Here is a 227,136-nt window from a genome sequence, read left to right on the forward strand (position 1 = left end):
ACGCTTTATATACCCCATCTCCGTCTCTACAAAAAAAAAGACAAAAAAAACTAATTTTTCTTGACCTCGGCTGTGGGACACTCACACAAAGGGTCACATTCTAGCATAACCACTGCCACCCGGCGAACGTAGGTGAAATCACTACTGAACACAATAGAAAAGAGAACACAACAGAAGGTAGTAAAAGAGGAGGCAACGTCTCAAACTCAGCTGCGAAGTTTATTTCGAACACGCTTTATATACCCCATCTCCGTCTCTACAAAAAAAAAGAAAAAAAAACTTATTTTTCTTGACCTCGGCTGTGGGACACTCACACAAAGGGTCACATTCTAGCATAACCACTGCCACCCGGCGAACGTAGGTGAAATCACTACTGAACACAATAGAAAAGAGAACACAACAGAAGGTAGTAAAAGAGGAGGCAACGTCTCAAACTCAGCTGCAAAGTTTATTTCGAACACGCTTTATATACCCCATCTCCGTCTCTACAAAAAAAAAGCAAAAAAAAACTTATTTTTCTTGACCTCGGCTGTGGGACACTCACACAAAGGGTCACATTCTAGCATAACCACTGCCACCCGGCGAACGTAGGTGAAATCACTACTGAACACAATAGAAAAGAGAACACAACAGAAGGTAGTAAAAGAGGAGGCAACGTCTCAAACTCAGCTGCAAAGTTTATTTCGAACACGCTTTATATACCCCATCTCCGTCTCTACAAAAAAAAAAGAAAAAAAAAACTTATTTTTCTTGACCTCGGCTGTGGGACACTCACACAAAGGGTAACATTCTAGCATAACCACTGCCACCCGGCGAACGTAGGTGAAATCACTACTGAACACAATAGAAAAGAGAACACAACAGAAGGTAGTAAAAGAGGAGGCAACGTCTCAAACTCAGCTGCAAAGTTTATTTCGAACACGCTTTATATACCCCATCTCTGTCTCTACAAAAAAAAAAGAAAAAAAAACTTATTTTTCTTGACCTCGGCTGTGGGACACTCACACAAAGGGTAACATTCTAGCATAACCACTGCCACCCGGCGAACGTAGGTGAAATCACTACTGAACACAATAGAAAAGAGAACACAACAGAAGGTAGTAAAAGAGGAGGCAACGTCTCAAACTCAGCTGCAAAGTTTATTTCGAACACGCTTTATATACCCCATCTCAGTCTCTACAAAAAAAAAAGAAAAAAAAAACTTATTTTTCTTGACCTCGGCTGTGGGACACTCACACAAAGGGTCACATTCTAGCATAACCACTGCCACCCGGCGAACGTAGGTGAAATCACTACTGAACACAATAGAAAAGAGAACACAACAGAAGATAGTAAAAGAGGAGGCAACGTCTCAAACTCAGCTGCAAAGTTTATTTCGAACACGCTTTATATACCCCATCTCCGTCTCTACAAAAAAAAAAGAAAAAAAAAACTTATTTTTCTTGACCTCGGCTGTGGGACACTCACACAAAGGGTAACATTCTAGCATAACCACTGCCACCCGGCGAACGTAGGTGAAATCACTACTGAACACAATAGAAAAGAGAACACAACAGAAGGTAGTAAAAGAGGAGGCAACGTCTCAAACTCAGCTGCAAAGTTTATTTCGAACACGCTTTATATACCCCATCTCCGTCTCTACAAAAAAAAAAGAAAAAAAAAACTTATTTTTCTTGACCTCGGCTGTGGGACACTCACACAAAGGGTAACATTCTAGCATAACCACTGCCACCCGGCGAACGTAGGTGAAATCACTACTGAACACAATAGAAAAGAGAACACAACAGAAGGTAGTAAAAGAGGAGGCAACGTCTCAAACTCAGCTACAAAGTTTATTTCGAACACGCTTTATATACCCCATCTCCGTCTCTACAAAAAAAAGAAAAAAAAAACTTATTTTTCTTGACCTCGGCTGTGGGACACTCACACAAAGGGTCACATTCTAGCATAACCACTGCCACCCGGCGAACGTAGGTGAAATCACTACTGAACACAATAGAAAAGAGAACACAACAGAAGGTAGTAAAAGAGGAGGCAACGTCTCAAACTCAGCTGCAAAGTTTATTTCGAACACGCTTTATATACCCCATCTCCGTCTCTACAAAAAAAAAAGAAAAAAAAACTTATTTTTCTTGACCTCGGCTGTGGGACACTCACACAAAGGTTAACATTCTAGCATAACCACTGCCACCCGGCGAACGTAGGTGAAATCACTACTGAACACAATAGAAAAGAGAACACAACAGAAGGTAGTAAAAGAGGAGGCAACGTCTCAAACTCAGCTGCAAAGTTTATTTCGAACACGCTTTATATACCCCATCTCCGTCTCTACAAAAAAAAAGAAAAAAAAACTTATTTTTCTTGACCTCGGCTGTGGGACACTCACACAAAGGGTCACATTCTAGCATAACCACTGCCACCCGGCGAACGTAGGTGAAATCACTACTGAACACAATAGAAAAGAGAACACAACAGAAGGTAGTAAAAGAGGAGGCAACGTCTCAAACTCAGCTGCAAAGTTTATTTCGAACACGCTTTATATACCCCATCTCCGTCTCTACAAAAAAAAAAAGAAAAAAAAACTTATTTTTCTTGACCTCGGCTGTGGGACACTCACACAAAGGGTAACATTCTAGCATAACCACTGCCACCCGGCGAACGTAGGTGAAATCACTACTGAACACAATAGAAAAGAGAACACAACAGAAGGTAGTAAAAGAGGAGGCAACGTCTCAAACTCAGCTGCAAAGTTTATTTCGAACACGCTTTATATACCCCATCTCCGTCTCTACAAAAAAAAAAGAAAAAAAAAACTTATTTTTCTTGACCTCGGCTGTGGGACACTCACACAAAGGGTCACATTCTAGCATAACCACTGCCACCCGGCGAACGTAGGTGAAATCACTACTGAACACAATAGAAAAGAGAACACAACAGAAGGTAGTAAAAGAGGAGGCAACGTCTCAAACTCAGCTGCAAAGTTTATTTCGAACACGCTTTATATACCCCATCTCCGTCTCTACAAAAATAAAAGAAAAAAAAAACTTATTTTTCTTGACCTCGGCTGTGGGACACTCACACAAAGGGTCACATTCTAGCATAACCACTGCCACCCGGCGAACGTAGGTGAAATCACTACTGAACACAATAGAAAAGAGAACACAACAGAAGGTAGTAAAAGAGGAGGCAACGTCTCAAACTCAGCTGCAAAGTTTATTTCGAACACGCTTTATATACCCCATCTCCGTCTCTACAAAAAAAAAAGAAAAAAAAAACTTATTTTTCTTGACCTCGGCTGTGGGACACTCACACAAAGGGTCACATTCTAGCATAACCACTGCCACCCGGCGAACGTAGGTGAAATCACTACTGAACACAATAGAAAAGAGAACACAACAGAAGGTAGTAAAAGAGGAGGCAACGTCTCAAACTCAGCTGCAAAGTTTATTTCGAACACGCTTTATATACCCCATCTCCGTCTCTACAAAAATAAAAGAAAAAAAAAACTTATTTTTCTTGACCTCGGCTGTGGGACACTCACACAAAGGGTCACATTCTAGCATAACCACTGCCACCCGGCGAACGTAGGTGAAATCACTACTGAACACAATAGAAAAGAGAACACAACAGAAGGTAGTAAAAGAGGAGGCAACGTCTCAAACTCAGCTGCAAAGTTTATTTCGAACACGCTTTATATACCCCATCTCCGTCTCTACAAAAAAAAAAGAAAAAAAAAACTTATTTTTCTTGACCTCGGCTGTGGGACACTCACACAAAGGGTCACATTCTAGCATAACCACTGCCACCCGGCGAACGTAGGTGAAATCACTACTGAACACAATAGAAAAGAGAACACAACAGAAGATAGTAAAAGAGGAGGCAACGTCTCAAACTCAGCTGCAAAGTTTATTTCGAACACGCTTTATATACCCCATCTCCGTCTCTACAAAAAAAAAAGAAAAAAAAAACTTATTTTTCTTGACCTCGGCTGTGGGACACTCACACAAAGGGTCACATTCTAGCATAACCACTGCCACCCGGCGAACGTAGGTGAAATCACTACTGAACACAATAGAAAAGAGAACACAACAGAAGGTAGTAAAAGAGGAGGCAACGTCTCAAACTCAGCTGCAAAGTTTATTTCGAACACGCTTTATATACCCCATCTCCGTCTCTACAAAAAAAAAAGAAAAAAAAAACTTATTTTTCTTGACCTCGGCTGTGGGACACTCACACAAAGGGTAACATTCTAGCATAACCACTGCCACCCGGCGAACGTAGGTGGAATCACTACTGAACACAATAGAAAAGAGAACACAACAGAAGGTAGTAAAAGGGGAGGCAACGTCTCAAACTCAGCTGCAAAGTTTATTTCGAACACGCTTTATATACCCCATCTCCGTCTCTACAAAAAAAAAAGAAAAAAAAAACTTATTTTTCTTGACCTCGGCTGTGGGACACTCACACAAAGGGTAACATTCTAGCATAACCACTGCCACCCGGCGAACGTAGGTGAAATCACTACTGAACACAATAGAAAAGAGAACACAACAGAAGGTAGTAAAAGAGGAGGCAACGTCTCAAACTCAGCTGCAAAGTTTATTTCGAACACGCTTTATATACCCCATCTCCGTCTCTACAAAAAAAAAAGAAAAAAAAAACTTATTTTTCTTGACCTCGGCTGTGGGACACTCACACAAAGGGTCACATTCTAGCATAACCACTGCCACCCGGCGAACGTAGGTGAAATCACTACTGAACACAATAGAAAAGAGAACACAACAGAAGGTAGTAAAAGAGGAGGCAACGTCTCAAACTCAGCTGCAAAGTTTATTTCGAACACGCTTTATATACCCCATCTCCGTCTCTACAAAAAAAAAAGAAAAAAAAAACTTATTTTTCTTGACCTCGGCTGTGGGACACTCACACAAAGGGTAACATTCTAGCATAACCACTGCCACCCGGCGAACGTAGGTGAAATCACTACTGAACACAATAGAAAAGAGAACACAACAGAAGGTAGTAAAAGAGGAGGCAACGTCTCAAACTCAGCTGCAAAGTTTATTTCGAACACGCTTTATATACCCCATCTCCGTCTCTACAAAAAAAAAAGAAAAAAAAAACTTATTTTTCTTGACCTCGGCTGTGGGACACTCACACAAAGGGTAACATTCTAGCATAACCACTGCCACCCGGCGAACGTAGGTGAAATCACTACTGAACACAATAGAAAAGAGAACACAACAGAAGGTAGTAAAAGAGGAGGCAACGTCTCAAACTCAGCTGCAAAGTTTATTTCGAACACGCTTTATATACCCCATCTCCGTCTCTACAAAAAAAAAGAAAAAAAAAACTTATTTTTCTTGACCTCGGCTGTGGGACACTCACACAAAGGGTAACATTCTAGCATAACCACTGCCACTCGGCGAACGTAGGTGAAATCACTACTGAACACAATAGAAAAGACAACACAACAGAAGGTAGTAAAAGAGGAGGCAACGTCTCAAACTCAGCTGCAAAGTTTATTTCGAACACGCTTTATATACCCCATCTCCGTCTCTACAAAAAAAAAGAAAAAAAAAACTTATTTTTCTTGACCTCGGCTGTGGGACACTCACACAAAGGGTAACATTCTAGCATAACCACTGCCACCCGGCGAACGTAGGTGAAATCACTACTGAACACAATAGAAAAGAGAACACAACAGAAGGTAGTAAAAGAGGAGGCAACGTCTCAAACTCAGCTGCAAAGTTTATTTCGAACACGCTTTATATACCCCATCTCCGTCTCTACAAAAAAAAAAGAAAAAAAAACTTATTTTTCTTGACCTCGGCTGTGGGACACTCACACAAAGGGTCACATTCTAGCATAACCACTGCCACCCGGCGAACGTAGGTGAAATCACTACTGAACACAATAGAAAAGAGAACACAACAGAAGATAGTAAAAGAGGAGGCAACGTCTCAAACTCAGCTGCAAAGTTTATTTCGAACACGCTTTATATACCCCATCTCCGTCTCTACAAAAAAAAAGAAAAAAAAAACTTATTTTTCTTGACCTCGGCTGTGGGACACTCACACAAAGGGTAACATTCTAGCATAACCACTGCCACCCGGCGAACGTAGGTGAAATCACTACTGAACACAATAGAAAAGAGAACACAACAGAAGGTAGTAAAAGAGGAGGCAACGTCTCAAACTCAGCTGCAAAGTTTATTTCGAACACGCTTTATATACCCCATCTCCGTCTCTACAAAAAAAAAAGAAAAAAAAAACTTATTTTTCTTGACCTCGGCTGTGGGACACTCACACAAAGGGTAACATTCTAGCATAACCACTGCCACCCGGCGAACGTAGGTGAAATCACTGCTGAACACAATAGAAAAGAGAACACAACAGAAGGTAGTAAAAGAGGAGGCAACGTCTCAAACTCAGCTGCAAAGTTTATTTCGAACACGCTTTATATACCCCATCTCCGTCTCTACAAAAAAAAAGAAAAAAAAAACTTATTTTTCTTGACCTCGGCTGTGGGACACTCACACAAAGGGTAACATTCTAGCATAACCACTGCCACCCGGCGACCGTAGGTGAAATCACTACTGAACACAATAGAAAAGAGAACACAACAGAAGGTAGTAAAAGAGGAGGCAACGTCTCAAACTCAGCTGCAAAGTTTATTTCGAACACGCTTTATATACCCCATCTCCGTCTCTACAAAAAAAAAAAGAAAAAAAAAACTTATTTTTCTTGACCTCGGCTGTAGGACACTCACACAAAGGGTAACATTCTAGCATAACCACTGCCACCCGGCGAACGTAGGTGAAATCACTACTGAACACAATAGAAAAGAGAACACAACAGAAGGTAGTAAAAGAGGAGGCAACGTCTCAAACTCAGCTGCAAAGTTTATTTCGAACACGCTTTATATACCCCATCTCCGTCTCTACAAAAAAAAAAGAAAAAAAAAACTTATTTTTCTTGACCTCGGCTGTGGGACACTCACACAAAGGGTAACATTCTAGCATAACCACTGCCACCCGGCGAACGTAGGTGAAATCACTACTGAACACAATAGAAAAGAGAACACAACAGAAGGTAGTAAAAGAGGAGGCAACGTCTCAAACTCAGCTGCAAAGTTTATTTCGAACACGCTTTATATACCCCATCTCCGTCTCTACAAAAAAAAAGAAAAAAAAACTTATTTTTCTTGACCTCGGCTGTGGGACACTCACACAAAGGGTAACATTCTAGCATAACCACTGCCACCCGGCGAACGTAGGTGAAATCACTACTGAACACAATAGAAAAGAGAACACAACAGAAGGTAGTAAAAGAGGAGGCAACGTCTCAAACTCAGCTGCAAAGTTTATTTCGAACACGCTTTATATACCCCATCTCCGTCTCTACAAAAAAAAAGAAAAAAAAAACTTATTTTTCTTGACCTCGGCTGTGGGACACTCACACAAAGGGTAACATTCTAGCATAACCACTGCCACCCGGCGAACGTAGGTGAAATCACTACTGAACACAATAGAAAAGAGAACACAACAGAAGGTAGTAAAAGAGGAGGCAACGTCTCAAACTCAGCTGCAAAGTTTATTTCGAACACGCTTTATATACCCCATCTCCGTCTCTACAAAAAAAAAAGAAAAAAAAAACTTATTTTTCTTGACCTCGGCTGTGGGACACTCACACAAAGGGTCACATTCTAGCATAACCACTGCCACCCGGCGAACGTAGGTGAAATCACTACTGAACACAATAGAAAAGAGAACACAACAGAAGATAGTAAAAGAGGAGGCAACGTCTCAAACTCAGCTGCAAAGTTTATTTCGAACACGCTTTATATACCCCATCTCCGTCTCTACAAAAAAAAAGAAAAAAAAAACTTATTTTTCTTGACCTCGGCTGTGGGACACTCACACAAAGGGTAACATTCTAGCATAACCACTGCCACCCGGCGAACGTAGGTGAAATCACTACTGAACACAATAGAAAAGAGAACACAACAGAAGGTAGTAAAAGAGGAGGCAACGTCTCAAACTCAGCTGCAAAGTTTATTTCGAACACGCTTTATATACCCCATCTCCGTCTCTACAAAAAAAAAGAAAAAAAAAACTTATTTTTCTTGACCTCGGCTGTGGGACACTCACACAAAGGGTAACGGTCTAGCATAACCACTGCCACCCGGCGAACGTAGGTGAAATCACTACTGAACACAATAGAAAAGAGAACACAACAGAAGGTAGTAAAAGAGGAGGCAACGTCTCAAACTCAGCTGCAAAGTTTATTTCGAACACGCTTTATATACCCCATCTCCGTCTCTACAAAAAAAAAGAAAAAAAAAACTTATTTTTCTTGACCTCGGCTGTGGGACACTCACACAAAGGGTAACATTCTAGCATAACCACTGCCACCCGGCGAACGTAGGTGAAATCACTACTGAACACAATAGAAAAGAGAACACAACAGAAGGTAGTAAAAGAGGAGGCAACGTCTCAAACTCAGCTGCAAAGTTTATTTCGAACACGCTTTATATACCCCATCTCCGTCTCTACAAAAAAAAAAGAAAAAAAAACTTATTTTTCTTGACCTCGGCTGTGGGGCACTCACACAAAGGGTAACATTCTAGCATAACCACTGCCACCCGGCGAACGTAGGTGAAATCACTACTGAACACAATAGAAAAGAGAACACAACAGAAGGTAGTAAAAGAGGAGGCAACGTCTCAAACTCAGCTGCAAAGTTTATTTCGAACACGCTTTATATACCCCATCTCCGTCTCTACAAAAAAAAAGAAAAAAAAACTTATTTTTCTTGACCTCGGCTGTGGGACACTCACACAAAGGGTAACATTCTAGCATAACCACTGCCACCCGGCGAACGTAGGTGAAATCACTACTGAACACAATAGAAAAGAGAACACAACAGAAGGTAGTAAAAGAGGAGGCAACGTCTCAAACTCAGCTGCAAAGTTTATTTCGAACACGCTTTATATACCCCATCTCCGTCTCTACAAAAAAAAAGAAAAAAAAAACTTATTTTTCTTGACCTCGGCTGTGGGACACTCACACAAAGGGTAACATTCTAGCATAACCACTGCCACCCGGCGAACGTAGGTGAAATCACTACTGAACACAATAGAAAAGAGAACACAACAGAAGGTAGTAAAAGAGGAGGCAACGTCTCAAACTCAGCTGCAAAGTTTATTTTGAACACGCTTTATATACCCCATCTCCGTCTCTACAAAAAAAAAAGAAAAAAAAAACTTATTTTTCTTGACCTCGGCTGTGGGACACTCACACAAAGGGTAACATTCTAGCATAACCACTGCCACCCGGCGAACGTAGGTGAAATCACTACTGAACACAATAGAAAAGAGAACACAACAGAAGGTAGTAAAAGAGGAGGCAACGTCTCAAACTCAGCTGCAAAGTTTATTTCGAACACGCTTTATATACCCCATCTCCGTCTCTACAAAAAAAAAAGAAAAAAAACTTATTTTTCTTGACCTCGGCTGTGGGACACTCACACAAAGGGTCACATTCTAGCATAACCACTGCCACCCGGCGAACGTAGGTGAAATCACTACTGAACACAATAGAAAAGAGAACACAACAGAAGGTAGTAAAAGAGGAGGCAACGTCTCAAACTCAGCTGCAAAGTTTATTTCGAACACGCTTTATATACCCCATCTCCGTCTCTACAAAAAAAAAAGAAAAAAAAAACTTATTTTTCTTGACCTCGGCTGTGGGACACTCACACAAAGGGTCACATTCTAGCATAACCACTGCCACCCGGCGAACGTAGGTGAAATCACTACTGAACACAATAGAAAAGAGAACACAACAGAAGGTAGTAAAAGAGGAGGCAACGTCTCAAACTCAGCTGCAAAGTTTATTTCGAACACGCTTTATATACCCCATCTCCGTCTCTACAAAAAAAAGAAAAAAAAAAAACTTATTTTTCTTGACCTCGGCTGTGGGACACTCACACAAAGGGTCACATTCTAGCATAACCACTGCCACCCGGCGAACGTAGGTGAAATCACTACTGAACACAATAGAAAAGAGAACACAACAGAAGGTAGTAAAAGAGGAGGCAACGTCTCAAACTCAGCTGCAAAGTTTATTTCGAACACGCTTTATATACCCCATCTCCGTCTCTACAAAAAAAAAGAAAAAAAAAACTTATTTTTCTTGACCTCGGCTGTGGGACACTCACACGAAGGGTAACATTCTAGCATAACCACTGCCACCCGGCGAACGTAGGTGAAATCACTACTGAACACAATAGAAAAGAGAACACAACAGAAGGTAGTAAAAGAGGAGGCAACGTCTCAAACTCAGCTGCAAAGTTTATTTCGAACACGCTTTATATACCCCATCTCCGTCTCTACAAAAAAAAAGAAAAAAAAAACTTATTTTTCTTGACCTCGGCTGTGGGACACTCACACAAAGGGTAACATTCTAGCATAACCACTGCCACCCGGCGAACGTAGGTGAAATCACTACTGAACACAATAGAAAAGAGAACACAACAGAAGGTAGTAAAAGTGGAGGCAACGTCTCAAACTCAGCTGCAAAGTTTATTTCGAACACGCTTTATATACCCCATCTCCGTCTCTACAAAAAAAAAAGAAAAAAAAAACTTATTTTTCTTGACCTCGGCTGTGGGACACTCACACAAAGGGTAACATTCTAGCATAACCACTGCCACCCGGCGAACGTAGGTGAAATCACTACTGAACACAATAGAAAAGAGAACACAACAGAAGGTAGTAAAAGAGGAGGCAACGTCTCAAACTCAGCTGCAAAGTTTATTTCGAACACGCTTTATATACCCCATCTCCGTCTCTACAAAAAAAAAGAAAAAAAAAACTTATTTTTCTTGACCTCGGCTGTGGGACACTCACACAAAGGGTAACATTCTAGCATAACCACTGCCACCCGGCGAACGTAGGTGAAATCACTACTGAACACAATAGAAAAGAGAACACAACAGAAGGTAGTAAAAGAGGAGGCAACGTCTCAAACTCAGCTGCAAAGTTTATTTCGAACACGCTTTATATACCCCATCTCCGTCTCTACAAAAAAAAAGAAAAAAAAAACTTATTTTTCTTGACCTCGGCTGTGGGACACTCACACAAAGGGTCACATTCTAGCATAACCACTGCCACCCGGCGAACGTAGGTGAAATCACTACTGAACACAATAGAAAAGAGAACACAACAGAAGGTAGTAAAAGAGGAGGCAACGTCTCAAACTCAGCTGCAAAGTTTATTTCGAACACGCTTTATATACCCCATCTCCGTCTCTACAAAAAAAAGAAAAAAAAAAACTTATTTTTCTTGACCTCGGCTGTGGGACACTCACACAAAGGGTCACATTCTAGCATAACCACTGCCACCCGGCGAACGTAGGTGAAATCACTACTGAACACAATAGAAAAGAGAACACAACAGAAGGTAGTAAAAGAGGAGGCAACGTCTCAAACTCAGCTGCAAAGTTTATTTCGAACACGCTTTATATACCCCATCTCCGTCTCTACAAAAAAAAAAGAAAAAAAAAACTTATTCTTCTTGACCTCGGCTGTGGGACACTCACACGAAGGGTAACATTCTAGCATAACCACTGCCACCCGGCGAACGTAGGTGAAATCACTACTGAACACAATAGAAAAGAGAACACAACAGAAGGTAGTAAAAGAGGAGGCAACGTCTCAAACTCAGCTGCAAAGTTTATTTCGAACACGCTTTATATACCCCATCTCCGTCTCTACAAAAAAAAAAGAAAAAAAAAACTTATTTTTCTTGACCTCGGCTGTGGGACACTCACACAAAGGGTAACATTCTAGCATAACCACTGCCACCCGGCGAACGTAGGTGAAATCACTACTGAACACAATAGAAAAGAGAACACAACAGAAGGTAGTAAAAGAGGAGGCAACGTCTCAAACTCAGCTGCAAAGTTTATTTCGAACACGCTTTATATACCCCATCTCCGTCTCTACAAAAAAAAAGAAAAAAAAAACTTATTTTTCTTGACCTCGGCTGTGGGACACTCACACAAAGGGTAACATTCTAGCATAACCACTGCCACCCGGCGAACGTAGGTGAAATCACTACTGAACACAATAGAAAAGAGAACACAACAGAAGGTAGTAAAAGAGGAGGCAACGTCTCAAACTCAGCTGCAAAGTTTATTTCGAACACGCTTTATATACCCCATCTCCGTCTCTACAAAAAAAAAAAGAAAAAAAAAACTTATTTTTCTTGACCTCGGCTGTGGGACACTCACACAAAGGGTAACATTCTAGCATAACCACTGCCACCCGGCGAACGTAGGTGAAATCACTACTGAACACAATAGAAAAGAGAACACAACAGAAGGTAGTAAAAGAGGAGGCAACGTCTCAAACTCAGCTGCAAAGTTTATTTCGAACACGCTTTATATACCCCATCTCCGTCTCTACAAAAAAAAAGAAAAAAAAAACTTATTTTTCTTGACCTCGGCTGTGGGACACTCACACAAAGGGTCACATTCTAGCATAACCACTGCCACCCGGCGAACGTAGGTGAAATCACTACTGAACACAATAGAAAAGAGAACACAACAGAAGGTAGTAAAAGAGGAGGCAACGTCTCAAACTCAGCTGCAAAGTTTATTTCGAACACGCTTTATATACCCCATCTCCGTCTCTACAAAAAAAAAAGAAAAAAAAAAACTTATTTTTCTTGACCTCGGCTGTGGGACACTCACACAAAGGGTAACATTCTAGCATAACCACTGCCACCCGGCGAACGTAGGTGAAATCACTACTGAACACAATAGAAAAGAGAACACAACAGAAGGTAGTAAAAGAGGAGGCAACGTCTCAAACTCAGCTGCAAAGTTTATTTCGAACACGCTTTATATACCCCATCTCCGTCTCTACAAAAAAAAAGAAAAAAAAAACTTATTTTTCTTGACCTCGGCTGTGGGACACTCACACAAAGGGTCACATTCTAGCATAACCACTGCCACCCGGCGAACGTAGGTGAAATCACTACTGAACACAATAGAAAAGAGAACACAACAGAAGGTAGTAAAAGAGGAGGCAACGTCTCAAACTCAGCTGCAAAGTTTATTTCGAACACGCTTTATATACCCCATCTCCGTCTCTACAAAAAAAAAAGAAAAAAAAACTTCTTTTTCTTGACCTCGGCTGTGGGACACTCACACAAAGGGTAACATTCTAGCATAACCACTGCCACCCGGCGAACGTAGGTGAAATCACTACTGAACACAATAGAAAAGAGAACACAACAGAAGGTAGTAAAAGAGGAGGCAACGTCTCAAACTCAGCTGCAAAGTTTATTTCGAACACGCTTTATATACCCCATCTCCGTCTCTACAAAAAAAAAAAAAGAAAAAAAAAACTTATTTTTCTTGACCTCGGCTGTGGGACACTCACACAAAGGGTAACATTCTAGCATAACCACTGCCACCTGGCGAACGTAGGTGAAATCACTACTGAACACAATAGAAAAGAGAACACAACAGAAGGTAGTAAAAGAGGAGGCAACGTCTCAAACTCAGCTGCAAAGTTTATTTCGAACACGCTTTATATACCCCATCTCCGTCTCTACAAAAAAAAAGAAAAAAAAAAACTTATTTTTCTTGACCTCGGCTGTGGGACACTCACACAAAGGGTAACATTCTAGCATAACCACTGCCACCCGGCGAACGTAGGTGAAATCACTACTGAACACAATAGAAAAGAGAACACAACAGAAGGTAGTAAAAGATGAGGCAACGTCTCAAACTCAGCCGCAAAGTTTATTTCGAACACGCTTTATATACCCCATCTCCGTCTCTACAAAAAAAAAGAAAAAAAAAACTTATTTTTCTTGACCTCGGCTGTGGGACACTCACACAAAGGGTAACATTCCAGCATAACCACTGCCACCCGGCGAACGTAGGTGAAATCACTACTGAACACAATAGAAAAGAGAACACAACAGAAGGTAGTAAAAGAGGAGGCAACGTCTCAAACTCAGCTGCAAAGTTTATTTCGAACACGCTTTATATACCCCATCTCCGTCTCTACAAAAAAAAAGAAAAAAAAAACTTATTTTTCTTGACCTCGGCTGTGGGACACTCACACAAAGGGTAACATTCTAGCATAACCACTGCCACCCGGCGAACGTAGGTGAAATCACTACTGAACACAATAGAAAAGAGAACACAACAGAAGGTAGTAAAAGAGGAGGCAACGTCTCAAACTCAGCTGCAAAGTTTATTTCGAACACGCTTTATATACCCCATCTCCGTCTCTACAAAAAAAAAGAAAAAAAAAACTTATTTTTCTTGACCTCGGCTGTGGGACACTCACACAAAGGGTAACATTCTAGCATAACCACTGCCACCCGGCGAACGTAGGTGAAATCACTACTGAACACAATAGAAAAGAGAACACAACAGAAGGTAGTAAAAGAGGAGGCAACGTCTCAAACTCAGCTGCAAAGTTTATTTCGAACACGCTTTATATACCCCATCTCCGTCTCTACAAAAAAAAAAGAAAAAAAAAACTTATTTTTCTTGACCTCGGCTGTGGGACACTCACACAAAGGGTAACATTCTAGCATAACCACTGCCACCCGGCGAACGTAGGTGAAATCACTACTGAACACAATAGAAAAGAGAACACAACAGAAGGTAGTAAAAGAGGAGGCAACGTCTCAAACTCAGCTGCAAAGTTTATTTCGAACACGCTTTATATACCGCATCTCCGTCTCTACAAAAAAAAAAGAAAAAAAAAACTTATTTTTCTTGACCTCGGCTGTGGGACACTCACACAAAGGGTCACATTCTAGCATAACCACTGCCACCCGGCGAACGTAGGTGAAATCACTACTGAACACAATAGAAAAGAGAACACAACAGAAGGTAGTAAAAGAGGAGGCAACGTCTCAAACTCAGCTGCAAAGTTTATTTCGAACACGCTTTATATACCCCATCTCCGTCTCTACAAAAAAAAAAGAAAAAAAAAACTTATTTTTCTTGACCTCGGCTGTGGGACACTCACACAAAGGGTCACATTCTAGCATAACCACTGCCACCCGGCGAACGTAGGTGAAATCACTACTGAACACAATAGAAAAGAGAACACAACAGAAGGTAGTAAAAGAGGAGGCAACGTCTCAAACTCAGCTGCAAAGTTTATTTCGAACACGCTTTATATACCCCATCTCCGTCTCTACAAAAAAAAAAGAAAAAAAAACTTATTTTTCTTGACCTCGGCTGTGGGACACTCACACAAAGGGTAACATTCTAGCATAACCACTGCCACCCGGCGAACGTAGGTGAAATCACTACTGAACACAATAGAAAAGAGAACACAACAGAAGGTAGTAAAAGAGGAGGCAACGTCTCAAACTCAGCTGCAAAGTTTATTTCGAACACGCTTTATATACCCCATCTCCGTCTCTACAAAAAAAAAGAAAAAAAAAACTTATTTTTCTTGACCTCGGCTGTGGGACACTCACACAAAGGGTCACATTCTAGCATAACCACTGCCACCCGGCGAACGTAGGTGAAATCACTACTGAACACAATAGAAAAGAGAACACAACAGAAGGTAGTAAAAGAGGAGGCAACGTCTCAAACTCAGCTGCAAAGTTTATTTCGAACACGCTTTATATACCCCATCTCCGTCTCTACAAAAAAAAAGAAAAAAAAAACTTATTTTTCTTGACCTCGGCTGTGGGACACTCACACAAAGGGTAACATTCTAGCATAACCACTGCCACCCGGCGAACGTAGGTGAAATCACTACTGAACACAATAGAAAAGAGAACACAACAGAAGGTAGTAAAAGAGGAGGCAACGTCTCAAACTCAGCTGCAAAGTTTATTTCGAACACGCTTTATATACCCCATCTCCGTCTCTACAAAAAAAAAGAAAAAAAAAACTTATTTTTCTTGACCTCGGCTGTGGGACACTCACACAAAGGGTAACATTCTAGCATAACCACTGCCACCCGGCGAACGTAGGTGAAATCACTACTGAACACAATAGAAAAGAGAACACAACAGAAGGTAGTAAAAGTGGAGGCAACGTCTCAAACTCAGCTGCAAAGTTTATTTCGAACACGCTTTATATACCCCATCTCCGTCTCTACAAAAAAAAAAGAAAAAAAAAACTTATTTTTCTTGACCTCGGCTGTGGGACACTCACACAAAGGGTAACATTCTAGCATAACCACTGCCACCCGGCGAACGTAGGTGAAATCACTACTGAACACAATAGAAAAGAGAACACAACAGAAGGTAGTAAAAGAGGAGGCAACGTCTCAAACTCAGCTGCAAAGTTTATTTCGAACACGCTTTATATACCCCATCTCCGTCTCTACAAAAAAAAAGAAAAAAAAAACTTATTTTTCTTGACCTCGGCTGTGGGACACTCACACAAAGGGTAACATTCTAGCATAACCACTGCCACCCGGCGAACGTAGGTGAAATCACTACTGAACACAATAGAAAAGAGAACACAACAGAAGGTAGTAAAAGAGGAGGCAACGTCTCAAACTCAGCTGCAAAGTTTATTTCGAACACGCTTTATATACCCCATCTCCGTCTCTACAAAAAAAAAGAAAAAAAAAACTTATTTTTCTTGACCTCGGCTGTGGGACACTCACACAAAGGGTCACATTCTAGCATAACCACTGCCACCCGGCGAACGTAGGTGAAATCACTACTGAACACAATAGAAAAGAGAACACAACAGAAGGTAGTAAAAGAGGAGGCAACGTCTCAAACTCAGCTGCAAAGTTTATTTCGAACACGCTTTATATACCCCATCTCCGTCTCTACAAAAAAAAGAAAAAAAAAAACTTATTTTTCTTGACCTCGGCTGTGGGACACTCACACAAAGGGTCACATTCTAGCATAACCACTGCCACCCGGCGAACGTAGGTGAAATCACTACTGAACACAATAGAAAAGAGAACACAACAGAAGGTAGTAAAAGAGGAGGCAACGTCTCAAACTCAGCTGCAAAGTTTATTTCGAACACGCTTTATATACCCCATCTCCGTCTCTACAAAAAAAAAAAGAAAAAAAAAACTTATTCTTCTTGACCTCGGCTGTGGGACACTCACACGAAGGGTAACATTCTAGCATAACCACTGCCACCCGGCGAACGTAGGTGAAATCACTACTGAACACAATAGAAAAGAGAACACAACAGAAGGTAGTAAAAGAGGAGGCAACGTCTCAAACTCAGCTGCAAAGTTTATTTCGAACACGCTTTATATACCCCATCTCCGTCTCTACAAAAAAAAAAGAAAAAAAAAACTTATTTTTCTTGACCTCGGCTGTGGGACACTCACACAAAGGGTAACATTCTAGCATAACCACTGCCACCCGGCGAACGTAGGTGAAATCACTACTGAACACAATAGAAAAGAGAACACAACAGAAGGTAGTAAAAGAGGAGGCAACGTCTCAAACTCAGCTGCAAAGTTTATTTCGAACACGCTTTATATACCCCATCTCCGTCTCTACAAAAAAAAAGAAAAAAAAAACTTATTTTTCTTGACCTCGGCTGTGGGACACTCACACAAAGGGTAACATTCTAGCATAACCACTGCCACCCGGCGAACGTAGGTGAAATCACTACTGAACACAATAGAAAAGAGAACACAACAGAAGGTAGTAAAAGAGGAGGCAACGTCTCAAACTCAGCTGCAAAGTTTATTTCGAACACGCTTTATATACCCCATCTCCGTCTCTACAAAAAAAAAAGAAAAAAAAAACTTATTTTTCTTGACCTCGGCTGTGGGACACTCACACAAAGGGTAACATTCTAGCATAACCACTGCCACCCGGCGAACGTAGGTGAAATCACTACTGAACACAATAGAAAAGAGAACACAACAGAAGGTAGTAAAAGAGGAGGCAACGTCTCAAACTCAGCTGCAAAGTTTATTTCGAACACGCTTTATATACCCCATCTCCGTCTCTACAAAAAAAAAGAAAAAAAAAACTTATTTTTCTTGACCTCGGCTGTGGGACACTCACACAAAGGGTCACATTCTAGCATAACCACTGCCACCCGGCGAACGTAGGTGAAATCACTACTGAACACAATAGAAAAGAGAACACAACAGAAGGTAGTAAAAGAGGAGGCAACGTCTCAAACTCAGCTGCAAAGTTTATTTCGAACACGCTTTATATACCCCATCTCCGTCTCTACAAAAAAAAAAGAAAAAAAAAAACTTATTTTTCTTGACCTCGGCTGTGGGACACTCACACAAAGGGTAACATTCTAGCATAACCACTGCCACCCGGCGAACGTAGGTGAAATCACTACTGAACACAATAGAAAAGAGAACACAACAGAAGGTAGTAAAAGAGGAGGCAACGTCTCAAACTCAGCTGCAAAGTTTATTTCGAACACGCTTTATATACCCCATCTCCGTCTCTACAAAAAAAAAGAAAAAAAAAACTTATTTTTCTTGACCTCGGCTGTGGGACACTCACACAAAGGGTCACATTCTAGCATAACCACTGCCACCCGGCGAACGTAGGTGAAATCACTACTGAACACAATAGAAAAGAGAACACAACAGAAGGTAGTAAAAGAGGAGGCAACGTCTCAAACTCAGCTGCAAAGTTTATTTCGAACACGCTTTATATACCCCATCTCCGTCTCTACAAAAAAAAAAGAAAAAAAAAACTTCTTTTTCTTGACCTCGGCTGTGGGACACTCACACAAAGGGTAACATTCTAGCATAACCACTGCCACCCGGCGAACGTAGGTGAAATCACTACTGAACACAATAGAAAAGAGAACACAACAGAAGGTAGTAAAAGAGGAGGCAACGTCTCAAACTCAGCTGCAAAGTTTATTTCGAACACGCTTTATATACCCCATCTCCGTCTCTACAAAAAAAAAAAAGAAAAAAAAACTTATTTTTCTTGACCTCGGCTGTGGGACACTCACACAAAGGGTAACATTCTAGCATAACCACTGCCACCTGGCGAACGTAGGTGAAATCACTACTGAACACAATAGAAAAGAGAACACAACAGAAGGTAGTAAAAGAGGAGGCAACGTCTCAAACTCAGCTGCAAAGTTTATTTCGAACACGCTTTATATACCCCATCTCCGTCTCTACAAAAAAAAAGAAAAAAAAAAACTTATTTTTCTTGACCTCGGCTGTGGGACACTCACACAAAGGGTAACATTCTAGCATAACCACTGCCACCCGGCGAACGTAGGTGAAATCACTACTGAACACAATAGAAAAGAGAACACAACAGAAGGTAGTAAAAGATGAGGCAACGTCTCAAACTCAGCCGCAAAGTTTATTTCGAACACGCTTTATATACCCCATCTCCGTCTCTACAAAAAAAAAAGAAAAAAAAAACTTATTTTTCTTGACCTCGGCTGTGGGACACTCACACAAAGGGTAACATTCCAGCATAACCACTGCCACCCGGCGAACGTAGGTGAAATCACTACTGAACACAATAGAAAAGAGAACACAACAGAAGGTAGTAAAAGAGGAGGCAACGTCTCAAACTCAGCTGCAAAGTTTATTTCGAACACGCTTTATATACCCCATCTCCGTCTCTACAAAAAAAAAGAAAAAAAAAACTTATTTTTCTTGACCTCGGCTGTGGGACACTCACACAAAGGGTAACATTCTAGCATAACCACTGCCACCCGGCGAACGTAGGTGAAATCACTACTGAACACAATAGAAAAGAGAACACAACAGAAGGTAGTAAAAGAGGAGGCAACGTCTCAAACTCAGCTGCAAAGTTTATTTCGAACACGCTTTATATACCCCATCTCCGTCTCTACAAAAAAAAAGAAAAAAAAAACTTATTTTTCTTGACCTCGGCTGTGGGACACTCACACAAAGGGTAACATTCTAGCATAACCACTGCCACCCGGCGAACGTAGGTGAAATCACTACTGAACACAATAGAAAAGAGAACACAACAGAAGGTAGTAAAAGAGGAGGCAACGTCTCAAACTCAGCTGCAAAGTTTATTTCGAACACGCTTTATATACCCCATCTCCGTCTCTACAAAAAAAAAAGAAAAAAAAAACTTATTTTTCTTGACCTCGGCTGTGGGACACTCACACAAAGGGTAACATTCTAGCATAACCACTGCCACCCGGCGAACGTAGGTGAAATCACTACTGAACACAATAGAAAAGAGAACACAACAGAAGGTAGTAAAAGAGGAGGCAACGTCTCAAACTCAGCTGCAAAGTTTATTTCGAACACGCTTTATATACCGCATCTCCGTCTCTACAAAAAAAAAAGAAAAAAAAAACTTATTTTTCTTGACCTCGGCTGTGGGACACTCACACAAAGGGTCACATTCTAGCATAACCACTGCCACCCGGCGAACGTAGGTGAAATCACTACTGAACACAATAGAAAAGAGAACACAACAGAAGGTAGTAAAAGAGGAGGCAACGTCTCAAACTCAGCTGCAAAGTTTATTTCGAACACGCTTTATATACCCCATCTCCGTCTCTACAAAAAAAAAAGAAAAAAAAAACTTATTTTTCTTGACCTCGGCTGTGGGACACTCACACAAAGGGTCACATTCTAGCATAACCACTGCCACCCGGCGAACGTAGGTGAAATCACTACTGAACACAATAGAAAAGAGAACACAACAGAAGGTAGTAAAAGAGGAGGCAACGTCTCAAACTCAGCTGCAAAGTTTATTTCGAACACGCTTTATATACCCCATCTCCGTCTCTACAAAAAAAAAAGAAAAAAAAACTTATTTTTCTTGACCTCGGCTGTGGGACACTCACACAAAGGGTAACATTCTAGCATAACCACTGCCACCCGGCGAACGTAGGTGAAATCACTACTGAACACAATAGAAAAGAGAACACAACAGAAGGTAGTAAAAGAGGAGGCAACGTCTCAAACTCAGCTGCAAAGTTTATTTCGAACACGCTTTATATACCCCATCTCCGTCTCTACAAAAAAAAAGAAAAAAAAAACTTATTTTTCTTGACCTCGGCTGTGGGACACTCACACAAAGGGTCACATTCTAGCATAACCACTGCCACCCGGCGAACGTAGGTGAAATCACTACTGAACACAATAGAAAAGAGAACACAACAGAAGGTAGTAAAAGAGGAGGCAACGTCTCAAACTCAGCTGCAAAGTTTATTTCGAACACGCTTTATATACCCCATCTCCGTCTCTACAAAAAAAAAGAAAAAAAAAACTTATTTTTCTTGACCTCGGCTGTGGGACACTCACACAAAGGGTAACATTCTAGCATAACCACTGCCACCCGGCGAACGTAGGTGAAATCACTACTGAACACAATAGAAAAGAGAACACAACAGAAGGTAGTAAAAGAGGAGGCAACGTCTCAAACTCAGCTGCAAAGTTTATTTCGAACACGCTTTATATACCCCATCTCCGTCTCTACAAAAAAAAAAGAAAAAAAAAACTTATTTTTCTTGACCTCGGCTGTGGGACACTCACACAAAGGGTAACATTCTAGCATAACCACTGCCACCCGGCGAACGTAGGTGAAATCACTACTGAACACAATAGAAAAGAGAACACAACAGAAGGTAGTAAAAGAGGAGGCAACGTCTCAAACTCAGCTGCAATGTTTATTTCGAACACGCTTTATATACCCCATCTCCGTCTCTACAAAAAAAAAAGAAAAAAAAACTTATTTTTCTTGACCTCGGCTGTGGGACACTCACACAAAAGGTCACATTCTAGCATAACCACTGCCACCCGGCGAACGTAGGTGAAATCACTACTGAACACAATAGAAAAGAGAACACAACAGAAGGTAGTAAAAGAGGAGGCAACGTCTCAAACTCAGCTGCAAAGTTTATTTCGAACACGCTTTATATACCCCATCTCCGTCTCTACAAAAAAAAAAAAGAAAAAAAAAACTTATTTTTCTTGACCTCGGCTGTGGGACACTCACACAAAGGGTAACATTCTAGCATAACCACTGCCACCCGGCGAACGTAGGTGAAATCACTACTGAACACAATAGAAAAGAGAACACAACAGAAGGTAGTAAACGAGGAGGCAACGTCTCAAACTCAGCTGCAAAGTTTATTTCGAACACGCTTTATATACCCCATCTCCGTCTCTACAAAAAAAAAAAAAGAAAAAAAAACTTATTTTTCTTGACCTCGGCTGTGGGACACTCACACAAAGGGTAACATTCTAGCATAACCACTGCCACCCGGCGAACGTAGGTGAAATCACTACTGAACACAATAGAAAAGAGAACACAACAGAAGGTAGTAAAAGAGGAGGCAACGTCTCAAACTCAGCTGCAAAGTTTATTTCGAACACGCTTTATATACCCCATCTCCGTCTCTACAAAAAAAAAAAAGAAAAAAAAAACTTATTTTTCTTGACCTCGGCAGTGGGACACTCACACAAAGGGTCACATTCTAGCATAACCACTGCCACCCGGCGAACGTAGGTGAAATCACTACTGAACACAATAGAAAAGAGAACACATCAGAAGGTAGTAAACGAGGAGGCAACGTCTCAAACTCAGCTGCAAAGTTTATTTCGAACACGCTTTATATACCCCATCTCCGTCTCTACAAAAAAAAAGAAAAAAAAAACTTATTTTTCTTGACCTCGGCTGTGGGACACTCACACAAAGGGTAACATTCTAACATAACCACTGCCACCCGGCGAACGTAGGTGAAATCACTACTGAACACAATAGAAAAGAGAACACAACAGAAGGTAGTAAAAGAGGAGGCAACGTCTCAAACTCAGCTGCAAAGTTTATTTCGAACACGCTTTATATACCCCATCTCCGTCTCTACAAAAAAAAAGAAAAAAAAAACTTATTTTTCTTGACCTCGGCTGTGGGACACTCACACAAAGGGTAACATTCTAACATAACCACTGCCACCCGGCGAACGTAGGTGAAATCACTACTGAACACAATAGAAAAGAGAACACATCAGAAGGTAGTAAACGAGGAGGCAACGTCTCAAACTCAGCTGCAAAGTTTATTTCGAACACGCTTTATATACCCCATCTCCGTCTCTACAAAAAAAAAGAAAAAAAAAACTTATTTTTCTTGACCTCGGCTGTGGGACACTCACACAAAGGGTAACATTCTAACATAACCACTGCCACCCGGCGAACGTAGGTGAAATCACTACTGAACACAATAGAAAAGAGAACACAACAGAAGGTAGTAAAAGAGGAGGCAACGTCTCAAACTCAGCTGCAAAGTTTATTTCGAACACGCTTTGTATACCCCATCTCCGTCTCTACAAAAAAAAAGAAAAAAAAAACTTATTTTTCTTGACCTCGGCTGTGGGACACTCACACAAAGGGTCACATTCTAGCATAACCACTGCCACCCGGCGAACGTAGGTGAAATCACTACTGAACACAATAGAAAAGAGAACACAACAGAAGGTAGTAAAAGAGGAGGCAACGTCTCAAACTCAGCTGCAAAGTTTATTTCGAACACGCTTTATATACCCCATCTCCGTCTCTACAAAAAAAAAAGAAAAAAAAAACTTATTTTTCTTGACCTCGGCTGTGGGACACTCACACAAAGGGTAACATTCTAGCATAACCACTGCCACCCGGCGAACGTAGGTGAAATCACTACTGAACACAATAGAAAAGAGAACACAACAGAAGGTAGTAAACGAGGAGGCAACGTCTCAAACTCAGCTGCAAAGTTTATTTCGAACACGCTTTATATACCCCATCTCCGTCTCTACAAAAAAAAAAGAAAAAAAAAACTTATTTTTCTTGACCTCGGCTGTGGGACACTCACACAAAGGGTCACATTCTAGCATAACCACTGCCACCCGGCGAACGTAGGTGAAATCACTACTGAACACAATAGAAAAGAGAACACAACAGAAGGTAGTAAAAGAGGAGGCAACGTCTCAAACTCAGCTGCAAAGTTTATTTCGAACACGCTTTATATACCCCATCTCCGTCTCTACAAAAAAAAAAGAAAAAAAAAACTTATTTTTCTTGACCTCGGCTGTGGGACACTCACACAAAGGGTAACATTCTAGCATAACCACTGCCACCCGGCGAACGTAGGTGAAATCACTACTGAACACAATAGAAAAGAGAACACAACAGAAGGTAGTAAAAGAGGAGGCAACGTCTCAAACTCAGCTGCAAAGTTTATTTCGAACACGCTTTATATACCCCATCTCCGTCTCTACAAAAAAAAAAGAAAAAAAAACTTATTTTTCTTGACCTCGGCTGTGGGACACTCACACAAAGGGTCACATTCTAGCATAACCACTGCCACCCGGCGAACGTAGGTGAAATCACTACTGAACACAATAGAAAAGAGAACGCAACAGAAGGTAGTAAAAGAGGAGGCAACGTCTCAAACTCAGCTGCAAAGTTTATTTTGAACACGCTTTATATACCCCATCTCCGTCTCTACAAAAAAAAAGAAAAAAAAAACTTACTTTTCTTCACCTCGGTTGTGGGACACTCACACAAAGGGTCACATTCTAGCATAACCACTGCCACCCGGCGAACGTAGGTGAAATCACTACTGAACACAATAGAAAAGAGAACACAACAGAAGGTAGTAAAAGAGGAGGCAACGGCTCAAACTCAGCTGCAAAGTTTATTTCGAACACGCTTTATATACCCCATCTCCGTCTCTACAAAAAAAAAAGAAAAAAAAAACTTATTTTTCTTGACCTCGGCTGTGGGACACTCACACAAAGGGTCACATTCTAGCATAACCACTGCCACCCGGCGAACGTAGGTGAAATCACTACTGAACACAATAGAAAAGAGAACACAACAGAAGGTAGTAAAAGAGGAGGCAACGTCTCAAACTCAGCTGCAAAGTTTATTTCGAACACGCTTTATATACCCCATCTCCGTCTCTACAAAAAAAAAAGAAAAAAAAAACTTATTTTTCTTGACCTCGGCTGTGGGACACTCACACAAAGGGTAACATTCTAGCATAACCACTGCCACCCGGCGAACGTAGGTGAAATCACTACTGAACACAATAGAAAAGAGAACACAACAGAAGGTAGTAAAAGAGGAGGCAACGTCTCAAACTCAGCTGCAAAGTTTATTTCGAACACGCTTTATATACCCCATCTCCGTCTCTACAAAAAAAAAAGAAAAAAAAAACTTACTTTTCTTCACCTCGGCTGTGGGACACTCACACAAAGGGTCACATTCTAGCATAACCACTGCCACCCGGCGAACGTAGGTGAAATCACTACTGAACACAATAGAAAAGAGAACACAACAGAAGGTAGTAAAAGAGGAGGCAACGTCTCAAACTCAGCTGCAAAGTTTATTTCGAACACGCTTTATATACCCCATCTCCGTCTCTACAAAAAAAAAAAGAAAAAAAAAACTTATTTTTCTTGACCTCGGCTGTGGGACACTCACACAAAGGGTAACATTCTAGCATAACCACTGCCACCCGGCGAACGTAGGTGAAATCACTACTGAACACAATAGAAAAGAGAACACAACAGAAGCTAGTAAAAGAGGAGGCAACGTCTCAAACTCAGCTGCAAAGTTTATTTCGAACACGCTTTATATACCCCATCTCCGTCTCTACAAAAAAAAAAGAAAAAAAAAACTTATTTTTCTTGACCTCGGCTGTGGGACACTCACACAAAGGGTCACATTCTAGCATAACCACTGCCACCCGGCGAACGTAGGTGAAATCACTTCTGAACACAATAGAAAAGAGAACGCAACAGAAGGTAGTAAAAGAGGAGGCAACGTCTCAAACTCAGCTGCAAAGTTTATTTCGAACACGCTTTATATACCCCATCTCCGTCTCTACAAAAAAAAAGAAAAAAAAACTTACTTTTCTTCACCTCGGCTGTGGGACACTCACACAAAGGGTCACATTCTAGCATAACCACTGCCACCCGGCGAACGTAGGTGAAATCACTACTGAACACAATAGAAAAGAGAACACAACAGAAGGTAGTAAAAGAGGAGGCAACGTCTCAAACTCAGCTGCAAAGTTTATTTCGAACACGCTTTATATACCCCATCTCCGTCTCTACAAAAAAAAAAGAAAAAAAAAACTTACTTTTCTTCACCTCGGCTGTGGGACACTCACACAAAGGGTCACATTCTAGCATAACCACTGCCACCCGGCGAACGTAGGTGAAATCACTTCTGAACACAATAGAAAAGAGAACGCAACAGAAGGTAGTAAAAGAGGAGGCAACGTCTCAAACTCAGCTGCAAAGTTTATTTCGAACACGCTTTATATACCCCATCTCCGTCTCTACAAAAAAAAAAAGAAAAAAAAAACTTACTTTTCTTCACCTCGGCTGTGGGACACTCACACAAAGGGTCACATTCTAGCATAACCACTGCCACCCGGCGAACGTAGGTGAAATCACTACTGAACACAATAGAAAAGAGAACACAACAGAAGGTAGTAAAAGAGGAGGCAACGTCTCAAACTCAGCTGCAAAGTTTATTTCGAACACGCTTTATATACCCCATCTCCGTCTCTACAAAAAAAAAAAGAAAAAAAAAAACTTATTTTTCTTGACCTCGGCTGTGGGACACTCACACAAAGGGTAACATTCTAGCATAACCACTGCCACCCGGCGAACGTAGGTGAAATCACTACTGAACACAATAGAAAAGAGAACACAACAGAAGGTAGTAAAAGAGGAGGCAACGTCTCAAACTCAGCTGCAAAGTTTATTTCGAACACGCTTTATATACCCCATCTCCGTCTCTACAAAAAAAAAAAGAAAAAAAAAACTTATTTTTCTTGACCTCGGCTGTGGGACACTCACACAAAGGGTAACATTCTAGCATAACCACTGCCACCCGGCGAACGTAGGTGAAATCACTACTGAACACAATAGAAAAGAGAACGCAACAGAAGGTAGTAAAAGAGGAGGCAACGTCTCAAACTCAGCTGCAAAGTTTATTTCGAACACGCTTTATATACCCCATCTCCGTCTCTACAAAAAAAAAGAAAAAAAAAACTTATTTTTCTTGACCTCGGCTCTGGGACACTAACACAAAGGGTAACATTCTAGCATAACCACTGCCACCCGGCGAACGTAGGTGAAATCACTACTGAACACAATAGAAAAGAGAACACAACAGAAGGTAGTAAAAGAGGAGGCAACGTCTCAAACTCAGCTGCAAAGTTTATTTCGAACACGCTTTATATACCCCATCTCCGTCTCTACAAAAAAAAAAGAAAAAAAAACTTATTTTTCTTGACCTCGGCTGTGGGACACTCACACAAAGGGTGTCATTCTAGCATAACCACCGCCACCCGGCGAACGTAGGTGAAATCACTACTGAACACAATAGAAAAGAGAACACAACAGAAGGTAGTAAAAGAGGAGGCAACGTCTCAAACTCAGCTGCAAAGTTTATTTCGAACACGCTTTATATACCCCATCTACGTCTCTACAAAAAAAAAGAAAAAAAAAACTTATTTTTCTTGACCTCGGCTGTGGGACACTCACACAAAGGGTCACATTCTAGCATAACCACTGCCACCCGGCGAACGTAGGTGAAATCACTACTGAACACAATAGAAAAGAGAACACAACAGAAGGTAGTAAAAGAGGAGGCAACGTCTCAAACTCAGCTGCAAAGTTTATTTCGAACACGCTTTATATACCCCATCTCCGTCTCTACAAAAAAAAAAGAAAAAAAAAACTTATTTTTCTTGACCTCGGCTGTGGGACACTCACACAAAGGGTAACATTCTAGCATAACCACTGCCACCCGGCGAACGTAGGTGAAATCACTACTGAACACAATAGAAAAGAGAACACAACAGAAGGTAGTAAAAGAGGAGGCAACGTCTCAAACTCAGCTGCAAAGTTTATTTCGAACACGCTTTATATACCCCATCTCCGTCTCTACAAAAAAAAAAAGAAAAAAAAAACTTATTTTTCTTGACCTCGGCTGTGGGACACTCACACAAAGGGTCACATTCTAGCATAACCACTGCCACCCGGCGAACGTAGGTGAAATCACTACTGAACACAATAGAAAAGAGAACGCAACAGAAGGTAGTAAAAGAGGAGGCAACGTCTCAAACTCAGCTGCAAAGTTTATTTCGAACACGCTTTATATACCCCATCTCCGTCTCTACAAAAAAAAAATAAAAAAAAAACTTATTTTTCTTGACCTCGGCTGTGGGACACTCACACAAAGGGTAACATTCTAGCATAACCACTGCCACCCGGCGAACGTAGGTGAAATCACTACTGAACACAATAGAAAAGAGAACACAACAGAAGGTAGTAAAAGAGGAGGCAACGTCTCAAACTCAGCTGCAAAGTTTATTTCGAACACGCTTTATATACCCCATCTCCGTCTCTACAAAAAAAAAGAAAAAAAAAACTTATTTTTCTTGACCTCGGCTGTGGGACACTCACACAAAGGGTGTCATTCTAGCATAACCACCGCCACCCGGCGAACGTAGGTGAAATCACTACTGAACACAATAGAAAAGAGAACACAACAGAAGGTAGTAAAAGAGGAGGCAACGTCTCAAACTCAGCTGCAAAGTTTATTTCGAACACGCTTTATATACCCCATCTCCGTCTCTACAAAAAAAAAAAAGAAAAAAAAAAAACTTATTTTTCTTGACCTCGGCTGTGGGACACTCACACAAAGGGTCACATTCTAGCATAACCACTGCCACCCGGCGAACGTAGGTGAAATCACTACTGAACACAATAGAAAAAAGAACACAACAGAAGGTAGTAAAAGAGGAGGCAACGTCTCAAACTCAGCTGCAAAGTTTATTTCGAACACGCTTTATATACCCCATCTCCGTCTCTACAAAAAAAAAAGAAAAAAAAAACTTATTTTTCTTGACCTCGGCTGTGGGACACTCACACAAAGGGTCACATTCTAGCATAACCACTGCCACCCGGCGAACGTAGGTGAAATCACTACTGAACACAATAGAAAAGAGAACGCAACAGAAGGTAGTAAAAGAGGAGGCAACGTCTCAAACTCAGCTGCAAAGTTTATTTCGAACACGCTTTATATACCCCATCTCCGGCTCTACAAAAAAAAAAGAAAAAAAAAACTTATTTTTCTTGACCTCGGCTGTGGGACACTCACACAAAGGGTCACATTCTAGCATAACCACTGCCACCCGGCGAACGTAGGTGAAATCACTACTGAACACAATAGAAAAGAGAACACAACAGAAGGTAGTAAAAGAGGAGGCAACGTCTCAAACTCAGCTGCAAAGTTTATTTCGAACACGCTTTATATACCCCATCTCCGGCTCTACAAAAAAAAAGAAAAAAAAAACTTATTTTTCTTGACCTCGGCTGTGGGACACTCACACAAAGGGTAACATTCTAGCATAACCACTGCCACCCGGCGAACGTAGGTGAAATCACTACTGAACACAATAGAAAAAAGAACACAACAGAAGGTAGTAAAAGAGGAGGCAACGTCTCAAACTCAGCTGCAAAGTTTATTTCGAACACGCTTTATATACCCCATCTCCGTCTCTACAAAAAAAAAGAAAAAAAAAACTTATTTTTCTTGACCTCGGCTGTGGGACACTCACACAAAGGGTCACATTCTAGCATAACCACTGCCACCCGGCGAACGTAGGTGAAATCACTACTGAACACAATAGAAAAAAGAACACAACAGAAGGTAGTAAAAGAGGAGGCAACGTCTCAAACTCAGCTGCAAAGTTTATTTCGAACACGCTTTATATACCCCATCTCCGTCTCTACAAAAAAAAAAGAAAAAAAAAAACTTATTTTTCTTGACCTCGGCTGTGGGACACTCACACAAAGGGTCACATTCTAGCATAACCACTGCCACCCGGCGAACGTAGGTGAAATCACTACTGAACACAATAGAAAAAAGAACACAACAGAAGGTAGTAAAAGAGGAGGCAACGTCTCAAACTCAGCTGCAAAGTTTATTTCGAACACGCTTTATATACCCCATCTCCGTCTCTACAAAAAAAAAAAAAAAAAAAAACTTATTTTTCTTGACCTCGGCTGTGGGACACTCACACAAAGGGTCACATTCTAGCATAACCACTGCCACCCGGCGAACGTAGGTGAAATCACTACTGAACACAATAGAAAAGAGAACGCAACAGAAGGTAGTAAAAGAGGAGGCAACGTCTCAAACTCAGCTGCAAAGTTTATTTCGAACACGCTTTATATACCCCATCTCCGGCTCTACAAAAAAAAAAGAAAAAAAAAACTTATTTTTCTTGACCTCGGCTGTGGGACACTCACACAAAGGGTCACATTCTAGCATAACCACTGCCACCCGGCGAACGTAGGTGAAATCACTACTGAACACAATAGAAAAGAGAACACAACAGAAGGTAGTAAAAGAGGAGGCAACGTCTCAAACTCAGCTGCAAAGTTTATTTCGAACACGCTTTATATACCCCATCTCCGGCTCTACAAAAAAAAAAAAAGAAAAAAAAAAACTTATTTTTCTTGACCTCGGCTGTGGGACACTCACACAAAGGGTAACATTCTAGCATAACCACTGCCACCCGGCGAACGTAGGTGAAATCACTACTGAACACAATAGAAAAAAGAACACAACAGAAGGTAGTAAAAGAGGAGGCAACGTCTCAAACTCAGCTGCAAAGTTTATTTCGAACACGCTTTATATACCCCATCTCCGGCTCTACAAAAAAAAAAGAAAAAAAAAACTTATTTTTCTTGACCTCGGCTGTGGGACACTCACACAAAGGGTCACATTCTAGCATAACCACTGCCACCCGGCGAACGTAGGTGAAATCACTACTGAACACAATAGAAAAGAGAACACAACAGAAGGTAGTAAAAGAGGAGGCAACGTCTCAAACTCAGCTGCAAAGTTTATTTCGAACACGCTTTATATACCCCATCTCCGGCTCTACAAAAAAAAAAGAAAAAAAAAAACTTATTTTTCTTGACCTCGGCTGTGGGACACTCACACAAAGGGTCACATTCTAGCATAACCACTGCCACCCGGCGAACGTAGGTGAAATCACTACTGAACACAATAGAAAAGAGAACACAACAGAAGGTAGTAAAAGAGGAGGCAAGTCTCAAACTCAGCTGCAAAGTTTATTTCGAACACGCTTTATATACCCCATCTCCGTCTCTACAAAAAAAAAAGAAAAAAAAACTTATTTTTCTTGACCTCGGCTGTGGGACACTCACACAAAGGGTAACATTCTAGCATAACCACTGCCACCCGGCGAACGTAGGTGAAATCACTACTGAACACAATAGAAAAGAGAACACAACAGAAGGTAGTAAAAGAGGAGGCAACGTCTCAAACTCAGCTGCAAAGTTTATTTCGAACACGCTTTATATACCCCATCTCCGGCTCTACAAAAAAAAAGAAAAAAAAAACTTATTTTTCTTGACCTCGGCTGTGGGACACTCACACAAAGGGTAACATTCTAGCATAACCACTGCCACCCGGCGAACGTAGGTGAAATCACTACTGAACACAATAGAAAAAAGAACACAACAGAAGGTAGTAAAAGAGGAGGCAACGTCTCAAACTCAGCTGCAAAGTTTATTTCGAACACGCTTTATATACCCCATCTCCGGCTCTACAAAAAAAAAAAGAAAAAAAAAACTTATTTTTCTTGACCTCGGCTGTGGGACACTCACACAAAGGGTAACATTCTAGCATAACCACTGCCACCCGGCGAACGTAGGTGAAATCACTACTGAACACAATAGAAAAGAGAACACAACAGAAGGTAGTAAAAGAGGAGGCAACGTCTCAAACTCAGCTGCAAAGTTTATTTCGAACACGCTTTATATACCCCATCTCCGGCTCTACAAAAAAAAAAGAAAAAAAAAACTTATTTTTCTTGACCTCGGCTGTGGGACACTCACACAAAGGGTAACATTCTAGCATAACCACTGCCACCCGGCGAACGTAGGTGAAATCACTACTGAACACAATAGAAAAGAGAACACAACAGAAGGTAGTAAAAGAGGAGGCAACGTCTCAAACTCAGCTGCAAAGTTTATTTCGAACACGCTTTATATACCCCATCTCCGGCTCTACAAAAAAAAAAGAAAAAAAAAACTTATTTTTCTTGACCTCGGCTGTGGGACACTCACACAAAGGGTAACATTCTAGCATAACCACTGCCACCCGGCGAACGTAGGTGAAATCACTACTGAACACAATAGAAAAGAGAACACAACAGAAGGTAGTAAAAGAGGAGGCAACGTCTCAAACTCAGCTGCAAAGTTTATTTCGAACACGCTTTATATACCCCATCTCCGGCTCTACAAAAAAAAAAGAAAAAAAAACTTATTTTTCTTGACCTCGGCTGTGGGACACTCACACAAAGGGTAACATTCTAGCATAACCACTGCCACCCGGCGAACGTAGGTGAAATCACTACTGAACACAATAGAAAAGAGAACGCAACAGAAGGTAGTAAAAGAGGAGGCAACGTCTCAAACTCAGCTGCAAAGTTTATTTCGAACACGCTTTATATACCCCATCTCCGGCTCTACAAAAAAAAAGAAAAAAAAAACTTATTTTTCTTGACCTCGGCTGTGGGACACTCACACAAAGGGTAACATTCTAGCATAACCACTGCCACCCGGCGAACGTAGGTGAAATCACTACTGAACACAATAGAAAAGAGAACGCAACAGAAGGTAGTAAAAGAGGAGGCAACGTCTCAAACTCAGCTGCAAAGTTTATTTCGAACACGCTTTATATACCCCATCTCCGGCTCTACAAAAAAAAAAGAAAAAAAAACTTATTTTTCTTGACCTCGGCTGTGGGACACTCACACAAAGGGTAACATTCTAGCATAACCACTGCCACCCGGCGAACGTAGGTGAAATCACTACTGAACACAATAGAAAAGAGAACACAACAGAAGGTAGTAAAAGAGGAGGCAACGTCTCAAACTCAGCTGCAAAGTTTATTTCGAACACGCTTTATATACCCCATCTCCGGCTCTACAAAAAAAAAAGAAAAAAAAAACTTATTTTTCTTGACCTCGGCTGTGGGACACTCACACAAAGGGTAACATTCTAGCATAACCACTGCCACCCGGCGAACGTAGGTGAAATCACTACTGAACACAATAGAAAAGAGAACACAACAGAAGGTAGTAAAAGAGGAGGCAACGTCTCAAACTCAGCTGCAAAGTTTATTTCGAACACGCTTTATATACCCCATCTCCGGCTCTACAAAAAAAAAAGAAAAAAAAAACTTATTTTTCTTGACCTCGGCTGTGGGACACTCACACAAAGGGTAACATTCTAGCATAACCACTGCCACCCGGCGAACGTAGGTGAAATCACTACTGAACACAATAGAAAAGAGAACGCAACAGAAGGTAGTAAAAGAGGAGGCAACGTCTCAAACTCAGCTGCAAAGTTTATTTCGAACACGCTTTATATACCCCATCTCCGGCTCTACAAAAAAAAAAAGAAAAAAAAAACTTATTTTTCTTGACCTCGGCTGTGGGACACTCACACAAAGGGTAACATTCTAGCATAACCACTGCCACCCGGCGAACGTAGGTGAAATCACTACTGAACACAATAGAAAAGAGAACACAACAGAAGGTAGTAAAAGAGGAGGCAACGTCTCAAACTCAGCTGCAAAGTTTATTTCGAACACGCTTTATATACCCCATCTCCGGCTCTACAAAAAAAAAAGAAAAAAAAAACTTATTTTTCTTGACCTCGGCTGTGGGACACTCACACAAAGGGTAACATTCTAGCATAACCACTGCCACCCGGCGAACGTAGGTGAAATCACTACTGAACACAATAGAAAAGAGAACACAACAGAAGGTAGTAAAAGAGGAGGCAACGTCTCAAACTCAGCTGCAAAGTTTATTTCGAACACGCTTTATATACCCCATCTCCGGCTCTACAAAAAAAAAAAGAAAAAAAAAACTTATTTTTCTTGACCTCGGCTCTGGGACACTAACACAAAGGGTAACATTCTAGCATAACCACTGCCACCCGGCGAACGTAGGTGAAATCACTACTGAACACAATAGAAAAGAGAACACAACAGAAGGTAGTAAAAGAGGAGGCAACGTCTCAAACTCAGCTGCAAAGTTTATTTCGAACACGCTTTATATACCCCATCTCCGTCTCTACAAAAAAAAAAGAAAAAAAAAACTTATTTTTCTTGACCTCGGCTGTGGGACACTCACACAAAGGGTAACATTCTAGCATAACCACTGCCACCCGGCGAACGTAGGTGAAATCACTACTGAACACAATAGAAAAGAGAACACAACAGAAGGTAGTAAAAGAGGAGGCAACGTCTCAAACTCAGCTGCAAAGTTTATTTCGAACACGCTTTATATACCCCATCTCCGGCTCTACAAAAAAAAAAGAAAAAAAAACTTATTTTTCTTGACCTCGGCTGTGGGACACTAACACAAAGGGTAACATTCTAGCATAACCACTGCCACCCGGCGAACGTAGGTGAAATCACTACTGAACACAATAGAAAAGAGAACACAACAGAAGGTAGTAAAAGAGGAGGCAACGTCTCAAACTCAGCTGCAAAGTTTATTTCGAACACGCTTTATATACCCCATCTCCGGCTCTACAAAAAAAAAAAAGAAAAAAAAAACTTATTTTTCTTGACCTCGGCTGTGGGACACTCACACAAAGGGTCACATTCTAGCATAACCACTGCCACCCGGCGAACGTAGGTGAAATCACTACTGAACACAATAGAAAAGAGAACACAACAGAAGGTAGTAAAAGAGGAGGCAACGTCTCAAACTCAGCTGCAAAGTTTATTTCGAACACGCTTTATATACCCCATCTCCGGCTCTACAAAAAAAAAAGAAAAAAAAAACTTATTTTTCTTGACCTCGGCTGTGGGACACTCACACAAAGGGTCACATTCTAGCATAACCACTGCCACCCGGCGAACGTAGGTGAAATCACTACTGAACACAATAGAAAAGAGAACACAACAGAAGGTAGTAAAAGAGGAGGCAACGTCTCAAACTCAGCTGCAAAGTTTATTTCGAACACGCTTTATATACCCCATCTCCGGCTCTACAAAAAAAAAAGAAAAAAAAAACTTATTTTTCTTGACCTCGGCTGTGGGACACTCACACAAAGGGTCACATTCTAGCATAACCACTGCCACCCGGCGAACGTAGGTGAAATCACTACTGAACACAATAGAAAAGAGAACACAACAGAAGGTAGTAAAAGAGGAGGCAACGTCTCAAACTCAGCTGCAAAGTTTATTTCGAACACGCTTTATATACCCCATCTCCGGCTCTACAAAAAAAAAAGAAAAAAAAAACTTATTTTTCTTGACCTCGGCTGTGGGACACTCACACAAAGGGTCACATTCTAGCATAACCACTGCCACCCGGCGAACGTAGGTGAAATCACTACTGAACACAATAGAAAAGAGAACACAACAGAAGGTAGTAAAAGAGGAGGCAACGTCTCAAACTCAGCTGCAAAGTTTATTTCGAACACGCTTTATATACCCCATCTCCGGCTCTACAAAAAAAAAAGAAAAAAAAAACTTATTTTTCTTGACCTCGGCTGTGGGACACTAACACAAAGGGTAACATTCTAGCATAACCACTGCCACCCGGCGAACGTAGGTGAAATCACTACTGAACACAATAGAAAAGAGAACACAACAGAAGGTAGTAAAAGAGGAGGCAACGTCTCAAACTCAGCTGCAAAGTTTATTTCGAACACGCTTTATATACCCCATCTCCGGCTCTACAAAAAAAAAAGAAAAAAAAAACTTATTTTTCTTGACCTCGGCTGTGGGACACTCACACAAAGGGTAACATTCTAGCATAACCACTGCCACCCGGCGAACGTAGGTGAAATCACTACTGAACACAATAGAAAAGAGAACGCAACAGAAGGTAGTAAAAGAGGAGGCAACGTCTCAAACTCAGCTGCAAAGTTTATTTCGAACACGCTTTATATACCCCATCTCCGGCTCTACAAAAAAAAAAAGAAAAAAAAAACTTATTTTTCTTGACCTCGGCTGTGGGACACTCACACAAAGGGTAACATTCTAGCATAACCACTGCCACCCGGCGAACGTAGGTGAAATCACTACTGAACACAATAGAAAAGAGAACACAACAGAAGGTAGTAAAAGAGGAGGCAACGTCTCAAACTCAGCTGCAAAGTTTATTTCGAACACGCTTTATATACCCCATCTCCGGCTCTACAAAAAAAAAAGAAAAAAAAAACTTATTTTTCTTGACCTCGGCTGTGGGACACTCACACAAAGGGTAACATTCTAGCATAACCACTGCCACCCGGCGAACGTAGGTGAAATCACTACTGAACACAATAGAAAAGAGAACACAACAGAAGGTAGTAAAAGAGGAGGCAACGTCTCAAACTCAGCTGCAAAGTTTATTTCGAACACGCTTTATATACCCCATCTCCGGCTCTACAAAAAAAAAAGAAAAAAAAAACTTATTTTTCTTGACCTCGGCTCTGGGACACTAACACAAAGGGTAACATTCTAGCATAACCACTGCCACCCGGCGAACGTAGGTGAAATCACTACTGAACACAATAGAAAAGAGAACACAACAGAAGGTAGTAAAAGAGGAGGCAACGTCTCAAACTCAGCTGCAAAGTTTATTTCGAACACGCTTTATATACCCCATCTCCGTCTCTACAAAAAAAAAAAAGAAAAAAAAAACTTATTTTTCTTGACCTCGGCTGTGGGACACTCACACAAAGGGTAACATTCTAGCATAACCACTGCCACCCGGCGAACGTAGGTGAAATCACTACTGAACACAATAGAAAAGAGAACACAACAGAAGGTAGTAAAAGAGGAGGCAACGTCTCAAACTCAGCTGCAAAGTTTATTTCGAACACGCTTTATATACCCCATCTCCGGCTCTACAAAAAAAAAAAGAAAAAAAAAACTTATTTTTCTTGACCTCGGCTGTGGGACACTCACACAAAGGGTAACATTCTAGCATAACCACTGCCACCCGGCGAACGTAGGTGAAATCACTACTGAACACAATAGAAAAGAGAACACAACAGAAGGTAGTAAAAGAGGAGGCAACGTCTCAAACTCAGCTGCAAAGTTTATTTCGAACACGCTTTATATACCCCATCTCCGGCTCTACAAAAAAAAAAGAAAAAAAAAACTTATTTTTCTTGACCTCGGCTGTGGGACACTCACACAAAGGGTAACATTCTAGCATAACCACTGCCACCCGGCGAACGTAGGTGAAATCACTACTGAACACAATAGAAAAGAGAACACAACAGAAGGTAGTAAAAGAGGAGGCAACGTCTCAAACTCAGCTGCAAAGTTTATTTCGAACACGCTTTATATACCCCATCTCCGGCTCTACAAAAAAAAAAGAAAAAAAAAACTTATTTTTCTTGACCTCGGCTGTGGGACACTCACACAAAGGGTAACATTCTAGCATAACCACTGCCACCCGGCGAACGTAGGTGAAATCACTACTGAACACAATAGAAAAGAGAACACAACAGAAGGTAGTAAAAGAGGAGGCAACGTCTCAAACTCAGCTGCAAAGTTTATTTCGAACACGCTTTATATACCCCATCTCCGGCTCTACAAAAAAAAAAAGAAAAAAAAAACTTATTTTTCTTGACCTCGGCTGTGGGACACTCACACAAAGGGTAACATTCTAGCATAACCACTGCCACCCGGCGAACGTAGGTGAAATCACTACTGAACACAATAGAAAAGAGAACACAACAGAAGGTAGTAAAAGAGGAGGCAACGTCTCAAACTCAGCTGCAAAGTTTATTTCGAACACGCTTTATATACCCCATCTCCGGCTCTACAAAAAAAAAAAGAAAAAAAAAACTTATTTTTCTTGACCTCGGCTGTGGGACACTCACACAAAGGGTAACATTCTAGCATAACCACTGCCACCCGGCGAACGTAGGTGAAATCACTACTGAACACAATAGAAAAGAGAACACAACAGAAGGTAGTAAAAGAGGAGGCAACGTCTCAAACTCAGCTGCAAAGTTTATTTCGAACACGCTTTATATACCCCATCTCCGGCTCTACAAAAAAAAAAGAAAAAAAAAACTTATTTTTCTTGACCTCGGCTGTGGGACACTCACACAAAGGGTAACATTCTAGCATAACCACTGCCACCCGGCGAACGTAGGTGAAATCACTACTGAACACAATAGAAAAGAGAACACAACAGAAGGTAGTAAAAGAGGAGGCAACGTCTCAAACTCAGCTGCAAAGTTTATTTCGAACACGCTTTATATACCCCATCTCCGGCTCTACAAAAAAAAAAGAAAAAAAAAACTTATTTTTCTTGACCTCGGCTCTGGGACACTAACACAAAGGGTAACATTCTAGCATAACCACTGCCACCCGGCGAACGTAGGTGAAATCACTACTGAACACAATAGAAAAGAGAACACAACAGAAGGTAGTAAAAGAGGAGGCAACGTCTCAAACTCAGCTGCAAAGTTTATTTCGAACACGCTTTATATACCCCATCTCCGTCTCTACAAAAAAAAAGAAAAAAAAAACTTATTTTTCTTGACCTCGGCTGTGGGACACTCACACAAAGGGTAACATTCTAGCATAACCACTGCCACCCGGCGAACGTAGGTGAAATCACTACTGAACACAATAGGAAAGAGAACACAACAGAAGGTAGTAAAAGAGGAGGCAACGTCTCAAACTCAGCTGCAAAGTTTATTTCGAACACGCTTTATATACCCCATCTCCGGCTCTACAAAAAAAAAAGAAAAAAAAACTTATTTTTCTTGACCTCGGCTGTGGGACACTAACACAAAGGGTAACATTCTAGCATAACCACTGCCACCCGGCGAACGTAGGTGAAATCACTACTGAACACAATAGAAAAGAGAACACAACAGAAGGTAGTAAAAGAGGAGGCAACGTCTCAAACTCAGCTGCAAAGTTTATTTCGAACACGCTTTATATACCCCATCTCCGGCTCTACAAAAAAAAAAGAAAAAAAAAACTTATTTTTCTTGACCTCGGCTGTGGGACACTCACACAAAGGGTCACATTCTAGCATAACCACTGCCACCCGGCGAACGTAGGTGAAATCACTACTGAACACAATAGAAAAGAGAACACAACAGAAGGTAGTAAAAGAGGAGGCAACGTCTCAAACTCAGCTGCAAAGTTTATTTCGAACACGCTTTATATACCCCATCTCCGGCTCTACAAAAAAAAAAGAAAAAAAAAACTTATTTTTCTTGACCTCGGCTGTGGGACACTCACACAAAGGGTCACATTCTAGCATAACCACTGCCACCCGGCGAACGTAGGTGAAATCACTACTGAACACAATAGAAAAGAGAACACAACAGAAGGTAGTAAAAGAGGAGGCAACGTCTCAAACTCAGCTGCAAAGTTTATTTCGAACACGCTTTATATACCCCATCTCCGGCTCTACAAAAAAAAAAGAAAAAAAAAACTTATTTTTCTTGACCTCGGCTGTGGGACACTCACACAAAGGGTCACATTCTAGCATAACCACTGCCACCCGGCGAACGTAGGTGAAATCACTACTGAACACAATAGAAAAGAGAACACAACAGAAGGTAGTAAAAGAGGAGGCAACGTCTCAAACTCAGCTGCAAAGTTTATTTCGAACACGCTTTATATACCCCATCTCCGGCTCTACAAAAAAAAAAGAAAAAAAAAACTTATTTTTCTTGACCTCGGCTGTGGGACACTCACACAAAGGGTCACATTCTAGCATAACCACTGCCACCCGGCGAACGTAGGTGAAATCAATACTGAACACAATAGAAAAGAGAACACAACAGAAGGTAGTAAAAGAGGAGGCAACGTCTCAAACTCAGCTGCAAAGTTTATTTCGAACACGCTTTATATACCCCATCTCCGGCTCTACAAAAAAAAAAGAAAAAAAAAACTTATTTTTCTTGACCTCGGCTCTGGGACACTAACACAAAGGGTAACATTCTAGCATAACCACTGCCACCCGGCGAACGTAGGTGAAATCACTACTGAACACAATAGAAAAGAGAACACAACAGAAGGTAGTAAAAGAGGAGGCAACGTCTCAAACTCAGCTGCAAAGTTTATTTCGAACACGCTTTATATACCCCATCTCCGGCTCTACAAAAAAAAAGAAAAAAAAAACTTATTTTTCTTGACCTCGGCTGTGGGACACTCACACAAAGGGTAACATTCTAGCATAACCACTGCCACCCGGCGAACGTAGGTGAAATCACTACTGAACACAATAGAAAAGAGAACACAACAGAAGGTAGTAAAAGAGGAGGCAACGTCTCAAACTCAGCTGCAAAGTTTATTTCGAACACGCTTTATATACCCCATCTCCGGCTCTACAAAAAAAAAAAGAAAAAAAAACTTATTTTTCTTGACCTCGGCTGTGGGACACTAACACAAAGGGTAACATTCTAGCATAACCACTGCCACCCGGCGAACGTAGGTGAAATCACTACTGAACACAATAGAAAAGAGAACACAACAGAAGGTAGTAAAAGAGGAGGCAACGTCTCAAACTCAGCTGCAAAGTTTTCACCTACGTTCGCCGGGTGGCGGTGGTTATGCTAGAATGTGACCCTTTGTGTGAGTGTCCCACAGCCGAGGTCAAGGGAGATAAGAGAAGGTTTAACAAGTGTCATTGTCCTCTTGTCATGTGTGTATTTTCTTTTTTTTTGTGTGGAGACGGCGTTGGAGATGGGGTATATAAAGCCTGTTCGAAATAAACTTTGCAGCTGAGTTTGAGACGTTGCCTCCTCTTTTACTATCTTCTGTTGTGTTCTCTTTTCTGCCCCAGTCTCAGGTTTACAATCATGTTCAACTTACACCAGCTCGCCTGCACTCTGACTATTTTTTAGAAATAAAAATTTGCTACAACTTTAAGATCTCCAAAAACTTCATGCACATTTACATGCACATATACTTTACTAAGACTACGAAAAATTTCAGAAAAATGAACACTGGAAATTGAATATTGATTTCTTTGGAACAACACTGTACACCATGGCAGAAGAGATGTGGCATATTTTTGTTACGACCCTAAAATCTTCGTTTCGGTAACTAAGTCGTCACGGGCTCTGTCGCTGGAGTGAGGCACCCAGGGCTGTCGATAACAAAAATTGCAACTTTATACAGTTAAGGAAAATGATTACAGCATACAATGGCTCACACTCTCGCAAAATAATTAGGAATGTTTCGGCAGAGTTCCACGCCACGACGCGATAATGAGTTCGAACGGAAGGGTTTGGATTTGGGCTAGTTGGTTGAACATGTTTAGGGGTTAAAAGCGCTAAAAAACGACGGACGAGTAGGAGAGACACACACCACAGAGCGCTACTTGCAACTGGTTTACTATTGGAAAATTACACGTACCGCGAAACCAACAAGACAGATCCGATTCAGTTCCAACCGTAGCTAATCACAATTCTTACTCTTACACCATGCATGATCGTAAAAACGATAACTCTGATTCAAACAGGGTTATCGATGGGGCACTTACACACGTACCCTCGTCACACTCGGAAATAAAAAACGCTTCCGTTATCTCCCTTGTCTTTCTATTTTTGTTTCGTGCCAAGATGACGGTGTTGTCTAAATAGGGTAAACACTCACACCTACTGCAATGTACTGCGAGATTGCCAGAGGGGGCTGACCTCAATGACAGGGCATGTTCCCTCAGTCTTTCGTTCACGCATCGCCCCGACTGCCCCACGTATACCCTCCCACAAGACAGAGGAATTCTGTACACTACCCCCACTCTGCATCCTACGTATTTTGTTGCGTGCTTTTTCTGACAAATATCCAACCGTGTGTCACCCCGTTCCACCCTCCCACATAGCGTGCTTCAACATTTGACGAGCGGCTCTAGGAGTCGCTTGTAGAAAAATTGTTAGGATTTTGCGAAATACTGATAAACAACGCAAGGCTACCGTCATAATCTGGGACAAATCAAATAATGGACGGTTTATATTATGATGTTCCCTAACCGGCTCGCCTGCATACTTTCGCTCCTTGCTAAGATTATCGTTCTCGCGGATGGCACAAACCGATGCCTCGCGGCGGCGGCGGCGGTGTCTCGGCGAGCTTGCACACGGGAGCCGCCGCCGACCGATCGCCGTCTGGCCGGGCTCGCTTCGCGACAATCACCCGTAATCGGCTTGGGTGTCCCTAAGGTGCGCTCGAAGCGTGGAAATGGCGTTGTGTAAGGAAATTCAAAGGCCATCTACACCGCGAACGGGCAACAGCCGATGCAAAGGCGTGCGTGAACGTAAACAACGGTAGAAAAGTGCCGTCGCTCGCCGTTACGAAATGCGTCCCGCAAATTCGGTAATCTGCGGCTGCATCCCCTTCCTGCCGCTCGTACTTTCGCTAACTTCACGGCTACTCTGTCCCGCGGGGCTTGCCGACGAAACGATCGGACGATCGTCAGGATAAGCAGTAAGTGCTACAGCCGAGCGCGGCGCAGTTATAACCATTGCTCTCGCTGCGAAGGGCTGTCGAGTCAACCACCAGCATGGAGGATACCGGTGTTCGACGTCATCATGTGACGTAGGTGCAAGGCAAAAACGAAAATTTTTTTTATGAGCCTACGTCCACCTAAATTTAATATCGTCAAAACAAAAACAGATAATGTCGGTGCCCGTAGCTCTATTTTAGTAAAAAAAAAAAAAAAACACACTTGTCAAAATGAATGAAAAAGAAAGAACTCTAACTGGAAAGATATAAATCGCAAAAGCGTCGACGATGTCAGTTCTTGTTTTGACGATGGACGTAAAGAAAAATGTTGTTCGTCTCAATTATCTTTTGATGCAGGTAACGTCATGTTCTCTAACTTCCGCGTTCTATTCCAACCGGTCGAATCACATTATCTCGGAGTTTGACCTCTCTGCGATGCAAAGTTCAGTTACACCCGGACGAAAAACGCGGTTCTCTTCCGAAGCACAAGCACGAGCATGTTGCCCTGATGAAAGTGATTCCTAGAACGGGGGCGCGTCGCATGCTCGGCAGGTTTAGGCAGGCATGTTGAGAGCCCTGGAGGGCTATGTTGCGCTTTTTGCACTCCCAGGAGACTTGGAAGAGGGAAGTGACGTCAACGACACAGCAAACGCAGATTGGGTGTTGATTTCGTTTTCTTCTGTCAACATCCAATCTGCGTTTGCTGTGTCGTTGACGTCACTTCCCTCTCCCTAGTCTCCTGGGAGTCCAAAAAGCGCAACATAGCACCCCAGACCTCGCTCTTATAGCTTCTATTACACTCGCACTTACAATGAAACGGGGTTTTGGACAAAATTAGAAATCATAAAAAAAAAAGTTCTACTTACCTGGCTTTGGTCATCCGGAAGGTGTCAAAAAGGTTCTGGCCACTGGAGGTCTTGAAACATTTGCCGCACGAGGGTAGGGTACTGGCTAATCTGCTTCCTCGACCCTAACCAAGCGGATGACTCTCCCTTTTTTTTTATCTTTCTTTAGGCTCTTCAAGTAGAGCGCACTCGCAGCGGCAAAAGTAAGTTAGTGCATCAAGGTTTATCTCTTCGGCATTTCGGATGCATTTTAAGATGCAAAGATTCACCAGGGCATCTATGCGCTCAGAATATGGAACTGCTTTGGACGCCATCACGACGAAAGTGGATCTTGACAAAGAAAGCAGACCCGAGGCGGGTGAAACGCACGCTTCGACGCAGGAATCTCCGAAATCCACCAGAAGCCGGCCCTTTTGGCCTTCGAGCGGAGGCGACGGCGGTACGCGAGGTCGTTCGCGAGGTCATCCAGACGCAGGTGGCGTGTGACGTCAAATCTGACGAGCACCGACGTCAAAGGAGAGTGGAGGAGGCGAGGGGAAAAGTCGTGATGTTGGCTTGACCACAAAAATCGTCGGGCGACACCACTCCTGCAAGAATCGTCAAAATTGAAGCGTCTGCTTCAATTTTCACGATTTTTGCAGGAGTAGTGTCGCCCGACAAGTTTTGTAGTATCCTGTTTTGACAACCCTTTAGCCACTCTTTTCGGGCCTGCTTTGTTTCCGGAAGACATAAAATCCGATGTATTTTTGACTGGTGCTGTTATTTTAGTACCCTGGCAAACAACTGGGGAAGCCACCCATTGAAAGCCGTGAGTGAACACCCGACAAAAAGTATCGTGGTAACCCGGAAATTCCCAGACCCGGGGGAGGGGGGGGGGGGGGGGGGTTTACACCGCACGTTGACGCGGCCGTAAAGCTGGGGAGAACTACAGATACAATAATGCACCGCGGCAGCGGTGGCGTCGCGCAACTCCTGGTGAGATCGGTCTATTGACGCTCAAGATAACATGCACAAAAGGACATTTTAAAAACAAACCCGTCATGATGTCGTCACATTCTGAATACGCGTTTATTTGTTTGAGTTGATAAGCTAGACGAAACACTCTTAGCCAGTGTTGCAGGTCGAGCATGCCTCTTCGTTGTTTTCCGCGCTTTCGCAACCCAAATCCAAACGCACAAAAAGCGTAATGTCACGTCGCATTCTTCGCGCTTGATTGGATCAATTGGTGGTAACACAACTAAAGCACAAGAAAGGCTGTGATCTAGCGCTTTCCGAGAAGCTTGATTGATGGGCTCGTACCGTTGATAGCGCTGGGACTGAAGGTTGAACAGAGCAAGGTTTTCGATACCGCTTGTCATGTGCTCACGCACATCAGCAAGCGAACGCACTTGATTTTATCTCAACCTGCAACGAACTGCAAGCAAAGCTACAAGCCGTCAGGCCCAATCACGAGCCAATTGGAAACCACGTGGTGTAGTACTTCGACCTGCTTATCGCTGCAGAGCAAAAATCTACACGGTTTCTAACTTAGGGATTGAATCTGGCGGTTAATCACTTTGGCTGTATTCCATTTTAGGGTAGAATGAAGTATATCCATTTTACATGACTTGCACGTGATGTCATCGTGTCCTCTTAGTGGCCATTGCTATTTGTTTTTGCCGAAAAAACAAACAAATTCGACTGTACGAAAGGTATGGTACAGAAGATACGCTCTCAGCAGCCAGCCACCTCCGTGGCCGCCGACGTGACGTCGGTGCAAGCGATCTATATAATCGCCCAGACGTCGCCGCACTCGCACAGAAATCCCTTGTTGAGCAAGGTCTTCGACGGCTCACCCGAGCTCCAGATTCAGCAGGACTAGAACATGTCTGACTCCAAAGACGCCACCCTGACCGACATCGTGAGCGTTACACGTAAGCGGTTCTGTGAGCAGGTGGAAAATGCCAATCTCAGGGCGCTACCACGGGTTAATTCCGTGCCCCAGACAAGAATCGGGCCGCCGCGGGGATCTAAGACGCCACCATACCACAAGCCCGTCGAGCGGCGGAAGGTTAACGGTGACGCGGACATCGTGCAGTGCTCGTCCCGCGTCCCCAAGGACGTCGCTGTGGAGGTCGACCAAGTGAAGAAGATGCGTGCGGTCTTCGAGAACTGGGACACCGAGCGACTGATCGAGGAGGGCAAGAAGGACTCGTCTAGAACCCGCAAGACCAAGGAGCGTCTGCCGTCAACTGCCAGGAACCTCAAGGCCAAGTTGGAGACCATCAAGGAAGCGAGGCCTAAGGTCAAGCGATTCAAAGGGTTCTCGGGTACGCCTAAAACAGACATTTGCAGCATCTGCAGCAAGAGGCTGTATCCGATGGAGCGCATGGAAGCCAGCGGCCTCACGATGCACAAGAACTGTTTCCGATGCAGCCAATGCCGCTGCATTCTCAGGCTTGGCAACTACGCGGACAGTTGTGGCACACTTTACTGCGGGGCACATTACAAGCAACTCTTCTTGGCCAAAGGAAACTACGACGAAGGCTTTGGCCGCGAGAAACGGTCCAAGCCCGCTTCACGATCTTCGAGGAAAGCGACCGACAGCAAGCCAGGCCACCCCGGGATCGTCGACAAACCCGTGCTGGCGCAAAAGAACTGTGCGTGATGTAATCCTTCTCGCTTCAGTGTTCCTCTTTTATTCGACACAAGATTATTTCATTTTCTTGACTCCGCACATTCATCCCGATCGTCTCCTCTACAATGTATCAACTATATAGGGTGTAGAATTCAGTCTGTTGCTTTTAATTTTAGCACGGTTCTTCCGTGGGTTTTGGGGCACCATGGAATGAATTTTAAGTTTGAATAAATGATTTTAGATAGAGATTTTACGAAACGCATATTGTTTGGTGGCCCGAAGGAATGTTAGAGAGTCAAATGCTTGCTTTTCGGTTGAAACATTTTACAATATAACGGCCTATATATTACGCTCTTTCTTTCGAAAGCTCTCCGCCTTTTCACTGATGATGCCTCCGCAGTGCTCACGCATTAAGCACGAGCACCGCATCGCTCGGACGTTACTCTCGTCAGCAATCAATCCGTCGACGAATATTTTGATACTTGTTTCGTGACCAAAGAGTACCATGACGGCACGTATCATCCCTTGGGTATGAAAAGTTTTATGTATGCTTAAAAAGCACGGCGGAAGCTTGGAGTCATCGTATCCGGTGCCCAACACGTCACGGCTACGTGATTTGCCATTTCTCGCTTGGGTTCAGATTTAAAGCAAAGAAGAAAGAATTTAAAAGTTAATGGCGTGGTCCCTTTAATCGTCGGTGCCTCTAGATTGCGGCAGTATGGCTTCTTTTTGAGTGAATGGCGTGGTTGTGATTGGTTGCAGCAACTAAAAAAAAAAAGCAACGACTTAAGTGTTGCCACTTCATTTCCCAATTTCCTTGTTGGCGCCGCCATTTCGGTCCACGATGCAGAACGGGCGTAATTAAAGCCCCTTCATGTTTCAAAAGTAGCGCAAGGAGGTGCGTCGATCCACGAGGGGTGTGCCACGTGCGGCCCTTGGGAAGATCATGACGGCACAGCGCAGCACTCAGCTAGATATCGGACGCCATGTTCTTCCCAGAAGTGGCGCGCGGCACGTGTCTCGAGCATTTTCGCAGCAATAAATGGCGCCACTTTTCCCGAGATAGAGGAGCTTCAGGCGTAATGGGTGCTATTCGAAAGTTCGTGCCAGTTCCTAAGCTCGAGATACTGGCAACAATGATTTTAAGCAGCAAGATGGCTCAAGGCCATGGCTACCCAAAAGTGTAGCTTATTTACTGACTCTATAGTTGCGACCACATCGATGCCAACATGACGTGTCCCTTTCTCAAGGTTTAGGCAACATTCCGTGAAGGTACGATAAAACAGTGACTTTTAATGCATTGGCATTAGAGCGCTCGTTTTGACGAAAACCCGGTGGTGTCTTTCGTTTGTCATCGCTATTGGTCCGAAGCGCTGGGGTCAGCACGCGTCAACCTCTCCCCCTACTTCACCCTCTTTCCCCGCAGCTGACAAACTGAAAGACACCACCGGGTTTTGGGCAAAACGATCCCTTTCGTTTTCGTCAATGTCACGCGCACAGCTGGAGCGGAGCCAGAGAGAGGAGGCGCCGCACAAAATCCCCTAGACGACAAAACCTTAGTGCTGAATGAGATCAGAGAAGACCAACGTTTGACACCGATTGGATTCGCGTCAGCGCTCGGCTTCGAGGCAAGTTAAACTTTGAGCCGAACGTTGACGTAGTCGTCGTGTCCAATCTGGGCCTAGCGTTGGCCTTCTCTGATGATGCCATCTCATTCAGCACTACGCTTTTGCTATCAAGAAGGTATTGCGCCGTGACGCGGTGGAATACGGGCGCAGTGGCGTCACCAGGGCCAGCGGCACCGGAGGCGGTAGCCCGCCGCGAAACCCCCCCCCCCCCCCCCCCTCCCGCCCTTGTGACGCTAATGTGCGCGCGTGTAAAGCTGCCGCTCTTTCGTCGCCGGTTGTTCTTCGCTCTGGGTTTCCGTAGTAGCGGAACGCAGGCTGTGATGTGTGTGTTTAGCTAAAACGATAAATGCGGTTCCCTCTACGAGTGAAATGGATGCGATTCCGTCCATGAGTGGAAGGGATGTGATTCTTTCCACGAGTGATATGGATGACTTAGCCAAGGGCGTCAACGTGCTCTGACAGGCCGAGTACAGAAAAGAGGTGAAAAAGATTACAGGAAGATCCATTGGTATATTTTTAGGAAATCCGTTAGCATGATTATTGGGAAACGACACGCACGTCCCCTTTGGGAAACGCTAACACTGGACCCGTAACGAGGCCAGAAAAGGCAGCAAAAATAGAGGAAGCAAAAGAGAAAGCCAAAAGAGAAAAGTTAAGGGGGCACATGTGTGGCGTTTCCAAGAGTTAGGCTAACGTATTCCCTAAGAATCCACCAATGAATCTTCCAGTAATTTTTCATTGTTTATTTGGGTGGCATGTTTGCTATTTATACCATAGTGCCAACATGAATAAACTTTAGTTGAGAATCAGCGCTGTGTCCTGTCGGTTACCTTTCACCTTGTCCTACATTTCGCACTGTTTCTGTTTTTATTGTGTCTGTATACCATCTAGCCCAAAACTTCAAAGTTAATTAACTGCATTATTTATTTTCTTTTTGAAGTTTTAAAAATAGGGAACACTGTAAAATCAAAATTTGAATTTCGGCGAACTCGGAATGTAAGATAAATAACCTCAATTAAACCTCGAAGTTTGAGCGCAAACTAAACTCCAAAAAACACCCTCCGAATTTCACACAAACACACAAACTCCCATGACGCGGAATCCTAATTATAAAACAAATGTTAATTGTTTTCTCTGTGCGATAGCCGTCGCAGAAAAATCGAGAGACGACAAGAATCACTGAAAGAATAAAAACACTTAGGGACAAGGACAGGCAACAACAGGCTCTTTGTTCTTTGAGCAGCGTTAAACCCCCGTTAACTCACAGCCATAACAAGCGCCATGAGGCGCTTGTTTTGGCTGTGAGTGTAATTTGTGATTGTGATTTTACACTCACTACCCTCTTCAATGCCATGAGGCGTTGACAACGTCATCAGGCATTAAAGAAGGTATACTGAGTGTAAAATCACAATGTTAAAAATAGCTTCATGAAAAATAATAGGATCTTCGAGTGTAGCAATGTCCTCGGCAAGGTCATTCCAGTTCACAATTCCGTATGGGAGAAGAGAGTTTTGATGTGCTATGGAAAAACATCGCGGCCGGGCTATTTTGTTACAATGATCTAGTCTTGCCGAAAAATAGGTTGGTGGAGAGGGACAACACTAATTTAGCGCTCGCAAAAAAAAAAAAAAAAAAGACTTTGCGCAGAATGCAAAGACGGAACATTTTTCGCCGGGTTGGAGAGAAAGATTTTAGTGCATTAGGGGAACACTGGCGGAACGTGAATAATGCGGATTGAATCAATTGGGCGGCACGGCTTTGAACTGACTCAGTACTGTCCGTTCATGTAGAAGGGCGAGGGTACCAGATTGAAGATGCGTATTCTAATTTAGATCGAACCAAAGAAATGTAAATAAGCCGTTTTAAGTTAGAACGGGCGGATCTGAAGTTACGACGGAGGTAACCCAAGCTTCGGTTGGCAGAACACATTACTAAATTAATATGACTATTTCAAGAGAGGTTCGCAGTTAGGAGAGCACCAAGATATTTATATGCGTCAGTTTGTTCTATAGAGGAACACTATTAAGAATAAGATGAGCGGAGGCTTGAAAGAATGAACGAGAAAAGCGTGTGTATTTACATTAGTTAACCTTGAGGGGCATTTGCTAATTAGGATACCAGCTAATACTGGAGTCAATGCAATTTTGTAGCGCTATGGAATCGTGGCCAGATGTTGTTTTGCGATAAACGACACACTCGTCTGCGAATAAGCACATTGACGAAGTTACCTGAAGCCGAAGATCGTTGATGTAGATGAGGAAGAAAAGTGGACCAAGGACTGCATGGTTCCCTGTGGCACGCCAGATCTTAGGGGAGCTAAACCAGATAAAGAATCGTTGGCATAAACAAACTTTTGACGTTGTGAAAGGAAAGATCTAAACCAGGAGAGTACGTTGGTGTCGAGGTTTAATGATAAAAATTGTAAGAGCAGTCGGATATGCGGTACTTTGTCGAATACTTTAGCAAAGTCAAGAAACGCAGCATCAATGGAAAATCAGAATCGAGGTTAATAAAAACGCTATTAGTTCGACAAAGAATCTGCGTTTCACGAGAGAAATTGCTACAGAAGCCGTGCTGCGCCTTATTGAGAAATTAAATGGAATCAAGAAAGATACATAGTTTTTCGTGGATTATGTGCTCAAAAGTTCAAGAGATATGCCTGTAATTTAAAGGAGATGATTGATTACAGCTCTTGTGGACCGGGGTGACCTTGTCGATTCCCCAATCTTCAGGAACTGCTGCCGTATCTAATCATTGCTGAAGTATTATAGTTAAAAAAAAAAGACTTGAGGAACATTTTGTGCACTTTAATATCTTAGAATTGATGCTACCGATGCCACAGCGTGAGGACACTTTTAAGTTGATGTTATCGATGCCACAGGTTTGGGCACGAATCACCATCCGAATGCATGTCGAAGCATTGATTGCCACGAGGCCAAATTGAATGCCGACGCACTGCTCGCATACCCACTGTATGAGCCGCATTTAAATATCGGCACCGCAGGGATCGCGAAGCTTGATGCAAAATCCTGGGGATCCCATTGTTCAAAACACCAACAATACGATTCCCCTGCAGCTTCGTCATCGAGTTTTGCGAAGGGGAGACTGAAAGAAAACGTCCGATTTTATCGATTTGCACGGCGACAAAAAAGCTCCTTGGTCAGTGGCGTTGCTTACGAGTGTACTTGGGTCCTACTGGTGCCAATCAGTACCGGCCTTAGGAGTGGGCGACCTGGGAGTCATCCAGGGCGCCATCAATAGGGGAGGGGGAGCCGCCCCGCCCTCCTTTTTGCTTTATTTGTTTTAGCTTTTCTTTTTATTTGAGCAGCAGTTGGTTCTTGGAAGGTGGTTCTCGGCTGACAAAATGCCCTTGTGCCACAACTCACAGGTGTACTAAGAAAGTGATGTCGTACCTAGTATATAGGGGCATGTAAAAAGAAGGAGAAAGGGCGGGGGGGGGGGGGGGGGGCTACGGTCGAAGTCTTGCCGAAGACTTTAACAGACGCTTGATGGTGTAAGGCCGACCCTGGCTTCTGTAGAGCGAGAAACATTCCTACCTAATATTGTTGCGCGGCCCTTTCAAGAATCGTATATCGTATTAGCGACTCAACACCTAAACACGGAATTCCCGATTGACAACTGTGAACTCTCAAGAGAATCAACACTAATCACTCATGTTCTAAGGAGTAGCCAGCGCCAATACCGCTGCAACCTATGTTTCCAATTTTATTCCTTTTTATCAGTTAAAAAAAAAAGTAAAAGACAAGGGGAACACTGTTGCACCAAAATGAAAAACGGAATTGTTCCATCTACATTTATTCTTATTTAGACGACACTCCTGGTCGAGCCAAAATTATGGCCCTCGCAGGGGTGCATATAATGTCTATACGGAGTTCTTCCCACAAAATAGACTTCGTCACGCATATGTTGCTTGTCGTTGTTCGTCAAAGATGGACCGCAGTAACGAGGGACTTTACTGATCCCATGGGAGGATCTACTGCGTTTCACTCTCGCGTGCGCTCTAAACGCTTTTTTTTTTTTTTTAATGCGACGATCTATTTTGAAGAAGAGTCTCAACTGTCGTTCGATGAAATCAAGTCGGAGCACGGAGCCTGACACCGCAGCTCTCGAATGAACACGACACTTCGCGCGGAGTCTTGGTCTCCGCGAACGGGACAGGTCGAAGGCGGCCTCAAACAAACGCGTTCATTGGCGGTCGAGTCGATTTGGAAAACGATCCGGTGGTTCCGGTTAGAGGGCCTAGATTTAGGAGAGAGAACAACTCAAACCATGGACAGCGTTTGCAATTTAATGGCGGACGCCTGCTGCTCACGCGCTCGTGCGCATGCGCGAGTTGCCGCGTGGAGTGGAGGAGAGCGGGCAGAGAAACTGTGAGCAAAGGGTAGGAGACGCTTGCGGACGATCGACACTTTCTGCGGGTTGCTCATGTTGCTCATAAACTTTCGCCCCATGGCTTTCGCTGCGTGGATTCACTGTTTTCCACCTCGTTAAAGTTTTCTTTTTTTTGTTTTGTTTTTTGACGTTGCGATCGATTGCGCCAGCCAGTGCATTGTTCGGAACATAAAAGAGAATCGTCTCCTACTCGATTTTTAAGCGACGTCGCCCCGTCGGTGGCCAAAATTGCCCCTGCGGATGCCGCCGGGGAGTCTCCGAATATATAGAGAGCAAAGTAAGCGTGGGTTTGTGCAACCTATTCCCGGTAGTTATACCTACTGAGTTCTGTTTGCCAACAAAGTCTCTGGCCATGTTTGTGCGTTTCACCAACACAAAGGAGAAAAAACAAAAAAAAAAAAACGACGCCAACAACTAAGCGTCTGCATGCAAACTAATGAAAAAAGTGGGGGAAGGTGTTCGTTAACATGGCGGGATGCGGCTTACCGGAAGCAAGAGGATGTTTCGTTCTCAAGTTTCGATCAACTCTCCGAGCAAGCAAAATCTATTGTTTTTTCCTTGTTTCTTTTCTTTTTTTTTTTGTCACATTTTTGTTGTGAGGTTTGTTGGGTCCTTCCAAGCCCATGACAGGGTTTGAGGGACGCCGTCAAAAGCTAGTTTAGGCCCTTTGACCGCGCATGCTAAGACGCTATAGGACGCCGCTTCACGTCAGCACGAAACGACCTTGTCTCGCGGAGTCTGGCGGCGGCACCTCTTTCGTGGTCGCGTCTTGGGGACGCTACAGCGCCCCCTGACCGACAGAAACAAACCGGTAGGGAGCGCAAGCTCGTCTGCTTCTTTTGCAGGGGTTGTGGTGACGTCAGAAGGACGCTGAGCTCTGATTGGCTCGATCGGAGGAACAGTGGGTAGGCCTCAAGGAAGCTTGCTTCGAGATCTACCCACTATTCTTCCAATCAAACCAATCAGAGTTCGGCGTTCTGAGGTCACCAGAACCTCTGCAAACGAAGCAGACGAACTGGCACTCTGCATTGCAAAACGCGGCCCGCAAACCACGCGACGCGATCGAGCGGTTGTAAGCACTCTGAACTCTAGGCACATCGGTTCCTCCGTCCGAGTGAGCTTCTCCGTCGCCCCCGCCATCGTGTCGACGGCAATCAACCGGCACGAAGACGGCGAAGTCAGCGCGGCGTAACCGTGCACGACCGCGGAAACGCTGCAGCTGGCGTGACCGAACGCACTCGCGAAGGGCGCCAGAAGTGTGGCGACAGAACTGTCTCTCTTTGTGTTCTCACACACCGTGTCGGACGATATGTCTCCACGGACCCTTAGCGTGCCAGGTTCGGGGCTGCCGCTGCGCGAAAAGCAAAGACTGGGCCGACCTTACTCGTTCTGTACGTGTGTATAGCGTTCATGTGAACTGTTCGGACGGCGCTATAATTACGCAGTGTAATATAGGGCCACGGGTGTATATAAAGCTGTAATTGAACCATTGGATTACTCCAAGAACTCTGGCTTGCGTGCTTCCAAATTCGTTGTTCCTTCAAATTTTATTGTATATACTGATATCTAACTACATTGTGTGTGGGCGTGCGTGTGTGTGTATAATGCGTAGGGGGTGGGGGAAAGAAGGGGAAGGAAGGTTGAAAAGAGAGGCTAAAAAGCTCGTTTTACCTCCCGTCAATCGGGGCATTATAATAATAGGCCGGACCCAAAATAGGGGAGGGCATTTTTTCTGCCTTCCCCTATTTTTCAAATCCATTTCAACATTTTATTGACCGTGGTCCATGACAAAATGTTTCCTCCATAAACCTGCTTTACATTTTTACCACTACGAACGTAAAACACAATGTTAAAACGCTACTAATTAAGATCATTTTCTTCTTCTTTTTTTCACGAACGCCAGGAATATCCTATTTACCTCAATTCCCGATAGCGCCGAAGCGACCTCGTGCCCTCTAGGACAAAACTACTTATTTTCACTGGAGCGTTATTTTATAATATCACTGAACTATCACGATATAGATATGATATAAATATGTACACTGCCGTACAAATACAAGTCCTCGATTAGTGTTATCGATAGCCTAAGAAACACGGGGCGCGTGGCGAGGGGCCTCCATGCATCTCGCTATCGCTCGCAGCCAGCAGGATTGCCGCATCGTCCGATAAGGACGTCGCAGAACAAATCACGAAGAGAGAAGCGTGGTCCTAGTAGCCAACGCATTTCATGAGCCGTCAGCGACCTTAGTGTAGACGAATTAACGCTTCACCACTACGAGAGAAGGGCCCATTGACCACGTCGTCCTGCCCGCCGCTTGACAGACACCGGACCGAGCAGATTTTCCCGGGGAGGGGATAAGTTGCTTTCTAGAGTCGACGACAACCGAAGCATCCCGGTAAGTCGTCGTCGCCCTCCGAGTGGAGTCCACAGGGTCCAGTTTCGAGTCGTTCGGACGCAAAGCCCCCCGGCAAAACAAACACACACACACACACAGAACTACACAAAACAAAGACCTCAGGAGGCTAAGAATATCAAAACGAAAAATGTCCACGAAAGCCCGGCGAGAGAGGAGGAGTGGGAGGAGGCAACTGAGGTTCAGTCGGGAGGCACCCGAGCGATCCTCCCGGTCGCCCGGAAGCCCCCGACGCGATGGAACAACCGAAGCGAGACCAATCCCCCCAGACGTCCCGTGGCTTGATCGGATGTCACCAAGACGCCCAGAACAAAGAAGACCGAGCACCGACCCCCCAAAACAGCAGGAACAAACAGACCCTGGGTGGGTGGAGATAGCGTCGACAAAGAGGCCCCCAGCGCCGTAATGACCTGCCACTGAGAATGAGGAAGGCGGGGGAGACCATTGGTTCTAAGATGCGATACAACTGGTTTCCTCGGGATGTCTTCTGCAGGGAACGTCCTCGCTGTTTTTGTTTTTCTTGCACTGGGACTTCAGTCTGCTTCTCGGTGTTGTTGTTTGTGCGTTTCGGACGTATGAACTTGGTCATGTCTTATTGACGACGAGGACAATCAGGCCAGGCGGCTTAGGACTCGTCCGCGACTTACGTCATCGGTGACGGCCCGGCTATCCTCGACAACTCTATCTTCTGAGGTTTGCCGTCTGCTTACCATATAAAGTCCGAGGGCTGGATTGGCTGCTACGTCCGTTGATGTGCACGGTGTACGAAAGCGGTTCTTGGTGGGCGCCCTTGTAGGGTCTCCGGCGCGCCAAATGTCATTACATTTTTTTGTATATGTATCGTCTTAATTAGCAATTAGTGCGGGCTTTGGACGAGTCGCAGAAAGGCAATTGGGGTGTGTGTATTTTTATACAGCCCAGGCACGTAGCAAGGATTTTGTTTTTGGGAGGGGGGGGGGGGCGCTCATGACAAAATGCTGTATGAGGGGGAGAGGAGGCCGCAGCAAAATGGAAGATTGCGGGGGGGGGGGGGGGGGGGCGGGCCCCATGGGCCCCCCCTGGCTACGTGCCTGGTGCAGCCTGAACTTGGTCTGCCTCAACGGGCGACTTGTCTCTCAGCTGTAGATGAGAAATTTATCCCATGCAGTACAACCGCTAGTCTGTTATCTTTAACGTGCACCACACAGTGGTGATTCACGACCGCACGCCGGTACGATGGTCATCCAGATCGGAACGGGCGGGGGTGGGAACTGAACGTAGAAAGGCAATAAAAGGGTTAATCACGGCAGTTTGTGCATGAAAACACACACGTACCGGACAGTGTTCGCGGAGAGTGTTTCGTACGATGTTGGACGACGAGAACAGAAAAACAGAAGGGCGGAGTACAACGAAACAGATACCTTCTAACAAACAATCTACAAAAAAACAAAAAAAAAAAAAGTTATTTCTGATTTCTGGTAAGCATTCGCTGAATGCTGCGTATTCCGGTGCCATTTTCTTATCACTCCCCCTGCTAGTGGCGCGCTGACCTTCCAAAGTCACATAGAGGTTTTACCGTCGTGAATCATAATGATGAAATTAAAAAGATGGCAAGGGGCAGCACAACACAGACACCTTGTGTTATGCTGTCAATTCCCGCCATAAGTCCTAGGATTTTCAAGCATGTCAATATAAGGTCCAACCCCGCGTGTCCGTGCCCAATATCCATTCTCTGTTCGTGGTATGACGCGACCAATGACGGGCACTCAATTTCAGCAGTAAAGCAACAATGTTAACCGTGACCCCGAGAGAAATATCCAAAGTGGACAATCTAATGGCGCCATTACGCAGCGTCCTACACAAGCAAAAGCAAACGTCTTCGAAAGCGTAGGGCAGAAAGCCGGGAATTGATTATAACAAGCTGGTCCTTGTACGTCGCCTTCGATTCACGATGGCTCGAAGTTAGCCGATATTGTCCTCCTTTCACTGCCATTAGTCCGGAGACACTGGAGTTTTTGAGACTGCCACTTTATAGAGGGCTCCGACCTTTGAAAATAAGTGTCCATACTTTCCACTTTGGTGAAGAAGAAAGAACAGCTGAGCTGTAGCTTCTTTTCTTGGCGGTGGCTTTCCAGGCAAGCGATCTGCTCTTCTTTCGCAAGGGAAACTGCAGCGCTCGACGCAGTGGAACTTTGGGCGATAGCGGCCTCGCGGCGGTTACGAAACCATTCGCGTTGCTGCGCACTTCGCCGCTCATTCCGTTCCCGCTCTTCTTCCCCCGAAGAAATGTTGCCGCGATCTGTGAGCGACGGCGGCAAGCGGACAACCGGCAAACACAACACTCTGGACAGCTACCGCCATCTATGAGCGACGGCGGAAACCGGAGTTTTGCGTCGACATTTCTTTGCGGGCGACACAATCCTGGGGAAACTAGCCCTCAACAGCTTCGCTGTAAAAGTGTCCATTGTAGGAACCAGCATTTACTGCCTTTCCCAGACCTGCTTCGGGGTTTAACTCGCGTGATTTGGAACATTTAATTGTCCTCTTGTTGTCAGTAAAAGTTTAGAGAAAAGCATATAAAACAATTGTTGTGCGTAATCGGTTACAAGTAACGAAATTACTTCTAGTCCGTTACATTTATCGGTAATTTTGTAAGGGAACATATACATATTTTACAAATTGTAAAGTATTTTCCCTACTTATTTAGGTAAGGGAATGATAGTTAATCTATTACATTTTCGTTTTCATTCACGGAGGAGAAAACGCAAATTAAAAAAAAAAAAAAACCTTTTCTAAAATAGCCTTTTAATATAGAAAAAAACTGACTCTCGGCGCAAAGAACATTAGGCAAGCTCTCAACGTCAAAATGTTTACTTCTAAATTGTAAACAATAAAAGATAAGATTTGTTGAAAGCGCGCGTGTTCTTTTCGTCTTTTGGAAAAACGAATGTTTATTTGATTCTCTGCTTTTTTTCACCTATTATTCTAAAAGCTCCAGGTTGCCCACATCCCCATCATCCTTTTCGCGCGTCAGTTTTTTGTGACCTAGATAAAAATTGTAATGTGTTTTCGTTGTTGTTTTTTTTTTTGTTGTTGTGTGTGTGTTTGAATGCGTACTTTGTCGATTCATAGATTGCGTTGTTTTTATAGTCTCCTCAAACCAACTAATAAGAAGAAAGGACAAATAGCTGACGTTAGCCTTTTTAGTTGTTTTAAAAGGATACTTCAACGAAATTTGAAATATTCCCGTCGTGTTCAAAAATAGGTTGAATATGATCCACAATATCCGTAAATGACAATCGCACGTTTGTATTTTGATCCTGGTGGCTGTAGTTTTCGTTATAAACGGCCCACTCTGGCAATCGCTCGGAGAAGGCCCAGCTTAGAGCACGTGACATCCAACGCAATCGTGACGTAGGTCGTCTCAAGACAAGCAAAGCTACGGCGAGGCTGACGTTGAGAGGATGGCCTAGTCGTTCCAGCCACGGAAGCGGCTGCTTTTGTACGAATTTTGAGTGACGGGTTAATCTTCTATAATCTTCTAGGGGGACAATAGCGACTTCTGCGACACACAAAAGGGATTCTCGGGAAGAGGGGAGTTCCTCCTTCCCCTTTCTCTCATCGTGGCCGGAGACGAGACAACCTCCGTCACTAGCTGTCAAGGTTCCTAGACGAGCATTACCAACGAGGCGTTAGCGACATCCACCAGGTGCTTCTTGCTAATCGTTTAATTCGTTTTAAAATTCCTTCTCGAGACTTCTTTTAACAAGATATTGGTATGTTCCGTGTGATACTGCTCTTTTTTGAACACATATAGACCAAAAAATGAGCGCCGAAATTTCGTTGTAGTATCCCTTTAAGTAACACAGTACTAAATAGTTTATTCCCGACTTAACTGTCGTTGGCTGTCGCAGTGGAGGAACGCTGCGCTGCCATTGGCGCACCTGACATCCAGCTAAAGAACACTGAGCTGTGGCAAGGCCTGCGGCCGACCCGCGCTACACACGTTTTGGACTGCATATTGTTATTCTTTTTTTTTCTTTTCACCCTAGTACGTAAAGTTGAAGTAACGCCGCGAAAGTAACGGATTACGTACGTTTTGAAGTACCGGTCACTTAATTTTAGGGAAGAGTAATTGTAACAGCAATGAGTTACAATTTAGCCTTGGGTAATTGTAAATTTAATTCCTTACTTTCTTTTTTTAGTTGCGTGTACAAGTCTGTATAAAAATACTAAAATGCAAACGCCATCCCCTCACCACAAAAACCCAAAATGACCGAGACACATATTCGGTTTATTTGGCTGTCGAGTCGGAGCACGACGCTACCACTTGGGGATGCCGGCGACAATATCCTCTTCGATTCCACACTCATTGGAACCACGTAGGATCTTGAAATATCCTGAAAAAGAAAAAAAAAAAGTTAAAGGAATAGGTATTAAAGGAATACTTCAAGGAAATTTGAAATATACCCGTCGTGTTCAGAAATAGGCTGAATACGATCCACAATATCCGTAAATGACAATCGCACATTGGTATTTTGTGCCTGATGGCTGCATTTTTCGTTATGAACGGCACACTCTGGCAAGCACTAGGAGAGCACGTGACATCCGCCGCAATCGTGAAGTAGATTGTCTCGGGACGAGCAAGGCTGTGGCGAGGCTGACGTCGAGAGGATGTCCTGTTCCAGCCATCAAGTGGCCGAAGCACGCCAGCGATCGGGCCACCGCAACTAACCCCAAATCTTCTTTTGTACGAATTCTGAGTGACGGGTAAGCGCTGATATTTGTGTTGTTTTGTGTTGTATTTTAATTTCAGACGAAAACGTTTAGGGGGCTAGGGTAAAAGAAAACATGCTTGTCTTGACAGGACCCCAGCCACTTTAGTGATCGTCAATTTCGAAAGGTTCACCTTACACGGCAGTGGCAGACAACTGTAGTCACCGCAACAGCTATACGGGGTGCGTGTCTTATCACCTTCGTACTTTTGACTTCCGGATTCGTTGTTCGGCGCAATGTCATAGCTCTGAGAGTATTTTGAACGGCTCAGGGGTGAAACTCCTAGTAAAATAGAAAGCCTTTTACAACTCCCTGTAACGCCGAATTAGAGCGCAGCTCTTGAGGAGGAGGAGGGAAGGGTACTCAGGGTCACGTGTTCTCGGGGGGGAGGGGGTCACGTGACCTAAGGGGGTCGCGTGACTTTAGGGGGTCACGTGACCTCAGGGGGTCGCGTGACCTCGGGGGAGTCACGTGACCTTAGTCACCCCGAAGGTCACGTGACCCCCTTGAGGGTCACATGACCCCCCAAAGTCACGTGACCCTCAGGAAGAAAGAAGAAGGCCGGGGAGGAGGAAGCACACTAAACGCCAATGAGAGGAGGAGGTTTGCCCCTCTTCTCTCCAGCATTCCGTCTGCTTCCGCCTCCCCGATCTTCCTTTCCCTCGCCCTACTTTCTTGAGCTGCAACGGACTATAGAATAATCAAAGCCTGTCCACTAGAACTTTGACGTCGTCACAGTGGGATGAAACGGGGAACACAGATTGGAAACGAGTGCTGTGTCAGCAAACGGTTGGACCTCATGTCCGATCAATGCATGGGAGCATGTTGGAACCTTAAAAACTCTACTAATGACACTTCATTTCTAGCTTATGTAGTTTTGGAATCTCACATTCTCTGGTGTTGCTTGTTCCGCCATCATGCATGTGAATTGTTTCTGACCACAATGAGCACGTGACTTTTGAAAGCGTATTATTCGTACCTCCAAGTATTTTTTTTTTCCTTTGGAATATGATTGAGGCATGCTTAAATGTTTATGCGAACCGATCATTTGTACACTAAGGCAATATAAACATCGCGCCGGACGCATTGAAGGGGGAAAACAAACGTTGCAGAGCCATCACTGCGGCGCCCACCTTTGTCGCCCCACTCGGTGTTCCAGGAGTTCGCCACCAGCCAGTAGGGGACTTCGTTTTCCACTCCCCAGCCCAGGATGCGGATGGCGTGACCTCCCAGGGCGTCGGTCGAGTGGCTCTTGTACACGCCTGACGAAAGACGACGGTTTAAGGTTGCCAGATTATCGAAAGTGTACGCCAGCAGGCTGTTTACGGACAGGCCCGCGTTCGCCCACAACGGGTGCGGTGCTGGAACACTTATTAAAGGCTCTCTATCTTGGGAAAAGTGGCGCCATTCAGTGTTGTAGAAATGCTTGAGCCACGAGCCGCGCGCCCCTTCTGGGAAGAACATGGCGTCTGAAGTCTAGCTCAGTGCTGCGCTGTGCCGTCATTAATCTTTCCAGGAGCTGCACGTTGCGCGTGCCTCGTGCATCGACGAACCTTGCGCTACTTTTTAAGCATGAAGGGGCTTTAAGGGGTATTCACACGAGGGAGAAATCCCGGGGATTTCTCTCCGGCACGTGCATCCCACGACGAAAACGTCAGGCTTTGCGATGTGCAAAAGCCTCGCGTTTTTTTTCTCGTGATGCGCGCGTGCCGGGGAGAAATCCCCGGGATATCTCCCTCGGGTGAATACCCCTTTAGGAACACTCGCTGCACGAGCGCTCGTGCGGCAGCCGAGGCTTCGTTCAAAACGACTAGCTCGAGCTTTTAGCATGCGCGGCTAGCAATAGTCTGTACTAATGTGAAACGAAGTATAGGGAGTATTCACTGGACGCCATATTTGTGGGTGATGTATAGAGCGCATGCTGAGAACGAGCTCACATCAATAGGCTGCTAAGACCGGCACTCTTGATGGTGCGGAATGGACGTTGCAAAGGAACTGAGAAAGCTCGCCATCGGCACGCGCTCAGCATTCGCGCACACAACTATGGCCGCCAGTAAATATTCCCTATAGTATTTATTTTCCAGACCGGAGAAAGCTATTTTGCCTTTACCATCATAAAATTCACTTCAATTGCCGAGTTAAAAAGAACCCTCCTCTTTCTCCCTTTCTCTCTCTCTCCCCATTGCCCCACCCTCCCTTGATAGAATATCATCCCGCCTAAAAATGTTTATCCAGTTAAACGAATCTCCGGTAAAATTGATGCAGTTAACGAATCCTCCCTTCCTCATGCCATCACTGAATTGAACCAGCTGCCATCCTCCACCGTTAGCGTCACTGATGCAGCAGTGATTTGTAGTATCTACTAGCCTGAACACAAATGTGACCTATAGACAAACTCAACTCACTGACGTCACACCGCTGCGGTGGCGCTGCAGTCGGTACTGCGCATGCGCAGATGTTTCACTCCTTCCGAATTTGGTTTCTACGCTAGCGCAGTGCCTACACCTGGTGTGGGCAAAGCGTGCTTGTTTGGAAACAGTGGGTTTGCGTATACAACTGTGTCTCAAACGCACCTTCAACTAGCCCCCCTCAATACCCCCCTTTTCTTTTTATAGCCCACTGTAGTACTATACTTGAGGAACTTTAGGTACTATGATGATCGGAACCCGTCTCCCACCGCGTTGTGATTACCGCGTCTCAATTTTCGTCCTCTCGATTTCTGTCTCGTGACGTCACAGCTGACGCATTTAGATTGAGTCGCCGGTCGTAATCCTGGCAGTGAGCCCAAAAAACGAGCTGAATGCGGCAGGCTCTGTTTTACTGTAGTTCGCTTTCCAGCCGGCCAGTTGACGGAAGCTAAATCAGCCACGGGTCGGAGACGGTTGGCACGCAGCAACGACGCTTGCAACCGTTTAACTTTCTTTTGCCAGCGATTCTACAATCAACCGCAAGAATCGCAACAAACGACTAAATCTGACGCTGGATCCTGCCGAAGATGCGTTGCAGGCATCGTTCTACGAATACCAGCGCACATTTTGATACGCCGGTTACACTCGAGGTAAATTAGATTGCTCAGTTTCCCAAGATTGATGTTGATTGTTTTTCTAAAAAAAAAAGTGAAAGTTAAAATTTGCTTTATTGAAGCGGGGTCCATAGCTTACATAACTTGCGGGACTGTCCTCGGTTAAGATGAAAAAAAGATTAAGGCTTCTTTTTGGGGCGGCCAGTTGGTGGAGATTAGTGGCCAGGACTGCATCGCGCGTGCTCTCAACAACAATCCATAAATTGTAATCAAGTTTTTATACGAACGATTGTGGAAAAAGGATAACCAGATCATATACTCGAACACATATCTTTATTATCAGTGCATTGTATAAAGAACCTAAATGGATTAATTTAAAAAGGGCGAAATCCAGCGAACATTTCTCTCAAACGTTTTACAAAACACAACCCCCCTCCCCCACCCCCTTAAAAAAAAAAGGTTTATTTATTTATAAATATATTCCCTCGGGGCCCAAAGGAATTATAGAGGGGAGTTGACATACACTCCTAATTGCACACAAGTATAAACAGTAATAAGTTATGTAAGCATAAAATCCAAACAGAACATTGTTAATCGAAACAAAACTTTGTTAACCGAACCTAAAAATATATTCGCCAGGTGTCGCTTTGAATACGGCGCTATCGGCTATGCTGGCAATAGGTGCGGGAAGGCGATTCCAGTTCAGCGATGTCATGGGTATGAAACACCGATAAAAGTGTGAGGTGCGACAGTGGGGGATGCCAACTTTATTTGGATGATCAACACGCGATGAGGCGTAAAATGGTTGTGTTAATATATGCTGACGAAGGCTTTGAGTATCGTGGTAGATCTTATGAAATAAACACAGGCGATATATTTTCCTTTGGAGCGAGCGCTGAGGCAAGCTTAGCGTGGTTTTCATTGCTGTTACACTGGATGTGCGATAATAGTTATGTAGTATGAATCGAGCAGAACGGTTTTGAGCAGTTTGATGCAGGCGTTTCGCTGGGGTCCCAGATAGCGGAAGAATACTCAAGTTTACTGCGGACCAATGTTTTGTACATTACTTTTAAGGACAGTGGGGCTAATCGAAAGTTCCTTTTCACGAAGCCTAACGTGCGGTTAGCATTTTTAATGGTATATTCAATGTGAATGTTCCATGAGGGGTTGTTAGCGATATGAACAGCAAGATATTTATATGAAGGAAGAGATTCCAGTGCTACAGTTTTTATATGGTACAAGAGACAGGTGTCATTTAGTTCCATTTGCCATTGTTCACACCAGCAGGAAACACTGTCAAGGTCAGATTTGAGTGAAAGAACATCAGAATCGTTAGTTACTTTATTTGATGTGACGTCGTATGCAGAACGAATTTCAACAGTCTTGTAAGTTCTGCTTATGTGGAGAATCAGGTGGTACTGTGAGCCTGCAAACATATGTTTACGTGGACACTCCACGCGCTTGTAGAACTGGGGCACCAAGTTGGGACGCCAGCCTACAATTTCTGTCGCACTAGGGAGTTTTACCGCGCATGCGCTGTGCAACGCCCCAAGCTGCTTGGGGTACCCCGTGCTTCTAACGCCTGGTTTAGACAGTTGCGTTTGACTTCGTTTGACTGCGTTTCTGCTGCAAGAAACCAGGACATTATTGCTGCTTATATCGCGTGCCAAGATGATCCCTTGAATTGGATTCAACGCTTCATATAAAGCACAGATTTGCCGGTGACTAGTTTTCGCTTTTCGACGCAACGCAGCAAAACGCAAGTGTCTGAACTAGTCTGAACCGGCCCTAATTCTCTGTATTCATGAAGATGCGTAGAGCGCGCGCCCACATAGCTCGATAAGTAGCGGTGCGCGAATAGTGGTTCAAATCAAATAGCTCTGCGTCATCCGTAATCTTCAATGTGCAAGCGAAAGCGGCGGCAACTTACTGCCTTCCCAGTGTCGAAGCTGTAGGAATGAGACCGCGCTATTCGATTCGATCCACTATAATCACATCTCTATTGATAAGCGTTCAAAGAGGAAAGTCAAGTCACCACCATGAAAGTTTTGATGTGCCGTAAAACCACAACCACGGGGAGCACAGAAAGCCCATAAACAAATGCAAAATTAAACGCTATTAAAACAAATAAAAAAAGACTCCAGCCCAACAGGTAATTGAGCAACCGAAAAGAAGAAGCAAGATCAAGCTGCTAACCACTCTGGAAAAACTTGCAGAAGGCGCAAAAAATGAAGACGTCAAGTTCGCTCCGAGACTCCCTCCTTGCACTGACAGTACAGGGAAGGAGGGGCTTCTGCACTATTGCGGTATATATTTTATTGCTAATTGGCATATCGCATCAAAAAATCATTTCGATATTCGTGATAGTGAAGGGTCAGTAAAAACGGTTCAAGTGTTCTTTTTTTTTCTTTTCATATACAAGATGACTTTAGTTTCTTCGTTCTTTTTAAGAAAGCTGAACTTCATCAAATAAGATAAACTGTTTTTTTGTATCCTGCTTCTGGAGTCTGGAGAACAAACAACGCCATCGCGGTCTTGACTGAGCCTAAACTGAAAATAAGAAAAGAGCAACGAATTTTTTGAGGCAAACCAATTCGCTTGGAGTAGCGCAAACTTCAACGAGACAACACAGCGAGCAAGGTCAGACATGCAAGCGAAGACCTGGCCATCAAACTTCAGTCAATAATGAAGGCCTTAGCTCGGTTTTTATTTTGAAGCGCACCTCCAAACAAATAGAACGGAATCCTCGGAGATCACAACCATGTCATTCGCACAAAACAGGTACCAGCTCTACAGCAACTTAAAAGCACGGCGAACTTTCTAAAACCTACGAACTTAGACAAACAAACAAGCAAAGCGCTGGCCGAACAACACTTCTAGAAAGATGACCACGGGACTACAGCAAAATCGCCACATGCAAAAAAAAAAAAAAAAAAAACGACACGCTTTAAGAACGACAATAAGGTCCACGAACAGTTAGTTCTTTTACGTCAGTACGTTGTTGACCGGCAATGTCGGGATGGTCTCACTCATTGCTCAGTAGCTCCCTCAGCAGACAACGGCGCGGGCTTGGACCATTTCTCGCGGCCAAAGCCTTCGTCGTAGTTGCCTTTGATCAGGAATAGCTGCTTGTAGTGCGGCCCGCAGAACAGTTTCCCGCAACTGACGGTGTAGTTGCCGAGCCTGAGGTTGCAGCGGCAGTGGCTGCATCGGAAGCAGTTCTTGTGCATCGCCAAGCCGTTCACTTCCATCCGCTCCATTGGGTAAAGCGTCTTGCTGCAGCTGCTGCAGGCGTCCGTTGCCGGCGTACCTGGAAACTTGCTGAGACCCTTGGCCTTAGCCGGTGCCGCATCGCCGTCCTTGGTGGCCTCAGACATGGCCTTCGGGCAGCTTGGCACTGGCAGTATCCGCCGGTGACAGCGCGCGCTTCGTCGTTCAGGCAAGTCCCCGCGGAAATTTTGTTGCTCGACGCGTTCCAATTCCCACCGCGCACACGCTGATTGCCCAGTCGACCTCTGTTAAATATAACAGCGGCTCCCTGTACTGAAGGCATCCCTCCTCTCCCCAAACCGCGGTTTCCTCCTCTCCATCGGATGGGACCCTCCTCTCCCGGCAGCTGCGCCCTTGCTTCCTGCTGCCAGCTGATCATCCGGTTGCACTTGGCACTGGCCTATCTCTGCGCGCACCTGGGCACGTCGCACACGAGCCGCACAACGCTCTAAGAGGGGCATCGACGTTCTTCGGATCACGCGAATCTCTGGCAATCTCGAGACGTAGGTTTCGATTATTAGCTGTCCTTGGATTGAATCTTCATCTTAGCTGGTCCATGGCAACTCTGAGGTTGTGATGTCCCTCATGTGATGTCCCTCAGGCACTGCTCACGCATCATGCAAACGACGCGGAGTTTCTCTGCGGGCATAATGACAGAATAATCTTCAGACATGCCTAAAGCATCTTCGAAGCGTGCTCGTTCATACATAAGTATGTTTCCAACATGGCTGCAGATAGTTGTTGCATGACTAATGTTACAGGGCCATCCTACATTCTTTGGATCGTGCCAATCGCCGGCATCTCGGGACGTAGTTTTTGACTATTAGCTTATTCCGTATACTCGATCTTCTGCCTTAGCGCAGGGTTCATGCAGTTTTGTTGTTTCGTGTGTTCAGTGTGATGTCTCCCTCAATCACCGTCACTGCTCTCTCTCTCTCTCTCTCTCTCTGCCGGTCAGATGGGTATTGAGGTGCAGTCAGGCAAGAAGTTAAAAGTGAGTTTTAGTATGGCGTGTGTGCGAGCGAACGCGAGCACTGCGCGTTTGCGTTAGCGTTCCGTGTTCCACACTGCGCATGCGTGGAACCAAAACTGCGGTCTTAGTGTTGCCGAGCCATAGTCAAAAAATAAATGTGTGTTCCGTGCCAAATCGCATTTGTTTTGGTGTGTATATTGCGCAGTGACAATGTGCATTTCTGCAATTATAGATATACGACCTGCGACACCTCTTAACGTTTTCAAAAACGTCTCCACCAATTACGTCACCAAAGAAAGAAGCGAGGAGGGGCTCTAATTGAGGGAGGAGTACATAAACTTTAACAAACACTTTCGCGGGCCATTCTTTTCATTCTTTTTTTTTTTTTTGCTATGTTTTTAACGCATTTTTGAAGCGTCCGAGACAGTTAAAAACAAATCATGGGGTTGTCAGCGGCCCCTTAAAATTACCTCAGCTCGGTTGTTTTGCCAAAAGCCTGCCAGCAGATCAAATATCTTTCACGATCCATGGTAGCAGTTAGAGCCATGTAAATAAGCTATGCTTCAGGGTAGCGGCCCTTGAACCATCTTGCTGCTGATTTTTTTTTTTTTTTTTTTTTTAGTTGAAAGAGAGAAAAACGGTTTTCCCTCTTCCACAAATGTGAAGCCTAGACAGCATGAACTTCCTGCCACAGTATCTCGAGGTCAGGAAGAGGCACCAACTTTTGAGGTCAAAAAGAGGCACCAACTCGTGATTGGACCTGACGGCCTCTAGCTTTGGCTGTAGTCTGTCGCAGGTTTAGATAAAATCAACGATATGCTCGCTTGTTGGTGTGCGCGTGAGCACATGACATGCGCTTATCGGTATACGTTCATGGGGTATCAAAAACTTTGTTCTTTTTAACCTTCAGTCCAAGCGCTATCAACGCTGAGCCAATCAATCAAGCTTCTCGGAAAGCGCTAGATCATGGTATTTCTTGTCCTTTAGTTCCGTTACCGCCAACTGATTCAATCAAGCGCAGAGAATACCACGTGACGTTACTTTTTTAGTCTGCAACGATGAGGCACGCTCGACGTGCAACATTGGCTAACTGTCGCTGTATACCAAATCTTACCCAAATGGATCCGAGTTACTCCGACGGGCCGCGTCACGTGACAACACGCATTGGAAAACGCTGGACGCGGGTAGGTTTTAGAACGCCAAGGTACAAAACCCTTACCCTGAAGTAAGATCGAGTAGATTTGGGAACACAGCTATACTTCGTCTCACCCTACGATGGACTAAAGGCAGAAGCTACGAACCCCCAGATCCAATCAGGAGCCACTTAGACATTGTGTGGTACTTCGCTTCGAAGCACGTACGCCACGTCTCGGATGACTGATGGGAATGGGCCGACAGTGGATCGTATCGAGCAATGAGTGACTCAGCAATTTTACATTGCAAAGAAAGCCACGGCTTACTGGCTCATTGCGGTGTCGTAGCTATAAAACTGACGCAGCGTTTTTGGATTCGGAGCAATATTCGTCCAAACCTAACCAATGGTAAGCGTGTCATAGTTTAGCGTGGAACGTGATTGGACCTGGCGGCCCGTGGCTTTGGCCTTTAGTCCATCGTAGGATGAGACGAAGTATAACAGTGCCACAGACGACTCACTGATGCATTTATCGGAGCCCTTGTTTTGATGACAAACGCTTCGTGACTTCCCTATACTTCGTCTCATCCTACGATGGACTAAAGGCCAAAGCCACGGGCCGCAAGGTCCAATCACGTTGCAAGCTAAAATATGACACGCTTAGCATTGGTTAGGGGTGGACGAATGATCCTCCCAGTCCAAAAGCGCTGCATCATTTTTATAGCTTCGACACTGCAAAGAGCCTGTATGACATAGCTTTCTTTGCAATGTAGAATTGTTGAGTCACTCAGTGCTATTCAATCCAAACTACCGTCCGCCCCTCCCCATTAGTGATTCGAGACGCGGGTGCCGATACGCGCATCGAAGCGAAATCCCACGCAATGTCTAAGTGGCTCGTGATTGGATCTGGCGGTCTGTAGCTTCTGCCTTTAGTTCATCGTAGGGTGAGACGAAGTATAGTGTCTCGTCTTATCAATTCAAACAAATAAAGGCGTATTTAGAACATGACGGCATCATGACGAGCTAGTTTTTAGAAAGTTCTTTTGCGCGTGTGTGCTATTCTGAGCGTGCATGCCTCCCGATGTTGCCATTTTACTAGTTTCTGGTATGTCTTTCGTCCATGCTTTCTTCTGCGGGCTAAACCGCTGAACATCAGGTTGCACCTGCGTGTTTCCTTACCAACTTTAGTTCGTAAAGAGTACAAGTGGCTGAGGCGCATGTACACATGGGCCTCAGCCACTTGGTCTTCTACGGCCTTTAATCGATATCTTTGATTGTGCACCTAAGCACTGGTCTACGGCCTTCGTTTTACCCTTGCCATGGTTGATCATTGAAGATACACTTTCAGCGGTTTGATCAGCACTTAATTTGCAGGACACGCAGTTTTAAAACGATACCTTTATGTGAGACACTTTGCACAGATGTCGACGTCGTGGGCGGTCGTCGCAGCTACGGAAAAGCCCTTTTTGCACGAGTAATGACCATTTCATACTATATTTGTTTTCTTCTTTAAATTATTAATCTTCCTTCGTTTCATTCTGATGTCGGAATATTATTCATGTACCTATCCTGACATCCCCGTCAAGGGATTAAACCAGTCCATGGCACCTTATTACCATATCCTTCAGTTTTCTTTCCTTTTAATAATTTAAAAAAAAAGTAAACTATAACTATATAAGAGATGAAACCACCTTCAGGTACGAGGTACGCTAATGGCGACCATCGTCTCAGAATCAAAAATAGACTTTCGCAAACGCAATTTCTAACGAATGACTCACCGGACTTGTAGAGGGGGAAGTCTGCGTAGACAGTAAAGGCACCTTCCACGGGACCGTTCTTCATTATCTCCATCTGAATCTGGGTCTCGTTGCTGGGCACGGAGTAGGAAGATTTACCTGCTTGGGCAGAAACACTGGTTACTTACGCCACTTGATGTACCGGGTGTTCGTGAGAAAAGAGGACCGTGGTCCTCTTTTTTCACGGAGCTACGGATCGTAGAAAGCTACTTTGCGGGACTATGATGTTAACGGTTGCAATAGAACTCGAAAGTATTTAGAACGTAACATTACCTGGATCGAAAGTTAAAAAAAGACAAAATTTCTCTACGAGTCGACGTCAACCTACTAAGGTTTGTGTCCATATAAAATTTGTTTTTATATTGTATTAATATATTGTATTAATATATATTTATATTGTATTTGGGCACACAGCAATGTAATATTTTAAACTACGAAGAATCCGGAATCTATCAGAAATGAACCTGGATAAACTCCGAATTTTGGGAAAGGAATGAGCTCTGAAAGACACCCTCCGAATTTTACGAGAAATAAACTCCGGTAACACGGAACCCTAGTTATATATAAAAATAATGAGTGCTAAAAAAATCTTCAAATATTATTTATAGTTCAATATATTTAGATCTATCCAACATTTACTTGTATTGCACTCAATTATAATATATATACATTTGTTTTATTAAGGGCATTTATTGTGTTTTATCGTCAATCATGTGCATTGACTGGGGAAATGGACGATATATGTTTTTTATAGATCATGTGTTAAGATAATGTATGCATACTATATTCTTTATCCATAGAATATCGAAGTTGATAGTTATTACGTTTACTAATGCATGCTCCAGTTTTTCGTTTCATATTCCATTCTTCTTGGAGGATCCGTCCCTAGCCATTGACTAAAGATCCTGATCACTGTATATATTAAAGTAATTGAGTTATGTGTTTGCTCAGAAAGCGGGAAGGTAGTCAGCCCTAATGGGCCTCTAGCGTCTTCGCTGTCTGTGCTAGATGAGTCAATGAGCCAGTGTAGTACCACGGCTAGCCTGGGCGTCTTTAACGCTTAGAAGGAAAGAATAAAAACACTAAGGATTTTCACGAACAACCACATTCTAAAAGAGTGTGGTTGTCTGTGTCTTTCTATATTTAAGTGTTCCCAATCACAACACGCTCGACTGAACCAGTCTTTAACGCGCATCCCACAGTAGCGATACTCGACCGGACGCCCGTACAATGCTCATCCAGATCGAAACGGACAGGGGTGAGGACTGAATTTAGGGTTTTCCTGGAATTTTGCGGCGCGAGATATTTGTATGTATTGACGTATATATTGTTTTTCTAGGAACAACTTATAAAATATATAAAAGGACCAGGTAACCTCACCGTAGTGTTTGTCGTCCTTGAAGTCTACGTTGTATCCCTTGCGGCAGAGCCGCACGCACTTGGGCGTGGGCGGGTCCTGGCCACAGGGCCCCAGGGTCCCGTTGATGTGGTGGTCGCAGGAAGGGACAGGGTAGGGCATGCAGCCTTCGTCGGTGTCGTAGTTGCCGCCAGTCACTATGCCCTTCTCAACCCAGTAGCTCCAAGCGGCAGCCGGGTAGCCACCGTTGCATCTGCACATGCGCCGTCATGGGCGTCATGGAAATGTTCTCGCAATCCTTTTCTCCTTCTTTCTGGTGTGCTTAGCCGCCTATATTGCTAAATATACCACATATAAAAAGTAGTCCCAAGTGGCAACAAATGACGTCATGGGAGCAGACTTGTCTTGCTGCCGGATGTCGCGATCCTGGTGGTTGGGGCTAGAAGTCTCGGCAAAACGTACGAGCAAAAATGAGTGCTGCTGTGGCCATGGAGCTCCATCTGCTGGCTGTTTTTGAAGCTTCCGTGGGCTGTCAAGCTAGAGAGAGAGAGACCTGCAGTAGAACATTCGTCTGCCACGTCCACTATCGCTCCTGTGACACTGCCAGGATTGCGACCGACGACAGCATGACCATTCTGCGACGTCATCAAACGAAAATCAAAGGGATCACTTCTACTTTTTTTTTTTGTGACGCGGTAAACACACCAGTCGGAGACGCGTTCCAGGTACCATACCCTAGTCGCAGCAGCGATGGCACTGTGGAATGGACTACCTACGGAAGAGACAGTGGAAGCAAAAGTGACAGAGGAGCCCACTGGCTGGATACAGGATCCTAAGTTCTCTGATCACCCGCTACAAACAGGAAGAGGCCAACGAAATCAAATCCAGTTCGGAAGGACGGGATGCCACTTTTCTCTTTATGAGTAGGCCCTAGCCGCCCTTGCGTTTCAGAGTGATTCACACATTTGTATTTGAGTGTAATCGACTGCGTTGAGCCGCTTTTTACCGCGCACGACAAGATAACGGAATGGCGCCGTCTATCTGGTGGCTCTGGGACACTTTCCGTCTGCGTTACATTTAATTTACGCATCACGCTTTCGCCATGGGCTCGAATTATTCGGACGAGGTTTATGACGTATAAAATACAATTTCTCACAGTAAGTAGATTTAATCTGGCAAATACTGCAGAACCTTCAGTCCATTTATACGCATTTCGGAAGTATTTCAGGGCTGCCCGATAGATGGCGCCAGTGTGCCACCCTCGTCGAAAGCAGTCACGCGCTGTTGCAAGGCAGTCGATGACACTCGAACGCAAATGTGTGAACCAGCCGAAAAAAATGACACCGCATTCCATATAAGACAAGCCTCGCTTACCCCGAACCGCAACCCCAGCAGCAGGACAGGACGTCATCCGCGGCTAGATGCACGATGTTCTTGGCTCCAGAGTGGATGCAGTGTCGGTCTGACATTGATTCGACTGCGCCGAATGCCTGCAGGAAACAGCTATGTTCAGCGCGTTGTCTATTCCACCACGCTAAAGAGTAGAAGCTCATATACACCTCCAAAGTGCATCAGAACCATTGGGGTACGCGAGCACCGCTCCCCAACGATTCTGATATCCGCTTTGGTTTCAGGGGTTTAGAGAGGTTACAAATTTCTGGGACAGGCCACGGGGAGGCGCATATTATAGGTATGTGCATATGGTGTCCGCAATTCTGGGGTTTCTTAGAAGCAGCCCTGAAATGTGCTAGGGGGTGTTAGGGGCATGCGTAGATCACTGCATGCTCGCTGTTTAGAAACAGGTCTGCGCTTGCCCGGGGCTCTTCGCGTGCGCAGAAACCAGATTCTCGTCAAGTAAAACGTCTGCGACAACAGCGCCACCGAAGCGGCGTGACGTCAAGACCACGTGTTTGTGTATAGGCGTTTGCAGTTACTGCCTCTGGGCGCCGCCATCTTGCTGCTAGTGTCGGTAGATCGTCTGATAGTCAAGCATTGCTGAGGCGTACCCACGGCCTCAGCAATGCTTGACTATCAGACGATCTACCCATACCAGCAGCAATATTACGGCGCCCAGATGCCGTAATTGCAAACGTCTATTGACGCCCATAAGATGTAGGGTATAACAGACATAAAAGGCGTACTTAGCTATAGACCAGCAGGGCATACGGTATATGTCCATGTGGACGACCCGACCCGGTGGACGTACCCAGCAGGATCCGCACGCTCCTTGGTCCCGGATCTCCCGGATGGTGGGGCAGTCCTGCCACTGTTGCCTCGAGTCGAACTGGGCTGGGATGTCCATCTCCAGGGTGTCGTGCACCAGTTCGGGAAGCCGGTACTTGTGGTTGTCCCGGCTTACCCCCAATTTGCGCCGAACGGTTTCCAAGTCCCGGTGACCTTCGTTGTGGCCAGCCTGCGCGTGGACGGAAGGGAATCTTCCCTAGAACAGTCCCTTTTCACAGGTTCATCAAGCAACACCAGTGTAGAAAGTAACGACGTCACTGGTAACGCGTTACCCTTACTCGCCTGAAGGCCGCGCACCTCGCGCCGTGGAAAACGTGTGGGACAATAAAGGCTGCTCCTCAAGCTCCTGTCGTGCTGCGCCATCTCACGGCATTTGTCAGAAATGGGAGCAAATCTTCGATACGTTTGCTCCATTAGCGGCGCGTTTTTTTTTCTTTTTTTTTGTTTTTTAGACGTTGCTGGTAATCAAATTAATTGTACAAAATCAAGAGTACAAAATCTTGCAGAGACGCAGTACTTCGGTGTGCCAAGGAACATTTGATCACGCCGCGAGACTGGCCAAACTTGCTTTTGACGAGTTGTGGTTTTTTTTCCTACCGCACTGCACATTTGTAAAAATTTCCGCGTGTTTACAATGGCAGGTCTCAACCTTACACAGGGTCTTAAAAATCTTCGTTGACGAATGACGACGAACGAAGAGAAAACGTGTCTTCAGCACGCTGCCGTCAGCCTCTGTAACGCTAGCAAAACCGCAAATCGTCAATGAGCAAGATGGCCGTCCGGTGGCTTCACTCGCGGGAGTGGGAAGCGCGATCCAGCAATTGTCACTGAGGTCAGTGGTTTCATGTATGCAACACAATTGCCCAACATACTTTTTGTTGTTGTTGTTGTTGTTTAGGGAAGGTGGAAATAAAGAATATGAATGTTCGTTTTCTTTCGCGAATAAGAGCAAAAACAAGTTTGCTTTAAAGAATATCATCCAAACAAGCTTAGACAAGTGAACGACTTCTTTAATGATCAAACAACTTTTTTTATTGGAAGCAATGTCGTACGCCGACGCTGAGGTCACCCTGATAGTATACTTAGCAAAAGAAGAAAAATAAAACAAAAAAAAATTAGATGATTTTTTTTTTTTTTTTTTATCCAGGGAGCAATTTAACTATCTGCATTGCATACATTAAAAAAACATCTTATTTGATGTTTGCCATTTTTGACTCGCTTGATTTCGCTTTCGGATGTTTCCAAAGCTGGAAGTCGACTTTATCTACCCACAGTTTCGTATATAGACCGTAACAAACAAAAAATAATGCTTTGCGATTGCAGTCTTTCAGAAATGATCACTCGCACTGCGTTATTCAAGGTATTCCCCAGTGGCAGAGCCCGGGCATGTTTCCAAATCTCGAGATGGTATAAAACGTGCAACACGATATACCGGCTGAGATCTTGAATAACGTATCACGTTTTACTCTTGCGAAGCGCGAGGCAGTGAATCTGAAATATTTGCGGTCCGTTTTTCTAGAACATTTTATCAACTTGGCCCACGTTGTGTCTTCTGTAAACGACTCCTTACTTTCGCGGGCTCAATATTTCTCAAATTTTTGCGACGCGGTGGTGGTTTCGGGAATCTTTGCAGACAGAAAATTATGCGATTGTGAGTGTTATATGCTATGTATTCATTACTATTGGGAGGGGGGGGGGGGGGGGGGAATGCTTGTGTAATCTATTTTTCGAGATATGCTATAAAGTCGTGAAATGTACCAAAGTGGGGTCCTCGCGAAAATTAAACCGCTTACAGAAGATTCAGTACCAAGTGTGTTTCAAGTGGACCTTCAAGGAATGCGCTACCGCCGGGGTGATATACACAATGAGACCTATCTTTTTCTCCTCCGGTATCCGTGAAGAAAACGCCGCAACTGCGCATGCGCGCCGCCAGCCTTTTCTGCATAGTTCAAGGTCTTGTGGCGGATTACGGTGCGCTATCCGGGTGCTTAGCGGGCTGCGGAAACGGTCTACTACAACTCCCTTATAATTGAGACAGAGTCCGATATTCTTAAAGGCCGACGAACAAACTCGAGATTCTGCAAGGCAGAACATCCTGCTCACCATGGGGGAGGAGGAAACGGGCAACAGTGGACAGGGTAGAGGAGGAGAGAGAGGGGGAAGCGGGGAAAAGTGGAAAGCGCGAACTGGTCGTCGGTCTTTAACGTGAAACATTCTTTGGCTAGGTGTTCGGCATGTCGTAATGCCTGGATAAAAGGCGTGGCCGCGAGATGACACTAATGGGTTTTAAGTGTGTATATGTGTGTGTGTGTGTGTGGGGGGGGGGGGGGGGGGCTGGCTACCCAAACCTTTTAGATTATTAAGGGTGTGTCTTAATAATCTATATGTTTAATCTAAGTTAAATTATTAAGCGACTGTCACGACACATCGCCGTGACTTTGGGTGCCATTTGGCGGGAACGCCACACCTGCCCTTTATATGTTTGTTTATTTATTTGGTTCTTCGTGGCCTCAAAACGGCCAAGTCTTTGTATGAGGCACTTAGGCACAAAATATAGCATGCTCACAAACCGTTATACGATCATAGCAACATGCATACATCCACGCATGCAATATTATAGAAAATGTTGAAAAAGGAAATGGTAGCTGTGTGTACAAGAATAACTCAACTTCAAGCTTAAAATGTTCGTAATTAACAAAAATATCCACCAAGTTGGTGGACATATTAATAAAAGTGTTGTATGGCGGTAATGAGACGTAATTTCTCCGGATGAAAGGGATAAAACGGACAGGCATGTCTACTAACACGGCTAGGCGCGTGAAAAACCACAGAAAATAACATAGCACAATCAAGTTGACCGTGAATCATTTCTATTTAAAAGTAATACGTCTCGCATGACTCTTCTGCTTCACAAGGTTTGTAAGTTAAGGTCTCTAAAAGTGAAGGCATACTCATAAAGACATTTTCTATAGAAACAGCGGCCATAAATAATGCGAATAAGCCTCTTCTGAACGTGTTCAATTTGTTCTGATTCGGATATGATAAGATAGTTCCAAACAACACTGGCGAACTCAATTCTGGAACGAATGAAGCTACAAAAAAAAGACGAATACTACACAAGGGAATTCTAAACTCCTTCGTCTAACAATAAATCATGTCCAGCAATTTAAAAGCAGAGCTGGCGATCTGCGATACATGAAAAGAAAAAGAAAGATGGCTATCAAAATAAACATCACGGTCACGAACTGTGCTGTCGCGTAAAACAGGAGCGGTACCGAGAACGTAGTCGTTAGAAATCGGTTGCCGTGTTCTATGTACATTGATAACACCTATGTTCTATTAGGATAGATCGTTAAATGATGGGATAAACACCCCTCATGCACGCGTGTGACACATCGTCCCGTAAATATACGCGCGGTCAGCTTGTGACCCGACGCGTAAGGACAGCTTTAAATCATCGGTGAATAACAACTAACTTAGAATGTGTTATGCACATTTCAGTACGATGAATGAAACTAATAAGCAACATATAGCGGTCCCAAATTAGATACCCGGGGGACACCGGACGAGGGAACAGAGGGATCTGCAAAGCAGATAAATGGAGAAGCGTCCGGCTGACAGGAACTTGACACCCTGTCACGCGTCTTTAGAGACTCGAGAGCGTTTTGACGCCACGCGTTTCGCGTACAACGCAATTTGCCCAGCAACCTGTTTCTTTTTTCTTTTTTTTTATATACGCTTTGAGGAGGAGCACTTTGTAAAAAGATCTATACAAATAATTACCTACAAACCTTGTAGAAATATGCTTGCCCGAAAGAGTTTCTTACATATCTTAACACTGCTCGTATACATCAGAAAACAAGACTCTGTGTTCATTCAAGTTTCTGTGAATAGCACGCCTCAAGCATACTCGAAGCGCGCTCGCTTTGTACGTTCGTACGGTTAATTCGAACACGCGTCTGCAGACCATTTCTGTATGACCAATGGAGAGTTTTAGGAAACCGTTTGTGCCCATCTGATACGGTACCCTTCACGGTACGAACTGCGCATGTGCGAGTTTGCTATGGTAGCGCATGCGCAGTTCGTACCGCGGAGGGCCCATCGTCCCGTACAGGAAGTGCAAGAACGGTTCCCTAAAACTCCCTAATAGAGAGGTTTAGGGAACCGTCGACCTTTGCACATCCGATACGGTACGATGGGCCCTCCGGTACGAACTGCGCATGCGTGAGTCTTCTGCGGTAGCGCATGCGCAGTTCGTACCCGAGGGCCCATCGTCCCGTACAGGAAGTGCAAGAACGGTTCCCTAAAACTCCCTAATAGAGAGGTTTAGGGAACCGTCGACCTTTGCACATCCGATACGGTACGATGGGCCCTCCGGTACGAACTGCGCATGCGTGAGTCTTCTGCGGTAGCGCATGCGCAGTTCGTACCGCGGAGGGCCCATCGTCCCGTACAGGAAGTGCAAGAACGGTTCCCTAAAACTCCCTAATAGAGAGGTTTAGGGAACCGTCGACCTTTGCACATCCGATACGGTACGATGGGCCCTCCGGTACGAACTGCGCATGCGTGAGTCTTCTGCGGTAGCGCATGCGCAGTTCGTACCCGAGGGCCCATCGTCCCGTACAGGAAGTGCAAGAACGGTTCCCTAAAACTCCCTAATAGAGAGGTTTAGGGAACCGTCGACCTTTGCACATCCGATACGGTACGATGGGCCCTCCGGTACGAACTGCGCATGCGTGAGTCTTCTGCGGTAGCGCATGCGCAGTTCGTACCCGAGGGCCCATCGTCCCGTACAGGAAGTGCAAGAACGGTTCCCTAAAACTCCCTAATAGAGAGGTTTAGGGAACCGTCGACCTTTGCACATCCGATACGGTACGATGGGCCCTCCGGTACGAACTGCGCATGCGTGAGTCTTCTGCGGTAGCGCATGCGCAGTTCGTACCGCGGAGGGCCCATCGTCCCGTACAGGAAGTGCAAGAACGGTTCCCTAAAACTCCCTAATAGAGAGGTTTAGGGAACCGTCGACCTTTGCACATCCGATACGGTACGATGGGCCCTCCGGTACGAACTGCGCATGCGTGAGTCTTCTGCGGTAGCGCATGCGCAGTTCGTACCCGAGGGCCCATCGTCCCGTACAGGAAGTGCAAGAACGGTTCCCTAAAACTCCCTAATAGAGAGGTTTAGGGAACCGTCGACCTTTGCACATCCGATACGGTACGATGGGCCCTCCGGTACGAACTGCGCATGCGTGAGTCTTCTGCGGCAGCGCATGCGCAGTTCGTACCCGAGGGCCCATCGTCCCGTACAGGAAGTGCAAGAACGGTTCCCTAAAACTCCCTAATAGAGAGGTTTAGGGAACCGTCGACCTTTGCACATCCGATACGGTACGATGGGCCCTCCGGTACGAACTGCGCATGCGTGAGTCTTCTGCGGTAGCGCATGCGCAGTTCGTACCCGAGGGCCCATCGTCCCGTACAGGAAGTGCAAGAACGGTTCCCTAAAACTCCCTAATAGAGAGGTTTAGGGAACCGTCGACCTTTGCACATCCGATACGGTACGATGGGCCCTCCGGTACGAACTGCGCATGCGTGAGTCTTCTGCGGTAGCGCATGCGCAGTTCGTACCCGAGGGCCCATCGTCCCGTACAGGAAGTGCAAGAACGGTTCCCTAAAACTCCCTAATAGAGAGGTTTAGGGAACCGTCGACCTTTGCACATCCGATACGGTACGATGGGCCCTCCGGTACGAACTGCGCATGCGTGAGTCTTCTGCGGTAGCGCATGCGCAGTTCGTACCGCGGAGGGCCCATCGTCCCGTACAGGAAGTGCAAGAACGGTTCCCTAAAACTCCCTAATAGAGAGGTTTAGGGAACCGTCGACCTTTGCACATTCGATACGGTACGAAGGGCCCACCGCGGTACGAACTGCGCATGTGCGAGTCTTCTGCGGTAGCGCATGCGCAGTTCGTACCCGAGAGACCGTCGTACCGTATCGGATGTGCAAAAACGGTTCCCTAAAACGCTCTAATGTGGCGGGACCGTCGTACTGGGAAGAAAGACGCCCCAGACGGTGTGTGTAAACCGTCTTCTTTTTATAGACGCTTTACACACGCGCCAGAATACAGCCGCCATTGCTGACCTTCTCTTGTTTTACCGAGATACCGAGCCACTGAAATTGGCGTGGACGAGCCTCCACAAAGGCCAATGCTGGGGAGCAAGACAGAATAAAATTTAAGATGTCAATAACCTGGCCTGCTATGGTAATAATGAAGTGAAGTAAACGTAATAAGGGGGAACAGAAACTGAAGGTCAGTTATGGCGGCGCCCATGCACAGCTGCTGCAAAGCGTCTATACGATACAGTATGCAGCGTGGGCGCGTCCCGAATAAGTCGCCTTTCTGCAAAAAGGGACCGTGATGCCCGCAAAATAAGAGAAAATTGTTTTTTTGTTTTTTTTTTGTTTTTGTTTTTGTTTTTTCGCCACGATTCCAACATGTTTTGAGGTGTAATGTCGCGCCTCGAAACGCGATTGAAACTCTTATCAAGTGAATATCAGCCTGTCTTTCGAGATTAAAGGGTATTTGACACAGAAAGCTTATAAAGTGAGGGTTATTATGGTGGCTTCTGAATAACTTTACTGACGGTGGCAAAAGTCGGGATGCGTGAGATACGTCGTAATTAGTCAACTAATTTCCCAAACGTCGCTAATTAGGCTTTCTAAAATATTTTTTTTAGACGGGGTGGAGAACAAATTGACTTTTTTTATCAATGATTCAGATTTTAATTTTTTTTAATATCGGACTAATTTGATTTTAATAACTGTAGCTAGAAATGTTTTTATTCCTTATCATTATGTGTATTGTCAAACAAGGCAGAGCCATTGATCCATCCGTCCGATGACTATACAATCAATCCGTAAGACCGAATTTACTGTAAATTTAAACTTTTAAGGTACAGTTTCATTAAATTTTACTGGTGTAGACCCCGCCATACTACAACAAACGCAGCCTAAATATTTAGCTGGTGAAAAACTTTTTTTTTTTTAATTCTGATCTGCTTGAAATATAACATTGCTTTTCTTGCTTTTGTTCTTTCTTCCACGTTCTGATTTGCTTCCATTGGGACATTACGTAACAGACGAACAAAGTCGAAGGCAGAGAAAAAATCACGGAGTTCTGATCTGCTCGGAAGAGCACCACTTTTTTGTCTGTGTTCAGCCTGCTGAAACCTTCCTTGCTTGAGGATTCTTTGATTTAAATACAAAACAACTGAACATAGAACTTAAAGAAAACCCGAGACAAGCGAAAAGGATAGTGACAAACGCAACAAAATCCCTTGTCCCGTTTGTTTGTTTGTTTGTTTGTTTGTTTTAAGCATCAACGTTTATTAGCTAGCTTGCGCCGCAACCATTATTTCTGGATACTATAGAGAGGATAAAATGATATACAAGCGGCAAATAAGAAGTGTCTTGGGGATTATTTATGCGGGGAAGGTTTGATTTAAATCATCACCTTTCTGATTTTCATCATGGTTTGAATGACGATTTAAATCAATATTTAAATCGTGATTTAAATCATCTTGATGCTTATCTCTAGCCTGGTTGTAGCTGACGCTGTGCAATCAAAGGTCTGTAATCCGTCGACAGAATAGTTCTGAACACTTGCTGGATTAAAAAGCAGAAGAAACTAACGTGCGTTTTGAGGTATTCAGTACTGAATTTGAGCGGCAAAGAGACTGATGTACCAAAAGTCACATGAGCGTCCATGCTCGAAATGTCGTCAGTGACCCATCTGGCAGCGGCGTGTTATTTTGGGGTCACGTGATCACCGCAAAAGCCCGTGACAGCCTAAGTTCGGCACTGAATATTGCAGACAACGGTTTTCTTTTCTAAAATCTAACGGCGGTGCGCCCTGAAAGGAATAATGAAAATGTCAATTAGTAAAGTTAAAGGAATTGGCTTGCTCATTTTCACGCCATACTCGTGTTCTTAAGTCCGCAGTGGCAGCGTTGTAAGGAATCATTGAAAACGGTATTCTATATGAAGAAGAAAAAAAATCGTAACCTTACTTTAGGGGAGAAAACCTGGCCTCCCCCAAAGGAAAAAAAAAATTAACGGAAGACAAGCTTAGGTTTATAAACAAGCGAGCTGGCTAACGTTGCACATCATTATAACCAGAGTCGACGAACGATACGGAGGACAAACACATTCTCATAGTTTGGTAACTGATTCGAGATGCTTACAATTATCAACTCGCTACACAATTTCAAGTAATACTTGCAAACGCGTGCAGTTAGGACACAGCAGCTTTCTTCCCAGATGACCCGAAGTATCATGATCCCTCACCTTCCAGGTTGTGTTGATGAAATTGATGTAGTCCACCATCTTGTCTGACAGGGGAGCCAAGTAAGCGGGAACCATTAGGCGTCCTTCCTCGGCCCTCACCGACGCCCAGACGCCCAGCAAGAAGAAAGCCACAAAGAACCCCATCTCAATATCTTTAAAGGGGATACAACACCACCTTAGCGTGTAACTCCCTGTAACACCCTAGCACTCCGCTCCACGGAACTCCGGCTTCTGCAGACTGGTCGGATACTACGCCTGTCTGGAAGACTGGATGACCTGATGTCCAGATGACCAACGCCACCATGCGCTCTGGCCTGTCTGGAGTTAAAATCGCGCGACGCCTCTGGCGTCTTCGCGCGGAAATCTCGGCGACCTTCGTTCCCGGGAGCAGATCGGGTGGCCGGGGACCAAGATAAAGAATCAGAACTGGGAAAGCCCTCCATAGAGAAGGGCGGAGAGAGAAGATGGGCAGCATCCGATTTCGGGGCTTCCGAGTTCCCAGGCTCTCTGGTCGCGCCAGATTCGAGCGTCGCTGCGGTCATATGACACGCTGCATGCTGTTGACTTGACGGCGATGATTCACGGCTCGTTTTGACTGGATGCTTCTTGGAGAGAGTGGGTTGTCGTGAGGAAGGATGCTTTCATGATGAATGAAAGAATCGTTCTCGCATGCATGGTTTGAGTTATTCCATATGCAGTTGTACCAGGTGCCCCCCCCCCCCCTTCCCTCCCCGTAGAGTATTTGCTTTTTTTTTTTTTTTTTTTTTTTTTTTTTTTTACCGCAAACATAAACTATTCATCGCCGAACGTCTAGACATGCCCCAAATGTAGCGCTAGCAGTTCGGTCCAGATACCAGAGTTTCGGAGCATGTCGTTATCTAATTTGAAAGTCATAAGCAATTGTAAGTTTTCTATGAAGAAATGGCGGTTGACGAAGCCCACGAACACTTGGATGGATATCGCGGCAACGAGCCCCAAGTTCGCTCTGAAACTTTCTGAAAATAACTGAACTTTTGATTAAAACAAAGATTAGCTAAGAATCTTCGGCATCTGGTTTGTACCTCTATAGCGCTACATTCAGGCGGAGCTGAGCGTTCCGCGATTCGTAGTTTATTTTTGCGGCTAAGAAAAACATAATTTATTTTGGGTACACTGTTTATATTTATACTTACATATTTATTTGCATATATAGTATAATATATTTTACTCTTCATTGAGTAATTTGTTTATTTAGTCACCTATCCATTAATTTTTCAGATGGGGTTTTGTTAGTAACATTTTTTCTCACTTATCGAATAGTCATTAGTTAAATTAGACACTTGTTCGTTAAATATTCGGTTGACGAATATGTATTTCTCTTTGTAGTTTTAGCAGTCTGGTGGTTGTGGTTATCATTAGTTCATATTCGTACTGAGAGTTTCGCTGGCAGATAAGGCTACGACGCGAATCTGTCTTAGGTCGCAGTAGGGAACGTCCCATGCGGTTCATGTAGCTCGGTTACTATGGCCCTACATTCCGCATTGACCGTAGAATTCGATGGCCAGCACTGACCTGTGCGAAGAGAGTATCAAGAACGGGGTTTTGGATAGACGCCAAAGACCCCATGCATGCGCCTTTGATATATGATACACCAGCACCCTGTTTACTAACGGTCTCCCACGCGAGGTGGGTGCGTGCGCACAAACTATATCGGGGAGGAGCGTCTACGCATGCGCAGTGCCGCAGTGGCGTGACGTGAGAGATAATGAGGAGCGCAAGTTCGTCTGCTACTTTTTCAGGGGTTGTGGCGACGTCAGAACTTCCAGCTCTGATTGGCTCTGATTGAAGGATAGGGGACAGACCTCAAGTGGCCTTGATGTCTACCCACTATCCTTCAATCAGAGCCAATCATAGCTCGGCGTTCTGACGTCACCACAACCCCTGCAAAAGTAGCAGACGAACTCGCGCTTCGCATAAACATCAACGACTGAACGCACCTCTTCTACCAGCGCCGTGTCTGTCGTTACCTCTTCTACTCGTCCCTCGTCTGTTTTCGCGCTGTTCCAGTTTCATGGTGAACTAAAAAGCATGAAATATTTGGCGAACATCTCTCATACCTTCTCACTCATTTTTTTGTTTCCATTTTTTTTTTTTGTATTGCGTTTGTGTGTCCTTTTCCTGGGGTTAAGCTGAAACATGTGGCGTTCAGTCGCCCTGTGTACATGTCGCAATACCGTTTGTGCATGCAAGCAAGTAAGGGGCACCATACTTACAGTCGAGTGGATACCTGGACACAGTGCCATTCCCGAGAGTGAGAGGGCACACCGAGCCACAGCGGAGACAGCCTGTAGCACTCACTCCGCGCTAGGCTCAACCTCTCGGGAGAAGACGAAGGCGGAAGCAATGGACCCGGAGGAACGGGCCGAGCTCGCCGAACTGGAGAGAAAGGCCTACCTCCGCGGCCAGCTTCCGCCGACAGGCAGCAACATACTGGCAGGATACGGTCGGTGGGAAACCGTCAGGATTCGAAGAATAAGGACGAATACTGCGCTTACACCATCCAAACCAGTATTCTTAGGCCTGAAAGAAGATATGGACCCAACCTGCACGAGCTGCTCGGAGGGAGCCGAGGTAACATTGCAGCATCTGCTCTGGGCCTGTAAGCGCCTCCAGCATCAGAGAAATTATGCTCTGGACAAGATCCAGGGCGTAGACAAGCCTACGACGCTCGAGGAGTGGACCAATCCAACGGACACTCCTCAGCACAGGAAAGCCATCCTCGACTCCTTGATACAGTATATCAGGGAGTCGGGTGTACATAGCCTCATCTAGGACGTCACTACCATCATCATGAAATCCCCCTCACCCCCTCACAACCCTCCCTCTCCCGTCTCAGGAGCACAACTCCATAGCGGGTGAACCCCTCAATATTACTCTTTGTGGAGCATACTTTCGTGAAAAGGTTTATTTATCACAATATAAAAGTAATTTTTAGAATGTATAAAAGAAATAGCTATTCGGAGGACTAATGTAATGAAATTACCCTTGCCGCAAGGTAATTTGTAATTCCCTTCTGATGTTTGAAGATGGGTATTTTGTAGTGCAATATATTTATAACGAAAGTTCTAAAATGAAATAAAAAGTATAATCCTTCGCCTCCGTGGTGTGTGACACTCCAAACAGTCACCTGGTTTTTGTTCTTGTATTTAACTTGACGAAGTTAGATATGTGTGAAGTTTTGTGCAAACGTTTGCGGACCTGGACGCACGGAACAATAAATTTAGATTTATGGCCTTTGTATTATTAATAAGAGCAATGGCAACAGTGATTAATTAATTTATGATGCATGGCACATACTGTTGATGATTCTGATGGTGGCGTGATAATTAACTACTCTAAACTTACACGTGGTAAATAGCTAGCTACCGTGTGTCAGCGGTTTACTAGTGGCCCTACTGTTTACCAGTCACCAAATAATTTTTTTTTTTTTTTTTTTTAAGATGTATTGTGTGCTCTCTCAGAGTTTCCTCGCGAAAACTGGCGAATCACAGGCCGAAGAAAAATCTTAAATTCAAATCGCGCGCGCATTAAAAACGAAACTGAATCCTCCTACTACCAACAGCATCACGAGCGTGACACATATCGACTTGCTTCCCGTCTTCAGCCATTCCGTCTCAAGTCAAATCCGAATCCAACGTTACGGAAGATCACGTACTGCGCCCGTAGAAACGTGCTGCTGCGTATCGTTGCTGTGAATATGAGCCGCCCAGTCGCTATTTTCAACATATTCAAACTGCCATATAATGTGTTCGCAACGTGTCGACTGCTAGAAGCTCCCTGAGCTTCCCTTTGACCGTAGGTCCTTCTTAATTTAGTTGCGTGTCTGGAAAGATCTACTCTATCGTCGGGACGATGAAGCGAATTTCGGTGGAGAAAATTCAGGAGCTTCAAAAGCAGACGCACAATATTCGAAACGTCTGCATTCTGGCCCACGTTGACCACGGTGAGTCCAAAAAAAAAAAATATATATATATATATTATATTTTCTCTTATGACAGTTTGTAACTGAGCTCAACACCGCTGATCACATTCTGCGCCATCTGTCATCTCTGTCAATGAGGTCCGTTTTCATTCAAAGGTGTGTTTCTTTTCTACAGGCAAAACTACACTTGCCGATTCGTTGGTGGCGAGCAATGGCATCATATCGCAGAAGCTCGCAGGGAAAGTGAGTTTGATCTTGTGTATTCAGCGAAGTAAATAAAAGCTGGTTTTAGGGCGTGCCGACCCAGAACCCTGTTTGCCAGTCATGACCGCAACAATTCCATGCACGCCATAGCATTGTCGGTTATGTTGCATAAACTTTGAGTGTCGACAGTTTTTGTTAAGGGTTTTCAATTATGCGTCATCATATGGCCTAGAATAGTGCAATATGATTAAAAAGAAATGTTCAGCTCTGCTTTGACTCTCCTTAGGTAGAATCGCGCAGTTGCTCGAAGATTGTGCTCCAAATGAGCTTAATCTCGCTCCTCATACCTCTAAATCATTCACACAGCAACCTCGATGGATTCGGAGGCTGTGTTCGTGCAGCATCTGTTTAATGTGTTTCTAAGACTCATCAATTGAATGAGGAAAAAAAGGAAGTCTATCAAGCTTGTCGCTAATTAAGGCAGATGAAGGGACGTTGGCATATATATGTCGTGGTGTGCTGAGCTCTGAAGCTCAGCTGAGAGCAGAAGGGTATACATGCCTTTTCTGATTTGTCGTCATGTGTAGGGTGACCAGGCGTCCCTTTTTGGGCAGGAGAGTCCTGTTCTAAAGCAATAAAACAGTGTGTAAAACTGGCGACAAAAGTCACTTGTCCAACTCCGGAACAATGTGCTCATATAACACAATTTCACTTTTGTATCCCCCCTCCCCCTCCCCCTCAAACCAGAGAGTCCCGTTTTCTACCCTGAGGAATGTGGTCACCCTAGTCATGTGGCACCTTGCCAGTCGCCATATCTCCGTACCATGCTCCTGTGCCTGTACCTATGCAGCACACATTTGGCGCCATCGAATTTGTTCTTCTCGGCCAGCCCTGCTGAGAAGAGCAAATTTGACGGTGCGAAATGTTGGCTACAGAAGGTACGAGCACAGCAGCATGGTACGGAGCAGTGGCGACTGATGTAATGCAAATGCAAACCATGTATATGTGACACCAACTGCTCTGCATGTGCCGCACATATACTAATTGCAAAAAAATCAACTGACATGAGAAAACAAAATAATATGAAACATGATTTGTGGTACCTACACCCGCATCTTATTGAATCTTTAGGAAACATAGGTAAAATTATTTTTCTTAGTATTATAAACTATCATACTTGCTTCTTTGCACACCCACCTGTGGTGTACTTTTCGCAAAGCTAAGAGTCATTTTGAGTTTACGAGCTATTGTGATATCTCGAGAGGTAGTCCACTTAAAATTGATAGCAAATCAGATAAAAATAAGGGGTGGGCTAACTTTTGGTGTGTCATAAAGAAAAGTTTAAAAAAAAGGTAGTGTTAGATTTTGTGACCCTCAAAAACTTGTGATCGCAGGAAGGGGCAACGAACTGGCTGTCCTTCCCAGTCAGCAATGTTTGCTTATCTCCCGACGTGGTTAAGTCAGACCGTTTTTGCCGAGGTCACCATTGGCCAGGGTCCTGCAACTACTGGAAGTGTTCGGTGTTTCTGAAAGAATAGCAAATCAAGCCAAAAATAGGGGCGGGCTATCTTTCGGGGGTGGGGCATTTCTCGGGATGTTACGCTACTTATAAATCTGTATTGAGCGACCTCACCATTGTTATTTGTTGCTTTGTCATGTGCAAGTCGAGGCACAGTCAACGACATGTGTTCCTCAAGCTTGAACATGTTAATAGTCTCTTGGCATTGAAGCATCTTGAAACTAGTACCGTTGGCTGAACATTTTACATTCATAGTTTTCTCGGGACAAATTTCTTAAAGTTGCCAGTAAAAGCAACAAAGGACATTGAGTGTGACGGCAAATGAGATTTCACTATGATTCAAGCCTCCTGTGCTGTGTCTCTACAGGTGCAGCAACCGAGGCTGCGAAGTAATTTGTTTTTTTTAGTTCCGCAGTTTTCAAAAATGTCTGTCGTGAATGGCGAGCTCACTTGCAAGGGTCAGGAGTGTAGACACCGTCTTCTCTTCACAGCTGCGCTACATGGACAGCAGAAGTGATGAGCAAGAACGCGGCATCACCATGAAGTCCAGTGCGATCACTCTGCACTACCCCAAGAGTATGTATACCTGCTCACCACCATTACACTAAACTGAGTCTGTATGCTTGCATCGTAGTGTATTGGCACTACAGTGCCATTACTCTAAAAACTCATTTTTCCTGACCATCTCTTCCAAACTGAATTTGTGTGATGAATCATTCATGTTTGCTCCAGTGGCATGTTGTAGTCATCCTTGATGTGCTGCTTTATATCGCTTTGCAGGTGCATTCTATTTCAACAGTGTATTGCTACGCTTTGCTGAAGCGTTTGTTACACTGCAACTTTGCACGTATATTGATGTAGCAAGTTCACAATTTGAAGTGTTCCCTGTCTTGAGTGCACAGCTTTCTGAAAATGACTTTTGGTCGTGATGGTAAAATCTGAAAGAGCTACAAAAAAGTTAAAGCCCTCAAAGCGGCAGGAAAAGAAAGGGGGGGAAGACAGCCACTGTGTGTTCCCTACCCCTCCCCTCTCTTTTTGTTTGCTCATTATGGGGGGACAGGCAGCTACTGTGTGCATGTCTGTACCCCCTTTTGCTTTCTTAGTATCGACCATCTCACGTGCACTTTAAGCATCTTGTCGTTAGGCATTTGGGATTGCTTTTTGTATAGTTTGCATGCCAAACTATCCAGGTTCTTTCCGCAATTTTAGTTTCAGGCAGTGCCGTGAAATTTTCACTTTTATTTGCAGACTTGTAAGTCACGGGAAATTTCTCCTAAAAGTCTGCCGACGCTCACAAAATTTAGGGCAGGGTCGAAGAAGTCGCAGGGGCGTGGAGCCTTTTTGCCCTCGTTCCTCGTCCTTAGATCTATCTGTCCAGTCCCCGAGTCTTGGCCGTGTTGCCCCTTATATACCGAGTTTGAGCGTCTATCCGAACAGCCTGCTCTAGACCCAAGACGTACAGGTAGGCCATCGAGGCAAGCACGTGGCCAGAGGGGCGGGGGGGGGGGGGGGGGTCCATGGAACCCAGCCCCCTCCCCCCCCCCAGAATCTTCCATTTTGCTGGGGCCTGATCTCTTCCCTCCCCCTCATACAGCATTTTGTCATAAATTCCCCCCCCCCCCCCTTCCCCCCAAATCAAAATCCTGGCTATGTACCTTGCATCAAGGTACACTTCCTTCGGCATCTTGCCCTCACGCACTCTACTGTCCTGCCCGGTGGTGACGACTCTCATCAGGTCTCTGACAGCTCAGCAACCCGTGATGCGGGGGATTTCAATTTGCAGGGGACCTGCTGGTGAACCTTGTGGACTCCCCGGGTCACGTCGACTTCACGAGCGAGGTGATGGCTGCCGTGCGACTCTGCGATGGTGCAGTCATCGTCGTGGATGTGGTCGAAGGCGTTTGTGCGCAAGTAAGCACCTGGCCTCGAGATCGAGGTGCAGATGAAACCTCTCTGATCGCTCTCGTATCGCACGTACTAGTGAAGCTCGATTGTATGAAGCCCGATTTTATGAAATTCCGAAGTTAACAAATTAATTTTAATTCCCCACACAGATTCCCATAGGGCTCCTCCGTGCTCTTACGAACTAGAAATAACTAAATAAATTTGACCGTCGGCTCGACCTAACAAACTGTTCACAGAAAAATAGAAATGCGAAAAGGGGTATTTTCGTGCATGTTTGTTTAAAATTCCTCGAAGCTCATTGCACCGGCAATAAGGTCGAGCAACCATAGCTTCGTTTTTACAACAAAAAAAAACAAAAAAACAATGAAACTTGGCACTTTTGTCTTTTTAGTCAATTACACCAGATGGCGTTAGTTTTTTCGTAGCGTTTCATTCATGGCGCACGCGACAGACAATGCTGACAGAGTTTGCCGGTCGTCTGGTTTCGGTTCGGTTGCGTTCGGTGGTGGTTCGCTTTCCCGTTAGGCCTCACGACGGGCGTGGTGGACACGAACGGCAAAAACGTCGCCGAGACGACGGCGGCAAAGAGGTTTTTCGGTCGTCGCACTTCTAACACATGCTTTCTACATGACACTTCTGTGTCTCGTGATCTTCGTACGCGCATGCACGATGGAACACGAGTGCACGCTGGAAGGCATCGGAAAGAGACGTGGAAGGCATACACTTGTCCTATCAGGGACTTTTGTGTTGCTGTAAAAGGAAGCCCCCGAAGAAAAAGAATTGTGCTTGCCCTCGAAAGAAAACGCGGAAATCGTTTGTACTTGGATCGAAGAGGGCACTCCTTTGGCACCTCTGGTGGGGCACGTGGACTTCAATGCGAGCCCCTGCGGGAATGGTCTCTTGATGTTACGTCAAAACTAGGCCTATCGAATTTTGTGCCCAAAAATAGCTATTTTAAATTAGAAAAGTTCCCAGTGTAACTGAATAATTTGCGGCTCCCTTCGGCTTTGTTAGATTGAGCCTTGACGGTATCATATTTTTCGGTCTATAAGTTTCGCCCCCTTATAAACCGTCGTTTTCATAAAAAAAAGTTGGTGTTTAAGTAGCTCTTTATAGACCAACACGCGTCCCTGACGTTACGCAGCTGTGGTGGCGCTGTCGACGGCACTGCGCATGCGCAGAAGCTTAACTTCACGTGAATTCGGTTTCTGTGCATGCGCAGTGCCCACCCCTAGTGTGGGCAAACGTGGGCTTGTTTGTAAACAGCGTGTCGGTCTATACAGTCCACAGCCACATATTTATGCTCAGACTGCTGAATGAGGGGTTCATTGGCAGGTGCTCTTCTATTTCTCCTCCGTTATAAATGTTGATGTGGTCTATGTCTTGCACAGTTACGGTACATACTTGCGAAAAAATGTTCCCCTAGGTTGTACAGTTGAAAATACACACCTACAGAAATTTTGGGTAAATATTGTAATTTATATACCGGAAAATATGGTATTGAAATGTAAACAATTTGACGGAAAGTGTACAACCATGATGAGCGCTTGCACGACAGAACATCATACAAGCGCTTCATTTAAGAAATAGACAAACATCACGTGTGAGCTGGAAGCTTACTTCAATTGTCATTTGTGACAGTATTGACGGGTACGAAATTCCGGGGCAGTGGCCATTTTGATGGCCCTTCTGACGTTTGTGATTTCTCTGTGCCCCAGACGAAAGTGGCCCTGAACCTGGCCTGGTCGGAGGGCCTCAAGCCCCTGCTGGTGCTGAACAAGATGGATCGGCTCATCCTGGAGAAGAAGATGACTCCTCTCGATGCCCACATACACCTGCAGCAGATCCTGGAGCAGGTGAGCGCTTCCACTCTCTTAGCGTGGGGTTGCAGTACTGTCCACTTGCGAGTAGCGTGCCCTTGGCAATGGTGCGGCGAGGCAGAGACGATGGGTTTGACCGGTGCAGTGGGAAGAAAGTTTGTGTCAAAACTTCAGAGCACTTCTCAGAATTTTGTGAAGTGGCTTTGTCGTTTCACCGCTCGAAAACCAAGAGCTTAAGGCCTTAGTTGTCAATGGGGTTCACTGGTTCAGCTAATTCGATAGGGATTGTGAAACCTTTTTCTTTTTTTTCAGTTTGGCCAGCTTGTGCTGAGAATAAATATTTGACATTTGTAAGGTATGGAATAATAGTCTGGCTTTGTTTAGGTGAGCTGGTTCTTCCAGAAAGCGAATTTATGAGGTTTGCATTCTTTTCCCTCCTTAAATCCCTATTTTATTCATGACAAGTAAGTGATTTTGTACCTTAATGAACAGGACAAAAATTATCTTTTGGCACATGCTAATCTGCCCAGTCACATTGTTAGAAGTTGAACACAGAAGGAAACAAATGTGGAGAACGGAAGAAAAAAAATAAAGTATAAAAGATTGCTAAGCAATTGTGTTACACGCGAAACGTTTTGATATCTCTTCAGACCTTTATCGAGCTCGGCACGTACGCTCACGGAGCTCTTCGTCAGATAACTTGACACGTGCCATATAAACTTGATAGCAGTTCCTGAAATGAAAATTCATATTTTTTGCTTATTTCTCTGGTCATGTGACCTTCCCCATCAGCCAATCAACATCGAGCTTTACGACTTCACCTTGAACCCAGCCTCACTTTTCGGCTTCTTTGAAATCTGAACACCTGCCTGACTATACAAAGAATGTTTCATGCTAAAAGCACCGAAGGGGATAGCCTCTTTGGACCACATCCTGTCAACAAGGATTCATTTGGTGTACACCAGGGGTCTCATACTCATTTGAGTACGGGGGCCAGATAGCCCACCTCCGAAAGGTTGAGTGCCAACGTACAAAGAAAAGAACCTTATGCTCTTTTTTTTTGTGAATTAGTTGTTTAGTTAGTTACATCTTCAGCTCTGATTTGTTTATATGACTACTTTGGGCCCTTGCCTGATGTGATAACAAGAATTAAAATGGCACCGCTCCTACGAGAGCAAGCACACTGTCATTTCTCTTCACCAATTCACTCGGGAATTATTCAAGCTTAACATTTCTTAAAAAAGGAGGAAATCTCCTCATAGGACAGTTCTTGGTCTCCTGAGGATTCTTGATAGCAGCAGTCTAAAAAAATACTTGTAGTTGAATGGCAATTTTTTGTGAAGGCGAAAATCTCAAGCTCTTAGCTTTATCTTTGGCAGTTCCTCTGCTAAGCGAGAGTTTGTGCAACCAACATGTGTCCTTGAGCGAAGTGCTCGCGCTTGCAGCGTAAAGGCGAAATTGTTGTACAGATGACTGACACGACAAAAAGTGGGGAAGCAAAAATTAAAAAGAGACACAGCGCAAATGAAAACAGAATAGCAACTATGTAAATTCGTTATAAGAGCAGAGCTACGTTTCGAGCGGAAATACATCGGCAACATAAGATCATTATAGCGCATGCCATTTCTAGCGCTCAAGGTATGGGAACGATGGCTCGCAGTCACTGCCTGTGGGCCGCATCCCAGCGAGTCGCGGGCCACGTGCTTGAGACCCCTGGTACATACCAACAAGATGATTGAGCGCGGGAATGAAAAACCGGACCACCGGTTCCTTGCTGCCAGCTTCCGTTTCACAGCCCCTTTAACGGGTTCATGAAAATTTTTTTCAGATCTTAACTCCGCAGTGCACACAATAAACAGTTTACTTGATTAAATTATGAAGCTCATATCAGGTCTTACTTGTCCACGCTTGTTTTCGAAAAAAAGCCTCGATGAAGCGCAGGCTTTTTTTTACGTCCTTTTTCTCGGAACCGTCCTCCACATGTGCAGGATGTGTTCAGTGCCATCTTGAAAGGTGCTGATCAACGGAGGTTTATTTCTTAGCAGCGGATAATCCTTCCAGCCGGGCTCATCAGTCATAGAATGGCTGGTGCACTTCAGCGCTGTTGAAACTCGGCAGCAGCCGTGAGGCACTTAGTCTCAGCGCTTAGACATTAGTTGCTTGGCCTCAGCACTAGCCTTTGGCCACTTGTGATGCCAAATGTGTGATTGGAAAGTTGCGACGGTGTCACAGAGATGTATCCCGATGAAGGAGTGAAGGATCAACGGGTTCCTTACTTCCATTTAACTGGTTCTTAACTGTCCTTTGAACGCTAAGGTTTATGTAACTAAACTCTCACCATGACTCACATTTGCTTTTCTTTAGGTGAATGCAGTGGTGGGAGAACTGTTTGCGGCAGGTGTCATGGAAAAGACGTCTAACGAAGCCTCCACCAAGAAGAATCTGGAGTCTCAGGAGAACGTAAGTCATTTCTGTCATGCACTCTCCTCCACGATTTCGGAATGTCGCAGTTGGTCTCACTAATCGGCCCGCATTCCGAGTTTACTTCCATTAGCCATCGTCGAGCATTTCACCACACAAGTTTGCGATCGAATGGGCACACTCCAAGGGACTAATTGTTTCAACGCTAACATTTGGGTCATGCGGGAAGTCTTTAAGAAACTGTCAGTCGAGCTTTGCGTTAACTTCGTAGTAAATTGTCCGAATGGCAGACGTTACCGGCTTGACTCCTATAAAAGATTGCTGAGCTGCAACTGAGTTAGGGCGAGACAACCTGTCGTGAGCCTACCTTGGCAGGGGCTACTCCCCATATTTTTGGTGTTATTATGTTTTATCAGTTTTAAACGTAAGTTCAGAGTAAAATCACGTCTCATATGGGCAGGGACGGCGCCAAGAGGAGGCGAGGGGTGGCGGGCGCCTCACTGTAGACGAGCATCGTGTGCACCAACATGCGACTCCGACGTAATGCCGTTGCGGTGGCGACGTTGTCGCCACAGTGCATGTGCTTCACTTTGCGCAAATCTGGTTTCTGCACATGCGCAGTGCCCACGCACAATGTGGACAAATGTGGGGTTTTTTGTAAGTAGCACGACGGCCTCGAAGAAAATCAGTTTGAAGGCCCCTTCATACCGGACGTTTGTCTTTTTTATTTACAAAATTTCTGCTGTGAAAAGCAGACAAATGCCACACAGCGGGCGGGGGAGGGATGTCCCTTGGTAGCACCCGCAAGCACAAAAGTAGCTCGCCTAGACGAGCCAAAGCTGGGAGACACTATAAGTTTGGATGGTCTTCCAGAACTAAGAGCGGAAGCCCCCCATGGCGGGAGGGGTGCCAATTTTCTCTTCTAGAGTCTCCTCTCAGTTGACAGGAAAATAATCGGTCAGCTGATGGGCACATGCTCCCTACACTTTCCTTTCCAACAAAATTTTGTGGAAGAGTGGTAGCGTGGTAAACCCGTGGCCTGAAGGGGTCATGCATAAATGCATGCGGGGGAAAGAGAAAAAGCAGAGAAGTAGCGAAGAGCGACCGCCAGGGTGGAAAAGTAATTTCCCGTTTCTGTGCAAGCCCACCTTGGGGCAGGTCGCCTGGGGTCTGCATCTGTCTCGGACATTTTCAGTGTTATTAGCTTTAGAAAAAGACAGCCTTCAGCAGTTTTAGTCTGGAAAGAAATAGGAATCCTGGGCAGTTCTCTGAAGCCCGCAGATTGGTTGTGTATGCTCGGCTTGAAAGTCAGGAAAACCCGAAGCATTTTTGGGTGTGCTACGACGTCCGATGCTCGGATTAGTACCTCTTTTTGACAGAAAGGCACAAAACAAAAAGTTTAAGGAAATGTCACCTAACGTCATAACGAGTCATAAATCAACATGTGTCTTGAAACAAGAATGTGGCAAGTCTCTGTGACAGCGATGACGTCAACTTTGGGAACGACAAACTCAATTCCCAACCCTATGAAATGAAGATAGAAATGCTAGTGCGTGATGCAGCTAGAACAGCTCATGGTTTCCAACGCAGCCCAGTACTCCAATCCTTTTTTGAGGCCAAGTATGAGTGTGATTGCAGGACCTTCAAGTCAGGGCTGTGTTCCAAAATTTACTTGATCCGACTCCGGAGTAAAGGTTTTATACCGTGGCGTTTCTAAACTTACTCGCGCTTACTCTGCGACGTCAGAACTCACGTTTCAGAAGCGGGTTGTTTGCTGCAAAGCAATTACTCACGCTAGCCTTCTCCGATCGGCGGGTAACGTCGGATCAAATCTAGTAAAGGCGTCGCGTGATCTGTTCGCCGTATGCTTGTCGTCTGCTTTCTGCACTGTCAGCCGTCAGAGCCCGTCTGCTTCGTTGGTTTTAGCGGCAGATATTCGAAATGGCAGAGAATGAGGTGCAACCATTTATGTGTGGTTATTGCAAATTTCTGTTTCCAACGCGCGAATTGACTGTGCACCATATTCAGACCGTGAACCTGTTGTTCTTATTAGAGTGCAAGCATAAGCAGGAGCTTCTCCGCATCCTCATCTTTGGCATTGGAGTCAACTCCGTATTCTTACGTTCAAGGGTGAAGATGTTCGAACACAGTAGATAATGTAGACGTCATTTTTTCCCAGAATGTCCATAAGGAGAATGTAACGTTTGTAAAGCAGTGAAGGCTTCGAAGATTTCATGTGTATGATCAGTCAACAACCCCACTCCCTCTCCCTCCCCAAGAAAATGCCAATAGCAGTTTGGAAGTACTTTTTGTGATTTTTTAATCATATTCTCATTAAAGCGAACATAGGTTACAGATCACTTATCAGGAATACCCCTGCACTGTACCGCTACACCTTGTGGAAGCGGATTCTAAATTTCCGCAAAACGTCGTCGGTGCAAATTACGATGCGCGGAACGTATATGCGTTTAGGGCACCTGGACTAGACTAGCAGCAATTGCACCGGTTAATAAAAACAAATTTTTGATGTCTATCTGAAGAAGTAATTTTGATCTCAACATACAGCCCAAAAGAAAGGTAAGCAAGCAGAGCCGGTAGAGCCACCTCCGAAAACACCATGTCGTCACTGTTAAAGGAAAGCTTTGCAGCGGTTAATATTATTGTGTCTTAGTCTTCGACTGCTTCCTCCGCTGATCTTTAGAAAATGAGTGACTTCCTCCAATGATCTCTAGAGATCAGTGGCTTCCTCCATGATCAAAAGCGATCGTCTGCTATATCCTGCCGCCGCTGCTATGTTTTCTTTTTGACGTAGCCCAAAACGAAGCCAATACTCGTACTGTCCAGGTGATAATCGCTGCAGTTCCGAAATCGAGTCGCAGATCGTTTACTTACGATGTCACGTGGTATTTACCACTGATGTAGGAGACAGGTTACTCAAGCAAGATTTGGAGCCAGACTGGTGACACCAGCTTCTCATGCTTGGAGTAAAGTGACTCTTCAAACATTGCCCCCCCCCCCCCCCCCACCCACCTCAACATTTCTACTGGTAATGTACAGTCAAACAGAAGTGCTGTGTTTCTAACCAAAAGTTAATGCCTTTGAAAAAAAAAATATTTACAAAGACGGCAGACTATGACCCCATGACAACAAACAGGGGCACAACATGTCAGTGGCATCATGGGTTGCCTGCAAGCAGGAGATATTCAATAAAAGTTAGGCATTATGTCCCCGCAATAGACAACAGTGATAATCTTCATCTAGGCGGTTCCGACGTTTTGTTCCGATGTGCGTAAGCACGGTGACAACAACTTCTAACCCGCCACCAAAAAGCCTCTAATGCCGCTCTCCTCTGGCTTTTTATCGTCTTCCATTTGTCGTCAAACCACTCGTGACTATTGGAGCCTGCCTTTGATAACGCGTAGTAGAAGCTTCAACCGCCATGCTTGCTAGATTGACCATGTTTCTACCTAGCCATCGTATCCTATTCAATTATCGTAGCTTTTTAGAAACCAATTAGCAGTCAAAAGCCCATGCTTCCCCAAAAAAGTTGTTTTCCTCCCCCTACCTCTTCACTATAAAAACTCTACTTTGGACCTGGGCATTCAACCTGCTTTGGGAGGGTGTAGTTGCCTGTGCTTTGCACATGGTCTACGTGCACCTAACCTGTTTTGGCATAATTGTAGAGTGTTTAAAAACCAAGGTACCAAAGCAGTATCACACAGTTTCGGTCTGGGATTATGAAGGTGCAGCAATTATACAAAACGCGCAATCTTAAATTTTCAACCGATTGTGCAAGTTAATTTCAGAGAGACTTTAGATATCTCGAGTTCGGCTGGAAAGAGGGGGCAATATATCTGAGCAAATGAACTTCCCCTGAAATTCCGAGCAGGCACCCTTCCAAAACTTGGGAAAAAACCGACAAAACTTTGAGGTTGGTAAGCCTGTCTGAGCATAATTTAGTAGTAAACAAGTTTTATTCATTCTAATTAATACATAAATATGCATAGATGAAAAGAAATGTGTTCGACAAGTATGCACATCTTTTTGGAGTATATCTCAATTTTCTCCTTGGCTCATTTGTTTAATAAAAAGAGTTACGACAGCAGCTTTTTGCTTCGCTAGTATGTATTGTGGACGTGTGATGCTGACAAGAGCTCTCTCTGCTTGACAGGCTCAGGTGTTTGACTGGGACAGCGGCCTGGACGACGCGGACGACTCCACGCTCTACTTCTCCCCCGAGCAAGGCAATGTGGTGTTTGCCAGCGCCTACGACGGGTGGGGATTCAGGTAACATTACGCGATTTTACTTTGACCTCTGCAGTTACTTGCAGCAGAAACTTGTCAGCAAGAAAGAAAACCATATATGTACTTTTTCTTGTTGACAAGTTTTTTTTCACTGAAATAAATGCTACATGCCCCCACAGTGTCATTTCTTACTTTAATAATATTAGGTTAGGGGGCATCTGCTCATACAGAAATTTCGTTTTCCTCAATTATCGTTTGGTCAAGGCAACGTCGTGTTTTCAGACTTTCAAATTCTATCCCAACTGGCAGCGTCACATTCTCATGGAGTATAAGGTTTCTGCTATGCATAGTAGTTTATTTACACGGGCAGAAAAAAAAAGGGTTTTCGTATCTCGGAAACTCCCTGTATTTTACTTTTGTACATTCTGCCCGGTACTTTCTGGGTACTTTACTTGAAGCACATAACCTCTCATTTACTTTGTACATTACTTGAGTACTTTTTAAATATACTTTACCCAACACTGCATACAATCCACAGGAGCTTGCGTCAGATTCATAGGAACTCGCATCAACATCGTTGAAGCCCCTGTTTCGTTGGGGTTCCTGTGTCACGAATCTCTCTTGCGTCTCCCCTTCTCAGTACAAGCAACTTTGCTGAGCTGTACTCCAAGAAGCTGGGAGTGAAGAGGGAGGTTTTGGAGAAGACCCTTTGGGGGGACTTTTACCTCAACGTCAAGGCCAGGAGGATCCTCAGGGGAGCTCAGGTAAGTGTGTACTCTTCAAGACGGAAAATGCTGGTTGCTGTCATGACGGTATTACTTGTTTTCATGGCATGATTAATGAGTTATCACATGTCAGTTTAGGCTAACATCTGTCATGTCACTGCAGTACAGTTTTCACTCGGGCTTTGGTCACTTTTCTGCGACTTGCATTTTAAGAAACATAAATATAATTTGTTGCAAAATACTGTTAAAAGCCATTGTGTATGCATCATGTTTTCAGAATGATAATATAATAGTCTAGAAATGCAGGACCTGGATGGCTCAAAATTGCTACGAGATTGTGAAGCTGTACAAATTACTCCGAGAAGAAAGTTGAAGCGCATAATTAAGCAGTGAGGTTTGTTTCGAGAAATTTTGTTGAAATTTATGTTTTAGCACATCCAGGTAAACTTATGTGTTATTTAAATTTAATCGCAATTGAAAAATTATTAGAAAACCTTGACTGAACTAGCGCAGTAACCTGCCTGAACTTTTGGCTTCTAAATATCCATAATCATTTTGGGACATTCATGATGCATGTTTGTTATCTCTTTGTTCTCAGGCTAAGTGCAAGAAGACCCTGTTTTCACAGCTGGTACTGGAGACCCTATGGGAGGTGTACGATGCCATCTGCACAAGACGGTATGTTTGCATCCTCGGTGTTCTTTTTTCGTCTGGATCCGCCAAATAAGTTTGGCCGACCAGCGGCAACAGGAGGCCATCTGCAACTCCAACTGCTTACAGGTGGCGCCACTAGTTTCCAAAACGGCAGGTGTGGTGAGGGTCGGAGACGCGTAAAGAATCTTGTAGCTGCGGTCTGACAGGCATTCTGGATTTATTGAGTCACTCAAATCGTTCTTAATGCTGCTGGGAGGTATCAGACAGGTGGGTCATCTCTTTCTGGGCGAGAAAACATCAGTGACCAACAACAACGATGGCTCGCTTGTCCTCTTAGCCACATTTAGACAGCGGATCGTGTCATCGGCACCAACATTCTTGCGGCACTTCTGACAACCATTTTCTAGCTGCACCTTTTGTTTGGTTAAGAGGAGAAGCAGATTTCCTGAAGCTACCACTTGTCTTTTGAGGGTGCATTTAAATCATTATTCCGTCACTGGAAAAAGAATGCACGCTGTCTACCGACCAGGTACCATTTCACCGGAATGCTTTTGCACAACTGAATGTGCCAAATGCTTTTATGCTATATGCAACATATAGCAGTCTGTTGAGCAACTTAATTCTCATTAAAACGAAAGAAAAAGAGGCCGAAATCACTGCTGCCGCCACGCTGATTCATTTCGGGCAGCACTTATATATAAGAAAGCGTGGTGAAGCAGCCCCTCGGCACTTTTCTGTGCAATGAACATTCCCGAAACCCCTTTTCTACCCAGTAAAAGCACATCAGGTCACTTAACGTGTGTATGAAAGACGTAGGTCGCACAGGATTGTCTAGTTATAGAGGGCGACGGTTTTGCGTAACACCTAGGAACTGAGGTGCAGTGAGGAATGGGAGGGCTAAAGTTAGTAATAATATTTTGTAATGAGCCATCCGCAGACTTGCTGCGAAGTGGCGTGAAAGTGGAGGGTGAAGCCGGGTGAGGTTAACACAAGCCCCGGTGAAACAGCCGCTGTCCCCCACTGCGTGGCACCGAAATTGGCGACGGAGGACGTCGCCGGCGATCTTTAGTTGCTAGGTGTTACATCACAGCTTTGCTCCCTATAATCAGGCGATCTAATGCGGCCTCCATTGCTACGCATCCTATCGCCAAGCCTCTCGAAACCTGCATCCCGCCGCCATCTGTCGGCGCTTGCAGGAGGTGTTTCCTAGCTAGTTTCCACAGCCAATGGGGTTGTGGCGCCATCCCGTGGCGACATTACAAACTTTGTATATGTGCGCGCTCCAAACCAGTCCAAGGTCGGCACATGTACCAGGGTGCTAACGTTAACGCATTAAAAAGTATCGCTGCGCAGCCCAGGCTGCCGTGTGGCGTCACTCAGTCGGGAGACCCTCACTAGAGCGCTTTCAGTTTCTACCGTGAGAGGGTGAATAGTACTAACAAGTTGGAGACCAGAACATCATTACGTAACATTAGCGTTGCCCAACAAAAAGGTTGAAGAAGGTGCTCCCGATTGTCCCATCGGTTAGTACGGCCCAGAGCGGAGCAAAATGACCGTGTCAACCAGAGCCAGACCTAAATGACGAGCCGCCTATCCGATCAACGCTTGTCGGTGCTCACGAAACACCATAAAACGGTGGCATCTGTGAACCATTCAATGTCTCAAAAATGACGAGCAGGGGGACACCACTGTGGCGGCATTGGACAGCACAAAACGCGTTTCCCGTTGGTTTCTTTAGCGCGTTCTCGAATGTGCTTTCTCCGTTTTTGCCCGATTGCGTCGTAGCAGTGGAAGTGAATGCGGCAGACGCATATTCAGCTGCTGGTCGCTCTCCAAACTCGACGGACCACATGAGCTTCGGCAGCCAGGGGTTGGGACACCGCAATAACGGCAACGCTCTCCTTCGCTCATACCTTTGATCTGAACTCATACCGCCGAGGCCGCCGCATCCGACAGCATGATGCGTTGGCCCGTGCGGCACAATTTTATTACCGCTTCTCTTTTCCTTTGTCGTCCACCGTCCTGACGCATTCGTCTGCAGGGACCCCGTGGCCGTGGAGAAGATAACGCGGACGCTCGGAGTGACCCTGTCGAGTCGTGGCGGCCGTCAGACGGACCCCCGCGCCCAGGTGCAGGCCCTCTGTTCCCAGTGGATGCCCCTCGCCGACGCTTTCCTAGGTACGAGGGAGGGAAGCCTTGCGGACACGGTGTAACTGAATCTTACTCTCTTTTGAAAGACACGAAAGAATAAAGTTCGCAACTTTCAGCGATGGTGGTACTGCGGTGTGAAAATCACGCACCCTAGTTCCTGGATGTTAGGCCTTCGAATGAAGGCACTTGCTTACCCCTTTTTGACTTGAAGGTGTCAGGTATGACTCTTATATTGCTCGTATTTCACAAAATTAGGATTTCTTGCGCGTCGCAGATCCAAATCTCGTACTGCTGTTCTACGGCGATCGTCCACACGACAGTCATTTTGATAGGAACTAGCGCGCCCCCTAGGCCGTGAAAGTTGTGATTATGTAGGGACAAAGACAGACAATACAGTTAGGTACTTCAACTAGCAACCGACATTTGATAGTGCCACCCTCAGTGTGTTAGCTCTTCTTTTCCCTGATCCCTAGTGTCTCAAAAAAAGAAAACCCTCGGAGAAAAAAGAAAAAAGAGTAAACCCGGGTGAAAGAAAAGTTTGTTAAGGAACTGTTAAGGTAATGTTGCTGTTAAGGAAAAAGAATGAAAAGGAAGTACCGTATTTTCCGGGCTATAGTCCGCACCCGGTGTATAGTCCGCAGGGATGAGTTTGCGGTCAGAAATGAAAGTTTTTGCTTGGGTAGTCTGCATGCGGTGCACAGTCTGCACTTAGTGCCTGATCCGAAAGTAAACTTTATCATACACAGCACACCTCGACAAATGCCTGCTTTATTATTTCACAAAGAAGCTTGTATCATACATAAATCACTATTAATATATACTCTGTTGTACTCATAAAATCTTTCGTGTCTTGCCACAGAGAGTGATCCAGAAAAGTACAAAACCTTGTATAGTCCACATCTTTAGATAGTCCGGGTAAAATTTCAACTTTTAAACATGTACAGTCCGCAGCCTATAGTCCAGAAAATATGGTATAACAAAAGAAAGAGAGTTAACAAATGGGAAACGAAAAAGGAGCATTATGGAATCTCGAAGTGAGCTGACTACTTTAACTGTTGCCTCACAAAACTCTATTTCAGTCTTGGATAACCTGACGGAAAGCAAGGCAAAGTTCAAATCATCACCGGCCCTCTGACAGGACTCAATTACTTCTCTGCCGATTCCGTCCTTTTGTTTCCCGATCGCTCGGGCTCTATGGAAGTGCGGCTCACAGTTCAAAGAAATGCAGTTATGCTCCACCGTAGGGTGAAGGAAGTCACTGCGTGCTCGGGTTACTTCGAGGAAGTGCTCCCTGAGGCGAGTGTTGAGGCATCTGCCAGTCTGTCCAATGTACTTATCTCCGCAGAGAAGGGAGTGCACCACTTGCTCTGCAGGGGACAACCAAGTTGGCATGTTGGATGGAAGGAACAACCTTTCGAGGCACTGTTGTTGTTGACCCTTTTGCTGAGTTGTTTGAGGTGCATCTTGCACAAGAAAACAACAGAAGTATCAAAGTGCGTCTTGATGGCCTTCAAGCGGTGAGCAGAGTTACGGACATGAGGGATGGCAACTACACGTGAAGCCTCCTCTGGGAGAATGAGAGCTTCCGGAATCTAATATTAGACGAATGAGGATGGGAGTTAGAAGATTGGTCGGTTACCCACCCTTGAGGAGGCGTTCCTGCTGTGTTGCTATTCTGCACGCATCTAGGTGGTCACAGGACTTAGCACAGGAAGTGATAAAGAGGGACCGAATGACTCTATGCTTGAACATTTTAGGTTGAGAACTGCAAAAAGGGAGAGCAGTTATTTTTGTATGTTGTTGGAAAATCCAGCATAGACCGAAGGGGAGAAGATGAAGAGGAAGGTCTAGGTAGTCTCTGGAAAAATTTAGGCCTGACAGTTTGGAAATGAAGGCATCCACAATATAATTAGAAGAGACCAAGTTCTTTCTCCCAGGCTTCTTGTTTTTTTTTTGTTTTTTTGGCGGGTTTTCTTCTTTTTCTGAGGGATTTGCGGTCAGGGATGGAAAGGACCTGTTTTGTAATGATGTATAATTTTTCATGCTATAAAGATATATTAATTTATTATATTATTGAGGGTGGCATCATTAAATGTTGGTTGCTAGTTTAAAGAACTGTACTGTCTTTCTTCGTCCCTTGATGTGTTATTTTGTGTTTTCAAAATCGTCTTGACAAACCCACTGTAAGTTCATTTTCCTTACTCTGTCCCAGCGTTCCTTTTATCTTGACTGCAGAAAAGTCATTTTTGGGAGGGGAAACTTTTCCAAAAGTTTCCAGGAAGCTGGGGAAGGAGGGAAGCAGAGTTTCTAGAGAAGGTTGAAGAAAAAGTTTGGCAAAAGTTGCCCGAAAGTTTGGGGATACCTTTTCCTCAAACGTCTCCCAAAGTTTGGGGATGAAGTTTCTCCAAAATATCCTTAAAACTTTAGGGAGAAAGTTTCCCCAGCATGTTCCAAAGCTTTCATAGAAACATTTCGTTGGAACGAATGAGCTTGTCCAGGAGTGAACTTGTGATCTACGTAGATTTGACCCGCACAGTTTTGCCACTTCGGCATTTTTAGTGTCAACTGCTCTTTGGTTACTATAACACAACACTAAAGCAAGGAGAGAAGTTTGAAAGCTCAGTGAAGCAAATGTTCTGTTTTAGAGCGCAGCTCTTAGGGGCCCGTTTCCGGCTTGAATGGCGTCACTGTCGGCGTAACCGCAAGGTCACGTGACCCCCCCCCCCCCCCTGCTCGGAGGAGATTGAAGAATGAGGGGAGGAGAAGGAGGACGAGGAGAGGTATACCCTCCCCTCAGTACCCTTCCCTCCTCCTCCTCAAGAGCTGCACTCTAATTCGGCATTACAGAAAGTTGTAAACGGCTCTGACTTTTTTTTTTTTTTTTTGTTCTTATTTATTGGGCATTTTTGTGCTTTCTCTATTGTCTGTTGCTGATGTTGCTTCAGGGGTGAGTTGTCAACTGTGTTTGAGCCTTACTGCCGTGCTGATCCAATCTGCTTGACTGCAGAGATGACGTTCCTGATTCCGAGTCCCGAGCAGCTGACTGAGGCTCGGGTGGAGGCCCTGATGTGCCCGACATCGCGCAGGTTCGACTCGCTGCCCGCCGAGACACGCCAACTCAAAGAGGGTGAGAAGCCACAGACGGGAAAAAAATATCCCAAACACATTGTTTGTATTGCTCCAGTGCTCAGCATCAACCCTGTGGAAAGAATTGTGCGTCAAAATGTTGTCAGATACTTGTGCAAAGCCGCTGGGGCATACTTCAGTACCAACCAGATTATTTTTCGGGCTTGTTTTTTTTCTGCTAGTTTTGACGGTACGGTTGTTTCATTCGGGTTTTAAGGTTTGCATCTGAGGGGCTATATTGTTATCTGTAAACTTTTTTGTTCGTGGACTGTTTAAAATTCTCTTCACCTTTAACGACGTGATATTGACCTGGGTGGGATGCGCCCAAGACATTTTTGTGGATGGGTGATGATTCGGCGTTTTTTGTAGGAAATTGAAGTTCTGTCTACAGAAAGTGGATGGGCAACATTTCGCGACTGGTGGTCTAATCGGGGCGTTGCCACATGTCAAAGGTGGTAATATTCGAGTGTAGGTTTTTGGGTCCTAAAACTTGTGCACATAAAAAAATGATTTTTTGCAAGTCTGTATGTGCTTAGGTTCTTTCCGGGTCATTCTACTTTTGTCTTTGTGCCATGCTAGGGCTGCTCTGATGCTATAGGTGTTTAAATATAGAAAAGGCGAAGAAAGCGCTGTAGTAGTCACAACTTTGTTGTGTTGGAGCGGCTGACCCTGTGTCAAGTGTAACACTTTTATTTACCACGTTTGAGTGAAATTAAGAACTTTATTTTGAGAAATCGGTGCTTGAGTTCGCAAACTTCTTGCTTCAAGGCTGTTCTTCTTTCTCACTTGACAAGCGTTCCTCAAGTGCTCGCCAGACCAGGAGGCTCCAGTGATCGTCTGCATCTCCAAGATGGTGGCCGTAGAATCTCAATTGCTGCCTGAAAACAGAATGAGGTAATCTGGGGCGCGCATCGCGGCTGCCAGATGAAGTCCTCTTCTCGCCTCGGTTGCAAGCGGCACCACCAAATTTCTTTTCAATAATCGGCCACTGGCAGGCTGTTGCGGGCCAACTTTTTCATGCTTCTCTATGGGAGACATGCTTGTTTTTAAAGTTGTTTTCGGGGTATTCCGCGTCACGTCGGACTTAGCGCTTGCGCTACTCATGTTGCTTAGACACAGCTTCGCCATTGACCCTAGTTTCATGCCTTAACGCCGGCAAGAACACTTCAATGAACGCATTGAAGTAGAGCGATCTCTGGCGCGGTGTTCAAGCCAGCATCCTTCGAGGTTGGAGCAGGTGCGCCGAGCGGAAAAAACACGCACAGAGCTGCCATGGATGCAGCCACTCTTTTTTATTTTTGTTTGTTTCCTTTTTTTTTTTTAGTTGTGCCATCTGGCTGGTGGAGATGCCGTCGGAATAGGCTACTCAGGTGCTCGCCAATGGGACTTTATCTGGTCGATCGTGTCACAGCTTTTGCCGTGCTCCGTTCCCACACCTACATATGGTGCCGGCTACTCATTGTTCATGTGCGTCTCACCCACGTGCACCTCTTCTGTGGAGAGGATGCCCCATAGTGTGAGCGCTGTGACGCCCCTTTAACCATCTCGCACATCCTCCATGAGTGCTCCGAGTATGACCAAGAATGCTTTAAGAATTTTTTTGCAAATACGCTAAGAACATGCTCTACTTTACTTAGTCACTTTACTTGGCGATGTGCTGCTGACTCCACACACTTGCATGTTTATTTTTCTTAATGATATCGGCCTTGTGCACCGACTAATTTTAATTCATACTTCGAGCCCATGTCTATCATGGTATACACTTATACACATTTCATGTTCGTAGTTTTAGCACATTACCAGCTACTACGGTTCTTTCTTCTTCCCAACCCTTGCTCCTATAATTAGTTCATACAATTGGAGCATCTTGGTCTCAGCAGTCCTTGTGCCGTAAAACCACAATCAGCCAACCAAGCAACCACACCTATATATATCCTACACCGTGGGCTCGGCTCACTGTTTCTCTTTAGAAATGAAGTCATCTACGCTTCATCTCAAGAATTCCGTGCAATGTTGGAGAAGACACGGCGCTTGACCTTGAGGCTTGAACAAGTGCTCGTGCTTGAACGAGATTCAAAAAAATACTTATAGTCGGCAACATGTTAAGAATTCAGGGGAAATTCCTCCCACCTCTTTCCACTTTAAGGGGTAAGGAAACAAAAACTGAAATATTCAAATTTTGTTTGGAAATGAGTCAAGGATGACGGATAATAACCGTAAATGATAATCGCATGTTGGTATTTTGAACGATTGGCTATATTTTTCGTTCCAAACGGTGCACTCGAGCGAGCGCTCAAAGAGAAGCGAACGGAGAGCGCGATGCGTCATGGGATGTCCGGTGCAAACAAAAACAGAAAGACAAGATTCCCCGCATTCATGACATAGCAAGGCAGGCATAGTTTTGAGCTTTGCCCTTGGTGGCGTTGTCAGCGTTGTGGTGGTGTCAATAGCGTCGGCGCGTTACAACCGATCCGTTCAAAATACTCGTGGGGTGACGAGCGTGTGGCTGGCCTAAGGAGCACGTAGCTTCCACAACACTGTCAGCTTAGGGCTGAACGGGGTGGGGAAAGCAGCTTTTTATTTGAGTTTTGAGCGATGGGCTAATCTTCTAGGGGGAGAATGGCTGTGTCCGGTTGCACGAACGAGGGTCCGAGGAAGCAGGGAGTCTTTCCTTTTCGTCTTCTTGGACCGTTTGGTACATTGCGCGACTTGTGAGTTGAGGAGGAAAGCTAAGGGGGAAAATGTTGGAATGCCAAAGAGGGGCGCTGCTCCGAAGGAATCTGCTACGTCATGACTACGTAGCAAGTTCCCCAACATTGCTAGATTAACCTGCCAAATAGGCTCCGCACGCATCCACCAGGTGCACATTGAAAGATTGTTTATTTAGCTTTAAAATTAGTTTTCTTGTGCCTTTCAACGAAAGACTGGTGTTTTTGAGGTTAGGCTGCAACATGCAACACATTCAAGCTAGAAAATGAGCGCTGGAATTTCGTTTCCCTATCCCTTTAAGCAGGGTGAATGTTGTAGACAAGGTCACCCCCTCTGTGTACACAGACGTTTGAGGAGCTTCCCCTGAACCCTTCACCTGTTACGGACTAAGCGGAGTGCAAGTTTGTCTGCTTCTTGCACGAAGGTTGCGATGATGTCAGAACGCCAAGCTTTTATTGGCTGATTGAAAAGAATAGTGAGTAGACCTCAAGGCATCTAGAATAGAGGTCAAACCACTATCCTTTCAGTTGAAGCCAACCAGAGCTCGACGTCGTTCTGACTTCGCCCAACTCCTGCGCAAGAAGCAGACGACTTGCTCTCCGCAGATGAGTTTTTGTTCAAAGTAAGCGTTCCCCAGAGATCCTTTCCTCAAAAGCCTGTCTGCTATGAACTGAACTGTTAGTTGCATTAGCTTAAACTACAAGATCCCATGCCTCAATGACAAGTTTTTTTTCGTACTGTAGGCCCAAGCTGCTGAGCCCGGAAGAAATTGCAAAGCGGAGAGAGGAGGCACGGTTGAGGCACGCTCAGCGGATGGCAGTCCAGCAGGCATCATCTGCCGAGCCACAACCTAACGAAGTCCGAGATAACGGCCTGCAGGAAAATGGCAGCAGCAACGGTTAGTGGAAGGTCTCACATCAGATATGCTGAGGCAACTACAAACAGGGACTCAGATTTCTTTCCTGGAATTACACCTCCCTGCTCTAACATTGTCTAAACAGGCTTAAGCGACAGTCACGCAAACACATTGGCATCGTTTAGTAAATTACCTGGTCCAACATTTATATTACGTTTCCTTCTCGTCATATTGCAGCTGCCAGGTTGTCGATCTGATCGACGTCAACTTTTGAAGCATCCGAGTTTAAAAAAAGAAAATGTAATTACCGTATTTTCCAGTGCATAAGTCGCGGTTCCTTTCCCAAACTTCTGTCGGTGTGTTTTGTACAATGGTGTGAGGTGCAGGTTTCTTTATGTAAGTACTGACTTTTAAAGAGGCAATGCAACAATTTTAGCTTCAAACAAATGTGCAGTTTTTTTTAGATGGAGATGGAGAAACTGCCTCCTCCTTTTGAAATATTGTGATTCTGGTGCGTAATAGCGAAGCAAAAAACGGGAATATTTGTCATTTGCAGCCGCGAGTGGTGGTCATGGGAACTGAGGCATGGCACCAGCCTGGGTGCATTGTAATAAGTTAGCGAGATGTGCTATTATGTGCTCAATCTAATGCTATCTTTTATCATTATCATTGTTTCAACATGAGTAAATGCATCAAAAGCTTTGTATCGTCGGCAAGATTGTACTCTATTCAGATTTAGTGACGCCATCTGCCCAAGGTGAGCAAAACCATTACTCTTGAGTCTCAACCCGTCGCTACTACATGAGTCCGACTTCCTAACAGCAAGGCAAGCGCTTTGTGCCCTCCCCCTCTCTCTCCCCCTCTTCACATTGCTGAGACCAACCTTCAAAGTTTGCCGTGTGAATTGCAAGCAGAGGCAGCACACCCAAAAGGCTCTGAAAGAAAATCCAACCGGACGCTCTGTCTCCTCAGTGCACCGGCTACGCATCACTGCACACGTGACTCGAAGACTGTGTAAGAGTTGACAGTGGTTGGGAGGCACCCTAAACTTTCAGTTGCTTGAGAATTTTCGTAAAAAAGAACTAACGCGGGCAGGCAAAATCGACTTTCAGTTCTTTACTTCAGACGTGACGGGGAGCAACTCCCGCAATTCTTTGACCGACGTTCAGATATTGTTGCACGGGCCCCTTTAACAGTCCACGTTTTTCGCGAAGGTTTTATTTCTCATTTGATTTGATGGCGAAATTATTTGAAGCTGGCTGCCGCTTGTGCATATACCGCCGTCGCAATACACCAAGGTATCCAAGCCTATCAATGCAACTCTACCGTGCCAACCATACAAAGTAGTGCAATTCATGCAAAGATGTGCCTTATAGACCAGAAAATACGGCATCTAGTTTTCGGCAAAATTGAGTCATGCTCCCAGCACGATCTTTCGGTGCCGAACGAGGAACTTGTTGCGTTAAAAATGTTTGGAACGATGGCAGAGCTCCACTTTGAGACTGCAGCGAGTTGTCACTTTGTGCTAGGTGGTGACACAGAAGAAGACAAGGTGGAGGAGTCTTTCGTGGCGTTTGCACGGGTGTTCAGTGGCACGCTGCGGAAGGGCCAGCAGGTCTACGTCCTCGGACCCCGGCACGACCCCGCTCGCTTTCTCGAACAGGTGAGCGTAGGACTTCGTTGTTCGTACGACTTGCAGAGGAAAAATAATATTGCGATATATACTAAGGTTTACAAATTTGCCCCTTTCATTCGCTTTTGCGGCAAAGGCAGCGGCGACACGGAATGTATCGTGCGTTCCTTTGCAACGATTTTGCGCAAAGGAAATCGGTGCGCATTTTGATGGCAGGAACATCGTTGCGCGTGGTGTTTCTGCAGGAAGGCCCCGCCAAAGCTTGCACGCCGGCGAGAGTGGAAAGCAATATATTTGCGACTCGTGGTGACGCACACACCCCAAACATTTCTTGGTTTCTCCCGAAGTTTGCGCTCGTTCCCTTCCTTCCTGTCTCCTGCACGCTCTCCCACATGTGAACACGTTCGCCTAGTGCGTGTGTGATGTTACGCGACTGTGACACCATGCGACGTCACATGACGTTAGGGTGTCGCGTGGCATCTTGACCTATCTATGCGTCAATCGAGCGTGACAGGTCACTTTTTCTCGTAGAACCCAACCCCATAAAGGATTATGCGCCAAAAACTTCAATAACGTAGGTCATAGTTTTGGATAATGATGCACAATAGAAGCTCGCGTCCGGGACGACGCTTGAAGTCGCAACTTCTGTTCGGAGAAAGAAGCGAGAAGGAGCCAGAAGCGACGTCTCGAAGCATTGCGGGGATAAGAGCTTCTGTTTTGTGTTATATCACTCGCGAGTCCTGGTTATTCGGAGGTAGGTTCTCATATTTTGAAAGAAACGGAGAACCGAAAATGGAAAACCTTAGTTGGCGGCTTGTTAGGGCATCTTTCTTCCACCGGGTGAGACAAACCACCCGTGACGTCTCCCTCTGCAGGGGTGTCGGGTGGACCCTGAGCGCAAGCTGAAGGACCTGGGCGCCCAGGAGCACGTCACCGTCGTCACGGTGGACAGACTGTACCTGCTCATGGGCAAGGAGCTGGAGGAGCTCGACTGCGTGCCCGCCGGAAACATCCTGGGTGAGCTATGCGCAAACGATTTCCCAAAAGTTTCTGGGGATAAAAAAAGCCACGTTTTCCGAGCTTGTCGACGAGTGACAGAATCAATTACGGAACACCAGTCTCGCTCTCGAAATTTCGCCGCACTGTTGTGGGAAAACAGAAGCGTCTGGCAGCAGTCATTGCTCTTGTTGGCACGGATGCACAATCTACTCTCGATTCGAAGCTTGCGGGGACGGCAAGACACTTCGAATCGAATATACTTCGAACTAAAAGGAAACACACTCAAACCATTTGTTTTTTCGTTTGGTACTCACCGAAATAAGATAGGTTTCCGCTTGCCTCAGCTAACACAGACGCGCGGTATTAACTACCTTAATATTCCCACAGATGCCCCACCCCTAATAGATAGATGAAAAAAAAAAAACATATTTTTGGCGTAATTTGTTATTTTTTCAAAAACACCGAAATATAGTTTAGTACTAGGGATTGCAGGGCCCGGCCAGCGGTGATCTCATCAGAAATGTTGTTACTTAGACGCGGCGTTTTCTGTATCAGCGGTGCTCGGCCGCTCGGCACGAAAAACGATGCGGTCGTTCCTAGGCCTAACCAGCTGCATGACGTCACTGTCCGAAAGCGAACTACAGACCACGGAACGTTCATTGAGATCAGTGCATACGATGAACAAAACATCTCGTAGGACTGAGTAATGCCTCGAACCAAGCTTCGTTGGCCGTACGCACCACGTGACTGTGCTCGCTTCCGTAACTCCCGCGGGAATGACACCACAATGCGCGCGCCCACAACCAGGCTGGCTTGGCTTGACTTAAATGCTTAATTGACTTGGCCACTTGGCGGCTTGTTTGCGTGCCACACCCATTCCCTTTTTCGCTCTATCGTGCGCATGGCAGACAGAGCTTACGCGGGTGCGGTTTAAGCTTGGTCGGCATAATAGCGAGGCTTTTTTGTGGTCCCAACATTGCCAGATTTCTCCAGCACAAAAAAATATATATCCTTTAAATTAATTGGTTTTAGAGAATAAACTTGGAATAATCGCACATTTTTTTTTCCATAGATTTGTATGCATAATTGCCGTGTCCGTGCCTCTTCATCGAACAAAACAAAATTTCAAATCGAGTGACTTTGAATTACCGAGAGTCGACTGCAGACGGGCGTTGTACACTCCATTTCGCCTTGCGGTGGACCACGGAGGACGCTGCAAGCTACGCCAATCCAATGGCGCACGAGTGTTGCGTGATCTTGGGGAGCGGCACAGCGACACGCGGGTAATGACGCTATACAGTGACGGCACCGGATTGGCCGGGATGGTTTCTGCGGTTCGTCGCAAGTCGAAACAAAGTACGGCGGCATATGGTCCCGTAATCACTGCGCCCCACGGTGCACCTTACAGACCCCAAGCTAACACGTTTGCTGCGAGCCAGTGCAGTAAAACAAGCTTACTAGCTAATGGAATGGAGCCATTTACGCTAACTGGCTAAATTCCTAAGCTAGTGCTAATCATTTAGCCGAGACGCGACTCCCCTTCATAGCGCTATAGTACCTGGAGCACATCTCCGACCGGCGTGACATGCCGCCTGCTGTGATGTCGTTCGTTGCCGCTCCGGGACCGCTTTCAACGTAGGGCTGGAATGGGACGACAAACACGCCAGTCAGAGACGCACCCCGGGGCACCGTAGCAGTGCTCCTCACCCTTTTCCCGAAGCTTAGCAGTTTTCGTGACCCCGTCGTCCCTCTGGGCACGTGTCCAGGCATCGGCGGCCTGGAGGAGCACGTCGCCCGCACGGGGACGCTGTCCACGTCCGGCGCCTGCCCGTCGTTCGTGGAGCAGCGGTGCCTTGTGACGCCGATCCTGCGGGTGGCCCTGGAGCCCCGGCGCCTGGGGGACCTCGGGGCCCTGGTGCGGGGACTCAGGCTGCTCCACCAGGCGGACCCCTGCGTGCAGGTGCTCCTCCAGGAGAGCGGGGAGCACGTGCTCCTCACGGCCGGGGAGGTGCACCTGGAGCGCTGCGTTACGGATCTCGTTCAAAGGTGACCGGCGCTTTTCCGCACCCTCGGCGAGGGCCGACGTTACTAGATCGACTTGGTTGCAAAACTCCTGCGAAAAAGCGAACCCCGCTCCTCAAGGCTGCCGTCCGTCGTTTGAGGCGTCACCTATTGTCCCTGAGGGAGTGAGAATGGCCTCCATCCCGCGCTTCGTGTCTGGCTGCACACGTGCACTCGAGGTGCAAGCAATGCCAAAGCATTGTCAAATGTAACAAGCTGACGCTGGAGGAGAAACAACAAAAGCTCCTCCCTTCCGTTCTCACCTCGTGAATGACTACAGTTGCAAAACTCGCTGGGAGAAGTGAACCCTCCCCCCAGGGCCGCCATGAAATGTGCCTTAGTTTGATGGTGTTTTCAACTGCGCGATCGGGGAGCACATACTAGTTCATAAGTTGCACTTGCATTAAAAGCTGCGAGGAGGTGACGGATATGTCGATCGTCTGAAATAGTCTCCACCTCTCTGCTCTCATTCCTCGTCACATTGTCGCGCTCACCGCGCGACAATGTGACGTTTGCGCACTTGCGACCAATCCGCGCAGGAGGCATCCGCCGTTATATTGCAGATTCTTTCTACGATGCGAGTTGCTCCCTCTCTTAAATCTAGGCTCTGTACAGTCATCCATCGTTCAAAGCATCGTCTAGAGACCGATTCAAACCTATTAATGCGAAAGCGTTAACTGTCTCATGGAGCGAAGCCAGCGTCGTCTGTAGCCATGGTCTGTAGGAACAAAAACGGCACTTCAATTGTTATTGGCCAAAAGCACAGCAACGCAGACACTTCGTCACGGAAGTTGACAGGGCACTCAATTTTGAAGCGGACCTGCCGCAGGAATAAAACTAAAAGAAAAACACAGCAAAACAGATGCATCGTCTTGGAAGCCGTGGAGCTGGCAGGGCACCGCGCCTGAGCAGTGGGGGAGCGTGATGTCATCGCCGGAGTGCTGTGTTAAAAGGAAAGACGTGGTGCGCTCCTGGTAGGAATGCGCTGCATGTAGGAATGCTTTCACATTCCTACACGTGAGCAGTCTTAAATGTTTTTGTTTATTTTTTAACTTTTTTCTTGAGAAGCTACACTGAAAAGTTATCTAGTTTGTGATGTTCCAAAACCCGTGTGTTCATTCGAGTTGCCGTTGCAGCCATCTCCAAACCCACGGTACTTCCACTGACGGGTGGCAAACCTTTTGGGAGGGAGAGGGAGTACTGTGCGAAGTACCAGCATTTGTGGACAGTTCCGCAACCGAGTTGATCTAATAATGTTGGTTAAGACTCGAGCGAGTGGCTGGTGTACGCTCACCGCATTGCACCACGTCTGTGTTTGAGTGGTGCTCGGCCGTGTGGCATTCTTTGATGACAACTTACAGTGAGAGAACAGCTCACTGGCACCATTGCAGACACACTGATGTGTAGGCAGTATACCATAATATCCGGGGAGATGCCCCACCCCCGAAAGATAGCCCACCCCCTATTTTTGGCATGATTTGCTATTTTTTGCTGAACACCAAACGGTAGCCCACTTTTAGTAATTTCAGAACCTTGGCCAATGGTGACCTTCGAAAAAATAGTGTTATATACTTAACCACGGCGGAAGATGAGCGAACATTGCTGACTGTGAAGAACAGTCATCTTTGGTTCATCGCTCCTTCCTGCGATCACAAGTTTCGAGGGTTACAAAAACTAGAGCTAGCATTTCTTTAAACCTTTTTTTTATAGCACACCGAAAGTTAGCTTAAGCGCGAAACACATGTACGACGAAACTGTCCGATCCGACATGCGGACTGCCGGAATGACCTTGGGGGAGAGGGTTTTCAAGCACCAGAGAGCGTTGAAAACCCTTGCCTCTGACCATCGTATTGCCTGATCGGATGTCGGTTCGGACGGTTCCGTCGTACATGTGTTTCGCGCTTTACCCATTATTTTCGTCCGATTTGCTATTGATTTTAGGTGGGCTATCTCTTATGATATGACGGTAGGATGCTAGCACATCAATGAGATGCAATTCATGCATTTGCCGCCAAGATCTGATTAAAATGGCATGTGCGCAAATAATAGATTTTAAGTACAAAGCGAATTAGAAATGAATGGTGGTTTTGGTCGAATATTTTTTAATTAAATATTGAATAGTTCCTCCAAGCCTTTCACTACCGTGCACCAGGATTAAACTAAAATTGAGCTGAAGTCTTGATGATTGCTCCCAGCAATCTGCTTGTCCACTTTTAAGCTCAGTTAAGTTTAATATAACTACTATATTTATGAACTGTGGCATGTAAACGACGAATTTGTTGCAGCTAACCCTAAATGAAGGAATTTATAAATTTTTTGCTATATGCAAATATTATTTCTAGGGGTGTGCGAATATTCGAAACTTCGAATACTTCACGAATAGTGCCCGCTATTCGATTCGATTCGCTTCGCACTTTTACTGTTCGAAGTATTCGAGTTCTTCGAATATTCGAAAACTACGAATAACTCGAAACTCGCTGGTAAGTCCCAAATCGCGGTCACGTTCCCAGTTTGTTTTTGGGCTGCGCAGTATAGTTTCGAACTTGGCAAACCCCAAAAGCCAACCTAAGTGCCTTTTTTTGGTGTTATTTCTTGTACGAAGCAATGGAAGTGGAAATTATATGCACGCGGTAGCGCGATCTGACCTTCGCTTTCTGCGATATCTGGATTGCGGAGATGGCCCAGTGGTAGTGGCGCAAACATGTACGGAGCCATCGCTGCGATAAATTTGATAAAGGGCTACGATTTGCAAGGGCACGTACATCGTCGTGAGCTCTAACGCCACGGACTACAGCCACACACTCACGTGCACTCACAACTGAACGACTGGCCCACTGGCCTACAGGGCCAAGGGGCCAAAGTGCTATGAATTTGGATATGGATTACGGCTTACTTTCGGGGATAATTTGTACAGTTGTTACCGTCGTTGCCATGATGGATCATGCCACTCGAGTTATTTTCAGCTTGATTTTCTGATTAATCAGTTTTCCAGTATTCATTTTATTTCTACCCGTTTTCACCGCTCAAAGTGAGACTTGCTCCCTCAGCTGCCTCAGCCGAAAAATAGCTTTATAGCTTCTTCGTGGCGCCCTCTCTCGGCACAACTATTGCACACGAAAATATATTGCGCAAGGTTAGTTCTGCAGGAGGCTGTGGTGGCCGCGAGGCGCACGTTTTCATCCCTCGTGTCGTGTGCCATGCTTTACGTTCACGTGGTTGCGCTCGTCTGTGTCTGCTGGTGCTTGAGCTTGATGGAGCCACGACAGAAATCGTCAGGAACTCAACAACCACGGCGGAGTACACAACCTCCTGCCAGCACAAGAAGTCCCGTATGGACCCATTTCCGAAAAGTTTGCCAGGGTGAAGCTGTCTGCAACCTTTGCGAAAGCTCACTGCGAACCCCATCAGGCACGACCACTACTCTCGTGAACCATTTGAAACGGCACGCCAATCAGTATGCGGAGTTTCAAGCAGCTGCTAAAGTCAAGCCTGCTAATCAGCCAAGCATTGCTGATGTGTTGAGAAAAACGGCACTGCCGCAAGCGAAACGGGAGGCTTTGGACCTGAAGATTGCCAAGATGGTTGCGCTCGACCTGCAACCGTACACGATTGTGCAAGACCGGGGATTCCGGGATTTATTAAAGGAGGCAGTCCCAGGTTACCTGCCACCATCGAGAACAACGCTGTCGCGCACGTTAGTGCCGAAGTTGTACGACGACACTAGAAAGAAGGTTCGACTTGAACTACAGAATGCGTTCGAGAGTGGCATGGAGTCTCTCTCCTTCACCTCTGACATGTGGACGTCCAGAGCGAACGAAAGCTACATCAGCCTGACCTGCCACTTCCTGGACTCGCAGTTCAAGCTCACTCGCTACAACTTGAGCACCTGTCACTTCCCAGGCAAGCACACATCAGCTAGAATTGCCTCAATTCTTGATAAGCTTGTCACAGACTGGGACATTCCCAAGGACGTTTGCCCTTTTTACGTGGTGACTGACAACGCTCGCAACATCAGAGCAGCCACTCATGCACTTCCTTGGTGTGAAAGAACTTGTTTTGCTTATACCTTACAACTAGTCATCAGCGACGCGAAAGAGATGACTCCAGGACTTTCTGTACTTTGTAAAAAAGCAAGAGGCATTGTTGGGCACTATAAACATAGCCCAAAAGCTCAGGAAAGGCTCAACTGCTACCAAAAGAAAATAGGCAGATCCCCCCTGCATGTTGTTCAGGACATTGAAACAAGGTGGAATAGTGAATGTGCAATGCTGTCCAGGCTTTTAGAGTTAAGAGAAGCAGTAACCGTTGACCTTGCATCTGAAGCGGGGTCAATTGAAGGCTTTACCGGAACAGAATGGAAGGAAATGAGTGATTACGTTGCTACTCTGAAGCCACTAGAAGAAGCAACGACCAATGCTGGAGCTGACAGCTACCCAACCTTGTCAGCCCAAATACCCATCTTGTATTGCATCCTTGCATGCAATATGCTCCATCAGCCAGCAGACCATAACTTCCTCGTTCTCATCTAACCTGGCCAAGTGCCTCAAGACAAGATTTCCTGACTACAAATTTGACCAAGTAGCCAGCTTGGCAATGCTCCTAGACCCAAGGTTCAAGGCAGTGGTCTACGAAGAGGACAGGTCGATGGGGAACTGGCTGAAGAACCTGGGAGTTGAGGAAGCGCAAAAAATCCCTGAGACACAAAGAAGCGCAGGGGTGTCCTCGGAGACAGCGGCCCCTGAAGTTCCGTCCAGGTCAGCGCTGTGGCAAAACTTCGACAGCCTCATTAAACAAAAGCAGCATTCAATGACACAAGCTGAAGAAGAGGTTGCGAGCTACTTGCATGAAGACGTCCTGGCCCGGGAAGAGGATCCTTGCAAGTGGTGGTGTGAGAAGGGTGCCACAAGATACCCCCTGTTGGCTCGACTTGCAAGAAGGTACCTAGCCATACCAGCCACAAGTGTGTCTAGCGAGCGCCTGTTTTCAGTGTCTGGGGGAATTGTGACCAGCAGAAGAGCATCACTGCTCCCAGAACATGTGGAACAACTTACATTTCTTCATGACAACATTCTGTAACTTCATACTCTGAATCGTGTTTTACTAGTATTACTTTATCTGTCTTTTTATCAGTCACATGTGTGACATTTTTTTTATTGCCATAATAAAGTTAACCTTTTTGTAATTACGTTTGCTGAAAAAGAATTCCCAGTTCGTTTTTGATAGAGTATCCTTGGTTGATTCACATCAAATAAAAAATATTCGTATTCGAAAATATTCGATTCGATTCGATTCGTAACCTTTACTATTCGATTCGATTCGCTTCGAAATATTTTGATATTCGCACACCTCTAATTATTTCTTTAACTTCAAATTTGACAAAAAAAACAACAAAAAAAAACAAGCACAAATGTGGAGTGCGGGTTGTCAAGACATCACTGCCTCAACGTTCTTTTGCATAATCGCGGCGGGTTAGCCTCGTTGAGTGCGCTTCTCCTCAAGCACAGGTGCACTGCGGCTAAGCAATACCCGCGAGCTCTGCGGGTGTTGCTTCCCCGCAGTGCACAGGTGATTGGTGAGAAGCGAACTCAACGAGGCTGACCCGCTGTGATCAACACTTCGAAAAGTATGAATATCGCAGTTTATTTCAAAGTGAATATTGAGCAGCGTAATATTTTAAACTACTTTTGAAAACTCAAATATTCGCACCTTACTAAGAAACTTTTTTGTCATGCCCCAGTCGATGCGACTGACATATTGATTCTTGATCACATTCAAAGGTTTGCCAAGGTTGAAATCAACGTCTCGGATCCCATCGTCCCCTTCCGAGAAACTATCGTGGAACCGCCAAAGGTGGATATGGTCAATGAAGTCATAGAGGATAAGAACTTGCTCCAGAAATCTTCAAAGGTTGGTCATTTTCGTCAGATTGATTCATGCCTAGAATGCTTTTTTTTTATCCTATTACTAAAGTTATTCGGATAAGCAAACAGATGTCCTATTTCAACAGGAAACAGATGAAGACATTGACGCGGACGGTACGGTAACTGTGCACACAGCAAACCGTCAAGTCACCATCAAGTTGAGAGCCGAACCGCTGCCTCAAGATGTGACCGAGCTCCTCGAAAAACATGGCTCTCTGATCCGAGACTATGATCAGGCATTGTCTTCCAGAAACCAGGAGCTTCCAGAGACATTAAAGAAAACAATTTCTGAATTTCGGCAAGCTCTCGTAGAAGCTTTTGCAGAAGCCGGCTGGCCAAAAGAAACCGTGAACCAGATCTGGTCAATGGGGCCACGACGGTGCGGTCCAAACATCTTGTTAAACAGGGTACCCGGTTTTCAAAAACCAGCACTTTTTGGCAAGGACGTCATCCAACACAAACAACCAGTGTCACAAGAAAAGAATTCCCCCTGCGCAGAACGAAGACCCTTGCCTGCAGAAGTTACCGTAACGATGTCTGAAGATGGCGACAAGAGTGGTCGCCATCTTCACCTTCCAGAGGATCATGAGCATGTTGAAGACAGTCTGCAAGACAGTGTACCTCAGTTTAAAGATCTTGCACATCAAGAAAACGATCCTGGGCTTCCAGTGACGACCAATGGTGTGAGCAGCAGTAGAAAGACATTAGCTGACTTTGACAACAGCTTTGTCAGTGGGTTCCAGTTGGCCACTCTGGCAGGGCCTTTGTGCCAGGAGCCCATGATGGGTGTGGCCTTTGTGGTGGATGAGTGGCTTCTAGACTTGTGCGTGGAGGACCCTGGAACTTATGGTCCATTGTCTGGACAGATCATCTCTGCTGTCAAGGAAGGCTGTAGGAGGGCCTTCCAGGCACAACCACAGAGACTCCTCTGTGCCATGTACAGTTGCAGCATCCAAGCGACTTCAGACGCATTACGTGAGTACTGTCACGTCTTTCTGTCACCTGGTCTTTGTAATCAGTTTTTTAAACAAAAAGGGTGGGCCGGCACGCTTAGTTTTTTTACAGCGGAGTTGTTAAGGGCTAGTTTCCCCAGGATCGTGTCCGGTACCAAACAAATGTCGACACCAGTGGCCGACACAACACTTTCGTTGCCGCCGTCGCTCATAGATGGCGGTAGCTGTCCAGAGTGTTGTGTTTGCTGGTTATCTACTTGCTGCCATCGCTCATAGATCGCGGCAACATTTCTTTGGAGGAAGAAGAGCGGGAACGGAACAAGCAGCGATGTGCGCAGCAGCGCGAATGGTTTCGTAATAAGCGCGAGGTCGCTATCGCCTAAAGTTACACTGTGTTGAGGGCTTCATATTCCCTTGTGAAAGGAAAGCAGATTGCTCGCCTGGAAAGCCACAAAGGCTGAAAGATTTTTCCAATCGTCTACCTTTTGTGGGCACTGTCTAGGCCAGGGGTTTTCAGTTTTCCTTACAGACCATGCAAGCAATACATAACACATATACTAGAGTGTGTATGTCTCAGAGTTATGCGTTAACTGGTTGCATATTCTAAAATCATCTACAGTTAGGAGGACCACTTTACTTAGGGTAAGGAACGGTCAGAAAAGTTTAAGAGTCTGGGGAACCCAGTTTGAGAAACCATGGTCTAGGCCCAAGTAATAAATCATGCATGTTAAATGCCACAGTATCTTTTGATTTATTGGACATGCCTGAGGCCTCTGGCCAGACCCAGTTTCTCGATATGCATTATCTTTTTGCTCACATGGTCAATTGCCCTGGATTTCCGTTTGCTCCCATGAGCCACGGATGTGCAGGTTTGGGGATGAACTCTTATAAAGTGTGAACTCCTTGTCACTTAAGTTAAAAGGAGTTTTCAGACATATTTAGAACTTCTAGGAGCATGTACTGGTCGATTGTGGTGTCCTATGCACGAGAGGATATAAAACTTACAGGAGCTTAAAAATTAAAACAGCGCGAGGACTCTGACAAGAACAAGAAGGAAGACGAACAATGTGCTGGCTTACAACTGAAGTTTATTTGTTAGAACGAATGTTAAAACAAACAAACTTCAGTTGTAAGTCGGCGCCTTGTTCGTCTACCTTCTTGTTTTTGTCCGTGTCCTTATACTGTTTTAATTTTTAATCATGAAATACCAACTAGCCCAAACTTCTACTTTAGTAAGTTACAGGAGCTACAGGTTTTGTCTTTAGAGGCTCCTGCGGAATCTATAACAGTAGTAGTGTGGTAGCTAGCAATGGTAATTGAAAGACAAGGGGACTTTGTGCTTAAGTATCAGCTAGGAGTTATTAGCATGGCCTGTTGTTACTACCAGTTGTAAAAATTGGTTATAAAAATGAGGGGCAGGCATAGCTGAATTCAATCGAATTTAAGGTTGGCTTTACTTGACAAGGAAATGCAACCAGGCCGAATTTTTATCAAAACTTTGCTGAATTCAATCGAATTTAAGGTTGGCTTTACTTGACAAGGAAATGCAAGCAGGCCGAATTTTTATCAAAACTTTGCTTGTCATCTTCAATACGGGGCAATTCCTTAATTAACATTCATTTATAAGTGTGTCTCAAATTTTTACATGTTTTCTCATGTGTTTGTGAAAAGGAAATATAAGGTCCGGACGGTCGGTTTGCTCTAATGTAGCTTTATTGATTCTCTAGCACACATGCCAAAACAACCGAGTCGGTATCTTGTTTAGAACAAATCGGCTTCACTACAAAGGTCCTTTTAATCGTCCGAGAAACAAGAGCCTAAAGGAGAATAAATTTCTCTTTATGATCGATAAATGCGAACGGCCCGCCGTGTGCTATCCGACAAAGAACGAGTAGTAGAATCGGAACTTTTCCAGAAGTAACAGACTCTCAGTTGCTGCTCATACTACTCAGCAAATTCTTCAGCGTCCGTCCGAGCTCGGCGGTTAACGTCACATTTATTTTCGAAAGACGCGCTCGGCACCTTTGCGACCCAACGAGGTAGTCGGCGTCATAGATGCTGGACGGCGTCTGCCGACTCGTTCCCGTTCACTGCGGAGAGGGAATGTCACACAGTGGCTGAGTCCCGGCCCTCTTGGTTCTGACCCTGCTTTCACTGAGTTCCGGGCGCCAGCCTGGTCCCCTGGCTGTAAACACGAGAATTGGGCACGCAGGCGGCTGTCGACTGGCTGTCGGACCGCCACTTCTGCCATCAGAGACGGTGGTCCATACCACTCTGCTTGATGACCTCCAGAATTCGGGTCCACGGGGCCTCCGGGTAGAGCTCTGCTGACAAGAACCAGAAAGCAGTGGGTTATGTGGACGCTCTAAGCTTCCCCCAAGACAGCCAGACAAATGACGTATGCTGGCCATAAGTTGAAACAGCTGAACAAGAAAATAATGCAAAGGATGGAACTTCAAAAAGAATTGACGTGTAGGCTCGCGATTTTTAGAACCAGTTATAGATATGCATGCCACAGATCTCTATATGAAAGCCGTTTACAACTCCCTTTAACGCCGGATTAGAGCGCAGCTCTTGAAGAGGAGGTTGGAAGGGTACTGAGGGATAGGTTGGAAGGGTACTGAGGGATAGGATGGAAGGGTACTGAGGGGTAGGTGACTCCCTGAGGTCACGTGACCTCAGGGGGTGTCACATGACCTCAGGGAGGGGTCACGTGACCTCACGGTTACGCCGACGGCGACGCCTCTCAAGCCGGAAATGGGCACCTAAGAGCTGTGCTTTAAAAGAACACTAAAACACAAATAACAATGCATTAATGATCAAGGCGGCCTTAACATAAAGTGGTGTAGGAACTTACAGAAAGGTTCTCTTGCATGTATTTCTATTTACTCAAAAGCTATGTTGTCTTGATAAGGGCTCGTCATAGTTGCAAAAGATCTGAGTTACTTCGAACATAAATAGCAAAGTATTTTGTGCAACGTTTTCAGGGCCAAGCACGCACTGAATACATAAATATTAATTTAAGCTTTAGCAAAAGTGGGAGCCTTCCGGCATCATGAGTAACAAATATACGGCAAAGTCACCGAGTGCGAAAACTACCATAAATCCTCTACCTTTGTCTTTTTTTTTTAGATGTTTTTTTTTTTTTTTTGTATTGTTTGAGTTAGTGCAGCAGCTCTCCCCATGGTCAGAGAGTGCATAGCGCAGAACAGTCACTGCGTTCAAGTAATCTCTGGTCATCCAGTTTCTCTTCTTTGCTCTTACGTTGGTCGTCGCATTAATCGATAGTGTCAACCACAGTTTCAAGTTCCACTAATCTCCTATTTGAACCACTTCGATTTGGACCTCGAAAAAACAATGAATAATTGCTTGGGCTCCTACTGACTGCATCTTCGAAGTGGCCACGGTCGCCACTATCTTGACTCAGAGGATCAAAAAGCAGAAACTGCCTTTTGGAAGGGACTAAAACGTTTCCGTATTTTGCATGCGTTGAAATTCCTTTTCCTTTAGAGCCATGCTTTTCTTTGTTGTTGTTGTTTTTTGTTTGTTTTAGAGTTCTTTTTGAAATTCCTTTTCTCCCTTAGAGCCATGTTTTTCTTTGTTGTTGTTTTTTGTTTGTTTTTTCCATAGAATATGAAATTTTCAACGATTCGGCAACAATGACCCACCCTCCTTCAAGCTCAGGGCATGGACTCACTCAAACTGATGAACTTAAACTCGCACAATCGCGAACTCGCTCGAACTTATTACTTCCGACTCACGCTCTCTCAAAACTCACGGCCCTCACGTAGTCAGACCCACACTGAGAAGTGACAAACTCACTCAAACTCATTATCTCGGAACTTACTTCAAACGCACGGCCCTCACGAAGTCAGACCCGCACTGAAAAGTGACGAACTCACTCAAACTCGTTAGCTCGGAACTTACTCCAAACTCACGGCCCTCTCGCAGTCAGACCCCCCAATGAGAAGTGACGAACCCACTCAAACTCGTTAGCTTCGACTCGGGCCCTCAAAACTCGCGGCTCTCTCGCGAAGTCGCCGAGAAAGTTTCCGTTACCTCGCTGCTGGGCGTGTCCCCTGCTCTCCCTGGGCGGGCTGTCCTGGGCGCAGAGCATGCCGTACACGCGGATTCCCGGGATGTTGGCGTAGGGCGGCGCCGAGTGCCTCACGGGGCCCAAGAGCCTGGAGCCCGTCGGGCAGCGGCAGATGAGCAGGTAGTGGGCCCGCCCCGTGCGCGTGCTCTGCAGGGCCAGCAGTTGCCAGTCGCGTGGCTCCTTGCAGCGCCGGATGGACAGCACGGGCTCGCACACCTGCGACGAGGCGGACGCCCATCGGCGCGGTTACCCGCTTGCAGCTTTCAGGGTTGGGGTGTGGTACAACCCCCGGAGCAACAATCACGTGCGTTCCCTGTCTCGGGGAGCCTGATTCACTCCAGCACGGTTGATCGAGCAGTGTGTACATGAAAAGATGCTCGAAGCTGGTAGGAAGAACTTAGAAAAGGTCCGGTTAAAGGCGAGCGTGTTGTAATTATAAACACTTGAAATAGGAAGAATAAAAACAAGGAGGGGGTGTTCATAGGGAGTTTTAGTGGAGCTCCGTCGACGCTTTTGCGCGTGCGTCGTATCGTTATCGGAGGTATCGGTAACGATCTACTAAAACTCCCTAATCCGTACCTGAGGCCTGTGGTGCCGCACCGCTACAACAACAACTACTACTACTACTACTACAAAAAAAAAGGGGGGAGGAGGGGGGGGGGGAGGACAACTCTATAATTGCATATCTCAGAGTTGATATGGTCCCTGTCTGCCGTTTATGGGGGACTGACCTTGACGAGGTTGAAGGCCCCGCTCTTGTCTGTGGAGACGAGTTTGATGGTGTGTTCGTCGAGGACCTTGGACTCGGAGCACGGCCTGGAGAAGGCAGAGGGACAGGCGCACAGGGGCTGGCTCCGGTTCAGCCGCACGTACAGGGCGCTGCAGACCTGCTGCGTGGCGCACTCGGGCAGTGGAGGCGCTTTACCACGCCTCTGGAGGGAGTCCTGCAAGGGTGGAGTGAGGGGGACCGGAGTTTGAGAGGCACCGTGGGGACAGCAGCCAACAGATTCAACGTGCCGGCGCATTGATCGGCGAACATGTCCGAGTTTGAGCCATCGCATCTACCGTGACGCTACTCCCAACAAGAACTTACAATCCTTGGTGGGGAGCAGTGGCAGGCAGATAGGCAAAGGTGCCATTTCATTCGTCACGTGGTTTTGATGCATTGTGCGAACACATCCATCGAGCTATACTACGTCCACCCAGTTTGTTCCAGGATAACACCTTTAGGGTGTTGCTGCAACACCCTGGGAGGAGCTGATTCACTCCCTCAAGGGTTGCAAAAAGCAACCTGCGTGGTGTGTAGGTTTCATTTTGACCCGGGAGCGTTTAAGTGAAAGTTTCTAACCTTGAGTGGTTCGTTCCCCACGAAACTAGCTCTGTGTCGCATCGCAGCTTTTAGGTCAAGACAGCACAATATTTACTTTACTTTTTTTTTTACTCGAACACGCAATTCCCTTTCTTTGAGACCATCCCTGCCCTACGGCATCGTCGATTTTTGGAATCTCTCGAGGAACAATTTTACAAATAAGAACTCGTGACTTGATTCTAGGTGTGAGGCAGTTTGAAGGAGTCCTACAAGCAAGAGACCCTTGTCGCAGTCCTCACGCCATTCTTTACCAAACCAGTCCAGAATGATTATATATATATATATAGTTTGAGGAAGACGACAGAAAAAACTAAACCGGCAAATTTTGGTAGAGAGCATGCTCATTACGCTTTATTACGTGTACACAGGCTTCATTTTTAGGCGAAACGGAAAACGCGACGTGTTTACCATACTTGCGGGACTCGAGACAACGACAGAGCACAGGTAATAATTGTCGCATTTCACTTCTACAACGCTAAGAAAAAGAAGAAAAAACGACAACGCGGAAGGAATTAGCAGCGCGCTTTCCCCCCACGGTCTTGGTTTGTCTTTGCGCAGATCGGAAAAGCGTCGTCGTGCGGCGCTGCGGAAGCAGTTGGCTGAGGGGAGGATGTTTGTTGTTTCAAGTTTGTTTGCTCACTCGCTCCAGAACCGTTGTTTCTTTGTTGGGCACGCAGTCCGTTTCGGGTGGCGGATCCTAAGTTTTGTGAAGAGAAAAACAAACAAAACAAAACAAAAACACTAAAAATGGGGTGCAGCTTTGGAATCTGGCGTGTCGTCGGGCGGAGGGGAGAAGGTGACCCGTGGAAAACCGATACGAGGGGCCTCCCATCGGGCTTTGTGGCTCCCGCGACCGACGGACCGTGGCTCTCCCCTCTTTGTTGTCCACGGGGAGATGCCGAGGACGGCGTTGCCGCTGCACGGTGCTAGGCGCGCGCGAGCCCTGCGTGCCTGCCTGCTTTGCGCGCATGCCGTGCGCGCAGGTGCTTTTGCGTGCGGAGGACGCTGTCGCGGACGTTTAGCGAGGCGTGCGTTTTGCTTCCGTGAGGTCCCGCCCAACCTGCTAGCTTTGCCGCCCTTGAAATGAAAGCACTGCACTGTGCTGATTTGGCGCTTTTATGAGAAAAGTGGTATAGTTCTTGCTTTGATTGAAGCCTTTTTCTTGTCACTAACAGTTATTTTTTAAGTAATGGTCTTTTGGTTGATGTCCCCCAAAGACTACGTGAATTAAAAAAAAATAATTGAGTCATTGGTTACGTTACTAGGTCTCCGGTTTCATCTTACAAGCATTCTCTTGCTCGGTGCACTCCCTGGAACACGCGCGAAAAACCGGCGTTAACCGGTTTTTGCGTAGGTGTAACCATACGCGTGCTCCGTCTTTCGTAGCTGCCAGTGTTCGTGCTTTCTAGAGCGTTTACGTTATAAAAGTTTTTTTTTCTTGCGTAACCTTATAATGTCTCCTTATAACTTGTACAATACGCGACACCACCGAGCTCTTGCGCTTGCTAACGAACGACCACACGTTGGGCGCCATATTGCCCACTCGGAGGGTGCGCGTATACTTAGCATACTGCGCTGAATTATTGTGAAGCAAGGGTATCGACAACTCCCTGACTTCACCACTTCAGTCGACACTTCGTCTCCCGCTCCCACTAGCAGACAAACACACGTTATGCGCCATCTTGCGCTACTCGAGGTGCACGTCTGGAGCAGAGTAGAGTATGGACAACTTCCTGATTTAATTTTGTCATTTAAATTTAAGCTTTCCAAGCGCGATCGCTATAATTCGTTTCACCGGGAAGTTGGCAAACAGCGAAAGCTACCGTCCAATGAGCCAATCAAAAGTGCCGACCGGGGTCACGTGACGTCGCGTATCGTTGGAGTGACAGAAAGTTGTCACTCCGATTGGCTCGAAGGGGCTCTAATTCTTTGCCGAGTTACGCTGAAACTAAGCATAGTAGGCCACCACACTTTGGGCGCCATTTTTACTGTATACCCGAAGCGTGCACGTGTAACTTGCTGTGCAGTTTAGTGAGACAATGTAGTTTGCCTTTTCGATCCGAACTCTACCTTACGGGCGCACGCTCGAAGGTGAAAACAACTTGGGCGTCCCCTTGCCCTATTCCAAACGTTTCCGCCCTTAAAGGCTGGTCCAGACACTTGGTTTGGGTTGTAACCCAGTGCGTTGCGCAGCCTCGTGATCGCTTACGACGGATGGATGGATGGATGAATACGGCTGAGCCCTTTGGATCGGGCGGTAGCTTACGCCACCTAGCCACAACGAGACAATACACTGGCGCCATCTATGGGTAGGCCTCGAAGGTTTTGCAGTATTTTCGGGATCAAATATACGTGCAATCTGTGAGAAATAGTCGTTCATAACAGTGACATTGGGTTTTTCAAGCCCACGGTGAAAGTATTATGCGTAAGTTGATATATACGCAGGCCTTATGTTCCGGATTACGCGATAGACGGTGGTGCAAGTCTGACCTCTCGTCGTAAGTAGGGGTGTCGCGAACTTTTGTCGAACCTCGATTTTCACGTCGAACCTCAAGGTTCGACTGTGTCGCCGAACCTTCGACCTTCCACTAAAGTCGAAGAAGTTTCGACTTATGGACAGTTTTGCCCGGCTTCTATACGAATATTTCGAATTTTGGGGAATAAATAATTTAGAAAGTAGTTTATTTTATATCCTATCGAATGATTACCAATGTTTACAGTATATAAAAGTGAAAATATGCGCTTTCAATGCTTCTGTTATTTAGTAATGTGAACCAGGGATGCCAATACACTTAAAAAATATTGCACTTTTCCTCCGCCAGGTAACAAATATTGCACTTTTCCTCCACCAGGTAACAAATATTGCACTTCTCCTCCGCCGGGTGAAGTCAAGTGTATCTTTAATTTTCGCTTGCGCACAAAAGTCGACCTTTAGTCGAACTTTTGTCGAACATTACGTTGAAAGGTCGAAAAAGTCGAACTTGGTCGAACTCAAACCTGGGCAGGTTCGCGACATAGTTACGAGCGTGCACAAAGCACTTGAGCTCACTAAAACGTAAATGTGTGGACCATGCCTTAAAGCACAGCAGAGTACTAACAACCCTGAATCGTCTATGCGATGGGGATGCCTGGTGACAATTAGCGCGAGAAAATTGGCTTAGAAGGGCGGGAGGAATCAGATGTTTGCCTTCTTAGACTTGGGCTAGGTGGCGCAAGCTGGCGCCCGTTACAGATGGTGTGGACATTAACATCTATCCATTCATCCGGGCGCCATTTTGCGTCACTTGGAGCGTGCGCCTGCTTACCCAGCTGGGCGTGAAAGAGAGCACACAGTGCTGTCAGACTATACCTCGATCGAGGATAAACGATATTAAACTGGGCTATTCGGGCCGTCGGCCATCCGCGAAGCTATCCGGCGGCGGAGCGGACGTCAGAATTCGGGTAATTGGTTTGGTGTTGATAAGCGAAACCCGTTGCCATGCCATGGAAAACAGGAGAGTGCCCCGTCGCACTACGTCGCACGTGGAGAAGCTCTATCCCAGGGCAGTAGTGGGGTTGCTGAACGAGGGCGGGTGTGTTCGCTTGGTGGGATCGGTGTGATCAAAGACCGGACTCAATGGGCAAGTTGGTGGAAAGGCGAGCTCGCTTTCCGGCAGCTGTTATATCAAAACAAACAGAGCTGAACTTGACCTTCTTTTTTTTTTTTTTTTTTTGCCAAATTGGCGTTTAAATGGGAAGCTTTAGTGTTGGCGTTGCCGGTCGTGACCCGCTTTACGAGACGGATGTCGAGCGTTGTTTCTTTCTGTCTTGTCTATTTTGAAGAGTGCAAACGGCAAAAATGCTGTTTATTTTTTTTTTTTTTGCTAGATTATGAATTGAGTGGTATTTGTTCAAAAATTTCGTCAAGGTGTTTTTTTGTTTTTGTTTTTGTTTTCTTAAGTCGAGACAACTGCTATTCGTGTGCAGTAGGTTTGTTTTCACGGCCGCTGATTTGCTTCAATACTGGCTCAACATACCAATAGAGGCGGCTAAACAACTGAAATACTATGTTAAAATTGTTGTTCGCGAAGTTGATAAGTTAAACTTTCAAATTCAACCTTAACTTCTTTTTTATTGGTAGGCACTTTTTTATGATTATTGTCAGTAGAACACGTTTTTATTACCCTCACCTTCTCTTTCTTTTTACGGTAGGCACGTTTTTTTTAATTGTTATTATTTTTAGAACACGTTTTTATTACAAGAAGATGGATGGTTCGAAATTAATGTTGTAGAAGATAAATTACAAAATCGCTTCGCAGGTCCATACAAACACCTGTTTGTCACGATTGAAATCCGCTTTAAGTAAACCAATCGTTGGTTCTTAAATTTAAAAGAAAAAAAAACAGAGTTAGCAATTTTAACATTATTTTTCATTGTGTGAGGGGGCATCTTAAGCAATTTTAACATTATTTTTCATTGTGTAAGGGGGCATCTTAACCGAGTTGTGTCTAAATTTTATTATTCCTGCTCAAAATCGTACTTCTAAAGTTCCAATCGTCGTATACGTTGGCCGTGTATAGATATCTGGTGGAAGGTGATATAACAGTGCATTACATCAACTCAACTTTCCGACGTCACGCGACCGAGGTGGCGCTGCAGTCGGCACTGAGCATGCGCAAACACTCGATCTCACTCTCATCTATAATTTCTGCAGATGGGTCAGAGTTCCTCGTGTGGACGAGCGTGGAGACTGCTTTGTCCACAGCGCGTTTGCGTACGGGAATCGGAAATCAGTTCGATATATGCGGTATTTCGTTATAACCGACTTCGGTTATAACGAAGTGTAAAAAGGAACGGGAAATCGTGATCGCTTCGCTGTAGCCGCTATTTCGTTATAACCGGCTTTGTTATATCCGGTCTCGACAGGTAAAAAGGCACGAACTGTCGCGCAGTATGTATAGTCTTCAACAGCGTGAAAGGCAAGTTGGTCGTTCAGGCGGCAGCGCCGCATTCGTTTTGGACAATTGGCCACCGTGGGCCAGGCGCACATTTCTTCGGGTCAGGAAACAAAAACACCCGTGCTCTTCTCTCTCTCTGAAAATAAAGTCTCTCTGGCCAAAGTGCTGCCACATAAACTGCTTCGGCGAATGGACTTTTCTATTGTAGGCGACACGTCCGGGGGGAGGACAATGTACGAAACTTATGGAGGTAGCGTGTACACGGATTGCGGCGCGATTAGCGCGAACAAGTATACGTATCACCAGTTTTTGTTTTGCTTCGAGACAATTAAACACTGTCATCAAAAACATGTGTGATGGAGAGGGCACATTTGAGGCACTAACTAGACGATGATATGTGAATAATGTCTTCGAGGAAAATTCGAGAGATGGAGAGGAGAAATAAACGAAGATTGTTGAGAAAAAGCACCGATGTCCTGTTGGCACCATAGAGTTCATGTATACTAAGTTTAGAGGAAAAGGTCCGCCATTTTCCCATGCATTCTGGCTGCCGCAAGCGGCGGAGCATGGAGGCAGACCTTTGGAGTCCCACACATGGTTATCAACTACCTTCGATTTCACGCAAATAATTACAATCATTAGAGCAGTTTCATGAACTTCAACAATCCACGTGCCTACCGGTGGAAAGATGTTCGCGTTCCTTTCGAAGCTTTCTTTTTGCATAGCGCTTAAGTGTACGGCCTCGCGTCAACGCCAAACTAAACCAGATAAGCAGCTTCGCGCTATGCATGGTTTTGGTAGGCGCGCTCCGGGAAAACGAAACCGCCTAACCACCAGATTTCCGAGATTTCGACAGAAGGGAAGTTAGTGCAGCGTAAGGAGTATATTACATTTTGTAAATGTTAGAATAGTTCAGAATTTAGTTTACAGCGTTAAATTATCCCTGTTTATTTTGCTGAGAGTTTTCGGTCTTCGCGATTACCATTGCGACTGTCGTCCTTCAGCTAACAACATTGGTTTCTTTCTCCCGTGTTCTATCGCGCTCTTTCACTCGGGACTCCAGATGTCGGCGCACAGGTTTTGCCACTGCCGCGATGTGCGACGTTGGCGAATCTTTTTTTTTTTTTTTTTTTTTTGTATTTTGCGGTCAGTGATTTGATTTTACCGGTCAGTGACTCGAATAAGCATGAATAACCTGACGCTAGTAGTCTTTGGTAGCCTTCCAATTGTAAGCGAAAGAAAACCGACGATCGCACGTTCGTGCTGTGTCGCGCTTGGCATGTCAGGAGTGGAGAGCAATGGAGATGGATGGATGGATGGATGATAATGGCTATACCCTTTGTAACGGGCGCCAGCTTGCGCCATCTATAGCCTAACATTTCGTCATCCCTTCTTTTTTTTTAATTTGTATAAATTTTGCTCTAACGCAACCCTCCCCCCCCCCTTTTTTTTAAGTGTTCCCATCGCTTATTTTTATCTATTTTCACCCCTCCCTAGATCTTTTTCACCAATCTTCCAATCTCCTGTATAGTTACCGCAATGCTTCCCCTATCCATTCGTCCATCCATCTCCGCAAATCCCAGTGTCCCTTCGAAATCCGTAGTCATATACCCCCAAAAGAGGGTGGGACGAAGCCCCGTGCACCTTAAAATTACATGTTCTATAGTTTCCCTTTCGCGGTTGCATACGTCACATAGAGTGTCTATGTCCTGAAATTTAGCCCTTTATGTTTTCGTTCTTAGCGCCCCCGTTCTAGCTTCAAACAGCACTGAGCTCCCCGATGAATTATCGTACAACTGTTCCTTCTTTATTTCTTGTTTTTGTGCTCTGTATATTGTTAAAGCCGATTTCCCCTGCACTCTCTCTTACCTAAATTTTCTCTCGCGGTTTCCTTTACTGCCCTTTGTACTGGTATACCCTGATCGGCCCCATTTCCTTGAATGTATGTAAATCTTAGCTTGCGGGTTCGGTTGGTCCACTTAGTGTTTAGACTTTTCATATCCCTACCGAAAAATCCGGTATAGCTTTGCGCTACCCGGATTATGGACCCGAAAAACTATCTGGAATTTAGGTTTTCAGAAATTATTCCTTTGTCTGCGATCTTGATTTCGGGTTTCCAGAAACAAATTTCCGGTTCCATAATCGGGATAGTGAAAAGTTATACCGGATTTTTCTGTAGGGATATAGGTACTTGCGCGTACACTTTCCCTGCCCACCCGTGTATCCTCAATTTCAGCTAGTCTTTGTTCAAATATTGCTTTACTGATCGCTTCTCTACTCTCGAAAGATTCCCAACCGCGATATCCCCCCTGTATACTCCCTCATTTGGTGTATTCCCATGTGCCCCCAATGGCAACCTAAACACACTCCTTTGCTGTATCTCTGAACCTGCCTGGATCTCTGACCTCATACACAATACCGCATTCCCAAATGACAGTCCTGGCATCATGACTCCCTTCCATACACCCCTAACGACTTCGTATCTATTATAGTTCCATAGTGCCCAGTGTTTCATGACAGCCGAATCTCATTTCCCCTTCTTTATTACAATATCTTCATGGTCTTTTAGATACCGTCTTCCTTCACTTAACCATACTCCCAGATATTTTGTACTTTTCTACGTGTTCTATCAATGTGTCCTGTATCTCCAGGGGCTCCCCCTTCTCGTCGTTGTAAGCTATTATACCCCACGTATCCCTACTGATTTTTAGGCCTAAACTGTCCCCTTCCCTGATGCAAATCCTAATTAGTTTCTGTGTTGTCTCACGACTTTCTGATACGAGTACAATGCCGTCTCCATACATTAACCCTAGCAATAGTTGATTTACTTTATGTCCTTCTTCCATGTAAGTCAAGTTAAAACCTAGGTTGCACCGCTCTAATCTTTTTTTCCATCTCACTGAGATATATCAAGTACCTTTGACGTGCAGGGTTGTTGTTTTTTCTTCAGTTGGTCCATAACGTTTTTGAGGTACTTGTTTTAGTATTTGTTTAGCACTAGAGCCAAGTTTTTGGGGGCCAAGGGAGCCGCCAGGAAAGAGGCGAATCAATTAGTTGTTAGCTAATTATCTAAAAGATGCTAATTAACTTGTTTGCATTTTTTTATGCATAATGCAATTGGAGGATCGACGCCCGACTTGAATACGGTCAAGGCGTGGCGTGAAAGTTTTATTTAAAAAATTCGACGCTACGGGGCGTAAAATGTCACGTCTGCACAAGGCTTCAAACCGAAACTAAGCGAGCAAAGCACCAACCGCGCGTGTTCGCACGGATCGTGCTTTGGCGACACGTGGAGTCGCCCAACACGACGCCCCATTCTCGAGGTCGCCGCAGGAAAGAAAGCGACGAGGCGACGTTTCGAAAAGACGCGGCTGCCCGTACAGGAAAAACGGATAATATTAATGCTTTTTTTTTATATTACAGTGGTGCACGCGGTATGCTGGCATGAGTTACACTTCGTATGACATTTCTTTTAGCACATACTGTGTTTTATCGACCGAATTCGGGAAAAAGACCGGCACGTTCATCCGTCAGGTCCCAGCGTTACTCGACGTTTGAAGACATGTAGTAAGTGTATGAGATCAGAGGGCCCATTTAAAGCGAACATAAGGACACCCCCGACGGCAATCGATCCCGCGATCAAGTGCTTGTTAGCCGGATATATCGCACCAATTGAGCTAAGCGGCGCAGGTATTCAAAGAGCCAGGTGTGCGGGGGCTCGGCACGTTCTATGCTACCGGTCTTCGTCAGCATGATCAAGGCTTTGTACTATGTTTGACACTGAAAGTTTTTTCGGGTCACTGTAATGACCGTGGGGGACAGGTGAGGTCCCTGTCGATGGTACGTCGGCTGACTTCGGGCGGGCGGTGTTGACGAGGGCGTGTCCCGATGAGGACGATGGCGAACGAGGAAGCCGGTAGTTCGTGTCGAGAGAGCCAATCATCGGCCGCACTGAACCGAAAACGAAAGCGGCGGCTGCGGCCCGCTCACCTGCGGAGGCGTCCGGCTGGCCTTGGCCCCGGTCAGCTTGGCCCCTGCCGGACACAGCAGCACCGTCAGCAGCAACGAGCACGGGCCGACTAGGAGCCAGTGCGTGAGGTGCATAGCCGTCACAGCGTCATGCGAACGGCGAGTTTAAAATCCCCGGCGGCACCGCCACCAGCAAAACACGGGACAGCGACGCGCTCCGCAAGGCGGCACTCTGCTTTTTGAAGCGAATCTCCGCGCGCCACCCGCTTTTGCGGACGGCGGCGCTGGCGTCGCGGCGGCCGTCGAGCAGGGAGCCCAGATTTGAGAGAGAGAGCAACTCCAAACTGTTTTGCAATTTAATGGCGCATGCTTTCTGCACGGATTGGTCCGGAGACGCTTGCTTGAAAGTTGCCTCTCGAAGCTCGTATTGCAAAACGCGGTTCATAAAACATTATTGTAATTCTGTTCTTTATTGTTATACACACATCTGGCGTTCCTTTGTTCTTTCATTTTATTAATATTGGTAGTAGCGCGTAATGAGTGCTTCGCACGTATTCTCCTTTTATCGTCTTCTGCCTCGCCTCCTTCCTATTGTAATGCCCTGCTGGGCCTTTGAGGGTGCGAGAAAGATCGAGCAATTGGAGACACTAAAATGGAGGCACACTACGGTCACGTGACTCGCGTCACGTGACCCGTCGGCGCGGGAAAAAGAGCGTCGCCTGCTATCAGCGTTGCCTGCGGTTGTTGAACGAAAGCAGGGTCATACCGACGACATGCTCGCGTACGAAAGCAGAGCGTCACCCGAATCTGGGGCTTTGCATAGTGGCGTGCATTGTGCGACGACGCTCGATTGTTCGAGTTGCCTCACTCGAGGATGCTTGTTTCGGAGGGGAGTGACTGACTGCCTCGCGATGTAAATCAGGGCACCCGCGACGCGTTCGGGGCCACATTTTGGGGATGCCCCCCTTAGGGCCGTATATAGCTAAACAACAGAACGGCTTTAATTGGGCCTAGAAGGCACAATGGACCGCTGCTTTTTCGCGCGGGGACGTCCCGTTTGCCTCGATTAGGGGGAAGACCATTGTGTGTACCGTTGTGGCCTCGAAAAAAACGAGTTGGGAACGCGAAGCCATATCGACAGTGGAGAAATGACCGCCGCTCGAGTAGTGCTCGGCCGCTGCTTCACTGGGGAAGTGTGTCTCGTGGGTCGACTATAGCCTCGGTCCCGTGTTGACTCGTCCCTCGGTCGCCCATTGTTTTGCGGGGAAAGGGAGGAAAGTACTGCTTGTTTTCGTTAATCGTTTCGGAAGAAGAGAGGCCCACAGCTACGGCGTACCAAACGGCGGGTCCGTTGTTTGCTCGTAACAATGTATATGAATGGACAGATTGAGAATAAGAATTCCTTTTTTATGTTTCCCTCCCCTACCGGTGCAGGCCTGTTGCTCTTGGTAGTACTCGCACTGAAGCACTGGAGACGCTTTGTGGAACATCTCGATGGATTTCTTGATAGAACTTTGACGGAGTCTCCTGGTGGCAGTTAAATTTTTTCTATAGTACGTTTTATGGCCTCCCAGGCGCTTACATCGTTTCGGGTGTTGTTTAATGTATACTCTTTTATGTTCTTTTCCTATGTTGTTCCAGTTATATACCTCGATCATAATGCCTGGTCTGTTTTCCAGTTGACTGTTCAGTAGCCCCTGAGGCTATAGCAGCCAACCAGAAGTGGCGTTCAAATTAAAAGCGCGCCACGGAGGTTTTTGGCTTTTCTTGGCTACCACTTAATCTTCCCGCGGTGTGCCCGTGGTCTTGAGCGGACTGCGGCATCCCTACGTACCGTACGATTACCCTGCAGGTACCGTACGGGGCGGTAAAAAAGCTCGCTTCGACGGAGAAAAGAATCGAACAATCAGTCTCGATGCATTCTTTCTGCGGTCTTGAAGCCTTTTGCGTAACAGGGCAGCTTACGGTATCCCAACTTACCGTAAGGTCACCTCGGGTACCGTATGCGGCGGTGTGACACCCAAAGTTGCGGTGAAAAGCTCGCTTCGAAAGAGAAAAAGATGGAAACAGTCGGTCTTAATGCGTTCTTTCTGCGGTATTGATGCGTTCTTGCGTAACAGCGCAGCTTACGGTGTCCCAACTTACCGTATTATAACCTCAGATACCGTAGGGTACGGTGTGACACCTAAAGTTTCGGTAAAAAGCTCGCTTCGAAAGAGAAAAAGAAGGAAACACTCGGTCTGAATGCGTTCTTCCTACAGTCTCGATACGTAACAGAGCAGCTTACGGTATCCCAACTTACCGTACCATAACTTCAGATATCTGTACTATGGGGACGGTGTGACGCCCGAAGTTGCAGTACAGAGCTCGCTAGCTACGAAAGAGAAAATAAGCAAACGCTCAGTCTATATAGATGCGTTCCTGCGTAGCAGAGTGGCTTACGGTATCCCCACGTACCGTACCGTAACCTCGGGTACCGTACGGTACGGTTTGATACCCAGAGTTGCGGTGAAAAAGCTCGTTTCGAAAGAGAAAAGAAGCAAGCGGTCGGTTGACCCCAGGAGTCTCTTTTCTTTCACGGTAATCCCTTGGGATCATCCGGTCCACCAGATCCCGAACGCTGCCCTTTTCCACGTAAACGATCTTGTTTTGTTTATTTTTTCTTGTTTTCTATGGATTACGCAAATTCAACGGGAAAGTTGTTTTCGTTTGTCTTTTTCTTTTAAACCGACTCGTGTCCTTCTCTCCACTGCGTTTCACCTTAGGGTGGACCGCAGGGAACGCTAGGGGCCGTGCCAGCCAATCCGATGTCTTGTGAGTGCCACGTGACCTACCAGGGGGAGCGCGGCGACGCGCGCGTAGTCACATCGTACAGTCGGCGGCACTATGAGCTGACCCACTTGAGTGGTAGCCGGAAGGAAGGAAACAGATAACGCACAGGGTGCGTCGGTCATGCTACGCAACGACATCAACAACCACATTGTGATACTCCAGTTTTTTTTTTAAATCGCCGGTTTGAGGAGTTTAGGCAGAAAACGCGTGTGCAACACCACGAGGTCCGGCACGAGGTTCTCACTTGGAAGCCTAGTCGTGGTCGCTGAGAGTTCGGGAACCCGAAACGTGCGTTGCCATTTCGGAACCTCTGGAACACTGATACGAAGGGAAAAAAAAAGGTGGATAGAAAATGGGGTGGCTCCCCAGCGTATGTATGGTCTCCTTCTGCCACCCCGCGGCCCGAACGCCGATGGGCCCTCGGCTCGTGTTCTTCATAGCTCTGCATTGACTGGGTTTGACTCGCCGCCAGGCCGTGCTCCATCGACGTGAGTCCCTTTTTGTGTCGTGGCCGATTGGCGTCGCCCGCGGTCGCGGTGTGGTGGAATGCATCCCAGTCGCGGTGGTGGCCGGCGGACCGTTGCGGCCATACTGTCGGTGCCGTTTGGATGGCTCGGGTTTCCTCGTTGTGCGGACGACCGTCCCGGCGGCTCTCGCCCGTGGGATCGTGGAGTAGAAAGTGCCGCTATGTACACTCTTTCCTACTTTTGTTGTTGGCTCATTCCGCGCGCGACCGCACGGTATCCACCGCAGGTCGTCTGCTAGCTGTGGCACGGTGGGGTTTGATGTTATCACTTGTCTGCTTTTTTAGAGAGTGTTTGGAAGGGTGTAGTCGGTTTTCGATGCCCGTAGACCGTGTGCCCTCTCCCTGGCATCTGTTCACGCGCAGTCAGCTTCGTTTATCTAATAAGGGTTCAGTTCTATTAGTGATTTTAACGCAGTGGTATAGGGATACGTGTAAGGTTACAAAGCAGTCACAAAAACCGTCGTACGACCGCTAATATGTTGACGTCCCGCTAAGTTTAGCGAGCCCCGCTAACTAAGTATAATTGAATGATAATTAATTCGTTCTAGGGAGGTAAATGAACGCGTCCGTCCGCCGCACACGCTGTTAAATCCTACTCTCTTTGTAGGATTAAAGGGGTACTGACACCCCCAAATAAATTGTTATAATTTTTTTTTTTTGCTAGGCGAGATAATCCTGGTGGCGGGACAGTATACCTAATCAATGTTTTGCTTCTGAGTCACGTATCGTTTTAATAAAGCAAAAAAAAAATACTCCTAAACCGAAACTGAAACATGAGCACGGAGACTCATGGCTGACCAGCGTATCGAAGAGGAGGAGAGAGTTACCGGAAGTCACGTGGCTATCGCTCCCGAGAGTTTGTAGTGTCCAACTGCTTTATGGGCCGCGCTTGCAACAAGAACTGCGAAGAGTTGTCGAATGCGTTGACCGTCTGCAAATGCCTCCGCCTTTCCGCCTGCTTTTGTCCTCGCCACGCGAAAAGGCAGCGCGTGCGCACTTGCGACCGTTTGTCGCGCGATTGTTCACGTCCGTCACAATGTTGGTCCGTCGTGCGCTGCCATCGCGTCGTCCGGCCTGCGGTACTTCGCCATATTGATTGATTGATTGGGGTTTCATGGCGCAAGGGCTACTAAGGCCAAAATGCGCCAAGATCGCCATATTGAGCATGACGTAGTACACGTACTTCCTGTAACCTGTGCAACATTTTTTTTTTCAACCAACGTTTTCGCAGTTTTTCGAAAGCCACAAATATATATATATATATAAGTACTAGACGTGTGCCTTTCACGACTTTTAATATATTTGGTACGCTAGTTTGAACGGCACGTGACCATGAAAAAGAGAGTGAGTGCGCCTCAAACCGGCTAGTTCTCGATCGGCGGGTTTCGGGCGGAAAGAAACCGAATTTCGATTCGCAAATTGCTTTCTGGGTAGTTCGGCCAGTCATGTTCAAATGAAAGCGTCGGCGGGCATAAACGCCCTGTCAGCGTTCCTTTAAGATACATTAAATCTTTCTCTTTTTTACGGTCTACTTTTTGTTGGGAATTCGTTACCTGTTGGCGGGGTGTGCCGTGGCGCCCCGTTTAACAGAGCATTATGACTTCCATCCCAACTCATTGGCAGAATGAGAGCGGCAGGGCGTGTCGTGGGAAAGCCCGCGGCCATAGCCTCCTCTATACTCACAAAGCCTGGCAGTTCGACGACGGAGCCATAGAGTGCCCGGTCGCAGATTCGGAGCGCGAGGATCTGGGAGCACACAGCATCAAAGAGCCATTTCTCGGGGTTCCTGGACCTCAGCGCGCAGCTTTTGCAGCGGCGAGGACCCGAAACACACTTGTTCGCTCGGGAGAAGGGTGTTTCGGCGTCTCGCCGCAGCGGGGCGCCTGTCACGTGGCTCTCCTCTCATCCGCTGTCTACAGTTCTACCTTTTTCAGTTTCGGCGGCCGTGTCTCGTGGCGATCTGCCAGGCTTCGTCATTATAGAGGAGGCTGCCTCAACTGACGTGGGCTATTCGATCCGATCCCGCGTGTCGAAAGAATCCCACCACTCCGGAATGTCTCAATATGTCTCGTGTTCGTGGTCTGTTATGGCGGGTGAATTAGCGTCATTGAGTGTGCTTCTCGCAGCGCACTGGTGTACTGCAGTGAAGCGAAAACCGCGGAGTAGGGAGCATCGATGTCGTGCGTATCTTGCTTTGCCGCAGCGCACCGGCGTCTTAAGAGTAAAACACTTCTCCGGAGCGGGACGTTACACAATTCTGACAATTTTTTTTTTAATTGGAGATTTAGCGAGGATATTGCGCTCTTGCAAGAAGATATGTATAGACTGCTCAATATATATTTTTTTTTTTCTGTAAACTCTGGTATAGTTAGCAGATTTATATAGGTTCCATCTTTTCGATGGCACAGTCAATAGAGTAAATTAAAGCTAAATTAGCTGGATCAGGGGATGGAAGGTTAGGAATAACCTTAACGTGTTCGGCGGAATTGTTTCTCATAAGTCATATCTTTCGCATGCCTAGCTTTTTTATCGTGATGTTTTACATATGAAATATATTGATGTTCATAATCAAATGACAGAAGCTTTGCTTTGGAGGCCAGATGAAGACGTTTTAAGTGTTTTTTCTCAAATACAGAACCGCTTCAGTTTCCCTTTAAAACTGAGCGTTGTTTCAGGTTATGTGATTAGTCGGATTGGCTTCTATGGGACGTTCCACCGACATCACCGTCAGTATATTGTCCGTGTTTAACCTTTTCTTTTTTTTGCTGTGTTTGTTGTAAAGGCTGTTTCACAGATTTGTGTCGGCTGCTTCCGGAGCAAGCAAAAACGACAGCAACGACCGGGACGCGGGGACAACCGCGGGCTCACGACGACTGCCTCGCGAAGTTATTTGTTGCGTATAGCATTGCACGTTGTGTATACGGAGACTTCGTCGTTGCTGTCGCTTTCTCTGAACCCCCGAGCGACGCAAACCGTCCGAACCAGGCTCGAATGCCGCCCGGGAAGGCGTCAAGTCGACTCCTTGTTTCGGGCCAGTTGCGCGCGCTGCTCTTGTTTCGGGAGGAGTCTGCTGCCGGTGATGGGAGCCGTCGGCGTTTCCGGAAGTCTGTCGCACGCTTGGCGACTGGCGCAGGCGGGACCCCGCCGCTCCTCTGCGCTCCACTGCCCGGCGGGACGCCGTGAGGGGCCCCCCTAAGGTCCCCCCTCCCCTGGGCCCCCCGTATCCTGCCCCTCCCCCTCCCCTAATTTCCAAGGCAACAAAAAACACCCCCTTGCAATAGATTTTTTTTAAAGCGTGAAATGCTTTTTTTTTTTTTTTTAAGGGCCCATGGAACGATTTTTCGACTTCGCGAAATACTACTCAGAATCACTCCCAAACGTTGATAACCGACTAAACTTGTCTTTGTTGTTGTTGTTTCTTTCTAAGCAATGGCAGTCGCCAAATATATTCGAGAAAAATGTGAACGTCGTTTATCAGCCTCAACTCGGAACCAGAACAAGCGGCCACGTGACCTGGTGCCTAACCTCCAACGTTGATCGTAGTCACGTGATGCGATCGGCAAAGTAGAAAACGCGTGCTCAGCTCCAGGCATTGTTAAGAGTTCGGGTATTCTCATCACCGCAGTGGTTGGACACGAGCTACACTACCCGAGCGTCCGCCGAGGCATTGATTGTTACGAGCCGAAGTCGAGTGCTCACGCAGTTCTCTTGTCCAACTCGTCAGTCGCGCTCGACTGTCGTCTCAGACGGGTGGTTTCGATCCCACAATTACGTCATCAAGTTTTGCGGACGCGAGAATGAAAGAAATGGTCGCCTTTTATCCTCGCGGTTTCACCGCGACCCGAGAAGCTTCTGAATCAGTGGCGGTACGTGCAAGTACACCTGGGCCAGACTTGGACGAGTGCGCCTCTATACAGAGTCACGAACATATTCCAACCCGACATTGTTTCATGACCCCTTTAACGGAAGGCTCCCAATTACAAAATTTTGTCCGTCCGTCGATTAATTTTTTCGCTAAATTTAGCGGAGAAATTGCCGTCACGCGACCATATACTCCAATTCAGTTTCTTCGCGAGATTTTAGCAAAGATATTGACGTCGCGTGACTTTTACGTCAGTCTAATTTCCCGCTAAACTTAGCGGTGAAATTGACGTCACGTGATCTTTGTGCCTCCAGTTTCTTTGCCAAATTTACGAGGGAAACGGCTTTTCAGTGTCTTTTCAAGGGCCCCTGAAAAGAAAAAAAAAATGTTTTTTTTAAACAGTCTAATTGGTACACGCGTGTCAAAAAAAAAATAATTTTACGCGAAAAATAAAATATTTAGAGCAATATTGACAGCGCGAGACGCGATTTAGTCGGCAGTCACCTCCTTTCCACTTGTTTTCTCGGCATTTTGGTCGTGCGGAGGAGCTTCACGTTGAGGTGGAAAGATCGAATGACCATCTCGTTGAGCGAATGACCATTTCGTGACGTCATGGACTTTGCGCTCAGAATTTCAAATAAATCTCTCGCCGTCAGTATTTACGGCAATTTTCGACACGCGTGTCCTTACCAGACTGTTTAAAAAATATATATATATATTTTCCGGGGCTTTTGAAACGATGCATTTCATGCATTACAAAACTTCAAAAATGACAATCTCTGTGTTGTTGTTGTTGTTTTTTTTTAAGACAGTGAAAGGAATTTTGAACGATGCGTGCCCAAATGCTTCGATCTTGAAAAAGAAAGAAGAAAAAAAAAAAAGAAGAAGCTTTTTGCGTAGGCACACTGTTCCCAAATTTTATTAGCAAACGTTTTCTTTCTTTCTTTATTTTTTTTTTTCGCTCAAATTTGTATTGAAAAAGTCGTAGACAAAAGGTTATCCGTCGACGACTGAATGCTCTTATTTTTGGGGTCCACAAGCACACTTTTTCTAAAGGTGTGCACTTACCCTGTATTTCTGAGGACGTGCAGCGGGACATTGAGGGTAGCTTGTTTGATGGGCCAAAATTAGGATGAGTCAGAGTACAGGGAGCACTCGAGCGACTCCTAGGCGTAGATCTTTTGGGGGTCTGAGCATTCTTACCCTGCGCATCTCGCGAAGGAGTTCATGGGGCCGCCATTTCTGGATAAACGTGCGGTTGAACCTCGCGGTCGTCTGCTGTCGCGGTATACCTTCGAAGCGAGCTGTGGCTATCTCGTCCGTGGTTTGAAAAGAACGCTGTAATTAACCTACTGAGATTGCGCTCGTGCACAAAGGGGTCCCCTCATTGGGGGCTTCGTCCGTCGCCTTTTTGCCAACCGCTTTGTCCTTTTTTCCTTTTTTGTGACGGTTTTAATTTACTGCGGTTGGTCTGCCAGCCGAGCGCCGTCACTCAGACTTCAAAGTCTGGCTCGTTGGATCCTTTGTATCGTATCAAAGGTTACTCGCGAACGGGGGCCGCATTGGGAGCAACCTTGAAAACAATAGCTTGGCGCGAGTTTAGTCGCGTGCTTTCGAAAATATCCCACATAAGGACGAAAGAAAGAACTGCTCTTCGAGGTTTCGTCTGTCCTGGTTTAAAGAAACCTTTCGGTTCTTCTGTCTGAGGCTTTTTCGGTTAACGAGTATTTTAGTGATGGGTAATGTCAACAAATAAAAGGAAGTCGATCACTTCGTAACTCTTACGAAGCTCAAAATGGCAACGTATTTACCTCTCGCTGAGCCTTACCTTCCGTAAGGTTCATTTGATTTCGCAGGGTTCCTTGAGAAACCCTGAAAACCTTCGAGTTCCGTGACAAGAGTCGCAGGTGCTGCCTTTCTAGAGTAATAAACTACAATTTCTGTACGTTTTCTCACATTTATATTAGCATTGTGGGAATTTTTAAATTTTCGAATACTAATTTTAAATTCTACGCTATTCGATATTCACTTCCAGATATAGACTGCGATATTCGTAGTTTTTCAGCCTTGATCGCTGCGGGGGAACCCCGTTGAGTGCGCTTCTTAGTGAGCACTGGTGCGCTGCGGAGAATCAACACCCACGGAGCTGGCTTTTGCGGGCGTCGCTTCTCCGCAGAGCACCGTTGCTCGGGGAGAAGCGCACTCAACGGGGCTTACCTTGCCGCGACCTTAGAAAGGTGCAGATGTCACAGTCGCATGCTTGGAACAAAAAGCGCACTTTCAAAGCAGGATGGCGCACGCGCTCTTGTTTATTTAGAAAGAAACGGAAACCTTGTGAAGGCTGAGATCAGTACAATTTTCAAAAATTAAACTGTGGCTGTAATGCGAGATTTATGTTAGGCACGAGTACCCTGAAAACTTACGTTAATCATTCGTAGTTTCTTTTTTTTTTTTTTTTAATTTGAGATCGGAGAAAGGATATTTGCATATATCAAGAAGATTTATAAATCTCCTCAGTTAGGTATAGCTAATGGGCATCTTTATGGGTGGTGTCGTTTGAAATAGAACACGCGTGTCGCGGTGGGTATTTTGATTTGCCTAAAACTATAATTATACTATATTATAGCCCCATTTCCGCGATGGACACAGCCACTTTAAAGAAAAAATTGAAGAAGTGGAGCAAGCTGGAATGATTACGTTTGGGCTGCTTGATTTTTGTACCCAGTTCTGTCGGTTGTTATGAATAGGTAAAAACGAAAACACTGGCAGTCATTTTTCTTGTAAATGTATGACGTACGGTCATTGACGTAGCTAGGCCTTCCGGCACCCGGGGCCCTTGTGGCTTTTGTAGCCCCCCCTCCCCCCCCCCCCCCCCTTTTCCTCCTCTTAATTTGGCCTATATTAAGGACCATTGCAAGTCACAAATTGGTGTCAGCGTTCGGCCAGCTCAACGCTGACGTAGTGTCTAAGCTGTGACCCGCGCTCGATCTCCCTTGGGTTCCCGGCGCGTGAGTATCCGCCGAGAACGTGATCACCTGGTGCGATAGTTCACTGGTCCGACAAGTTGCTTCCACCGCCTCGCGTAATAATTGGGGTTTCCCGGTCTCACCTGGTGTGTGAGGACAGGTGAATTACCCTAGACCCCGCAAGAGACGACGAACATACACTGTAAAAAAATTTGCCCTCTTTTACGGAGAAATTCTCTGGCACCTATGCTGCCGGAAAGGTCATCCGTAATCCTAATAACGGAAAAATCCTTTTAAACGCATACACAATCCGCAAATTAAAGGACGTTCCGCAAAACAGATTACGGAAAGTGCTTTACTATCCGTAACGCTATTCAAGAGCTGTCCGTAAAACAACGGACTGGAATATGCATTCCGTAAAACCTATTACGGAAATCGCTCTAATATCCGTAAAAGTGTTTAAAAGTTGTCCGTAAAAGGGCACTCAGAGTAGGCTTTCCGTAAATTATATTACGGAAAGCACTCTTGAGTATCCGTAATCCTATGCGGAGCGTAAGTTTGTCTGCTTTTTTTACACAGGGGTTGCAGTGATGTCAGAAGGCCGAGCTCTTATTGACCGATCGAACAAAAAAAAATAGTGGGTGGACCTCATGCTGTCTAGCATTGTGGTCTACCCACTATATCTTCCGCTCAAAGCCAATGAGAGCTCGTCACCTTTCTGACGTCACCGTAATGTCTACGCAAGAAACAGACGACTTGCTCTCCACATAGGGCGGTGTCAATTGAAAGGTGGGCTGTAAAACGAGCTGGATGAATCAATGCCTTCATTTAGCAAACTGAACTTATTATCAACGGTTTTCTTTTTGTGACACAGATTCCCATAAAAACTTTTAAGGTGCAACTCCATTCTGTGAAAAATAGAACTATATTATTAAAATTTTTGACAATAGGCACCGATGTATACAACTGAGTCGTGTTGAGTGCTCTTGTCGGAGAAGTGCCACCACCTGTTGTGGAAAGCAGGCAATACAGCTGAGCAATGCATCTGCAGCAAGTTTCCTCAATGTTAGTTGTGTTTTCTTTTGCAAGTTCTGGCATCCAGATCAACATGCAGAATTATAGAAGGCAGTGGGATTACAAAACATTATCTGCAGTCTGATCGGCCACTGCGATCATTGCAATTTCAAACAGCGATATAAAGCACCTTCTCAACAACACCAAACGTCACTCTGTCATCTGCGTCGGCACTCATGCTTGAAAATATAGAGAATGCTGTTTTCACATTCCACAGAGACGGAGCTGTGCCTTGACATGTCACAATAGTGTTCACTGCTAAAATAGACCTTTGGTAAGAATATGAGCTCAATGCTTGTAGGAGCAAATTTCTCCAGTTCGTTTTACAGCCAGTCCCTTAGTGATACTGCTCTATACATAGAGTAATGTTCATTATGACGCTGAGACCAACAGATTTTCTATAAAAAAAAAAAAGGTTACAGAATTTTGAATTGGAAAAGGATCTCTTTAAAAGAATATTGAGTATTCTTTCCTATGCTGCTTGCAACAATCATGCAATGTCACCTGAATAATTGATCAGAAAATAAGAAAAGTACCTTCGAACACTTTATTTCGGTCCTTGAGAAGCCAAAGTGGAGCCCCGTGGTGTTTTGCCTTTGTTTTCAGATGCTGCATGTAACGTGATGTGCTAAAGAAGAGAAAACAAAGAAAAAATAATTAAATATCTGTATCAAGTCAACATGTGCAAATTGAGCTTTGTGCATAAGACACAGCCCCCCTCAGCCCATTTAATTATTAGTCATGCATCTTATACAAAAGTCAAATGGACATAGCCCCTAATTGTTCATCCTGTGATCCGATATCTAAAACCTATGTTTGACTTGAGGGTCTTGTTCTCCTGTTCCTTATTCAAAACCGATACACTTCATTCAAGCTTAGATTTGTTCGAAACTGTGAAAAAATGCAATGCCGGAATTACAATAGTGATTTGCTTTATAATGTGAAACATTTCTTGAGAACTGATGAACCAACCGGAAAACTCGATCCAGTTTGAGTAATGCTTTATTTCTAAGGTTCATGAGATGTTGCAGAAGAGTCTATGTAAAACTGGCTAAGCTCATATCCTAGACTTTTCTACGTTTGGGCAGCCACTTAAAATCTCCTATTAGAACGAAGGGCTACTTGCACTCTTTCGCGTCGTCGAATCAGGTGGTCAGCCTCGAGTGCTTAGAGAGCACGAGCAATAAAAACCTTATTTTCTCTTTAGAAAGTTTTCACAGAACTGAGGGGGTGAGAGAGTGCATTTGTATTAAAACTGCTATCAAAAACTGGGGACTAAGCAGTAGCTTCCTCCCCAGTCCCCAATCCAGGGGTGGAACTCATGAAATGTACTTGGGAGTAGCCACGGGAGCAGCTGAAACAGCTGTTTTGGAGCAGGTTGGGAGCAGCTAAAACTATGCTCTGGAGCAGGCTAGGAGCAGCTCAGATCAGTTTTTATTGCCCTTCAGCTTGTGTCTTAGACAAGCACGGGAGCAATATCAATCGCGCTTAGCAGCACAGATGAACATGAGTGGTTAGGGACCTAGGTAGATGGGATAACAGCATAACAGATGCGAAAACTTGAAACTTTGCGAGCCTTACCGCTCATTCACACTGGAAGCAGATTCGCGTTCGCAAAGCGGCTGCGAACGCGCTTGTATAAAGATCCAGTACAATTGCATGCGCACTTGATGTCATCGAGTGCATGTGCAATTTTACTGGATCTTTATACAACCGCGTTCGCAACCGCTTTGCGAATGCGGATCCGCTTCCAGTGTGAATAAGCGGTGAATGAGAATCAAAAAGCAAGTACCCCATGTTTCTGAAGATAGTATCCTTGACATTTTCTGAGTGGATTTCAGTTGTTCAAAATGCAAACCAGCACTGCTTATCGCACAACCCACACGTGCTCGACATAGTAATTATATGTGCGAACCACGTGACGTGCGTAAGCAACGGACGTGGAGTTGCATGAAGGAATAGGGAAACAAATTTCGACTTTAACCTATTGTGCAACTCGATATCGAAGCAGCAGACTACGATTAACGAAGTTATCGTATTTGAAGCGATAAGCAGGAGCAAGGTTAATGTATGCCGAGCAGATTTACCACTCGCGTAAGAGCTGCTGGCCGGCAAGGTTTCGGATCGGACAGTGTTTCAGTTCTATCAAATCACAATTTATCTTGCGGGAATGCAGTTCCAACTTCTAACGATGAAGTACTAAAAGGAATATTTTGCTCATTTTTTTTCAACTGGCTGACGTCTGGATCCCGGGCCGCAGAGCCTCAGGCAATCTGACGCTTAACGGCTCGACCTCAGCTCAGCCGACTTGCTTAACCGCTTATGGTTAAAGAATAACAATCCAGTCGCAGGAGGTGGTGTAGAGCTTAGAATCCCGAGTTTTTTCGCGCGCTTCCTACTCGGGATACACAGGGAGAATAAACAGAACAAAGGATTACAAGGCCGGTCAGGCTAAACGCGCTCATTGTGGCCAATCAAGTCAATAAAACCGAAACCAAGACAAAATAAAAAAGCTTTTGGCGCACGTTTTGCCATTTGGCGCATAATGGCACGAGGTAATAACTGCGGCGCAGGATGGCGCAGACACATGCGTCTGGCGCAAAATGGCGCAGCCGTTCCACCCCTGCCAATCTCACAATTTGGGAGCTCCATCCTATCCACGTTTGAGCACACCTGTGCACACGCTTTTGAGCCGAGCGAGTTAAAAATTAACAGAGTATTTTTATATGGCATGCATGTTTGTTTGCAAGCTCCGCACTTTGTGCACCTGATTACCCCCCAAATGTGATCTAGCCATTTTTTTTTTTACCCAAGTGCCTACCACTCAAGGAGCTCACTTGGCCACTTCGTCAGCGCATTCTGACTGCGCATTTTTTTTTTTTTTTTGCCCGTTGAAAGGGAGATTCTTCCTTATAATTTTCTTTAAGAGATTGTTCTGATGTGTGCAAACGATGCATTTTGGTGTACCTGCATGCCATATAGGTACTTCAATTCAGAAGTTGGTTTTGGAGCTGGCAAAGGCATAGGGTCAGATGCACGATTTTAAAAAGCGTTCTCTCTGCATGAGTGCTCATACAAACCAAGCTGTCCTCAAGTGCCTGTGCCGTTGCCTGTGCTAGAGTCAAATCGGTCACACGAACCATCCAACACACCAACTGACCAATAAAAAGTGATAAAAGGTTCACCCACAAATGCTGTCGCATTTAAATTGAAAACAGGACAAGCTGAAACAAGCAACCCATTAAAAAGAAGTACCATGAAACTTTCATTACATCAGTTATTTTATATCTACTAGAAATAAATATGTGAAGCCAACCGCTTAAAATTAATTTACAGAGACTATAATCGGGTCTGCACAGATAAAGAGGAAAAAGCCAATTTTGTGGAAGGCCTTCTTAATAAATGTGGCCTTTGATCTAGTGAAGCTGTACATTTTAGGATAAAAATAAATGTTAGACGCAGATTTTTCTTCATAAATTGTAGACAAATAGACATCCGACTGCGACTGTGGAGGGGAGGGGGACAGAGGCAGCAGCTGCAGCTTTCTTCTCCTAGCACCTCAACCAAGTCGCATTAATTTGGATTGTGGGGACCTGTACCTGCATGTCGTGGCACAGAAATCTGGCGAGCACTGTGGATTTCCAAGCCAAAACATGCAGGCCACAAGACATTTTTCAAGGAATTGGGTGGCTAGCAGGACTAGTTGGCAGCGAAGCCACTGCCACCCACCGTGAGAAAAACCCTGGTTAGATGTGACCAATATTGTCCAAACAGTTTTCAGAAGGGTGCTGTCAGTCACGTCAGGTTTGCTTTTATCTCAGACAAGCTAGATTTTAAAAACTGAAGTATTTACTTGCCAGCAAAAAACATGTGCAGCCAACTCCACAAACTGACTTTTTCAAAGTTCTCAATCGTCAAAAACTGCTCCACGTTGTACAGTTTCAAATGTAGTTCCTGAAAAAAAAAAAAGACAAACACGAATGACAATCTATACAAATGAGAGTTGCTTAAATTGTAGCTGGCTATAAGTATGCAAGGTAATCTCGCAGTGCAATGGCCACAGGAGACTGCCGGAAATCAGCGGACCTGTGCTCTAAGAAATTCCTACAAACAAGACTAAAGAACCATGCAGTTCCCTTTAGTTAAAGGTTACATTATAATGTGTTAGAATATACAAGAAAGCAGATTTAAAATCTTCTTGCAGCAAGACCTTTCTTCTTGCAGCAAGACCTTGTATGCATCCACATAAACTAAGCGAAAAATATGCATTTAGAGGGCCCTTGCAATATTTGTCGCCTTGGTCAAGATACTTTATATACAAAAACTACCTAATTAAGCTAGTTAAGAAAAAGGTAACCTATAACAGTTATTCTTAAGAGGTAATTCTATTAGTTTACCTGACTTTTTTATTAAAGAAATAAACAAGGAAAAGTAGGAACCATCTATGCTCAGGTTTACTGCACAAAGTGCCTGTATCCGTGTTATTACATCTTATGTTAAAGCAGCGGTTGCTTTTGTAAATTTTCATCCAAAATCTTTACTTTACTGAAGGCAAGCGCATCTATTTCCATCGCTGAACAAGCTTTCAACTGGCACACTCGGTGGAATGGCTTGCACACACAAGGATTTGTTCCTGGTTAAGACCTTAACAATACACAAAGCCATTGCCGCTGAGGTTATCTTTCTCCACCACTGCGCCTCACAGTACGCACAACTTTTGGAGGGAGTTGAAAAAAAAAATTCTCCTCGTTTATCTGTTGTCAGTGTTTTCTCTGTATTCATAATCCAAAATGCGTAATCTTTTTGGTCGTTGTCTATCCATGACAATCTAGATATAAGGTATGCATCAGATTATGCTCCTGAATGTAACTGTAATTAGAAAGATTAGAAAATTAACTACAAAAGAACATTGCTACTTTTTTTTTTTATCCAGAAAAGAATAATGTGATACAGAAGTTACTTCCAACAAACTTAGCGAGAAGTTACAGAAGTCACTTCCCACAAACAAGGAAACAATTGTTACATTAATATGTTACTTGCAACGCGTCACTACTTAATACTACCTGCGAATCAAACGTGGCAAATCAACGGCTACAAAAAGCCAGCAGCAGGTGACCTAGTAAGCTTGAATTTAGCTATAGTAACTAGATTCAAATGAATTTAGCATATTAGGTTTGAATGTAGCTATAGTGCATAGTAACACCAGTTGGGGCCAAAACAATGTTACATGTGATGGACACTACTACATAACTTGTCGGAAAAGTGACACGAGCTAGATCAGTGTTGTCTCCCTCTCAGAGTCCTGTTTGATCTGTAATAACTCAGACCTTTTACTTACCATGAAAATACACCAGCGAAGTTGACTCCGTAACTCGAGTTGTTCAAATGGTTAAATCATCAAACGTTGTTCGACATTTCGAGATGCTAACCGTATCTTCTGAAAAACAAGACATACACAAGACTGTCAGAATACCAGTTTAAGCACGCGAGAGTAGCTTAAATCGCAGTTGGTACTGGACATGCAAAGTAACCCTGCAGTGCGAGTATGGGGAGGCTGCCAGAGATCAGCCAACTTGTGCCCTGAAAAACCTCTACAAAACAAGAATGAACCATGCTTTTCCATTGCGAAGTTAACTCATAACCTGCTAAAATATGCATTAGAAAAAGGCTTGATACATGCTCCAACTGGGGCTTTAGTGGCACCATGTTAGATGTGGCTGATATTGCTACAACAGTTGTTGAAAAAGTGACATCAGCTACATCAGCGTTGCCTCCCTCTCAGGGACATGCTCAATATGTAAGAAATCAGACTTGTGACTTACCATAAAAAACACAAGCGAGGTTGACTCTGTAACTCGACTTGTTGAAATGGTTAAATCATCAAACATTTATCGACGTTTCGAGCTGCTACCTATTTTTTCTGAAAAACAAGACACACAAGACTGTCAGAATGCTAGTTTAGGCAAGTAAGAGTAGCTTAAATCACAGCTGGCACTAGACATGCAAAGTAACACTGCAGTGCAAGCATGGCTGCAGGAGGCTGCCAGAGATCAGCCAACTTGTGCCCTGAAAAACCTTCTACAAAGCAAAAATGAACCATGTAGTTCCATTTTGAAGTTAACTCATAACCTGCTAAAATATGGAATAGAAAAAAGCTTAATACATACTCAAACTGGGGTTTTAGTGGCACCATGTTAGAAGCGGCTGATATTGCTACAACAGTTGTTGAAAAAGTGACATCAGCTACATCAGCGTTGCCTCCCTCCCAGGGACATGCTCAATCTGTAAAAGCTCAGACTTGTGACTTACTATAGAAAAACAAAAGCAAAGTTGAGTCCGTAATTCAACTTGTTCAAATGGTTAAATCATCAAACATTGCTCGATGTCTTGAGGTGCAAACTGTATTTTCTGAAAAACAAGACACAAGATTGTTTGACTATCAATTCAATCAAGTTAGAGCAGCTTAAATAGCAGTTGGCACTGGACATGATAAGCAGTCAAGCAGTACAAGCATAGCTGCAGGTGGCTGCCAAACCGGCCGACTTGTGCTTTGAAAAACCAGTATAAAACAAAAAGAAAAACCACGCAGCTTCACTTACTTCGAAGCTTAAAAGTTACTATTTAATAATAATACATTTAAATATTGAACGAATAATTACTTTGTGCGAGAGCAAGGGGCAAAAAAAATGCAAGGAGATAAGCTGCAAAATGGCAGGATGCTGGTTGCTGTAATTAAACAGATGCAGACTCCTGATAACACAGGATATGAATACCATATCATGTCAGCCACATCTGCCTTGACATTGTAGCACTCGCACTGCATGCATGCATCACCGGTTCACAGCAGCATATCGCAGCAAATCATGCATTTGCTCTGGGGGCTCAAAAATTTTATAAATCAAACATCTTTGTTTACAATTATAGGATGACTTCCAGTTTTAAATGAACGAGTGGAAATAAGTTTTATTTGCATACAGTTTCCAGACTTCTGTGTGGGTTTTTGCGAGTCGTTTCAGTTGCTTGTTTAAGATGGTGTGTCCTGGAGCATTCTCAGATTGAAAATTGGTACAACTGCAAAACCGTCATATTCAATGAAAGTATAAACAAAATATGACATCATTCGCTTCGATATTTGGAAGTTTTGAATATTCCCAAAGCCCTTCCTTACACTTCTTAAAAGGTTGGCGTCAGCCACATTAGTGTTATCTCCCTCTTAGAGACACGCTAGACGTGCAGGAATTCGAATTTGCACTTACCATAAAAAAACATACAGATTCAAGGGATTTCTGCGGAGACTCATTTGAAGCCCTTCAGCAGCGCTAAAATCTTGCGATGGGCCGTTGTTCGCTTCACTGCTCCCATTTTCTTCAACCCCTTCTCCAGGTTGATTTGGAAGATTAGTCTAAGAGGATATATTGCATCATCTAACATTAATGCCATGCTTGCTTCATGAATACTCAGCCTGGTGAAGGTAAAGCCATTTTTTTTTCTATTATCAGGTCAGACTATGGTAGTGTTGGATCATGTTAAACCTGAAAGACTGCTGAACAAACACACATTCTATACACTGACATGCTGTTTATACACAAGCCCGCGTTTGCCCACACCAGGTGTGGGCACTGCGCATGCACAGAAACCAAATTAGCGTGAAATGAAGTGTGCGCGCATGCGCAGTGCCATCGACAGCGCTGCCGCAGCTGCAAGACGTCAGTGCTGCGTGTTGGTCTATACAAGATAACCATGTTTCCCAGCCTTGAAAGTTACAGCCTAATGACAACCAGTGTTCACATGTTATCAACTCATTATATAAATGCATCAGCGTAATTCTTTGTAAAATTAATACAGATCAAATGTTTGTGCGAGTTGTGAAAAAGGGCATTGAGGCACGATAAATGAAAGGGTGATATAGATTATGTCATTCTATGACATATCCTGTGGACTTGACACATTTTAAGATTCTCTCCCCGTTGAATAAACTCGAGACTGGCCAAAGCTTCCTTTAGATAGGTAAATTCAACACGCAAAAAGCTCCAAACAAGACGCATACCACCTTCAAGAATGGCATAGGCTCTTTAAACATTGGCTGACGCTCAGTGACAAGGAAGCGTGCAATTGTTGTTGATGACGCCTCCTGAAAAAATTATGAGGTTGCATCTCAGACGATTTGAATCTGCAGGAACGGTGGCTAAGCTCTTTACAAACAGTCTGACTGCAGAGCCAAGATTAATGCATACAATTTTACAGTCCGTGGAACAGTGGTATCACGTGCCCTCCTGAGTGGCGCCATGCAAGTAATGAGTGGACGTATATTGCTTTAATATACACATAGAATATTATGAGCATAAAATTAATATCAATACGATGGTCTTAGACCATGTGGTTGGGGGGAATCAGCGTACGGTGACACAGGTGCATTCTGTGAAATGAGAAATTCATCAGCTGCATTGTGATTGCTAACTAGTGAACGCGCATCACGCAGTGGTGATACACCGGTAGGAATCAGTTCATCGAACGACGTTTCCTCGACAGATCGTTTCATCAACAGCTCAAATTTTTTTTTTTTTTTTTTTTTTTTTTTTAGGGTCGGGGGGGGGGGGGGGGGGTTAATAACCTGCACGAGACTGTCGCCGCGAAGCGACCTGTACGGGTCGGTTAGGTGGGTTAACATTTTTGTAATGTGCAGCCGCAGGCGGGAGTGTGGGTTAACGCGCACTTCACCGATACACGCGTGGCGAAACGACCCTGCAGCGTGAAATTCGCGTAACGAGTGCTGATGAAACGTTCGTGTCGACGAAACGTGTCCATGAAAAGTTGTCCACGAAACGTACTTCCGCGAAACGAATTTCGACTAAACAATAGGGACCCCCCGGAGAAAAGAGCAGGCTACAGGCCGCGCGAACAACGTTGCGAAACTCGTAAAGCACACTCACGCACTCAGACAATGCGTTGTCATGTGCTTTACTGCAACACTCCTGCCAGCCAGCACGCGCGAACAGCCTCCCAATCGCTACGAACGACGAACCGCGCGTACCAGCGAGCTCGCGACATGACACAAGGTTCAAACGAGTACCGGACATGAGCTTTCAATTCTGAGAAGAACGTCAAACACGAACTGAGATAGCGGCGACCGTCATTGAACCCGAAAGTTTAAAGCGACGCAAATCCGTGATTTCGTTCCTTTCGAGGAAATAAGTGTCAAAAATACGAACGCATATATGACAGTCCCCAATCAATGTTAATAAAAAGAGCAGAACAAACTCACCGTTTTGATAACAACAAGGTAGTTTAACGTAGAACAGTCGCAACCGCAAAAATCACCAAGCGCCTTTACCCCTCAACAGAACAAGCGCGGTAGCAAAACAAGGAAAACAAGCGAGCGGAGATGGGTAGATGAAGAGATAGCGGTAGTGTGATTGTACTAGACAAAAATCTCACCTCGAGCCTTTTCGACTAAGCGGTAACTAGCGCCACCTCGTTTCGGAACCTTTATTATAAGTTGTTTAACAGTGCAATAAATGATATTTTAAAGAGTGAGAACCGTTGTCTATTAGTCTTAACCAAATAAGACAATTTTCAGCTTGTTGCAAACAACTTTTGTTGTTGTTTACAGAATCGTAACTTTAGATTTACGGACAAGTCAACCGTATTTCAGATTACGGATGCTTCTCCGTAACTTATAATGAGAAGTTCTACGTTTTTTTACGGAACGTTTTTACCGTGTACAGGAGCACATGCCCAACATCATTGACTGTGGTACTCGTAGCATATAATAAATATATATTTTTTCGATCATGCGAAATGATGCTTCGAGGAAAGTCTCAGCCTTCGAGTGAACATGTTTTTTATCTTTTTTTTTTTTCGTGTTTGTTACTGATCTGAATGCAACCGGCGACGCTCAAACTGTAGTACTGACGCGATTAGACATCTAAATCGGCGCGATTCGAAAATCATGTTCTCTATAAATTTAAATTGGCGCTTCGCAATTCGTCGCAGAGGCAGGAGGCGGTTCGGCGGCACCTGGCGCCATCTAGCCGAGGTGACTTCATGCTGCGTGTCCGATGTGTGTCGCTCCATCTGGTAGCTGCCGTTCGAAACAGTTGTTGCTTTCTAATGGAGGCGCTTTGAATAGAACGGTGAATGATAAAAAAGGCCACGCGACAGTGATAGCTTTGACTGGTACTTCTGAACGGCAACCTGTATTTTCAATAGCGAGATCAAGTTGTCGTTTGTTTTGGAGTGGAGGGAAGGAAAGCCAGGTAAAGCAAAGTGTTAAAAAAAAAATTTTTTTTAAAAATGTCGCAGCGCCGTTTTTTTTTTTTTTTTTTTTGTGACATTGAAAGATATTGTTACCTGTGGCGCCTGTAATGCAAAACAGGGAGCGGGAAACAGCAAAAACGTTTTACATTTTTTTTTTTTTTTTAGGAAAGCTAAGGGTTGGGCAAAACCAGATGGGAATGGGGGTGAAGTATTTGTGGACGCTGTAATGACAACGCACGTGGTGCTTTTCGACAAGTTGAACTGGTGTTGAAGGGATTTGATTAGACTCTAATCGCATTACGCTACATACATGTAATTCGAATTCTTTTACTTGTATTTCGTTGTGTAACTGAATGAATATATATATATATATTAAAAGAAAAAGAAGGTAACATTGCTTTTGATCTGCTAAGGCCCTTCGGTTCTAGTGTATTAAATGTATGAATAAACTGAGATTCCTTTTGTTGACGGTCTCTAGTGGTTCTAAAATTACCTTGAAGTATCATAAAACTGAAACCTGAAATATTATGATTTGCGGAATTCAAGTGACGAGAATCTGCTCCTGGTACGGGTGTACGAATATGAAGTTCATAGTTTTTCGTACGCTCGTTTCAGTCTCTCCTACGTATTGAATTAGGCACTTCTTGCATTGAATTATATAAATTACATTTTTAGAATTACAATTAAATGGGTCATTTATTTCCCAAGTAAAATTGTTTACTGTACTTCTGATGGAGTCAGCAACCAAAATACTTGAACATAAGTTACACTTAATATTGTCACATTTTACGCAACCAACGGGAACCATGTTACGTCCAATGGAACTTCTTGATTGTTTAAAAATGTCCGTAAAATTACGTAGTCTCTTAAACGTAATACCAGGTAGCCGCGGAATTCTATTTTTCGAGGATGTGTCTAAGAGTGATATATTCATATGACGTCTAAGGATATTATTGAGGTTTGGCAGTTGGGATTGATAGGGTGAAACGAGTCGTAATTTATAGTTATTTCGTTTTTGTTTTTGTGACAGACTATGACTGCGGGGAATCATTTGGCTTTTCGATATCGAATTATGTATTAATGGCAATGGATATCCTCTATAAAAAAATTGTCCTCAACATCAGCGTTCTCCTAACGTAAACGTCACAAGCGTAGCATTTGACCATACGGTATGCCTTTCTCGTTATGTGCGGGATGACGACTGTTATAATGGAGGAATTGACGTCTGTCCGTGGGCTTTTTATAAGAAACAAATTCTGAAAACCTGATTATGCTGCATCTGACGAACTGTGTGCAAGGCTATCAAAGACAGCCGCGCGCGAGCTTATCTCAGTAACATGTGCTGTTTGCAGTATCGCGGCGTGCGCGACAACAAAAGCGTCGTTGTTGTCCGCCTTCTACGTTTGCCCAAGAACTTACTGTGACTTCTCTAATAGGATTGATTCCACTTTCGCCGGCGCGCAGATAAGGGCAATGTCACGAAGTCGAGATGAATGGCGTTGCGGTTGAGCATGCGATGACTATACAAGCTTCCGTCGTGTTGATTACACACATCATGTCGTTCGCGTCACGGATGTTGGTTGGTTTCCTCTTCACGCCTCTTCTCGCCAGCGTTCGCTTTGCTAAAGTGCATGCAGAAGACTTTACTCTAGGTGGCGCAAGCTACCGCCCGTTACAAAGAGTAGCCATTAACATCCATCCATCCATTCAGATTACAGTCGCGTCCCAGTGCGGCAAATCCTGAGTGTGACGCCACTGGTGGCGCCACCAAACCATCTCGGCTGTAATACTGGTCCGTTGAACTTGCAAGCAGGTCATCTGGCGGTCGCCATCATGCCTCTGGTCCCATGAGCAAGCACGTAGAATTGCAAGCCTACCGAAGTACAGGGTGTCACAAAAGAAAATTTACACGGTCTTTTTTACCGGAAAAATAAACAAGGCATCGCCCAACGCTCATTCTCTGCCCAAGGGTAGAGCTAGAGGTCACAACCAGATGCCAAAGTTTCAGCCCGGTCCGATAACTGAATCAAAAGTTATAAGTGATTTTCTGAAAATTTCAATGGGAAAATGGAGCCCATTTTCGCCCGTTTTCGGTTTCTGGTGCCATACACTCCGTGCGACGCGACTGGCGCGCCGCCGCGCGGCCGGTACCGAAGGTAGGCAGCGAGAACCCCAGAGAAAACGAAACCGAAACCACGCCGCGTACGTTGGTACGCATTGAAGTCGGAGTGGTGCGGTAGCGCTGGGTTCACAGCATGAAGCTGTGCTGCGTCATTAAGTGCTTCAATAGTTATGCGTCGTATCTCGTGGAGACGAAGTTTCACAGTTTTTCACCTCGCCGATGTTTTGTGGGACAGCGACAACGATGGAACCGTGCCGTACGAAGCGAGACATTTGGTCTCCCGATCATGTCTGCCACTGTGTCGGCACGGCTGACATATTCTACACTGCCGCTTGGCGCTCTGCGTTTGTTTTCGTACCAGTAACGCCTACATGTGTCAGCGCCGATGGGACGAACCCACACTCGCAGGTATGCACTGCCAATTTTGTTGCAGGAATGCCCTCCAAAGAAATTTCGTCCCCATCGTACGTGTCGATGATATTTCCGGACAAGTATGGCACGAAATCTGTACTTTATGAAGAAAGATTCGAAAGGTAAAAAAAGTGACAAATATAAATCTAAAAAAAGACAACAATGAAACTCGGAATCACTGGAGAATCGACGGTTAAGTATGAAAGTTTATGTGGTGTGCTTTCTTTCTTGACCAGCCTCCTTTTGGATGTGGAAACGCTGATACCCCGAGTTCTGTAGACAACATTTTTTTTTCTCGGCTTTAGAGCCACCTATCACAAAGTGGTTCGAACTGGAAGTACCGTCCACTGGTCCCTTCCCTGTAAAGTGTGCACCTCCCACGATGAGTGGTATTATCTGACAGCCTTTGACGGTCAAAGCCAGTTCCCATTTAGTTACGCCGCCCAAACTAAATTTCCACCTGGTTTCGCTATGAAAACTCTTTTTGTTATAATAAGTGTTGTGCCAAGTGACGGTCATGTCAAAGTACCTGTGCGCCGAAAATCAGCACCTCGCACAAGAGGTTATTACACAACAGCTGACCGCAAAAGCCCTTGGCGGCCAAACCGTGTGTTGGCCGACAACTTTGTTTTCTCGGCTTTGGAATCACCTTTCGTAAAGTTGTTTCAATTGGAAGTACAGCCCACTAATCCCTTCCTACCTCTAACGTCTCCACCTCCCCCGACCAGTGGTATTCTCTTGACAGCCTTTTCATGATCAAAACCGGTTCCCTTTGAGTTACGCCGCTCAAACCAAATTTTCACCTGGTTTCCCTATGCCACCTTTTTTTTTGTATAATAAGTGCTGTGTCATGTTACTGTCAAGTCCCAGCACCTGTGTGCCCAAATCTGCACTTTGCGCAGCCCGCTATAACACAACATTTTGGGTTCAATATTGGATATCCCGTACAGCTTTATTTCTTTATCCGTTAGAAACAACTTTCACAACTGCTGTCTTAAAGAAACTTGGCACTCTTCGTGCACAAACTTAGTGAACATCTCACTCGCCTCCAAATATCATCTTTGCAGCAGTCCTAGGTTTACAGCGACGAGCGAAATAAATTTCCCACTCAGAGCGATTAAGGTGGCGGCCGTCTTTGTTTTTCGGAAAATTACTCCAACTCCTTTTTCGGCCGCAACTAGAGAAATTACCCCTAATTACGACTCGAACTCAATATATAAGAAGTGGAGAACAGCTAAATGCCCTTCTGCCCCAGCACTCATGCAACCGTCACCCTCAACTTATCGGCTCAAAAAGCAAAAGTTTCGTCCGTGCGCGCTCCCGCCGCCACAGCTTGGCACGCGAAAAGGCGCCGCAGGCTGCTGAACGCGCCTCACAGTCGAACGCCAGCTCCTCCGCTAGCGGCGCTGCGCGCGTTTTTCAAAGCGCCCCCTATAGTTCCCGCACGGAGTGTATAGAGCCCCATGTGTTTGAAAACTCCGCCGGCCGCCATTTTCCCATTGAAATTTTCAGAAAATCACTTATAACTTTTGATTAAGTTATCGGATCGGGCTGAAACTTTGGCGTCTGGTCGTGACCTCTAGCTCTACCTTTGGGCGGAGAATGAGCGTTCGGCGATGCCTAGTTTATTTTTGCGGTAAAAAAGACGGTGTAAATTTTCTTTTGTGACACCCTGTATTAAGAAGCATGGTGTAACGCGCAAGAAACAACGGACACAATGAAGAAGACACACACCATGCTTCATAACGTTCACCAACGAGCCCCACTACAAGTTCTTCTACCGAAGTAATCAACGTGCATGCTACATGAGCTTGCGTGCATGGCACATCAGCCGAGACGTCATGCTTGCAGTTGGGTATAGCCAAGCCATGGATGGAATGGAATCGGGTTTTGGAATGTTGCATAGTTTGGCATGTAGGGTGCCTTCGTGTATCGCTATGCAGTATTTCCTAACGTGCGACAACCTCGCTGCTGCTCTGGTCTCGTTCTCCCTGCCTCCTGTGTGGACGGAAATTATGGCGACGTCACGCATGCGCCGAACGCTCAGTTACGTCGGTCTATATTGTAACACGCTATTTCGTACGCGCATACAGAGCTCGTGAGAATCATTGGCTAGGCATACATAGGAACTCGCCCTCGCCAAGTCGGCACCGGGTGGTCACTGGTGGTGTTAAGTCTTCACATCGGACGTCGGGTTGTAGATGCTTCATAATGGCCGCTGTTGTGACGTTTTCGGCTTTCTTTTGTTTTATTAATCTGTCCGTCGGTGTTGTAAACTACCCCCACGTCTTGACATTGCAGCGTTGCCAGCGCATCCAATTACAGCGTCTCACAGTTAGCGAGACGATAGCACGCGGCAACGAGAGGGACGCGTCTGCCGTTTTCGCGGCAATCCTCGTCGGGCTTGATTGCCGCTCGCGGTGAGTCGGGGATCCCACCAATGATGACGTGATGCGCAGGCCTTCTCTTCGAGGTGGCACTAGTAGGAGACACCGCTGCCCCCGTCCTCCTCTTCCCTCCATTCACTCTTTAGAGAAAATGTCACGCCTCGTTGCACTCACTTTCTCCTTTTAACCGGGGCCGGGAGAGGGGCCGAAGGGAAGGAGGGCCAAAAGACACGTCCACAATTTATGGGCTCCTTGTCGAATTTATAAAACTGCGTTCGTGCGTGAGTGAAAGGTGGGTAGCAAATTTATGCATCCTTTTGTCGTCTGCCGTAGGCGAAGGGCGGGGAGGGGTTGTATGTAGAGAGAGAGACAGCTATCTGCGCTAGCAGCTCCTATATAGGAGATGGGTGGGAAAGATAAACGCGTGCGTCCCTGGTCGAACTCGGAAGCAGTCTTCCTCGGGAGGAAGGCATAAAACGGTGCGCTTCTTGGACGCGTTTTGCTCTTGGGCGGCGGGTTCGAAGGGTCGTAAACGAAATAAAGGAAGGCACCCTCCCCGTGCGTTATACCGTCTTGCGTGAGTTGGCAATGTGCGCTGGCTCTCTCTCGCCGAGTGTTCTTGCGTGGATGAACCGCTGCGCTTGAATGCGCGTGGTTCCCTGCCAGGACCGTTTGGATACTGTGGAAGAGCGTGGCCAGCTGGCGCGGTCTCCAGGCGACTTTGCGTCTTCTTAGGGCAGCTTGCTAGGTTGGCAATGATGTGACGTCATGGTGGAGGTGGACAGTGCTGATCGAACCAGGTCATGTACAACGTTTTGCCAACTGGGCCAATTTGCTGTCTTTGTGATCCTGCCCCGACGATGGCTTTCTGGATCTGTGGGCCGCCTTGAAACCAACTTGTTGGATGTCTTGGTCAAAGCGCCTGTGGCGCTTTGACCTAGAGATCTACCGGTCTGGTAGGTACGGTCAAGTGGTCCTTTGGAAAAGAAAGGCTCTAGCTCTGGAGTCTGGGGTCAAAGCACCCCAGAGTTTACAATCTTTCTTTTTTCAAAGGTGCACTTGGCCGTACCTTCCGTATCATTGCGTCCCTGATATGCAGAAAGCCAGTTTGCTTCTTGGTTTTGCTTGTAAGAATTTATTGTTTTCTTCGCGGCATTATTTTTTTATAAAAGAGTTGTATCTTTGGAAATGTTTCACTGCATTAGGATGAGATTATTGCACCTCGACCGGGTGTACGGGGGAACAGAGTCCCTCACGTGGACCCACGACGCCTTGCAGGGTCGGCCTAGCCACGACAACGTTTGTGTGCGCATTGGATTGCGCGAGTTGTTAGCGATCTTGACTGCTGCGTAGTCGCGCGTCAGCATCCTGATGTGGTCATGCTTGAAACATGGCCAGTTTAACACCGCAACATTGCGAAATTCATAGCTTTTCTATTAATATAAGTGTTTAAGGCGATTAAATTAATATTTTATTTGTTTTGGCGCTGATAGCTAGGCATAAAACCTGGTGCGCCTAATTAATGATTTTTTTTTTTTTTTTTTTGAGATCTCACAATTCGAGTCTCGCACTTGTGCTGGCGCTACCATAAGCTGTTCATTTGAAAGCCAGCTCTAGGCAGTCTTTCAGCCGGCCCCATTGCGAGTGATTGTCGGATCGGCCAAGAGCAGACCAAAGATGCCAAATGGATTGTCTGCAAATGGATCGCAATGACGTCATATCAACGCTACTGAGCGCGCACACCTTCTGCAGCGTGTACATATCGATCGGCAAGAAGGAATGACCACCGGCAGGATGCAATGACGTCAAGCGCATGGCATGCACGTGGTGGTGGCATCGCTCCACGAGACGACGCCACAGTGGAAAGTGCCTCATCCCGAAACGCGAGACGTCCCGGAGAGTCCCATCAGACCCGCGTCAGAGCCCAGCACCGTCTGCTCGGCAGGTTGGGGGTTCCGCACTCTTCCCAGCGTGCAGGGACCCCGTGGTCCCGGCTGTGGCAACATATGCGAAAGGGGGGGGCCTCCTCTGCCCCGACCTTGGAGCGGGCTGCACCCCCCGGCGTGGGAACGGAAGGGGCGCCCCTCTGGGTACCTGGCCGCCTAATAACTCTTTATCGCTGCCGTAAATTTGAGCGGGGTCACGGGAGGGTCACTGGGGTCATCGGGGAGGGTAGCCTCCCCTTTTTTATGCGGCGGCGGGCAACCCCGTGACCTTAATCGGGCGCCGACGCTTATTTATGGAGGGGACTCCTTCTTGGATGCTTTATTGTTTATCGTTCCTACCTATTTACATCTGTACAGGAAGACACGGGGGGAAGCGGGAACACTATCTACAGCAGGGGGTCGCTGCCTGGGGCGCAACCGGTTGAGAGTACAGCTTTCTCTCTCTCTCTTCCACTCAGCGGAGAAGCATCTGTCGCGGTCTCGTGGAACTCGAGCCCGGGTGCACTGCACGCGTGTCTCAGAACTTTTGTCACTATCTTGGTGACTCTTCCGGTGGTCGAAAATTGAACCCGGGTGCCACGTTTCATTCCATTGTGTTCACTGGTCTGAGAGCCGCTCCTCGCGCTGATGGGTGGTGGCAACTGGAGAATCTTCGTTGTGGTTGTCTTTGGGCAACCTGGGCCATCGGACATGTTTATGTTCTTACGCGTCGTCAGCATTGTTGTACCTTTTTTTTTTTTTTTTCGCCTCGCTGAAATGAAATGTTGCAGACGGAATTTATGTCGATTAATTAAGGTGTTCTGAAAGTCGCCCTGCGGGTTCTGAAGAATAGCGTCACATCATAACGCTAAATAACACTGCAATTTTTTTTTGTTTTTCTTAAGTTGGCGGGAGTCGTGATTTTTTTTGCGACTTGGGCGAAAAAAGAAACGTGATTGTCCAATGACCCGTCCGTGCATGAACCGAGCTCACAACGGCCTCTCGAACGTGGCCCTCCTTTACGAAAGCTACTGGCGTCGGCGTCTTTCCCTGAACGAGTCCAAGGGCGATATGGCTGTCGATTTGGCTCATTGCCCTTCTGGGGGTGTCTTTCTCCTTCCGTCTACTTGTTGGCCTTCCGGCGGGAAGTTGTCGGCGTTTCGTCGTCGTCACTGGGGTCCCGTGCAGTACGCGGAGTAGGTCCGGACCCTGTCGTAGCGGGCCCCCGGCACGGCGTCCGTGTGCTTGCTCGGACACCTCCAGCCCCGGGGACACTGGCACAGGGTGCTGGCGTTCACCTCTTCCACACCGGGACGCTTGCGCACCGTGAAGAGCCGGCACGGCTCCTTGCGCTGACAGCGCAGACGCTGTAAGCACGGGAGAGTCACGTCAACTTATTGGAGCACACGGAGCGCATGGGACGAGGAATGGTAGAACGAGAGAAGAGTGCTGACTGACAAAAAAATAAATGAAAGATTAGACGTTAGTTGCGTAGACGGCAGGAGTATCGGTTACAAGAAATTGTATTCTTTTTACAAGTGATCAAATTACAGTTGTGATTAGTTCCTGATAAATGTATGGGAATAATTTCAAAATTACTCCAAAAGTTAATCGATTACGAGTCATATGATTACTTGTGTAATGAGTAGTATACAAGTCTACGACCTTTAATGGACAAGAGGAGGGGATATAAGATAGAAAGCAAATGCAAATTCTATTTCAGCAAAAAAATAATAATCACCCAAGTTTTTTTTTTTCTTTTTTTGTAGGCATCACGAGGCTTGAGTAGAAAGACGTGTTGTTATTTTTCGTCCTTGCGTTTATCCTTCCAGCGTTGTCTAATTCTATTTGCGCGTTCACCTTCGACATCTGCATATCATGTCCTTTTTTACGTAAAGAAAAGTGCGGATTGTCATCTGATCTATGTCATTACAATTTCCCACGTGTAGATAGTTTTGTATTGCTAACCTCCGCTCTACTACCGCTTTCTCTGTAACCCTCACGGTCTAATAAATAGAAAACAAATAAGCTACGCGACGAAAAACACCTTACTTGCGAGGTGTACGGTTTTTGTGGCGTCACCAAGTATACAGGGGAACTAACCCATGAAGGTGTCACCTCCATGGACAGTTCTGGTGTCACCGCGAGTGTCTGAGTTCGGGAGGAAATTTCCCTCCTTTCGCTTATGGTGTTCTGCCCGTATCGAAACAAAACAAAGAAATCATTCCAATGGGAAGCGCCGTGCCAGTTCTTGGCAATCTTCACGTCGCTTCGAGGAATCGCTTTCGCTTACCGCTGTTCGGGCCTACCTCGTTTGCGATTCTTTGCACGACCGTGAGACTCGATGCGTAAGCCGAGCTCGGCGGTCGCGTGTCTAAACAAGTTAATCGAAGATTACTTCTATCCTCTCTAATCAGCCTCGGCCTGTGCGAGGCTGGGAGCGGTTGCTTAAATAAGGGATGTTGTCGAAAACCGTTTTACTTGCTTGACTCTTTGTCCTATCAGCTAAAGGTTATCATAGAGCTTTCAAGGACAGCAGGACTGGAAGGTGCTGCCAAGAGAGCTGGCACACCCTGATAGCGTCTGCGAATATCTTGCGGAAATTGTCAAATGCAACTAATCCTGCCTTGTCCGACCCATCGGTGGCTGGGACTCTTGTATAAGTAGGACAGGCCCTGGTGGTCTCTTGCGTGTTGAGTAAATGTCGTTCCTTTTGGCGATTTTGTTTCCCGAATCGAAACTCCAATTTGTAGTTTCATAAGATGATCTGTACTACAACTTCTGCGTGTCTTTCCCTTTTTTTCTTCTTTTTTTTTTTTTTTTGCTTTTAATTTTTTTTTTTTTTTAGCCTTCAGTTTTCTGTTTTGTTTCTTAAATGTCTTAGATTATGTTTTAGGTAGCAAACAAATATCAGTTTAACACCGTGATCGAGTGTGCATATGTACATAAAACGTTGGTACTGAAAAACGGTCGGCTTTTGACGCATACTTGTAAGATTAAAATAAGGTTAAGTAGGACTCCCACGCTCGGGCTAACTGGGCCGAACCGTCAAATTCCACGACGGTGCCGTCATTCTACCAACAGCCGCTTGGTCAACGATCGTAATTCATCAGGTATCGTCAGGAAGGTCTGACGAACCATGAGCCATCATCAGGGAGGTTAGAAGGACCATGATGAAGATCTGACAGGCCAAGAGCCACTCACAGGAAGGTCTGAAGCACCATCAGGGAAGTCTCATGGGCCATCGGATGGGCCATCAGCTCAGGATAAAGCCCCATAAAGTCCCCTCATTTCATTCTTATTGCTGCCACGCCTAGTTAGGTGTCTTAGAAACTACCGTTGTAGCCTCCATGGCAAATGATCTCAACAACAAAAAAGGCCACTTACGCTGATAGGTGAGCAGGCGAATGTGTATCGCAGCGGCGTCCTGGGATCATTCTGCGGCCGATGCTTGAAGATGTAGGCCACTGAAGGTCCAGGACAGAGACAGTGCACCGTCTGCCGCATGGTTCCGTTTCCGGGCGACGCCTCGACGGTCCACACGGCGTCCCTGAAGTAGCGGCACCTGGGCAGGTCCCGCACGGGCTCGCACGTCTTGAGCAAACGCCACTTGTCCCGCACAGTGTAGCCGTCGTCGGCGTCCAGGCCTCGCGGGCACGGGGCGTCGTTGGGGCAGCGACACTGTCTCTCGACCCAGGGGGTGCCGTAGGTGTCCACGCGGTTGCAGACGGCGCGTGGACCGCACTCGGGAAGGTCCGCCTCCGAGCGCTGTCGAGGAGGAGGAAGCAAAGCGCGCCAGTTTTAGGATCACGGGCAGAAAGATCAGCAGTGGCCATAGTAAGAATGGCCGAATGAAGTCTTCTGGAAGCCTCCTTCCAAGCTTCTGGCTGGAAGCAAGCTTGGAGGCATAGAAGCCTTGGAGTTGCTTGTCGACGTCTGACGTCTTCAAACTTAGCCTTGAAGATGTTCAGTCTCTTAGCGAAGCGTCCGCTCCCGTTTTGCGGCTTTAAGAAGACAGCGATGGCCCGTGGCAAGAAGCGTCACGGGTCATAAAATATCTTCGATAGTCTTAGGTGCCAACTACTGCCGTCGTGCAATTTAATTAATGATTACGTTATAGGTTTACGCAGCGTAAGTGAGACGCATACACGCGCCAGTGTCATATTACGGGATAATTCAAAAGCACTCGAGTTGGGCCTGAGCACCTCGCTTGTCCACAAAGCCACAGTGACCATGAGATTACAATGGATTGATAAATATGTTTTGGCAAGATTAACTGTGGTGTAACTGTCCGTATTTTCTGTGGCCACGCTAGTGGGGCATGAGCACTTCCAAATTTACACCGGCTAGTGAAAGCACTTCGTTTGCATGTAGCCAAACCTTGCAGGCATAATTATTAGAAATGATTCGCACAAAAATTATCGTTTGATTAGTTCAATGCCCTTATCTGATTGTACATCTTGGCTGGTGATAATGTTTAGCAGATATGATCAGTACTAACTAGACGTTTGCTGATAAAACAGACGCATCGATAATGCTTTTTTTTTTTATTCGTACGCATCCTTTTTTTTTTTTTTTTTTTATGCGGCGTTTGTTGAACATAGGAAATGGCCTATAGTAGGATTCCCAAGAAAAAATGAATAGTAGTTTCAGCGTACTGCGCGTAGGACACGTTCTCAATCTGTGCCCGCTTCTAGTCTGAGATGATTGCGTTCGCGAGCGGCTACCCTATCCCCTCAACGTCCAGATGCAAATTCTCAAGAGGAAACACTCACGGCGATTTCCTGTAGCGTGGGTTTATAATAAGACCTCTTTCTTCGTACGAGTGGTCGGCGAAAGACACGTCTACGTGGCCCCTTGAGTTAACTTTATAATAAGCTTTAAAAACCGGCGCAGATGACGGTTACACTGGACCCCTCCCACGGATGTTGTCCCAAAAGGAAGGCCTCGGTGGAACTCCACCTATACGTGCTTGGTGCTCGAAGAAGGGCACGTACGAGGCCGGCTATAACCGGCAACTTGTTTGGGCGGCCGCCTTGTGGCGCTTCCTTTCGTACTGATAGCTTTTAAGATTATATCTCTAGACATATAACTCTATGTTAAATAGATGTTAAGAAAAAAGAACACTGGCTAGGTGGCGCAAGTCGCCGCCCGATTCAAAGGGTTCAGCCTCATCTATTCATCCAGGGGTGTGCCTAAATTACAGAGTGTTTCCAACTGCTTTCAAACTTTCGCTTTCACAACGTTTTCCTCACCACGCGACGGTGCAACGCATGCGCACAAGCGACCAAGTAGTGCCCGGGAGGCGCCCACCTTTAATTAAATTGCAAATGCTCTCCGTGGTTTCAGCTGCTGCTTCCACTCTTAAATCTAAGCTCCCCACTGCCCAGTCCCGGCGCTCGCGCGTGTCCAGCTGCGGCAAGCAGCAGGTGTCCTCCGAAAGTGGCATCGTCTCCTTTTCCGTCGCGGAACCGAGGAAAGAAAAAATGCGGGTGGGCGACGGCAACACCAACACCGGCCGGCGATCTGGGTCGTACCGAAGCCCACGCTGTGCATGTGTTCCCCCCACCCCGGAATGGTCTGGACGCGGGACGATCCAGGCGTGGTCCATTCGAGATTCGCGCCATTCTTTGCGGTCTCGCGCTCGCCGCCTTTGACCGGACTGTATACGGCGGTGCGTAACGCTCGGGCATCGAGCCGGGGCTGGAGGGCAGGAGGGCTCTAGCATCTACGATGCCTCACCCGGCTTTGATTGCTCGATAGAACTCTGGTACGGAGGTCGTCAAGCTCGAACTCAGGAATGGTTCCTGAACCCTAGACACCGTTGGAAACTGGTGACATTTTCTGATATACACACGAATATATGTTTTTATGGTTGTCTCTCCTCGTCCTTCACGTGTTCTTCCACGGATGCCGATCCGAAGAGTTATTCGACTGATTCGTTTGCCCTGGAGTACTGAGGGCTTGTGTCACATGCCTCGGATGGATATCTATGCCTGGAACATCGTGGCACCTCGGTATTGGGTTGAAGCTCCTTGAGCATCAATCCAGTGCCAACAACATCTTGAGGTGATTCGCGTTGCAGTTTTATCCGTGTTTAGCTCTCGAGGTCGTTAAACTTGAATTTCGCAGTCCGTGCAACGCGCGCACTAATTATCGCACTAGAACATCTCGTGTCTCTTCGCAGGTTCCAGTAGAACGCAGAGCGTCTGCATTCATTTAGGTGGTCTAGTTTTCGACCCGTGTATTGCATGGCGGTTGGTTAGCACATCCGGTGGTCCTCCATCTTGCGGTGTAAAGATTTGTTGAACATGGTTACGAATTGGTTAAACATGGTTACAAAAAGTGAACCGCGCCGAAAAAAAAATTGAAGACACGGACGTGGCATTGCTGGGAACGAGACCCCATAAAAAGAGCGAGCAGAAAAAAGCACCGCGATATTCTAAAGCCTAAACGCTGTTGCACGCCGAGGTGACTACCTGTTGACGCTTCTGTTTCATATGTGGCGCCCATTGTCCGACGACGCAGAGCGGAATGACTTCGGAGACAGTGGCGACCATTGCAAGACGCCGCGCCGTCCATACGCGAGTTGTGCGTGCGTAGCTGGCCGCCTTTCATTAATTCCCGAGTGAAACGTAGTAGGGTTGTTTTCTTTTCTTCGGCCCGGTGAATGGCGCACGTTGGCCACAAACCGGTTCTCCTTGGCGGCCACGGCGCTCCTCCGAGGCTGCTGCTTGCTGCGGTACCTCCTTCCCCTCGGGCCATGTTCCTCCCGCGTCTTCGGGTGGAGAACCCGGGGTGGGGCAACAAGGGGAGCAACCCCCAGTTTCCCCCCTCATCGCGACCCCTCTTCTTCCGACCCGAGCTCGTTGTCTTCTCTGAACGGTCGACCCCTTGAGACCCGAGTCCAGACCTCGGAAGGGACTCTGTCTCAGCAACGGCCGACGAGCGTCCACGATATAGAGCGTTCCAGTAGTCGCCTGTCTTCTGGGCGCTGCCATCTTTGGTTGCTGGACTGTGCAACGCGTTGTGCACATGCGCAGTACTAGTTCTCTTGTGCAGAATTGGCAGACGCCGCCGGCGCGTTAACAGCCCAATGACTCGACATTTTGTTTTGTCGAATGAGAAGAGCTGGGAAAGTGTTGTGAAGAGGCGACTTTGGAGATTCAGTTCTCGCAGGTTCAGGATGACTGTTTACACTATGTGGTTAACAGTAAACCTTTTGCGTTTTTTTTTTTTGTTGTTGTTGTTGTTGTTGTTTTTACACTTTTGTTTGAGTGCCCGGAGCGTCCGTTCGAAAGGCGTTCGAATTTGGAGCGAGAAAGTGACGAAGGAAAACACCTGAATGGTTACCCCGTTGAGATTTTACGGCGGTTGGCGCTGTGCTTGGACATGTCGCCGCAAAAGGCTGGGGAACCGAAAAAACAAGAAAAAAAAATGGGAACATGTGGGGGTCGTCCCACGTCGGTTTCCCGGGAAGCCGTGGGTCAGTGTCTGCCGACGCGCTCTAAAGAGACGCGCCCACATTCGCCGGCGCCTTTCTGCGCGAGCGCTTTCTCTGCGCTCTAATTGGCGAGAAACTTCGGAATGTGGGCTGCTGTCGTTGGCATCACACCTCGTTGTCTTCGAAAAAAACTAAGCAAACAAAACTAAAACAAACTTTGCCAGCCATAGCATCTGTTCATCGAAGCGCAATAGGTTCTAATGGCGTGTGGTTGGTGTCTATTGAAATTGCCATTAAGCTAATCATCACTCTAATGAGCTGATTGACTTGACTACCCAAGCATAACTTTATAAGAAAAACAAAAAGCAGAACGTGGTGATGGTAAATTTTGTAACCTGTATGGAGAAGATTTACAACAGTAAAGAACCGCTTTTTTTACTTTTTTTTTTTTTTTTCGTAGCTCTGGTTGACATTTGGTTTCGTCGTAGCCACTATGAGTACTTTCGCCAACTTCTGGTGTCCTCACCGCTCTCGTAGATGATGCAATCTGTCCGCCTCGTTTGAATTAAGTAACCACGATCCTGCGAGCGCTACGAGCCTGCAGTGTTCTACTGCGTGATGTCCAAACGGCAGGAAATGAGTGCTCTAGATAAGCGTGCGCGAGTCGGACCTTGGCTGAGTAAACGACGAGCCGCCGCGGAAGCAAACGGCGCCGAGACCTGTCTCGAAGCTCGCGCCGCAGGTGCTCGCCTCCCCAAACAAGGCCGCTGAAGGGAAGATGTTGTGCGGTCCTCCACTCACCCCGGTTTGGTAGAAGAGTCTCTGTCCGGTGGCCGTGTCGCACAGCGTGGCCAGGAGCGTGGCCAGCAGCAGTCCATGCGCGGTGGTGGCGGTGTCTTCGTGCCGCCGGCGTAGCCTCATGGCGGCGGCGGATTCGGCCGGTGGGGCCCACTCGACGCGCACTTCATTGAGGCCGACGGCGTTGTGGGGCCGCTGGTGCCGCCGGGGCCCGTGTACGGCGGCGCTCCCCGTCGGGGGGGAAGAGGGGGGAGCTTTGTGAATGGTGGGGGGGCAGGTCCCCCTCTCCGCGCCGCTCCCCCCTGTTTACAAACACGGGGGTGAGGAGGAAGGCCCACGCTACGCGCTCGCTCACTCACTCGGGACGTGCTGCCTTCGCTCGGACGTCCCGTGCCTGGAGTCTCGGTGGGTTGGTCCTCGTCGCGCGGCGGGTTGTTTCGGCGCGCCCCCCTCGCTGTCTCGGCTGTCTTCTGCCCCCGAGCGTGCACCCCCCCCCCCCTCCCCCAGGGTTGCGTACTTTGGGACCCGTGCTCGGTGTGGCACCTCCCTGAAAGGACACCAAAAACAATTTAGAGGGTTTTTTTTTCTTTTTTTATGATTATATGTTACGATTGTGACGACCGCTGGTCCAGCTCTATAGACTAGTACGTGACTTCAGGCGCGTTGCTGTGCCCCCTCTTCAAGGTCACGTGACACTCAATATGCATTGGATTGCCTCCGATGGCTTGTAGCATCTTTGGTTGTAAGGTAGAACAAGAAATATAAAAAGTTGCAAGAAATTTTTTTTTTTTAGGGGTGTTTTTAGCGATCAAGGTTGAAGTCAAATTTGATGTAAGAATTTTAGATAGCGCTATGACCAAAAAGTAAGAGTGCAAACGAGTCGGTGTAAATTTAATGTAAATACGAAGAACTCCGAGACTGAGGCGAGGGAAGGACGGCACGGGCACAAAATCTTGAAACCGAACTTGCCCTGTCTCGAGAGTGTGTGCGGCGATCGTTGTGGCACGCAGGAGGTGAGAAATCGTGCCCTTGCACTACCGACCGACACTGCTGGCCTGAAAGACTCGGAGAAAACAAAATGTTTCCGTCGTCGGCCCGAGTGACCGACCGCGTCGCGACTGACGGTCGAGGAGCGTGACTCGAATTTTCCCGCTAAATTTAGCGAACAGATTGTGTGTCACGTGGCTTGACGGCACGTGACGTCAATGCTCCAGCTAAAGTTGGCGGGCAAATACTGGGACTGACCAGATGGACGGACACATTTTCTGGATGAAGGGCGTTCCGTTCAAAAGCATTCCATGATTGCTTCCAAATGCAATGCGGGCCTGGGACCTGCCGCACCTGAGACGGTGCAAGAGAAATGTTTCGGTGAGACCTTCCCTGCCGGGTCGGCTGCCCCGGCGGACACGTAACCGTGTGCCAACTCATTAGCGAGTTTTAGAATAAGGGGCCCCACAGCTTTGGGTGGCCCAAACAGCTTTGGGTGGCCCAGACAGCTTGGGGCGTCCCAGTGCGCACGCGCAGAACTTCTGCGCATGCCCATTGCAATGCCCCAAGCCGATTGGGCCACCCAAAGCTGTGGGGCCCCCTATTCTAAAACTCGCCATTGCCAAAGCTGTTGCAGAGACGTAGTGCTAAGCCTCGGTTTGCTTTTTTTTTTTTTTTTTTTTTTTTTTTTCGTGGCACGGTCTTATTTGAGATCGCGAGTGACTCGAAGACCAACTATTGATTTTAAGTACCGAGACGGCTCGAGTGCTGTTACTCCGAAGCGTATACCTTATTGAAAAGTCTCCAATTGTCACTTTTGTCCGCGTTCGAATCCAAGCTTTATTTGGGAGCAGAGATTTGGTAACCTTCTTGAAGGTTACCCTTCTTGCCGTCTCTTTATCCACCCGATGCCCGAAGGTGCCGGCCATGTTCGTTTGGTGCGCGCGACAGCACGCGACCGACTCGGAGTCGTCATCTTGGTGGCCAAACGACAAAGATAAAATTCCTCCGAATTTTTCTTCTTCTTTTTTAATGGTTCGCAACCACGAAATCGGCGCACGAAGAGCCGAAGACGAAGATGACGGTCTCCGTGGACTCTACACCAGTCGTGGCAACTATCAAGCCCAGCCGGGAAGTATACGGGGCCCACTCTATCACGGTCGTCCGTGCATACGCGCTGGCGCGGCGTTGGCGCCGACTACCGCTCGAACGTCGACTGGGGAGAGGAACACTTTTCCGGAAATTACAGTCATTGGGAGTCCTGCAGAATGCGGTCCGGCGATGCTCGTCGAGGAGGGGAGGGGGAGAGCGCTCTGGCAACAAGCAGGCTCTCCAGCTGGACAGGATATGGCGCAACGTTCGCAGAAGTAGTCTTCCCTGCTTCTTCGCCGCGCGGAGGAGGTGATCACGATCTCGTGTCGTCCGTTCCTAGGCTCGGGGCACCGCGAATCTTGGCAGTGCGGTGGAGGCTACGGGCTTGCTGGACCAATCGCACGTGTGTTCCTCGTCACGTGATCGCGCTCTTCGTGGCCAGGCGCAGCGAGAGGAGTCGGGTGGCGAAGGGGAGGTGGTTGTGGTTGGTATACGGCGGGCCGACACCCTCCTACCGCGTTGAGGGGTGAGTGGAGTGTGTAGGGACACCCGACGACCCACCTTGGGCTGCTTGCTGCTCGTGACTCCCTTGGGGGAGGACGTGGTCGCTGCTGGGGTGTCCAGCCTTCTCGATGGATACTCTTGAATGGGCGACGGTGAGACCGTCGGTGTCGGCAGGGTGCTATACGGGCCGGTTCTGGTTGGTCGATGTCGATGTCATGGCTTGCACATGATGTCATCTTACCAGACGTAGGAATGACAAAGTGAGCATCACACACGGGTCTCGAGTGTTGTCTACTTTTTTTTTCCAAGTCTCGGGTGTTTAATATGTTGAAAGTTCATCAGCTCGCCTTCACTGTAAAAAGTAACTGCGTAAGAAACAGAAAAGCCTAGACGGCTCTCTTGCCACGAATTATCTGCTTCCGTCATTTTTGTTTAAAAAAATATATAATCTTTTCAGTTCTTGTCTTTTCTGCAAAATGACTGACTTTTTGTTTCCCTGCCTAGTCGAAAAATGATTTCGGTTCCTAAAAATGTAACAGTTTTTTTTGTAAAAAGAAAAGAAAAGAGCGGTGTGTGTTTTAAAAGTTTGTAAAAACGTTTTTGTTTTTTTTAGCTTGCAATGAAAGTTGTTTTTATGTACTTTATACCTTCTACTGGGTAAACTTGTATGCGCAAACACAGAGGACGAAGGAGTGGACAAGTTCTCTTGTCCTTGTCCACTGCTTCATGTTCGTCCTCTGTGTGTGCGCATACAAACGCGTAAATAATTTTTTTTTTTAACTATGACTTTATTCACTGATATCATGATCATCCATAAATAAAAAAAAAAATTCTGTTTTTTTTTTACAGTAATTTGACTTTGTTTATTCTGTTTATTTGCCAACAATTGTTGGGGTGTAATTATAACATAGCTCCGTTTTCTTACAGATAACCAGACGTTTTCTAAAGTGTTAATTCCTAAAAACAAAAAAAAAACGACGTTTTTGTGTAATAAAACTTTTTTTTCCCCGATAATACAAGTATCTTTACGCTGTTTATTTGCCAAAAACTTCTGTTCTTGACGAATAACATAAGCCCTGTCCTTTAAGTGATAAGCTTGTCTACCGTTCAGTCTAACGCAGTGGTCTCAAACTCATTTGAGTGTATGGGCCAGATAGTCCACACTGGGAAGGCCGAGGGCCAACGTTAGACCTGGGGGAAGGGGGGGGGGGGGGGGAGGGGGGGAGGGGGGGAGGTATCAAACGATTTGAAACAGAAGAGACGTCGTGCTCTATGCTTTTCGTAAACTCAGTTTTGTTAACGAGGTTAGTTTCGCCTAACATCTTTAGCTTTGATTTCTTTATATCGGTACTTTGGGCCCTGCCTGATATGATAACAATAATTAAAATCGCACTGCCCCGCCAATGTGCTCACATTTTTAATAGAACAAGAGAGCAAGTACACTGTCATTCCCGTTGCTCAATTCACTCTGGAATTAACCAAGCGCGACATGTCTCTAAAAGCAATCGGAATTTGGCAATTTTACCGACGATTTCCTGTGTAACACCCATACTTCGTCTTTTAATTGTGATATATATATTTTAAAGGCGAGAGTCCCGAGCTCGTAACCTTGTCTTCGGCAGTTGCTCCTGCTGATGGAGAGTTCGCGCAGTCGAGATGCTTCCTTCAACGGAGAGCTCGCGCTTGCAGCCCAGTAGCGAAATGGTTGTACATTACAAAAAAAAAAAAAAAAAAAAAACTGGGAAGCCAAGCATAAAGTGTAACAAAGGACAAATGAACACAGGTAAGTAATAACTGTATGAATACGTTTAAAAAAGGAAAGAACTACTTTTCGAGCGAAGGCGAATCGGCGAGTTCAGATCACGATGGCGCACGCCATTTCTAGTGCTCAAGACATGGATGGATGGATGGACGGACATTACTGGCCTTTGTAACGGGCGGTAGCTTGCGCCACCTAGCATAAGTTTAAAAGACAAACATTTGATTCCCTCCGCCCTTCTAAGCCAATTTTCTCCCCCTATCACCAGGTAGTCGCAGTCGAACCGGGACTCGTAGCTGGTTGCCAGCGGGCCGCGTCCCAGCGATTCGCGGGCCGCATGCGGCCCGCAGGCCGCGTGTGTAAGGCCCCTGGCCTAACGGAACCTTTGACGAATTTTTTTCAAATATTTCCTGTTATATTACAAACTTTATTTTTATTTTTTACAGTATGCGTGTTTTTAGTGCAAGCCACGTATACGCCTTTTTCACAAGGGCGCAGCCATTTTGAATGTTGTCACCACTTCTGGTATGCGCCGCTGGAAGGTGTTCCCCCAAAAAATGGGTGATTGTCACGAATTCTTGTTTCGCCTCAACTATATATTTTTTTTTCGCGTATTCCAGGTTGAAATGTTTGATCATTTTTGCGTCCCGCATACCAGATTCGGAATTCATGTGGCTGAGAGCGACTCCAGCGAAACCGACGCCGTGTAGCGGCAACGCCGAGAAGCTCAAGAGAGCAGGTCGTTTTGACTCTGTCGTCTGCTGTCGCTGCTTGGTTCTCGTAGGCAGCATAGAAACAAACATAGTTTCCAATAATTATTCTTACGCTTCCACCGTGTCATTCCTGCGCACTGACTAGAAGAAAGTTTCAACCGTCGAAAAATCGATTTGCTTTTATAGGTAACACCGATTTTACGCTGCTGTGCAAGAAATTTATGGTGGTCCGCATGCTCAACGACCTGCTCTCGTCTGCCATTTTGCCTGACCACCGCGCCCTCTATAGTTCGCTGGAGTGGCGAATAGTGCGTGGCTTGCACCTGACGTCATCACACCTCGCTACTGCTCTTGCCGAGGGAATACAGATAGACCGATCTCACCAGCTAGTTTGAGTACACCACCGCTGCCGATGTGCATCGTGGGAGCTGTAGTCTTCCTGCACGCGCGACAACCCAGCTGGAGGTTTGCGCGAGCAGACCACGAGGCAGCATGAGCTGTCACGTGAACTGGCGTCTGCCTCCTTCGAACTACAGTTATGGCGGTGTCACGCATGCGTGGAACGCTTGGTGAGATCGGTCTATTGGATGGTGCGAGATGTACGTTTGCAGAAGGTAGGCCACTCAGCAGCAGGGTCACCATAGTCCTTAGGGATGTCGAAAACCTGTCCAGGTTCGAGTGCGACGACCTGGTTCCTCCGACTGGCGGAGGAAAAGTGCAATATTCGTGTTGTTAATTGTTCTAGATTAATAAACTAACGAATGCTTTAAAAAATCTTCGCTTCGCTTTTGTAGGAAACTGAGGGGCGTGTTGGTTTAACGAGAACTGAGGCCGAAAGAATAAAACGCACATTTGGGGGATACGGACGACCAATCTTTCATCTCGTAACAACATTAACGTAAAACGAGTTGAAAGATTGGTCGTCCGTACCCCCAAAAGGTGCGTTTTATTCTTTCAGCGTCAGTTATTTACGTTTGTATTACGTAAACGTTGGCAATCTTTTTGTAAAAGATCATATAAATTCGTTTTTAAACTATCTGTTTCGTAAAATTCGAATAGTTTTCCGTGGAAGTGGGACTATACGCTGCCCATAAGTAGGACTTGGTCGAACTTGGCCACAAGTTGGAAGCTTCCGCCGAACCAGTCGAAGCTCAGTTTCGACCAAAGTTCTCGACGCCCCTAATCATCGTACCCTTTTCCAGAACGCCCAACAATAATCTCACCCTGCGTATTTCGAAAAAGATTTTTTCTTTCTTTTTTATATATATATACAGGGTGTCACAAAAGAAAATTTACACTGTCTTTTTTACCGCAAAAATAAACTAGGCATCCCCGAACGCTAATTCTCCGCCCAAAGGTAGAGCTAGAGGTCACAACCAGATGCCAAAGTTTCATCCCGATCCGATAACTCAATCAAAAGTTATAAGTGATTTTCTGAAAATTTCAATGGGAAAATGGAGCCCATTTTTGCCCGTTTTCGGTTTCTAGTGCCATAGAGCCCCGTGTGTTTGAAAAGTCCGTCGGCCGCCATTTTCCCATTGAAATTTTCAGAAAATCACTTATAACTTTTGATTAAGTTATCGGATCGGGCTGAAACTTTGGCATCTGATTGTGACCTCTAGCTCTACCTTTGGGCGGAGAATTAGCGTTCGGCGATGCCTAGTTTATTTTTGCGGTTAAAAAGACCGTGTAAATTTTCATTTGTGACACCCTGTATATATCCGTGGAAAACAGCCTCAGAGTTTTGTCGGGTTCACCGTCACGTTCTACCCGATTCGCGAGCATGGCGAGGTTATCGCCCAACAAGCATCCTCCTGTCTAAAAAGAAAAAGAGAGACGCAAATAAGAGAGAGAGAGCGAGTTTATAGCTGTTTGGTCTCGAGCCGTGTACGACGTCAGGCAGAGGGATCCGTCCATCCGTCCGCCCCCGCGGAAACCGAGAACGCACTGGGAGCGAGGGAGCGGCGGCGGAAGGGTCAAGGTCTGCCAAGGTCGCGCTGGGTTCCCCCCCCTCCCGCCCTGCCACCTGTCGTCGTGGGGTGGAGAGGGAGGACTGCGTACGGATCACGTGGCTTCCCCGTGGAATGCGCACGTGTGGAGACACCTGCACGGCAACGCCCGACCTCGCCCGACCGACGCCCTCCGCCGGGCCAGCGCCACCTCTGCCATAACTCCGCTTCGGGCCCAAGCTGGACTGGAGCGAAAGGAACACAGCTGAGCCAATAGGGCGCCGAGCGTGTGTCATGTGACCTTACGGTTTGGTTCCGCGGAGCGCCAAGTCCCTCGATACATTCGTATTGACGAGTGGGCTAATGGATAGTTCATTCTTAAAAAAAGTATGACAGACAACGGCTCGGCCGTTGTTTCTCAGTCTTGTTCTTATTCTGGCCGTATCCTCCTTGTGCTGTTTATTTTTTTTATTTGAGTTTACTTTGCAAATATGTCATGCAAAACACAGCGTGGAAACACTGAGACGCGTTAGTTTATTTCACAATAAATCGGGCTAAACAAGGCCAAATTTTTGGGGCATTCTGTAGAAGACACAATTTTCGAGAAAAGGTTTAAAACAAATTAATATTGATTTGCGTTTTATCATATACCCAGAGAATTACAGTCATCGGGAACATAACCTATACGCTTATTGACATATTTTGTGACTGTCGTCTAAATTATTCCGGGGGAACATTGCTACGTTTCTTCTTGTTGTTCAGTTTCATATTCTCAGCGCATTTCGCGGAGAAGCGCCGTGAACGTTGGCGATGTTCCTGTTCCTGATGCCTGAGAACGTTGGCGATGTTCCTGTTCCTAATGTCCGAGAACGTTGGCGATGTTCCTGTTCCTAATGTCCGAGAACGTTGGCGATGTTCCTGTTCCTGATGTCTGTGAACGTTGGCGATGTTCCTGTTCCTAAGTTCCGAGAACGTTGGCGATGTTCCTGTTCCTGATGTCTGAGAACGTTGGCGATGTTCCTGTTCCTGATGTCTGAGAACGTTGGCGATGTTCCTGTTCCTAAGTTCCGAGAACGTTGGCGATGTTCCTGTTCCTAATGTCCGAGAACGTTGGCGATGTTCCTGTTCCTAATGTCCGAGAACGTTGGCGATGTTCCTGTTCCTAATGTCCGAGAACGTTGGCGATGTTCCTGTTCCTGATGTCTGTGAACGTTGGCGATGTTCCTGTTCCTAATGTCCGAGAACGTTGGCGATGTTCCTTTTCCTAAGAGTAGGAGGGCATTTTTAACGAACAAGCGAGAAATGTGCAGATTTTTTTTCTCCCCCGTTTGACAGTTCTGTCACATTCGTCGCACAAAAAAAAACTGTCTGCAGAAATGTTTGAAGCGGGCACATCCATGAAGCAACCCTGTTTCGAACATTCTCGAGGCTAGGTGGCGCAGACCACCGCCCGTTACAACACGACATAGTCAATACCATCTATCCATCCGTCCGAGGCGTGTCCGCAGATATGTCTTTCGTCATGTCCGCGGAGAAACTCCGCGTCTCCTCGTGCGATCGTCTGCTCCGGTCCATCGGAGTAGTCCCGAACGTGTTGCGTCACCACGTCGTCGTCGGCGGCCACACCCGGGGACACGGTCACGTGACTTGCCGGCCCGACAGCTCGCGCGCGCGTTGCGAGGTGTGCGCTTTTTTTTTGGCGGGAACGCGCACCGCCGGTGCGTGCACCGTGAGGAGGCTTCTTGTTCGGTCCGTCTTTTCCCGCTTGGGTGTGCGTTGTGGGCAAACGGGGAAAGACAAACAGCAGCGCACTTTTGATCGGGGGCTCTCAGCTGCGGCGGCGGCATCCGGGAACCTGGCGGAGGGATTGCTCCCCCCCCCCCCCCCCCCCCCCCTTCCTGTCGTCACCCCCGCCGCAGTAGCAGCAGCGGCCTGCGCGTCTCTCTGTTTGCGGACACGGCACACGCGACAAGGACACTCAAGGCCGAGAGAGAGAGGGGAGAGGGGGCTGTGCGGCGACCGCGTCGTCGTTGGGACGTGTCGCTTTGCGGACGTGCTTTTTCTTTTCTCCGCCGCGCTTGAGCCGCAGACAGCACTCCTCGGAGAACGAGCCGCGAGAACTCCGTGTTCCGCTGTGCTAATATGCAACGTAGTTCACGTGTACAACGGGAACTATTAGAAGGCCGTTTCCTATAACGATACCCCAGAACAGTTCGGTGCATGCGCAAAGGCAAGAGGGATTTGTTAGACGTGGGAATGTGCAGGCGGCTGCTAGGTATGAGCTTCTCACAAGCAGCGGCATTCTTTGATGCGCCGACTGCGTGACGGTGCGGGTTTTAGGAAGCAAATGGCGGCGCACAGCAGAAGACTGAACTGAATGACGCCATTTTGTTCCAGCGGAATGTGCTTTGTCGTCTGTATTAATTCTCATTACTTGTAAAAAGAGGTATCGAGGGACCTTGGTTTAGACTAGAGACTTTAGACATTCGAGTTTGACTGTGACCGACTGCGCTGTGACTGAGCGCTTATGACCTTATAGACGACGAGTCGTAGCTTTCTTACCTCACGGGCGAAAAGTACCGAATCATTGGACTTTGGCCGCGTGCGCGGCGTCTAATGTTCCGCAGAAGACTGCGCATGCTCAGAACGGGCTTCCATGCACGGCGACGAAGGTGGCGGCGCGCAGAAGCCACTGACATCTTGGAACGCAAAGAGGCGTGGCTGTCTCGCTCAAACGCAGATGTCTCAACCCGGCGGCAGGAGATCAGCGTAATCTATGGAGCGTTCCCTGAACGTATTCACCGGACGCCATAATTGAGTGCGTTCTTCAGAGCGCGCGTTCAAATTCAGAAGACACCTATCGTCTGTACCGAACCAGAAGGACGCGGAAGAGTCCAGCTCCCCCCGACCAGAGCCTTTTATAGACCTTTTTCACAAGGGCGCCGCCATCTTGAATGGTCGTCACTTCCAGTATGGGCGAAAACATTGTTTTGCCGTCGCCACGCCAATAGAAATCATTTAGGACAAAAACGTAACCGTCGCACATTCTCGTTTTGCCTCCCCTCTATTTTTTTTTACTATTTGCAGGTTGAAACGTTCCGATATTTTTTCGTCGCCCATACAAGATATGCCTACTTGGCGGTTGGGGGCGAGAGTAAGCGGAAAAGGTCTATACTGGGAGAGTTCGGCGGTTCTTTGATCCAGCCGCCAGTCTGGCAGCACTGATCAAACAGTCTGGCAACTGTGCGCATCCGCCATGATGTGCCTCGCCGTCTAGCTTGATTGCACCTTTGCACTTAATTGCATTATAATTATAACCTTAAATTGCAAGCTTCACCCTTCTTTGATGTAAGGCTGGTGGCGGCTGATAAAACCCGTTTGCCCTACTGACTCGAGCCGGCAGTCGGCTCGCTAGAGTCCATGGAGCGAGAGACGACGATGAAAATGATCGTTCTGCGCTGCGCTCTGCCAGACGTTAGATGAAAAAGAAATGGGGGGCTGCAGTGCCGTTGGGTGCTCGAACAACGCGAGAAAGGGGTTCCGGATGTACCGGTTCCCGCAAGGAAAAGAAAACCGCGCAAGGCACAAGATCTGGGAAACCAAGAAGGGCTGACTGGAAGCCGAGTTCTCGATTGTGCGAGGTAAGTTTATGATTAACGTATGATTAACGTAACAAAATGCTTGATTTTTCGACTTTCTCCTTACGTCAACAAAAGCGCAAACGGCAAAACCTACACGCGTATACATCGCATGTCAATGGGGACCCACTCGCCGGGAGGCACATCATGGCGGAAGCGGCGCCCGCTGAGTCCGCTAGACCTAGCGGGCCGTAAGCCCCTCCCACCCGCCGAACTCTCCCAGTATAAAAGGCTCTGCCCCCGACCATCGGCAACTGTCTCAGCGACGTCCATCAGTGGACGCCAGTTATTTTACTACGGTAGATGCACCTTCGTTCGGATGCGGATTGCAAAAAGATAAACTGTAGCGTCGTCTTCCTTTGTGTCTATATATACATATGTGGGTGCTTTCATCTCAACTCAGGCACAGATTTGGAGTAGAATTTCTAATTTTGGCGAAAAAAATATATGTTTTGGGGAAAACCCTTTTGGGGGTGACAGGGAGGGCAAACCGCAAGTTCGGGCGATTTTTCGTTCTCGAGTTATGGACATTTTAAGCAGCTGAGGCGCAAACTGACCTAGCTTTCTCTCGCCTGTCGGAGGTGTCATTTCTAATTTTGGTGAAAAAAATATATGTTTTGGGGAAAACCCTTTTGTTACAGGGAGTGCAAACCGCAAGTTCGGGCGATTTTTCGTTCTCGAGTTATGGACATTTTAAGCAGCTGAGGTGCAAACTGACCTAGCTTTCTCTCGCCTGTCGGAGGTGTCATTTCTAATTTTGGTGAAAAAAATATATGTTTTGGGGAAAACCCTTTTGTTACAGGGAGTGCAAACCGCAAGTTCGGGCGATTTTTCGTTCTCGAGTTATGGACATTTTAAGCAGCTGAGGTGCAAACTGACCTAGCTTTCTCTCGCCTGTCGGAGGTGTCATTTCTAATTTTGGTGAAAAAAATATATGTTTTGGGGAAAACCCTTTTGTTACAGGGAGTGCAAACCGCAAGTTCGGGCGATTTTTCGTTCTCGAGTTATGGACATTTTAAGCAGCTGAGGCGCAAACTGACCTAGCTTTTTCTCGCCTGTCGGAGGTGTCATGTTTCACTCCTTTCAACTTTTTAACTTTTTTTTAATAGTGCAATGTAACTTCTTCCGGCCACTCTCAGAATAGCGATTATTTATGGTCAATAATTTTATTGCGATTATTGATCTTCACTTCTGTTTTAAATATTGCCGAAGTGTGTCCTTTTGACAATATTTGTCAAAGTTTGACCAGCTCTTCCGTGTGACCTATTTGAGATATCGTAACATGTTTAGTATTTTCAGAAAGCTGAGAGTATACTCTTTCTATTTATGACAAATTTAAGGTTGTGTGTAAAAGAGAAAGTGCAGTGTATTCTCGTAAAGCAAGGATTATTTCAAAATTTTTGCGAATTGGAGGTTGATTTTTTAAAAAAAAAACACCTTTTATTTGGCTGAATTTTTTCTCTCTAGCTATCTATTGCAGTGCTTTATAAGGTAATATAAATATAAAATGTAATATTTTGTTTGTATGGCAGCTATAAAAGTTTGAAATCTGATTTTGTTTGACTGTTTGGTCAGTAAATCAACTTACTCGCAAAAATACACTAATTCAAAATTGGCGCTTCTTATTTTTTTATTAGATACCTGTGAACACTCTTATTCTTTGATAAATAATTTTAACGCCATTATTTATATGAAGTATATTTTAGAAATTTTGCCACTATGGGCGTTTTGGGACGATATTTGTCAAAGTTTACCAGCTCTTCCATGTGACCTATATGAGGTGTCTTAACATATTTAGTATTTTCAGAAAGCCTATAGCATACTCCTTCTAATGATAACAAATTTGACTTTGTGTGTAAAAGAGAAAGGGCAGTATTTGCTCGTAAAGCAAGGACTATTTCAAACATTTTGCGAATTGGAGGTCGATTTTCTAAAAAGCCTACCTTTTCTTTTGGCTAATTGTTTTTTCTCAAGCTACCTATTGCAGTAATTTATAAAGTAAAATAAACAGAAATTTAATATTTTGTTTGTATGGCGGCTCTAAACGCTCACATTTTGGTTTTTGTTCACTTGCCGCCCAGTAATACAAGTGACTCACAAAAATACATTACCCCTTTATTAACTCCTCTGAAATTTTAGTAGCTACCTGTCAATTCCTCTAATAAAAGAAGATGCAAACGGCGAGTTATGCTAATAAAGCGTCTAGGTCATAATATCTTTAATGTTTGTTCTTTTAATTGTCAAACCCCCTCTGCAACAATATTTGACGAAGGTCAGCAAGCTGTGCTGTGTGACCTAATCAATATATTTCTTTACATCGCCGTAAAGCTCAAAGTAAGCTCTTTCTTGTGAGTATAATTTGAATATTTCGCGCTAAACATGTAGCGCGGAACAGTTGCATCGTAAACGGATATTGAGAAAAACTTTCAACTTAGAAGTAAATTTTCAAAAAAAAAAAAATCTTTCATTTCTTTCATTTTTTATTCACATTTAGGTAGTATAGTAGTCTGTCAGAAACTACCAACGGAAATTGTAATATATTGTTTGTATGGCCGCTATTAGGACTCGAATCTCGTGCTATGAACGTTTTGAACGGGACTTCGCACAGGCGCAAAGTACAAAGATCGTTCCATCGCCCCTCTAAAGGAATGATAGATGAAACGCTAAAACCGCGAACTGCATTCTTTTTGCGTTTGTTTTTATTGCGCATGGACACATGCTGAGAGACACTTGTATTCGAACGTGTATCGTACATAATCGAACGGTCAGCACCGTTCCTACGGTCGTATCGCGTGGATGGTGCAGCCAGCATAACATGGTCGCGTCTTTCGGACGCACTCGCGTTACCTGCCTGAGAGAAACAGGCGAAACCCACCGAGCGAATAGCAGCACAACGTGGCGCGGTCTTCGTCACGAGGCGATGTCACAAGAGGCTTCTCGGAGTTTGCGCAGCAAGTCCTGAACTTGCTGGCACTCAGAAGCGCTCCTTCGTGACGTTTGTTGTTTCTCGATCGCCGAAGTCAGACTTTTCTCATTCAACAGTTACGAAAAGTGAACGAAACCGAAACCGTCATCCACACACATGTTCGCTGAAGCGTCCCCCTTTCCAGGACGTCGTATGGGCGTCTCTAAAACGTCGTTCGCTATACGCGCGCGCGCGCCCGCCCGCCCCGCGCTGTTGGTTGCTCCACCCGTCTTACGTGTCGAATACGTTCGTAGAATCTCAAAAAGAGCTGCTGCTGGCGTGCGTGCTCGGTATATACGCAGACCGTAACAATAGCGGTTGGCGGTTAGACGAGCAGCAGGCCGTCGCGTGGGCGATGTGGGTGGGAAGCCGGAAGTTGGTTGGTGCTGTCCCTTCCGAGAACGCGTTCTCGTTCGGAGAACGCCGATCGGTTTCGAGAAGAAATGGCCGTCTTCTCGGCGTGTGTGCTCGGACGCTGCGAGGCGGAAGATGGCGAGCTGGAACATATATGTTTACCATTTTGTTGAAACACCTGAGCTGAAGATGCGTAAAAGCAACCGAAGGAGAAGAAACGGGGAAAGAACGACAGCAGAGAACGTCCTTGTTTCCCTGTTTCTTCTTCTTTGATTGCTCCACGTATATTCTTCACCCAGTCAGCAATGATAGAGCATACGTGAGCTTTTTTCCCCCAATACGTCCCTGTTAGAAAGCCACTCTATCTCAGAGTATAACGGTGTTATCGTGGTGCTTCAGCACATTTATTTTACCAGTTAATTGCGGGAAACGCTTTTCCGTCTTCCAGAAATGTTGGAAGTGCCTATAGGACGAAGCAAAACTTCTGAGCGTCGCAGCGCGGCCACTAGATAGGGAAATGGAGTGCCTCTCCAAGCGTATGTATAGCTTATCTACCGGGTCCCTGTAACCAAACGTCGTTGTGGGGATTAATCTTGATATTGCGGGAAATCGATGCGCCCGTAGCGCTTTCTGTCTCAGTTTTTGGCTTTGTAAAGTTGAAACTCCATATTGATCCATCGTATACGGATAATTTTGCTTTTGAGTTGTATCGTGTGATTCAGGTTTTTTTTTTTTTTTTTTTCCTTTTTTATTTGCGCAAAACAAACGCGCTAACCTAGCCTCACTTTCCTCTAACTTACAGCGTCGCAGCTCGCGAAACTTGTTGTTTTCTTATCTGCTCAAAGTGGGTCAGATCCATGTCGCCCCCGCGGTAAAGAACGTGACTCGTGTTAACGAAACCTTTCGGTGAAAAGGTCGTTCGGATAGATGAATGCATGGATGGATGCGGACAAGCCCTCTGAGTCGGGCGGCATCTTACGCCACCTTGCCACAGCCGTCTAAACTTTTCGGGTGAAATGTCACGGACGCCACCTCGCGGCGGCGACACGCGGACGACGGTTGCGCCGCGTTCCGGCACCCCCGAGAAGTGGTCGCCATATTGGAGTGCCCTTCCGAAACTGCGCGTGCAGCGGTCCGGAAAGAGTAATTGCGCCTTCCGCGGTTCCGCCGTCGTCACCTTGACACTGGCCGGTTTCTCCCAACAAAAGAGACGAAAACAAACAACGAAATTGCACCCGAAAAAAAAAAAATTGCCCCGACTTCGTAAACTACTTGTGTCGCTCCCTCAACCATGACCGTCGCTCCGTCGTCGTACTCGAACAGCCAAAAGATTCCTCCGTGGTCTTGTCCTTTTTTCTTTCTTGTAGCGTTTGTGTGTCGTATGTCTGTGTGCCGATGTGTGTGTGCGCGTGTGTGTGTGTGTGGGTCAGGGAGAGAGAGAGAGGGAGACCGCCTCTTCCTCTCTGTACTGTGGTCCACAAAAACTATTTACTCAACGCCAGCTGGAGCAGTGGAAAGGGCTTATACGCCTGGTGCTCCGTGCTCCGTCTTTGGAACGAGTTCGGATCACAGCTGAGGTTGGAGTGCGTCCCCGACGGGCGTGTTTAGCGTCTTATTCAGCCCACGGATCGAAAGCGGTCCCGGGGGTAGCAACAAATGACGTCACAGACGCCCGGAGTGTCACGCTGTCGGATGTCGCGATCCTGGCGGTTGGTCGTGGAAGTTCCGGCTGTGACGCCACCAGGATCGCAGCCGGTGACAGCGTGTCACTTTTATGACGTCATCAAAACAAAAATATATTTAAAAAAAAAACTTTTTTTTTATTTGGCGTTCCAGGCAACATGGCTGAGTTCCATTGGATACAATGTGTCGCGTTTCTAGCAAGTTAAAACAATAGAACCTTTCTTTTATATATATATAAATCAGTCTATTTACTCTGTTCAAAGCCAAATACCGGGAGAGTAAGGAGTTTTAGCAGATCGCTGCGATAACTCCGATAACGACACCCGCTAACTATAGGAGGTGTGCGCAAAGGCGTCGGCGGTTATCGTTATTTCAGTTATCGGATCTACCTACAAAAAATCTTTATTATTATGGAGCTTGAGTAGATCGTTCCGATAAATGCTATAACGAGATCCAATAGCCCGCCGGTGCCTCTACGCATATGCATTCTACTAATATCGGGTTTCATTATCGGAATTATACTATCTGTCTAAAACTCCGTAGTAGGGAGTTTTCTGCGTGCTAGTAAATTACATGGGATAAAAGGGAGGCGAAATGTGACGAAGACGGGACAAAACACAGGGAGTTTAGTAGATCATTCGGACGCCTCCAAACGATACCAGATAACGATACTGCGACGCATGTATCGGGTATCATTCTGGGACCGATCTATACGAAAGCTCTATTAAGGCGTCTTCGCTAAGGCATCAGTATCAGCTCGTGCGCGCCGAAGAAAACCGGTCAGTCAGCTCGGCGTGTTGTCTGTCTTGGGCGTTCGAGCTTCCTCATTGGTGAACCGGAAACAGCGAGTTCGGACGAGGGTCCGGGGTCCACCAATCCCTGCATCCTGATTACGGTTGTATATTGGCGTCCATTGAGGGCTTCTTTTCGCGGGCGGTGTCTCGGGCGCCATCTCTTCGGCATGGTTCAGGGTCGGCGCGTTCGGGTGACACCGCCCTATGGGGGGGGGGGGGGGGGGGGGGGGGGACATCCAGCCAGTCTCGGGCAAGGCAACGCGGGGAGCGCGGGCGCTTTTCAAAGTTCCTTCTTTGCAGAGGTACCTGGTCAAATAACCGATTTCGGGGAGCGCTATAGTTTACCGGGCCTGTATTGTCCTTCTTGCAAACTTAATAGACCGAACTTTATCACAAAGCCTTTGTGTCCATGAGCGCGTGTGCAAGCAATGGCCGGCTAAAATATTTCGCGCAACAACAACTATTAAAAAGAAAAAGAAACTCGTGGACACATTTTTGTGGCAATCGAGCCATAGCTACAGAGCTGATGCGCGCCGTTTCACTGCGCAAATGAATATAGTTCAACCGAAATAATTTGCTGAGTGTAACTTAAGCGCTCTTTCCTGTTTCCAAGTTCTCCCTCCCAATTGTCTTTGCACTGATGTTACGAAGGTGTATAGCCAACTAGCCCACCAGATGATCTTAATGTAACTTAACCAATGAAAAAACTAGAAAATTGTTCTCTTTAGCTTCGATTTGATAATGTTACCAAAATGTTAGCCAGGATGTGCCAAACTTATAGCTTTTTCTTCTTTTTTTTTAAGTTCGCTTTTGTGGGATTTTATGTTTTACTTCCCTGCAAAACAAAGATAGCGTGTTTTTTTTTCGTGTGTGTCGTGGGGGTGTCATATCGGTATGGTGTATCGTCGGGTACCTTCTGCCGGAGCTCGCCCTTGGATTTAAAAGCTTTAAAAGCGCCAATCAAGGACGAAGAAGAAAACGCACGCGATACAGACAGGCGCCCTTTCCCGAACTTTGGTGATCAAAAGTTGTCAAAACAAACCGAGCAAATGGTGTGCGACGTGTGTACGCACGAGTGAGACAGAGGGACTCCCGATTGTTTCCGTATACCGGTTGGTTAGAGAGCTCATCACCGGCGGAAGCGAGCAGGGGTGGGGAGTGAGCCCAGGATCCCCATGGGTTCTGGAAGCGCGAGCATTTCGATATACAGGGTGTCACAAAAGAAAATTTACACGGTCTTTTTTACCGCAAAAATAAACTAGGCATCGCCGAACGCTCATTCTCCGCCCAAAGGTAGAGCTAGAGGTCACAACCAGATGCCAAAGTTTCAGCCCCATCCGATAAGTTAATCAAACGTTATTAGTGATTTTCTGAAAATCTCAATGGGAAAATGGAGCCCATTTTCGCCCGTTTTCGGTTTCTGGTGCCATAGAGCCCCATGTGTTTGAAAACTCCATCGGCCGCCCTTTTCCCATTGAAATTTTCAGAAAATCACCTATAACTTTTGATTAAGTTATCGGATCGGGCTGAAACTTTGGCATCTGGTATTGACCTATAGCACTACCTTTGGGCGGAGAATGAGCGTTCGGCGATGCCTAGTTTATTTTTGCGGTAAAAAAGACCGTGTAAATTTTCTTTTGTGACACCCTGTACGTGTCCCTAGCTGTGGTGGAGCCACCGACCTCGTAAGGTCAGCGGTAACTGAGCGCGATCCAAATGAAAGACTTTCGCGCGCGCCTTGGCGTCTGTTTGCTTCTTTTTTGGTATATCGCACCCGCGCTATGATTTTTGTTTTTCAGCACCAGAAGAGTTTACGTATCACTGACCTCAAAACATTGTGCTGGTGAAATTCACGGCATTTCTTAAATCGACACTGCATATCGGCGTCGGTCGCGAGACAAATAATATTCGAGGAGATAGACCACGGAGTAATTTCACTGCGCTAGACTTTCAAAGCGGCGCACTTTTGAAAGTCTAGCGCAGTGGTTGTCCCCCGGACCCTTTGCGGTCCGCGAAGGCATTCTAGGGTTCCGCGAAGCCCAGCCTCATCAGTCAAACCCGGGGATAAATGGTATCTTTTTTCAGATTGAGAAGAAACGTTCCAGTTTTTCGGGCGAGTTTTTTTCGTGTATCCTCAAAAGAAAAACAACTATACTTCACACAACCCTTAGTTATGTTAATTTATTAAATCATTATCTTAATTAACCAATAAGTTTCCCTTCCCCTCGCCACGAACGGGGTCCTCCATTGTCTCCGCCGATTCACAAGGGGTCCGCGAAACATCCATGGTTGCGAACCACTGGGACTCTAGCGGCTTGTAGACTGCACTGGCTAAATTGTTCATCTACAGCTGGGAGACAAGTCCCCCGTTGAGACAGGTTAAGTTCAAACTGTTTAAACAAACCCACACCCCATTTGTTTTTTGTTTGTTTTTTTTGTTTTTTCTTTTTTTGTTTGTTCGTTTTTTGCGTTGATTGAGCATTTGTTTTGCTGCATCCCGCTACATTTTGCCAAAAATGCCAGAAATTCACGCCAACATCGCGACAAAACTTATTTTCGGTTTATGAGTACTAAAAATGTGATCAATCAGGCCCCGTTAAATGGCCGGACCGTTGAATGGTAGGCTAGTGCGAATTTCCAAAACTTTCGAGTACCGCCTTAAGTAACACCATATTCGTTTTGATGACTGCATCAAGCATTGACAGTACTCGGAAGTTTCGCCATACTTGTCACGCTGCTGGTCTGTTCTGACTGGATAGCTAGCATCGTTGAGTGCGCTTGTCACCGCGGGTTGCAGTGAAGCGACAACCGCGTAATAGAATGCATATCTTGCTTCGCCGCAGTGCACCCGCGTGACGAAGGAAAAGCACTCTCCGAAAGCGGAACGTTACACGCAGTTTCTGAAGAAAAAGGAAAAAAAAAAAAAAAAAGACTGCGTCTAGTATTGATGACAGCTCTAGTAGTAGTTGGATACAGACGCTATCATCATCATCATCCCACAGGGGTACGATATCGGTTTTGCCCGCTAATCGAAAAATCCGTGTTGTCGAATAAATGTTGGGCAATTTTTTTTTTCGACAAACATTTCTTTTTTTTTTTAGATATGCTTGTTTTAATTAGGTAAAGGAAAAAAATTTGTTTTCCTATGTGCTTTACGCGTATCCGTTTTCTGCTCACGCGTAGTGTGTGGGCAAACGCCAACTTGCTTGTAAACAGTGACAATTAAATGTAAAAGAAAGTTGCGAACAAGGTCAACTTTACGTGTCTGTGAACAGCACTTCTTGCTGTTTGTCGCTGTAGTAAAACCAGGACGTGAAAACAAATACTGCACGACTTTCGCGAGGGGTGGCCTCGAAAAGACAAGCCGAGCTCGCTCTTTTCTTTTTCATATTATACACATTCGTACGATGAAATATAATGGAGAGAGATCCCGTCCTCGCCACATCTGGGACAGCTCGGAGTGTGGTCTCAAGGCAGCGCGCTGGAAAGGGGGCGCGACGGGGAACAGCAACAGCCAAGAGAACGAACGTGTACGCGAAAGACTCTCCCCGGCGTCCGTTCAGCTGTTGGGTCTTTTGCTCGTGGAGTAATCAGCCTTGTCAGCGGAAGCGGACCCTCACGAATTCTTCCTCGCGCTTGCGCGCAATTTCATTGTTCGTCACACCTCTGGAATTCTCCCGCTTTTTAATCTTTTTCTTCTTTCGTTATTTGTATTGTGTGGGATGTTCCCAGCGGATCATGTAAGAGACGCCCTTTCGAAAGAGCCGAGAAAACAAAAGCAGTTCTGACCCGAAGGTAATTTTCGGTCGCGGCCGGAAGGTGCTGCTGTGACCCCCTCGCGCTGGAAGAAAGGAGCATCGTGACGGAACGAAAGCTGAAAGGTGCGCAGTGAAGCCACTGAGGGTGTGTTCCGAAATGATCTTGCTTCAGGCTAAGGGTACCTTGGCGTTTGAAAACCGATACCCGCGTCCAGCCAACACCACCTGGACAGAAGGTTTCCACACGCGTCATCATAGTCAAATCGATCGAGGCGAAAGATTGGGCACGAGTGCTGCGTCAGTGTTCGGCTGCGGCTCGTGGCCAATCAGCGCGTCGAAGGTCGGGCTCGGGTCCAATAGCCGACCGAGCGCGATCCGACTGTGATGACGTTTCATAGAAGAAGAGAAAACCATGCGGAGGCCTTCTGTTTAGGTGGTGTTGGTCCAGCGTTCCTGCGTTTTCACGTGACACGACCCGCCGGTTGGTACCTCGGATCTATGTGGGTGAGATTTGGCGGGTTCGCGGCGGAGGTCGGCAGGGATCGCGGGATCAGTGAAAGCCTGGGCTCCCATCGATAAAGCGATAAAGGTTCTGGCTTCGCAAACACGTTATTTTCAATAATAAAATTATTGTTGTTGTTGTTTACGAATGGCGTATACATGTTTAGCTATACGAGTCTATGGTCTTGCACACGGACAGATCCGCAGTGGTGGTGGTCATATATGGTTATTAGTGCTCATTTGGGGCGCCAACTCAAGTGACTGAAGCTTTAAATGTTCGTCAACAAACCTGTTTGAGCGAGGTCCGCGTAACCGCATTGTCAAAACGCCGCTAACCATCCGCGCTTCTTTTTTTTTTTCTCGATTCATAAGTAAACATGGGAAGTGCGCCTTCGTCGCTAGGATGGGATGGATGGATGTTAATGGCTTTACCCTTTGTAACGGGCGGTAGCTTGCGCCACCTAGCCTAAGTCTAAAAAGACAAAAACATGATTCCTCCTGCCCTTTTAAGACCAATTTTCTCCCCCTAACTATCACCAGGCAGTATGGGATATCACCAGGATGACCTTCGGGGGATCGGGCAAAAAAAACAACAGAAAAACATCACCCCCCTGCCTCTTCCCCCCGGCGAGGGAGTCGCCAATTTTCCTCTGGTCAAACCTTGTTGGCGTTACCCCAGCACCGGACCCACTGGGAGACAGGGTTGAGACTTTGAGCCGGAGCCAGGCGGAAGGGAGTCCCAATTTTCCTCTGTCCCGCCTGTCCCCAGCTGTGCTAGTTAGCTGTCCATCATTTCATTTTCCTTAGATAATTTCCACCAATCTTCTAATCGCCTCTTTGTCACTGTTATCCATTTCTCATCCGTCCTTCCATTGTCGTCAGTAAAATCCAGGGCTCGGCCAAATCCGTTACCCCTTCAGGGAGAGCTGCAGGGCGAAGCCCCGTGCACTTCAAAACCAAGTGCTCTAGTGTCTCGCTATCATTATGGCAGGCGGCACATAATGTGTCTGTCTGCTAAAATTTAGCCCTGTACGTCCTCGTCCTCAAAACTCCCATTCTCGCCTCGAACAGCAAAGCACTTCCCAGTGAATTGTCAAACACTTTTTCCTTTCTTATGTCCTGCTTTCGTGACCTGTACACTGTTAAAGCTGATTTCTCCTGCATTCTACCCTCCCATATTTTCCTCTCTGCCTCTTTCACCCCCTTCTTCACTGAAGTAGTCTGTTCAGCCCCATCACCAGTGTATATAGGTATTTAAATGTAAGATTTCGGGTTCAATTTGTCCATTTTGTGTTTAACCTTTTCATCTGTAAATACTGGAATACCTTCCGTGCCCACCGCGTATCATCCATTTCGGTCCAACCTTTGCTCAAATTTCAACCTAATAACTGACTTCCTGCTCTCAAAAGACGATCATTCCATGTCCCCCTGTACTCCCTAATTTAGAGTCTTTCCGTGTTCCCCCAGTTCCAATCTGTTTACGCTTCTTTGTCGAATTTCTAATCCTGATTGAACCTCTGATTTCATGCTTAGCACTGCATTGCCAAAAGACAGCCCTGGCACCATCACTCCTTTCCATATACCTCTGACCACTTCATATCTATAGTTCCATGGTGCCTTGAGCTTCATAATACATTAATTTCTTTTCCCTCTTCTAATTATATTCTCCTCGTGTTCCTCTAGATATTTCCTTCCCTCCTTGAGCCACACTCCCGGATATTTGTATTTTCCTACATGGTCTATTCAATGTCTTGTATCCTCAGGGGTTCCCTCTTTTCATCGTTAAACACCATTCCCTATTGAAAATTCTCATTTGTATGAGAAATTTCTGTGTCCAATAAACACATATAAATCATACAAGATATATGAGAACATATAAGAACCATATAAGAACTATACGGGTTATATAAGAACATGGAAGCACCATATAAGAAACTTGTGAGGAGTTTCTTATAGGTTTCTTATATTGTTCTTATATACCTTATATAGTTCTTATACAGTTCTTTATGGTTCTTTTATGTTCTTATATATCTTGTATGATTCATATGTGTTCATTGGACACAAGACATTTCTCATACAAATGACTTTTTTCACTAGGGTTGCTTCAGACTTGTCACTACTAAAACTCATGCCCAAGGTGTCCTTCCTCTCCACATATTCCATATAGGCACGTGCATCGATTGTCGACGTCGTGCGGCTTGTTTTCTTGCCTTGGGGAGGGGAAGTGCCTCAATCAGAAACCAACAATAACAACCGTCACGGCGAAGTGCATCCTTAGGACGCGACGCCACCGGAAGAAGAAGCACGCGCGAGGTTTTCGGCGAAGATGGCCGACTAATTTCCGATGCACTCGACTATCGACGCCATCGTTCAAACCCAAACGCCCAAGGAGGCCGATAAAGCGAATTGCTCTCTCCGCGGAGTGGATCGCGAGCGAGCGCTCTGGGTGAGATTCCGGTCAAGGGGTTTTCAAGCCGGGACCTTTTACTGTGATAGCTGCTTATGGGGGGGCTACTCGAAGTGGTGTATCCGTCGCCGATATAGTGAAAAGCTCGAAAAAGGAAATCCCCCAAACCCGTCGCGCGCCGCTTAATAAACCGCGCGTGTTTCCGTTAGATGGCTACAGGCGCTGTGACGTCGTATCACTCCTTGTCAGTGTCACTTTCCGAGCAGATATAAGGTTCTGTCCCCGTAAAGTGCAAGATACGTCAGGATACATTATAAGAGTCCGGTATGGTGTCACAGCCATCGTTGTGACTGTACTGTCGATTATTCACGCGGGACTGCTCTTTTATTATTATTACTTGTTTCTGGAATGTTGAGAGATCTCTCGAAGAGTGCGGCGCCGTCGTACACTCTGCGTTGGCCCTTAAACCTAAGTGATGCTTTTATATGCGATTCGGATTCCGCCGTTCTAGAGGCCTATCGAGATGGAGCTGCATCTTGAGGGCTTTTGCGGCTGCTATTACGGGCCACTTCCGGTCTGCGAGCGTCGCTTATGGTTAGCGCATTTCCGGTCGCTGGACACAATTGAAAGAAAGGAGGTATACTGTCGCCCGCAATATTCAGTGGAACGGATGAAAAGCATGGTAAAGCCTTTCTTGTGTTGCAACAGCTGACCGTATTTGTGGTGTCCCTAAACATATGTTAGAGTGCAGCTTAAAGGCTACACGGAGTATTTTTACATCTTTAAGGGTGTAAAATTGGTGTTTTGCAGCCTTAATTATTTTTACACAGTTAATGTTTTTACACCTTTCATGTTAAATGGGTAAAAACCCATTTAACACCTTTATTTTGAGTAATACACAATTTTTAATCGTGAATTATGGTGGTGTTTCATGGAACAGCCTTTATTTTGGAAGGTGTGGAAAAGCTCTGGAAAAGAGTGCTGCAGTGCCCTTGTCAACACCATCCAAGCTCCCGTTTGAAACAGTTTCAGCGGGGATTGTTTTGGCGACTAGGTGAAATAACTACTTGGCAGATACATTCCTTGAACTTAGATAAATCTTTAACGTGAAATCTAAACGAGAACAAATCCCTTCGTAACGGCGTTCACTTGCAAATGTCTTTCAGTTGTCTGTAACCAGGCGGTGGAGCAGTCAGCAGCGTTGTCATTCCGGTCTCGTGCGTGCATTAGTAGAGTTTTAGTAGATCGTTCCCATGACTCCGATAACGGTACCCGATACTCCGCCACCGGCTCCCTTGCGCATGCATAGTATCGTTATCAGGGCTATCGGGGGTATCGGAACGATCTACTAAAACTCTCTATTGCGTCTCCGCTCAGTGACCAGTGCCCAATGCGTCGTGACGCATTGGGCACTGGAGCTTTGTCCTTGTGGGCGCTTCCTGAAAAAACAAAATGACGGTACCTTGCCATGTTCTGCAAATGAACTGCGACAACAGCTAGCTGCACTCTGCTGCACACAGCCATATTCCCACTAAATATAGCAGATTTTCTTTTTCCCTGCTGAATATAGCGGGAAATCATCTTCGCTAGATATGGCTGATATTTTTGTTTCCGCTGGGCATTAGTGTCACATGACATTATGACGTCAAAGTGTCACGTGACGCTGACACCATCCGTCATGACGTCCCGTGCCACGACGTCCCTATACAAAACTCACTGCCAATAACGGCCGTAAAAAAAAAAATGGGAAAAAAAACCGCTGAAGGATATTTTTTTCTTTTCGTGACGAAAATAATGCCACTTTCGTAGACTGCCGTAATTACTCTAATCCTCTCCGGGAATTCGGACGCTGAGAGCAGACAATACTATTGATACTTCCATTTGTTTCTAACGAATCACTCAAGATGGCCGCCGTTGCTAATTCCCGCCGTGGTTGTCGCTGCGTTCGCTTGCAGGCAAGATGTACGCGGTGCTGGGGCGGCGCCACGGCCGCGTGCTGGGCGGAGACCTCCGCGAGGGTTCGCAGACCTTCGAGGTGACGGCGGTGCTGCCCGTCGTGGAGAGCTTCCACTTCGCCAACGAGATCCGCAAGCAGACGTCGGGACTTGCCAACCCGCAGCTCGTCTTCAGCCACTGGGAGGTGGGTGGACGGGCCAGGCGGGTTTCAGATCCGTTCAAGGCCTTTGAATTGGGCGGCGGCTTCCGCCACCTAGCGGCTAGGAGAAAGCGCGCGATACCTGGTGGACGGCCTTCAAACTACCGCGAAAATAGTAATTCATATACTCAAATCCCCTATTAGGGAGTTTTAGTGGATATCTCGGATAACGATACCCGATGACGAAACGATTACTAGAATGGAAAGTTGGGCAAATTGGTATGAATTCATTTCGAAAAACAGCGCGAATACCACACGGACAAGAAGGAGCCTCGTCCTGTGTGTTCCTCCTCCTTGTCCGTGTGGTATTCGCGCTGTTTTTCAAAATGAAGACGAAACGATGAATGCCCAAAGGTATCGACGCAGTATCTGGTTTCATGGGAACAAATGTCTAAGCCGAAATGCAATTTTATATATATAAGAGTGACACAAAAAAAAAAATTTAGTTTTTTTTTTTTTTTTTTTTTTTCCCGCAAAAATTATCTTGGCATCGCCGAACGCTCTTTCTCTACTCAAAAGTAGCGATAGAGGTCACAACCAGATGCCAAAGTTTCAGCCGGATCCGATACCTTATTCAAAAGTTATAAGGGATTTTCTGAAAATTTCAATGGGAAAATGGAGCCCATTTTTGCCCGTTTACGGTTTCTGGTGCCCATAGAGCCCCGTGTATTCGAAAACTCCGTCGGCCGTCATTTTCCCATTGAATTTTTTAGAAAATCACTTATAACTTTTTATTAAGTTATCGGACCGGGCTTAGGCATCTGGTTGTGACCTCTAGCGCTACCTTTGGGCGGCGAATGAGCGTGTGGCGATGTCTAGTTTATTTTTCTGGTAAAAAGAAAAACTATTTTTTTTTTTTACACCCTTATGTATAAGAATTGCGTCACAGTCGAGTTGAGTGAACTTCAACAAAGAAAAAAGACAATATTGGTCGACCCTAATGTTTGGAGAAATAGGAGGGCAGGAATACAAATATATATTTCACAGCATCTGTAATACCCTATGGATGTCATCTTAGGTCAGGGCACAGTCAAAGGGGTCCATATCACATGAGCGAATGACGTTTTAGCGAATTGACGTCCCCCCCCCCCCCCCCCCCCCCTGCGCTGCGCTTACGCCGCTCCGCGGTGGCAATCTGCGGCGGCTCATTACAAAAATGTTAACCCACATGGCCCACCGGTAAACGCCGCTTCGCGGCGGCAGACTATTCGCTAAAGTGTTATTCGGAGAAACGTGGGCGTTCACTAAAACGTCATTCGATCAAGTGAGTGCCTCCCCTTGGGACCGGCTGCGCAGCAATGCAGCCGATCGTAAGCCGCCCCAAGAGGCTTAGAAACCGGTCTTGTCTCAGTCGACCGAGGTCAAACCCAAGTGTGTGAACGGGCCTTTAAAAAACATATACTTTTTTTTACGGTTTCGATGAAAAAGGAATTTTAGAAAATCAATTTACAAAGAAAAAAATCCGCTATATTTACGGCGCGAAACGAATTCATAGTTGGCGCGCGCGGGAGCCCGCCGGAAAAGTTACAACTAGCGGTCACGTGACTGGCCACTAGCCACGTGGTGCTTGCGCTCTTTCGGGAGCTTCCTACGGACTCTAAAAACAACTTATAAATCTTCGTTCTTTTTTATTTTTTTATTATTGCAGTTCTTTTTTTAACAAAATATTTTGATGTTTGAGAAACAACAAGTATACAAAAATTGTCACTTCCGTTTTGAACGATACGATAACTAACAAAAGCCTCGCCATTTTTTGTTCGAAGGGGCAGGGTGTCACACGTTTTAGTTTCTAACACGTCGGCTCCCCCAAAGCGACGCCGCTACTCGACGATCACAAGGACTGCGGCCCTTTGTCGAGCAACGCCATCGCTTTGGGAGAACCGAAATGTTAGAACCTAAACCATATGACACCGTGCCCCTTCGAACAAAAAATAGCGAAGCCTTTGTTATCGTATGAGTCAAAACGGAAGATTTTCTTATACTCGTTGTTTCTCAAACATCAAAATGTTTTGTTAAAAGTGCCACAAAAAACAAAAACAAAGATTAACAAGTTACTTTTGGAGCCCATAGGAGACTCCCAAAAGAGCGCAAGCACCACGTGACTACCGGGAGGCACTCACTTGATCGAATGACGTTTTAGCGAACGCCCACGTTTGACCGAATGACACTTTAGCGAATAGTCGGACGCCGGGAAGCGGCGTTTTCGGGTGGGCAAAATGGGTTCACATTTTTGTAATGAGCCGCCGCAGACTGTCGCCGCGAACCGGCGAAAGCGCAGCGCGGCGGATGGGTTAACGCGCACCTCCGTTATTCGCTAAAACGTCGATTCGCTCAAATGTCGCTGTTCGCTAAAACGTCATTCGCTCATGTAATATGGACCCGCTACATGCCCCCATGCCGCAACTATAAAGGACCGTGACACTTGGGCCGCTTTCGTCAACCTACACTGCCTCTCACCAGCGTGCGTGCGTCGAGTTTCACCGCGTTGCACCGCAGTGCTAGGGTGCAGCGGTTGACACGGGGGAGTGCCTGGGCTAACCCCCAGCGTTGCCCAGGAGCAACATCTCAAGAATTATTTATTTTCTACCTCGCCTTTTGCGCCTCAATGAATGTAGTGCCCTCTGTCGCAAGTCTTCGAAACAGATCACGCGTCCTTCAAAACGAAAGCCGACAGTGATTGTGAGGTATGATGGCGTGCACCACTGGCCTCAAAACTGTGAGAAGAAGGTGCGACGCAAATATTACAAATTCGGTTAGAGCTTTCTCTACTGTGCGAAATATGAAATGCGCCCGGCCTTGTCCCATGTCGTAATTGCTTTCATTCGTTCGACGTGTAGTAGTGCCACAAATGCCTAATGTTGCTCACAAGCAACATTTCAAACCTGCTTACGAAAAAAAATGTTTTTTTTTTTTTTCTGTGACCAGATTTTTGTTATTTTGTTTGATCTAAAACCATGTCAGGGTTTGTAGGTCTCTAGTATTTCAAGTAAAGTTTTGGCCATCAAAGGGCTAAAGAGCAATGAAGTGAAGGCTTTCATTTTGCTTCTGGCTAGTTGCATGTTTTTTGCAGTTTCTATTAAAGATTTATTTTGGTAAATTTATAAAAGAAAAGTTGGGGTATGCACCTTTATTGGTAGATGTGTCGGCGGATATGCTGGTTTTTGTTGGGATTTTACAGAAATTATCGCTACAGGCTAAATAAACTGCCAGGTGTAGAAATGGAAGGGGAGAGAGGCTCTATCCTAACTGAAGTGTTGCACTTTGATTTACTTTTCATCAGTTTGTTTAGTACCCATTGTATATAGAGCCCACTCTGACCAAAACTTTATTTCTTAGAAGAAAGCTCTGTGTTTCTTTTGCATCTAAGCCTCACTCGTCATCAAAGATGAACTCGTTTAGCGATGCAATCTCTTTTTTATTATTATTTTCAAGTAATGTGCTAACAGATATCATCTGTTCCAAAAGCGTCAGTGGCTACTCCAAACCAATATTTTGTCCGCTAAAAAACCTGTTCCAAAAGGTCAAATGCCGCTTCCATCACTGGTATCGTTATCAGAGTTATTGGAACGATCCACTCAAACTCCTTAGATCCTTCCGATGACTCTGATAACGATACTCCGACACCTTTGCGCATGCGTCGTATTGTTATTGGGTATCGTTATCGCAGGTATCGGAACGATCCACTAAAACTTTCTATTGTCTCTATGGGTTTTCCTTCCTCACCGGCACAGTGACAAACGGCGCTGTTCCGACAGGAAATTGTCTGGAAAATGTTCCAAAAGCCAACTAATTAAGTTGTGGAGAATGACGGATGAAAGAAATGCGTCGAGAAACTGACGGAGAAGAACGTCGGAACGCTGAGCTCTGATTGGAATAATTAGTACCGCACTTGTCAAACGCGTTCGAACACGAGAGCCCAATGCTAAACCCCTACATTCCGCGTTTTTACATGTTTGACGAGTGCAGTGTAGACAAAGCCCAGCTAACCTTGGCACAATTGCTTCAAGTGCAAAATTACTGTCGCAAAAGCCCCGTGTCATTAGCCGCGTCTCGAAAACCCCGTGCTCAGTGACCCCGTTTCACATTACCGGCGTGCCAAAAGCCCCGTCCTCACCCGTCCCACATTCCTTTTGTGCGCTTTGACCGGCGTTGCTTGTTACAGTGGGGGATGGTCACTACATTGTGCGTGTATCACTGGGGCACTTGTTAACCCAACCGGCCCACCTGTTCACGCCGCTTTGAGGCGAGTCTGCGGCGGCTCATTACAAAAATGTCAACCCACCTGGGCCACCCGTACACGGCGGCTGTTGGTAGGAGTTGAGTTATGGGCAGCTTAAACTGGGGCTTTTGAAAACGGGGCAAAAAGAGCAGGGCATTTGACACGGGGCTTTTGACATTGGGTGCTTTCGTGCACCGCCCAACACAAAGGCTGCCTTTGCCTCCACTGCACTCGTCAAACGCGTTCGAATGCCAAGGCCAAACGCCGGCGTTCCGCGTTGTAACGCGTTTGATAAATGCAGTGAAAACCAAAGCAGCTAGCTTTAGGTTTACCCTCTAATCACTCCAACCAGAGCTCGGCATTCTGACGTCCCCATGCGCTCTCGTCTCCTCTGTTTCTCGGCGCTTGCGTCAAACGACGCAGCGTAGTGCCACATTGCCCAAGATGACATTAGGTGGCGCAAGTCACCATCCAAACAAATGAATCAGGTTTGGTCCTACTCTGGTAAGATTTGGTCCTGACCTGGTTTCGTGCAGTCTGTTCTGGAGCAGGCTATTAGCGCTGTTAAGTGCGCTTCTCCCAGTGCCCTGGTGTACCGCAGAGAAGACGCACCCGTGGGGGGACATTGGGACCTGTGTGTCTCGCTTCGCTGCAGTGCAGCAGCGTGCGTATGGAAAGAGAACTCCTTCAAAGTGGATGGTGTACGTGCACACGTAGGTTGGATTAAACAAAAAATTGATGCAACAACTCTAGTTTGCAGTAATGTTTACAGAATTTAACTGGCACATTATGATGTCAATATTTGTTGGGCTACAGTAGTACGAGATGTTGCATCATGAATTCTATATTGTTTGTTAAAATTTACAAATTTGGAATAACAAGAGTCATAAATCTCGACTAAGTGCAGCTGGAATGCGTCGCAAGTTTAGCCAAGCTATATTTGGATGCCAGTCTGGCAACACCGATCCCCAATGCATTTGCAGCGCAAGTGGGTGGTATGGTGCAAGCCCCTGCTAGTTGCCTAACCATGCAGGCATGCCAGTCTGTGCTGCTTTTCCTTTCTTTTTCACTCACTTTTGTTGTCTTTTTCATAAATGCTTCCACTCAAAGCGAAGCGCTCACTAGGGTATGAGTCAAACGGTCCGTGATCATAGGCTATCAACACAGAACCCCAAGCATCTGTCGCCGTGCCGAGGTGTTCCATCGTCTAAAGGCTCATTCACACATCTGCATTTGGTTGCAGCCTAGCACCTTGCGTTCCCCTACGGCAAGAAAGCACGCCAGTCACCGTCTATGAGGCAGCCCTAGAACTGTGTTTAAAGTGAAGATTTTGCAGTATTTGCTGGATCATATTTACCTACAATCTACGAGAAATGGTTCACTGCGTCAAAAGATTTCAAGCCCACAATGAAAGAATAGTGCACAAAACAAGTTGGGAAATGTACACAAACCGCAAGTGTTAGATAGATGGTGCCGGCATGTTTTCTTGTCATAAGCAATCATGAGGGAGCACAGTGCTGCGCCTTGCACTCGGCTGCAACCGGATGCAAGTGCAACTTGCCTCGAAATTAGTGCGACACATTAATAGACGCATCTAAACCAATTGCCCAAATTACAAATCTTTTTTTTTTTTTTTCTTTTTGTTAAGTTTTTGAAGTTTTGTTGGGCAGAGGCGTTCTACTGGCAACACTGAAATTGCGACATCAAATGTTGCCCGACGGGCTACAAGAACTTTGATGGTGTGAAATGAATGCTGGGGGAGCTCACGCCTGCAAAACGAAAAGAAATGCAGCGCACACGAAATAATGCATTTATTAGGCTGCCTGCTTGACCTGCAAATTATTACTTGGGACGTCACCTTGCTGGAGACAACAGGAAAATTTGTTTGTTGGTTTTGGCATAACCTTCGGCCGTTTTATTGATAGCTATTTTGAATTTAAGATAATGCATAGTGTGCCAGAAAGAGCAAAACCACCAAAGCTCCCCCCCCTAACGAAGCAGCGTCGCTCGAGAGTGTCCATCCCCCTGCAGGTGGTGGACGTGGATCCCTTCTGGGTGCCCTCGACGGAGGAAGAGTACGCCCACTTCGGGGAGAAGGCCGACACGGAGAACCGGGCCCGCAAGTACATGGATGCCGTGCGCCGGAGGAAGGGCCTGCCTGTCGGAGAGAAGGTGGTGGAACATGCCGAGAAGCAGCGGACGCGCTCCAGGAAGAAGTAGCAGACGTCTGGTTCCCCGTCCGAGAGTCGGATGTCCGGGAAGAACCATCCGATGTCCAGTTCTCTGTCTGGCGACTGGATAGCAACTTGGTGACGGGCAGTAATGGGGAAGCTTTCAACGAGAGGCTAGTCGGCATGGCGGAAATAAAGGGAAAGGATGTGTGGCGAAGGAAACTGTTTGAAGGGATGTTATTGGGGGAAAGAAGGACTATGTGTCAACTATTTTGTGCTACATTGTCGAGGTCAGCGTAGCTTCCACGGTGCTGCAGCCCCACACTGTTGCGGGACCTTGTGCGTGTGAGTCCCCCTGCATTCGCACAAGCAACTTCGGTGGCATTGGAACACCGTGGAGGCTATGCTAGCCTCGACGACGCGGTACAACAGAGTTGGTACCAAGTATAATGGGTTACGGAGAGAGTGATTGAGAAGCGGGCGAGAGGCTGGCCCTGCCCTTTGCGGAGGGCGGTAGCGCTTTGACGGTATTCGCAGGGGCAGATGCTTTCCGATGACATTTCTCCGGACGACTTTTCATCGCCAGCCAATCGTGGAAGAAGCCCGGGGAAGAACGGAGCGACAGGATCTGATCTTCCCCCGTTGTAACACCAGAGCTCACTTACCTCTTCCTAAGAGCCATAAATAAAAAAGGAGAGAGGCAAGTTCCATTGAAGGTTAGTGGTGGTGTTAATATGTTACTGCATATTTTTCAGTGAGCTGCAAGTGACTCCAGTTCACTACAAGGTGAGAAGGGCATGGGGGAGCTTCAGGTGTCCCGCCTCCAGTGCGGGGTATAAGGCCCTACCATAAATCATAACAAAGACAATGTTACCCACTTTAAGAAAGTTTCGGTGCGTCATACACCTAGAGCACACACAAGAATCCCAGGCACGGGCGCAGAACGAACACATGCTAAAGGCCGGGTGTCCTCAAGTTACGCCCTGCAGCTTCCATTCTCTTAGTGACCATAGGCATCTCAGATTTGGTACACCTGGAAGATATTGTTGATTTCATGCAGTCATGTGACCCGTCTTTCGTAAATAATGTGGAGAGATTTTTTTTAGTTCTGCAGTTTATGTTGCTTCTCTCTATTTTACATCCACATACTGCCTTGCAGTTTTATGGGTGACCCTTTTCTTTCCGCTTGCCATTACTATCTCATTGGGACAACCCCAAGTTTCTTGTAAATGTTTCGGGTGACGGAGCAGCTACTGGCTGCAGCATTTGTTTTCCCCTCTTTTGCAGCTTTCGAGGCTTATGGCCATTCATTCATCGCAACGAGAAACAGAAACTGATGCCCGTTTTGCGCTTCACGAATGTGGAGCATTCATTCCGAGTGCAACTAAACCAAAGCGGCAAAAGTCGCTCTATGGTCCCTCTACGGGAGAAATTTTAATGGTCGTTGATTTGCCTCAAAAATGGCTTCATTGCATCCATAGACACAGCTCAATTAGTAACCCAAATATTAGGTTGAAATATTATTTTTTTTGCAAAGTTATTGAACCTCATCTCCAGGAACAACTAGTTCCTGGAGGTTTACAAGACATTTTATGGCACAAAATGAATGCTAAAAAAACTCACTCCAAGAGAATGAAAAAAAAAAAAAATGTGCATCATGTTTTGTAGACTGCCTGCTCGACCTGCAAGTTTTACGACATCCGACGTTGCACCACCACAGTGCGAGAAAACTTGAATGTCGGGTAACTTCATTTTTCATTTTCTGAATAGTTATGAAGAATTTAAAGATATCCAGTAGTATGCTGGGAAATGTGAATCATTTTCGAACTTGGGTCAATTAACTGTGGGAATTAGTCTGTGTTACCCATGCAAACTGCAAGTTTGTCTGCTCCTTTTGCAGGGGTTGTGGTGACGTCAGAACACCGAGCTTTGATTGGCTCTGATTGAATATAGTGAGTAGACCTGAAAGCAAGCTACCTCGAGGTGTTACCCACTATCCTTGAGCGCGGCCTTTCTGACGTCACCACAACCCCTGCAAAAAAAAAGCAGACGAACTTGCACCCTGCATAGAACGAATAAGGTAAAATCATTTTTCTCTTGTGTGCGCTAGATTCAATTTTAAAAAAGATAAACAAGTGAAAGGTCGGATTACGTCTCAACTCTCGCACCATCTTTTGAGTGACGTCGCTGAGAGCACCAACTGGTTTCCCATTGGGTTCTGTCTTCGGGGATTCTCCCTTCGCGATTGTCGACTTTCCAGGATTGGCATCGCCGAAGGTTGTGACAAGCGACCGAGACATATGACGGTTCGTTATGAGGCTGACAACAAGTATAGCAGCAAATAGGGACTGGTTTTTGTTGACGTCAGCATACTCCCAATGAAGGGACACCCCATAACTGCCACATGTTGCTGCAGATCGGCAAAAAATGTTTTTTCGTTTGCGGGCAAAATCGGATTACTTCGGGGAAAGGTGGCGAGTTTTCTCTCGCTCGCACCAAGATAAACGATATGAGAAACAAAAGCTACAAACTATTTCAACCTTAAAATCATTGCACTGCTCCTTTAACCTTTCGAGTGCAGGGCTTTTTTTCCCCGCATGTCGAACGCAAGTTTTGGTCCCATGCAGAAAAACCGTTGCATGCTTTATGAAGTATATTTTTACCGACGGCACACTGATCTATGGGCTCAAAGTTAATCGATGTCTGCATGCCTCTAACCTAGAACTTTTCCTCGAATTGTACTTTTCAAGACGCAAAGTGGCATTCCAGCCTCACACCCTCGAGCCGCCCTTTTTGAGTAGCCTCAACTGACATTTGTTTTATTCAGAACTGGGACCTTCTCATTTAATTTATTACTAATTTCTAGATCTCGGCATTTGCCATTAAGTGTGGGGTTGAACGACACAGATGCACTTTTCTGGAGCAGCAAGAGCAAACAGAGCTGAAGTCCCCTAAACAAAACTTTCTATGTGTTGTCGACGGGTGTTGTTACGGGACAAAACGTTGCCCTAAACATAAAAATAAAATCGACAGCCAAGTTGGGAGAGGTAGGGAACACGTTGAAACTGAGACCTGCACGAAAGCGTGCCCTAGTATATTCAGGCACGACGCTCGAAGGTTTAAGAAAACAGCCGAGTTGCAGTCCACGTCTAGGGAACAAACGCTACGTCGACATGCAACAGCAGGTGCTTTTGACTCACTCCTTCGCTTTATTCAACGAGACCTACAAACTCTGCAAAAATGTGACGTCACCGTGCCTGGCAGATGCGCGCGAGCTGATGCGGGTTGTAGCCACTCAAGAACTTGAGCTCCATGCGTCCCTCTTCTGTCCAGCCTGCGAAAGTTTTGGGGTCCCGTCAACAACCCAAATCGGCCCTCGGACCATTCTTGTTTCGGAAATGAAGAGACGAACTCTCGAGCTACGCTTGAAACAACTTTAAGCACGATACACTCTGCAACAGAAACTCGCAGCAGACGCCTGCCAATAAGCGCCAACTCGTTCTTTTCGGAAATGTCCAGTTTCATGTTGCGAAGTAAGGAAACTTTACTTCTTTTCCGAAAAAACGGAAATGAAAAAAGTCATGGTGCAGCTGGCACACATTTGCAAATGCAGCTTTTCTCTGGAGTTCTCTTTAATGGCTGAACTTCGGAAACACGCTGAACACCAAGTTATATGCGAAGTGACTAAGAATTTGCATAAGAGGCTCTATTCCGACACAAGCTGTATGGTGGCATACACTAAAGATTCTGGGTGGCCATGTTTCTCAACGTTTATGAGGAGTATCAAGAGACACGGACATGTTTCCACGTTTCTGGCGTGGATAGGGACACGAGTGCCGGACACTAATTTGGCAAAGACAACTCACCGCGCCGGTTCTGAATGTACCGGCGGTCCACGTAATAGTCCAGGCAGCTTTCAATCTCCTTCTCGCTGTAACCCGGGACGTGGACTGGCACAAATGGCTCGAAGAACTCGAAACCCTGTAAGCAATCGACACGGAACGGCGTCGCCTTTGTCAAGACCGGCCCGAGGGGGTTAGCCGCATACACTGAGCAGGATCGAGACACAAAAAGTCGAAGTTAATCCAAGTATAAAGCACACCTCGCACTAAGTAGCACAGGGTGACCACCCGTCCCGCAACTCGCGGGACTGTCCCGTATTGAGGGCTCATGTCCCGCATCCCGTGATAAATTTCCAAATCTTCAAAATGTCCCGCCATTTCACGCTGTCGTAAAATTCACTCCGCAACGCGTGGTGCTGCCGAACAATGGGGCACGGGGAAGCGCGGAGGTTGCTGGTAATCGTGTGAATAGCAATGATGCGCCATTTCCTATCCAAGCATTACGAGAAGTGACCGTCGTTCTTGCAGGAGAACCCAAGCACATGTGCCGTTGTGCCTCTCCCCTTGGTGGAGAAATATTGTAGGAAAAATTGCTCGCCACAAGTTTAAATATAAAATATTGTAATTATTTTCAAATCGCTGTGTCGATGCAAAAAGATTGCTGTGTATTTTTTTTTTTTTTTCGGAGAAAACAGTTACACAAGTCTAAAAGCCTGCAACTCAACGGTTGAGAAAGAACATGTGTTAAAAATTTCTGTAGGATCATGTTGATAAAAGTAAGCATTGACAGGAAATTATGAACCAAAAAAGATTTCCTCTTTCTTATTTCCATTTGATGCATTGAGTTCTGCTACAGCCAATTTTTATGTTTTCAACTTCAACACGCTTAATAACATATTTGGCAAAAAAAAAATATATTACTGGGAGTGAAAATTATTTGAGCCTAATTGCTACAATACAATTAGCAGGTGTTTAAACAGCACATGATATTAAATGTGTTACAGGGCCTCGGTTCGTGGTGTGTGTGTGTGTTAACAAATTTCCTCCCCCTGCTCTGCCTGTCCCGCATTTCACTAGCAGAGAAGGTGGTCATTCTACAGTAGCGTTAGCTCAATACCATGTCGGACAATGGAGAAAACGCAACCATACAACGTGAAGACTGGTTCAAGTCTGGTGCATTCCATTTCACTCCAGCTAACACTCTTCCGTCCAAAACGGTGACAAGGAGATGGGCTCGTCTGCTTAAGCGAGGGTGTCGCTTTCACTTGAATGCACATTAGCTTCGTTCGATTCACCTACACCTTCTGCACCGGTGCAGGAAGTTCAGTTAAATCAAACGAAGCTACTGTTTAAAGTTGCTTGTGGGCCAGTTTGAGACGGTCCGTCGAAACTACTCCGTCTGGTCCATTAACATTGATTGTGAAAGTCTTCTAGTTCTTTGCGAGCCCAAGATGCGGACTAGTGTGCGGTGGCTAGAGGGAGCGTCGAACCAAATCTGTGTGGGAAAAATGTCCGTGGCCTCGTGAAGGTCTGATGGTGGTTTTGGAACGAATGGGTACTAGCCAAGTGTCTTTGAAGACCTCTAGTCTCTCGACGCATGTCTCAATCTTGGGAAGCACCGTTGTGGTGGCCGAAAGGGCTGTGAATTCGGCCGGCAGGCAAAGCAAAGTGCCACAGAAGAGCTGGGATGCGGAACAGGCGAGGTCTTCTCTGATGGCTGCACAAATGCCAAGAAGGACAATCGGAAGAATCTCCAACCTGTAGTAACCTAGATCGGTGTTCCAAAGCGTGCGACCCAGGTGCCAGTGAAAGCGGCCAGCCTCGGCTGCGGTGTCTTGGATGGGTGTCGCTTCCGGCCAGCGGGCAAACTGATCGACAGCGGTGGGGAGGTGTCGGTACCCTTTGCACGTTGTAGAGGTCCGACGATACCCGTGCGAACCTTCTCGAGACGATGGTCAGGAGGGATAAACTTGGCAAGGGGAGTTTTAGTGTGCCGGTTTATTTCGGCACACTGGCACGACAAACACTCCCGAGGCCACTCTCGAGTATCGACGTTCGTGCCCGGCCAGTAGTAGCACTCTGCAACAAGTTCCCGAGAAGCTCTGATTCCAGGATGAGCGAGAAAAGGGGGGAAGTCAAAACCTCGTCAGCATAGCTCTGCAGAGACGAGTGGGCGCTGCCTGCCAGTGGAAGTGTCGCACACGACGGGGAGACGCCCTTCAAGGAATCGGGAACCTCCGTGAGCTGTAGGGACGTTGAGGAGCTGTGGAGGTGTCGGAGCTCTTCATTCTGCTCTTGCAGTCTGGCTAAAGCTTTCCGTGACAAATCTGGGATGTGGAACAACGCAACGCAGCTGGCCGTAAAATTCCGAGCGAGCACCCGCTCAATCTCTTTGGAGATAATCTTGTAAAACGGGGGTGGGGGGGGGGGGGTACACTTGTTAAGTCAGCAATATGTAAAGATATGTCCTTTGTCTACTTTTATAATACTGTAAAACCCTTAATGTTTGCGAGCCCTTCATTTTCACACATTTCATGAACTGAAAAATTTGCGAAATTTAGTGGCCGCGATTATGTCCTCTGTGACTGATTCGCGAAAAATAAGGGTTGCAAAAATAAAGGGTTTTACAGTATTACAAAATTTAGGGACGGGCGCTTATTGTAGAGTGGGCACACGCTCAGTATTTTACGGCAGTGTGTCTGCAGGGACGGTCCGAGCTCCTTTGATGTGTCGTATGTCTGTGGGAAAATTCAGCCAAGAAAGCAGGGTGTCTAACTTCTCTAGGAGAATGACCGGTTCTGGCAGCCTCAAAGGCGTGTGGGTTCGTGAAGAGGATGAATTCGCGTCCTTCCAGGAAGTGTAGGAAGTGCACAGCCAGGCAGGCAGCCGGTGGCTCCTGACCAAAGGCACTGTAGCACTTCTCGGGGTCCGTCAGTTTCTTCAAAAGAATCCAAGTGGTCTCCATGCTCCACCGAGGTACTGCTGGACCAGAGCTCCAAGGGCGACTCTCAAGGCATCAACCATGATGCTTGCGAGGATATCATGCTGTGGATGTTTCAGCAGAGCAGAATCAGCTAGAATGATCATGGCAGCGTAGAAAGCATCCCCAGCCTCCTGAGTCCTTGAAACTGTAGCTGTTGAAGACTTGTATTGCGCGAGCCCAGCTTCAAGAGGTTCGAGGATGGTGGCGCAATGCCATACAAAGCGCCGGTAAAAGCTCACCGACGGAAACGGCACAGTTGCCGCAGGGATTTAGGGCAAGGAAACTTGGCGATGACCTTCACTTTCGTCGGCAGCGGTCGAATGCCTCGGTTGGTTGTCCACTACATGTCCCGAAAAGTCCAAGGAAAAGAACCCCAAACTTGCACTTGTCGACAATTACGATGAGGTTGTATTCTCGAAGTCATTCAAAGAGAAGTCGGAGATGGCGAAGGTGCTCCCCGGGTGACATACTTGCGACCGGACTATCGCAGATGCACGCAAGAAAAAAAGGGAGTCCCCGCGTTACAACGTCCACGAATCTCCAAAAGGTTCGCGTGGAATTTCTCGGCCCAAATGGCGTACGAGTAAACTCAACGGCCCAAATGGCGTCCTGATAGTGGTCCTTGAGATGTCCTCTGTGGCTACAGGAATTTGATGATTTGCCTTCGTAAGATCTATCTTTAAAAAGGTGGTGAATCCACCGAGGTTGACAGAGAAGTCTTAAACGTTGGGTAGGGGATCGCAGTCAGGGGGTGTGGCCAGGTTTGGCGCACAGTAGTGTCCGCAAGGCCTTCAGTCGCCGGCTGTCTTCTTTGGAACCACCTGTGGATGCGGGGATCAACGGCTCAAAAACAGCCAAACAATGTCCGTCTCCAACACATGTTCGAACTCTTGCCTGGCGACGTGGAGCTTTTCGGGAGATGGCCACCGTGGAACAGCACGAGTCGGCTGACCGCGGGTGATGACGCGGTGCACAATGTCATGCGTCACAGGATTTTTCCCATCGGGGTCGGGAATTCTTTTATTAGGCTCGTATGTGGCTCGGGCATGCAGCATTCTGTCGAAAAAGCGAAGGACGAGATGCTTGTACCGGTCACCGGAGTCTGGTGATAGAATCAGTGAGTTTCTCGTGTGTCATGTCAACCAAAAGCGCAAACTCGGATAGAAATTCCGCACCCAGGATGGCGTGACCAACTAATGCGACAAAAAACGCCCGACGAAACGTACGCCGAACATCCAGTTCGACAGCAAGGGATCTTCGTCTGTAAACGGGGATGCTACTGCCGTTCACTACACATAGGTAGCAGATGAGGCTGGAGCCCTTGTCTACGGAACGTGCAGGAAGAATGCCGACTTCAACCCCCGTGTAGACGAGAATCTCAGAATCCAAGAGTTTGTCCCCGAGGAAAAACGGGCGACTATCGGTGGGTTTCGGAGCAGCACTTGTCGCCGCTGGTGTTCTCTGGTCTCGTTTCCCGACCCCCCGCAAAGCCACGTGCAGCGTTCTGCTCTGGAACCGAATTTGCAATGGTACCAGCAAAGGTCGGAGGTCTGGAGATTAACTCCTCGAAGACCGTCGTCTCGAGAGAGAGACGCACGACGTGGCAATTGAGCAGAACGGGAGGGGTGGTCATAATTAGAGTTTCCCGAATGACCGGCCAGGGAGCTCACGACGAAGGAGGATAGGTTCTCGAATTCTTCTTGCAGGATCTCGGAAAGATAATGTGCTTCTCGACTGGAGCCAAGTAGAGTGGCTGAAGCTTGCTCACCCGGAGACACTTGTACGTCGGAGCTGCACACAGAAGTTCGAGATGATGCGGTTTCTGCGATCTCGTCAGCATGTGGCGCCAGAGCTGACAGGGTCAAATCCATTGCAATGGCGAGCAGCATCTGTACCGTCGGAGGAAGACGTTGCAGAAAGAGTTCTTTTACGAGTGCGGCGTCAAATGCTGCTGCCTGCTCGCCAAGCAAGGTCTGCATGTGACGGAGAAGCTGCGAAGGGCGTCGATCTCCAAGTTATTCCGCCGAAAGCAGTTGCTGTAGTAGCTTGCATTGTGAAATTGTTGTTTACTCAAGCATGGCAGCTTTTGGCGCGTCATACGGTGCAGCAGCAGGCGAATTTGACAGAACATTGCAAACTTCAACGCTACTTTATTCGGAAGGGCAGCTGCCAAATGTCCGAAACGTGTCACTTGTGATCCGACGTTCGAGACACTGAAGCGGACTTATAGTTGCAAAAAGCAGACTTGTGGGTGCCGTAGCCTAGCCAGAGGGGAAAAGGCGCACGGCATGGTGACTGGTAGTCCGGGGCAGCTCACCATTACGATGTGTTTCTAATGCTTTACTGACCGTAGTCTAAGTCACCGATGCAGCGGACAACAGAGAAAACGCAACCACACAACGTGAAGATTGGTTTAAATCTGGTGTATTCTATTCCGCACCCACTGGCCGGCATTCGGCACACACTCTCCGCTCATTTCCAATTGGCGCCGCCACAATACCACGACGCAACGTACTTGTAAGAACCTGATACTTATATAAGAGACAACCAGTATGACTAAAATACTGAGGTGGGCTAGTTGGCTCAACGTACTGAAGATGAATATTGAACAACATGTTTATAGTATAGGAATAGTGCTATCCTGCCTACTTCATGTCCGTGTCTGTCCCTTGCACTTTATAATTTCAACCTGTATGACCTATTAAATAATGAACAAGTGTTGCACGAAAATTTCTGTTGGCTCATTATAATAACGGGATTTACGAGTCAATTCATGGTTAAATTTACACTGTGCACATAACAAAGGCTAAATCGACACGGGTGGTATCATATGAAAGATCAGTCACATTCATTTGCCAGCCGTTCACACTGCACGATTCACGTCAAGCTTTTTCTTCTATCCACATGTTGGACACTCAAAAGAACTGTCCGACACATAGACTACTTATCAGAAACGTTTACCCACCTTGAGTCCGAGGAGGTACTTTGGGTAATAGCTTGGTACGTCCAGCTGATCCATCTTGAGGTGCCTCAGGGGCAGGCCAGTTGGATCCACTGTGACCACGATGGCCGCATTTCTCTGCGAGCAGGTTAGACGTGAGAGGTTGTGCTTGGCAAACATAGTTGAGAGACCCCTATGTGCAAGGCCATTTGCGAAAGCTTTGGCACCAAAAAATGCACGCAGGTTTCGTGAACAACTTGAGCTGGAGTGCGGATCGCTGCACAATTGAGATAAGGTAGCTTTTGCCGTGGGTTGCGATAATCAGAAACATAGCTTAGATGGATTGTGAACCAATCGTTAATCTTTGGCTGAATATAGTGCTCAGAACAAAACTTTGATATTTTATGGTAGAGCCTCACTTTAGCTAAAGAACAATGTAATAACAATATGAATCTACGGGGAAGCAATGTTAGAAGTAATGCCCCTACTGCTCGCACATGCGTTTGAGTTACTGACGTAACGAAAACGCCGACTTTACCAGAGGGAGGTTTCTGGTTTGCATGGTCGGTCGTAAAAACACAGATGCTTGAATTTCGCTGAAGCTCCCCTTAGTTACCGATTTGCCTCAATATTCGTTCCGACACAAGACACATCTGAACTCGTAATCCAAATTGCAAGTCACAACCATTTTTCTTTCTAGCAAAGTTATTAAAGTTTCAGATTTTGTCCGAGAGCCACCAAGACGCCCCACTGGAAACACTGATGGGGCAATATATATGGGCATTACTGGTTATCCTCGACGGGTTACAAGTTTAATGGCAAGAAATGAATGCTGGTTAAGCTGACGCCAACAGAACAAAGAAACATGCACAAAATGCTGCATTTTTTTCACTACCTGCTCAACACGCAAGTTGTACATGTGACGCTGCCCCGCTCAAGGGTGCGGGAAAATTTGTACGTCGGTTTTGGCAGTACCTTTTATTTGATATTTTCTGAATAGTCGTTTTGAATTTAGAGATAATTAATAGCATGCAGGAAATAGTCGAGCCTGTCATATTTTCAAAATGTGTTTAGTTTCGGTAGCTCGAAAAATGCCGGAGCTCCCTCTTATTAACTAATTGTAAACCGATCGGAACTGAAAAAATTTGCAAGCCTCTGTTTGTTCCTTGCACCCAGCGCCGACGTTTCCTTACCCAGTCATTTTTGAGCACCTCCTTGAAGTGCCGCACAATGCTGAAGTCCTCGGCAGGAATCTGAAGAAGTTTTGGCAAGTATTAAGTCCCATGTGGACCCAACTCGACCCCCACCCCCCGAACAACGGGGACCTTCAACGCCAACTTACGAAAGAGCGATCCAGTCGACGTAAGTAGGAGTCATGCCAAAACGTATTGACGCCTCTTAGCATCACCAGTGTCTTCACCCTGAAAAAGTGACATCCGTTTGTTGAGGCTCCGTTCCTGCGTCCACTGTTTTGGCAATGTCGGCTTAAAAGCTCCTTTTTTTTTCTCGTTAGTTTAACATTTAACATGGCCTTCTGCTAGGCCTGCGATCCCGACATCACCTCGGTATGTCCATGTCCGGAGGTCGAGACCAAAACTTTGCGCCCCAGCCCTAACCAGGACGACGCTCCTTCGAAAACTGGCACACGCTTTAAAAAGGCACGGCGAGATTTTCACGTTCACGTCATGCATGACAGTACAGTCGTGCATTATTAATTGAGAACTCATTTATATGGACACCCCGCTACATAGACTAACTTTTCAGGGATGAACTGGCGGAGTATCGGTCCTTATTAACGAGATACATCCGTAGAACCTTTAGAAACACGCCGTAACTTCTGAATTCCTAGTGTCCTGCTTCGATTACCAAGCTGCAACTACCCTGTCTTGTATTAAGCTTCCGCAAACGTAGCTGGGTACAAGTTAAATCACATGCATCGTTCGTAGCTTACAATGATGATTAACGGTGTATATGGGCGCAGCAGCAACAAAGGCTATGCAGAGCACAAAGTTGTCTGCTTTTTTTGCAGGGGTTGTGGTGACGTCAGAGCGCCGAGCTCCGATTGGCTCTGATTAAGGGATGGTGGGTAGACCCCAAAGCAAGCTGCCTTGAGGTCTACCCACTATCCTTCAATCAAAGCCAATGGGAGCTCGCCGTTCTGACGGCACCACAACCCCGGCAAAATATGCAGACGAACTTGCAGTCTGCATGGTATGCCGAGTCATCCTGAGCTTATCGGAGCTCTAAACAAAGGATTGGAATGCAGTCGCACCTGCCAGAGTTCGTGTATTGCTTGATCTCCCGCAAGAGCGCCCCGAGGCAATCGCAGGAGTGCTTGATACGCTCCACGCCCTGAAAAAAAGAGTGGTCACTCGCAAGGGTTGTTGTGTAGGGGGGTCGTTTACGGATGCTCACGTGGTCGATAATGTTGGTGAGAGGCTCTCCCTTTTCGGTCACCTCTCGCTCGGACCATTTGTACGTCTCCATGGCGGTCAGCTGTGGGAACACCAAAACCACTGGGTTAGTCGCCGAAGGTAGTCAGGTTGCCAGGATGTACTACCGACGTCCCTAGGACATCCCTGGAACGTTGCAACATCCCAAGAGTGTCCATAGACTGCGCGTGCGCTGCTAAGGATAGCAAAACGTGCCATCGGATATGTCGGAACAAACAGCAACCGAGAGAAGAGATTGGTTAAAATAACATTGTCAACAAATCTGGCTGAACTAAACGACATAAACGTGAACCGCAACACGTTAACGCCAGTACTGCTTTACTTGCTTGTCCTTGACACATTTGCACTATTTTATCTGTACCAAGAAACGCACCGACTGGCCCAGCAACACACTTTACTAGATCATTGATGACGTCGGTTTGCCACGTATGACTTGACGACGTACGAACACTTTGTAGAGAGAGCTGCAGCAGCTCTGCCGGATCGCCGATCTGGTGATCTGGCAGATCACCATAATACACCAACATTGAAAAAAAAAAAAAAAAAAATGAACACCAAGAAACATTTGTCAATTTCTCACATAAATAAACGCTGGAAGGTTTACGGACCTACTTATAAAGCGTTTGTAATTTGTTTCACATTAAGTTTGACTGCAGCCGACGCTACGATCCCAAAGAGCCAATCAAACGGTGCCAAAAGTGCATCGTCGGGGCACTCGTATTTGTGCATTTACCATCGCTAACTGAACCAATCACGCAGAGAAAACAGCGCAAGATCACAGTGCATTCGCTGCGCACGATTGCTTTGGCCGGGGATAGCTAACGCGCAGACGACGACGTCCTTCTGGTGTCACTCCATTGGCCCCATCAAATCGTGGTCAGCTGCGGTCGGACTTGGGAGTGAAATAGGGTATGGGAGACAAAAAACGCTACGAGCCAAAGCGGAATTTTAGAAAATGTTACTACAAATGCGTAACAACACCAACATTCAACTCTTGTAGCAGCTGGCTGTTGAGGACGCGGAAGTGCTGAAGCCAGACAGCAGCGTCTATGGGCGAGTCGATGAGTGTTTCGTCCGCGGCGTTGGCCGTGTGCTCCTTGGGGCGTTTCACCCACATGGGAGCTGCAACGAAGCAAGAGCGGGGTTACGCCCGCCTTCCCCGAAATGTGCCGTCGGCCATCCTCACCCCAGTCCTTGGAGACAATGAGCCAGTTGTTGACGGCGGCGTAGTGAAGCAAGTGGGCTTGAGTGACCGCCTTGCCAGATCCCTGCTTACCGTCTGGGCACAAGGGTCAAGTACTCGCTTCATAATTACGAGCTTCGTCACCCGCGTTCATGCTCCGGCATGATTCGGCAAGTAGGGAATGCCGTGGCTACAACGAGCCAGTTATAGGTCGTTTGTGAGAACGAGACGAGTTACAGTGTTCCGTCGGAGTGCACTTTCCGCTTAAAGCTGTTTCGGGCTTTGCTCAGTCACTTTGAGTGGCTCGTAGCTTTTACCGTCTGCCAAATTACACTGAAACAGGGTTTAGGCCTAGGTAGTTCCTGCGGCAGTGGGGTCACAGGGGCTGTCAATTCTGTTGCGATCAATGCTACTTTTCCAAAAGGAAAATAGAGCCTTACAGTTTCTTAATTTTCTTTGAACTTAAATAGTATTTCAAGAACATTTTGGGTGCTTGTATCTTTCTCAAAGTATGTTTCAAGAACCTGATCCGTGTACATCTTTGTGAGCCGAGATCATTGAGTCTGTACCATCAGCAGGGGAGCGGTAAGGAGACATTTACAAGTACCATCTACAGCACTCCCCTGACCTTAACATCTATCCCCTCAATCGCGACGTCTTTGCGCTATATTCGAAGTACCACCACCTGAGCACCGCGCAAAACCGTTTTTTTCACCGACCAACTCCGCTCGCACTCTGCTATTCATTCAAAATGAAGCAAAAGGATACAGAGCATAATCCTGAGGGCTGGTAATTTATAATTGTAATTCTCGAGGAACGCCTTGACTTCGAGGAACGGTTGCCGGACCATCACGCAGAACTCTGCAAACATCTCGTTCTGCAAGAAGGGTGGACAGTTCACAGAGCTTGGAAGACGACGCTCGAGCTAGGGTGTTGTCAAAAAGGATGCAAGCATAATCTAAATCCCATAAATCTGATTGACGGCGTGGACGCGGGTGAATTGAGACAGAACTAGTCACTAGAAATAAGAGCAAACTAACTTTTTCGGAGCCTTGAACTGCACACGGTGTATGCCGAACAATCGGGAGAAAAGAAAACTGCGTTTTTCTCACGGCAGAAATGAACTATGCATCGCCCAATGCCTAATCTCTACCCAATGGCAGCGCTAGTAGTCGGCACAGTCGCCAAAGTTTCAGAACTTACCATTATGAGATTCAAAAGTCGAGATTCACAGAAATTTTTAATAAAAAAAGCGGCGGCCCACGAACACATGGAGATGAATGGCACTTTCTACCAAAACCGGGCCCCATTTTTTTTCAATTAAAATTTGTGTAAATCATTTGTAACTTTTGAAACGGGTAAAGCAAAATTCTGAAACTTCTGCATCTGGTTCCAACTGTTAGCACTATATTTTGGCAAAGACGAAGCATTTGGCCAAGCGCAATTAATTTCCCTGTGAGAAGAATGTGGTTTTCTTTTCCAAAACACCCGTTATAATTAATTTCAATTCATGAAAATGCACCGAGGATGTGGGCTCCATTCATTCTTGTATGGCTAGCAAGTCTCATTTGTCACTGGCGAGCCTTATTCACATGCACATGGTTCACACGTCCGCATACATGTATTGGGGAGGAGGACAGACCATGACGCCCCAAACGGTTAACTTTAGAACTACACGGATGGGGACAACAAATACAATGACTCAGCGCTCGGCCGACATAACCGAATGCGGCGTCAGCGCTCGGTTGGAGTTTGTGTTCTCCGGTAAGGGGGAGGAGGGGCTCTTTTGTTTCCACTACGGCCTGCATGAACAATGCAGCATGCACGGTCCCAGCTCAGCACAAAAGCCGAAGTGGGTCAAGCTCGCATTCTCTGAGGATAGATCCGGCACTTAACGTTGCTTCGTCGATTGTTAGTATTTTTTACACTAAACTGTACCCCGCGCTCTATTGTAGAAGGTGACATGGACATGCCCATAAGGCCTGTCGGCATGTGCACAGGCCTTGTGTTGAGTAAACACAGCGCGTGAGGAAAACAAACGGGTCAGAGCGCCCCCTATAGTTCGATCTCCTGCCCAATAGATAGATTTATGTCGCATACCATTACTTCCATCTTTTTAGTGGGCCTGAAGATCTGGAAGATTGATTTCTGGATGTCTGGTGGAACAGTGTAGAAGAGCCCTTCATGCTGCTTGGTGTGATTGGTCTGCAAAGAGAAGACCTGCGTTGTAAGGATGCATAGTTTCCAGGAAAAGCTGAACTTAGGGAGAGGGGGTTGCGTTTTTCTTTTCTTTTTTTTACGTACGGGATTTGACTCAGAAGTTCGGAAGTTGGAAGGGGTCTTGTAGGCAGGTGCAACTTGCGTCGATAATCGTCTGCAGAGTTCTGGCTCTCTTAAGCAGCTTGATCGCAGCAACGAACCTTCATGACGAGGGAAAAGGCAAAATCGTGGTTACAACATGGAACTTTTTTATGTTTTGCTCTCAAGCACTTGCAAGATGAATATCACGCAGGGCTCTTTGCTTCCACGGTATTTGACAAGTATGCCACCAACTTACACCCTATTTAAAGCTTACTGTTATTCCATATTGTGTCTTAGAAAACACGATATTTTTTTCCTTACGCAGCCAGGGTTTTACTCGTGTTTTTTTCCCCTTAGCTTTGGGTCTCAAGTGCAAAGGCGATCACCGTGTATTCGCTGATCTAAGTTATCCTGAATAAAATGTTGATGCGATGATAATATTCCTCGAGCCACATCCGATCGGTCCTTTTGCGGTTAATTCTGTAAGCGCGAAGTTCTAATATTTAATAAAAAAAAGAAATTACTCACGGGCAACTTTCTGTGCCATGCTTCCTTGGAGAAACCAAAATTGACTCGCAGGAAGAGTCGAGGCGATGCGCAATGCTGGCGCCATCTAGAAATATATCTCGCTCTCCCAAGATATAATTTAAACGTACAGACAACAAAAAAAAACATTTTTGGTAGTGTGTACGTGGATAATTTGAACTGTTATTTTATTATCGCGAGTTAAAGCAAGTTTTGATTGCCCGAGTCCAATGTCAGCTGTTTCCGGTTCCGCCGGCTCGCACATGCTCTTCTTGCCCTTTCATTCGTATTATCACTGACGAAAATTCTTTAGCTAAAAAAACTTAGGGCAAATTCCCAAAAAACACCCGCTCCTTCGTCGTTAACCGGCTATCGAACTGTTCGGTGATGTTCCTCAAGACCGCATCGAAGCTCGCGGCAAGCACCGTGAGAGCGTGCACAACTCCAAGCCGTGCGTACCGTTCAGCGACCTTGCTCCGCCGGGCACCCGTCTGTCCGCACGCATCGGGACCGCACGGACCTCCACACGCCTTCGAAAGCCGCCGACACGCCGGCCACAGCCACTGGCAGAACGTGCGCCACATCAAGGCCGCCAAGGACGCGCACAAAATGTCACAGACGGACAAGTTCGTCCGGCTGATTCAGGCGGCAGTCAAGGTGGGCGGCAGTCCAGACCCCAAGTTGAACCGATCGCTTGCCAACGCCATCGAAAACGCCAAGCGGACCCAGGTGGTTACCAACGCCGCGATAGAGTTGGCCATCAAGCGAGCCAGCGGCGCCGAAAAGCCCAAGAACCTCAGAAAGGCTCTGTACGAGATCATCATGGAACACGGAGTGCTTCTGCTCGTCGACGTGGAGACGCCGAACATCAGCAAGTTCGGAAACGAAATCAAGATCATCTGCAAGAAGCACACTTGCCGGATTTCGCGGGGCGGTGTCAAGGAACAGTTCCTCGAGAAAGGCTTCGTCAGAGTCTCCGGCCGAGAGGACGGAGCCGCTCTGGACTCGGACGCCGCGCTTGACGTCGCCATCCAGCACGGCGCCGAAGACGTCTTCGACATCGACGACGGGGAGAAGACGATGTGCGAGTTTCTCTGTGACGTGACGGACTACTTCGCCCTCTCCAAGGCGCTCACGACGAACGGATACGTTGTCGAGGAGTGCGGCAACAAGTTTGTACCCATGGTGCCCGTCACAATCTCCGAGGAACACATGGGCGTCGTCGGTAGGCTCTGCGACGAACTAGAAGAGCATTCCGACGTTGTGGCGGTGCATACAAATATCGCGTAACGGTGCCAGATGTCGTCTGTATTTTCTCATTCATCCGAGAAGTCTTCGTCTTGTTGATCATCGCTGATCACTGTTGTAGGTTATGAAAAGCAGGTCAAGCCCTTCCCATGAAGCTCTCTGCTCACCATGATCTCCTCCTCTCCACTTGCCTCCTTTTCAGCTCTGCTAAAGTGGAGGCTTTCTGGGAGCAGCTTGTCCCGCTTTTGTTAACCTGCAACAACGCTGTTGAGTGGTGGGGACGGTCAGGCCGAGATATGACGGGTCTTCTGGTTGCCCTGCTTGCAGTATCAAGCTGCACGAGGACTGTGGTTACGGGATGCAAACAGACACGCACCCAAAGCTGTTGGGCTTTTGGTGAAGATGGGTTATCATGAAAATAGGACCCGTATGTACTGTGCCTACAACATTGGTCTGGCTTTCATCTTCGAGGCAGAATGACTTTATAAAGGTTGTTCAGTCCGTGCATTGCACGTGTGCAAACTTTTTAGCCCGCAGTCTCCGAAATAATGTTGATGTCGACTAGTAGCTTCTCATTCAGATTCAAGCTCTTGTCAATAAAACGGTGTTTAGGTCTTGTCGACATGCTGTGTTGAAGGCCAAAAAACGAAAACATGTGTTTTCTCTTACAAAACCATGGGAAAAAAAAGTGCCCGAGCAAATTTGTACGTTGTCGTCATTGTTCTTCTTATGTATTTGCATTGATTCCCTGGAATAGTTGATGACACCACTATGGTTCAGTGATTGCTGTTTTCACCGCACAAAGTAAAAAACATTTTTAGCAGGATACTGTTGGGACACCGTTTGACAATGTGGGTCATATTCTCATGTCCTTCCCAAATCTTCAACCGAACCTTTACAAAAAGATCTTGCAAGGTCTGTTGTTTGCACGCCATCTTTGTTAGGTCCTCTGTTTAAAAGTAGACAGAACCTTTACCTCATCGTGAAACATAGTGTGGTGGTCGTAGCCATTTCATTTCCCACAGCTTGAAAAGCCCACTCTATTCACGCTTGGAGATTTCGCGTTATCCACTTTGCACGCCTCACATCTCTCGGAACATGTAATAACAAGGCGCACCCCATGATATGCATGAAAAATTTTTCCCGCCTGTGAAATGTAGCACAGAAAAAAGGAAGTATTTTTGCTAACTCTGCGATGTAGCTTATTTAGGAAGTTGCATAACATGCGAGATATTTAAGTGCTCAAGTTTTGAATAGATAATGTCTCAATTAGCACACAGAAAGGTAAAGTCTCCACTGAAAACTTGTTAGGCTTAATGAAAGGTGTTTTTTTCAATTACTTTTACAAAAAATAATGCTGCGTTTTACCGAGCCTAGAAGGAAAATGCAATATTAGTGCATTCGTTTGTGGTTTCTGTGTACTACTGGGTTGGGGTGCTGAAGTGCATTCAAATTGTGTTTCCAAGATGCAGTAGGGTGCTGCATACACTCTGTTAAATATTTCTCAAAGTGACTCAAGCTATAGAAACTTGTTAGGTGTTCAGTAGCTCCTAACAAGTTTTTATCTGAAACCATAGCTTTGCCTATACTCAATAAAGTTTACTAAATAAATTTAAAAAAAAAACTAGCTAAATATTTCCAATTCCATGCAACTCCCTAAATAGGCCCCTTGGCAATGACCAATATGGCATGAACCGGTTTTCTATGCAACCCATAATTTTTTTAAAAACAGTTTTATCTATATTTCAGGTCTAATGATTCACGGAATGCTGGAACCTCCAGCTAGAAATGCTTGCCACGGTATGCAATGCAGCACGAGTCAACTTGCAGGCTTCTGCAGCGTGCCATAGCAGTTTTGCAGGTTGTTCATTTATAAAGTTTTCAATGCCATAATGCATAAATGATGCAGTGACTAATACAGATGCCATTAAGTTTTCAAATGTATCGATGAGACAGCCCATTTCCAACTCCACATTCGCTAAAAAAAAAAGCAGCCTATACATCGTCTGTGCTGTGGTCAACTTTTGGGACTAGCGTTTCCAAAAAGAAGCCATTGACATGTCATTGTCTTATCTTTCTCGGAATTGTATGCTACAAGTATTTTGCAAGTAGTTTATTTCTCCCACATGCTGGAATCACTTATCTCAGTGTTATCCTCTGAAGAACAGCTCAGCTCAGCACAACTAAGATGAAGTTGTCAAGTCGCCATATTGTCATTACCAAATTGTCTCCGACAGCGTATGCAACAGTTGGCTTTGCTCGTTCACTACGGGACAATGCCACAACCCTAGAGCACGTCCTGTAGTTCAGTTTGGTCGCTGAAACACGGCTTCATTTCAACCACAGTGTAGAGTAGCTGAGGTGCTATCCAGGAGATATAACATAGATTAGTGCACAGTATAGGAAAAATTGTGGCACAATCTCGTTTCATTGCATACAGTATCATTAGCCGTTACTCCGTTAAGATGCTTTAATGAAAGGTTAACAAAACAGACAGTTTACAGCATCAGTACTAACAAGACAATCTTTTGTTTCCGATGTCATATTCAGTTGATTAGCCACAGACTAGGATTAAACTTTTTGTACAGTCTCTCCAAGCTTTAGAATAAGAAGAGGGCCCTTCAAGCGCCCTGCTCTCAGCCAAATCTTTCTACTTTCAACGAAGACCTGGTGATGCATGAACTCTGCATAAGTGATTGCAGTCTATAGAGACTATTAGCCCCGAGAAGTTCGCGTGGCGCCCCCTTACGGCGAACCGGGGTGACGTCACGACGAGGAGAGAATTTTTCCCCGACTCGGCCCGCTCGCCCTGTGGAGGCTGTGACGACGTTAGCTGACGGCGCGCTCGTTTCTATTTAATTTTTTTTGGCGTATTTTTCGTAGTAAGTGTAAATGTTTATATGAACCTTTATTGAGGTATGACCTGTAGCTGCAGGCGGAACTTCAACCAACATTTTAAGCATGGTTGACAGGGCAGGCAGCGCTGGAATCGCAGCTGGTATATGAAAATGAAGAAATATGGCCACAATTGCAGGAGCATCACTATAGATTTACATCTCGCACAATAAATGCTGCTGATGGTCTGAATGAATTGGCAGGTTATGTATACTTTTTTGTTTTTTGTATCTCTGTTTTTAAACAAGATCGCCGAAGCAGAAAAGCTGCATGCAGCTCGAGCAACATGTTAAATACAGTCTGGGCCATCAAGAAAGAATCACAAGGAAGACAGCCCAAGTGCAGGGGAAAAGTAAAAAAAGAAAAAAAGAAAAAGAACATTTATTATATACATTGCTTGCATTTGACCTTTGCTGGATTCGGATAGTATTTTAATGGACTACACGGGTGGTATCTGTGGACTTGTTTATATCAACCCTCAAGTAATGTATAACAAACGTAAGCGAAGGTGTCTAGCTCGTTATTAGCCCCTTAAGCCCTAAAATTGAGATTTTACTTAAATCAAATTGTCCTGAAGCTAAAATACCAGAAGCTTTTCTCACGCAGACTGTCGCCCTTCACAGGTTCCACATTTTCTGCTACTAGTGCTGCATCTACCACTGGACAGGCGTTCGAATGCTTGCTGTTCCTCCTGTTTTCCTCTGTTTGGAGGCCGAGGAAGCATTTGGGGACCTGCAGCAGTGTCTCTTTTAATTGGAAATGACAATTCAGACTGAACGGTGTATTTTCGGAATAGGCTGGAATAAAGAATGCCAGGAAAAAGTATAAACATTCCATATTACGGCACTATTGCTGTGCATAGTTTGGCAGTTCAATACATATCATACAGACAACTGGGGGCAATTCGGCCGTTTTTGCTGCTACCATACAAGCTAATTTCCAGTAATTGTGCAGCTTCTAAGAAATATGCCTGCATACGCGTATAAACTATATAATTAATTCGCGAAGAAGCTACATTTATGTAAAACAACCCTGTTCCACGAGCACTTCAAGATCATCAGACGCACGGCCTTTAAAACATCTGCGAACCAGCGCATGCAGAGTGGCAGCGCAGAGTCGGGGTCGCGAGCTAATTTGCCGACCACCCAAAGGCCCATGATATAAATGCCACTTCAAATGCCTTGAAAGCGGGATCTAATATCGTCTTAAATCATGAACGTGCAAGGAACAGAATTCCAGCGTCTGAAATGCTTGCGCCATCGCTTCACCGACCCTCGCAAAATTGCCTTGTGTCGTGTGGACGGACGGGGAGGTTCATCGGCGGAATTGCCTCCGCCGAAAGCTTTCGGGATTTGTAACCCAATTTCAAAGGTAAAAGGGACAAGCAGGCTTATAAAATGTACGGAAGCACGTTAATACCGGCCTAACTAAACGTCATATACACCGGGTAAACGAAGTCCAGCTCCTCGAAGAGCTTGCGGCACACAACGCCAAACCAGGAAACCGGTGCTGGGAGGCGAGCCGATGCGAGATCGCGGAGCGGAGTACTCCCCCTGACGTCACGGTACACCTCACCCAATCCGGGCGCGGCGACCGCAGCGACGCTTGTGCTCGCTCTCGGGGCTAATAGAACGGTGCAAGCTCTCCCTGCTAAGCAGGAACACCAAATAACTGTCCTGTTGTGTCCATCCTGGCAGTGGCTATGGTCACAATAGGTTCCACTGTATAAGCTACCTTAGGGAGCACATACAGTGGCTCCGGTCAGACTAAAGACAGAAAAAACCACAACTCAGTTTTCTATTTATTATCTAACCCGTTGTGGACTACTTCATTCTTCCCACTGCCTGTTGGTGTTGAGGTGCGTGAGGAGGTCGGCAGCAAACAGACTCTTCAGCGGCCTCCGCACTTTGGTGTCGTAAATTTCGTACCTGCGGGCACCTATCCGGCGGAACTCCTTTGGCAGGTACTTTTCTTCTTCCTTCATCGAAGGGGGGGGGGGGGGGGGGGGGGGGGGGGGGGACAAAAAAAACGGCCTTTAAAGTTGGAATTAGTTTGGAACAAACCTAGACGGGCAAAGCACAAGTTTTACGCAGTGTCGCACCCCGTCCCACTTTAAGTCCAGCGATTGCAACAGTCAGACGGAGCCAGTCGAGCGGCGCCGAAAGTCCCCTCGTCACGGTGCTCATTTTCTTTGGGGGTTTGCCATCTCCGGCTAAATCAATCACACACGGGACACGCGCGCGATTGATTTAATTGGTGACGACAAACGTACAAAGAAAACGAACGCCGTGATTTCGCACTTTTGCCACCGCTCGACTGGCTCAGTCGGATCGTAGTTTCGGCCGCAGTCGGACTAGAAGGGAAACGGAGTATGGCTGCACGAAGGACGGCCACGGCTTTACTCGGCCACCCTTCACCCGCGTCCGAGCACATTGTTCAAATTCCTCCAGTTTGTCCTCTCTTCTGGCAGGGAAAGAGCTACAGCTTAAGAACTTCACGATCCAAGGTTGATTCTTAAATACATTACTGATGAAACTTTTAGCACAGGTGGCCGTCACCGAGACTCATTCTATGGCGGCTGAAACATTAGTGCCGAGCTATGCACATGCCATAGGACTCTGGACGCTGTGAAGGCCATGCCTTAAACTCTCGTCCTGGCAACTATATACATATAGTTACCAGGACGAGAGTTTCCTGGGTACCAGTGGCGTACCCAGGAATTTTTATTGGGTGGTTTGGATTTTGTGATTGCAGTATGACAAGACAGCAGCGAACAGTAATCAATGTTGCCTTAGTCGGACACCACTTTGCCAGAAATGCGACTCACCTCTGTCAAGTAAGGGCGACTGAGGTACATCATTGCTTCCTCCTCGGTGGCCATTCTGTCCCACAAGCGGAGCTTATGGCCCGCAGTCACCGGAGGTACGATGCGTTTCTTGCTGCAGGCGAACAAAACGGCTTCATTACGGTTTAAAGCTGTTAAAATTCTGCTTTTGTAGATTTCTTGGACATCAAGTTAACACCCTAAAGAGACAGGAAAATTTATGTTGGAATCATTAAATGCAAGCTAAAGATTGTTTCATAAACAGAGACGCCGGGCCGATAAAACCGAAATCAGGTAGACGCCTCATTTATCGTGTTTTTGTGATTAATTGTATTGTCTGTTATTCTTCGAAACACCGACACGATAAACTCAATGTCTGGATTCGCGTCACATACAGCTTTAAATCAATCCGACAAGTGTTTCGTATTGTGTTGTATACATTTAGACGGGGAAGTTAGTCCACCAATGGGCGTCTCCGCTGTAGGTGGGAAATCTAGCCAGTGCAGTACCACAACCATCTAGGTTGAAACGGGCAGAGATCAGGATTGAACCCCCTTTTCATTGCGATTACCTCCGCGCCAACTCTCTAGGATAGCTGTAACACTGGTGATCAGGCCAACAGCTAGAATGCTAAGGGACGCTGCACTGGTGAGCGTAGCAGAAGCTAAAAGAGCGAGCTCCGGGCTTCCAGCGTCCTTGCAACAACCGCGCTCGTGCAGTGCAAGCACAGTTTAGGACCACATGCTAACGCTTGTAGCGTCGGCAGCGTCTGGAATTAAGTTGTACCGCTCATTCACACTGGAAGCGGATCCGCGTTCGCAAAGCGGATCCGCGTTCGCAAAGCGGTTGCGAACGCGGTTGTATAAAGGTACAGTGCAATTGCACGCGCACACGGTGACATCAAGTGCGCGTGCAATTGTATTGGATCTTTATACAACCGCGTTCGCAACCGCTCTGCGAACGCGGATCCGCTTCCAGTGTGAATGAGCGGGTAGTGCTGTATTTTATTGTCACATGCCTCTTTTTTTTTTTTTTCATTCGCTTTGAGTTTAGGCGCTATCGGACACTGGCCTGGGGGGCTGCGCACTTACCCCGTAGTGATCTTGCCGGGTATCTTCTTGACGAAATGAAACCGGGGGCCGCCGAAGCCTCTTCGCTTGAAAACACCGAGAACTACGTCTGTTAATCGCATCGTTTATGCGATCTTGTTGCCCTCAACGTGATAGTTTGAGTTGAGGTGAACACGCGGATAACCCAGCGTGTGTTCGTGAGGCACCCAGTACCGTGCTGGATGGGCGGATGCACTGCGCACAGTCCAGGCACAGTGACACTGTGGGTGGATGTGACAATTAGTAGCTTCGTGTATCGGGCAGTAGCTTGCGCCACCTGGCGTGTGATATATAAACTACATTTAGATCCTATCGCGCAGCTGTCACGGGAAACGTTGGTTACGGGCTCGTCCCTCCGGTCTCTATCTGTATGATCTCTATGGGTTTCGCGACGGCGTGAGCGTAAACGAATTCAGTTTCCCCGCTAAATTCAGCGGAATAATTGACGTCACGTGACCTATTCCCCAATTCAGTTTCCCCGCTAAATTTGGTATGAAAATTGGTGTCACTTGACCTGACGACACGGGACCTTCAGTCGAATTCAGGTTCCTCGCTAAATTTAGCGGAAAAATTGACGTCGCGTGACCTATCTAGGAATTAAGTTTTCTCGCTAAATTTAGCGGAAAAATTGGCGTCACGTGACCTAGGCACCAATTCAGTTTCCCCGCTAAATTTGGCGGAAAAAATTGATGTCACGTGACCTGACGTTTGGGACCTGCAGATAAATTCAGGTTCCCCACTAAATTTAATGGGGAAAAATGGACGTCACATGACCTATGCACCAACCCAGTTTCCCTGCTAAAATTGGCAGGGAAATTGGTGTCACGTGACCTGGCGTCACGGGCACTACAAATAAATACAGGTTCCCCGCTAAATTAGGCTGAACAAGTTAGCGATGGCGGGAGCGTAAACGAAAATAATAGGAAGTTTTCGTCTATCTCTTTCGCTGCCACCAACGTTGGCTGTCACGCAACATTCTCCGCAACCCGCTACGAGATATGGGACTCT

At 46.1% G+C, this 227,136-nt stretch overlaps 7 protein-coding genes and 1 pseudogene across 8 annotated transcripts; 3 read left to right on the forward strand and 5 right to left on the reverse strand.

The window, feature by feature from the left end:
* Positions 1–58,699: 58,699 nt before the first annotated feature.
* On the reverse strand, positions 58,700–81,737 carry LOC120842054 (cathepsin B). Its single transcript, XM_040213074.2, has 7 exons — positions 81,338–81,737; positions 72,959–73,165; positions 72,127–72,242; positions 70,776–71,005; positions 69,378–69,494; positions 60,336–60,464; positions 58,700–58,826 (listed from the first exon to the last, which is right to left on the reverse strand). Exons 1-7 carry the CDS (start codon positions 81,479–81,481, stop codon positions 58,750–58,752), a joined length of 1,020 nt encoding a protein of 339 aa, XP_040069008.1. The 5' UTR covers positions 81,482–81,737; the 3' UTR covers positions 58,700–58,749.
* Positions 81,738–85,023: 3,286 nt separating this feature from the next.
* On the forward strand, positions 85,024–202,046 carry LOC8051506 (elongation factor-like GTPase 1). The gene is made up of 20 exons (XM_042288830.1): positions 85,024–85,319; positions 85,474–85,541; positions 87,513–87,597; positions 88,805–88,932; positions 90,645–90,782; positions 93,111–93,206; positions 97,339–97,454; positions 98,053–98,176; positions 98,736–98,815; positions 100,833–100,969; positions 103,950–104,069; positions 104,863–104,962; positions 107,521–107,675; positions 109,163–109,296; positions 110,142–110,283; positions 112,032–112,311; positions 118,104–118,233; positions 118,334–119,222; positions 195,235–195,419; positions 201,685–202,046. The coding sequence occupies exons 1-20, from the start codon at positions 85,229–85,231 to the stop codon at positions 201,871–201,873; spliced, it is 3,387 nt and encodes a 1,128-aa protein (XP_042144764.1). The 5' UTR covers positions 85,024–85,228; the 3' UTR covers positions 201,874–202,046.
* On the forward strand, positions 115,434–116,364 carry LOC120842056 (annotated as a pseudogene).
* Positions 120,896–133,812, reverse strand: LOC115313787. The gene is made up of 4 exons (XM_029972773.4): positions 133,593–133,812; positions 124,028–124,240; positions 123,260–123,512; positions 120,896–121,524 (listed from the first exon to the last, which is right to left on the reverse strand). The coding sequence occupies exons 1-4, from the start codon at positions 133,704–133,706 to the stop codon at positions 121,451–121,453; spliced, it is 654 nt and encodes a 217-aa protein (XP_029828633.3). The 5' UTR covers positions 133,707–133,812; the 3' UTR covers positions 120,896–121,450.
* LOC8051505 (protein giant-lens) lies at positions 162,258–170,389 on the reverse strand. The gene is made up of 3 exons (XM_029972772.4): positions 170,179–170,389; positions 165,321–165,701; positions 162,258–163,300 (listed from the first exon to the last, which is right to left on the reverse strand). The coding sequence occupies exons 1-3, from the start codon at positions 170,296–170,298 to the stop codon at positions 163,103–163,105; spliced, it is 699 nt and encodes a 232-aa protein (XP_029828632.2). The 5' UTR covers positions 170,299–170,389; the 3' UTR covers positions 162,258–163,102.
* Positions 202,047–204,996: 2,950 nt separating the features above from the next.
* On the reverse strand, positions 204,997–218,132 carry LOC8051334 (28S ribosomal protein S29, mitochondrial). Of its 2 annotated transcripts, XM_040213077.3 has the most exons (13): positions 218,056–218,099; positions 217,531–217,646; positions 217,327–217,431; positions 215,995–216,103; positions 215,230–215,322; positions 215,029–215,165; positions 214,006–214,086; positions 213,863–213,942; positions 212,933–213,011; positions 212,784–212,843; positions 211,615–211,728; positions 205,691–205,805; positions 204,997–205,158 (listed from the first exon to the last, which is right to left on the reverse strand). In XM_040213077.3, the coding sequence occupies exons 1-13, from the start codon at positions 218,072–218,074 to the stop codon at positions 205,073–205,075; spliced, it is 1,194 nt and encodes a 397-aa protein (XP_040069011.1). In that variant the 5' UTR covers positions 218,075–218,099; the 3' UTR covers positions 204,997–205,072. The 2 variants fall into 2 exon arrangements, with proteins under 2 accessions (XP_040069011.1, XP_040357802.1); XM_040501868.1 differs by having other exon boundaries at positions 213,863–214,086; positions 218,056–218,132.
* A 115-nt stretch (positions 218,133–218,247) lies between these two features.
* On the forward strand, positions 218,248–219,952 carry LOC8051333 (probable transcriptional regulatory protein DR_2548). The gene has a single exon (XM_002435207.5). It carries the CDS (start codon positions 218,440–218,442, stop codon positions 219,340–219,342), a length of 903 nt encoding a protein of 300 aa, XP_002435252.3. The 5' UTR covers positions 218,248–218,439; the 3' UTR covers positions 219,343–219,952.
* A 4,032-nt stretch (positions 219,953–223,984) lies between these two features.
* Positions 223,985–226,328, reverse strand: LOC115313786 (ribosomal protein 63, mitochondrial). Its single transcript, XM_029972764.4, has 3 exons — positions 226,111–226,328; positions 225,023–225,134; positions 223,985–224,173 (listed from the first exon to the last, which is right to left on the reverse strand). Exons 1-3 carry the CDS (start codon positions 226,209–226,211, stop codon positions 224,024–224,026), a joined length of 363 nt encoding a protein of 120 aa, XP_029828624.1. The 5' UTR covers positions 226,212–226,328; the 3' UTR covers positions 223,985–224,023.
* Positions 226,329–227,136: the final 808 nt, after the last annotated feature.

This window comes from Ixodes scapularis, unplaced genomic scaffold, assembly GCF_016920785.2.
Source record: "Ixodes scapularis isolate PalLabHiFi unplaced genomic scaffold, ASM1692078v2 PGA_scaffold11__112_contigs__length_91849675, whole genome shotgun sequence".
Taxonomy (NCBI): Eukaryota; Metazoa; Arthropoda; class Arachnida; order Ixodida; family Ixodidae; genus Ixodes; species Ixodes scapularis.

Excerpts from the sequence above, each read along its gene's own strand:
- LOC120842054 (XM_040213074.2), bottom strand. The coding sequence starts at position 81,481 with ATGGGGTTCTTTGTGGCTTTCTTCTTGCTGGGCGTCTGGGCGTCGGTG. Across the intron at positions 72,243-72,958 it reads GAGCGTGCGGATCCTGCTGG|GCATTCGGCGCAGTCGAATC; the intron begins GTACGTCCACCG and ends TGTTTCCTGCAG. Across the intron at positions 71,006-72,126 it reads TGCTGGGGTTGCGGTTCGGG|ATGCAACGGTGGCTACCCGG; the intron begins GTAAGCGAGGCT and ends GCGCATGTGCAG.
- LOC8051506 (XM_042288830.1), top strand. The coding sequence starts at position 85,229 with ATGAAGCGAATTTCGGTGGAGAAAATTCAGGAGCTTCAAAAGCAGACG. Across the intron at positions 109,297-110,141 it reads CCGCTCGCTTTCTCGAACAG|GGGTGTCGGGTGGACCCTGA; the intron begins GTGAGCGTAGGA and ends CTCCCTCTGCAG. Across the intron at positions 119,223-195,234 it reads AGCGACTTCAGACGCATTAC|GCAAGATGTACGCGGTGCTG; the intron begins GTGAGTACTGTC and ends GTTCGCTTGCAG.
- LOC115313787 (XM_029972773.4), bottom strand. The coding sequence starts at position 133,706 with ATGCACCTCACGCACTGGCTCCTAGTCGGCCCGTGCTCGTTGCTGCTG. Across the intron at positions 124,241-133,592 it reads CCAGCCGGACGCCTCCGCAG|GACTCCCTCCAGAGGCGTGG; the intron begins GTGAGCGGGCCG and ends CCACCCTTGCAG. Across the intron at positions 123,513-124,027 it reads GGGCCTTCAACCTCGTCAAG|GTGTGCGAGCCCGTGCTGTC; the intron begins GTCAGTCCCCCA and ends GCCTCGTCGCAG.
- LOC8051505 (XM_029972772.4), bottom strand. The coding sequence starts at position 170,298 with ATGAGGCTACGCCGGCGGCACGAAGACACCGCCACCACCGCGCATGGA. Across the intron at positions 165,702-170,178 it reads GACTCTTCTACCAAACCGGG|CGCTCGGAGGCGGACCTTCC; the intron begins GTGAGTGGAGGA and ends CCTCCTCGACAG. Across the intron at positions 163,301-165,320 it reads TCGCCTGCTCACCTATCAGC|CGTCTGCGCTGTCAGCGCAA; the intron begins GTAAGTGGCCTT and ends CCGTGCTTACAG.
- LOC8051334 (XM_040501868.1), bottom strand. Across the intron at positions 213,012-213,862 it reads CAATACACGAACTCTGGCAG|GGTGAAGACACTGGTGATGC; the intron begins GTGCGACTGCAT and ends TCACTTTTTCAG. Across the intron at positions 205,806-211,614 it reads AGTACCTCCTCGGACTCAAG|GGTTTCGAGTTCTTCGAGCC; the intron begins GTGGGTAAACGT and ends GATTGCTTACAG.
- LOC8051333 (XM_002435207.5), top strand. The coding sequence starts at position 218,440 with ATGTTCCTCAAGACCGCATCGAAGCTCGCGGCAAGCACCGTGAGAGCG.
- LOC115313786 (XM_029972764.4), bottom strand. The coding sequence starts at position 226,211 with ATGCGATTAACAGACGTAGTTCTCGGTGTTTTCAAGCGAAGAGGCTTC. Across the intron at positions 225,135-226,110 it reads CCCGGCAAGATCACTACGGG|CAAGAAACGCATCGTACCTC; the intron begins GTAAGTGCGCAG and ends GTTCGCCTGCAG. Across the intron at positions 224,174-225,022 it reads GTCGCCCTTACTTGACAGAG|GAAGAAGAAAAGTACCTGCC; the intron begins GTGAGTCGCATT and ends CCTTCGATGAAG.